This window comes from Sinohyriopsis cumingii, chromosome 6 (genome assembly GCF_028554795.1).
Source record: "Sinohyriopsis cumingii isolate HCF-2022 chromosome 6, ASM2855479v2, whole genome shotgun sequence".
NCBI lineage: Eukaryota > Metazoa > Mollusca > Bivalvia > Unionida > Unionidae > Sinohyriopsis > Sinohyriopsis cumingii.
The window spans coordinates 24,136,263-24,424,620 of NC_142966.1; the positions used below are offsets into that span (position 1 = coordinate 24,136,263).

The 288,358-nt window shown below is 37.6% G+C and overlaps 1 protein-coding gene across 3 annotated transcripts; it reads left to right on the forward strand.

Annotated features, from left to right (window-relative positions):
- Positions 1–11,871: 11,871 nt before the first annotated feature.
- On the forward strand, positions 11,872–218,226 carry LOC149796498 (uncharacterized). 3 transcript variants are annotated; one of them, XM_089961214.1, is made up of 11 exons: positions 11,872–11,992; positions 14,961–15,280; positions 25,923–25,991; positions 32,287–33,270; positions 34,319–35,845; positions 36,959–37,134; positions 39,241–39,325; positions 44,072–44,299; positions 193,379–193,504; positions 204,817–204,861; positions 207,394–218,226. In XM_089961214.1, the coding sequence occupies exons 1-11, from the start codon at positions 11,976–11,978 to the stop codon at positions 207,645–207,647; spliced, it is 3,831 nt and encodes a 1,276-aa protein (XP_089817340.1). In that variant the 5' UTR covers positions 11,872–11,975; the 3' UTR covers positions 207,648–218,226. The 3 variants fall into 3 exon arrangements, with proteins under 3 accessions (XP_089817340.1, XP_089817341.1, XP_089817342.1); XM_089961215.1 differs by having other exon boundaries at positions 44,075–44,299; XM_089961216.1 differs by lacking the exons at positions 193,379–193,504; positions 204,817–204,861; positions 207,394–218,226 and adding exons at positions 45,620–45,727; positions 49,255–49,299; positions 51,902–57,812.
- The last annotated feature ends 70,132 nt before the right edge of the window (positions 218,227–288,358 follow it).

The window sequence follows — 288,358 nt, forward strand, 5'->3', positions numbered from 1 at the left end:
CAACCTTTTTTGGACTTCCCGGTTGAAGGCCTTGTACTGTTCTGCCCCTTTTGTATCGTTCTTTTTCTTCTTCAGTTCCCTCCTCTTGTCACACAGGTTCAAAACCTCAGCTATGACCCAGGGTTTCTTGACTGGGCGATGTATACCGATGTGTTTCGGTCGTTGCTGTATTGAAAGTGGTGATCAACGTATCCATGACGGAAGTTTCAGCATCGATGATAGTGAGCGGGGCAAATTTCCCACCAATCATTGCCCGGAATGCCTTTGCTACTTTGGAAACCTTCAATTTCTCGAGACCACATTTTATTCTTGTATGGCTCTCTTTCTTGACCTTCTTTATATGTAGCCTGAAGGTCATCATCACCAGATCATGGTCACTTCCTATGTCCGCTCCGGGAAAGCTTCTAGTTTTGGTGATGTTTTTACTTGACTGTAGGCTCATCTTCACCATGATGTAGTCGATCTGACTTTGATGGTCTCCTCTTGGGCTGTGCCATGTACATTTTCTACATACCAAGGTAATTCTAGTAATCAATTTCGACATACTACATATGAACTTACAACTCTCAATTAGTAATGTTCAACAAATTTGGGCGATGAATTCTTACCTTTAAGAAGCTTTTCATTCCCGCTCTCCCTTTTACGAATGACGTGCATTTCGGAGTACGCCTATTAGAATCCACTCTCTAACTTACTAGACATCTGCGTTGGTCAAACTCCTGGCGAGTACTGAAGTGATAGTAAAATGACCTGTAGAATAAGAGTCTGATTCGAACAGTTGCCTCGCCCGTATTTCCCTAACTCAACCCTGATTTGATAATGGGGTCTCTTTCAACTGTAATCTGCCTAGTTTCTCACGCGCATGTCAAATTTCTTTCTTCCGCGGCTAGGTCGTGTGTTTGGGTGTGTAAATAAACAACCTCTTCAGTTTTACTAGTTACTGCGTCCTTTTGAAGATAGCCGCCCCTTTGTTTTCTCCAGGGTCGATTCAAGCCGCAATCTTGCGCAACAAAGGTCGGTCGCCAATGTTGTGGCGACATTTTCCACCCGAGATAGGTTGTGTACATGAGCGCTGTCTTCAAAACGTGACAGTCATATATGTGCAAAGAGGTGTGGACTTTGCTAAACCGACAGTGTTACTCTTTAGATTAAACTTTATCGAAAAATGGGTCCAATGATTTTAGTTGCGTATGCAGTGTAAATAGGAAGTCATTAATGCATCTGATCAAACATATTGATGAGAGAACTGACAATCTATAGACAAATAGTATACACAGGATTCACGCAGGCTTAAGTCAAAGAAAGAAAGGCCTTGCTTCACAAAAAGAAGAATGTAGGTTAAAAGTAATGACTTATTTGATTTGTTAGCAGATGGACACATGCACATTGTTCAGCTCATGGCATACAAAGATTCGTCCACTGTTCAGTTCACAGGAGAGAAGTATTTCTTTCCTTCTAAATCGTGCGAAGAATTAAGTGAAAGATGCAGAGAAAGGCCGTCCATGTTTTGAATGTATCGGAAAGATTGATATTGATAGTTCATGGCATATAGACCTACGTCAGAAGCTTGCAAACTGAACCATCATCTCGAGTTTTTGAATATACCTATGTTTCGGCAACAGGACTCTGCAAAGTATTTGTTTTATTTTAAAAAAAACATCATATCTATCTGTCGTTGTATGATCAATAAATGAAACGTTTCTTCGATTAAAGAAAGAGTATTTACAAAGGTTAAACAAACGAAAATATTCTATACAAGAACAAGGTCGCTGTTGCATCCAACAGAGGGTTTCCTTGATCTGAATACGACACAGATTTATGAATTACTCAGTAACACAAAATGGGTTGGGTAAAATATGTTTCTGATATCGATATTTAGTTTGGTGGATATCTTTTACGACGAAAATATTTTAGAAATGACTTTAGTTTGTACTGTTCATGTGCCGAATTAAAACGATCTAAATTCGATTCGGTATGTTCAACAATTAAAGCAGCTGTCAATAAACTGTTTATCCATGAAGGAGAGGAATTTCAGGAAAATGTCAACTGTTATGTGGCTGAAATTAACACAGGCCAATTAAGTGTGTGTGGGATAAACTTTGTCAAACAGTAGAGTGATGACGTATATACTCAACTACGCAACCATGACAACCTGAGAACATATTACATAGCTCTTGGGATCCCAAATTGCAGACCGGATAAGTTATGATAGAAATTAAAGACCCAACATGTACAGTTCGAGAATGTATTGTATTGTGCAAGAAAAGGATAGATGTATTAATGTATCGATCAATTTAGGTCCAATATTCTTGTGGATGTTCCAACTTTAATTGGTAACGAAAAGCAAACAAAATACTGAAATTCTGAAACATATAAGCAACAACAACATTACTACAGCACCAACAACAGGCGCCTTTTGAAACATCGTTCTCAGCATTATATGTTAGATTAATTCTCATCATCCTTCAAATTCGGTATCTTGTTATTTTTGGGGACACCGAATGAGTACAACTTTTACAAAAGTATTATGCATCGATGAATTCGAATCGTTGGTCAGCTAAAGCAATTTTGGTCGTTTGCATGTTTTTTTATTAACGCAGCTTAACCCATGCATGAAATTTTGTGTTTTATTTTCAGTTTTCCAAACACTTCTACAATATCTTTTCAGTATGGTCGTGTTTTCTACAAGATCTAATCTCATGCGCTTCCTTACAGTCTCCATAGACATAGTTGTTTGTCAGCTTGACGAACTATTTATTTTAACTTAGACTTTGCTTCAGTTCCCAAGTCTATGCTCACTTTGTACGTAAGGTGTCGTCAACGCACCATAGTCGCAATCCATCATATGGTGATCTTGATGATGCGCAGTCCTAAGCCTGGGGTCGAGCTGAAAGTGTCGGTAATGAACTATATGGTGCTCCATTTTGTAGGCTTGGATCTTAAGTGTTGATTAAAATGAATCAACACCCATTTTGCTTATTATAGCTTGCTGATTGTCGATAAGCCAATTCTCTGGTACTTTTATGGTCCAGCAACTAGCGTATAGTCGCTGTGCGTATCAAAAAAGCTCGTGCAAATACTCTACTTTTTTACTACTAATATTTAGTCATTGGATGCATCTGCTGTAGACGTATACATTCATTGTATCGATGCTCTTCTTAATGAGGGTCGACTTACTAAAATCCACCAGTTAGTAGACTTCGCATTATAGAGGTTGTTGGTGTTGAAGGATGATTAGCCAGTGGGTTGGCTTTGTACTGTGGAATTCTGACACAATCGGTTTTTCACTTTTTTAAAAGCATCGATGCTCTTCTTAATGAATAGGTGCACGTCGCTGTCTGCGAATGGCTCTTGATTGGTACATGTGAATTGTAATTGGCTTCCTCCAGAGTGCAGTTCTTTAGTGAAGTGTCGCTGAGTACATCAAACATGTTTGTCAGCAGAAGCACATCAACGTTGATATAAAAGGCATGATAATTGCCCATAGCTTGATAATCAACTGTCTTTCATATGTTCTGAACGTGCTTATAATCTTATTCTGATATACCGGCGCGGGTCAGTAGTACAAAGCACTATAAGCTGTCTTTATGCTGATATGGGTACATCATAATGCTTGTTAGTATGGCAATGTTACCACTAAGCATGTGCGCCGTGATGTTGCGTGGAATGCCTCTTTAAGTAGGTTAGATAACAGTTTTTCTAGGTTGAAGTTCATAAACTGGAGATTGTCAATAAATTGTATCTGCCCTAGTGAGAACGTCGCGTTCTTCACCATTCTCTTTGGTATGACACTGGTTTTCTCCAAGACTGTTCTTATCACCTTCGTGATTAGGTGTCTGTAGAAACTGCAAAATTATAGTGTTTTGTGGGCTGTGACTACGGTTCATACTAGTGATATGGTATTTATGATGATTAATATTATCTTGCCATGGATGAAAAAGTCTACTAATTACTTGGAAGTTCCGCAGTTGTACCCATCAATGATAATCTCAACATAATTATGTTTTGAAACACATCTTGGACTTTGCTTCATTATAACACCGGCTCCTGGAGATTGCGTGTCAGCAGACGACTATGTAGCAAGAGCTACACGGTACCTGGTCTGCACATCTACGTGTATACTTTATCTGGTTTGCCAGCAGGGCCTTGCAATGGCAAGATTAGTGCCTCGAAATACGCATAGATGATGTACGGGATGCACATCTAGCAGTGCTTCTGGATGACTATGATGTACTTTCCTGGCTTTTGCAATAACAGATGTTGGGTTTTGCGCCTCTACGTGGCAGTCTGTTGTGTGGCTTTCAATAGCACTGTCCAATCTAGATGGGCATATATACGTGCAGGAAATTCTTATCACAAGTGAGCTATTTTCTGTCTCCTAATGCGGTCCTGTTAAACTTTGCAAGGCGCGTAGCGGGTTCTAACCAAGAACAATCCCGCTTCTGTGTAAGGATAGATCCAGTCTACTCTTCGAAGCTTATGCACATATAGTAAACAACTCTTGTCATACTACTCCATACTCTTCATAGCAAGCCAAACGAAAGTGCTTTTACATCTACACCTTTGTATTTTTTTATATAATTTGTCAGAATGTATATCTAAATTTGATGGTATGTTTAATTAAAATAATGGAGCGAAACTACCACTTTGCTCCAACCTCTCATAAACGTGAGTGTCCGGAACGTTGTATTGAAGTTTATATATTGTCAATCTGGCACCCAACGCAGAGAGAGCATGCACGTTTAATGACAATATTTGTGTGTTTATCTAATTCCACTGGATGTCGTATAATCAAAGTTTAATTCCGTTTTGTAACATTGTCTATGTTATCAACTGAAATATATATGCTGGTCGGTATGACAATCTGTTTGAGACTTGTGCAGCTATAGCATTTACGCATACTTCATTGGCCTTTATTATCTGTCTTTCTTCCGCTTCTTGTAACCTTTTTCAGTCAATGTTTAATATGTTAACTCTCAGTATATTACATTTGCAAATTGTTATGATTCATCACTGAGCCCTTGAAATTAGGTAGAAATTTAACTTTGTTCTCAAAAATGCCGAATTTTTGTTCCAACTGTATTCATCCAATTTTGTTTATTTAAATACTGAAAAAAAGTGTGTAAGACCATGAGGACTGTAAAAATGGAAAAGTATCAAAATCTTAAAGATTAAAACGGAGGTGATTTTAATACCCACAATAGTTTCGAAATATTTAATTATCTGTGTTTATCTAAGTCACTGGATATCAACCTAATGGTAACCTAATCTACGAAGGCAATGTCTTGTATCTCTTCCCAAATTATTAAGATAAAACTTATAAATAGGTACTGCAATGTATGCATAATGCGTAGTTTCAGAGCAGACTAATAATAATGTCAGTTAAATGTAAATGATTTTAAAATTGAAGAGAACATAACATCCACTAGGGCTTCTGACAATGCAAAGAAAACGAGAACAACAGATGGCTCGAAAGATGAACTTGCAAAAGGAAATGATCTGAAACGACAAATTATTGGTTCAAAACCTGGATATAAATGTTGTTAGATCTATTTCAGCAGGTAAGAAAAATATTACTTCTCCGAACTGAAATATTAAAAGCAATCCTTGACAAAACTAACAAAACGAAAACCCGAGAAATTTAAATTTAGTAAATGAATTTCAGTTTTCGATAAATTTACTTTGTAGACGACAATGTCAAGCACTGATATTTTTGGCATGTCGGTGATGTACTTTGGGAGTTTTAGTTCTTTTATTCTGTTGTAATGTTTTGCTTTCATTTTCGTCTTTTCAGCATATCATTGCAGAAATACTTGCGTGCACGTATTTAATCCCTTGGAAAATATTTCAAACATTGGCTTATGATCAGTTTTAATTTCAATCGTTTGACCATATATATCTATATACTCATGAGATCTGTTACATGCAAAGATCATAGCAAGTACGTCTCTTTCAATAGAGGCACAACGACTTTCTGTGTCAGTAACAGCTCTAGAAGCAGAAACATCTGGTAATAATATCTCACCATGTGTTTGCAACAGTACTGCACAAAGTCCTTTTGCCTTGCGTCTGCTGCAATTCTGATGTGCTTTGTAGAGTCATAGAATTGCAATACTGGTTCATTCGATACTAGATTCTTAACATCTTTGAAAGCTTGTTCATGATTTGGAGTCCAATTCCATTGATTTTCTTGTCTACAAGAGTTCTCAGTATTGCTGTCCAGCTCCATCGGTCAGAAAAAAATCTTGCCAGGAAGTTAATTATTACTTGAAAACTTTGCAAGTCTTTTTTGCTTGTTAGTCTCTCCGTAGCTTGCACAGCTTCTACGTTTAGCTGATCTGGTTTCATACTATATTTTGATACAGCATCACCTAAAGCTGTGAGTTCTGGGGCACACTGACTACGCACTTATCTTTCTATAGCTTCGGTTTGATCGTTCTGGCTTTGTCCAACACTTGTCTTGCTCCATTTGATCTTTTTCACATCCATTGACGTATCGATTCCTGCCATGTTTTCAGACAGTATATTAATGGTTATGTGATACATTTATGGGACACTTGATATTCAAAAAGGTAGTCTTAAATAACGGTATATGCCAACAATGTGTTAAACGTGCAATATTTTGAACTATGCTCGTCAAGTTGAATTTGCCAAAACCCATTAGAAGCATCTAACGTCGCAAACACTTTTGTTCCTGCAAAGCGTGACATAATTTCTTCACGTATTGGATGTTTTAAATGCTCTCTTCGGATAGCTATATTCTGATTCCGTGGATCTAAGCAAATCCTTAAATTTCCATTTGGTTTGTGTACAATTACAACAAGCGAGTTAACCCAATAAGCTCTTCCACTTTATTGATTACGTTTTGAGCTTCCATGTTCACAAGTTCCGCTTTAAGAGTATCATAATGTGCAAATGGGTCTTTTCTGCATGCTTCAACAACTGGTTATGCATCCGCTCTTAGCTCGGTAGTAATCTTGTTCAGTACACATCCACGACCACTAAACAGATCTGTATGTTCCTCATAAATATCAGTCTCTGGTTTATTTTCTCGTGTTTTCTCCACAGTAAGTACAAGTTTCACTACTGTCATTTTATCACTAGTACCATGTCCAATAATATGTCTGACATTACAATCATGTATGATGAATACGGGTAGTGGTTATGTCTTTGTTGTAGTACACACTGACCTCTTATTATGATGGCTCCATCATATACATTGTTTAATGTTGCTTCATTGTAACGATGGTCGTAAGTATAACTGTGCCATTGATATTGATTGGAACTATCCAATGGGGTCAGTGTGGTCCACTGTATCAACGAATAATTCTCTCTTAGTACCAACTGAATGAATCTTTCTAGTGACGCTTTGTATTTGGTATCTACTGTCTTTATGCCCTGAGGTTTTATATTTTGGTGCCTTACTGTAGCAAACTTCCTGCATATTTTCTACATAGTAGGCATCTGGCTGGCAATTTCTTCCGCTATGATATAATATGCAACTTCTACACCAATGAACCTCTTCATTTATATTGAGTTTGTTTCTGTAAAGGTCTTTTGAGGTTTATCTTTCTGCTGGTTTTCGATCGTCTTCAGTGCATCAACATACTTATTTGGATGTTCCATGGTATTAATTGTTTTCATTCTTTTTGATTAGGCTTTAGCTGTTTTGCTTACTTCAGTGCACCTTTCAAATGCTTTCTTTCTTTCTTAGCAGTCTTGATCTTGTGTGACCATCATTTATTCCTTCAACAACTTTGTCGCCTATTAAAATATCTTTCAGGCTACTAAATCCACAATCTTTTGTCTCGGATTCTTAAGTCCGTGAGAAATTGATCAAAAGCTTTCTCCAGATTTTTGTAATCGACTGTTGTTAACATTCCTGTCATAGGTCTCACATTTCCTTGGAGAACAATATTTATCAAATTTCTGAATTAGATGTTCAATTTTGTCTTTTTTTTTCACGCCTTAAAAAATGAAAATGTGTTGAATAGTTCCACTGCAGTCTCTCCAGCTAATGCTACAAATGTAACAAATTGCAGCTTCTCACTTTTCTGATATTTATCTCTGTAAAACACATATACGATTGATATTGTTGTAACTAGCGTCTCCAGTTTTCAGCAAGATTATCTTCTAATAATAAAACATGCAATCTGTCCCATTTCGTCATTCATTAAGTGTTAAGTTTTTAAACTTCTGACACAGCGTAATGACTTCTAAAAGTCCGTTTTTTTTTTGGTGATGTGTGCTTAGTCGTAAGAGGATATGGGTTTGTGTGTGCAGGCAAGGCGATTGGTGCCGTTTACCCGCGTACGTTGGGTTCGAATCTTCATAGAGTACGAATTAAACATTCTCTAACCTGTATGATAGTATTATTTGTATCAAAATATTAATTCTGCCTACTATTATCAAACATTCATCTATAGGAATCAAGGGATAGCTCTTTCCATTCTGGCTGGTGTATATTTATAAGTCTCTATAATTAATTTTTTATACCTTGATTTCTTTCGTAAATCCGGAATGACTGTGTAGATACATGAGAATTAATTACTTGGTCGTCATGCGAGTGTGTTTGCTACACAGGAGTGCATATAACACCGATTGAGTAACGTCATTTTTTGGTGATGTGTGCTTAGAATATGGGCTCGTGTGTGCAGGCAAGGCGATGGGTGCTGTTTACCCGCGGACTTGGGTTTGAATCTCCGTAGAGTACGAATTACAAATTCACTAACCTGTGTGTTAGTATTATTTGTATTAGTGTGTGTGTGTGTGTGTGTGTGTGTGTGTGTGTTATCTTCCATGTAGAACAGGCATAACAAGGAATTCGTACATCGCAAATGAATGGGTCTTTGTTTTGTTACCAAAAATAAAGAAAAGTATTTCGAGTTAGTAAGTGAGTGATTTTGATTTTTAACGTAACTTTAACAATTTTTCATTCATATCGCTACGATGTCTGCAGTGTGGCAGTTTATTGTGACGTCTAGCACCTAGCACTGGGGCATAATGCCGCAGACATGTAGCATGATGTTCCACCCAGTCACACTATCCCGACACCAGGCCTACAAGTCCTAACACTAACATCTTAATGTTGAGCACCTTGCTTAACTAACAATGTACACTCCTCAAGGTGACCCCAAATGTTTACATTCTAAAAATCGGCTGGACCAGGACCCTACTGATCAGCCCAGCACACTAAAACTGTCGACACGTTTGTGATTAAGATTTGGCACAGAAAGAGTATTTCACAAGCTACAATGTAAATATAACTGTGTAATGTCCTGAAATCCGTAATACAACACACGATTTGGAATTTTACATCTTGACATCCAGTTGATTCACGATATTATCATGTGCCTTTGTTAACCAGTCTGTAGGATGCTGTAACATGGAAAAGTCAGGTTAACTTTTACAAGGCCTCAAACCAATTATAGCTTAAAAACAGCTGACCACGACATTAAAGCAATAAACAATTCACGTAGGTAATTAACAACCCTTAAGTGAACAATGACACTTCGTAAACCAAAACATACATGAATTGCATTATTTAATCATCTTCTGAATATCTTATATTACATTAACAATAATAGCACACACAATTAAAGTGTCATCAAAAGTGAAATCATGTGAAATTTGTAAGGAACTAAACGCTTATTCACTGTGGATTTGTTTGTGTTTCACATAAGGATTCTTTCCAAATATTTATTTTCTTGAGTTTTTTGTACATCCCTTGACTGCACAGGAAGTTCAGATACCTAATTTGTACTTTGCTTTTATATCCATCATAACAAATCAAAACATCTACAATCGAGAAACACTAAATGTAAACACAAAGCAGCTGATACTACGACAGACGAATTCGCAGGATTATAATGGCTGATGTACCACGTGACAGAATGGCAGCGCCCATGACAATTGGCTGTGTCAGAAAAAAAAAACATGTCTTTGTGTGAGATAGTTGTAGACGTCAGGTCACGTTTCTTTGCGCCATCGTATTGAATTATTTATCCAGTTATCTGCTGGAAATGTCTAAAAAGATTCTTTAATTTCAGCGACATTAAGTTTGTGTCAATAGCGCGCATAAGCGTCACTTTGGGACTCGTAAGACATTGCGAGACTGACTAACTGATCTTATGATCGCTGTATTTAGTTAGTATATTGTACAATTTTCATTAATAAAATGTGGAATAGATGGTTTTCATTACGCGTCATCGATTCTCAGGTAGCTATGCAAAAGGTATTTTGAAAAACGCATTTTCAAGCTGTAACATTAACTTCTTTGGATTTATCATGATCTTATTAATACATATTTATGTTTTTTCCCTCATAAACCCTAAGATATTACGCCAGGAGCTGTTAAAAAAAAATTGAAATTTAAAAATAACTGGCCGTTAAAATTTTCGACTTTTGGAGATCAAGTTTTTCTTCAACAATCATGAATTTGCAAAAATGTCATAATGTAAACATTTTTTATAATACCCTAAGCTAAAAGTTAATGTTATGGCTTATGAATTTGTGCAAATAAATTTTAAAAAAATGAGATTGAAAACAGGTATTCAAATTTTTTTCTACGTACGGTAATTGGAGAAAATGGCCGCTGATTGTGCATTAAGATTCACATCACTTTGATTTACTACACAAACTGTTAGCACAGTTTGGGTGAATCAAAAATGCAAAGTGCGCATTACTACGCATTGTTTCAATTTCACCGATATATGTTCCTAAACACTGAGCAGCAAATTAAAAATTGAGGCCATACTTAATGACACTTATGCAAGATAGCAAAGGGTTAAGTCGTATTTATAACAATGTAGGTTGTCGCGCAAAGTAGCAGTCCAATTCGTGCGCTGGTGATCAGTCCTATTAAAACTGCGTATCTAGTGTTTAAAAGGTTTCGCGCCCTGAGAATGACGTACCGTTACTAATTCCGTCTAAAATTAAGATTGTGCCAGATACGGTGCAAAAAGAGACCTATTCTCCGGGCTTAACATTAATTTTCAAAGTATATTAGAGTTATTCCGCAGAGAATCATTCATAATTTCATACGTAAGAAGTGTGACCTTTCAACATACGTAAAAAGTACAAGCGCTCTACCCAGCCCAAACTTGTCTCTTTGCTATCTAGAACAATAATCTAAAGGAAAAAATCATACAGAGTGACAAAAATACCTTAGATTACCCCCATGATCCGTTCTGACATTGGACCCTCTCTATCATAATAAATTTTTGTTACTGTATGACTTTTTCGTTTAGATTATTGTTTTTTTCCCTCAACATCAAGCTCGCGTCGAGCACCTGTGCTACTAACACGAGCTTATATGTGTCACAGGTGCTCGGCGCAAGCTTGATGTTGAGAAAAAAAGAAGAAAAAAAAAACAACAATCTGAAGGAAAAAAACAGAGTGACAAAAATACCATAGATTACCCTCATGACCCGTTCTGACATAGGACCCTCTCTTATATATTATGATTTTTTTCTCAACATCAAGCTCGCGTCGAGCACCAGTTATATGTGTCTTTTAGCCTAATATCAACAATTTGAACATATTCCTTGATTATAATGAATTAAATTGAGTAGTCCTCTTATTTTGTACCGGAAGTATCGCACATCATTGTAGAAATAGTTGCAAAATCTTGTTTATCCGTTATTTTTTTATATCGTCCGCCATATTAATTCAGATAATGATAACTTCCTTTCTCATCCTCGTTTGTTTTTGTGTATCATAAAAGGACATCGAGGCCCTATTGACATCGAGGCCCTATTTGGAAACGTAAACAGATCGCATTAAAAATATGGCGCGGATTGAGTCAGAAATTCTGCGCATTAAAAGTAAATACGGTTTATGGGCAAATTTGAAATTCCACGAAAAATCATTATTCGCCACCTGATTCATAAATAACATAGCGTAGAATATCCAAATATGGTCTGGCAAGCCTTATAGAGAAAAGGGGTCAGAGCGAGAGTCTCGCATTTTCTGTCATGGCGGACAGGGTGAGGTTAGTGTAACTACGCGATTTATTTTATCGTGTAAAGGCCTAGTAAATTCAAAATAAGCCAAACTTCTTTACAACATGAGTATACTTATGTAGTAGATTTTTATACTATTTGTTTTTCTGAATTTAGTGATGACTTTTGTTTTGCTCCATTACATCATATGGGATCAGTTCGTAACCTCAACCAACCCACTAAAAGTTAGATCTATCTCTCGCGCATTGGCAACTGTACAAATGTATTTTATAGGGTTTGCCTTTTTTATTATCAGGAAATATATTTACATAAAACCGTTGATCTTGAAGTAGAATGTATTCTGTTTCATGTGCTTAAACAAAATTAATTCTTTTGTTCAGTCCATGTCTCCTGACAAGTCTTCGTTTGTATTATTTTGCTTTTGTTTAATATTATTGCGCATATATTTTGAATTTCTTGCCTGGAAGAAAGTAGTGACCATACAGTTTCAGTTTTAAAACCTGAAGAGTTTTGATTTTTGATGAGTCGGTACATGTATTGTTTTGTCTTGAAACTGAGTCAAATTCTTACAAGGCAAGAAGAGAATAACGGTATCTGTAACAAATGAGGAACACGTTTTTATTTGAACAAAGGATTTTTAAAAGTTCCTCATTCTTATGTCAAAAATGTCAGCAGACAATCCTTTTTTATTATGACTTGTGACATTTGAATGAGTTTGTGTCATAAGTGTTTTCTGAACTATAACTTATAATTCTTTTTCATAAAGAAATTTTGGACAGATCTTACATCAAGTGTTTATTTTCAGTCAGGTGTCAATTTGGTAATGATTATTAAAAGAATTCATATTTCTGCCAACCTGTAGTATAGTAATTCAACACTGCACATTAGATTCTTATCACAGTTGCCCTCTGCACTTAAAATTTTTATACTCTAAAGAACCACTTGAAAGTTCACGTAATCTTTAAAGTTGGGGCATATGTCTACAACATATGTAATGCAAGTTATGCATGTCAAGAGGTGTTTGTCCAAAATAGTTAAGTCTTATGTTGGTTTCTGTACCTATCACAAAGAAACAAATTGTTAGTAGAAAAATCCCTGTTATTAATCCAGAATGCTAGCATTAACTTCATACTGTAATTTACTTTAACATTCATGTACATGTTCTTACTTGAATGAGACGTCTGGTTTCATAGTAAATACCTTTTGATTTTAAGAATACTGTTAATACATGTACATTTCGTTCAGTGTGATGTAATGCATGGCTGCAAGATAAAGTAAAAGCATAACCAAATTAATGTTTTATGTGATTAAAAAAGAAATGTGAAGATTCCAATATGTAAGGAGGATTAATTCCATGCTAATAATGTTGTCACTAAGTGAAAGTTGTTATTATCATAATTGTTATATATAAAAAAGATTCCCATTCCATTTGTAGAGCATGACTTAAACAATGAAGCTCACTACAATGTAATGAAGTCATTGTCTCTGTGAATAGACAGTATAAACTACGTTAACTCAGTTACTTAGGTTCAGCATGCAGAACCTGCGTGAAATCATACATCTTGTCCTAAGCCCCCTCTTATGAGGCCATTTATTCTGTAATGAAATCATTGTCCTTAACGGGGATCTTTTGTCGAGGGCCTGAGTTGAGCAAACTGATAAATACACGTATGCACTACCTTGGGTTTAGGGTTATTACAGGTGGCCAGTATAATGACTGAACCCATAAGTGGTTTATTACCAATTAGATTTTTTAACAATTCAGTTCCTGAATGTATTGAAAGTATCGTCTGCTTAATTGTGGCAGAGGATTTCCTTGTCACATTAGCACACAACCTAGATAAACTGATACTTGGGCAAAAAAGATTACAAGGGACTGCTATATCAGTTATATATTTCAGTTGATATTTGGGGCAATGGGTCCACAGTGCAAATACATTCGTAAACTAAACCCCATTATTAGCCCATATTACAAGAGATATGAGTTAAAAATCTAAAGAACTTGTGGGAAGGACTCAAGGAGTTAATAAAAAGAGAAGATATTTTGAAAATGACAGTTTGATGTGTGTCACTCAGACTACTTTACCATTTATTATCCCCATGCCTTTATAAACTGTAAGGATTGTGATTTCAGACCCATTTACTCTTCAATCCATCTATCAGTTATGTACCATGACTCTTCCAACACTGTTGAAGATACACACTTGAAATTTTGATGCATGACTGATGGTAATCTTGATCTGCAGAGTAATTAGTACATTTTAATATCACCCTTAGGGCTTGGGTGGGGTTGTAGATGTTTAAAATCATAATTTTTTTTTTAAGGTCACTAGTAGAAGTAGATAAGAAAGTAGATGTGTATCAGTACTGTGGTGATTAAAAAAAAATCAAATGTTTTTCTTAGAACTTTTCACTTTAAATTCAGTCATATCACTACAATGTCTGCAGTGTGGTAGTTTATAGTGATGTCTTGCACTGAGGCATTATGCCCCAGACATGTAGCATCATGTCCCACCCAGTCACATTATCCTGACACCAGGCCTACAAATCCTAACACTAACATCTTAATGCTGAGCACCTTGTGTCAGGCAGCTGTTAGTACCATTTTTAAAGGTCTTTGGTATGACTCAGTCGGTGTTCTAACCCACAGCCTTCTGCACTTGAAGCGGATGTTCTAACCACTAGATCAGTCTCAGTTGTAAGATGCATTAAAAAGGCCATATTCACATATAAATGGTAAATTAAATCTGTGAAAATTACAGATTCTGATATTTGCTGAAAAGTATTCAAAGATTTATTTTGGCACTAGTTTCTTCTGCCGCTCTTTGACTCATTTGTATGTTATTTTTCAGATGGTTTTATATGCATACCTTAAAATCAGATTTATCTGTTTTGTCAGTTTGTAAGTGTTTGTGAAATATCATAAAGGAAAATCAAATATCCAGTGTAAAGTTATTTAGATATATCTTCTCTATGTAACACATTATTCTTTTTCAGAATATTATGGCCCTGTAATGGATCTTCTGTCAGATGCTGCATATATTTCACTCATGTATTGAAGGATTTGCAGAGGATTGGTTCCTTGTTTGACCTGCAAAATGGATGTTTATACACAAAGATGAAATGTGATGGGTGGAGAAAGTTTAAATTCCAGCCAGAATTATCCTTCATAAATAGGACATGTTGTCTTGGCACACAATTTATAGCTCATCCAGATGTATGTTCAGAAAGACAAACATTTTACACTGAGCAGGTTGATCTGGAGGCTGCTGGTTCAAAATATTATGGTCAGCAGTTTCGGGTTACATGGACAGAAGGTAAACTCAGATGTTGAGATATAGACGTTTTCTTATACCAAACTGCCAGTGTTGCTCTAAATTTAAAAACCTCTCGATCATTAAGGGGACAGAGGTACATAAAATGTCCTCCTGACAGCTCGACCGACATGCAGCACGTGCTTACATATCTACCTTCCTATGCCCCCCCCCCCCAACACACACTGGTCCCCCTTTTATATGGTTATCCCTTCATACATTTTCTGTTATACTAACAGATAAGACATTACTATTGACTGTTCAGAAGTAAAAAATTTAAAACTTAAAATGTTGAAGTAAAATGTTATGGACGTTAGCAGGTTTTATAATATCTGCAGTGAGGATGTCATAATGTTAAGGTTTTTATCAGTAGGCACTCATGTTAATGATATGGGATGTTCAGTTCTTCATCATGAGCTAAGATAACTGTATACATTTTAAATAATGCTGAGATCATCAGAGTGAAATCATAAACTCAATTTATTATTCGATGTTGGGGAATTAACATTCATGTTATCAGGGTTTTGTCCCAAAATCAGATAAAATCTTTGCCTGTCTTCTAAGTTAAAGACCATGCTTGACCTTGTGAGGAAATTCCTGACAAGAGCTGTACAATTCGAAGCCGTTTTTTTTCTTGGTCTTGTTTTTATTGACAATTGGAAACATTGTATGTCAACTTTCTAGCCACAGCTATGTTTGAGTAAACAATCCTTTGTATATAGAATGTTTGTTCAGTAAAAATGTATAAGAGGCATCAGTAAGTGAAGGCTTTCAAGTTACATTATAGCTTGATTTTCATTTGGATTGGTTCAGGTGTTGCAACTAAGTCTGAAGAGCTTAAGAATTATGTACTTGTTAGATTTCATGTTCAGATAACTCTTCTTGATGTTGGGTTAATTAGGATTTCATAACAATAATTCTTTTAGAAAAGAATGGAGTTGTCACATACAATCAGTACAGGTAAAAATATCCAGTTACGGGCCTGTTTGATAATTGAGATGTAACATGTAACTCGCTGTTTCTAGTTCACATTGTGTTAATATCACATTTCTTCAAAATCAAACACATGAATGGTAATGTCTTATCTCTAAGAATAACTTAAAAAGTATGAAAATGAACCATCTTGTATTAATTATTACAAAGATAACATAATGGCTGGAACAGTAGGTTCTTCCAATCTACCAAATTGGAAAGAAAAAGTCCTCAACATGGATATAATATAGGATACAAAAACTTTAATTACCTAAATTCAGAGTACTGATCCAGTAAAACTGCAAAACAATGATATACAAATATTCTGTAACTTATAAAGTTGTTGATTATTCAGATGACAATTCCTTTAATGTATTTCGAAACCATTAGTGAAAAAGCAAACATGATGTCCTGTTTTAATTTCAACCAATTAATGACCTGTTTTCACATATTGATCTTCATGTTCAATATAGTAAGATTGGTTTTTGTGTGTCCTTGTTGCCGCACAATCACAACACAGCTGGATATTTACAATGTTATTGCTAAAATTGTTGAAAAAGAATAAATAGCAAGTTTACCACCTCTTCTGGAATATGTGCAGTATTTCCATGTCAGAAGATGGTTTTCTGTGTTGGGTGTAGACACATGTTAAGGAGAGCTCCTATAAAATTTTACTTTCATTTCATTCTTATTTAATTTTAAAATGGCCTTTCCTTGTAGAGTGTTAGCAACTCCAATTTCAGGGGTTTTTTCCATTTGCCGGTCAGTGTCATGCATGATATACTGTGCTGCTCAAGCTTTATGAGGTTCAAAACTGTCAGAAAGGTTGGTTGATTAAATCCTGAGTTTGTCAGTTCCATTGACAAATACACTGGCTGAATATCTAACCCATGCCAGTCTGAGATATTGTTTGCAATAGCTGTAAAACATCTTTCCTGCAGAGTCTGTGAATTCAGACCATGGATCACCTTAAGTGGCTGAAATTTATTTGTCTCTTCAGTGTGTCATATTTAATAATTTTTGCTGCCAGATAGTCTGGCTTAGGTCTCTTTGGAGAAATGATTACCTCAAGACTGAGTGGCAGCCTTATGTATTATCCCTATATTGTTTCAAGAATTTTCCTTATAATCTTCCTTGCAAAATTTATTGAGGAAATTCATTTTATCCAAAATAGAAAAGATCACTTCAGATGTCAACCTTTTTTTACTTAACATCATCATTTCAAACACAGTTTTTCATATTGAGGTTAATTTTCTGTACAGTGAGTTAAAAATGGGAAAACTCATTGCTTTTATTTAATCATTTCATCAAGGATATGGACACATACATGTTAGTTAAGTATCTTTCAACAGTTTCATTGTATTGAGTTGTTGATATCAATCCAATGGTGATCTGATCACACACATTTGGATTGAGTAGACAGAAGGTCATTTAAAATATTGCTCATTAATCATAACAGATTTTTGTTTAAGTCTTTGATTGGCCAGTAAGTGACTTGCTTAGCCCAATATATATTCAAGTAGTAATAGAACTTGTGCACATGGGAGAGTTATTATTGACAGCTTGTTGTAGTATCACAGGATTTGAATGAGTAAATGAAGAGACGTTAGATTCAAGCATTCAGAATGTCCATATGGCATGAATGGCCAGATAAAAGTAGATGTATAATAATTAGTGCTTGCCTGACATATTTTGAAATGGGGGGGGGGGAGCATTGTCCAGGAGTAGCATTTTGGAAAATATACTTGTCTGACTTTGATAATGAATAGTCCATGATGTCAGATTTTGAGATCTGATCAGCCCTGTCTTCGATATTCTCCAACCACATCAAGTGAAGGTGGATACTCATGTGATATGAAAATTGGCTTCACGTTGCTCCTTTAAATGAAAGTTACTTTTTCTATATAGTGTCTTTGTTTTATTTGACCTGATCCATTAATAAATTTTAACTGACAGATAAAATTAAGATGGAACTCAATATTTAATCCCTTAAAAAGCAGCTTCAAAGGCTAGATAATGAAAATCAATCAGTTGGTGGCTTGATTTACAGGAGAATGTTTGAAAATGATCTTGATATGACAGGTGGTCAATATGGATTTACCTAAACAAATAGCATTCATGTGCAGCAGAGGTTAAAATCAGGATAAGCAAGGCATTGGCACTGAATGAATAAAATGATTTTGTAGTTCTTTCTATTTGGACATGCCTGGCACATGGTTTGGAAGAACACTGAATGAAGCAACGTTTCAGCCAAAAATCACTTTGAACCAGTTAGGTAAAGAGTACTATTTTTAGTTATGAAAATATAAAACTAGAGGGGAAAAAAATTTGCTGCCCTTGTCAAAAGAAAAATCAGAATGTTATTTTTAATATAAATGAACATGGAGAGTGAATGAATTGATTTTGACCTTTAATTGTGTGCATGACACCATGCTATATAGTACATAACCAGTTGTTATTGCACCAATAATTCAGGGCCCTGGCTGTCTGAGTGGTCTAAGGTGCTTGCCTTTACTGATCTGTGGGTGTTCAAGTCTTGGGCTCAACCAGCATGGGTGCATGAGAAAGATTGTCAGTTTCCCGTAGGTTGGTGGTACTTCCAGGGTTTTCCTTGGTTCTTCTACCACCAGATATAAGTGGGTGCATGTATAGCCTATCTTGTGGTGAAAAATGCCATGAAACTCAAAACAGCAAAAACAACAATTTGGTGCATTGTGCTATATTGTTTCAGGCATTTGATATACAGTATTTTAAAATGTCAATAGTTTGAACTCAAAATAAAAGATAGCTTGCACCTACAGTTTCTTTGTTAAATTAAGAATAAAAAAATTAAAAACTTTTAAGACATGCAGTGCATAAGTATTTATTTTTCCCCTAAATAATAAAGATCATTCTTCATTCAGCAGCAGGAGAAGATGATGTAATCATCATTATTATTAATATAAAATAATTGGAATGTAAAAAGTAATACTGTTAAACCATTGTCCAGTTGCTTTACTCAGTTAGCCTTCTTTGCACATGTATTGTAATGGTGGTAATTCTTTATACACTGTAAGTTTTGGGTCACCATTATTTTCAAAAATAATTTTGTTATGACCTATGTAAGTTGGGACACAAAATTAGAGAATTTTTTCATTTACTGTAAATCTTGGGGCACCTTAGACTTGGCATATTTTATTATTGTATTGTTATTTTTAGAAGAAAAATGATGGTGGTTGTTACTAACAGTATAAATTATTGGAAGTAAATGTTATAAATTAAAATGATTAGTTTGAAAAATAAAAAAAGATGTATTTAATTTTCCAAGATTTCTTTTTATTTCAACCTTTGTCAAATATGTACACTTTCATTGGATGATTACAAAGATTGAACATTAGCACAACATTGTAACTGTATTTATAGTAACTTCTCCTATTTTGGGGCATGTTACTATTGTCATTTGATGCATTAAATTGTCAAGACACCAGTAATTACATTTCTGACTTTAAAATTTATATACCTAACTCATTAAAATGTGGTACCAATATTAAAAAAATGAAAATAGTGTTTGCTTAATCTCTTGCAATTATACAGTATTGAACTTCTTTACATTATTGTGTCACCACATGTTCATTGGAGATTTTAACTTCAGAATGAAGTACATCTCGCAGTTCAAATCAGTCACCAATGCACTGAACTTCAGTAATGTCCTTTGAAACAAGCTAGATTAGATTTCTTTTTTTTTGATGTAGTGTCTCTCATGCTAAAGTGAAAAAGTTACAATAGGCCCAAGTTATAGAATTGACCACTCTGTCATAATATTAAACCTTGCTCTAATGACTTTATAAGAGGTAAGGGTTTGTGGAATCTAAACAACAGCCTTCTTCAAGACACTAAATATGTAAATGAAATTTAAAAAATTGCATTCGAAGAATAAAATTAGAATATGATGGAAATATTGAAAATATATTATATTCCTTATTTCTAGATACTCTTTTGATGGAAATTCTGAACTTTTTCATTTACTTTGTATTAAAAGAAATGTAAAATAAAACAAGAATAAGTACTCGTACCTGAAATAGTCCTTTCATAATAGTATTTCTGCTGAAAATATTGTTTTAGAACTATTAGAATTAAAAAATGAATTGGAAAAACTAAGAAAAATAACTTCAAAAAAGCCACATGTGATCAAAAGCGAAATGATTTGAGGAGGGGGAGAAACCAGCATGGTACTTTTATATTTTAGCTACAAATAAAATTAAAAAAATTCAGGTCAGATAGAAAATAAACTTGGTTTTTGACAAGGTTAAGTCCAACATACAGTGTTACATTACATTGTAATGAAATAATAAAAAAAATAAAAGCTAACAAAAAATGCAAATATATACACCATTATGAAAAGCTATATAAAGAGGAAGATGAAACAGAACAGAAATTTAAATGATCTTCTTCAAAATTATAACTACACAAAGTTTGCTCAAGATTCAGCATTAGTGGGGAAGATTACAGGATTATATATGACGTGATGCATGTCACTGAAGAATAACAAATGCCTGGTAATTTATTACTAATTGCTTTTGATCCCTTCTCATGAAAATTCATTCATAGCATCCTAGACATTTATAATTTTGGACTGTAGACAAGACAGTGGGTAAAAACTTGTTTATGTAATAATCTCCATATCTCTTTTGGAATGAGTCAGAATGGCTTTAGATTTTTTAAAAAAATATTTTCAGAGGACTTGGGGTGATCCACTATCACCATATCTCTTTTCATTATGTGCAGAAATATTATTGTTACTATTATCAAATAATAAAAATAATTAAGGTATTAAACTTAAAAGGACACAGAATATTTACTCACAGTTTCCAGGTGATACTACCTTGATTCTTGATGGTTCTTTCAATACTCACAAATCTTCCATTGATTAATTAGATTTTTTGGGCAAGGTTTTCAGGCCTGAAACCCAATAGTATCAAAACAAAAGTAGTCTGGATAGGAAGTAAGAAATATAGAGCAGAAACATTTCATCATTGGTTAAAATTAAAATGAGTTACTGAATTTACTTTTTTAGGTATAACGTTTTCAGCTGACAAATAAAATGATACAGATAAATTTTGAAAATCAACATGTGTCATGATAAAGAAGATTTTTTTGTGAAATTGGGCAAAACAATCTCTAACACAAATTAGTTAAACAAAAGTCTTGAAAACCTTGTGATTCCAAAGTTAAATCATTTTTTCATCTCCTTACCAAACCTCTGCAAATTTTTATTTTGTGAATATATGACAGTTATGTGAATATATGCAGGTTGTGTGCCTGATAGATTTTTAAATAGTCATTATACACATGTATTTTCATATTGATTACATCACCCTAGTGTGATCACTTGTGTGATTGAAAAACAGTAAAACTATCACATAAAAAAGCTATAAAAAAATGGCATTGGATGCATAGCTAAAATGTGGTCTGGAAATACGAGATTTGGTACAAACGATGAATAGAGCAAAATCTGCATCCAATATTTTTTCAGAATAAAGTGGGTTATAAGTGATCCTAAGCATGATATGCTCTGTATAAACACAATATACTATAAAAAATACTACATTGCTCCCAGTAAACATGAAACTGTCCATGAATTTTAATTTTTATTGACCTTTTTCTATTTAATTTTGGGGGAATCCGAAATATCCACATGTAACACATAAATAACATAAAAGCAATCATAGTTATAACAGTTTATTGACATGGTATTTGAACAAGAGCTGTTCACTCCCGTTTGATGTATGGCAATCTTGCCAAAAAAATTACGTGCATGCAAGCCTTCGGAAAGAGGAATGTAATATTTTGTATGAATATTTTGAATGTAAAACATAGTACTGCCCAGAATCATAATATAGATGATTATTTCAGTATCTTTAAAAAATTTCATGTGAAGGAAAGACAGATTTTCTTCTCATATTTAATAGATTTTAAATACTATCTAGTTCTCTGAGGAACTCAGCCATTACAAATACCATGGAATCACCCCATGACAGCTTCACACTAAACCCCCAAAATGTTAAAAGCTTTCACCAGTTAATTCTGATAGAACCAGTTAAATAATAATATCACCTTTTGAAAGACTATGTGGGGATTTCTATGCAGATCAGTAAATCATGGATATACTAGGGGAAAACTTTAAGCTTTTCAGACTCGAGGAGTCATCAAAATTAGAAACCTAATATCACTCTTAAATAATATGCACTATAAGATCACTTTAGAGGTATTGCAGCTTGGATTGAAAAGGTTCTTCCATCAATAATCAGTGATGTTCAAAAATAATATAAGAACGGTAAATACCTTTGACTGTTAACTGGAACTTTGTTTTAAAAAAAGCTTTACAATCTTTAACATGGGTGATTCTGTAAGTGGTTTAGGCTGTTTTGTAATAACTCTAAAAGTCATTATAAATAATGGAAATATGTCTTAATGTTTTACGCTTGGAAGAGGATGTTGTCAAAAGAATCTTCTTGTGCCTTTGTTTATAATCAGTGTTGATATTTTAGCTATAAATTTAAAGCAAAGTGTGAATCTACTGGGACTCATCTTTAATGTCACTGAGTATAAATTGGGTCATTATGCCTGTGACACTTTTATTCTTGATGGTTCTCAGCATTCTCATAAGTAACTATGAAAATCTTGTAGGGTTTTTTCTGTTATCTGGACATAAATGTAACAATAAAAACAAATGTTGTTTGGATTGGAAACATGAATTTTCCAATGAAAGAATATGTACCAGTATGGCTCTAAGCTGGTCTTCTCTAACTTTACACTGCCTGGCATTGATTTTCCTCCAGACTTAAAACAAATGGTAGAAATTAATCATAACAAAGGCAAAAAGAATTCTAGCAAGCTGGAGTCAAAAATGTCTTTCAGTAGTAGGTACATACATTGTTGTAAAGGCTTTTGTTCTGCCCATATTCATGCATCTGTTTTCAGCACTTGCAAATCCATCTCCAAACATTGGAAGCAGAACTAAAGCATACCTTTTTTAAATTTGTATAGGATGGTAAAGTAGAGAGAATTAAATGTGATACTAGTAGCCCCAGAGAATGAGGGAGGATTAAATATAATACACATTGATTCATTCTTTGGATACTTTAAGATGGGATAAAAGATTACTGGAAATTCGGGGCAGAACATGGCAGAATCTAGTCAGTACGATTATATTCAGAAATATTGTTGGATTCTTGGAATTTATGGAGGATAAAATTAGAAGAAGTTGGTAAGCTTATTAAAAATAATTGTTGGAGAAATGCAATATCAGCAGTTGTATCTCACTGGAAAGATGATCAGCAAATTCCAAATGTATTTATTCCTGCATTTGTAAGACTTTGTTCCATCTAGAAAGTTCTATGATTACAAATCCTGGAAAGATTGCTGGCATTGAAGTTCTTAACAAGGATCACAATAATTTAATACCATTTTAAATGATAAGTTGAAAAACTGGATGTGACAGTTATTTTAAAAATTTCATTGATATCTAAAATTCCAAAATCTTGATCAAAAAGCAATCAAAAATATTTGGATCACAACAAGTTCTATAAGCAGGAGGATTGAATAATGAACTTGCAAAAACAAATCTCACTGAAGTTTCTTTACAAAGATTTTTTGTATAAAAAAGGCACTGAAGCTACACACTGCTAAGCAAAAAACATGGATACAATTATTAATTGAAAATGTGAGTAGTGAGGAGTTGTCAGATATGTATAGCTGGGCAAAGTTTTGTACTAAGGATACGAAGTTGATTTCTTTTCATTTTAAATTAAGTCTTTAATTGTCACTAATAATGTTTAGAAAAGAATTAACATGATAGATGATGACATACAATTTCTGCAAAAGTAAGAACAAAAATATTGAACATCTCTGTTCATTGATTGCAATATTGCTTCAAAGTTTTGCTACCATTTTACTAAATATTTTGCACCTTGTCACCCAAATACATTTGTCCAAAGAAGAAATATTTTTAGGAGGTGAAGCATTTGGACATATTGAGTAATCTCTCGCTTATGTTAACTAAATATTTACACCTGAGGATTCAGCATGAAGAAACAATCTATTTATACTTTAAAAGCAAATAGTTGAAGCACATGGGAACAATATAAAAGGACCAATTTCTTCAAAAATGGGCCTCATTCATGAACCTGTAATTTTTTGCCGTTTGGTAAACAGGAATAAATACTGTAATATCACAAAGTCTGTGTCACCTATGCACTGAATACTTGTATCACTCTATCTAATTTGTGTCAAAACAGTATGTGTACGTTTGCACGTTTGCATGCACATGTGTGTATGTTTTTTCTTTTCTATGAATAGTCAGTTATATTTATTGTCCCTAATTATCTGATAACCAGAAATATTTAATTGTAAGGTCACCTTGGGATGATGTTCCCCAACCCAGTGGTCAACCTATTATGGGGATAATAAAAAGAAAGTTAATTTGGAACTGTAATTTAAAGCAATCCCATTAACTGAAGGAAAAAAAAGATATTTTAGTGATAATTTAATCATAACAACGTACCTGCCTTATTCCAGAGTTGGGGGAGGGGGCATCAGTAGATGGCCTAAAAGAAATGACATACAATTTAGAATCTTTAAATATAAGCATACATATACATCAGATTACTGTAAATTTTAATTTGATGTCAAAATATCACGTTTTGTTTGAGGCATTTAATATACAGTACCTACAAAAAAAAATGGCTGGTAGACTTTGCATTATCCTGTATTTTCACAACACATGTACCGTTACATGTGTGCTGACACATAAACACAATGACACAGACATTAAATAAAAAATATACAAAGATTTTATCTTTAAATTAAATTGGACATGGGATATTTTCTTAATTAGATGCCTTTTTTGCTGCTCTTAATAGTTCAGTGGGGTCTGCTTGAAGGCAGTACAAATGTTTGTATTCATCATGGCACTATTTGCTTACTGTATCACACTGAAAGACAGACTAACTGATTTTGCCAGCTTGAATTTCAGTACAGATATAAACTGACTGAGCATCTATCATAAGTATATTTTTGCTATTGGATGTCATAATTAGAAAGATTAAGGAGTACAAACTGCCTGGTTTTGTGGTTTTCAGACTGCCTGGTTTACAGCCAAATGCTCTATCCCTGTAAAATAGCTGTCTTCATGGGAATGTGTGGGAGTCATGAAGAAGGATGATGAAAGGAGGGAGGGGGAGGCTCAGATCTTGTGAAACAATTTTGATCACTTAATCATTTTCTGGGAATAGGTTGATTCATGTCTGACAAGAAATGAGTCCACCTGAGTCAGATGCAGGAGGTTGTGGGTTTCATCCCCGGCTGAGTCATACCAAAGACTAACAAAAATGGTACTAACAGCTGCCTCGCTTGGCGCTCAGCATTAAGAGGTTAGTGTTAGGACTGGTCGGCCTGGTGTCAGGATAATGTGACTGGGTGGGACATCATGCTACATGTCTGCGGTATGATGCCCCAATGCTAGACATCACTATAAATTGCTACACTGCAGACATTGTAGCGATATGACTGATTTTTTTTAAAGCTGCGTTAAAAATCCAAGTCACACGCACACACATATTATGAATTGTTTAAATCCTTTGTTTCCTTCTTGAGATTGTCTTACAAAACTATGTTTTGTTTCTTTTCTTTCCAGGTGGAGTACATTGTGTCGTGATCAGTGGGTTTCTTCAATGCTCCATTATAAAGTTGCACATTGATGATGGTAAGCAGCATGAAACCTGAATAAAGCTGTCTGTAGCAATCTTGGTTATGAAGCTTTTTTGCTCATCATATACCAAAATAGTTTAAGGGATTGTTTTTGTCCGACATAAATCCATCTTTTTTCTGTCAATTAACTCAAGTTTGTTATTGCTGCTCATTCTAAACTACATGAAACTTTAGGAATATACATTCATCTCGTGGTGAAAATTGTGCTGCTTGTACATTCAGTATGGTTGCCACAGTGGTCATCTTGAAAATCTTGTTATTGTTACTTCTCCTAAGTTAATGGTCATATTATCATGGGGTTTCCACTAATTTAAAAAGACTTCATTCAATGTCTTGTTGGTCATAAATGAAAACCATGCCGATCTGACATCCAGTATGGCTGTTATAATGGCCACCTTGAGAATCTGGTTTTGGCTCCTCTTCCTGAGTGTATTGTGTTACGTATATCTGATTTAATTTATATTTATTTTAATTTTATTGTTTATCAGCTTTAAAAAGATTTATTCTGTTATATGCTATTATAATATAATCCTGTTTACCTGATTTGGAATTTGTTCCAGAAAATCTGTTTGATCGGACTCTAATTGTACACATCTAAGGCTGACCTTAATTCAGAATTAGATATAGCCACGTGAACAAGTTCTTTTTTTTATAGTTTTATTGTGGGAATAATAAGAGTGAGATCAAGGCTGTATTTGATACGAGACCATAGACTTATAAATAGTTTTATTGAAGTAACAACTTTTTTTTGTTTTTATTCTTAGAATAAAATTGCTTTTTGTTAGGGCCATGTTGAGAGTATGTGATTTAACATGATAACATGACCCTCATATGGGCACCTATTTTGCATCTCAGAATTACTGTATAACCATTGTTTCAGAGAAATAATCTCAGTCTGAGCTTGAAATACTTGATGTCAAGTCATTTTCTTCTGTTGTAGCCAGTGTTTGAGTTATATTTTAATTTTTCTTCACATTATTTTGAGTCTAGAATATTAACTCGTTTCTCTGGAAATATTTGAGTGCTCATTCAGAGTTCTTGAACAAAGACATTTCTTAATATTTTTATTCGGATATCCAACACTGGAGTGTTATTTCTTGTGTTTCTACAAGGAACTATTGACAACAGCACTGTGCAGGATACAGCATGCGTCATCGCCTTCCATCTTGGGTTTTTTCATCTGGACACAAACTTGATATCATTAAAAAATTTCATTATTAGGACTTTTAAAGTTTAATCATGGATTATTTTTGGATTTGATTCTTAAAACTTAAGTTCTTATTTTTTGTTTTAACTCTTTTTATATATATATTGTTTATTCGAGCCTAAACATGTAACATAAGAATCGTCATATAAATATTTTCACTGAAACACATTTTATAATACCTCAGTTGGTTCTAAATGAAAATGGTGCTGATCTCATGTCCAGTATGGCCACCTTGGTAGCCATTTTGAAATCTTATTGCCACACCAAAAGAATGGATATGATATCATCATGATGTTTCCAGTAAAAGACTTAAGTTGATCCTAAATGAATCTGGTGCCAATTTGACCTAAAATTTGGCAGCCACAGCTGCCATCTTAATTTTTTTTTTTATTGCTAATCCTCCTACATGAATGGATGGTCCAATCTATTGATGTCTAGTTGTTCCAAACCAAAAATTGTGCCAATCTCAAATCCAATATGGCCACCATGCAGTGGCAGTCGTAAAAATTGTGTTGTCATTACTCCTACTGAATGGATAGTTGTATATACATGAGGTTTTCATTGAAAGATTTCTTATGATGTCTGGTTATTCTTAAATGAAAATGGTGCCAACCTGATGTCCAATATGGCTGCCACATGAGCCATCTCGAAAATCTTGTTATTGCTACTCCTGAAAGGTTGCTTGTATAAACATGAGATTTTCACAGAAAGACTTCTTATGATGTCTTATTGGCCCTATATGAAAATGGTGGCAATTGGACGTTAGTTATTGCTGCTACATTGGCCAGCTTGAAAATCATGTTATTGCTACTCCTTGTTAATGGAAAGTCTTATTGACAGGGTGTTCACCAGAGGAATTCTCATGATATCTAGTTTATCCTAAAGAAAGTTATGCCAGTCTGATGTCAGATATGGCTGGCGCTATGGTCAGCTTAACAATTTTGTTCTCATTGCTTCTCCTAAGGATGGGGTTTTGACAGAATTATTTTTATCAACTGTAGCATCAGTCCTGTAAAGGGATTCGTGTTACTGTTTTAATACCACTACAAAAGTAATTGGGCATATAAAGGTACCCTGCTTTGTCAGGTAGTGTTGTGTCTTTAGGTCATTGTTTCAGGTGTTACTATGTCCCTTTTTTGTTCCATGAACACATTTCTAGCTTGCTGTAGATAGTGTAAATTGTCTTCAGTGTTGTTTCTCTTTTTAAAATGATATTTGAACACTGCAGATATTAATATTTTAGTATCTTTCTTTTCCGAATAATAATGGTACATAATGTTAGAGAATTACCAATAGCTAGATGAAATTATTCATTAATTTTAAGCTAATTATAAAATGTGCACATTACCCACATTGTCATTTTTGTGTTAATCATTTTTATTCGTTTGTAATGTTTTCATCATGACCACTGTAATAGGATATATATATATCATCCTGGTCCATCCAGTCATGTTGTGCATGTAGGTCAGGTGCAGTTAATTGATTTGACATTCACATTTCTAGTTACAATTATAATAACTATGGGATAGTGGGTTGTTTTTTTTGTTGTAGCTTGGGCTGATCAGGAGATTATGGTATACTGTAAATCTGAATATTTTCAATTGTTTCTCAATTGCACAGTGCAAGTGTTTTACTCTGAATATTATATTTGACTGTTTAATTTGTAATATGCTGATATTATACAGAAATCAAAATTTTGAAGCTTAAAGAAGCTTCAAAATTTTGATTTCTGTATAATATCAGCATATTACAAATTAAACAGTCAAATATAATATTCAGAGTAAAACACTTGCACTGTACAATTGAGAAACTAGTTTTGAGGTAGATTTCATTTGATTTTCACCATTTAAAAATGTGCACATTACTCCCATCATAAACAGTTTTCCTATTATGCATGTTACATATTAGAGAGCTGGCTCTCATTGTCTTTGCAAGCACTCTTCACTTTGAAGATGTTTTGTCTATCTTAATACACAGCTTCCTTGCTTTGGTGTACATGAATAACTCAGAGACCCGTTTATATTTCATGGTAAGGTGTGGATCCCTTTTCTTCCTTTAAAAGAATACCGTAATGATAAGCAGCTATTTGCTGATGATGAATAAATGTGAAATCAAAATTTGTAAATTCAACCTTGATATATTACACATTCTATCATCAAAAAATGGTGGTTCATTCAAGAACCTTTCCTTTAAAACTATCTTCTTACTTTCCTTACCATTTATGAGAAGGATTAACCTAGGTGAAGTATACAATTTTTATTTAACCGTTCTTCGAACTTCTTGTGGCGGCTTCTGGTCTTTTTTAGGTGGCAACTGTTTGCACATCTGGGTTCTGTAAGCATGAGTTGAATGGCTGTTTAACTAATTTGATTGGCACGTTGTGCCCTGGAATAAGCATTATGGCATAGTTTGAACCCTCCATGAAGGCTGTTTTACAAATGCTTTTTTAAAATACAGACAACCTAGAAAACCCCAAATGTCTGATTCCCAGCATGGTTCATTACGCTTTTATTTGGCAAATACTGGCTGGTGATAGTGATGATGACAACAGTGTTTGAAGGTACGAAGTTTATTGGATTATTGGAGCTGGAAATTGTTAATGGAGATACCAGTGAGTGATTTTGAGCCCAAAAATGGTGTTAAATACAAGTCAGGTGTACATGTTGGATAGATGGCTTGAAGGTCATTTCGCTTTCAGCTGTATTTCAAAATTAAATGTAGAAGGGCAGAATACTGGTCCTTAAAAATACAGACAATTTAGAAGTAGAATGCAATTTTTGTTTTTTCTATCAATCAGTTTAGCCCTGTGAACCATATGCTACCAACCCATATATGCTTTTCACTGTTATGATATACTGAAAAATATGGATGAAAAAAAAAGTGAAATTAAGACATTAAGATATTTATTTGAATCCCTCTGTCAGCATGAGCAGACCATGGCATTGATGGAATCAAACCCCTAATACAACATTATGGAACATAAGAAATCTGGCTTGGTAGTGAAGAAATCTGGCATGTCAGTAAACTAAAGAAAGCATGCTTATGGAAGTGAAAAATTCTATTTAGAACAGATATATCCAAAAGATAATGCATGAGCTCTGGAAAGTTGTAAGTAACAGCCAAGATCAGTTCCCCAACATCTTCAAGCAGAGAAAGCTAGCTATGTACATGCCCCTTCAGAAGGAAGCCCAGACAAAATATTCATACACAGACAAGGAACAGAGTATGCTCAGAAATAATTAACAGATTAATACTTATATAACTAGAGGTGAATCTTTTAAAGATTTTGATTTCATTAGAGCTCTTAAAATGTACAGCAGGAAGAAAGAGAGAAATTGAAGTTTTAGGTAAATATTGAATTATGACCATTTCCTCCTACCCCTTCTTTTCTACTTCCCCCCCCCCCCCATTCTTTCGGTGATAAAGAGTGAATTTCCCCTTAAGATAAAATCATGGCAGCATCTTCTTAAATTGTACATGTATGGAGAACAAATTTGGAATTTTCATTTTTTATGCGGAGATATTGAACCAGTGCTGATGGGGAAAAAATTAGCAGAGAATCAGCAAGGAGGCAGATTTTAAACAGAAAAAGTTTATCACCTTGTGTAAATTTTTTAAAAATTAATAGAATTTGATAGGGTATTGTCAGTAGTTTACCTCCTTCACTAACAAATGCAAGAATCTGTGGCCACATCAGTTTTTTGCATCTGCAGGAAGTACATTGTGATAGATTTCGCTATTATTCATTCTCATTCCGATGCCTGGATTTGTTCTAGATGAGATTTTCTTTGCATGAGGAAATTGCTTTATTTCTTCTGTTTTGAAGATAACATCATAATGTCTTCCAAGTTTATGTGAGACATGAAATTGGTAATAAGATGTTTTCAGTGTATTCATGCTGTGCAAAACAATGGGCCTGGTTGCTAAAGCGAGTTAATGGAGCCACCGTTAAATAGCTTAAAACGTTGAATAAAATTCATCAACAACCAACAGGTAGTCTGTTTCAGAGTATATTTGTTTTCTTGTCATTGATGAGTATTACATATAAATATATAATAACAATATCCTTATCTGTAATCTGCATACTGGAAATACAACCAGTATGTCAACCTACATAATGGGGCACCACCTACCTTCCAAAGATGGAAAGACCTTCAAGTTCATATGTGTATCGATATGTGGCACAGGCGTATCATTTCACCCCTACTTATTAGTAGTTCACATATTTTTATACCAGTTTTATTTTCTTCTCTTTCCAGACTGCAAATTCATCAAGATAAAATGCAGTTGGGGTGGGGGGGGATTGATTCTAATAATGTAAATAACCTAATGTTGCAATGTACATAAAGGGGCACCACCTACTTTCCAAATATGGAAAGACCATCAAGTTCATATGTGTATTGATATGTATCATATTGCAGGCTGTGTATCGTGAATCGTATTGCTACATGGCACAGGTGTATCGTTTCACCCCTACATATTAGTAGTTCACACATTTTATATCAGTTTTTTTTGTCTCCTTCCCTCAGCAAGATAAAATGTAGTCGGGAGAAAATTAATGCTAATAATGTAGTAATCGAATATTGCAAAATTCCCTCCCACTCTGATGCTCTATGAGTAGTCTGCATCCAAGTAAAAGAGGATGAGTATTCCACATGTACCTATGATTTGCAAGTCAGGCTGAGTCTATGTTCTTTTCTGTTTTGGAATCTTCAGGCTAATGGAAAGATTGAATATTTAAGTATGGACTGGGGTTCTTCCATTCCAGAAAAGGTTAGCAAAGCAATAGTGGTGGGTAGGTATTACAATATTAAAAGTATCCCACCCCCATTGTTTTATACTTTGACTTTGTTTCAGCTGTCAGTTGGCTTCTGCAGTCTGCTATGATATGATAGTCTTTTGTGTGTGCCAAAGTCTCACTATTCTTACATAGGTGAATTTGTTGAAGTTTCTGTCATGTGTGACATCGTTGTATGGGCAAATGGAGACCCTGGGTGCTGCAAAACACTTGTTAATTCATAGGTCCCTGACTGATTAAAATGTAAAATTTGTATGCATATTGTTTTATTTCTTCTACTTACAGGCACATTTTTTTATGATGCTCTAAAGAATTTACAATTTTCCAAGGATACATTGAAAAAGGTCAGGAGACATAGAGCTGATTGTCATCTTACAGAAGACCGCAGAGCTGGAAATACATATACTGGGTCTTGCATTAACAGTATGTGCTTGCCTAAGAGGCAGACTTCAAGACCATATAGTGTACGACCTTTCTTTTATGATACAAAAGAAGTTTCAGAGAAGGAAAAAATTCTTCTTGAACACAGAATGCATGGAATTATGTTCATCACTTCTCATACCATTGTAAGTACAGGATCAGAGATAAAGAGTCTTAGAATACAAGAGGAATCTGTGGAAATCAAATTCCAAAAGCCAGCAAAAGCAGATGTCAATGACATCAATGTAAATGCAGAAGCTTTAGATGTCACTGCCCAGACCTCAGATAGTACTGAGTTTGAAAATCTTTTAGTAAGGAATGGAACTGTAGACATCATAGCCCAGAGCTCAGGTGGTACAGCGGTTGAGGATCCCATAGATAAGAAGGTATCTTGGAAAGTCACTACCAAAACTTCCATTATTACAGATTTTGAAAATTTCAGCGTAGAAAAAGACCCTGAGAGAAACACTACCAAGTCACCCAGTAGCACTAGAGAACAAGATCTCACAGGAAAGACAGAGACTACTGAATTCATTGCCGAACATAATGATCCGGAAGAAGCTTTTAAGCTCCGGTCAGTTGAGGACTGTTGTAAAACTTCATTGGAAGCCATGCATGAAGCAGATGTTGAAAGTCATCATGCAGAGTGTCATGTGATTAGAAATGAGGAGGAACATGCAAAGATAGATGATCAATGCCTTCTCCAGGCAACATGCAAATCTCTAGGCCACATAAATGAAGACAGAAGAAATGACCTTTCCTATTATCAAGATATTCACAAAGGGAAGAAGCAACAGAGTGAATCGGGCAAAATATTCGAGTTGGTCAAAAAGAATAAGAATTTAAAAGGTAAACTTTGGAGGGTTCATGTTGTTGCCCTTAATATAGTGACGACGTTAATATGTGAAGAATCTTACAATTGTATTTTGGCGGGAAATGTTGAGTTGCACAAATAAAACAGTATGTTTTAAAATGATGCTTGTCTTAATGTGAAGGAAATTAATTTCAGTAAACGTTTTCTGACTAGCACCTACATTAACATAGTCATAAAAATATTTGGATCAAGACATTTAAACCATCACACTTAAGTGAAAACCATAGACAGGTAGAAATCTTAATTCTGTCAGGAAAATTAGGGATCAGGCCATAGTTAAATAAACATCTAAAATGTGTTGAATTTGTAACCTTCAAAGTGGCTGCATCTTTCTGCTATCTCTCTCCAAAATAAAGGGTGGCTGAGTGGTCTAAAGCACTCTCCATTACAGATCACTGCTATCTCACCTCTGTCTGCATGGGTTTGAGTCTCAGATTCAGCTAATGTGGGAAAGCTTGCCAGTAGCTTCTCGTGGGTCAGTGGTTCTTTCCGGGGTTTTCCTGGGTTCTTCCTCCACCATTAATACTGGCCGCCATGTATAGCCAATCGTGTGCTGAAAAATGGTGTTAAACCCTACAACAACAACAACAACCTAACAAAATAAGTGCTGTAAGCAAGGTAATGTGAACTCCTAATTTGAGGAAAAATTGAGAAATTACATGAAATTGGGCTTGCTGGCACACCTGGATATTATTACCCAATAGCTTTTGAGGCTGTGGACAAAAAGAAAGATTTATATGAAAGAAGGAGAGAGTGTTCAGCCAACTTAGTCACAAAACTGCCTGAACAAAAATATTGAACTTATAACCTGAAATCCAAATTAGAAATCATACTTCAAGTCTCAGTTTGAGGAAATTTAGCAAACATCTACGGTTGTGTTATTATTATAGTTCCACTCAGAGCAAAGACCCACCTTATCAGAATCTGGCATTTTGCACAGATGTTCAGTATTTATATATTAGGAGCTTGTGACCTAATGATATTTATTTCAGTTATTATTATTTCTCTTGTTAATGTTTACAGAAACTGGTACGAGAGATAGAACTGTTACCACAACTACAAGTCAGGAATGGTTAAAGACGAATTCAGATTCTGATAGTAGCTTGTCATTCAGAGACCCGGGTTTGTCAGAGGAGAAAGACAAGATTGCAACATGTTTTCATGAAGATGGGAAATGGCCAGAGTCACCGTCATCAGTCTTTGGTGTGCAGCAAGAGTTTACTCCAGTAGCAAGCACAGAAGAATCTCTATTACTAGTCACAGAGGACCCTTACAATATTTCTTCCCTGAGTTGTAAGAAGAGAAATGTTAAGGGTTCCGACAACTTGTCAGTAATAACAGATTTACCCTCTGACTTTATTTCTTTAGAGTCTGAGAAGAAAAAAAGGCTTTTTTGGTCAGAATCACATGTCAGAGTTACATATGACCATTTCAGTTTTGTTTCCAGGAAAAATAGCAAGAAAAATGCAGAGGATAAAGTTCATTTGAAAGAGGGGGTTAAAATATTCCCATTTAAGAAAAAAAGGATTAGTTCATCGGTGAGAGCTTTCTTTGAAACAGATGATACAGGTCTTAAACAGACAAAATATACTAATGAAACTGAGATTCATATTCCATCAGAGGTGGATGTTTCTCAGCAGAAAGAGAAGTGTGGGGTTGGCATTAATGGAAGAACTGGGACAGATATTGATCTGCAAAAGAAGAAAAAGCATCATCTTGGACAAATTCTGTGGTTTCCAAGAAACTGGCTTCCACTGCCAAGACTTGGCAGAGATGAAATAGTTGGATTTGTTGAAGAACAGACCTGTGATGGACATGGCGTGTCTACCTTGCCTCCTTCTGATCATGAAGAACTGAGAGAAATGTTAAGACAGCTTGCTTCAGATAATGTACCTGGACCACAGATTACTATGAAATATGAGATGCTCCGACTTTGCACAATGAAAACCTTTCCAGGACAGGATCGACCATTTGCCATTAGAATAGTAGGAGCTGGATTTTATTATGCTGGACACCAAGACCAGGTTGTATGTTATTGCTGTGGCAATCGTAAGGACAGTTGGGTTCTTGGAGACATCCCACTGTTGATTCACCAGAACATGGCTCCAGATTGTGGCTTTCTCACACGTAATGCTTTAGTCAATGTTCCAATTAGAAAAGCAAATTACACAGAATCACCATCTCTTGCAGAAGTTCGGCTTCTTGCAATCCAAAGATCTGATGGGTCAAATCAGTCAGACACAGCACAGGGCGAGTCATCTTTGATGCTTCCATCAAGTGAACAGAATCGGGTCAGTATTTCAAATATGTCTCATCAGATGTTGGTCACTAACAAAAGCACACCTCCAAATCAGCTGGTGTCTTCAGAAGGACAAAATGTATCAAACAATCCGCAAACTGTTTCTGCCCACTCTTACTTCATGGAAGAGCCACCACCCAAGTATCCACAATATGCAGTTAAGAACATGAGGATTAACTCCTTCCAGGGATGGCCAGCAGAACATCGACAGAGGCCAGAGGAAATGGCTGAATGTGGATTCTACTATGCAGGTACAGTAGGCTTTGATACACTCTCTAACTTATATAAACCACTATCAACATTTAAGTATTACAGACTGATTTTATTGAAATTGTGAGGGCCTCATCTGACCAAATGGTTCAAAGTGCTCACTTTTACTGATGACTGTCATCTCACCTCAGTCCTAGTGGTTCAAGTCTTGGACTTAACCAATGAGGATATGTGAGGAAGCTTGCCAGTAGCTTCCCATGGGTCAGTGTGGATCTTACTAGGGTTTTCCTGGGTTCTCCACATTATGCTGGTCACTCAGCTTATCTTTGATAGTAAGTTTCCAGGGGAATGCCTTAATACATTTATTCATCTAGCTTTGGTGACAAGCTGTATGTGAGAGCATTCAGAAACATCATTGTTAGACATCAGTGTACAGTAACCCATTATTGATAATTCATTTTGAAACTAGGGATTGATATATATATTCTTAATGCCTTTAGCAACTTCTGTAGGTGTTGGAAATAAAGACATGTTGAGAAAATACATAAAGTGCAAGGCATTAAACACATTGACAAAGGTGCATTTGAAGTGCTATACCCCATGACAAAATTTAAAGCAACCCAAGACCCCTAAATTGCCAGTGTTGAAAATTTAACATACATAGTTTTGTTGACCCATATGTGTGTTCCTGTAATGTTTTTGGTTTCATTTGTGCATGTATAGGTAAGTGTTCATGTGGGAATGGAGGTGATAGTTGCAAATATGGAAGGTGGATATATTTTCAAGGTGTATGTGCATACATTTTATAATTGATTTTATGTCAGACTTCAGGTTTTAAATTTGAAAAATGGATATAGATCATATCTAATTTCATCAATAGACACCTGTAATTGGGTGATTGGGTGTTTTTGTCTATTTTGAACCACATCCCTACATTTGGGCAGGTTTGTGGCAGGGCTGGGGTTCAGAGTTGGTTAAAATGACAGATTTTTTCAGTAGCCTTAGTTTATTGATGACACTTGACATTATTTGCACTGAGTCTTTAAAAGAACCTGACAACATCCTTAGGGTCAATTGTAAAAATAATTGTGAAAAATTATCTGATAATGAAAAACATGCTAATGATAAAGAAAACCATACTTTTTAAATTCCAGGATTCAATGATTGTGTGCGTTGTTTTCATTGTGGTGTTGGATTGCGACATTGGATGAGTGAAGACGATCCATGGATTGAACATGCCCGATGGTCAACTGAATGTATATATGTGCGCAAGATGAAGGGGGAAGAGTTTGTCTCCCTGGTAAAGATGGCAGTAGAGATAGCTGAGAGGGTAAAAGAATTAAATCAGCTTTGCAAGGGTCATGTTTACATAAAAGAGTATCTAATCACTTAATATTTATAGTAAAATTTGCAATTTTGTCCTTTGATGTTTTGCCCTAGTTACTATAGTAGTGTTCCATCCTTTGTAGCAATCTTTACCAACATCCATTTTTTGTCCTTCCTTTTATATATTACTCAACATTTTGGTGTAATGTACAGTTAGCATAGTTCTTATGGATTCCAAATTTATTTGGTATGATCAGGAGCTACTACTGCAGTAAATCAATAATTTTAGCATTATTAAATTTTATAGAATCTCTAATGTCAGCATAATAGAAACATAATGGGAAAAATAATGTGTGTATGGTATCTTTGACTTCACAGTCTTTTCACCTTTAAAGAAAATTGCAATAAAACATCTCCATGGCAAAGTTACTGCATGTTGACATTGTACTATTGTCTTTGACGTTCATTAACTACTGCTTTTACTAAAGAACTGTCCATTCTTGGATAGTTAAGAGGTTGTATGTCACTTGTATTGAGATCTTTTAATCACAAAAAAGAAATGAACTCAATTTTGGTAAATATTTATTTCCTCACTGAGTAGGCTAACATTTTGTGCTTTTAATATATTTAATATTTCATGATTTGAATTACAAGTCTACATTACACGCATTTATTGCATGAACAGTACTCAAAGAAAAATATGTTTTTTAGAAACAAGCACAGGGCAGAGGACTTTTTAAAAATCCCTGACTTTAACTCCACATGCCTTGACTCCAGTTTCCATGTGCCCAAAATTGCCCCTTTGGTAAACATTATTTGTCACACAGTGTTGCAGTTGCGCCACTTAAGATATGAAAAGATAAAAACAAATTCGTATTAAACAAAATTTTTATGTTTAGTTGGAGCTCAAAAGGTTTAATGTAAAGCAGTGTTTTCCTCTAGATCCTGAGGTCAACTATTGTCCAATTTCTTTAACAACATCCTTCTTACTCAGTGGAGACCGCTCCAATGGTCAAGGGGTTAGAATATCTGCCTCAGATGAAGTAGGTCGCGGGTTCGAACCCCAGCCGAGTCATACCAAAGACTTTTAAAAAATGGTACTAACAGCTGCTTTGCTTGGTGCTCAACATTAAGAGGTTAGTGTTAGGACTGGTCGACCTCGTGTCAGGATAATGTGACTGGGCGGGACATCCTGCTACGTGTCTGCGGCATGATGCCCCAGTGCTAGACATCACTATAAACTGTCGCACTGGAGACATAGCGATATGACTGAAAAATTCTTAAAATTACATTAAAAATCCATGTCACACACACACTTACTCAGTATATCAACAGTGTTTATGTTCATTAGCATATGACGTTTGTCTTAATTTATACAGTTGCTGTTTACATATTTGATGTTGTTCATAGGTGTCACTGAATATGTTTAACCAATGGTTCATTGCACTAATGTGAGCGTGAGCAATGGAGAGCTGGATTTTATTATTCATTAAAATTTGACTTGAAGCATCTTGAGCAGTTCAATAGCAATTTTAAACTGGACCATTATAAAATTAATCTTCTCAACTGCACCAAAAGATGACCAACTTTTGATCAAAGACTTGAGAGCCAACACAACCACAATTGATTCTTCATTATTTATAATACCCAAAAAAACAACATACATTTGGCCGAAACTGTTCATATTACAACTACAATAAATTATTAAATTAACAACTTGTCATGCATCAGACTATCAGATTCTTTGAACACTGATGAAAATATTCTTGGCTTTGGTATCTTTGCTTTTTATTTAACAACATTTCTAAGTGATGAGCTTTCTATAGGAATCAGCTGTTTGTCTCTCTTATTTGTAAACTTATTCTCCTATCTTAAAACAGATGTAAGCATATTGTTTATGACTATGTCACACAGGGGTATTTAAGCCTAACACATTGTTAAGAATTGTCACACATTGGTATTTAAGCATAATATACTGTTATGGATTGTGTCGATGGTATTTAAGCATAGCACACATTAAGATTGTGTCATAGAGTGTATTTAAACATAGTGAGTTAGATTTAATCTGAAGCTTGTTCATTTTTTCAATTTTTTTCTTTTTCTTTTTCAGGAGGAGGCAGCAAGAAGTAATAGTGAAGGAAACCAAGCACCAGAACATAGCGGTGAAACAGCCCCAGCTGTTACTGCAAAGGAAGGTAATAAGGAAGATAACCCCCAAGGCAGCAGTAATATCCAAACTAGAGTGGATACAAAAATTTAATTCATCATATTGATGGTATCATGTAAAGTTATTTGTATACCCTGTGTGTTGCAGAATAGAAATTGCATACTTAAATAAATTTAAAACTATGGACTTGCAGATTTTCGGGAAGCAATGATGGTATTGTGTCTGTTTGAACTGCATAATTTGCAATGCATACTCATCATAGATGAACATTTTAGGCACAACATTCCAATGACTGATCAGATTATGTTCCAGAATAGCACTTAATGGACTCATTTCATATGTAAAAGCAAACATACAGAGGACTGGATGTGAGAAAGCTTGTCTGTAGCTTATTGTGTGTCAGTATTTCTTTCTGGGGATTTCCCAGGTTCTTCTGCCACCACTTATACTGGCCACCATGTATAGCCTATCTTGTGCTGAAAAATGGCGTTAAATACTACAACAACTACAACTTTTTAGGTACAATTGGCCTTAAAAAAAAAAATTACCAGATATATCAAAGACCCATGCTTATTAGTGAATATAAAGTCACAGTATCAAAACTTTCATTGACATGATGCTTGTAATGCTAAAATTATATGAAGTAAAGAAAAGGCGAATCATTCATGAGAGCTGAATTACAATGAAACCAATCTTGGCAAGCACATGTTTGTTATTATTTATTGCACACATTTCATTTGGAATGATTACAGATATAATATTCTGGATATTACTTTATTCGATTCTGGATATTAGATTATAAAATTCTGGATATTACATGTTGATAAAATGCTGATTTAAGGGATGTAATACATTACCTGGTATTATTACATTGCAATTATGATTCCTGGTGCTCATCCACAGTCCAAGGTGAATCACCTCCTCCAAATAGTACTTGGAGGTCCTAGAACAAAAAGAAAACATGATTCCAATCTGATGTCTTAGTTACTTTCATTATTCAGAATGTGGTCCTTCTTTTCCATGGACTTCATGTGCTTATAATGTGTTTCTGGGCATTCAGTAATTTTCATTATTGAAAGTGTCTTTTGAATAATTGCTGCCAAACATAACGCTTTCATGTATTGTATTTGAATTTTTTCCCCCAGAGATTGAGTATTTATCCTGTACATGCATCAGATCTGTTAATTTTGTATTTTTTAGTATGCTCAGTGGCAAACCAGTACTTCTTTTTAATCTTCACTCAATAATAAATGGTGGTAGGGTAAGTATCACCCACCCCATAGTTGCCAAATGCAGCCATAATCAAGCTGCTTGGGAGACTCTTCCTGTCTGCTTGACATGCACTATGTGTGTTCACAAAAGTGGATGCCCTTTCTGTGTCATAGCCAGATCATAATGTATGCTATACATAACCTGGACTGAGTAAAAAGCCACTGCTCCTATGAAGCCAGGAACAAGAGACCTGCTTCTTTTTTTTCTTCACAGGAAGACCTCCTTCATTCCCAGGAGTAGGATGGCATTCCCCAGTTTAAGGAAGCCTCTGTCTCCTGTAAGGAAGGAATCTCTTGCACCTACTGGTGCACTGACGCTTCCCTTTGGTAGAAAGACACCAGTGCCTGTGAAGGGAGATGAGCAGCAGTTCTTGGTATAGAGAAACCACCAGCACCCATGTGCAAAAAATGAAGCAGTCATTTTATTTCTCATTTAATTGGTCAGGTTCCATGTTTTTAAAACAGGCAGCTAATAGTGATTGGGTCAAAACACACGCACACACCTTTGTTCAGGTTTAAAGTCAATGCCTACAGAGATCATGGATTGAGTTTTGAAAACCAAACTAGAAAAAGGATTTGGGTTGACCTCCAACATCCGATTCCATTTACTCCATACAAGCAGAGACAGGAAAATGAACCTGTGATCATAAAATCTCCACCACGGAATAAGATTAGAAGGAATATTCCTCTCTCACCTTGAGAGAGAAGACATGATGATGGGTTCTAATGTTTGTAGACTCGACAAACTTCCTAGATGATCTGGTTGTATCATGACTTTCTTTCCTTTTAGTCTCCCACTCATTGTATCAGGTACTGTAAGATGAGGAAGTTTGGACTTTTGACATAATGTATAAGATCTACAAACTCCCTCCCTTGAATTTGTGTTCAGCCTTTTGAGTCACTGGACACCAGGATACAGTTTGGTGAAACTCTCACGGGTGCATTCAAAAACAGACCTATTGTTGCTCTCATACTCGGAGACAGTAAAGGAGTTACCATAGAAGCTATTCTAAAGCCAAGCGGCAGCCAGGCAGTACATTTCAGACCCAGAGTCCTGTCATCAGTTGGAAGATTCACTCCCATATTTGTCCCCTTAAGTCTCACACTCTGGACTTTGGTGCTTCACAGGTATGGATATCAGCAGGAACTTGGACCTGTGTCAATCAAGTCTATAGAAGCTATGGAACCCAAGGCTCATAACATCCTATGCTGACATCTTTGCAGCTGCCTCAGTCAGCCTGTTGATGGAAGAATCTGTCACTGGCCACTTTACAGACTTTTGGAGGCTGTCATTGAAATAATGATCCAAGAGCAGTTGCCAATGTTGCTTTTTGCAGAGGTCTGCACCTCCATAGGAATTCTGCCCTGGATACATCTGAGATGTTACTGGAGCATAACAAAAACCTTTTAAGGGCAGCTTCTTTGATGCACAGATGTTTGGCAGCCTTATCCCAACAATGGTCTTCCAAAATCTATGGCAGTCAGCAACACCAGTAAATGGCCACAGTTATGGACCTGGTCAAGTTTGGCACAGAAGAGACCCACTGATGGGTGCCCTAGAGGGTTGCATCTTATCCTATTCAGACCCACCTCTTCCTAATATCCCAGTAGATGCAAGATGTGGTCTTTTTTTTCAGAGGCTTGATTAAGCCTAATGAACAATGTATGGGGCCTGTCTCCAGTAAAAGAGGACTACTGACTAAATTCATGGACCCTTCTCCTGCAGTAAGGACCTCCATTTCATTATCTCAGACCAAATGAGAATCTCAAAGTGAAAAGGTGTACACCTTTATATGGAAAGATGTAGTAGAAAGGGTGACAAACATCTGAAGCCTAATCTTTCTGGTTTCTGGAGAGGAGGAAAGTTTCTAGTTATTGATTTTTGTCTGCCTAATGACTTTCTTCAGGATGAACATTTCAAGATGGACATGTCTGCCTCAGACAGTAATATCATAAAGTCAGAGGGACTGGTCAGTCTCTAAAACTTCCAGAATGCCTATCTTTACATCGCCATCATACAGGAAATTCCTGCAATTTGCCAAGACCCTGAGGGTTTTCAATTTTGAATTTGTAACTTTGATCTGGCTTCTGCTACTTGAGCCTTCATCAGTGTGATGAGTGCAATAGCAACTCATGTAGGTCCACATCATCCAGTATTTAGAAAACTGGTGGATGCACAATGCTTTCAAATTGCCTTTGTGTGGGACCTGTCGCTTGGTTGAGAGACACTCTTTCACCTAGCCCCGATCCCCAACCAGGATAAGTTAGATTCGATCTTTTAAAACTTTGATTACATGGGTCAGATTTCCTCACCTGTATCAGTACAGTTCATCTTCCTTCTGACAGGATCTCACAGATACTGTCTCTCATAGTAAACCTATTTGAGAAGACTTTGTTTTCTGCTCACCTCTTACACTCTCTCAGGACTCTAAATGTGACAGTAGACCTAGTTCCCCATAGAAGGCTTTAAGTGATGCCTCTCCAGTTCTTGCTGCTTTCAAGCTGGAGACTTGATGGACTTTAAGGGCCCAAATTTAGTTAACATCTGAGTTGGCACTGAAATCAGGACAAGTTGCTAGTAAGAGTTCTTATTCACTCCCTAGAAATTCTCTCCTTCCTGTTGGTGACTACACATTCAGGTTGGGATTTACACCAGGGTTGTTATTCAGGCTTGTGATCTAATCAGGAATCTTCTCTTCATATCAGCAATCTCATAATTATATAAGTGCTGGGGATCATCTATAGCAAAACCCTTGCTTGGTTATGGTTTTATTCTTCTGTTTGACTAGATCTATATAGGAAAAATAATAGGTCAGAACAATCTTTTTCTTGGTCCCAAAGGTACCACAATATTTTGATAATCTTAAAGTGGAGTGTTCTTTCAAATGAACTGATCTTTTACCAAGATCTTTAATGAGAATCAAAGCCCAAGGGTTGAGGACTATTGCTGGATCTTGGGCATTTCTTAATTATTTTACTCTGGATGATTTCTTGAAAGCTATATTCTGACAGTCTCTCAATACAATATCCATTCTGCCTTCAGTCAGTGTCACACAAAAGTGAAGGCATTTATGGCTTAGGCCATAATGTGTCAGTTGTCAAGTGATCTTCCATATTTCAGTAGAACACCCTAACAGTATGTGTTAGTTCACTTTGAAAGCTTATCTTTGGGTTATTAACCTCCCACCAGGTTAGGTCAGCAATGGCATAATAGCATGTAATGCAATGGGATAAAACTAATTTTAATTATGTAATACAAATCTACTATTACTGCATACCGTCTCCATCCCAACTATGATGTCATCTTTAGTCATGGTCAAAGTCACCTTAGCCTCACATATTATTATTTGTGGTATCATTTGGTGTTTTATACATGTTACACATAGAAAATTCTTATGTGGGTATCTTAACCAAAATAACAGTTGCCATGTAATAAAATATTTTATGACAAATATCACCTTCTAACTCATATTATCTAATAGAATACAAATGATTTCCTTCAGTAGCTTCCAGCAACAGTAGTACAGTTAATTCCACACCTTCTAAAGACATAACAGCCAGCACAAGAGTCACAGATGGTAATGCCACTGGTGCAGCAGCATCCAATCCATCTTCTGGCAGTACAGAGATACAGAAATATCTGTTGACAGATGCTGCTCAGAGTGTACTGGACATGGGCTACCAACCAAAGTTGGTGCAGCGGGCAATTGAAAGAGTACTATTAAAAAAAGGTCAGTCTTTCAGTGGCACAATATTTACTGTTTGTTTTGCTTTAGAAGAAAAGCAAATATTAATCAGATCATCTTTTTATATCAACGATAAAAGGTTTCTTATATGTATGCCCTAGAATTTGATAAAGATTATCTGTCTACATAAGAAACCATCATCTTGGATGGATTTTAACAAAATTATGTGTAAAAACATTACTTTGTTACCTTGTAAAAAAAATCTGAATAAAAGGGGTGGGGCATTAAAATGGATTTCATTATTATATTTTAATCTTCCCCTGCAAATATTGAATTGAAAGCATATAATTGAGAAATAAGGATCATGTGCAAGTACCTTGAATCTTGTAGAATCATTATTCAGTTGATAATAATACAGATTATAATAATAGTCATAATAATACAATTTTATTTAGGTAGGATCATCAAGTAACCAGTAGTAATACATTAATTAATTAACATTAAAACAGTATGTTTAGCAAGTATAATTCACAGTTTACATACATGCATACATATGTACATACATACATATAGATTCCATCTAAGTAATTATTTGCATGAGCCATTCGTCCATTTTGGTAAAGAGGTCTAACTCTACTCAATTAATGTTCATAAGGCTTAATACAATAATGTAAGTAATTCTTTGCATGAGGTTTGCTACCCTGTTGGTAAAGAGGTCTAACTCTACCCAATTAATGTTCATAAAGCTTAATAGAATAATGTAAGTAATTGTTTGCATGAGCCATTCATCCCTTTTGGTAAAGAGGTCTAACTCTACCCAATTAATGTTCATAAAGCTTAATACAATAATGTAAGTAATTGTTTGCATGAGCCATTCATCCCTTTTGGTAAAGAGGTCTAACTCTATCCAATTAATGTTCATAAGGTTTAATACAATCATATAAGTAATTGGAATTGTGAAAATACTGTCACCATCTTTTATAATTCTTACAGGGATCTGATCTCATGATAGATCTGTTTTATAGAAACTCTGATTTCATAGGTTTTCTAGTTTTATGCAAATTTTACAATTAGTATATATTTCTTCAGTATGTGCAATGGAAAATTGGCTTGGTGTTCCTGACTGGCTTACTTGTCTCACAACTTCTTAAAAAAATATGTATTCTTTCATTTAGGTTTCACTTTGCCCTTAATACAACCAATTGAAAATATCTCAATGGTGATCCATGATGAAAATGGCTAAACACCAAGTTTTCTCTTTAAATGTTAGCTAGATCAGGTTTCTTTTGTGAAACATGTTCTTAAACATCATCCACCCTAATTTTACAAACTTGAATGCACAATTGTTCAATATTTCTTTGCTAGGAACTGAAGAACTGACGGGACAAATTATATTGGAGGCCGTATTTGAAATTGAAGAAGAGACTAAGGTACAGCTTCAACCCCAACAATCTGCACAGTCTCTTGGAAAAGGTAATTTGGGCTTTATTTAAAAGATTGTTCTTTCACATCACATTAATGTTGGGAAGAAGCTCTGCTATTTTGTTGAATCTAGCAATCACAGAAAGATGAAAATTTGTGTCTTTCCCTTTTGTAAACTTGAGATTACAAACCATATCACTTTGTTTTGATCCACAGATGGTGAGCAAGTATTCTCGGTAGTCTTTTTCGTTTTTGCTGATAAAAATGAGTGCCTAGGACTGCAAAAATGCTGTTTTAGATGAATTCTATTTTTAAAGAATAACAAGAATTACTAATAATAATTATTTATGACTGCTAAGACTAAAATAACGTACATATGGTAAGTATTGTTTTGTATCAATTCTCCATCTCTTGTATCGATATGTGTATCATTATAGCAAGATATCATTGCATCGATATAATGATGAATCGTTTCAACCCCTTATCATTTGTGCCCATTGCTTGGTTGTTTGCTCATAAACTGCTGGCATTTTCTTGGTTATTAAGCATCAAACATTGATTATTTGCTTAGATGAATGCTCAGTATGTTATTTTCAAAACGAAAATTTGCCATTCTTGCCTCTCGGAAATTTGATAAACCATGTGAACAAAGTGTCTAATGAAGAGATTTAAGGACACATAGGACATAATCTTGACAGCAATCTTTATTATAATCTTGGGTCAGGTGCAGATGGAAGAACAAAGTGTTGCAGAGTTGCCTCCCCCATTTTTTCAAGCATTATAGGATTCACAGATGTGATGGCTATTCCAATAGTTGACAAGACACTTGCTGGCCTCAAGTGAATTTATTCCCACAGCATTCACAGATGTGATGGCTATTCCAAGAGGTGACAAGACACTTGCTGGCCTCAAGTGAATTTATTCCCATAGCATTCACAGATGTGATGGCTATTCCAAGAGGTGACAAGACAGTCATTGGCCTCAAGTGAATTTATTCCAATGTCCCTCTTATTTCTCCAATGACCCTACAGCATGTGGAAGTCATCCCTGTCTGACTGAATTTAGGGCCAGTTAGGTATATGGGGTATTTTTGGGACATGGATGATCCATTGTGCCATAAGTCCTGTTCATGCAGTATTGTTATGACTGTCTAGCAGCCAGTCCATATGGTCAGTCAGTCAGCCATACTTCATAAGTGTGCAGAAATCCAGCACTTCATTAAACCAGCTGCATCATGGTAGGCCAAACTATACAGGGATCCAGTTAGCCACTTTGCTTTCTGGACAAATCAGGTGGTTACCAGTGCATCAGTCCAACTGAAAATGAGGCTGTCTGTCCACCCATAATTGAGTAGACTGTTAAACATGCTGACATTTCATACCAGTTTAACCCTGGCACTTGCCTGTCAGCCAATCCAAAAGCTGTCTACAGGCAGTAGATGGTAGGGAAAACAAATAATATAATTTTCTGTGAGCTTTAACTTTGATCTTGCCACTTGGCAAGATAGCAGTCTTTTTCATGATTTGTAAAAATGTTTATTTGGTACTGTTATTCATGTGATAAAGTATTGCCATCATGAAATTGTTATCATGATACTATTATAAAAATGGTGATCCAACCTTAGATTTATGATAGCATCCTTGTATAAGAGAGATTATGTTTATTAATAATTTTCTATGTAAATCTTTTGTGGCATAGAATACATATGATCTCATTCTCAGTCTGACTTTTGCTTAATATGCATGCCTCACTTTGATGGGAAGAAAATAGCATGGTCAACATATTCGATTGGCTGGGCAGTGAATCCCACACCAAAACTGTCTACTCTTCTGCACATGAGATTCTCACGTGAGATCTAACTCAGGTTAGTCTCATGTACAGGAACTGTTAACATGAACAATTCCACAGTGCTATTTATAGGGTCATGTGAGGTCTAGGTATCATATAAGATATGATTTTTGAGATGTACTTCTGTGGTTTATTATATTTGAGTTGGCTAAACAGGAAGAAGAAAACTGAATAGTCATATAATAAAATTATTTTTAAAACAAGGCGACAGAACATATTTATTATCCTTTTTGTCTTGTGATACACCAAAATGTTTTTCTTCTTTTTTATTTTTTGTTCTACAGATTAACAATTAATACAGTAGATGGTAGGCTAATTTAACCTCTAGTTAAATGAAATACTATGTTCATGTAACTGGTAAGTGATGATTTTAGATAGCTGCTAGAAGACGTGTAGTTTGTGAAGCAATTGTTGTGGTCAAAAACATCACACTTTCACTTCAGTTGAATTCTCACACGACACCACATTATCATTAAAATTAAGAAAGTTGAAAATCTGTTATTAACATTATTGTTTCACCTGTAAATGACAAGACAGAAGCATTACTTTTATGGCAGACAGTGTCTTCATTTTAGTTCTGTCTTAAAATTACTATACTCGTGAATATTTCATCCTGAAATGCCAATATTTCAGGTATCTCACCTGCATCACCAACATAATAACGAATTACTGCATACCAAGGAACACTTGGTAATCTGTTTTATTATAAACCTATAAATGTCCCACACCATTCTGAAGTACTATGAGGGACACTAGTGATTTCCAAATTAGTATCACCACAGTCCAAAATGCTGAACTACTTTATGACATCACATGAATGACTCCACCCAGTAATCAATATGTTAACATTCTTATACGATTGAAGCAAGTCAAATAATCATGTGGATTTCCCTGACCATCTTCGTGTTTTATATCTGCATTTGGTTGGAGTGGGAAATCAGTGCTTCATCGTGCAAAAGTGATGGATTTCAACATCTTTTCCAATCATTTGTTTCAACAAAATTCTTCCAAACAATGGAGGATTGCAATTCTTGACACTGACACCAAGTAAATTCAGCATGAGTGCTGTCTTTCATGACAATGTGCAGGTTGTATTTACCAGAGTAGACAGAATATCCAAATATGTTATGCAGTGCTTCATCACCAGTTAGAAACCATTTTATACTTTAAAAAGTAGTTACAGTAAATCAGTGAAATAAATGTCCTTAAATAGTGTATAACGAAAGCTTGATAAGTTTAGTACAATAATCATGAAATCATCTCCCATTAGTATGTAACATTGGCAGCGGCAGATATTACTCTGTCTTTTTTGTCTTCTTGAAATGAGTTCATATTATGTACATATTTGAGATGATATAGCTTTCATGATCAGCCTACTGCACTAATAATGCATTTGTATCAAATGGCTCTGATAATTTATGATGACAATTTGTGTGACTCCATTCATATATATATATGGAATGTGTATTTAGTGTTGCCCATGTTTTTCAGTAAGTCGCTTCTTGTCATGTCACATTCAGCTCTAACTTTTGAAGGAATTCATTGACAAAATTAAAAACAGAAAGAAAGAAAATCAAGATCATGTTTGAGTCTCACTATTTTACAACATTTATGGAGTTATGGCCCCTGTTTGATGCACTTAAGCCAGTAGTAATGATGCCCCATCTGCTTAGTAGGTCCTGTTGGTAACTTAGAATTCCGGTTAATTATTGCTTATATTAATTTTTCAGCCAACATGAATAGTGAAGCAAGTAATAAACAAGATGGACAGCTAAGTAAGTATAATATTTATATATAATATGGACATAATTTAAAGATATTGGATGCATTCTGAAGTATTATAAAATGTAAATGAAGGAAATATAATTCCACTAAATATTACTCTCATCGGCTTGTCCTGATTGCTAGGTCTCCATCTCATGTGAGGGAGACATATTGGTTTGTCCTGTCTCTCCTGTCAAACATTATTGTAAGCAAGATAGCTTAAAACATATTGAGCCAAACCAGACCATAGTGGCCATTTAGATACAGCATGCACAGAGTGTACTGACCATGTATCAGTCACCAAGTTTCAGTTCTCTTTGCTGAGAATTTTGGTGAATAATGTTTTTTGTTGTTGACCTGGTGAAAATTGGTTCCCTTGAGTGATATAGTTAACCACAAAACTAAATTAATACCCACTTGCAAGTATAATTGGTGCATTATACACCTGTATCAACAGAACTGAGCACAACACAGTTATACCCGATGCAGCTCAACAGAGAAGCACCAGTTCACACAGCCACATGAACTGCATATATTAAAAAAGATTGGTACATGTACAGTTGTCATTTTGTTGGTGTTTTTGCTGCAGATGGCTTGTTTTTGATAATCCATCTATGGGCATGTAATAATCTTATGATTTCAAACCATTTGTTTGTGTTATCTATAACACTGTACATGAGGCTCTTGACAGTGCGTGTACATTTGTTGTCTTTTGGTTGCTTTTGCTGAAGATAGTTTGTTTTATATTTTCAAAGGATGCATTGAAGCATGAATTAATGTATTTCTGTCAGATGTCGAAGAATAAAATTTAAGTGCTGTGAGGGTGTATATAGTCAGAAAGATTTTATCTACTTTCAGAACTATTTTTATGGTGATGTCTTGCCAGGAGCAATTTTTAGTTACTTTTTTAAATTTTTTTATTCCAATCCTTTTATTCACCATTGCTTATATTCGACTTCCTTGAATTAGGTATGTTTGATCATGTTACATGTGTCTGTATCAGACATGATTTTTTAATTAGATTTTTCTTCATATAGTCCGTTTTTTTATATCTTCTCCGATCCGGTTTTTTAAAACGGTCTGTCCACTCCCATTCCGCAATGACGTTTGTAAATTATTTGTTCCATATATTAGTTAGCACACGACTCTCATAAAGAGTATTCTGATTGTTCAAAGATTTAAATTCATCCAATGAATCTTTGTGTAATGGAAACTGATGGCAATGGAAAGAATAAGCATGCTTGCAAAACATGGCGTCCTGAGTTAAGAGAGACTGTGACACAAAAAGTTTAGATAAAGGTTTAAAAAAACATGGAAATGGGAATGACTGGAGCGAAAATTTGACAGAAACTTAGTTGGTTAGTTTATAAGAGAACTGAATGCTAGAGGACTGGCATTTTGTGACCTCTGCAATAAAGATCTGAATAATGGTAATCGTGGTTGGAAGAGTTTGGAACAGCACCTACAAAAGAAGCTGCATCTGGAAAAATTTAAGCTCAGAAGGCATCTGGAAAAAGTGCAGTTAATTACTTTAAGAAGAAAGATTTCTTGCATGAGAGAACAAATGTATCCCTCTGTCAGAATATGCGCACTGCATGTCACCAATACAAGCACCAGCTTGAGAGGAAAAAGGCTCACATTGAGAAGGAAAAGAAATGATTGCACATTGAGCCAAATATGTTAGTGGTGATGAAAAAGAAAAGCTAAAGAAATCTTTGCCAAAGCCGCAAAAAGAGCTTGTCTGGCATATCAACAGGTTGTGTCCATTGGAGAAAAAGACTAGTGAATGTATTGGATTATTTTTATCTAGTTGATATACTTGGGTGTTTATTTTACAGATTTGTTATGAAAAGAGAGAAGTATAATATATTTGCTGAAAAAATTTAGAAATTATTGTGACTTAATTATGAAGTTAACACTGAAATAACTTAAGCATCAATAGTATTGGAGAACAAATTCATGTGACTATATAAATATTGTGAAATTATTGAAGTCAAGCTGAACATATTTGGTAAGTTTAATAGTTTTTCAGAAGATTATTTTGGTTTATTTTATGATCATAAATTGCACCAGGAGCAGATTAGTATGAGTGTAAAATGCGCCTTTGGCCCCCTGGATCGGGGCTACTGCCCCTCGATGACCCATTGGGGGAGGACCCCCAAACCCCCTTAAAAATTTTACAGTTTTTTTATGGAAGACCAAAATCATGTCTGCTGTATGTGATCAAGTAACCAATTATTTGTAATGCTGAATGAAAACTGATTCTTTTTCTTAAAAGTTGGATTAAAGAAATTATCCAAATTATTGAAGCCAGACAATGTCCAAATCAAGAGTTTGGTAGCTAATTGACTAGTTTGCACAGATTAATACAAAATCTTGATTAATTTTCATGGAATGGTTTCAGCATTATACATTTTTGTACAGTTTCTAGAACGCCTTTAACTAGCACATATTTTGAAGTTATTGTCAGTAATTGACTCCTACACCCATTTCCTGGTCCTCCAGATATTTGGTGTGTGGCAGGAGGGAACAATGGCAATGTTAATATTACCTTGTTTGGATAATCCTTGAGACCCTTCTGTTTATTAGTACTTTTCTTTCTTTTTTTTGCAGGGGCTGAAGCAACAGAAAATGCATCATCTGAGGAATCGCAACTTGATCCAGAAAAGATAAAGAGAGAACACAGAGAATTACATGAAGCCACACTGTGTAAAATCTGCATGGAAAACACCATCAGTGTGGTTTTTCTGCCCTGTGGTCACCTTGTGACATGCCCTGACTGTGCTCCAGCCATGAGGAAATGTCCAATCTGCAGGACATTGATTAAAGGGACAGTGAAGACATTTTATGGCTAATTTTTGTTTCATCTGAGTCTTGGCATCAACTTCATTACCAGCTATGTAAACCAATATTGCTTGCAACAGTGGTTATGTATTATTGGTTGCTTGGTTTGTTTTTCATCAGCTAAGCTTGTTACCAATCATTAGGCCAATTTTCCAACCTGATTGGGAAGATTTTTACAATATAGGCTTATATCACTGAGATCTGACAGATTTGATAAAAGTAATTCCATGCATATTAGTAAGATTTTTCATCTAATTGACTTATTTCCAATGTGGAAGAAATATCTCTGGTTTGATTTGGTCAAACTTCAAATATAAGCTTATATATCATCAATATTGCAATGTTGGATCAAAGTTGTGCAGTCATGTGATACCCCTCCCCCACCCCCCGCAAATCCTGCAAGAATACAAGTTTAAAGGAGGAGAAGTTGCACAAAAGAAATGAAAATCCCAGATGTTCGAAAGTCCTAAATGTTTTATATAATAGTACATTATAATTAAAATTAAATATAGTAAATTTGAAGTTTTATCTTCTGCATTCATAATTTGAAACCCAGCACAGTTTCGTTTACATAAGCCAGTACTATTCAGCATGGTTTATATTTAGAACTGTGATTCCCAAGAAGTTAACCAATGTGTATGCATAAGTAATTGTGCCATTAAAAATATAGAAATTGCTACTGCATAGCAGGGTCATACCAATAGCTGCTGTACGTAGCAGTTACTAAATGTTTTCACACGGTAAATGAGCAGATAGCTAATTTTTGTCCAGCAAACTGCTGTCAAAAGGAGGATATAAATGCCTAATACTGTCATGCTCTTGGGCAAATGAATCAGCTGGAAATGCTCCACTTGAAAATCTGAGATGTGTTGTTGGTGTCTGGCTGCTGCTGAAGCAGACAAACATGGCAGACAGTGTGGAGGTGATGTAAATGTTACTGAGGAGAGAGAGAGGATGAAATATACACATACTAGATGATGTTAGACCAAAATGGCAAATGCTTATCCAGTTTGAAAACAGTGATTTAAAATCCTTTTATTATCTGGGAGTTACCAGACATTGAAGGGGGCCCAGAGTGGCCAAGTGGTCTAAAGCGCTCACAGTTCCGGATCACTGCCATCTCACCTCTCTCTGCGTGGGTTCGAGTCCAAGGCTCAGCTAGCGTGGGTATGTGGGAAAGCCTGCCAGTAGCTTCTCGTGGGTCAGTGGTTCTTCCCTGGGTTTTCCAGGGTTCTTCCTCCACCAGTTATACTGGCCGCCATGTATAGCCTATCTTGTGCTGAAAAATGGCGTTAAACCCTAGAACAACAACAACAACCAGACATTGAAGAGGGAGAAAGTAACAGACTTTACCCAGAATCCTCATTAAATGGTACGTTATTGCTGTAGTACAGAGTGTAATGCTTGAACTATACTTACTCTAATTAATAGTTATTTAGATTGATAAGTAGATACATTTGAGTGCTTGTCAAAAGTTCTAGAAAAATGGGTGTGATCAGTATCTAATAAACCATTTCATAATTTTCCTCTCCAGGATGGGTCATTACAGAAATACATTTTTAATGACTGAAAATGAACTGGTTTCACTCTTAGCCCTATGTGAAGCTCTTGATACTGTTGATTATGATTACTACAACAGTTATCAAGTTACAATGTTACAAAACCCTTAATACAATCACTGACCCCAGCCTGACAGTTAAGTCAGCAGACCTCTGAGAAAGCTTGATGTTGAGCTACACTTTTTTTTAACTAGTCCTTTATCATGTTGTTTTCTGCACATCTTTTGTGATCAGAGTCATGCATTCTTTTATCAACAGTTAATATCGGTGCAAAAAATAAAAAATCTAACCAGGGAATGGACTGGTTTTGCCACTTTTTTAATTTTTGTTTTGTATGTGTGGAGTAGTGATATTTTTGGTGTATTTGTAATTTGACAATTTTATTTTATTATTCAGAGATATACATTGCACACGCATTTAGATTTCTCATGCAATACCTAGAGCTCTATGTGTGAGGTTCTTCTACCTGTAAGAAGATATAAGAAGAAAATTATGTCAGTTCATACATAATACAATTTTATGGAGCAGTAAAAAAAAAACTCTCTTTAGTTCATTTAAATTTGGTTACAATTACAGCAAGTTAAATTTATTTGAAACTTCCGTATTGAAAAACAAGCATGAAAAAACAGTATGCACTTTGTGGTTCCAATTCCTATGCTAAATTTGACGTATTCCTAGAATATATATACCTGATATATATATATATATATATATATATATATATATATATATAGAAAATAACTATGACATATATACTTAGAACATGTATACCTAGAATATATACCTATAACATGTTTACCTAGCATATGAACTAAGAGACGCAGATCTAAGATGTTAATTATTATTCACATATATCTGTTCATGATCATCTATATGTGGAAGACATCCAATTTGTAATGGTATTGTTATGTATATTTGATTTAATTTAATTGTTTGTTTGTTAGTTTTAAATAAATTTTTTATTCCATTGCATGCTGTTGTAATGTAATTTTATTTACTGGAATTTAACATTTTCCAGAAATTAGTTTGACCTGACTGTTTTTTCTTCATAAACACCTAATTGTTAGAACTTTGTATTTAATACTGACCTTGATTCTGAGTCAGTAAGAGTTGAAGTAAACAACTTTTTTTTATTATTTTTTTTATTCTTTCTTAGTATGGGATTTATAGACTGAAATCGAGGCTGTACTGGGAGTACGTCTTTAAACATCTAGCAATTATTTAATTTACTTATACTGCATCAAGTACGCATGTTTCATTTTTAGATGTAAATGTAATAAAAAATATTGATAAAACTATCTCTACAAATATTCATATCAAAGAAACTAATATCCACCAATATGTAGAATATTCTTCATGTCATCCCATGTCATGTAAAAACGGTATGCCATATAGCCAGGCCAAAAGATACCAATGCATTATTTCAGATGATTGTCAATTACCAAATTCTTTGAATAAATTATGAACTTATTTCCAAATAGAAATTATCCTACATACATAATTGATTCTGCACTGAACAAAGCCTTTAATCTTACTCAGCATGAGGCTTTAAACATAACAGAATGTAAAATAGAGATGTAATTCCTTTCACAATACAATATAATCCTTCATTACCTAATATAGGTCATATAATTAATAAATATTATAGTCTCCTAAATTTATCCAATAAACCTAGCATCAAATCACTTTTCAAAATTAAACCAGTTCTCGCTTATAGAAGACTCAAGAATTTGCAAGATTTTTTAATCAGAACTAAACAGACAGAAAATAAAAAAATACACTTTTCGTCACCTAAATGTAACAGACATCAGTGTTCTCAATGTGCAAACATAAGAGAAAATACTTCTTTCAGTAGTGCTAATACAAAAGAGGTATTTCCTCTACGCGATAACACTAACTGCATATCAGCTGATGTGATTTATTTAATAACCTGTAAAAAATGTAGCATGCAATATGTTGGACAAACACTACAACAAGTTTCTAAGAGAATGAATAATCATCACTTTCATATAAAAAATTATAGAGATCCTCAGTTTTCCTCTAATGTTTCAACACACTTTAACACCAATAATCACTCTCTACTTGATTTTTCTTTCATGCCAGTAGATATTGTGCATGGTGACATGAATAGACTCCTAAAAGAAACTTATTGGATTCGTAAGTTAGATGCTCTGTCTCCTAATGGACTTACTGCTAATGCACTATATAAAATTGTATAATTTAAATTGATATATTGTATATCCTTTATAACAATATAATTATATGTATGACTGTTTGTCTCTAGTTTATTTTATTATTTTACTAATTCAGGTTTCATTAGGGACTTGTGTATCTTTTAGATCCTGACATATATAATTGTTATGATGATGCATATAAAAGTGTCAAGTTAAAAGGCTAGCATTGATTTGAAAAAAGGCGAAAGTTGAGTTTAAAAAGGAGTACAGAGTAGAGAAAAGAGATTATCGAGGAGACTTGTTAATAATAATTTATATGATTATGTAATGCCAGTCATGTAATTTATAAAGACTCGTATGTTATACTTTGATGTCAATACTACAAATACCATTATAATGTCTGGATTTATTTCTAACCCAAGTAATGCAAGCAAGTCATGTAATGACGTAATTGTTGTTTTAAAATAAAAGACGTAATCTGTTACTTTCATGCCTGAAGAAGCACACATTAAATGCGAAACTAGATGCACAGAATTTTCGGCATTTGTGTTGTTTTTTTATCACAATTAGCAATTATTTTGAAATTCTGGTTTTACCGGAGGGTTGACCCTTATCTGGGCATCTGTTTTGCGCAGTAGCCAGATTTAATAGTGATGTTTTGAGAAATAATTTCAGTCAGGCAAATCAAATATAATACTTAAAGGTGTTTTGTTGTGACCAGTTTGAGTTGGAATTTTATTGTATGGAATTATTAATTCTTTTTCCTTGAAATATTTAAGTGCTCAAACAGAATTCTTGGACAGAGACGTTTATTGAAATTTGATTTGGAATTCAACACTGGAATCTTTTTTTCTGTGGTTCAGCAAAGATCTGTTGACACTTCAGTACTATACTGAATATGGCATATGTCATGACCTTCCATTTTGGATGTTCATTGGGACTCAAACTCAAATTTATTAGAACATTTTATTACTAGGACTTCTAATTTTTAATTCTTGGATTATTTTTGGATTTGATTCTTAAAACCGTAAGTTCTTTTTCTCTGCAATGGGCTGATTTCGCTGCATGGACTATATTTGTGACATTCTTCTTAGCGGCTTCATAGATTTGCTTATGAATAGTGAGTCTGGTGGAAAGCCAAAGCTTCTCAGCTTTATGGCGGTCTCTTTTAGCAGTACAAAACTGGTCCCTAACACTGCTATACCATGGAGAACACTTTTGAATCGATACTCTGCACTTGGTAGCTGGAGCATGTTTGTCGAGCACTGAATGCAGGCAGTTATAGAGTTGTTCTGCTGTAGGAGGTAAGCAACTTGTTAGGTTTGCTTGGATGTCGTGCATTAGTTTGGTTCTATTTATCATACTGAGCCTTCTCTTAGTAGCAGATAAAGGTGGATGGTTAGGGACTGATACGTCAAGACGGCATATAATGCAGAGGCGATCTGATGCAAGGTCATGGGATACCAGGGAGGACTGTTGAATGTTATGAGTCTTACAGTAGTGAATATCAAGTCAGCAAAAAGTGAGTATTGAGTACAGAAAAGTGATTATAGATGGTAGAAAGCAAATATCTAATTTAAACAGTGAAAATTAAGTACAAGAAAGTGTCAAGATAAAAGCTAGCATTGATTTGAAAAAAGGTGAAAGTTGAGTTTAAAAAGGAGTACAGAGTAGAGAAAAGAGATTATCAAGGAGACTTGTTCATAATAATTTATATGATTATGTAATGCCAGTCATGTAATTTATAAAGACTCGTATGTTATACTTTGATGTCAATACTACAAATACCATTATAATGTCTGGATTTATTTCTAACCCAAGTAATGCAAGCAAGTCAGCAGTGAGCCACTTGTCATATTTTTTTTTCTGATGAGCAGTCATTCTTGACAACTTGCATATGATGAGAGCTTAGATGATTATATGTAAAAGAAACATTTATTTCCTCATCGTGAGTTGGTTTCTTTAGTCTTTTCTAAATCCTCCCTTCTTGGATAATGTTATTCTCAAATAATCTGCCTTCACTTGTTAACCATCTGTGATTCTCCCCAAAGAGATACAAGCACTTTTTGTAATACACAATTGACTGACTAATAATGACACTATATATAAACCTTTAAGACAATAACCATCAATGCTGCAAACCATTGTGAGAATACTGATTGCGAAGAATGTATCTGAAGTTGATATATTGGTGAATATTTTTTTATACCTATGATAAGTTCCAACAAGAGATTTCCAGACATCCATTTTCTCTATTCCTCTCTCTCTCTCCCCCCCTCCTCAAATTCCAGTGACATCCAGCATGCATAATACTTAGTTCATGAAAATCTTGGCATGCAACAACAAAAGCTCACAAGAAAGAAATGTTGAATCTATTATCTTTCAAAATTGCTGGACTCTAGGCCAACAACTTTCAATACAATTAGTAAATTCCTTGAAAAAAGTTGCTGAGCCACTATGAAAAAGCATGAATCTGGCTGTTGGACAGGCAGCAATTTTGACCGACAAAGAGGACCAACCCTGTCCCTATATCCAAGTATATCTTTTCTATAAGAAAAATACCCCCCCCCAAAAAAAAAAAGATATACTACCCATCCTCTGTACAAATGCCACTATTTGCAATCCAATGTAAAATTTGTATTGGCATAATTCACATTTTGTTCCAGGTGAACCTCTACTTTTGTAAATAATTATTTTCCAAGATGAACCTGTGAATATATAGTAAATCAATTAAGCTTGGTTTTCTAATGTGTTAATGAATAATGATGGAGACACAGGGATATTTATTATATTAAAAATAGTTTGATTTTTTTAAAAAAAACAAATCATTTTATGAGAGTCAAACTATGTTCTTCAGCATGGCAAGCATTTTAGCTGCCATGCTAATCGCACATACATTGGCATACACTGTCTAATTTGCAGTTGACATGCTGCTACTGTCCAGCAATCCTTTTTTTGTTGTAGATTGTTTTCTTTTTTCTTGTCAAGTAGATAATAACTTGCACACTGACCGCTTTTTTGCACCATTCTAAGCTATGTTTGATTCTATGGTCTTAAACTAAGTAACAGAAAAAATTGAAAACAAACTAGTTTTGTAAAATTCAAGAAATATTGTATTTCCTTAGAATATAAAAGTGAAGATTTAAAAAGAACTTACAGCATTAAGAATTATATCCCAAACTGTCCTAAACGTTTTGTCATGAGTCCAAATGAATAGTGTTCTGAATGAATTCCAGTGGTGTTCCAAATTAATTTCATTCTTGAATGTGCTGATATACCAATAGCCTGAATTGTTTAATGCAGTGACAATCATGTTGTATCACATTGATGTAATCCATGATGTTCTTTAATAAATTTGCAATAATTCCAAAATAGTGACCTAATATGAAAGGTATCAATGGGCTCATTGTAATTCCAATGAATAATTTAAATAAAAGATTCCTCTCAAATTAAATCTGAACACAACTAAAGTTAAGAAATGAAAAATCTGATGCAATCAACCCAAATATAAAAACTGAAACCCGATGGCAGGGGCTATTAAATATATAACAAACCCCCTCAAAGATAAAGAAAGGTTTATATAATAAAGCTTTCTTTTACATATTAATCAAATGCATATGATAATAATAATAATAATAATAATACAATTTACATAGGAAAATGTCTTTTGATAAACACAAATAAATATGAATTAAAGCAATGCAGAACTTTTAAACATTTGAAAGTGCATATGTACTGTAATCTGGTTGCCTTTTCCCTTGACGTGCCTAATGTATTCTTGCAACATCAGGCTCCACCACAATAATCTCTGATATTTGTTTTTCATGTGGTTGTTGAAAGTTAAAGGGTTGAGATCACTGAATACAATAATTGGATAAGAAGCTGAATTAATATGCACTTCAAAGTGCTGTTAAGCCAAGATTAAAGCCAAGAACTCCTCGACAATAGCGTAATGATGTCTTTGGTGCTTATTTAATTCTTTTGGAGAAATAGCACGCTGGTTGGTCCATGCCATTTTTGTCTTCTTGAATTCGCCATCATACCCTATATCAGTTGCATCAACAGATGTTTTAAATAATTGTGTGAAATCTGGAGTTGAACGAACTGGTGCACTCTTAAGTATGGCTATTAATTTATCATACCTCCTGACATTTGTCAGACTGATGAAACTTTGTATTCTTACTCATCAAATTCGTCAAGGTTCAACAATTATGTAAACATTCGTGCAAAATTTCCGATAATATCCAGCCATACCTAAAAATATCACTAGCTGTTTTGTTTTGTTGTTTTGTTTTTCCTGGGAATTATGGATAGCTTTAACCTTATCATCTATGTTGAGGGAAAATTTTCATACCAAACTGCATCACTTTATATCGGTAGAACCAATCTGGAAATGCAAAGGCAAAAAAAACAAATTGTGCTCTTTCAGTGAATGGAATTTGCCAATTCCTTCCAACGGGTAAAATTTGGCAACATTTTGCCGTTCCAATCCTGTCAATGCAGTCATCGATTCTTGCGATTGAAAATAAATGTATTTTTGGTGACACTGTTCACTTTCCTATAATCAATGCACATATGGAAAGTATTACCTGGCTATATGAAATCGTTCTCCATCAAATAATGAATTTCCTTTTATAAATATTCCTGCTTGTGAAGATTCGTCTTGTAAGGCTGTTGTTTCACAGGTGTAGAATCTACAATTTCAATATTTTGGTCAATTTAATATGTTATGTTGAAACATCTTTAAACAAGTGCTCATATTGACACAACAAGGGCTTTAGCTCATTCTTTTCTCGTGGCTGTAGATGCAAATGGTTTTTTTGTCCAGATTGTTCAATAAATCTGACTTCCGAAGACTGGTTTCACCAAAGTCACTAAGGTTCGATTGCACGACATTTTAATTCTAAGTGCGTGGGGAAGGTACATCTAAACTGATTGACTAATTAACAGGGCTATCTCGATCAACATACTCCTTTAACATATTTATTTGGCAGAATTGTTTCTCTTTTCGCCTCCCATGAGTATTTGGGATATAATTTAAATCATTACACTTTTCTAACTGTATATAGACCATACGACTTAGCCTTTAGAAGATTTTGAGGTATGGCAAGAGAGAAGATTTCTTTCCCTTCGTAGTTTTGTCATATCTTAATTTCATTTTTGATTGAGCATAATGAATAGTTTTGTGTGCTATTTCACAAGCCTTTGGCAGCTTATATTTAAGACCAGAGACATAATCATGACGATTAATCTCTGAATTCTTTTAACAACTTAAATGGGCCACTGACAATGTGCTCACAAAAACAAAACTGGTTCAAAAGGACTAAATCACGACGATTCTTGAACTGATTCCCTAAAAGCAAACAATAGCGAATGAACACCCTCATCCCAATCTTTTCCGGTATCAAAACAATATGACCGAATAATATTCGCCCAAGTCTGATGACCTTTTTCCAATGTCCCATGACTTGCAGAGTGAAATGAGGATTTAAATTGTTGAATGCCTACTAAATGATACATAACTCGCACACATCATGGTCAGCAAATATTCGTTCCCTGGCTTGATCTTAGACTACTGTCCGACACAGCCTGCCATTATTCTGCTAAAGGGTTCATCAAATGCAAGAAGATGTTGCAGATGAGCCTTAGGTATTTTCAGCTTCGGTTTTCCTACTATTTCACACGTGTCAAGTGTGACAAGATGTATAGTACTTGGAAGCAACACTTTTAATTCTTAGCCATTGAAAATGGTTCAAAATCTTGTGGTGAGTCTTATTTACTCTAAATGACTAGCCAAGGGTGTATCATGGACTAGACTAACAATTTCCTGTCTATATGACTTATTAACAACAATCAGATAGTTCACGGACCACTCGTCACCAGCAGATACCTCAGGCGCTCTCCTTTTTCTCATAAAGACTACATTCTCAAACATAAAAATAGTACCTCTGCGGCTTATGGCCCTTTGAAACAAATAAGAATTATCAAGATCTTGTTCCTGTTTGACGACAAGTAATTGTCGTTTTTCACCCTGATTAGAATTGAGAGAATGATTAGTAAATAAAGGATCATTGTGATCAATACCTTTTGATTGATCAGTTATGGATCAAATGTGACGTCATCAAAAGACTAACCAATAAATGTGACAAATAAAGGATTGATTTCCTGATTAACATCATTCACAAAAGCTCTTTTAGCCATAGCTCTAGTAACAGCACAAGCAGAGTGTAAATCAGGGATTTCATTTCAATGGGAAGTTTTGGTAGTTACAAGTGGATTAACTAAAACATTGTCTCTAAAACTGTGCCTAACAGTAAATTAACACCTAAAATGGGCAAAGAATCACCGCTCCGACTGTCATATATCCTGAAATTAAGTCTGACGACAAAGTTACACACTGGAGAGGGACATTAGCAAAGACGCACTCTACTCCATGAATAAAAACACTTTCAATATCAGATGACTTTTCAGATGAAGGCAAAGTACCTGATAATAAAAGACTCAAAAGCTCTTGACTACTTTAATATTTTGATAGGGATGGGATTGGTAAAATCACCAATAAGTGATATCGAATCTTTTGATACGAAAGGTTCAGTATTCTCCAAAACAAAACGAGACTGTTTGTTTGACCAAACAATTTTTTTGACCGTGACCTCGAACTTTGAGAAAAGGGGCATTCCATCAGCTCTCTATTTATTATGTTGTTTTGTTTCAATTTTAGGAATTAGAAATAACCTGCCCTATTTTCTTGCAATAAATGCACATAGAAATATATAATCATTTCTGATCAGTCTTATCAAAAGTCTGATGGATTCTTATAATTGTACCCATATGCCACTGAGATGGTTTCTTACTAAAATCCTGCTGAAGGGAAAACTTATTGACAAATGAAGTTTTGTGAGTCAGTGAATAGTCGTCATCTGTACGAGCAGCATCTTCTAAAGTTTCTACATTTAGCTCATCAAGATAGGTCTTGACATCACAATGGCTGCAATTCTTCAACTAATATAAGTTGTCTAAGGCTGTCTTGATCTTTAACGACCTTTGTGGATGCACACCACCTGCCAAATAGTTCTTTTTCTTCTTGAACTCTACATGGTTGGCTAATTTCTTTTTTTCGATTCTTAAACCTCTGTATATATGCCACAGGTACCAAGTCACAACCCTTCATAATATTTTCCTAATCACGTAATAATCAGCACTCAACTATCATTAATTTTAAACATGTTTACTTCATTTTTAATCAAGATACAGTCTTGATTCTGAGTTTAGAAACTTCCAGATTTAAATTTCCCATTAAATTGACAGTATTTCCAGAAAATGGCAATTGCGTCCTAGGTCTAGTAGAGGGGTATATAATCTTGTTTACTTAAAAATTGTGTTTCTCTTAACATCCGAAGCAGAATCAGCCTTATTTTTTATTCAGTTTTTAATTCGGGTGGAATTTTTGTTCAAATTAGTATCAGTTGTTTTCACGTGACGTCACAAAAACGTGTGTACTTCCATATCCGCCATTTTGATTCCCTATCCACGCAAACCGGCACCTAAGAACATTGTTCTTTCCGCATAATTATATAAGTATGTCTCATTTTGTGCGTAAGAATATAATAATACATCACTTTCTGTTGTGCATGTCAACCGCACGAGACCGAATGCGTGACTTTTCCAATTGCTTTCTTCAAGTGAAATGGTGAAATTTCAACCATCCTTGTTATTCTTTCATAAACAAATAGATCGGTCAATAAACAGACGCATACACAGATGGACACACCAACAAGCAGAAACATTTAACGATTTTCAATTTGCATGGGCTAAAATCAATCATTTGGTTATCGTTCAAGTTAAAAAGCTAATCGTTAATATATAATTTCATATTTCTAAAAGAATTTCAGGATTAAATGTTCTGACATTCGACACAAAGTCGAATAAATATTTGACCGTACTAATTAAAATTCGTTTGTCAGTTGTCTTTGGTACAAGCACTTGTTTTCGCGAAGAGTATTCGTACATAAAAGTTCTGGCATAATACAGATGCTATGACATTTTAATTCTGTAACTGATATTGTATTTCGAAGATCATTGTCCGGAAATGCTCTTTTAAAATGACAGTCTTAGGAATATCATACGAAATATTTATTTTAAAAATGTCAATATTGTCTGTTTGTAAAAGAAATAACTGCATTTCTATTTATAGCAATATACTCAAGTATAATCAACGTCACTATGCTGTCTTTTGATATAATCAAGGGAACTTCAAGCTTCATTTTTATTTTCGTGCTATAGGGGCACTTAATTGCAAGTATAATCTAGGTATCATTTTCGATGAAGAAAATATCCTTAATCGACAAATAAATCTTATTATTATCTTCAACATACGTGATGACTAATGATGACAAAGGTTTGTTAGGGACTCAAAATGGTACGCGCGCGTTGCATTGTGGGTATTGGCGTACACAATCATGACGTCTGGGAAAACAATCCATTCACTGGAATTCCAAAGTGATCAAATAATATTCTTGGACTACTCATAAATTTGGAATTATAGTGAATTCTGACAAGGATATTTTGGGTTACATTGTGATACATAAAAAGACAAATCACGATATTTTATGCCATTCAAATTTATTTAAAATTTTCAGTTTGTATTCTACTGTAATAACTTATTTGTTACATTTTTTTAAGGTTTTAGCTCTTTTCTACTACTTAGCTTAAGACCATAGGGTCATAACAGTTGAAATGGTATTTTATGCGATATTTAAAATCATATGAAAACGTGGCTCAAAATATTGAAACATATCGTATTGAGGGATTTTAATTTTTAATTTTTCATTAAGTGTCGCCACATGACATTGCATGATAGCATGCTAGTATTAAGGCAGAGTTAGGGAAGTGGAATCATTACTAAATTGAGTTTAAGTATATATAAGCAAAGGCTAGGTATCATAATTAGCATTTAATAATATAACTAACAACAAGATAAACATTTTGCATTATTAAATATATTTTTAAATCTCCAAACAAGTATACACTAGCTACTGTAAGTATAATATAGTCTAGTATTTATTTATCATGAACTCGCTAAGAAGAACGTCACAAATATAGTCCATACAGCGAAATCAGCCCAATACACTACTAAGATCATGAAATGTTCCAGCTGCAAAGAGCTCTTCGAGATTACTAACAAGCTAATGTCAAGGAACAAATCAACACCACTTCCAACTACCTTCTCTCCAGTCGACGTTCCAGACATGTTTGCAAATTTTTTTCCGTGACAAAGTACAAACCGTAGAGATAAGCTTGACACCACAATTTCAATTGACTCGTCGGCACCATACAGTTGGGATACAGAATTTGAGCGGCAACCATTAGCAGCATTTGAACCTGTCTCTGTGAATTTCGTACGTACAATCGTGACGAAGAGTGCACCAAAGTAATGTGAACTTGATCCAATTCCAACATCACTGCTGATTGAGTGCTTAGATCCAGTATTGCCTTCACTAACTGATGTTATTAATACCTCTCTCTCATCTGGGGAATTCCCATCATTTTTCAAAACTGCCATTGTAAAGCCTCTGCTGAAGAAACCAACACTAGACCATAACAATTTGAAGAACTACTGCCCAGTTTCTAATCTCCCATTCATTTCAAAAATCTTAGAAAAGGTTGTTCTATCCCAGCCTGTATCTCATCTGAATTCAGTCTTTTTAACAATGTACAATCTGCATATCGTCCTTGCCACATTACTGAAACTACTCTTTTAAAAGTAGTTAATGACATTCTCTCTGCGTTGGATAGTGGAAAGATTACAGTCCTCACCCTCCTTGATTTGTCTGCAGCATTTGACACAATAGACCATGATATATTACTTCACCATCTCCAGCATGTATTTGACATTCATAATACAGGCTTACTGTGGTTCAAGTCCTACTTGGTCAACAGGACACAAATTGTATCTGCAAATGGAATACACTCCAACCCAGTTGATCTATGTTGTGGTGTTCCACAGGGGTCTGTTTTTGGACCTGTTCTCTTCATTCTGTACACTCATTCGCTCTCAAGTGTCATAGATCATCATCCAGTGTCTCATCAATTGTACACTGATGAAACGCAAATATACAAAACTAGCCACCCAACTGAAGTTGATGCTACCATCCAAGGTGTAGAGAGGTGCATTTCTGATGTGAAATCATGGATGACTTGTAACAAGCTGCAGATGAATGATGATAAAACTGATGCCATTCTGATCACAACACAAAGACTTTCTCATTCACATCCTTTACCTAAACCAGTAAATATCAGCAACGCCAACATTAAATTCACACAATCAGTACGAAACCTAGGTGTTACTCTGGACAGTACTCTCACATTGCACCAACATGTCATGAACATATGCAAAGCTGCATATCTTGAGCTGAGACGCGTCAGCTCAATTCGCAAATATCTTTCAGTTGATGCCACTAAAACAATTGTGTGTTCATTAATACTTTCAAGACTGGACTATTGTAACTCAATTCTGTCTGGTTCATCTCAATATCTACTCCAGAAACTTCAAAAAGTTAAAAACACAGCTGCTTGGATCATGCTTAGAGTACCACGATCAGAGCACACCTCCCCGCTGCTCTGTACCCTTCACTGGCTATCCATTCGATCCAGAATCAAACACAAAATTTGTTCTCTGTGCTACATTTCACTGTCGGACTCTAGTCCAACATACCTATCTGACCTCACTCATATGTACACACCAGCAAGATACTTACGCTCCTCTTCTGACAATCGTATACTCATTATTCCAAGTATGAAAACGAAGTCATATGGACAGCGTTCTTTTGCATACCAGGGCCCAGCAACGTGGAATGAATTGCCCACTGAACTTAAACACAAAGACACAGTGATCACATTCAAGAGTGCTCTCAAAACTCACTTATTTCAACAGCAAAAACAAACTGAAAGACCTAATAATGTTTCCTACCTGAAATATTCTCAACATGTTTTTTTATGTTTTTTATTTTATAGGTGTTGTCTAACGTTGTAAAGCACTTAAGGCTTCTAAAGATTAGGCGCTATACAAAGTCCTCATTATTATTATTATTATTATTATTATAAATGGGGCCCCAGGTACCTAAGTGTTTTTTTTTAAAATTATTTTTTTAAAATGATTTTCTAATTTCATGTTGTTTGTTTTTGTAATAATATTATTATGTTTCTTGTCTGATTGGTGTTGTCTAAAGTTGTAAAGCGCTTAGAGCTTCTAAAGATTAGGCGCTATACAAAGTCCTCGTTATTATTATTATTATTATTATTGCTAAGAAAGATAGACTTTGACTGACTCATGAAAACAGAAAAAGATCATGTTGTAGTATCGCAATAGCAAGATAATCTTACTTGTTCTAGCTGTGACTGGTTAAGCAGGTTTATAAATATTCATGAGAAATGAGAAAATCTCACTGGTGATAATGGAACTTAGACGATTCTTGCCCATGGCTTGTGGTTGTAGCGTATCATCAGAACCACCACCAGTTAAGTTCTGCCACTTTGGTCCAGGAGGAGGTGGTCTCTTATCTCATCAAAGACTCTTATTAATCATGTTGATGCCACTTATACACTTAGTGCAATTGGCTTAAAAATTAAAACCCGTTTATAAAAAGCATACCTCCTTTGAAAGAACACTCATCCGCAAAAAAGACAGACGAATTATAATGGAAATCACAAACTATTTCCATACATATAAAATATAACTGGCTAAGATTGACAGAGTACACCACACGTTTTCCATTCTCACTTGTTGTAAAGGAAACTGTAACACATAATTAAAACTGTTAACAAGAATACACAAAAAGAAAAACGAATCTCAATAAAGATCCGTAAATAATTTCCCTACAAATAATCTATAACCGTCTAACATGAACAGAGGACACTGAAATTTATACATTTTCACTGTTAATTATATTGTACTAAATACTTAATAATATGATTAACTGGTAGATTTACGCAATTAGATGTTTTTGAATGTGCTTTTGGAATAAAATATAATAAAAGATAATTCTATCAGGTAATATTGGGACATACGTGAAAAAAACACATATCAATGTACTTGTACAAATTCATAGTACATTTACGTTTGGCAGTTTCCTCCATACAAAGGACATCTCTTCAGCAACAAAAAACATAGTTGCATTGTTCTTTGACTGTCCCTTACTGACAGAGTAACTCGAATACATACTGTATGCATACAAAATTATGCATTTTTGGAGACATATGATGTCCGGTGTTGTTTAAGTGACATGTATCATATATTCAGGACATTTTCACAGTAGCATTACAAGACCGTACACCCTATTCTGCACACATGCTATGTTCATAGTAACAGTATAGGAAGACACCCATTACTCTCTATATATATGTTCACAGTAGCATTACAAGACCAAACCCCTTACTCATTTAAATTTGTTGAGAATGAAACTGAAACTTAAGGTACAAGTTTGCTAACTTTGATTAGAATTAATTTGGAAGTATATAATTTTCATGCTCAAAATATATTGAGAATACATGGCTATGTCCATTGCAACCATCATGTGTGTTAACTGATTCAGTAAAATGTTGTTTTTCTGGACAGCAGTTGTCCGGATTATTCACTTGCATGAAGTATTACTGTGTCCCACTGGTATGGACTACTACTGTGTCCCATTGGTATGAACTACTCCTGTGTCCCACTGGTATGGACTACTACTGTGTCCCACTAGAAAGGACTACTACTTTGTTTCACGAGCATTTTTATTTAATTATAAGTAAAATTATCTCAGTTATAATATATTTTTAATAATGACATTAAACAAAGCATGCACTTATCTCCCTGTTCTGCTTACAATGGATGTGACACTAAAAGTCACTTGAGAACTGACCCTGTATTTTTGAACCAATGAAAATGGCATTTGGACATAAATTTGAAATCTAGCTATTTTCCTGCTATTCTTAAACTATGTGCGGTTTTTTCTGTATATACCTTTTAGGCATAAAATGTCAAGTTCAGAAAATTATTTTAATATAGTTTCTGTACATTACTCATCTGACTCTCAATATCCTCTCCTAGTATTCTTATAATTACATCTTCCAGAGAAACAAGCAACTGTCTGAATACATGTCCAAACTTATATCCACATGACAGTTTTGAAAATAAAAACATTGCAATTAAAAGTAGCAAACAATTGGAAAATATAAAGCCTTACTCTAGTTATTAAGCCGAAAATTGAACATTTAGTGAAGTAAACTCAAGTTATTAAGCCGATCATGATGAACATTCAATGATGTCAGCTCAAGTTATTAAGCCGACATGATGAACATTCAAGTGATGTAAACTCCGGTTATTAGGCTGGTACGATGAACATTCAATGATGTAGACTCCAGTTATTAAGCCGACATGATGAACATTCAAATGATCTAAACTCCAGTTATTAAGCCGACATGATGAACACTCAATGATGGAAACTCCAGTTATTAAGCCGACATGATGAACATTCAGTGATGTATTCTCCAGTTATTAAGCCGACATAATGAACATTCAAATGATGTAAACTCCAGTTATTAGGCTGGCACGATGGACATTCGATGGCAATCAATTTTTACCATCGAAGATTATTATTGTTAGTTGTGTTTTAATGCCATTTCTCAGTGCAAGATATTTTACCTTATGGAAGAAATCCCCGGTAAGCACTACCGACCCAGTGAAATATACTAGCAAGCTTTCCACGTACCCACATTGGCCAAGTCCAGAACTCGAACCACAGGAACAGAGGTAAGATGGCAGTGATCAGTAAAGGCGAGCGCTTTTGACCACTCTGCCTCCCAGGGAACCTGTCTGGTATTATTATTTGTGGAAAGTTTGCAAAATACTACTGATTTACAGAAAACACAATCAAATGACAACGATTACTATGCTCCATAAAAGCAAAGCTAAAAGACTGTATTCCAATGAAAATGTATGTTCTGCTTGTTTAAAACCAGCAACTTTTTTCTGTTAACATTATATTGTTAATTGTAAACAAATATTTTTTAAAAAATAAAATCCAAAAGAAACAAAAACACAATAATAGAAAATGCGGACAATTTTCAGCATAAAACAGTAAACATGTAACACCTTTCTTAAAACTTTTTTAATTTCCTTCATCAAATGACTTGCATTGATGCATTATTAACGCAATTACACGAAAGTTAAAATTATGCAAAAAGATAATACACAGAAACACGCTGTAAAATTTACATATTCATGGAGGATTTAATTTTGATTCAATTTCATACAATTTATTATCTCCATCTGTCCATTCTTTTTATCAGCGACACAGTATCATGAAGAAAACTAGCCTCAGTCTGGTTATATCTTTTTTTGAAACTTGGTACACAGCATGGTTTCTATCAGAATAAGTACATATTTTCAAATAATTTTACTCCTACGATAATATGTTTTGTGCTATTACAATCATTTACAAACAGTTGGATTTTGTGCAAGACAGAATCATTAAACATTATTACAAATCTTGCAGTTTTTGATAGACTGCTGTGAAATTTGGTACATATAATGTTACCAGCTGAAGATGACAAATAGTTATGCTCTCATATTCTCAGTCATTGATATATTTATCTTTTGACTAAATGAAATATATCACAACATGTTGTTGAAGGAACCACTCTCAGTTTCAAATGGATTGCGATAAGATGTGGTACATATTACTGATATTACCCGAAGTTCTGCATATGAAACACCCTGTACTCTCCTATATGATTTTTTACTTTTTTTTACTTTACAACTAACAGCTAGATGTATTATATAACAAAACCCTTTCAGTGCAATTACTATTTAAGTTATGAATTGATTTCAATTGCGCAAGGGTATTATCCTGCTCATTCCATGAAGATGTGCATCTTGAATAATAATAATTAAGGTAACTACAATTTTGTACCAATTACTGCCGTTTTTAACTTGTAACTAGAATCATGCAGTTTTACAGTTGCTTTAAATGAAAACTATAATATATAATCATCTATGCAGTGTGCATTGGGTGATTCAGGAATGGCATCATCTATTAGTATGAACAAATTGCTTCCATTCCAGTGACCAATGACCTAACCCTTGAGTGAATGGTGCCAGGTCACAATGCAAATCATGTTTGAGCACAATGGAGTGCAAACCAATGTGAAATTTATACACCAATATATATTAATACAGTGCAAAATATATATTATACCTTTAATCCCTATACTTATCCTTGTCTCCAATATGGATTTAAATATTGAAAATGCATATTGCGTATTATAAGCACTTAAACGTATAAACTTAACTCAGTAATAACCTTGGCAACCTATCATATTTGCTTTCTGAATTGAGAAAATTCAACCAATTTTTCTTTTAACTCTTTAGGTTACTTCTTGCGAAGTGACAATGATTTTAAACAAACAACATTAATACTGCACAAAAGTGTTAAAATACAGACTTTACAAGATGTTTTAACATATGATAATTAGAACGACATTTTTTATATCCCTCTTCTCACCCTTTTACCCCCTTCTGCTGATAAATCTTTTTCCTTTCCTTTCTCTTGGTCTCCTGAGCTGCAGATTGAAATTAGATTCACATATACAATATTACAATTTGAAAATCCTCTTATAAAAATGTTATATTCAACAAATTGTTATTACATCGAAACTATCATATTTCATAAACAGATATCATTTGACAAACTGAAGAAAGCACAAAAGTATAGTATTTATGTAAGTAAAACAAGTTCCTTTGCAATAAATAAACAATAAATATATTTTACTATACAATATGAACAGGACTAAAACGGGGCTCAAGGACGTTGGGAACCTTATAGAATGCTCTCATTATTTTACCTGTAATGGCATGTAAAAGTTTTTCAAAACCTTTCCTACACAATGACTTCGTTTGGATTTCTGCTTTTGAGCCATGTCATCCTGCTTTGTTTCTCTTGGGTCTATTGTTGGTGGTCTTGAAGGCTTTGGTCCATTGGGGTTCTTTCTTTTGGCATTATGTTGGTCATATTGTCATCATCCAATGTAAAATCCGGGGAGGGGGAACGGGGTACATCAAAAATTTCAGATTCTTGAACATATTGGACAACTGTGGACAAATATTTTGAGGTAACGCAAGATCTTTAAATTTCTGAGAAGGCTCCTTTAGAATTTTACATTGACTTCCAATCTTACACCTTTCCCTTTAAGTCGAGTCCACGAAGGCAAAGTCTGGGTCTGCATATTATTTGTAATATCGACTGAAAATAAATAGCTTTTCTGATGCGTCATTGCAGTTTTCACCTACGTCAGTTTGATTTGTACGTTTAAAAAAAAGAAAATGTTTCCATGTCTAAATTGATAAATGGATTCTTTCAAAAGGTCTCTGGAAGCTAAACCCAGCCCCAACCTGTAACATGTCTCAAAACGGCCATGAAATGTTTGCATAAGAGGTGATTACATTGCGAATCCCTACAACCTCAAGATGGTAGGCCAACAAGGTTAGCCTTAAAAGTTACACTATAATCTGCAATTATTGGGTCAAGACTGGCTTCTTATCAGGAACGAACCATCTCGTATGACATCAATAACTGTTGTTGGAATGTTGTCTGCTTCCTCCTAACATTTGAAGCAATGCTTCACACCATATGTAGGTCTGTTACGCAAAAATACCAGAATTCTGACTTGATTATTTTCGAGCTTGGTCTGATGCAGATGCATTCTGGGTTAAATACCTGAAAAACATAATTTCTTATAATGAATTCTATCTAAAGCAGCTACCTATGGTAAGTCAGAAGAATGCTGTTTAAAGACAGTAAACTGTTTAATAAAGGTTTACTCTTTACTAATTTAGTGAAATGGATCTTAAAATGTTTGTTGCTTAAGACAGGTGGTTGCTTGATACAGTCGCCTTTGAGACAAATTCGGCTGTACAAGATCGTAAATTATTTGTAAATTTATTTTCCTATCATCTATTAGTGAATTGAACAACCAATAAGCAAGTGAATGATTAATTGACTGTGTGATATGTCAATCACATTTCAAAGAAAATGATACAATATTACGAAGAACATATCTATTCCTCTGCACGTATTCCTGAGTATGCGCTCCTCATCGTTTAATATATATATATATATATATATATATATATATATATATATATATATATATATATATATATATATATATATATATATTTGCTTCCACTGCAACATCCAAAGTGTAACAAAAAGCACCAAATAGGCTGAATATCCTTCACACTACTGACATAACAATTGTTCATTTCATTAAGAATGCTTTCGTGGCATTATAAGGACCACATCCTCTGTAGAATATCACCAAACTTTTCAATTTGATCTAGTGTACTATAGTCTCATAATATCAAAACGATAAATGCGTAATGAGGATGGATAAACTCTTCATTATAATCAAACTCATCAAACATTTTAATTATATTTACGCAAAACAAAACACGTTTATTCAGTCGGCCGACCCTAGCGTGTTTTTCCCCCCAGAGTAATTTTTTTCTTGAAAAAAACAAAAATGTTCCAGATATTTATTTGTGCATCTACCTGAGCTGGTGTAGCCGAGTACTTGAAGTTCTTAGCACCTGAGCTGGTTTAGCATAGCACTTTAAGTGTTTAGTACGTTATATATACTAATCATATATATATATATATATATATATATATATATATATATATATATATATATATATATAATGTTTTTGTTTAAACTTCCTAAATTTAAAAACAGTGCAACAGGAAACACACTTAAATTGTTTTACCTTACTAATTGTTATCAAAGAAAAAGCTTGAGTCTCTGACTCAAGAGAGGTAGTTCACTCATCCATTCTGAAATAAGAGCTTCGCATCAATACATCTCATTTATTATAAAATCTAAGATAATCTCTGGATTAGTAAAACTTAGCAGATCTGGTATACCTGATGGTAACATTATTGTATAAATATCGATGAATTTTTGTCACTATTACTTGCAGAAGATGCTCAAAGAACTTGCTTTGTCTATCTAAGGGTAACCATGATTCAGTGAAAAGATTTTGGTAACCTGTACCATTGTTGGTGTTAACGCAAGTGTTGAAGCAAACTTGTCTGTATCTTGTACCCATCTCTGAGAATTAAAGATAGAAAACATCAGGCGATTTCAAAATCCAAACACATGAAGAAAGCATTTCTGCTCTTCTGAGAAGTAACATCCAAGGTCCACATGAGAAATAATGTAAAACAGTATATCGCATTAAAAGCAAAGCTTCTCTTTCATCGTTTCTATAGTGTATCCACACTCAGACACTATCTTCACCATTTGCAAAATATTATATGGCCATTTATATAAATATACATCAATATAGCACAAATTAGTATTATTGGCCTTTCAAATGTATTGGAAGAAAACTATTACACTCAATCTTTCCATTCTAATCATGTTACTAATAATCATTTCCGGAACAAGTGCAGTATCCGTAATAATGGTAGGGTTACTTGTTTCAGCCAGTTACCTAATGTGCGGTATAATACAAAGGTAATTCACCAGAAAATTAACACAATTCGCAAATATTTTTGTTATCTAAGTCTAAACATAAAATTTACTCCATGAGTTGAATACAATTATGCTCAGTCAGATAGGAATGGCTACAAATCATTGTATGGGCCAAATGACCAGCCATGTATTAATGAGTGGACAGTGAAGAGTTTATCCTACCTTTTTGTACATAAACCATAAGACTTTTCTTTGAAACTAAGTTATTATCATAAGGCATTAAGCATGTAAAGTCAGACAAGTTAAGCAGTAGCTGTTTCAACTGGTATTCGTGTACTCAATTTGCACTTCTGTTGCCAACGTCTTTCAAAACAACTAATTTTGTTGTATGCTCTTTTCCTTCCAGTGGTTACATATCTAGACAACGAACGATTCGACAATTTGTCAAATTTTAAATGAAGTATAATATAAATGTTTGTACAAATTTTAAAATGGAGAAGCTTCGATGACCCATCAACAGACACAGACCATGTGTTCATAATGCAATACTCATCACGCATATTGTGCCTGTTTGATATAAATACATGTGATGGATGAACTAATATAAATTATCATTGTAACTGACATGTTAGTACATCCGACACTCCTCCTGTTGATGGTTGCCACAGGAACAATATGGCTAAAAACATTCAAGACTTTCCACCCAGTTTTTAAGACATATGTACAGTATTACACTACAAACAGCGTGATGCTAAAGCGAAGGGATTAACTATAATGCATTTAAATACCAACTTTGAGAATAAGTTCTGACGTGATTTCTCAGAATAACGTTCACTTCCTTAAACCATGTCTTTCGAGACTTTACAAATATAAGCCAAGGTGCCACTCAAGTAAACGACATCACAACAGACAACGACGACGCCACCGCCACCCCCACACAGACCCTGATATATCATAATCAAGTTTCAGATATTACAACATGAACAGCATGGGGTCAATATTTTACAAATTTTATTTTTATCTGTGAGGGGTCATAGCATTTATGCCTTTATCAAAAAGTCAATTTTCTATAGCACGAATTATGGGAGGGGGTCATTATTCTAAATAAAATTTAGATCGGAAGGTCACTATTCTAAAGGGGTGCTTTTTAATCTGTGAGGGATCATACTAGTATAGGCTCTTATGAAAGAGCCTATTTACTATAGCATGAATTATGACTGGTGGGGGTCATTTTTCTATATAAAATTTTGTTCGAGGGGTCACTATTCTATGGGGGCCGATTTACTTCATTACACCGGCCGCGACACGGTGGCGATTTTTGTAGGTATTTATTTGCTCTGTCGCCGAGCGAAAGTAGAGAGGATAAAGTCCCCAACCGCGATGCATGGGGTTCCTAAAGCTGTACTATATAATAACTGCAGCTCCTATTGTGCTGTTTCATACTTCTCATCCACTGAAGCAGGCCTAATTCTGCGCAGAAGCTGTATGATTTCTGTCTTGTGAGAGTCTGTGCCATTGTGGCTTGCACTGACCCACCTTTACCCAAGTCTGATGGATGGAAACCACACGAGTACACGAATACTACCACGCAAGTAATAAAATAAAAAAAATATGACATTGTCATGCGGAGAATGGGAATTTGATCACTCTACTTCTGTCATTAATTTTAAATGATATGATTACTGTGAATATGTGAATTTGACATCTGTTAATTTCCCCCAAATTGACAGAAGAATGGAAACGTAAGTGAACTGTCACGAAGTACTTATTCATGTAGAATGTTGGTTAAGCTAGAGCAGAATACAAAAGGAATTTAATAGTGTTCATTTTGTACCTGAAAAAGAAAAGCTGCTATCATGAAATACTAATAAGAAAATACACTTGAAAACAGATTTAACAAAAGAGACAATTAGTGTACCCTCTTTCTATAGGTATGCACAATAGCCTTGAAAATGATTTGTATCTTGACGTATTTATGTGCTTTTGGCCCACCCCTTCTTCCAGCATGGGGTACTACTGGTTTGGCAGCTGTAAACTTTAATTTACCCATTTAGATATAATATGACCACTTGGATAAATACACTAAGATGTGGCAAAATGCTTGCAGCTGCATATAGCTTATAAGTACTTGAGGAAAAAGTCATATTGGTAAATACTGTAAACTTCACCTACAAAGGCTTCGAAAAAGGGGGTGCAGCTTACACCTGTAGTGGACTGTGGAAGTGGTGATTGTTCCCCTTGATACTGTAGAGACAGTGTGTCTGAGGACAAAGAAAATTTTAAAAAAAGAAAAGAATCTAGTAGAATGCGAAGCTGGAGTTAGTCTGCAGATGAAAATGTGATAATAAAGTTACTCTGTGGGAGAGAATTCGTGTAACTGCAAGTGCTGTGACATTGTAGATGGAATATATTTACATTTGTGATCATATGCAATTTGCAAAGCCCAACGTATTAATACACTAATTAAGTTCCTTTGCATGTCATCATTTTTCAATATTTGTATTACATTCATGGCATTAGTTGTAAGGTCAGATGGACCAGAACTATCTTACTTACGCACTGACTTGGGCACAATATAAAACAATGCATGATGGGTTATGTTATATTTTCTAGAAATAGCGTTTGAATTCGAATTTGCTATGTGATTATCACTGATGACGCACTAATTCTAGCGAAAGTCTTGCATATTCAAACTGTGGTCTGACCCCCATAAAGCAGATTATTCTGTTACAGAATATATAAAGAAACTAGATTATCTGTAAATAGCATATCCTTGAGCTGTGCTATACAATATCTTTTTATTCTCGGGTTTGGAATTTCTGTGGTCTTTATATTTTTAGTTTGTAACGACCATGACATACATGAAGGATGGGATCTCATGAAAAAATAGTGAATCACAGTACTTAGAAATCCTAGCTCAGTCAACAAAACTCTTCATAATGGTCATTCCAATTGATCACAGTTTTGTCACCACCAAACTGATAATGCGAGAAACACTTACGTTAAAATCTGATACTTTGATCGTCACTTTCACAGGATAGCCCTCCTTACTTTCTTGTACAACTTTTTTCTTTTTAACGAAGACATGATCTTCCAATGAAAGAAATATAACTGCCAAGAACGCAGAATTTACAGATTAAAAATATTACAATGGCCTCCCTTCGCAAATTCACCCACTGTCACTGCAAAGTTCTAAACCTACCTCTCCATCTGTCTACCTATCACCCCGGGCTCTCACAGCCACTCAGAGACAGTGTCCCATGAGTCATAATGCACAATCTTTTAGACACATGATGCCTCTTTTTCCTATTGCTGTATATATAAGTTCGGCCATATCATATTTGCAAACGTCATTTCAAATTCAGTTTCAGAATATCTGACATGTGAGCCCCTTCCAGTGACTCTGATCACATAAGCAAATATTGACCCAATGAATTATTATCGCTACAGAGACAACACTAATGGAATCTAATAAAAATCAGATCTCCACAATCCTACGTGGAGATCTGACAGACAGCAATAAAATTTCATGTTTTGGAACTGGAATATCCAGTCCACTTACATTTAGTAGCCTGTTAAAGAAAGCATTACAAATTCGTGTTTGGGAGAGTTATCGTATGTAACTATATATTCTGAATTACCTGTTTCGTTTTCAAAACTTTGACAGTTGTGACCTCTTAAAGGTGTCCATCAGATCTACACGCAGGGCTGTGAAGATTTGATTTTAATCAAATTGACACTAAAGCTACTTATATGGTCTAAAAGGTGTTAAAAAAAAAAACTAAAACCAAAAGAGTAATGGACACACAGATGGTAAGAGGAGACAATGGACAGCCAGATGGCAAAGAGAAAAAATCCATTATTTACTACAAATATGATGTCACTAAAATATTATCAAATTTCACATGTTTCTGTTATTTATCTATATAAACATAGGGTTCTGTACATGATGTTTTATCAAAGTTGCCCTTTGTGCAAACCCGACATGGTAGAGGATGAATTTATTGCAAACTTTGTATAATTTCTCTATCAAATGACCATGATAATGCATTTCGAACATACCATGTAACATTACAATAGTATGTACTAAAATAAAAATAATTAACAACTAACAAACAATTAAATTAAATATATATAACACTTCCCCTCACAGAGAAAAGGAAAGATTTACACAATAACGCTTTCTTTTTACTATAAGTCTAACATACAAGTGGTAAGAAAAACATAAGATGAAATCTTATGAATTACATAAAGTATACATGAAAAAAATATATCTCTATACACGTGAAAGTACATCTGCTATTAAATTGTTTTTCCCTTGATGTGCCTGATGTCAATATTATATTACTGCAACAACAAACTCCGCCTTAATAATATTTGATTTTGGTTTTCGTCTTGCCGATGAAAGTAAGGTTGAGATCACCAAAAACAATAATCGAAGAAGGAGCTGAGCTAATGTAGACTTCAAAGTGTTGTAATGCCAATATCGGAGCCAAACAATCCTTCTCGATTGTGGTAATTTATATGGTGCTTATTTAGTTTCTTACAAAAATAGCACGCTGGATGGCCTACGCCATTTTTTGTATTCTTGAATCGATACTGCTCCAACTCAAACATCACTTGCATCATCAGTCAGTTTAAATGATTTGCTGAAATTTGGAGCTGTAAGAACTGTTGCACTCTTAATTATGGCCTTTAACCTATCAAAAGACTTCTGACATGTTAGAGACGAATAAAACTTGGTTTTCTTGCTCAATAAATTCGTCAGAGTATCAGCAATTAAATTAATGAAATATTGGAAAAAGGTTCCGATAGTGTCCAGTCATTCCCAAACATTGCACCAGGTGCTTTTTACTGATAGGCGCAGGGAATTCAGAGATAGCTTTGTCCTTAGATTATATAATTTAAATTGTCCTTGTCCCACGGTATGTCCTAGAAATATTACACAAGAGTAGTAAATGGGGATGCATTAGCGTCAATGGGAATTAGCATTACAGAGACCCCTGGGACAGATTAGCGTCAAGGGAAATTTAACATGGAGAAAAATCGTGGGACAGATTAGCGTCAAGGGAAATTTAACATGGAGAAAAATCGTGGGACGGTTTAGCGTCAAAGGAATTTAAACAGGGTGGGACTTTATAGCGTCAAGGGAAATTGAACATGGGATTTTTTTAAAAATTTTTTTTTAAATTTAAATTTAAATTTAAATTTAAATTTTAAAAAAAAAGGCAATGGAAAGGCTATCTCTTTTCGAGAAATATGGCTGACCCTGAAAAGGGCCTTTGGGTTTATGTTAATATGCCCTTAACATAAAGGGCACCGCATTGGTCTTCTTCTTGTCCTTAGGCTGCGTCTTACTGTTGGTCCGTACATCAGCACTCTTTTCAGGCATCCTTGTCTTTCGACGTAGTTCCTACGTATCCACAGGCTGGTGTTTGTCCTGTGGACAACGGTCCACTTGGATCGGACATACATGAGCATGTCCCTCCTGAACATCATGGAAGACACAAGGGTGGATGACTCAACTGTAGTCCACATCTTGAAGCGACGAGAACAGGTGAATCAATGCAGTTAACTGCGCTTATTTATAGGTACAGGAAGGATTGAAACGGATTGAGTTCATTCACCAATCCGAACACGCGTTACAAAATTCAGTCAGCTCTCATCCAATCCGAAGAGAGCAGTCTGTGACGTCACGTAGTTTATATAGATTCGTTAGCGCTTGTGTGCAGTCAATCTATGCGACAGTGATTCAACATGACGGAAACTCAGAAAACGATCCATTGGGGTGCACCAGCAGGGGAGACTGCCCAAGGGAACCCGGACTTACTTTCAGAAGAGGTGAATTGGGATTTTGTGGATTTTCTCTCCTCGCAAGAATTTGTTCCGGAACCTTCGTTACCTTCTTCATTACCGCAAGTGGAGAATTTTAGACAGAGACAGAAAGAAGAATTGGAGAAATTTATACAACGACAAAAGGAAGCGGAACAAGCTTTTCTCCTACAGCAACAGCAGCAAGAAGAAGAGGTAAGAAAAAAACAACAGCAAGAAGAAGAAGAAGTAGCAGCAAAGAAACAAGAGGGTGAAAATCAAACGGTCACGGTACTGTTGGACATTTTAGCGGAGTTAAGAAGTCTGAAACAAATGTATCAGACTTCTTTATTACGACCGAAGAGAATACGACCTTCCCGAGCTAAACACGTCAACCCTGTGACTAAGCCTACCGTACCACCCTTAGTGATTTCAACCCAATCATCATTATCAACATTACGCAGTCCAGAAGTAGGCCTTGGCCGTGGCAAAGGCTTAAGACAGTTAAAGTTGATTGCTTAAACTCACCCCTACACCATAAAGAAAAAAGGCCTTTTTCAGGGCCACCCACATTTCTCGAAAAGAAATACAATTTCAGTTTCCCAATAACTCAAAAAAACCCACCCATTTTACCCTTATAGTACGTGTTTTTGTATGAGTGCGTGAGTGTAGCTTCTTATTTTAAAATCAAAACTCAAAGACACTTACCTTGTATCATTAATTTATTCTTTTATCCATTTTTTACAATCAAATTCACAATTCACAACACAACACTTTTTAAAAAAGTTCATTGACTTCTTCTTTTTCCTTGTTTAGTCTCTCTGTTTTTTGAATTTCTTCACCGTCACACTCTTTTCCTCTTCTTGCTCCTCACTTTCTTCCCTTCTTCTTTTCTTCTCCTGTTTCTTTTTCTTCACCTGTCTGCTTTCTTCCTCTGAAAAATCCCTCTCTTCTTCCGAAGAATCCCTCTCTTCTTCTGAAGAATTCCTTTTTTCTTCTGACTCCTCTTGTTTCTTTTTTGGGCAATCTGGAGACCAATGTCCTTTTTCTTTACAATAATAACAGGTATCTTGACTTTTGTCTTTTATAGCCCCTGTTTTTTTTTTTCTTTTTTGACGGTCTGGACACTCTGAAGACCAATGCCCTTTCTTCTGACAAATATAGCAAGTATCTTGACTTTTATCTCGAAAGGAAGGAGAGTAGTCCGTCGGCTGGTCTGAAGAGAATTTTCTAATGACCCCTCGCAAAGCTCTGACGAAACGTTCCATCTGGGTAGTCTCTTCCATCGTTGTGCTCGGCTTGAGAGTGAAATGAATAGTGAAAGAACAAGACACACACCCTTTTATATACGCTAGTCTGCCATGACTATAAATTAGTCTATGGTGTTTAAACTTGAGTCATTTGACGTTTTTCACTCAAGATGAAACGATCCTATTCATTTGAGAAGAAAGAAGAAGAAAGTAAGAGGCAGAAACGTGATCTATCGCCTCGTACCAGAGCTGAAATCTTGGCACAAATTCATGCCAGTGATTTTGAAGAGGACATGAGTGAACCAGAATTGGAACCCTCTAAACCAAGTTCACCACCCTTAGTCAACCCCGAAAAGTACTATTCCATTCGAGAGACGGAAAAGCGCTCCTCTAGAAAATTTAGAACCACGGCTTACACCTACACGGTAAAGTTTAAAGATTTCAAGGCCGACGTATCCTTGGAGAAAGCAGAAGGGTTCATCACCGAGATGTGGGATTCTTTGCTCACTTCACTCAAGCGACAATGTCAAGCCAAAGAAGACGATCGCTTGACACTATCCATAGATCACGACGGTTTGAAATCCCTTGTTTGGATCGAGTTTAGCAGACCCGCAGAACTGACCCCTTCTAAAGTCATGGACAAGATTCAACACGTACAACAATCTAATGACCAGTTTGACATCACCGATGGTAAAGCCACACTGAAAATGGCTCACGTCTCTCCTCCTCAAGGGACCGGACAACGCAAAAAGATGTTATTGGTGGACGACCTTCGCAACACCAAAAAGAGTCTCGTCCAAATTCACAACCCTCAAGACCAGATGTGTTTAGCCCGTGCCATCGTGGTGGGACGAACCTATGCCAACAAGAACGACACGGCAGAATGGAAAAGAGCCTGGAAAACTATTCAACAATCGGACCGAGCCAAACAACGAAACGAAGCAGAACTCCTGTTGCAACAAGCTGGCCTGTCCAAAGACACACCCTGTGGCATTCTTGAGATGCAAAAATTGCAAGATGCCCTAGCTCCACGCTACACCTTGAAAGTGCACCCTCAAGAAATGCGTGGGTCTCTGTTGTTTCGAGGCCAAGACTTTAAGGACGGAAAATACATTCACCTTTATCATCACGATGAACATTTCGATACCATTACCAGTATCACTGGATTCCTGGGATACGGTTATTATTGTGAGAAATGTGATTATGGTTATAACAATCGAGAGCAACACAAGCATTGTGGATGGAAATGCCCAGGATGTTTGGCCTCTCCACCCTGTCTGAGCGAAGAACCAGTGCCTTGTTCGACTTGTCAGCGCACGTTTGTCAGTCCTACCTGTTACCAACAACATCTGAAAACACAAGGTTCACAGAAGAAATGTGCTTGTCAACTCCTGAGATTGTGCCCTACGTGTGAACAAGTCATACGTACCAATAGTACTAAGGCACACGTATGTTCAGGAAAGAAAAAATGTCACATTTGTCACCACATCGTGGACTTGGAACACCAGTGCTACGTGCAAAAATACCACCCCCACCAGAGAAAGAGGACGGCCACAAGAAGAAAGGCAATTTCATCTTTTTCGATTTCGAATGCATGCAAGAGACCGGCATTCACATTCCTAATTTTTGCGTGGCTCATCAAGCGTGCGAGAAGTGCATTCAAGAACCTATCTTCAGTCATTGCCCTCACTGCAGCAAGATTCCCGGAGGGCGTGAAAAAATCTTTCGGGGACCGAACACGTTAGCCGATTTTGCCCAATGGGTCTTAGACCCCATCGACAAGACGTGGAGCCAAGAGGACATCGAACGTTACGGAGATTGTCATCGTCATGCCACGGTGATGGCTCACAATTTCTCCGGATACGATGGACAGTTTCTTTTGAGATACTATACGGAACAAGGCACCGAACGTCCTAAAGTGACTTTGAACGGAGCCAAAATCATTTTCATGCAAGTGGGACAAGTACAGTTTAAAGATTCAATGAGTTACTTGGCCATGCCTTTGAGTCGAATGCCTAAAACGTTTGGAATGACAGAAATGGCTAAAGGGTACTTTCCACACTTTTTCAATACGGAAGCCAATCAACACGCCGTTCTACCCCATTTGCCCGAGGCTCACTATTACGACCCCGACAACATGCGTACCTAACAACGAGAAGCTTTCTACGCTTGGTACCAGGCTCACGCCTCGGATCCTTTCGACTTTCAGGAAGAAATGTTAAAGTATTGTCGTTCCGACGTGGACATTTTACGATGTTGCTGTGGAAAATTTCGAGAACTGTTCATGGAACACGGAGGGGTCGATCCTTTGAAAGAAGCTTGCACCATTGCCAAAGCGTGTTCCTTAGTGTACCGCCAACGATTCATGCCTGAAAACACCGTGGCTGTCATCAGTCCTCAAACGACCCACTATGTCAAGCGTCAATACTCGGTCAAAGCCCTACGTTGGTTACATTACTTGTGCGACAAGGAAGACAAATGGATTCAGCATGCCTGTAACAGAGGGGGTGAAAAGACCATCGGAACGTATTCGGTCGATGGCTGGGACTTAGAAAACCCCAAGATCGTGTACGAGTTTAACGGTTGCTTATTTCACGGATGTCCCGTCTGTTACCCTGACCGTGACACTAAAAATCAGTTTTTGCAACGAACCATGGAAGACTTGTACCAGGACACTTGTCAGCGGCGCCTAAAGTTGGAACAGCAAGGATACCAAGTGGTGGAAATGTGGGAACACGAGTACGATCACCGTATGAAAACCGATCCCGAGTTTAAACGCCTCGTGGAAAGTTACCAGTTCATGGACCCGCTGAACCCGAGGGATAGTTTGTACGGAGGAAGGACCAATGCCACCTGTTTGCTGTACCAAGCCGACGAAGAGATAGGAGAAGAAATCAAATACTTGGACGTGTGTTCGCTTTATCCCTACGTGTGCAAATATTGTCGCTTTCCCGTAGGGCACCCGCAATTGCTGGCGAAACACATCGACCTGAAAAACATTCGACAATACGAAGGCTTGATCAAGTGTAAAGTTTTGCCTCCCACGAACCTATACCATACCGTCTTACCTCACCATTGTCAAGGCAAACTGATGTTTTCATTGTGCCGTACTTGTGCCGAAACGTGCAACCATGACCAACCTTGTCAGCACACCCAGGAAGAACGTGCCTTGACGGGAACCTGGGTCAGCGTAGAATTGTTCAAAGCTCTGGACATGGGATACCAACTGTTAGAAGTGTACGAAATTTGCCACTTTCCCAAGACACAACAATACCACAAGGGTGACCCTACTCAGAAAGGCATTTTCGCTGACTACGTGGATGCCTTTTTGAAACTGAAACAAGAAGTCAGCGGCTATCCTTCCTGGTGTCACACTCCCGAAGACCAAATACAATTCAAAGAGAAATACTATGAACAAGAAGGCATCACTTTAGACCACATCGAGAAAAACGAAGGCAGGCGATCATTTGCCAAAGTGATGTTAAAGTACTTGTGGGGTAAAATGGCACAACGACCGTGTTTACCCAAGACGGAATATTTGACAGAACCTTCCCGCTACTTCCAGATGATTCACGACAAAACCAAATACATGAAACACGTGGACGTCGTTCGAGAGAATTTGATCTTGGTCAATTACGAAGAAGATCTGGACTTTGTACAAGACGACCCTTTTGGAAATGTCATCATTGCGGCTTACGTGACAGCTCATGCTCGCTTAAAATTGTACGAAGCTTTAGAACTGTTAGGGGAACGCGTCCTGTACTTTGACACGGACAGTTGCATTTACATCCATCACCCGATTCAACATCACCCTGACATCGAAGGAGACCGTTTAGGAGCCTGGACAGACGAGCATCCCGACGACAAGATTCTAAGTTTCGTCAGTGGCGGTCCCAAAAATTACGGCTACGAATACCGGGACAAACAAGGAGAAGTGCACACGACGTGCAAAGTGAAAGGACTGACTCTGAATTATCGTACCAGTCGAGTGGTCAACTTTGGGGTATTGAAAGAAGCCTTGCAATCGGGAGAGGATGGAAACTTTAAAGTGACCACCTATCAACCGAACAAGATTGTACGTTTACCTACTCACCACATCGTCAGTCGACCCCTGGAAAAAATCTATCAAATCGTGTACCAGAAGCGAGTTCGACTTCCCAATCATTTTACCTTACCGTATGGACACGTTGGTATAAAACATTGGTTGTAAGAGGATAGCCACCCACCAGAAGGATGACTTCGCCACAGCAAGAATCGAGTGAGAAACCCAATGAGAACTCCAAGTTCAAACCCTACCATTTTCCAGTCTTCTTACCTGACTATTGTGATTGTGCCCGTCGATTGGACACGTTTCAGAAATGGCCTACGGTTAGGGAAGGATTACCTTCTTCGCATGTTTTAGCTAGAACAGGATTTGTCTACTTGGGACCTGAGTCAGGATTGGGATACGAGGTACAGTGTTTTGCTTGCGGACTGAAGTTACGAATGGATCTATGTATCTATAAAGATTCAGCTATTCTGGAACATACTCGATGGTCTCCGCACTGCCCTTACCTTTCTATGGCCTTTCCACCCATCACACTACGGTACAATGTTGACGGTACCTTAGAGACGGTACCTTCCGAAACAAGACATAAAAAACGTAAAAAAGGAAAGATGTACAAGCTGGAGACTGCATTGCGACTAGTATAAAAAGGGGGCTATGGTCAAGATCGATAGTTCATTGTGACTACCAAGACCGAGCGAACAAGATGAATACTTTCAGAGAAACACAGAACAAGTTGTTTAGAAAGGCACAATTCAAGTGTGAGGCTTCGGAAGTGGAATGCGATTGTGAGCCTTGCGATGGGTACGATGCTGTACCTTGTGACCTGAGCGATGCCGTAAAGCATCATGGGAACTTTAGTGTCCCTACCCCTATCATGGAAAGTGATGCTGTGCGTGTCAAACCTGAGGGATGCGAAAGGGATGCCGCTCGTCCTCTTGGACATTTTACTGGGTTTCGTTTTAAAGGGGAATGTTCACCTTCACGTCTACCCCCCTACCGATGTCATCCAGCCCTGAGCAAACTCCTACCCATGTCACTCAACCCTCATCGAAACGAACCTGTGAAAGACGAATATTCGTTTCCTGTGCGTTTGTCGGAATACTGCGACTTTGAAAATCGTCTTCAATCGTTCAAAGGAAAATGGCCTAAGTATCTGGGAGGACCGACCCCCGAAGAATTAGCCAGAGCCGGATTTTTCTACTTGGGCGAAGGAGATAAAGTCAAGTTCTTCAGTTGCGGTGTGTCACTTCACCACTGGGAAGCGCAAGATTCGGCCTACGTAGAACATGCTCGATGGTCACCGAATTGTCATTACTTACCCTTAGTGGGACCGAGACTTTGAAGTAACTTCTTACCATAATAATCTGTTCATGGATACTTTACAAGAGAACATTCGTGCTTTGCCTGTGGAGTTGAGAGAACGCATTTATCGAGAGCTGGTTAAAATACAAGTGAAACGTAAAGAACAATTGCATCCGTTACGTCACCGGTGTTTGAACCACTGGTACCTGAAGGCTATACAAGGATTGATTCAATTGAAAGTGTTCCATCGGACAGACATTGATCAACGATCCTCTAGTTTTAAAAAGGATTGGTTTGGTATGGACGATTGTAGTTACATCATTGTAAACGTACTGCATCGAATTCCAGAGGAAGAGTTAACGAATTACCAACATCTTGAACACAATGTCAACTTAGTGAAAGAGGAAACTTCTGAACGAATTGTAATGTGTAGATTAGTGACTCAACGATTTAAATTCGACACTGAAGTAAAACCATGTTTGTGCAAAGAGTACATTTCTTGTGTCAGACCAAAGAGGATTTAGTATGACCTATTCATGGATACTTTGCTAGAGAACATTCGTGCTTTGCCTGTGGAGTTGAGAGAACGCATTTACCGAGAACTGATCAAAATACAAGTGAAACGCAAACTCAAAGTGATTCGTCCGGTTTTAAATTATGCTATCTTTCAAAGTACAAGAAGACTGATTATGAGTGGATATTACATTAGGCACAAAGTTAAACGAGGCTATTGGCCACCACCCAACGATTCCAAAAAAAGTGTATATACTTATGGATACTTTACAAGAGAACATTTTGGCCTTGCCTGAGGAGTTGAGAGAAAGGATTTACCGAGAGCTGGTGAAAATACAAGTCAAACGTAAAGAACAATTGCATCCGTTACGTCACCAGATCTTTAACCACTGGTACCTGAATGGTATAAGAGGACTGATTCGTCAGAAATTTTTTCAGTGGTCAGACCTTGTTGAACACTTTCAGTTTATGGATGAGGATGGACCAGACGTTCGTAATTTTGGAAAATTCGAGATTCACTTACTGCAGCGTATTGAGGAAGACGAGTTAAAGGATTACCAACATTTGTTACATGGAATCTGCTTAGAAAAAGACGAAACCTCTAGACAAACTCTGACGTTTCAGTTACAGTATGTAACATTTAAATTCCCTACTGGAGAACGAACGTGTTTGGTTAGAAATTACCTTTATTGCTTCCGAAACAAAGACACTATAAAATCAAGTTGCCATGCCACGGATTATGTCACATATCATTCAACAGATTCCGTGGAAGGAACTCAATGACCATATTCAAACCGTGGATCATTACCATCAATTATTACAAGAACTGTATCCATTCAATTTGGGACGACAAGTGATGTGTGTCTTAGTGACTTGTTTTCTGGGATTTCGTTTACCAGCCGATTCTTTGTGGACTCTTTACGATCAGTACTTACCACCTCAATGGCCTTAAATGGTCACGAAAAACTCCTTTTGCTCAAAGCCTTGCGGTTTCATCTGGATACTTCTCGACCTCAACAGGAAAAAAAGATTCGTCAACTTTTAGCTACCCAAGACGTGTATGACGATGTGTGTGTAGCTTGTGACTTACATCCCCATTGGTCAGATGTCCGTGCCTGGAAAGAATGGGGTTTTGAGGCTTGGACCCAAGAAGTGGCCCAGTATGCACGAGAGTTGTTCAAGGAAAAAAGTTACTTTTCAACCCGTGTTAGTGACGGTGCCAGAAGAACCCGTCACCCAGGACAGGACTGTCGTGGACAGGCCTGAAAGACCCTTTCGGGAGGACACTTGTGTGACCTTACCCCCTACTGTAGAATTGGTTAGAACATTACCCAAAACATGTGGTTGTTGTAAAGACACTTGTGTTTATTCCACATTCATAGTTATCATGTGCCTTTTATTGTTGTACTTAAGCCTTTGGCTTTTATGTATTTTTGTCTTTCGTATTCATGTTTGAAAAAAAAACATTCAATAAACGTGTTCTGAAAAAAGTATATAAACTCTTGTCTTGTTTGTTTTTCGTGTCACAAGTGACATTTCTCACACCATGGCTACCTCTGCTGTCTCTGCTCCCTCTTCCTTTACTGTCAAAGTCATCGACGAACACTTAGATCGTGCCAGTTGGGAGGCTTTGTATCTTCGCCATCCCTTTAACATGCTCATTGCTGGACCTAGCGGTTCAGGCAAAACCGAATTCGTCAAACGTTTGATCGAACATAAACATCATTTGATCGATCGACCCCCTCAACGGATCGTGTGGTGTTACAAAGAGTGGCAATCGGCGTACAACCTCTTGCGAGAAAGTCAAGGCGATTCCATCGTGTTTGTGGAAGGCATTCCTAAAGAAGACGACGGCATCGTCTCTGACTCCCGTCAGACCCATTTGGTCATTTTCGACGACATGTTAGGAGAAGACGAAGAAGAAATTAAATTGTGGTTCACGCGCAAAGGGCATCACCGTAATGCCAGTGTCGTTTACATCACCCAAAATTTGTTTCAACAAAGTAAAGCCCATCGCACCATCAGTCTCAATGCGCATTACGTGGTCTTGTTTAAAAGCCCTCGAGATAAATCGCAAGTGCAAGTCTTAGCCAAACAGTTAGGAACGCCTTGGCTGACTCAGGCGTACGACGATGCCACTCAAACTCCACACGCCTATTTACTCGTCGATTTGAAACCTACGACCCCCGAGGATTTGCGATTTCGTACCCACTTGTTTCACCACTGGTGCCAAGACGGAGGGCCTGTCCTGTACACGTCTCCGTCCTCGACTTCATTTCACTCCACATAAAAAAATCTATAAAAACCTCAGACCCTTTTTCGTCTGTCTCACACAGTGTGAACATGACGTCCCTTCAGTCGCATCTTCCCGTCAAATTGATTCGTGCCTTGTATGGCATCAGTCGAGAAAAAGATCCACAAACACGAGCTCGTGTCTTAGAAGCTAGTCTCAAAGAAGTCTTACGATGGTTCACGGTGACGGCACGTCAATTACTCCAAGGAATCATTCAGATTCCTCATCAAACCAAACGCTTTTTCGATCGAAACAAAGTCGCTTTGGTCCAACTGGCCGATCCCCGCATCGACACTCAAACCAAAAAACAAATCATTTTGAAACCTGGAGGGAGCGGTACTCTAGGAGGGGTCATCATTCGCTCACTCTTAAGACGGGATTCTAATGCCCCCAAAGTTATCCCCAAGACAAAAGTCCAACGAAGCCCCAAGAAGAAAAAGAAAAAGACCAGGTCCCCAAAGAGAAGAACTTCTCCAGTGGCGGGACCCTCCTCTTACCAGACACCACCCCGGAAAAAGAAAAGAAGCCCCAAGAAAAAGAAAAGTCCACAGAAGAAAACTAGTCGCAAGAGAGGCACTTCGGCCAGGACGCAACCTTACACTCGCAAACCACGACCTGCCACTGCGGTGACTGTGTCTCCGACAGCCTCACGTTTATCCACTTATCCGTTGATGTCACCAGGAACTGAAGAGTACTTGGAAACGTTGATCACACCAAGAACTTCTCCGTTGATGACCCCCAAAAGAACTTCCCCAGTGGCAGGACCCTCCAATTTAGTGGCAGTGGCTGCTGCTCACAAAGTACCTTCTCCCAAAATCAAAGTCCATCAAAGATCGGGCATGTTACAAAGTTTACTGGATTTGTCCAAGCAAGAACTGGCTCGATTTAGTCCGTTACGAACCCCTGCACGACGTGTCATGCCTGTCCTCAAACTGATACGACGTAAAGACAATCAGTGGCGACGCGTTCCAGTATAAAAAAGGCCTGTGACTAAGTAGGGGTATCAGTGTTTTTGGTGCTGAAGACTCAAAGATGTCACCCTCCAGAAAACCCCAAGGAAAGAAAAGGAAAGGACTGCCACCACGTTTAGCCAAACATGGGGACCTGTTATCTGTCCTGTCCAAAGCTTCTCCACCCCTACGAAAAAAACTCATTCAAACGGCCTCCAAAGAGGTCATCGATACCGTGTGCGAATGTTGTTTGAACATTTTGAAAGGCACGATCCCTTTGTCCAAACACCAGAAACAATGCTTAGGCAAACATCGTCACGTTCTTCGCCAAATGGTTCGAAAGAAAATTCCCATTCGTGAAAAAAAGAAGATGTTAGTGCAACGTGGAGGTATTTTGCCTCTCTTGTTAGGTCCCATACTGAAAGGAGTCTTGGGAACCATGTTGGGAGGACTGGTGGGAGCAAGATAAAAAGGCCTCGGAAGTTCCAAGATCTCAGAATCGACCCCTGACAACCCCATGGAAGGACGAAAACTAGCTTTAGTGCCTTACAACGATGGATGGAATACCATCGGTGGCAAGAACAACGCACCCCGCATTTACCTCCCAATCCCCATTTGAGCGAGATGTCCCAGTTACAACACGAATTGCAGTCCTTGATGGATCGCCAAGATTTGTCCGAAACAGAAAAATCGCAAAAGTACGGTCAACTCTTGCAACGACTGCAACTCTTTCACCAGAAAGCTTTAGACGAAACAGCTCTACCCACTCTGAAAGATTTTAAGACCTTGATGAAAAGTCCAGCACCATCACCAGTACCAGTACCAGTACCACCAGTACCCGTGACCAAGACAGAAAAAGGAAAAGAAGAAGAAGAAGGGTTTCAAACTCCACCAGAAAAAGTACGCAAGTTAACAATACCACCTACCTCCAGAATTGGATGGATTAAAAAGATGATGGCCACCCCTTCTTTATCACAAGAGAAAAAGAAAGTGAAGGCAAAAGTGAAACAAGAACCGATATCCCCCGCTCAGACATCCTCCTCCTCCTCCTCTTCAACACCTATTGCCGGTCGCACACGCAAAGCATTGCAATCCAAGAAAATACCCCAAGAGAAAAAGAGTAGCCTCTTCCAAGAGTGGGTGCCTTATTAAGACACCAATCAACACAAAAAAATGGAAAAAGTCTTAGCCAGCATTTACTACGATCCCGCGCATCCTGCAGGTTACGCAGGAGTTCAAAAATTGTATCGTGCTGCCAAAACGCGACTGAAAAGTCTCCGTTTACCTCAAGTGCAACGATGGTTACAAGAACAAGCTACCTACACTTTGCACAAACCCATTCGACGCAAGTTTGCCAGAAGTCGCACCAGAGTGGAAGGCATCGATCATCAATGGCAAGCCGATTTAGCCGATGTCTCTCATTTGGCCAGCTACAATAGTGTCTACAAATATTTGTTTTGTGTCATCGACGTCTTTTCCAAATTTGCCTGGGTCGTGCCCTTGACTTCCGAATTGAGTAGCGAGTTAGTGCGAGCCCTGCAACGGGTGTTGAAACAAAGCGGTCGTCACCCTCTTCGATGGCAAACGGACAAAGGCACCGAATTTCTGAACCAAGCTTTCCAAAAAGAATTAAAGAAACGTGACATTCATTTTTTTACCACCGAGAATCCCGAAACCAAAGCCAGCATCGTGGAACGTTTTCAACGCACTTTGAAAGAACGCATGTGGAAATATTTTACGCATCACCACACTCTGAAGTACATCGACATCTTACCGCACCTGGTGCAAGCGTACAACCAATCTTACCATCGAAGCATCGGACGTGCCCCGCAAGACGTGACTCCCGACAACGAAGTGTTGGTGTTTGAGCGTCTGTTCGGTACGTCCCCGACGAGGGCTGTCCCCAAGAAAAGTGGAGAGTTGACCGTAGGAGATTGGGTGCGCATTGGCAAAACCAAACGCACTTTTGACAAAGGTTACTTACCTAACTGGACGACCGAATTGTTTCGCGTCACTGGACGAGTGCATGGCCGTCATCCTGCCGTCTATAAATTGGAAGACATGAACGGAGAAGTGCTCAAAGGAACGTTTGCCCGAGTTACAACGTGTCACCAAAAAAGAAGACGACGTGTACGACATCGAAAGCATTCTCGAACGCAGAACCCGTAAAGTGGGCAAACGACGTGTCAAAGAAGTCAAAGTACGTTGGAAAGGATATCCACCCAGTTTCGATTCTTGGATCGACGCTTCGCAAGTCATCGACTATAAAAAGAAGAAGTGACCATCATGCCCTTTCACACAGCAGACGCAGCTACGTCGACCACTCCTTCTTCACCTAGTTCTTCTGTGCAAGATTTACAAAAACAACCCTTGTGGGTGTGGTGTGGAGAACGTGTGCCTAAAACGCAAATCGTCTTTTTCTGCCAAATCTTCGTGGTGTATTGTGTCATCGGGGCAGCCATCGCCAATTTGAGTTTGCAACAAGGAGACAAACAATTGTGGACCATTTTATTGAGCAGTTGCATCGGTTACCTGCTTCCTAATCCCTCCCTGAAATTCTCTTCCAACGGGAACCACGGGAACCTTGTGTCCAGTGCCAGTGTCAGTCACCACTCCAACCACAATCAGAACCCCATTTTGGACGGAGACACGCCTCTGACGTCCAGTAACCCCTCGGAGAGCCACAGAACTCTGGAATTATGAGTCACCAAAACCAATTTTACTTAACCTTACCCAGTGACAGTTCCATGGAGGTGTTTCCCCACAACACGTTGTGCTGTTACACGGCCAAATTACCTCAGGCCATCCCCTTAGATCACGAAGCCCATTGGGAAGTGGCTTTAGTGGAAATCATTCACCCAACCCAAGTCCTCAATGTCCTTCCCAATCAAAATTTTTTTCATGTGGAAGATCATGACGAGCTATTGCAACAGGAGTTGAATAAGAAAGTCATATATGACAATAAAACCTATAATGAGAAAACTCAAAAGTGGACCTACCACTTGTTCATTTCCCCAGGTTATTATTTTAGTGCTCAACATTTGGTCAACACCATAGCTACCAAGTTTAATGGCGTGTTTGGGAAAGCTTTGGAGCATGTCAACAAAAATGTCACCATGGAGTACCACAAAATAGCTCGTCGCTTCTCGATGAAATTTGAGCGGAGTAAAATCATGTCCATTTTATTTTGTCCTGAATTGTTTGACATGTTGGGCGGAGACATGAACCTGAGAATGACCATACTCAAGAACAACGAATTACCCATCGTTTACGACAACGAGTCTTTTAGCAAGTTATTTCGTACCCCAGTAGAACTGAACCAAGGACCGAATTTGATGTTTGTGTATTCCGATGTGGTGGAGTATAACGTGGTGGGACACACCTCAGTACCGTTACTGCGTGTCATTCCTTTCAAAGTGGATTCTGCCGCGAACGCTGACGAGGAAGGTGGAAACACTTACCACGTCCACCGCGAATTTGTCCATCCTCACTATTTGCCAGTCAGCAAGTCGTATTTGGACACGGTCAACATTACTATAAAAGGAGATCTGGGACAAAATATTCCATTTACCAAAGGAAAAGTCACGGTGAAACTCCATTTTCGAAAACGGTTCTCTCACGATTCGTAAGTAAGTCATGTATCCAGTGTACCGAGGGGTTGCACGACAGCGAGGACACGGTTTAGGAGACATGTTAAAATCGGCCTTTCGTTCGGTGGCCCCGGTGTTGAAACCGATGGTGACACGCGGATTGCACGCCTTGAAAGATGCGGCACTGACGCAAGGCAAAGAATTTCTCCAAAATGTCATCATCGACAAACAAAACCCTAAAGAAGCCTTCATGAGGGCAGGCAAAAATGTCCTGCTGCAAACGGGTAAAGACATTTTAGGCCGACGAGACACACCTATAAATGCCCTGCACGCTACCGAGTCAGGCATTCAGCAAGGACAAGGCAGAAAGAGACGACGAAGAAAACACCCTTTCACCAGACTTCAAGCGAGAAAAGCCAAGAAAAGAAGAACCGTTCGAGACTTAGACGTTTTCGATTATTGAGACACAGAAAAAAATGATGCACCGAGAGTCATGTGCTTGTTCCAAGACGGAACTGGATATGTTTGCCATGCCCCCCACCATGATGACGATGCAAGAATCCCAGTGGGTGGAATTTCATCCCGTCTCCTCTTTGACGGATTCCGCTCCCATCGAGTTCGAAATCAAAGGACAACCCGAAGATTACATCGATCTGAATAGCAGTTACCTGTATTTGAAAGTCAAAGTAATCAAAACTGACAACACCAATCCTGGAGCCAATGATAGGGTAGCGCCCGTCAACAATTTCATGCATTCCTTGTTCAGCGAAGTGGACTTGTACTTGAATAACAAACTGGTCAGCAGCAGCATGGATACTTACCCATATCGTGCCTACTTGGAAAATCTCTTGACGTACGGAAAAGAAGCCAAGAATACTCATCTGGATGATTGCGTGGTATGGAAACCTGACACGGCAGGTGTAGGCACGTTTAGCGACACAGCCCTGACAGAAGATGACAATCCTCACAATGTGGGGTTTAACACACGTAGAACTAAAATTCTGCAAGGACGTAGTTTAGAACTGATGGATCGTTTGCATTTGGACATATGGTTACAAGAAAAGTATTTACTGAACGGAGTTGATATTCGCCTGAGACTGAATCGTAGCACTGCCGCTTTCCATTTGATGGCCCATGCCAACGAATACAAAACTGTTATCCAAGAAGCCAGACTTTACGTACGCCGTGTGGAAGTGTTACCTAAAGTGGGAAACGACATCAGTCAGACGTTGAGCAGAACGACCGCCAAGTATCCCATACGACGTGTGGAAGTGAAAACGTTCACCATTCCTGTTGGACAGCGATCCATGATCGAAGATCATCTGTTCCAAGGACAGTTACCTAAGCGTTTGATCGTTGGTATCGTCAGGAATTCAACTTTCAATGGACTTCACAACGAAAATCCTTTTGAGTTTCGACACTCTAGCGTGTCCAAAATCGAAGTCAGTCGCGACGGCAAGACCTTGTGTACCCGACCCTTTGAGCCTAACTTTGCCCAGAACAATTACTTGAGATCGTACTTGTCCCTGTACGAAGGCACGGGACAGTTAGGGACCAACACCAGTCACGGGATTACGTACGACGATTATGCAGGAGGCTATGCTTTGTGGGCTTTCGATTTCACTCCAGACCAAGGCAGCGACGAGGGACATTTCCACCCTATAAAATCAGGCCAGATTCGTGTGGAAATTCAGGTTGCAAACCGAGACCCTGCTGATCCAACGTTGAACGTCATCCTGTATGCAGAATTTGACAATACGATAGAAATCAACAGTTTGAGAGAAGTCATTCTAGACTATTAGAAGCCATGGAAGACTGTTATCCCTCTTTACCTAGTGGAGAAACTTTGGACATGGAATGTAAGGAGACTGTGGAAGAAGAAGTGATCATGATGAAGTCAAGGAAGAAAAAAATGTTTGTGATTTGAAAAGATTGTTTGATGTTATAGTGTTGGATTATTGTTAAAAATGTTAGAGTTGTTGTTTAGTGTTAAGTGATTTTTGAATAAAAAAATGTTGTGTTTTGAAAAAAATGCCTTTGTCTTTTGTTTAGCTATAAGAATGTTGGATTGATGCTCTTTCATTTCTTACTATCCCTCTCATGACACTCATTGAACGTTGCGGCTCGAAAACCGTGTGGGGGATGTTTTCCTTCACGTCCGCGCTTTGACTTTAAGAACCGGGGTTGTTTCCAGTCTAACCATCCATTGTCGACTCATCCTCCTAAGAAGATGTGTTCCAAACTAGCCAAGCTCAACGAAGCCTACGTGAATTTGCATATTGTCAGACACAGTCTGATACCGAAGCCAGAAGAAATAGAGAATGTGAGAATGTTAAAAATCACTGAAGACCTGATAGAAGAGCTCTTCAGAGAAGAAATGAACAGGGAAAAAGAAGAATGGACAGAGAAGTACAGACTTCAGAGACAGCAGCAACAGCAGCAACAACAACAACAACAGCAGCAGCAGCAACCTGAAGCTGACAGAGGCTTTGTCGATTGCCGTATCGACACCAAAGAGTTCTTCTTCTCTTTCCGAAGAAGCAGACCTATTGCCAGAAAGTCTATCCTCAGAGGACATCGCATTCTTAGAAACTAAAAAAGAATGCCATAGCAAGCAAAAAAAAAAAACAGCCCTTTTCAGGGCTACCCAATACTCTAGAAAAGAAATAACAATCGATTTGCCATTGTGTGTAGGTAGAGTAGTGTGAAAATAAACACTAACTCTTTATTGATAGTGAGAGTGTATGTGTTTGTGTGTTGTGTTAGTAACAGTTCAAGTAAGTTTAGGTCAATAGTAGATTAAAATAATGTATTTTTTGGTGTTTGAGGTGTATATTTGGGGTTAGATTGGATTGATTTGCGTATGTAAATAGTATATTGAAGTGATTTATAAAAAATTTTAAAATAGTAATGGGTAGCATAAAAAAGTGAGTGAGTGTTTCTTTTAGGTCCGCGCGTTGTTTTTTTTGGTCATGATCTAGGTAAGATGAATTTTATGTTTTTAGGGGGATGTTTTCCTTCAAGTCCGCGCTTTCACTATAAATTAAAAACTAATCGTCAGTTGGGCCCATCGTCGACCTGTTAACAGCAAGAGAATGAATACAAGGATTGTGAAGCTGCTAGAACTCCAGATGCACCTGGAATATGCCAGGCGCATAGTAAACGAACTATCAGCGGAGGCTATCGTCGAAGAAGCAAGAATAAAGAAGGAAGAGGAGGAGAGAAGAGAGAGGGAAGAAGAGGAAAAGAAAATAGGAGAGAGGATGTCATACAATATTCCCGAGACAGAGGATTGGGGTGCTGAAGCGAATCATCCCGCCTCTGCACTCTCAAGACAAAAAGTAAAAAGAAACTGGAGTCAAAGATGTGTGTGTGGCGCCAGGCCTGGAAGGTGCAACCATTAGATAGGTGCATCTGGAGTTGAAAAAAAACAGCCCTTTTAAGGGCTACCCAATACTCTAGAAAAGAAATAACTATTAATTTGCCAATGTGTGTAGGTAGAGTAGTGTGAATATAAACACTAACTCTTTATTATTAGTGAGAGTGTATGTGTTAGCGTTTGTGTTTGTAAATGATGAAGTAAGTTTGTGTGAATAGTAGATTATGGGTTTCTTTATTGTTTCTTAGCGTATGTGGAGAGTATAGTTTGGGTTTGATTATATGAAATGACAAAAGTGAGGATGTTTTCCTTCACGTCCGCGCGTTGCTTGGTCATGATCTAGGTAAGATCAATTTTATGTTTTAGGGGGATGTTTTCCATCACGTCCGCGCTTTCAGTATAAGAACCCACTACGTTCGTCGTTGGAACCATTCTACGGAATAACTGAGACAAAATGACTCAAGTATCAGTTCTATTCAATCTACTGAGAGACATGTATTTTTGGATAATGGATGTAGAATATGTTTTAGGAAGAATAGAAGAGGAATGGATGCATGGAGATATGAAAGACTTTGCAACGAGTCAAGTTCAAGGCCTAAAGACAGCAAGAGATATCATAGCAGGGATGATTGAAGAAGAAGTCAATAAGTCAAGAGGCTTCATTAACCCACCTTACTTCAGAGTGGGAAGTTTGAAGGAAGCACTGGATCATGTGATCCAAGTCCGGTGCTTCCTAGAAAAGATATTATATTGGACAGAGTGGAGGAATGTACAATGGGGGTTGGACAAGGTGAAGAAAGGGGAAGATATGATGAGAAAAGTAATGGAGGAAGAAGTAGAGAAGATTAAAGAGAAATGGAGGAAAGAAAGAAAAGATGTGGAAAACAAAAAGAAAAAGGAAGAGTTAGAGCGACTTAACAACAATTGGATGAAAATCCAAAACAAGTTCCGAGCCATGGGTCACCCGGACTGGATGCCGGAAACAGAAAAGAAGAAGAAAGGAATGATGAACAAAATAAGAGGATGGTGGAAAAAGTTCAGAAGTTAAAAGAAGAAGAAAAACCCAAAGGCCCTTTTCAGGGCCAGCCATATTTCTCGAAAAGAGATAGCCTTTCAATTGCCTACCCCTTTTTTAAAAAATTTAAATTTAAATTTAAATTTAAATTTAAATTTAAATTTTTTTTTTAAAAAAAATCCCATGTTCAATTTCCCTTGACGCTATAAAGTCCCACCCTGTTTAAATTCCTTTGACGCTAAACCGTCCCACGATTTTTCTCCATGTTAAATTTCCCTTGACGCTAATCTGTCCCACGATTTTTCTCCATGTTAAATTTCCCTTGACGCTAATCTGTCCCACGATTTTTCTCCATGTTAAATTTCCCTTGACGCTAATCTGTCCCAGGGGTCTCTGTAATGCTAATTCCCATTGACGCTAATGCATCCCCATTTACTACTCACAAGCACGGCAAAACACACTTTAGGATAAATTAATTGTCACATTTGCATCAGTGAGTCTGTCAAAGAATTTCCGAATTGTCGCTAAATGATCTTCCCAACTGTCGTTGTAGATGATGACATCATCAATGTAAGCATCACAATTATATAGACTAGATGTAATCATGCTCGGTAATGTTGAAAAGTACTTGGCGAACCGTTCATCCCAAACGGCATCACTTTATATTGATAGGTTCCATCTGGGTTCACGAATACCGAAATTTTCATTGCCCTTTCCGACAATGAAATTTGCCAAATTCCTATCAGAAGGTCAAATTTGGTGACATACTTTGCATTTTCAATTTCTATAAATGCAGTCATCGATTCTTGGTAATGGAAATGAATCTGTTTTAGTCACACTGTTCACTTTTCTATAATCATTGCACACGAGGAATGTAATATCTGGTTTAGGAACAAGTATTCATGGTGAATTGCAGTCAGTTTTACTCGGCTCTATGAAATCATTCTTCAGAGAATACTGAGTTTCTTTTTTCAAGCATTTCTGTTTAAGAGGGTTCATCCTGTACGGATGTTGTTTCACGGGTGTGGAATTAACAATATCAGCGGCAAGGTAGATTTCCTTTGTTCTTGAAGGAACATCTGGAAATAAATGCTCATATTCAAGTAATAACTGTTTGTGTTTATTCTTTTCTTGTTGTAGCAAATGTGAAAGTTTCTGGTCCAGATTATTCATGATTTCTTAATTCCAAAGATTTGTTACTCCAAAATCAATACAGCCCAATTGACTTCAATTCCTTAAATCTTCAATGCGTGGGTGTATGATTTGGACTTTTTAACGTATCTTTAACAATCTTTCAGTCATATCGCTATGATGTCTGCAGTGTGGCAATTTATAGTGATGTCTAGCACTTGGGCATCATGCTGCAGACATGTAGCACGATGTCCCGCCCTGTCACATTATCCTGACACCAGGCCAACCAGTCTTAACACTAACCTCTTAATGCTGAGCGCCAAGCAAGGCAGCTGTTAGTACCATATTTTGTAAGTCTTTGGTATGACTCGGCCGGGGATCGAACCCACGACCTCCCGTATCCGAGGCGTATGCTCTAACCAGTAGGCCACCGGAGCGGTTTTCAATGTGTGGGACAGGTACAACTAAATTAATTACATGATTAACGTGGCTATGTCTATCAGCATACTGATACTCCTTTAATTTATTTACATCCTAGAAGTACTATTATTATAATTTAACTCATTCATTTTATGTTTAACTAAGTAAGGGCCGTAATACCTAATCTGAAGCAAATTTATAAGAATGAGCAAGAAAGACAGAACGCCTTCACCAGACTGAAAAATTCTCTCCATTGTGGCTTTATCTTATCTTAATTTAAATTTTGACTTCAGTTGCTGAATGCCAAATTCAAGCATAACTGGCCGGAAAATTCCAGACATAGAATTTGACCCTTGATCAAATTGGACAGATTTAAGAAGGCCAAACTGAGTATAAAAAAAACTTTGTCAAGCTTTTAATATTGTTTTATTTATAGTATTCCTCAAAGGAATTGCTTCTGTGAATCTTGTTACGCACACATTATGGTCAACAAGTATTGGTTACCTGACTTGGTCTTAGGTAAGGGTCCAACACAATCTCCCATTATTCTGCTAAATGGTTCGTCAAATGCAGAAATAGGTTGCAGGTAAGCCTCAGGCATCTTCTAACTGGACTTACCTACCATTTGAGAAGTGTGACAAGGTCTGCAGTAGTTTAAAACATCAATTTTAAATTTTGTCCAAGAAAAGTGAGTCAAGATCTTGTGATAAGTCTTATTAATCCCTAAATGAACGGCCAAAGGAATTTCATGGGTCAGACTAAAAATTTCCTGTCTGTATTATTTCGAAGCTACAATTTGATAGTTCACTGACCACTCGTCACCAGCAGGTACCTCAAATGGTCTCCGTTTTATCATAGGAATCCCAGTTTTAACGAAATAACAAACAGGTACTTATGTGGCTTCAGTTTCATTAATGGCCCGTTGAAACAAACAAGAGATCTCAGGATCTTTATCCTGTTCAACGACAGTGATAGTCATTTACCACCCTGATTAGAATAAAGAGAATGAGTAGTTAAATGATGATCACTGTGATCAATACTTTTTGATTGATCGAAATGTGGAGTGAAAGTGGTCTCATCACAAGCCTGACCAATACATGTATGAGCTAAAGGAATACTTTCCTGATCAACATCATTCTCAAGAGCTTTCTTCGCCATAGCTCTAGTAACTGCACAAGCTGTAATAAGTGAGCTCCATCATTCGGAAAAGACGAGACTGTTCTGTCTGGCACGGGTCCTGAGACTAAGTCTGATGACAAATTTAGACAGTGCAGAGGAACATTAACAACGCCACACTCTACTCCCTGTATAAGTACACTCATTAGAAGAAGACTTCTCAGAAAAAGGCAAAGTACCGATAATAAAAGGCTCTGATAAGCTCATGTGTCCCTTAAAAGATTTAAAAGGGATAGGATTGGCCGAATCACCCATGAGTAATATAGAAACCTTTGACATGAATGCTTCACAATTCTCCATAATGAAATTAAACTCAACAAATGTATTAGGGGGCCCCGAGTGGCCGAGTGGTCTAAAGCGCTCTCCGTTACGGATCACTGCCGTCTCACTGCTGTCTGCATGGGTTCGAGACTCGGAATCAGCCAATATGGGTATGTGAGAAAGCTTGCCAGTAGCTTCTCGTGGGTCGGTGGTTCTTTCCGGGGTTTTCCCGGGCTCTTCCTCCACCGTTAATACTGGCCGCCATGTATAGCCTATCGTGTGCTGAAAAATGGCATTAAACCCTCCAACAACAACAACAACAACAACAAATGTATTGTTTTAATACATGACCGTGACCATGACCTCTTAGAAATAATAGCATTTGGAATAAGTATGTATTGATTCTGATGCTTATTTTTCAATTTGTAGCAATCAGAAATAACGTGTTTTTTTCTTTTTTGCAATATATACACGTAAGAAGAGATAGGGACTTCTGATCAGTCTTATCAGAAAATTGATTTCTAAAAGTTGTGCCAGATTGAAATTTGGAAGGGCTCGTATTTGGCTGAAATATTAGTTTTACCAGATGACAGCTAAGTGGAAGACTTACTTACAAAAGAAACTTCATGAGTTAGGGAATACTCGTCAGCAGAACGAGCAGCATTTTCTGAGTTTCGACCTTATGCTGATCAAGATAATTATTAATGTCACTATGGACACAGTTCTTGAATTCTTCAAATAATATGAGTTGTATGAGATTTTCGTAATCTTTATTAACCTATTTAGAAGAGCACCACCAATCAAATTGTCGCACTTTTTCCCATGCAATATCGACATAGGTGTGGTTAGCTGATTTTCGAGAATTCCTAAAACCTTATCGATAAGCATCAGGTACCAACTCATAATTCCTTAACCACATCATAATCAGCTCACCGCTGTAGTGACAGTGAAATGCAGATATCACGAGCTTTCCTATTAAGTACACATTGTAATAATAGAGTCCAGTGCTCTCTTGGTCATTTAAAAAAATCAGCAATTTTCTGAAAATGAACAAAATATTGATCTACTTCTTTTTCCAGAAAAGGGGGTATTAACTTGATATTTCTTAAAACATGAATAGCGGGGGGGGGGGGGGTCCACTTGACAGGTCTAATTCTTTTAATTGAATTTGAAGTACCATATTTTCCTTTTTTCTTTAATGTTGTCTGTTCTTTCTTTCTTTCTGTCATTGTCTATCTCTCTCTTCACTCCCTTTTTGCATCTTCATCATTTATACTTGAAACTGAACCTGTTTTAACTCTAATTCCAACTTTCTTAGCTGTGATTCCATTTTCAAAATTTCAAATCAATCCTGGGTAGGATTCAAAACAAAGTATTCTACTTGAGATGATATTGTAAAATGCTTGTTGATTTCACTAAAGATTTCTGAAATGTGAAATAATACATGGGAATTAGAAAATTCCAAAACAAAGTGAATCAAAATTTCTAAAACAAAGTTTTCTGAAATATGTTAGCAAAATTTGTATCCCAAGGATGAACGCTCAATTTTCTGTTACGAGTTTATGCTCTTATAATAAGTAACATAAAAGAGTGAAAGACGAAACTCTTTGTAAAATTTAATAAATAATTTATTTCCCTAGAACACAAAGTGAAAATGAGAAAAAAGAACTTACGGTGTTGCAAATTAAATCCAAAAATAATCCAAGAATTATTGACACAAGTCCTAATAATATAAAGTCCTGAATAAAACTCCAAGTCCCAAAGAGAGCCAAAACAGAAGGAGATGACGTGTATGTTATTGCTTATTTTAAGAGTACTGATGTGTCAACATTCTTTTGTTGAATTACAGTAATATAATTTCAGATTTGAATTCAATATAAGTTCCTGTGAATGTCCTTAACAAGAATTTTATCAGAGCACTTTTGTGTTTCCAGAGAAAATGATCAGTTGAATTCGTTAATTTGAAGAAAATGAAATTCAGCCCAAACTGGTCACAACATAATACAGCTTGAAAGTGCTAGATGTTAAGCACAAATGGTAAAATCCTCACAGTTATATATAGTTCTCTATTTGACTTCAGATCACATTTAGCATTTTCGACATATAAAAACCCCATTAAATAACGGAAAATAACCTTCTAGAGTGATCTAATGAAACACAATAACCTCTAAAATTCACTTAGGAAATTCCAAAACCCTGACCCAAATCAATATATTCACTCCTTCTTGTTTACCTGAATATTAATCCTGATATTAAGCTCATACACATAGAGAATAATTTGATCATATATTTGTTGTTGACATCAAATGAAATAAGCATTTTTTAAAAGGTCATTCAGGTCAAGTACAAATAACTTAGTTTTCGAGTAGGTCAAGTCCAATATACAATCTTACATTACAATAGCATGTAATGAGATACAAAAATAAAACTAACGAACAAAAAAGTAAATTAAATATACATAATTGTTTAAATAAATGATAAGCATGCAGACAAAGCAAACATCTCAAATTATTATGTATTTATTTTTGTAACATAACATTTTGTATCTTTTCCCAACCTTGCCTGGTCTTATTCCTTCTCTCAATACAAACAGTATTCAAATGTTTTACTTAAATTTATTTATTATGAACAGTAAATATCGATGTCCTCGTTTCTTGACCCAATGTAGTACCTGAAAAAAGTCCATAGGATGAAATGGTTTCGTTTGGAAGATTTTTGAAACACTTAACATTCCACAATCAGGATTGTATTGATTTGATTAAGATATATTAGTGTTAATATGTATAACAACAAATAATATTTAATTATTCTGAGTATATGCGCCTATATGACTACGTTCATATATATTTTAATTTGACAAGAAAAATAAAAACGTGCGATATTTGTACTTTTTTTTTGTTCAGTGGCCAATAGCAATAAATTAGTCACTAAATCAGTCGTTGGTAGGACCATAGATATGAGCATACTGCCCCACTAGTTTCGAAGCCTTTCTCTCTCCCTGGAATACTCCGTTCTGTACTGGTAAAGTCGGCCCTCCATGTCTCTAAACCGGGTATGCTTAACTATATGTCCTTCGCACACCAATCTCTGTTGGTTTGCCTCACGTCGTAATAGTGGCACCAACACATATGTCAGGTTAGCTTTCCAAGCATGTCTCTTGATACGGTTCTGCCAACCTAAAGAAAGAAGCAAATGAAAGTGATTATAAAATAGGGTTTTTCAGTTATTAAGACATACAAAAATTATGATAATAATCTTTACAAATTTACATTGGAAACTTTACCAAGTGAAACGAAATTATTGAGGTTGTTAAACTACTTTCATTCGTGTACGAGTTCATAACATATGAGTAAATGATTCATCTGTTTTTAATATTCTTTATTAAATATTCTTGTCATCGGAACAACAACTCCCAGTAAGACACACACACATATGTATGTATGTGTATACATAAATGACTGAAAATTGTTAAAGTAACGTCAAAAATCCTAATCACACACACACTCTACGTAACCTGTATTGATGACTTTATCGATTGTTTTTTTAGACGAAAATTTCATATAATACCCGCCCTGCTCGCTTCGTAATTATTAAATATCACGTGATTCACAAATTCATCAATGTTATTGACTTCAATCTTGGCTTGTTCCATTATACAATAGTTTTGTCTCTAATATTATTTTCCTTACTTTTGACATACCGAGCAATATAATCTTTCATTTTCATGTAATCATCAGCATTTGTTATCTCGAAGTATCTCTACAACGTTGTCCCCCACAAGCGACACATAACTTTGTTTTTTCCTTTCACCCCCACTCCACAATTTAGACAAGGTTTTGGTCCGGTACTGCCACATCGAAAGCTCTGTAAATGAATTTTTCAATAGTCACTGCGACAATTCTTTCCGCAAGGTATAGCAGATCCCATCATCGACCATTTATAACTATTATATGTTTTGTTAATGATATAGATATATCAAATAAAAGCAATTATATAGCATGGGCCGGTGGGAAGAGGCTAGATTACTACAGCAACAATATCAAGATCTCGCTGCGAACAAAATCACATTAGGAAAATCGAAAACATTTAAATCTCATCAAAAATTACATCAGATCACTAGAAGCAATACACGATGAGTTTATAAGGTTATCAACGATTGAGCCGTCAACATCAAGATTTGATTTTGACCGACTGAATCATGATAGAAAACAACTACCATTTGAGTTACAGTTGCATGAGCGATTTATCGATAATGCCGGCGATGCCGGTTGGTGTTCGTGGGGAATAAAACATGAATAACTACGTATATATTCTGAAACCGCTGATTTTCAACACTAGAAGGTTAGAAGATTATTTACCTCGGGGTCACTTGCATCAGCGAACCTGGAGTTACGTCAGAGGAAAATAATAATTTGCTTGACCTTGACTGCCACGTGCTGAATACAGTCCGCTGGCAATTGAGCAATTCACTAAAAATCGACTTTATTTATGTTATATCCACCGGTGACTCGTCGTTGCAATACGTTGTAGTACTTTGGGATCCAAGACCGTACCGTTTTCGAACAAAACAAAACAACGATCCGTTGCTGTTGTCGGTACTAAAATCAACAGAAAATTGTTTTTCAAAGTGATTCTGGCACGCACTATGTTATAGGTTGGACTGATATCAAAATCGTCTGAAGCGGATTGAACTCTAGTGGTATTTTGACAGATATCCAAGCCGGGCCAGCTGACTGGATCAACTGAAATGTTAGTTTTTACGTTGGACATTGCATGCCAAGCAGAAACTGAAACTAGTCACATTTTGTATTGTTTATCGCTGTCAAGTTCGATTAGTGGATTATGAATAACATAACTTTTCGTACTGTCCTCCATAATCTGAGCTGGGTCAAGCAGTAATGTAGTTGACAACATTCAGATTTTACGTGATATTTAAAACTGAATTGATAGCAGTTATGCTTTTGCGATTTACAAATTAATTCGCCGCCAACCAAATCACTGTGTAAAATATAATATTCGTCGGATGTTAGATAACCATTTGATCTGAGATTATCTAAAATTTCAACAATTTCGTTGTCGATTTCTGTGTTTGTATTTCCGGCTTCCTTTGACGCTATTAATAGCATCAATCGGTCAACAATTTCTGATTGGGATTTATATATTTTGATTGACGTAGGTTCTCTTTTCCTCCACTCGTATCTCATCAAAATCTCCTGCAAGTGTACTTATTTTTTCTTCCATTAGTAAACCTTTCTTTGCTCTTACATACTTAAGGATCTTAATATAATGACCTGCAATAATACCTGGTCTGTATTTGTCATATAAATTTATTGCTTCTACCAGATCAGCTGATTCCATATCGTCAAGGGCGCTCTCATTATTTGCTCTTAGAGAGTCTATTTGTCTAACGATTTCGTCCCATTCATCGTCTTACAGAAGTTTTATTTCTTTTACTAACGCTGATTTTCTGAACAATTATTTATAAAAAATGTATGTACTCATCATCATAAATGTTATCAAAAATTTTATTTTTTAGCGTATTCATAAATTGTTGTGGTTAGTCCTCCTTTATTTCCACTAATATCAATTTTTGTATTGCTTCATGTTCTCTGCTCGTCAATTTTCTTAATCATTTCTTCTGGATTTCAGACTGTTAAAAAATTTTCTCAATAACTTGTTCTGCAACTTTCTTCTGTCCTTCTTCAACTAGACCAATCACTCCTTTCTCTGATCACTTTTTAAGATCTGGTGATGCCGGAGAATAATCTGGTTGTTTGCCATGTACTGCTTCGGTCACTGGTCTTTTAGACTTTTTAAGTCTAGCAGTTTCTTCTTCCGTTTGTTGTAGACCTCTTCTTTCCTGCACAACCTTCTTCTTAAATGCGGCTCTTGTTGCAATACATTTCTTTGGAACTTCTATTCGTTTCGCTTTCATTTTTATACGTATCTGTTACGTTTAATTTTCAATGTCGAAAAACCTGTCTACTTCACATCTGAACATACGATTTCGATCTCTTGCTAGCTTATCAAACAAGAAAAAGGTGTGTCTGCCATTACCATTAGGGTTAAGATAAAGCTCAGCAAATTTATATTTTAATACACCCCAGCAATGTTCTTAGGCTATATTGTCTACGTCGATATTGTCTAGTCCAGCAAATAATATAAAACATCCTGTATTTCGCCTGATAAATCTATTCTTGACGTTATAAAATCCTTCTGACAAATAGACTGCATTACATTATCTGTTGCACGATAATGAAAAATAAGATTTTATCTTATTCATCTCTGCATTGCTTAGCGGAATGTCATCAAACACAATAATTTGATGCTTGTCAGAATCTAGCTCAGCAACAGGAACGAAATCTTCAGGTTGTTTTATGACAAATATATCATCGCCGGCGCTCAATTAATTTTTTAATTTTTCATTGTACTCGCTAAGCAATATGTATTTATCCTGATGTGGATTGATCGTGTAAATATGAACTCGATCGTAGTTGAAGAGGTCTATAAGAAATCGATTCATCAGAAGATTAGTTTTTCCTGATCCAGTTTGTCAGATAATGGCAGTCCGGTAGATTGTGGTTATGTTGATGTTTTATTAATTGCTCCGTGTCAAAGTTGATTATGCTCATTCCTTACTAAGTATTCATACAATTTTATCTCACGGTCAAAGTTAAATTTTATCAGGTAGTAATAATAAGAAGGAGCTATGACACAAAATTTGGTACGTTAATTGACAGTTCAACAGAAGAAATAACAAAAGTAACTACAACCATCACGGCTGGTGTAGATTTAACAAATTATTTCAAAAAATTGGGGATTTCATGACAGGTAATATATATATATATATATATATATATATATATATATATATATATATATATATATATATATATATATATATATATATATATATATATATACATATATATATATACATATATATATACATATATACATATATATACATATACATATATATACATATACATATATATACATATATATATAGATATATACATATAGATATATATATATATATATATATATATATATATATATATATATATATATATATATATATATATATATAACTGGAGGTATATATACATATACATATATATACATATATATATATATATATATATATATATATATATATATATATATATATATATATATATACATATATATATATACATATATATATATATATATATATATATATATATATATATATACATATACATATATATACATATATATATACATATATATACATATACATATATATACATATATATACATATAGATATATACATATATATATATACATATATATATAGATATATAGATATAGATATATATATATATATATATATATATATATATATATATATATATATATATATATATATATATATATATATATATATATATATATATATATATATATATATATATATATATATATATATATATATATATATAACTGGAGGTTAGAAGGATCGAATGATGATACTACTTGGGTTACGTTGCAAACGGCACCGAGTGTTTATATTGCTGATTCTCGGCAATTTATACTTGATCCTACAGCAACCGCAAACAAGTATACGTATTTCCGGATTTATGTTGTCAAAGTTGGAAGTCCTTATCAAGGTTTGTCGATGCTTCAGATATATACACTCGATGACCTAGTGTAGGTCACTGCGACTTTAATGTGATTGTAATATATAGTGTCTATTGATCCCTCATCAATCAGAGTCGCAAAAGATTTTTAGAATTCTATACTAAACCGGAAAATGGAGATCGAAATAGCTGATGATGATCAGCTAGACCCAGGGAGTGTTGAGGAAGCAAGAGCGGTTAATATATTTGCTCGAATGACAAAATTAACTTTAGATTCACCCAGTCTAAATGAGAACAGTAACAACTTTGCTAAAGTTGCTGGATTGAGAGGCCCTCAACTGTGATACACGATCAGAGACTTTGATATAATTAGCAAATACTGTTCTGTAAGTGAGTGCGAGGAACGGCGATTAAAGATTGAACATTTTTTTTATAAATACGCTGCTTGAGCTAAATAAATAAAATGTTTTGACGATTGTCAGATCTAACCTTGTAAAAACAAAATGTCATGGTGATAAGATCCCAGAGCAAGAGCGACTAAAGAAGATTCATGACGAGCTTGACAAACTAGCTGAAACAAGAAAACACAAGTGTCTTAAAAATCGTAAGCTCAAAGACACATTTGTTAAACGTCGACTATTTCATGTGCTAGGCATGGACTACTATGACATAAAGACGCTGTTAGAAATAGTAGATAATAGCGTTGATGCTTACCTGCTAACAACAGCTTATCTAGTTCGCATAGACTCGTTCACCGGCGATAAAACAATATCACGTATATCACAGTAATGCTGGACTAAACGCAGAATTAGATATTGATCATATAATTGAGTTATATGATGATGTCGAATTAGATATGTTTTATCAGGAGCTTGACGAAATTACTACTGTGAAACATAATATTGATGAAGATTATGAAATATATAATAGTTCTAAAAAATTGCGTTGAAAACTGTATTAAAAGAAGGGAAAAGTTACAGACAGAAGCAAAATACAGAAATATCAAAGAGCCGATATCTAAATACCTAGACCTACCTGTCAACGACATAAATATACAACAAACAGATATTCGCGGTCATTTGAGTTTTGCAACAGCATATTCAAGTCTCAGGCAGCATCTAGCGCTTAAAAATTTAAGCTGGGACAGTTATCTTATGTTGTTAGTTATATCGACCAAACAGAGGACATTTATTGTGATAGAGTCAATAACATTACTGAAATAAAAAAATTCTTTGATCCTCCATTTCCATCTTTGTATCGCAACGTCTTAACAGATAGCAGATATAATGAGATCTCATCTGAAGTGTATGATGAATACATATATTTTTCTTCCTGGCGCTGTCAATAATAAATTTAGTATTATGATCGATAAGGCTTCCGTTGAAAATACGTTTACTACAGCAATAGAAATAATAACTAAATCAGTTTCATAATGACGAGAAAAGAAATAATCGACTTCAATCATATCTTGTCAGGTCTGTCAGACAATGATAATGATGAGCTTATGAAATACTATAAATATTACCATTAAAAAAAACTTTACTGCGCCAGCAAAACTAGAACATATTACAGTAAAATAAATATGCTGTACATCATTCCAATGATACTATCAACATCAGGAATGATACAGTAGGAGGAACATTAAATCTACTATTGCTGATAGTGTCAGGAGCAGGTATTGTATTATCAGCGGTGAATAAAAAGATCGAACCAAAATACGAGAATAAAAATATTTTGTGTAAAATACCAAAAGCTACCTACAACAAAAATTTTAATCAACTTTGAGTTGTTCTGTCATGATGATGAGAGTTATATGATAGCAAAAGCTGAGACTTTAAAAATTTCTCGACAAGTGGCTGTGTAAAAAAAATAGAAAATTTTATACTTCACAACACACGCTCTAAAGATGGTCTCGTATACATTTAGGTCAATCGCGAGCTTCTGATTTCACAATGGAAGCTCTATCGATAGTTTTATTACCTGTAAATCTCAGCGGGTTATTAATAGCGCATTCATGTCACAGTCAGATATGTGACCTGATCTGAAAAAGCCTGCGTGTTAGGTTTAGCAAAACTTTATGTGAATCTTAGGTATAGTAAAATTTTATGCAAAATATAAAGAAAAACTTCAATAGTCTTGATAAGTTGGCGTTTCCTTGCCAAAAACCAAAATGTGTCTGACAACATTGATAATTCAATGATATGTGGTAAATCGAATGAGTAAATCGACGTTGTTGCCTCAGCAAAGTTTTTCCGTATTTTGTTAAGACTAATATGGGATGGAGTAAGACTCATGCTGTCGTTCTAAAACAAAATAGGGTTTCTGGCTGAGAAACCCAACCTACCAAGACTACTTATATTGATCATCGATAATAGGTGTATTGACGAGTAGGAGAGCATTGATGGTGTCAAGTGAGAACATTAAGGAGAATAGCCGTCGCAGTAGCTAATGATCGTGCAAATAATTATTCTCTCTCGTGTTGTTGCATTTCTATTTGACTCACAAAAATATGCCTTTTGCCGCTGTGTACTTCATTATGAAATCTAATTCCGCTGGATCTATAATTGATCTTGTACAACAACGTGATGTCGCTGATGTGAATATGTCAAAACAATTTCTAAAAATATCTTTGTCATCTTGTGGTAATCAAACTTGTTTTTGTTGAGTGAACAAAATTATCGCAGATGTTACCGTTAACGACATTAAAATCTTGGCGTCTAACATAAAATGCAATAACACTATTGGACTCCAAGCATACTGATTTTTTGCGCAACAATCGTTGAGATTGACATTGGTATCCGGTTTATTAAAATGACGGCGAAACCAAATTGGTATAACCTGATGAATACTCGCTGAAAACGCGAATGATTCGATTTCAGCAAATCCGGAAAGATCGATTTTCGGATGTGGCAATTTTTTTTTTTTCATTTTTTTTTTTTTTTTTTTTTTTTTTTTTTTGGAACTCATGTCATTTCTTGTATTGGGTGCCATAATCGTTCAAAATAACGATGACACTCGCCAAGACCAAGAAAAGCCGCCTGATAAACTGCCATGCTATCAAATGAAATCATGACAGAGGAATCATATTTGGTGTTCCAAAGACTACCATGACCAAATTAAACAATATTTTGATACATCATCGATAAATTATTTTGGAATTTGAACGCCATTTATTTTTTGTTTTACGATGTGAGATGCAACAGACGAAAAACCGCCAACGAGTAAAGTATCGTTGTCACCGTCAGATTTTAACGCAATCTGCTTATCATAGCACGCTGGAGAGATTCCATCCGATGACGAGCTCCAGATGCCAAAAGAAACTGATCAAATGATTCATCGTCGATGCTATTTATGCACGCGTCTTCAACGACACTACTGTAAAAATAACCAGACTAATACATGGTCGTTTTTACTTATGTTGTGAATTTCTTCAAAAATATCGCCATCGTAAAATCTTATTGTTCTTTTTGTGCAACTTTTGCTACAGACACTGTCCAAGTATGACAATTATTGTCTTTAATGGTTATTGGAGCACCTTTGCTACGATAATTATCAGAGTCGTATAAAATCTCATTGGTTATTGTTTTTCCAATTACATGAATCTTCAGTGTTTTCTTCTTTTTCAAGTGTGGCAACGTCATTTATTTTAGCCCCGTTAATAAGAGAGTTTTCCCAGTTATTTATTTTTTTATTCTTGATTCTGTGAGTCCGTTAGCTCATCTCGAGTTTGTAAAATGTTCTCTGACACATTAAGCCACGCATCTTAGCGAACTTGTTTTCATGGGATCAAGAGCATCTATGTCTGGTTTATTCAAACGATAATAACTGTGGAAACTGGATATGTTTTATTGTAGCATGGTTTATCAATTCCGGTGAAAATACCTGCTTTAGAAATTTTATCTAATATGACGACATTGACGACTTCGCCGTGATTCTTGAACATGTTCGAGTTTATCACGAATAATCCAAAATCGGACCATCTTCACTAACATATTCAACAATACATTTTATTCTAAATATGTATCTGGTGTCATCAACAAGATTAATAATGATAGTAGATGGTCGTTTGTCATTCATCGTGGAATCAGCGGACAAACCATTACCATCAATTTTAAATGTCGACAAAACATGAGACGCAGCAGCGTTGATAAACTCATTTTTGCTTGTTTGATAAAATCATGTAACTGTAACTCAAATGGTACTTCTTTTTGATCACTCGGCAATCTGTCAAAATCTGATTTGGTGATGTGCTCTAGCTCAATCGCAAATAACCTTATAAAGTCATATTGTGTTGCTTCTAGTGATCTGATGTAATTATGGATGAGATTTAAATGTGTTTTTGATTTTAGTAATGTGATTTTTTCCCCGATGAGATTTTGTAGTAGCAATCTAGTATCGTCCCATCGTTCCATGCTATATGAATACTTTTCTTTAATATACATAATAGTATTTCTCTAATTAGGCTTTCATCTAATTAGACTTTTACTAATAGTATTATGACCAACCAAACATATAACAGTTGCAAGTGTCTGATGATTGGGTTGCCTACACCTTGTGGAAAAAATTGTCGTAGTGATTATTGTGCGCTTCATTTACAGAGTGTTCGACGTGGAAGTACCGGCCCAAAAACCTTGTATGGTTTCTGGAGTTGGTGTTAAGAGAAAAACACGATAGTGTGTAGCTTGTGAGGAATAAAATGTCGTGCGTTGGAAAGATACTTCGAGATAACAAATGATTCAGATGATGTAAAAATAAAAAATCAACATGATTACATTGAGAGATGCATAACCAAAACAATGATCAAGTAAGTGACGCCTCAGTTGACCAAGTAAGTGAAGACTCGTCCGGCGCACCTTACGTCGATTAGCCCCCGCCCCCACCCCCCGTATTTTGCTCATATCAAATAAAAATATTCAAACTTTATGGCACATGACAAACATATAGTTTAGTTTAGAGTTCGATTGTCATTCCAACAGTTACATGTATTTTGTTGCGTCATTTTGTTTCACCCTCTTATGTCGGTTGAACCCCTGTACTGCTCGAGCTTTTTCCATAGTTTATTGTTTGTCTTCACTTTTGAAGATTTCATTCGTTTTATTCCATTGGTGCTGTCATTACCGTGACCACGTTGGTCATGCTTGTTGTTTTGCGCGATTGCACGATAAAGGATGAATCGAACTTTGCTGATTGGTTGAGAGCTTGGAACTCCATATAAATGATAATTTACCCATATATGGAGCCCTCTACAGATATTATGAACTTTTGAGAAAGTGTGGGTTCTAAGGTGAAGTTGTTTACATTCGGAACATGCACACTGGAAAAAATGCGGACATACCTTTATGTTACTTTCATGTAGTATGGCTGAACATTCTTTCGATATTATATTTATCGATATTATATTTATGGAAATTGTTCATGATCTAAGCACACAGCTTCGTATTTTGCATACGTTATATATTTCGTTTTTAAAAGAATTTCCCAGGTTTTTCTCACTGGTTATCTTGGCTATTTAAAAAAGAACTTGCATATCTTAAGTTAGGTACTGTTAAAAGACCTTTTAATTCCCTTTATTCTGATGCATGATTGATGGGTGCAATGTGGGTTATAATGTGCATCTAGCGAAAAATGCTTGGTCATTTTCACTTCCTTGACTTGAAAAGTAAATTGTATCTTAAAACAAACAAGCCGATAACGATTTTTTAGACGTTTCATATATTTTGTAATTCATCCATTGCACTTTCGGAAGCTGGCTCTGTTTTGTCTGGCAAAATTCTTGTTTCCTATATTAATAACTTCTAAATATAGTGTACTGGAGACTAATTCGAACCGACCTTTTGCGCACATTGGAATAATCAGCTTCGTCAGGGTACTTGTTACGACACTATATATATAGTGTCATTGTGAGGAAAAAAAACAAGCCCCAAATCTATTATCCACACACGAGAAGGAGAAACAAACAAACCCAAATGTACTATCCACACACGGGAAGAAGAAAAAAACAAACACAATATCTACTATCCACTACAACGTACGCTCACGCATACAAACCCAAAAATCTACTATCCGCAAACGTACGCGAACGCATACAAGCACACACACACACACACACACACACACACCACAGAGGGAAGAAGAAAAAACAAACGAAATATACTATCCACACACGGGAAGGAGAAAAAATCCGAAATCTACTATCCACACAGAAGGGAGGGAAAACAAACCCAAATATACTATCCACACAGAGAGAAGACGAAACACAAATGTAATGTACGAGAATGCGAACAAACACACACTCTACTATCCACACAAATTTACGCGAATGCATGCAAACGTAATATCTAATATCCAAACAAACGTACGCGAACGCATACAAACCCCAAATATACTAGTAACAAAGAGGGAAAAGGTAAAATAAACAAACACTCACTCTACTATCCACACAGAATAGAAGGGACCCCCCCCAAAAAAAACCCAATATCTACTATTAAAATACCCCATTATTTACTATCAAAAACTCCAATATGTACTATCCACACAAACGTACGCGCACGCATACAATCCCCAAAATCTAATATCCACACAAATTTACGCGAACGCATACAAACACACAAATACTCACACACACACACACACACACACACACACACACACACACACACCATCGAGGGAAGAAGAAAAAGCAAACCCATTTATATATCCACACAAACGTACGCGCACACATACAAACACAGACTCTACTATCTACACTGAAGGGAAGGATTAAAAAAAACAATATCTACTATCAGAAATATCCCAATATTTACTATCAAATAACTCAGTATCTACTATCCACACAAATGTACACGAACGCATACAAACACTCACTCTACTATCCAAACGGATGGGAAGGGTAAAAAAAAAACAATATCTACTACAAAAAAATACCCCAATATTTACTATGAAAAACGAATAGATACTATCCACACAAAAGTCAGAGCACGCATACAAACACACACTCTACTATTCACACAGAAGGGAAGGGTGAGAATCCCAATATCTACTATCCAAAATACCCCAACATTTACTAATAAAAAAAACCAATATCTACTTTCCACACAGAAGGGTAAGGTAAAAAAAAAAACACAATATCTACTATAAAAAATACCCCAGTATTTACTATTAAAAAAACAATACTATCCACACAAACGTACGCGTACGCATATAAACACACACTCTACTATCCACACAGAAGGGAAGGATAAAAAACCCAATATCTGCTATCAAAAATAACACAATATTTACTGTCAAAAGACCCAACATATCTTATCTACATAAAGGTATGCGCACGCATACAAACACGCACTCTACTATCCATACAGAAGGGAAGCGTATGAAACCCAATATCTATTATCAAAAATACCCCAATACTTACTATGAAAAACCCCAGTATCTACTATCAACACAAACGTACGCAAACGCATACAGACACAAACACACATACACACACCATAGAGGGAAGAAGAATAAACAAACCCAAAATATACTATTCACACAGAGGGATAAGGTAAAAACAAACACAATATCTACTATCCATACATAGGAAGGAGAAAAAACAAGCACAATATCTACTATCCACACAAGGGAAGAAAAAAAAACAAATAAATATACTGTCTACGCACGGGAAGGAGGAAAAAGAAACAAAATATCTACTATCCACACAAACGTACGGGAACGCATACAAGCCCCAAATATACTATACACACGAACGTATGCGAACGCATACCAACACACACACACATACATACACACACACACACACACTCACACATCAGTAAAGGAGTGAGTGTTTATAATCATACTACTCCACATTCACGCCAATTGGAAACTTGAATAGACTCTTTTCTAGAGATTTGGTTAGCCCTGAGAAGAGCTGGTTTTTTTTATATCTTCAGATATAACTGCTTAATGCTGACGTATCCCAGGCCTGGCCTCACACACGCAACATCCACTCCAGCCCTGCTCTCAGTTTACATTTGTTCTTGGGAGCACAAAGGATGGTTGAGTGACCTCATCATCCCAGTCTTAACTTTGTGGGATAGTGAAGAGTTCCCGCTGTCGTCTATTTTGTAGTCGGGGATGATGAGGTCACCTTATATCTGGTACTGGCACTAATGGCTGTAGCTGACGTTGTTGTGGTTGTGGTACTGGCATTCGTGCTGGTTGTAGTGGTGTCCTCACCTCAGGCTTCATCTCAAACAGGGGTCTCAGCATGAGGTAATGCAGGATTATTTTTTCTTCTCCTCTTCGTTCTTTCTCTCATCTTCCTTCTCCTCTATCCTGCCAATTTCTGCTATGGACTCCATATTCATTTCATCTAGTATGCGCCTGACATACTCCATGTGCATCTGAAGTTCCAAGAGTTTTGCAATTCTACTCATTTTTCAAGCTAATGAATCAACAATGGGTAGCCAGATTGACGAGCGCTCCCTTAATATTTGTCAAGCACGGACGTGAAGGAAAACATCCCCTGATACCAAAACTTGCAAGACCCATATCATTACCGAAACAAATATGGAAAGCACGGACCTAAAATAAACACTACTCACTTTTTACCTAAAATCACAAACCACAAACAAAAACACACTATTTGACGAGACAGAGAAAGGAAGTGTTGATAGACACACTTCTACTTTGTGGATATAAAACAAACAAACGAAGTTCTAGAGTATTTGGGTAGCCCTGAAAAGGGCTGTTTTGTGAACATGGAGTTATGGCAATCTTTTATCTTCTAAGATTGTGTCTGACAGGATAGGGTCTGCTTCTTCGGAAAGAGAAGGATAACTCTTTTGTTTCTACACGGCAGTTGACAAATCCTGTCTGGTTCCTGCTGCTGCTGTTGCTTCTGTTCTTTCTGATCTCTTTGCTTCTGAAGTGTGCACTTCTCCGTCCATTCTTCTTTCTCCTTTTTGATTTCCTCTCTGAAGAGCTCTTCTATCAGGTCTTCGGTCACTTTCAACATTCTGACATTCTCTATCTCTTCCGGCTTCGGTATTAGGCAGCCTGACACACATGTAAATTCACGTAAGCTTGGTTCAGCTTGGCTAGTCTTCAACACATCTTCTTAGGAGGATGAGTCAACTATGGATGCTGAGACTGGAGACTGCCTCGCTTTATATGGTTCAAGCGCGGACGCAATGGAAATCAGGGTTGGTAGAATCGTGGTCAACGACAAAGTAAAAGTGACAGAGAAAATGAGACATCGTAGTCGAGTAGCGTGGTTTTCTGGCGTGTCCTAACGGCACAGTACCGTATCTAGTACTCTTGATGACACCAACAGTATGGTTTTTTTCTTCCAACCTTTCTCTTTCTTGGTAGGTTTTGAATGGAAGAGATGTCAACTTCCAAATCAAAGAAGATAGAAAGACACATAAAACAACAGAGATATTTCAAAGAAAGACTCACACAAAGAGTAGTGACTCCAAAAATAAAATTATCTTGTATGGGTACAAAACATTTATTCAATTACATACACGAGCTCTACTACCTCTGGTTTGGTCTAAGAATTATCCATTTAATACATAACAATTGCACATGTAACACACATATTTACAAATTATGTACATATTCATCTGTATATCCCAATGCAAAGTACTTTACACATTTCTGATTATTGATACAATTACTGAATTAACCTCAATTTCTAACTTCTACTCCCTCATCTTCTTCACAAAACAAATACTCAGCCTCATTCTGCTTCTACATCATTACGCGCACGTTGAAGTAAATCTCCAAAGAACAGAATATATCTTCAAACTTCTCCAGTAAATTCAATAGGATACCTGGAAAGAATATCATGCCGTTGTTGAGCTGTTAAATCTGTTCCTGACAATTACAGGCACCAAAAGAAAGTTCTAACAAATGTGAATCGAATATATTTGTTCACTTGATCTACCTTTCTCCTATGCAACTCTTGTCCAAGATCATCTTTATACACTAGCTTGGACTTCTCCTCTCACCTTGGCTTGTAATGAAACTTGTAGATATGATCTTGTATTTCCATTGGTAAGTTCTAGTTATCACGTAATGGAACTTCACTCCAAGCCAGTCTATGTTAATTCCAAGGAAGCTAAACGGGTAATGATTAACAAAGTATAAAAAAACTTTCACTCAGATATTTCCCATATTTGCTTTAAAAACCCATTTCTTGGTCCTAAAAATGTATTTTTAAAAATTACCATTCATATCTTAGGAAAGATATCACTTTATATACAACGTTTGCATTTACATTTTAAAAAAATGCCATTTTCTTGCACCCTACATTAAATGTTCATTTTTAAGAAAAAGCTAAAACAAACAAATAGGACAAAGTTCTAGTTTCTCTCTTTACCCGTCAAACACGTTTAAAATCTGGTCAGCAACTACTTGTGTTCCAACGTAGATGTTTATATCATGTACATTGTTGTAGTGTTCGTTTAACCAACAAGCTACACACACCGTCTTAAGCATCCAAAGTCAATAAAGTTTTACGAATCTTTTCTTCATTTAGTGTAGAGTGAGATGAAATCGTGAAGCTTTGAACAGAATGAGTGTCTCCTGCACATTTAAAGGAGCCGCCATAATGTCTTTGCAGGAACTGTTCGTAAAGAGTCCACAAGGAATCAGCTGGTAAACGAAATCCCAGAAAGAAGTCACTAAGACACACACCACGTGTCGACCCCAATTCATGGGGCACAGTTCTCGTAATAAGTGTTGGTAATTCTCCACCGTTTGAATACTCTCATTGCTTTACTTCCACGGAATCTGTTGTATCACTGTTGATAAAGGCCGTGTCATGGTAGTCCGTTTTTATACCTTTTTTGTCGGAGGTAATAAGTGTACTTTCTGCACATAAATGATCGTACTATAGTGGCGAATCTAAATGGTTTGGTCATTAACTTGCACATCAAACCCCGTTCAAAAGTTTCCTCTTGAACTATGTTTACCTTGTGTAAAAGATTTTAGTAACCTACCAACTCTTCCTCTGGGATTCGTTGCTATAAGAATACCTTGTAGTAAATACAATCAGTAACAAACCAGTCCTTCTCGCCCACAAGTAACTGATCAATCTCTTACCACTGGAACACTTTCATCTGAATCAGTCCTCTTATAGCATTCATCTGCCAGTGGTTTAAACATCGGTGACGTAACGGATGCAATTGTTCTTTCCGTTGAACTTGTATTTTGACCAGCTCTCGGTAATTGCGTTCTCTCATTCTCTTAACTCCACAAGGCAAACCAAGAATGTCCTCTTGTAAAGAATCGATGATCATGTCTGACAGTATTTATACCCATGTTACTGTCGCTTCTAATTGTCCTTATTATATTTAATATATTCTCCTTTAGCGAAAGTAATGGACACACGTGAGTAATATTATTTTCAAATGAGGTTTAAATACTAGTCTAAGTGTTGTCCAACGATTGACTCATAGCCAAGCTGGTTTCTTAAACGACATGGTATGACACGTCCATTACAAGGGTCCCACCAAAGGTAGGTAGCGACAATGCGGAGACCATCAAGCATGTTCCAGATAAACCTAATCTTTCTGCTCCCACTGGTGAAGTGACACACCACAACTGAAGCACTCGACTTTATCCCCTTCGCCCAAGTAGACAAATCTGGCTCTGGCTAATTCTTTGGGGGTAGGTCATCGTAGATATGTAGGCCATTTTCCTTGTAACGTTTGGAATCGCCTTTCGATCTCCTAACAGTTATAAAACTTCGTACAATTGTAAGCGAGCATCGTGTGTCACGAAAGCCGCAATGATGCCATTTCGAAATTCGTCGGCTTCTACAAAGTCCAGTTCTTCCTCGTAATTGATTAAAATCAAGTCCTCACGAAGGACTTCTACGTGTCTCGTGTATTTATGTTTATCGTGAATCATCTGGAAGTAGCGAGAAGGTTCTGTCAAATACTCCATCTTGGGTAAACACGGTCGTTGTGCCTTTTTGCCCCACAAGCAATTTATCATCAATTTGGCCAACGATCGCCTTCCATCGCTTTTCTCCACGTGGTCTAGAGTGATGCCTTCCTACTTCCAGTATTTATATTTGAATTTACTTTTGGTCTTCGGGAGTGTGGCACGAGGAAGGATAGCCATGGCTTCTTGTTTCATTTTCAAAAAAGCATTCACATAGTCTGCGAAAGTGCCTTTATGAGTCTCGTTGCCCTTGTGGTATGTTTCTCTCTTGGGGAAGTGGTAAATTTCGTAAACATCTAACAGTTAGTATCCGAGGTCCAGAGCTTTAAACAATTCCACGCTGACCCACGTTCCCGTCAAGGCGCGTTCTTCCTGTGTGTGTTGACTAGGTCGGTCTTGGTTGCACGTTTCTTCTCAAGTATGGTACAAGGGAAATATCAGTTTTTCTTGACAATGGTGATGTAAAACGGGATAGTACAAGGCCATGGGAGGCAAGACTTTGCATTTAATGAATCCTTCGTATTGTCGAATTTTTGTTCCGTTTAGCAAACAGGTGGCATTCGTCATTCCTCCGTACAAACTGTCCCTCGGGTTTAGTGGGTCCACCAGCTTTTAAATTTCCACCACACGTTTAAACTTGGGATAGGTTTTCAAAACGGTGATCGTACTCGTTATCCCACATTTCCACCAATTGTTATCCTTGCTGTTCTAACTTCAAGTGCCGCTGACAAGTGGCCTCGTACAAATCTTCCATGGTACGTTGTTAAACTCGTACACGATATGTGGGTTTTCTATGTCCCAGCCATCCACCGAATATGTTCTGATAGTATTTTTCGCCTCCTCTGATTCGGGCATGTTGAATCAATTTGTCTTCATTGACGCACAAGTAATGTAGCCAGCGCAGGGCTTTGACCGAATATTGACGTTTGACAAAGTTCGTCGTTTTAGGGCTTATGACAGCCAGGGTGTTTTCGGGCACGAATCGTTATCGGTATACTAAGGAACACGCTTTGGCAATGGTGCAGGCTTCTTTCAAAGGATAGATCCCTCCGTGCTTCATGAGCAGTTCCCGAAATGTTCCACAGCAAGGCCGTAAAATGTCCACTTCGGAACGACAATACTTTAACATTTCTTCTTGAAAGTCGAAGGGGTCCGAAGCCTGAGTCTGGTACCAAGCGTAGAAAGCTTCTTGTTGTTCCGTGCACATATTCTCGGGGTCGTAGTGGGGAGCCTCAGGCAAGTCGGGTAGGTCAGCATGTAGATTGGCTTCGCTTTAAAAAAGTGATGGAAAATAACCTTTGGCCATTCCTGTCATTCCAAGTGTTTAAGCATTCGACTCAAATGCATGGCCAAGTAACTCATCGAATCTTTTCACTGAACTTGCCCCACTTGAATGAAAATGATTTTGGCTCCGTTCAAAGTTACTTTCGGACGTTCGGTACTTTGTTTCCGTACAGTATCAGAGAAGAAACTGTCCATCGTATCCCGAAAAAGTGTGAGCCATCACCGTGACATGGTGATGACAATCTGCGTAACGTCCTCTTAGCTCCACGTCTCGTCGATGGGTGTAAGATCCATTGGGCGAAATCGGCCATCGTGTTCAGTCACCAAAATATTTTTCACATCCTCCAAGAATCTTGTTGCAATGAGGGCAATGACTAAAAATATGCTCTTGGATTCACTTCTTGTAAGCTCGGTGAGCCATGCAAAAATTAGGAATGTGAATGCCAGAATCTTGTATTTATTCGAAATCGAAAAAGATGAAATTCCCTTTCTTCTTATCGTATTCCTCTTGATGTTTGGGATGGTATTTTTGAATGTAGCATTCGTGTTCGAAGTCCACAATTTGGTGACAAATGTGACATCGTTTCGTTACTGAACATACGTGTGCCTTGGCATTATTGGTAGGTATGCCTTGTCCACAAGTAGGGCACAATCTCAGGTGTTGACAAGCAATTTTTTCTGTGAACCTTGCATCTTCAGATGTTGTTGGTAACAGGCAGAGCTGAAACAAAGTTCACTGACAAGCAGGGCAATGCACTCGTTCTTGTCCTTCGCCAAGACTGGGTTGAGAGGCCAAACATCCCTCACATTTCGATCCACAATGCTTGTGTTGCTCTCGATTGTTATAGCCATAGTCACATTTCTCACAATAATAACTGTATTCCAGGAATCCGGTGATCCTAGTAATGGTATCGAAATGTTCATTGTGATGATAGACTTGAATGTATTTTCCGTCTTTAAAATATTTGCCTTGAAACAACAGAGGTCCACGCACTTCATGAGGATGCACATTCAACGTTTACCATGGAGCCAAGACGTCTTGCAATGTTTGTGTTCCAGGAATGCCATTGGGTGTGTCTTTGGATAGTCCCGCTTGCTGTAACAGGATTCTGCTTCTCTTCGTTGTTTGGCTAGGTCCGATTGTCTAATAGTTTTCCTGGCTTTGTTTTTTTATTCTACCGTGTCGTTCTTGTCAGCATATGTTCTTTCCACCACAATGGCACGGGATAAACACATCTGGTCTTGAGGAATGTTAATAAGGACGAGACTCATTTTGGTGCTGCGAATATCGTCCACCAATAACACTTTTTTGCGGTCCGGTCCATTGAGGAACAGAAACGTGAGTCATGAACAGTGTTGCTTTTCCATCAGTGATGTGAAACTTGTCGTTGTATTGTTGCACGTGTTGAATCGTGTCGATGACCTTGGAAGGTACCAATTCTGCTGTGCTACTAAACTTGATAAAAACAGGGGATTTCAAACTGTCGTGATGAATGGAAAGTCTCAAACGATCGTCTTCTTTGGCTTGACATTGTAGTTTCAGTGTGGTTAACAGAGAACCCCATACATTGGTGATGAACTCGTCTGCTTTCTCCAGCGGTACATCGGACTTGAAGCTTTAAACTTCACTATGTACGTGTAGTCCGTAGTTCTAACTTTCCTAGAGGACCTCTTTTCCGTCTCTCGAATGTGAGTACTTTTCGGGAGATACCGGTGGACTTTGCTTGGGTGTAGACACTCTGTGCCTGATTCGGGCTCACTCAAGTAATCTTCAAAATTGCTGCCATGAATTTGAACCACTACTTCAGTACTGTGGGAGGCGGTAAATCACGTTTCTGCCTCTTTCTTTCTTCTCCTTTCTCCATAAAATGATGCGATCGTTTCATCTTGACTGCAAAACGTCCAATGACTACATTTGAAACGCCCAGTACAGTGACGTCACTGAAGCTAAACATTTTGAAGTTATAAATGTAGATTTTGGGTTTTCCATAGAAATTTCCACCAGCTGTAGCTATAAATAGATACTAGGGTTTTCAAACAGGATTGTCACACAAGTTATGACTATAAAAAATAGTGGGTTTTTCATAGCAAATATCCATCGTTCGTAGCTATAAATAGTGGGATTTCAACAGGTCAAAGCTATAAATATATACTAGGTTAGTTCATAGGACTTTCCTACAAGATGAGATTATAAATAGATAGTGGGGTTTTCATAGGAATTTATACTGGTTGTAGCTATAAATAGATAGTGGGTTTTCATTCGAATTTCAACAGGTTATAGCTGTAAATAGATACAAGGTTAATTCATAGGACTTTCCTAACAGTTCAGATTATAAATAGATAGTGGGGTTTTTGATCGGAATTTCCCACAAGTTGTAGCTAAAAATAAATACTAGGTTTTTCCAAAGGGAATTCTTAACAGTGGTGACTATAAATAGATACTAGCGTTTTTTCACATCGTATTTTTAGTAGTGTAAGAGATAGTCTATTTTGTGAGATTTTATCGCCTTCTCTTACATTTTAAGCTAATACATCGTTGTTCGATAGTGAGTATGATAAAATGGATTGTATAGTGGGTGCAATGGATAGCATTGTTGTGGTGCAAGGGATAAATATTTTCAAAATACAAAAGACAATACAGTTTTCTGAAATATCTTAGCCAGAATTCAAAATCCCGGACGAGCCCCCAATTCTTACATTACAAGTTTAGGCTCGAATAAACAGCATTGCAAGAAAGAGTGAAAAAAACAAGCTTTGAAAATTTAACAAATAATTTATTTCCCTGGAAAAATAATGTAAAAATAAAAGAATAAGAACTTACGGTTTTAAGAATCAAAGCTAAAAATCCTCCAAGAATAGTCCACGAATAAAATCGTAGAAGTCCTAATAATAAGATGTTCTAATGATTTCAAGTTCGAGTCTCCACGAAGAATCCAAGATGGAAGGCGATGAAAGATACTGTATCCTGTTCAATGTTGTTGTCTACAGTTCCTTGTAGAAACACAAGAAATAATCCTCCGGTTTTTGAAATCCCAAAAATATTTTTACGAAATGTCTGATTTCAAGAATTCGGTATGAGCACAACAAATATTTCCAGAGAAACGAATTAATCCTTTAGAATCTAAATAATCTGAAGAAAAATTAACATAAAATTCAAAAACTGGCTACAACAGAAGGAAACGATTTGACATCAAGCGTTTTTAAGCCCAGACTGTGAGATCGATCACAAAGCATCACTATTGAAACTAAGTAATGCGCAATTTTGAAAATGTCTAATTGCAAAATAGAGGATCACGTGATCATGTTTATATATAAAATATCACGTAGCCGCTGTATATCCTTATTACTCCAAGAATAAAAGCTATTTACACGTCGAGGGTCATATATCCAAAACTGCCCCGATCTCAACCTTATTATTCCCACAATAAAAATAAATTTTAAAAAAATAACTTGTTCGCGTGACTGTTACTGATTTTGAATTAAGGTCGAGAACCAGGTCAGCTTTATGTTTACAAAAATGAAGAGTCAAGGTCAAACTATGTTCTGGAAAAAATAATATTTCCTAGTAAACGAAACTACGTTATTTTGACATATAATGACATTAAAAAATAAAAAGATTTTAAAGCTGACAAATAATTAAGTAAGATATAATTTAAATCAAATATACACAACAGTACTCCAACAGTAGGAAAATGTTAAAGAAAACTAGTCGAGCCGATTCCGAGAAACGTTTGGCTGTATAACGGATTTGGGTATACTGCCTGCCGTAAGAAGATAATATTTTACGTATACAGTTTGGAAATTACATTTACTCTTTGAAGAGTTTATAAATTGACCCTTCCTTACGATTTTATCTCTGTTGGATAAAGGCGACTTAAGAAGGACATCCTGACGAATTTCGTCGACAAGAATCATCGAAATTAGCGGATTCCTATGGTTATTGGGTATGAAAACTCACGCACAATGAGGACCGATTCGTTAAATATTTGTACTATTGAACCCCTTCTAATAGGAATTTGATTTCAATGCATCTTCAGCGATATCTAACCCGGTATCGTTTCCAACATGAGGAAAAGTTTAAAGACAATTCGTACAGCCGATTTTGAGGTTTTCTCGTCTAGAAAAAGAAGTTCGGTAACACACTTGCCGTAAGGATATCATATCTTACATGTAAAGTTTGGATATTACGTACCCTCTTAAAGAATTTTGACATTTACTCTTCTTTGACATGTTATATAGAGGTAGTAGATGCGATCCAAGAAATAATTTTCGTTTCACATAAGCGAATTTTAGTTTCATTAACGTTTATGTTTAATTATATATATATATATAGTTTTGCAATTCAGTAGCTCAACATATATATATATATATATATATATATATATATATATATATATATATATATATATATATATATATACACATATATATATATATATATATAACAACTTATGCTGTAAGAAGATTTTACATTACGTATTCAACAGGGAAATTATGTACCCCCATTAAAGTGTTTTGACATGGACCCTTCATTGATATTTTATCTCTAGAAGAGAGAGTCCACATACGAAGCAAGTCCTGGCGAACTTAGTGGAGAAGAAATAGCAAAATAAAGGGCGCCTTAGGGGGCAACTATGTATGAAAAACACGCAAATGTTTTTAAACTGTACCAATAGTTTGTACTTTATGGGACCCTTACTTAGAAGATTTTAATTTAATCGCTTCTTATACTGTTTCGAAAAAAGACCCTTTCAAACAGGAGAAAAATTTTAAAGAAAATTCGTCGAGTCGATTTCGAGAAACTCGTGACTAAATAAATGAAGTCGAGCAGATCACATGCCGTAAGATTATATACACGTCCCCTCTTTATAAGTCCCCTCTTTATAAGTCTTGACATGAACCCTCCATGGATATTTTTTCTCTAGAGATAGAGTCCACCTACGAAGGAAGTCCTGACGAATTTCGTGCAGATGAATTTCGTGCAGACGAAACAGCAAAATAAGGGGCGCCTTAGGGGGTACCGGGTATGAAATATACGCAAATGTTAATAAAAGGTATCAATAGGTTGTACTGATGGAAACCTTACTTAGAGAACTTCGATTTCAATGCCGCTTAAACTGTTTTGTAATAAGGCCCCTTTCTAACAGCAGAAAAATTTTAAAGAAAATTCGTCGAGCCGATTTCGAGAAACTTGTGACTAAATAAAGGAAGTCGAGCAGATCACATGTCGTAAGATTATTTTGGTCAAGTGGCGGTCATAGTGAACACATAATGTCATTCATGTATATGGTGTAGTCATTGTTTTGCAATTCAGTAGCTCAACATTTCTCACGTACTGGATTAGGTTCGTCAAGCGCTTAGGAGGTTGTTGTTTGTATCTCTCGTAGCATTTGCAGCTGTCCACCGGAATGGCCTACATTCCTTAATCCGACCTGTTTCAATAAACCGCCTCGCATAAACAAATCCGTCGACATCAGCGCACCTGGCTTCAGGTCGCTATCGAGCGCAATTGCTATCCTAATCGACCCTGCAGAATTTTCTGAACAGAGTGTAGTAGCCGACATTCCAGCTTGTCACTCACGAAGTGGCCGGATAAGTGTTTTCGGAATGAGTGTTTCGGATCCGTTTAAAGTTGGAGATCGTGCTCGCCGTCTCCCCAAGCGGTTGATGGACTTTATGGTCACACCAGTTAAGGCGCCTAGTGGGGCGGATATGATGATAGCTAATTGCACAGCGGTTACAGCCGCCCTGGCAGCAATAGACAATGTCGTGAGACGAGCAGATTTGGTAATCGAAAAAGATGCCGACTTCTTTGTGATTTAAGACGGCAAGGAAGTTTGCATTGTTATCCATGGCCAATTTTCCAGGTTGCGAGTTTCTCCAAATGTTAAAGGGTGAGGATTTCAAAATGTCTTTTGTAGGGCATCACATGCATATATGTCATGGATGGACATCAAATCATTTTTGCGGCGGCAGATTGGAAAACAGTTTATAGTTCTACATCGCAAGAGAACGACTGAAGCTGTGATCTCCATGTGTTCTTTGTTATACATAACATATATTATGCTCCATATCTCTGGAAATCGGCCCCATACATTTTCAATAAATCTATCAAGTGATGGAGCAGATCCATATACAGAAATTCTCCTAGAGGCTCTGATATCAAACTTCTCGCAGTACAGTATCTGTAGGTATAAAATATTGATACAATCGACAGCCATAGAACGTGTTTTTCATATCCGATACCCAAAAATACCCACCCCACCCCCCATTTCACTGATTCCTCTCACTTCGTCAAGATTTATTTCGTGGTTTTAACATATTACCAGACATAAAAGCTCAATAATGGCCAATGTAAAACTCTGCAAAGTGGTATTCATGGGACAATGTATATATATTCGATTTAATCAGACACCTGTTTCGAAAAGTGTTACTAACATCAGCTAAAGGGCTGTAACGCTCCACTACTGTAGGTATCAATAACGACTTTCCCAGTATTCACTCAATATATCTTGTAGGAGTCGAACATATCCATATGTACAATCTTTCAAATGAAAGATCGATCACGGGGTCATTTAGGCGAGAACCGGAGGATCTAGTTAAGGAAAGAACAGGCAATATCCTAGTGGTCATCGTTATAACGATCGTATATTAAGTCCCGGATTTATCGTAATCAGCTCGAAAATCCTCATTTAAATGTTTTCTACTGCTAAAATGGGTCCCTAACTAGATACTGTCCAAGAGACGCCGACACCAAAATCCTCTAAGTAAGGGTACAATTAGTACAAAGTACTGAGGTAATCTATGCTCAAGGTGGATGTTTCATCTCTAGTACCGAAAAAAGCGCCACTTATTTCTCTGATTCCTCTCGAAGAAATTTGTTAATGCATACTTCGTGGGTAGATTCTCTCTCTCTCTCTCTCTCTCTCTCTCTCTCTCTATATATATATATATATATATATATATATATATATATATATATATATATATATATATATATAAAATGTGTCAAAGAAGGGCCCATGTCAAAGATGCTTAAAGAGGAAACGTAGTAAGGGCCCAACTTGATGCGTAAAATAAGATATTCTAACGGCATGTGCTGTACCGGCCACATTCCTCTAGCAGTGAATTTCTTGAAAGCGGCTCGACAAATTATTTTTATGTTTTCCTACTGTTGCAACAGATCCCGAGCTAGATACTGTCCAAGATGCATTGGCTGTATCCTGTGCCCCGCAAAATGATTGGTGTCACAAGGTGTCATGAGAGATAACAAAAATGGTGCGGCCCCTGGGCCATCAAAAATCCCCTAATGCGGCCCTTAAGATGGTTAGAGTTTGAGATCTCTGTATTAGATGTACATTGATCGTGTTTTTCAAACCAGGTACTCACAGGGTGCCCCTTAATTCGCTGATTCCTCTCGAAGAAAGTCGACGCTGACCCATAGAGATTAAGTGTCAAAGAATGTCTATCTAAAAAATCTATTTAAAAAATCTTCTTGCTGCATGCATTGTACCCAATTTCGTGAAATCGGTTCAACAAATATTCATCAGGCTTTTCCTATAGTTGAAACACATACCTAGCTATGCATTCCCGAAGAGACGTTGAAATAAATAGTCTCTAAATAGAAGTTCATTTAGTAAACATATATTGATACATTTGATGCGTGTTTCTTATACTTGCACCCGCAAGGTGATCCTTATTTCACCAATTCCTCTTCACAAAATTTATTAGGACTTCCTTGATAGGTAGACTTCCTCCCTTAGAGATTACTATCAAATAAGGATCCATGTCAAACATTATACACCGAATAAAATCATCCAAAGGAATGTGCTGCAAGCGAAAAATTCTCTACAAACTTTGTCTACTGTGGGAACTATTTCCAAACTAGATAGTTTCCAAGAGGCAAAGAAATCAAAGTCAAAGAAGCCATTTTATAATTAGATCTAGTTAAAGCTCAGTTTGATCCACATTTTGCCTGTTTTGCACAGGTGATACCTCCTAAGGTGCCCCTTATATCTTCGTCTCCAAGAAATTCGTCAGGTCTTGCTTCGTAGGTGGACTGTATCTCCTAGAGATAAAATATCCATGGAGAGGTCGTGTCAAGACTGTATAAAGAGGGGACTAATGGTACACATGTATATAATCTTAAGGCATGTGATCTGCTCGACATCCTTTATTTAGTCGCAAGTTTCTCGAAATCGGCTGGACGAATGTTCTTTAAACTTTTTCTGCTGTTAGAATGGGGCCTTATTTCGAAACAGTATTATAGGCGTTGAAATCAAATTTATCTAAGTAAGGTTTCCATGAGTACAAACTATTGATACCGTTTATTAACATTTGCGTGGTTTTCATACCCGGTACCCTACTAAGGCGCCCCTTATATCGCTGTTTTGTCTCTACGAAATTCGTCAGGACTTGCTTCGTAGGTGGACTGTATCTCCTAGAAATAAAAATATCCATGGAGAGGTCGTGTCAAGACTGTATAAAGAGGAGACTAATGGCCCACATGTATATAATCGTAAGGCATGTGATCTGCTCGACTTCCTTTATTTAGTCGCAAGTTTCTCGAAATCGGCTCGACGAATTTTCTTTAATTAATTAATCGGGTTGAGGTCACCGACTTCCCAAAACCAAACAAGTGATCACTTAAATCTATGAAATCGTTAAAATGGAGAGCTATTTGTAAATGGCTGATTCTCAATTTATTACAATATCAAGGATGGGTCTGTGTAAAAACTATACAAAGAGGAGACGTATTAACTTAAAATGTAATAGTTAATATAAAGTCTTACGTCATGTTTTGTGCTCGATTAATTTTATCTAGCCGAGAATTTCTGGAAATTGGCTCGGTGTGTTTTCTTCCACTTTTCCTTTCTGTTATTTACATAATGTCCAAGAGGCGTTGTAATCAAAATCCAATTAGTAGAGGTTCAGTTAGTTTAATACAATCTATGAACATTTTAGTGTTTTTCATACCCTGTACCCATCGTTGTTTCCTATCAACGATATTCGTCAGGACTTCCTTCGTGGGTGGACTCTGTCGCACAGAGATAAAATATGAAGGAAGGTCCATTGTCAGAACTCTCTAAAGAGGAGACGTAGAGGCCTAACTGTTTACTTAAGGTATAATATTCTGATCGCATGTGCTGTGCTGGACCTCTTTTATTTAACCGCAAATTCTTAGAAATCATCTCGACTATTTGTTTTCTAAAGTTTCCTACTCTTGGGATTGGTTACTCTTTACCGAATGTTAAACAGGGGTTGAAATGAAAATTCTCCGAGTAAGGGTTAAAGCATCGCAATCTTTGGCTGCAATCTGTTCATAGATTATAACGGTTTTAAATAATGCTGGTATCCGTAAAGACCCTCTTATGTTTTCCGCTTGCATTTAACAAACGCCGTCAAAAATGCTTTTGGGAGTCAAATATATATATCTGTTTAGAAGCTATCATACAATAATAAATGCCAATATCATTTTAGTGGTGAACTGTAGGAACCAGATATGGACTGAAGAGGTAATCTGCTAGTGGACGTTGTTACAACTATCATATATTAATCTCCGGATTCAGAGATATCGGGTCGACGAATTTTCTTTAAACTTTTCATACAGTTGGAAGAGATCCCTAACTAGATATTCTCCGAGAAGCGTTGAAATCGATATATTCTAGTTAGGGGTTCAATAATAACAATCTATTCAATCGATCCAAATTGTGTGTCTTTTTCATATCCGGTGCCCATAGGTTGCCCCTTTTTTTTGCTGATTCTTCTCGATGAGATTCATCAGGACTTCTTTCGTTGCTCGACACTATCCCCTAGAGATAAAATGTCAGTGAAAAGTCTATGTCAAAACTCTTTAAAGAGGAGACATATTGACCCACCTGTATAAGTAATATATTATCTTATAAGTGAAATCTCCAAATTTCACACTTGTATGGTATTTTGTAGTTTCACGTTTACTTGAGCAATTAGTAAGCTTTTCGAACACAAATACTAATATTTTGCGCCATGAACAATAGGACGCGACCCCAACATCTAACACAACTAATTAATCCTATTTCAAATTACTAATTATGTATACCCACCAATATCCTAACTCCTTCCTCCACATAGTCCGTGATTTGTCTCTAGTCAGCTATATATAGCTGGCACCAAAGAACACTCTTATTCTCTAAATGGGTTAGAATAACACCAATGCATGCCCTGAAGGACTTTTAATATTCAATAAGTTATAACCATTTATGGAACTATAAATAAAAAATGAATACCCAGCTGGATGTGAATAAGGAATCAGTAACCAAATGTAAGCATAAATAGTTGAATCGGGAATAAGTAACTGTTTACTTATTCCTTATTAAATCGGTAACTGGTTACTTATTCCTTATTCAATAAGGAACAAGGAATAAGTAACCAACTTGACGTCAATTTATAATAAGGAACTCATTATCTGGAGTTCGAGAGTTATCGCATGATGGTCCGCTATTGTTGTTGTTGGGATGTCGCTACTTATTATTTATTTGTTTAGCTGTGCATGAGTGTAAAATTTGTCGATCCTGGATCCAAAGTTCGCGCCTGTTGTGTAGGTTTAAGTTTCTTGATTGGGATGTAAGAACCTATATTTGTCTATTAGATTGGTGCTTTTAATGAGTTTTTTTATGTAAGGTAAATATTCTCTATCCCATTGTGTTAGTCCATTACTCTTATAATTCATCCTTTCCCACTGAAAGCTACAAAATCTCTCTCCCTGTCTCAAGTCTGAGAATCGTATTAAAAGCACTATCCCAGTCCATAATTTAGTTGAAACCTGATCCTTGACACACGAAAGCAGTTAAGGTTTCTCTATCCCAAGGATCACTGCCTGTCACGTTTGCCTGCCCGCGATTACGTAAGTCAGGAGCAAAGGAATGGGTTAACGCAATGAGTATGTCGACCCTGCACTGTTACGGCGATTTTGTTTGTACAAGAACCCCCCCCCCATCCGTTAGGTGTTAACACTAGCATATAGATGTTAGAAGCTTTGTTCTAAGAACAAAGGACCCTCAACGCTATTGTAAATCTCCCCGCTTTGACAGATGGCCTGAGGCTCGTCTGTTAAACTTAACCGACTGGGGGTAGAATTGATATCCAGTCAGAACTGAGGAAGGGTGGGGCCATCAATTCGAACCAGAACTTAACAGTCATTTGAACTGATAACGAGTTAGTGATTCGTAAGCCGTCGTACTGGTAAAGCAGAATATACTCACTCCGAGGGAGCCACTCGTGATTTGGCGGGAAAACTCTTAGTACATTCTAAGGACAGAAGGCTTCGTAAAGGTCAATGAGTTATTTGCTCGATTGTTGCAGAATGTTACGGCATTGTAATAGTAATTAAGTGCAGTATGTATGTTTACTTACTAGAATCGTTAGCACGTAGCATTACCCTCGTATTGTTTAATTTACATGCGTACTTGAGAAATGAGCTATGATTATGTAGATTGCTTGCTCGTCAGAATTAATATTATAGTTCGCTATTTAGTTACTTCGTAGTAAACTAGTGTATTTATTCATGTGATATTCTAGATTTTGCCATTGTGAATTAAATGGTAGCTTGTAAAATGGCTGCAGTGTGTAAATTTAAATAATATGAATATTTGAATATTTGTGTACACTTGTGGGAGTATAATGTACAGAAATGCGTCGGATTATTGTGATATTGTTGAGAATAATGAGATTAAGAATATATATGTATATATACTTATGTATGTGTGTATATATATATATATATATATATATATATATATATATATATATATATATATATATATATATATATATATTGATGTGACGCAATTTAGTGATTTCTGTATGATAAGTAGGATACCGTTCTTATTGCAACGTTGTTTCTATAAGAACGTGTGTGTTTTTCGATGTGCACGAATGCGTGACCAAAGATGTAGATAACCTTGATCTGATGATTGATTGATTGTTGATTTAGTGTGAGCGAGATGGCTAACATAAATGCTAACGTCCTTGTGTTTTTCGTAGGAAGCTTTTGGGGACAGAGTAGTCAAGTCCCAAGTCTCAGAGAGACAGGATAGAAGTAGGCGGAGAACGCCGGAAGGAGAAATAGAGAATAGAAGTAGGCGGGGAACAAGCCTCGTTGAAGGAGAAAGAGAGAAAGAAAAGGAGGAGGAGAAAGAAGACAAAGGGGGAAGAGGACAGGAAGAATCGGAGAACGCCGGAAGGACGAAAGCAATTGGCGTAGTAAACACAGATGAGTAGAAACCGAGTACAGGGGAAGCCATCTCAGACTATAATCACGTGAAGAAATAGGTTGTCACACGGTCGAGAGGAAGTAGATTGGCTGAGAAATTAATATCGTTTAATTTGTATTAAATTGTTATTCTTTTGGATTTCACCTTTGTGTTCTTAATACTTTAATTGTCGGTATTGCTGACTGGGGGCTCGGAGCTTTACCTCTCTCTATCACTAATTTCACTTCCTACAAAACGAGCCAGGGTGGGAATTCCACAGTAATTCAAATAAATATTGGGAGCACCCCACCCCAACGCATCACAGTGGGTCACATAGAACTTCACACTGCCCTCGGCCATGCAGTTCTGTTATAATTAACAGCTCTAATTGTTTCAACCAGTCCTCTAGGGAAAACATAACTATCACTATCTTGTAGCACCACACTCCCCAAGTATCTAATTTCATCACAATACCTTCGGAATTGATTATTTGCATAATTCGTCTAATGTTTTCTTCCTCGAGCAATCTCAAAATATCCCATCCAATTCATTTTACAAAATATGAATTTCTTAACACACACCCCCCCCCCCAACTAATACTAAAGGTTAAAGTCAGGTTGCATTTTCTTTATAAAGATTTCTTGTTTCATCATAATTTGTGATATTTCGTTTACGCTATAATTAAACAGTATTTGTTTTTTATTGTTTCAGGAAACAAGTAAATTGTTGTGTACACCGAGTATTTGACCAAGTGGTTTAGATGCTGAGGCAGTGCTTAACAAAAATGCTGCAACTATAGTTAACAGCTTGGTTAAATTCGTATGCATCCACGGAATTCCGGACACTTTAATAACGGACCAGGGCAGAGAATTTTGTAATGAACGGAGCAAGTTATTTTGTGAGAAAATGGGAATAAATCACAAAGTTGCGTCTCCATACCACCCGCAAACTGGAGGTCAAACGGAACGTTTCAACCGTACTCTTTCTAACATGCTCGTCAGCTTTGTGAACAAAACCTGCGACGATTGGGACTCGAAGTTGCCATATTTTCTGGTATATGGTAGAAAAGCCAGACTTCCTGTTGAGTGACAGTTGCCAACAACATCTAGCACGCAAGATGACTTAAACAACCAGGAAAACTTAAGCAAAAGAGTAAGCATGTTTTTGAAATTAACAGAATGTCGGCAGTATGCAGCAGAAAATATAAAGAAAGAGCAGAAACAAAAAAAAAAACAGAAAATGTATTATGATTCTACAATCAAACCGTCTCAGTTTAAAGTGGGCGATCAAGTTGTGCTTCACAACACTTGAAAGCTTACAAGAAATGGTGGAAAACTAAATCCGTTATGGTCTGGACCTTACACGATTCAAAAAGTGTTAAAATCCGGTTGTTATAGACTGAATGGTCAAAGTTTAGCTGTAAACGGATGCAGACTAAAGGAATACAAGTTTAAAAATGAAACAAATCAAGACACTGACCTTGGCATATAGTAGTGGCGAGAAGAAAATGAAAAGTAACAATTCCACAAAATATGGAAGGAATGATTATATAGACATAAAGAAAATTTATGTCAAGGGCAGTGAACAGAATGTTGTGAGTAATGACAGAAGTACTATAACTGATTCACCTATATTACCAAATGAAACATCATCTCCTAAGAAAGATGAACATCAAAATGATGGGTATTGTAGTGAAAAGGTGAACGCAATACGTAAGTAGTATAGTGGGACACCCTAGGGATAATGGGAATTAGCATTACAAGACCCCGTATCCACTCTGGGGACTTGGTAAATTTAACATGGGGAGCACAGGATATCCACTCTAGGAACAATGGGAATTTAACATGGGCGATATTGTCGTACCACTCTAGGGACAATGGGAATTTAACATGGGAATAGAGTTTGGGCCTTTCTAGGGACAAGGGAAATGGAACAGGGTGGGTCTGTTGAGCGTCAAGGGAAATGGAACAGGGTCGGGACACTATTTTAATATGGTCCTGACCTTATGGGCCTATGGAAATGCAACACACACATACACACTATAGACAACAGACATTTTTTTTTAAAAAGGGGTAGGCAACGAAAGGTAATCTCTTTTCGAGGCATGGGAGTGGCCCCATGGTTTCATCATCATCTTCTTCTTTTATTTCCTCCACTTCTTTAGCCATCTTCTAACTTTTGCCAGTATTCCTGTCTTCTTCTTCTTTATTTCTGATTCAGGCATCCAGTCAGGATGACCTATCGCTCGGAATTTCTCCTGTATTCTTATCCAGTTATTGTTAAGTTTCTTAAAGCTTTCTTTTCTCTTTCTATTTTCTTCTTCTTTTCTTTCCTTAGTCCACTTTTCTTTGATGTTCTTTACCTCTTCCGTCATCACTTTCCTCATTACCTCTTCCGTTTTTGTCAGCTGGTCCAACCCCCATTTTACGTATCGCCACTCCGTCCAATTCAATATCTTTTCTAAGAAGCACCTGACTTCGATGACATTTTCAAGTGCTTCCTTTAAACTTCCCACTCTTACATAAGGCGGGTCAATTAATCCTCTCTTTTCGTCTTCTTCCATCATTCCTTTTACTATCTCTTTTGCTTCCTTAAGAGTATTAAAACAGTCAAGACACTTTTCTAACTTGAATTCTTTCTCTATCTTTTCCATGACAAACGTAACATCTACTATCCAATAATAAATACCTATCAAATGATTCAGTAACGCTGTTGCTACCACTATTTTCCTTGTCTTTATTCCGTGGAATGGGTTCTAATGGCTAATACTGTTAGCTTTATAGTTAAAGCGCGGACGTGAAGGAAAACATCCCCCTAAGACCCAAAACTTATATTACCTAGATCTTCACATAAAACGCGCGGACGTGAAGGAAAACATCCCCTACTTTTCTCATATTATCTACTATTCACAGTAATGACTAGACAAATAACATAACCATAATCTACTATCCACACACACACACACACACACACACACACACACACACGACAAGCAGCAAAAAACATTATCATAATCTACTATCCACACAAACGTACCTGAGCGCTTACAAACACAAACACATACACTCACACTAGGAAAAAAGAGTCAGTGTTTATATTCACACTACTCTACATACACACATTGGCAGATCTATTACTATTTCTTTTCTAAAGGTTTGGGTAGCCCTGAAAATGGCTGTTTTTTAAGAACTTCACTACACCTGGTTAATGATGGCACCTTCCAGGCCTGGCACTACACACACATCTTCTACTCCAATCTTTCCAGTTGACTCTCTTAGATGGGAGTGCAGAGGCTGGATGAGTAGCCTCTTTACCCCAATCTTCTGTCTCTGGGATTCGGAACACTTCTTCTCCCCTCTTTCTTTCCTCCTCCTCTTTTATTCTGCCTTCTTGTACGATGGCCTCCGCTGCCAGTTCATTTAGTATGCGCCTGGCATATTCCATGTGCATCTGGAGCTCTAACAGTTTAGCTAGTCTGGTGTTCATTCTCTAGTGTTGATCAATCAACAAGGGTAGCTAGATGCCGAGCGATTTTCAATTTATACGAAAAGCGCGGACGTGAAAGAAAACATCCCCTAAGACAAAACTAAGTTAGTTAGTTGGATTATAGTGGTTTTCGTTCTTTTGAACATGTACCACTTGTTTATTCACGCACTGCGTGATTTTTAATTACTCCTGGGGGAAGGAAAAGGAGCCTCATCCCCCAGGCTTTTATGTACTCAAAGAGTACTTTTTAATTTAGCCACTCAGATGTAGGACTAACTAGTCCTTAACAACCTGACTGAAAGGCTAATAAACATGAGTGGGAATAGTCACACCACACACTCGTGTTTCTTAGTTGGATTCAAATGCCCCAGGTGTCAAACCAAGCAGTATGTGACTCCCGCTACAATTGGTCGGCAGCGATGACGTCACATTAAGACACCTGGTCTTGTGGCAGGTGGAAATCGTTCCACATACTGCCACGTGTACGTTGTCCGAGCGTGGTAAAGCAGGAAAGGTACTCGGAAAGCCAGCCATGGATGTCATGTACTCCCCCAAAACGCCAGCCCATACTTATTCCAAATCATATCCAGTTTTACTAATGGACAAAATATACCAATAATGTGTTAGCCACCTCTGCAATTAATCAAATCATAAGAGTTATACATTTTGAATAAAATTTTCCGAACAAGTTTGAATTTAGTGTACACAGTGTACATACTTACTGAAATTAAAAACCAATCGGTTAAGTCTAAACGACTTATAGCAATTGAGTAACGCATGGTAAAAGAATAAGTGTGAGAATTTAAACGGCGGTACCAAAACAGATCAATTCAGATGTAAGATTAGTTGATCTAGGAGGGATACCAAGCCAAAATGGATCCCTATTAGATATTTACAGGCAATTTTAGTAGCCCTAAGAAGGGCTTTTCGTTTTTAGGCAAACGTTCCCCGTCTGTCCTCTGCTTCCCTGCATGGCTGGGCTGTTTGCTTTCTTCGTTAGTTTCCCCTGGAAAGGCATAACCATGAAGTTTGGCGATGTATTTAGCCGCCTCAGTCAGTTGGCGTAAGGAGAACTGAGTAAGCTTCATAATAGAGCGCCAGTTAATGTATTGGATTGCATTGACGAAGTGGCCCACTTTTTTGATATCATCAACTGCCTTTCCCAGTCCCATATTCCGGTAGACAGAGCCTTCCTTTTATCCACTCTGTTTAGGTGGTGCAGGTTCAGTAGCTTCATCGCCGCTGCATGATAATACTTCCAGGGCCGCTGCCAGCGTGGAAGTTTCAAATTCTTCAGGGTCGTCTGCCAACATTGCCTGGATTTGGCTGAGTATGTTAGTAGAAATAGCTGTGGAAGCTTGATTTAAACGTTCAGCCAGATGTTGTTTAAGAGACAAGGAGACGGTTAGGAGTATTTTTTTTTTCTTTTTCTTTTTCTTTTTTTTTTCTTCATGAATTCCTTATTTATTTTGATTCCTTATCTTATTGGTTTGGAATGAAAACTTGTTTTATGGTTGTTTCTATGTTATTATGGAGTCCTGTTTTAATTAATTCCTATTTTCCCATTTGAATTTTTTGTGGCCTTAATTGGTTTTTATTATTCGGGCTATGAACGGCTGTGTCAGTTTGTGAACCTTATATTACCTAGAACATGACCAAACAACGCGCGGACCTAAAAGAAACACTCACTCACTTTTTTACTCCCCATTTCATTAAATAAATAATATACTATCCACATACGCAAAGCAGTCAAATCAAACCTAAAATCTACTATCCACGCACGTTAAACAGCAAAAAAAAATTATCATTATCTACTATCCACATACATAAACGTACTTGAGCGCTTACAATCACACACACATAAACATACACAATCACACCAGAAAAGAGTGAGTGTTTATATTCACACTACTCTACATACACACATTGGCAAATCAATTACTTTTTCTTTTCTAGAGATTGCGGTAGCCCTGAAAAGGGCTGTTTTTTGTGTGTGAAGTTGAAGCTATGGCTATCTTTTAGGTTCTAAGATTGCGACGTCCTCTGACTATAGGCTTTCTCCCATGATAAGGTCTGCTTCTTCGGAAAGAGAAGAAGAACTCTTTGGTATCGATACGACAGTCGCCAAAGCCTATGTCAGGTTCAGGTTGCTGTTGCTGATGATGTTGTTGCTGTTGCTGCTCTCTGTGCTGTTTCTGAAGTCTGTACTTCTCTGTCCATTATTCTTTCTCCCTGTTAATTTCTTCTCTGAAGAGCTCTTCTATCAGGTCTTCAGTGACTTTTAAGATTCTCACATACTCTATCTCTTCTGGCTTCGGTATCAGACTGTGTCTGACCCTACGTAAATTCACGTAGGCTTCGTTTAGCTTAGCTAGACTGGAGCACATCTTCCCAGGAGGATGAGTCGATAATGGATGGTTAGACTGGAGACTACTCCGTTTTTTAAAGTCAAAGTGCGGACGTGAAGGAAAACATCCCTACACGGTTTTCGAGTCGGAACGTTCAATGAGTGTTATGGGAGGGATAGTAAGAAGTAAAAGAGCATGAATCAAGATTAATATAGCCAAACAAAAGACAAAGGCATTTTTTCTTCAAAACAACATTTTTTTTATTCAAAATCACTTAACACTAACAAACAACTATAACATTTTTAACAATTGCCAAACAATATAACATCAAATATTTATTTCAAATCACAAACAGTTTTCTTCAACTAACACATTATTTTGGACAGGGCTGACAACGTTGTGAATGAAATTGTGATTTCCACTGTAGGAAGTCATTAGGCCATTGATGGACACTACGTTTCCTAGCTTGAGACAAAAGACTAGTATAATGGTCACAAAACCATCGATCTACTTTCACATCGTTTCTAGAAGAAGAACGAGGATCAAAATAAGTCACTAAATGTTCCAAGGAATAGCTCAGGCTGCGATGGTGCAGAAAATACACACAATATTGTCCACACACCAAGGAATCTGTGCCTTGTAATTTCACATTATTGAATCGGGTGGTCTGAGCATTTCTTCTCATAAAGTCAATGATATCGTCTTCCAAAGGAGGCAATCCATAGGAATCGAAATATTCCACATATCCTTCTTAAGGAAAGTAGACGGCTACCCAGTGGGTTCCTGGGAGATGACTGTCGTCCGTGTTGATTACATAAGCTTGATGGTCTTGAGGTTTGCGATGAGGGAGTTCATCTTTAGCACATACGACAGGATTCCAAGAAGCAGTGTACGAACAGTGTTTCAAAAGGTAATAAAGTTCCCAGGTATCCATTTGTGTGTTTTTCTTCTTCTTCACAGGTAATGATAAGTGATCAATTCGATCCTTACTTTTTGCTTGAAAATGTCTGAAAAGTAAAAGGCGTTTAGCTCCGACTTCTTACTCTGGTCAAAGAGAGATTCGATGCGACGGCACTCTAGAGACGTTAATGGAGGAGAAGAATGTTTATCCAAGTCTTTATACCACTCGTTCAACACGAATTCTATCTCGATGAGACCCCAAGCTTTGTCCAGATATTCGTCCAATTTTTTTTCTTGACCTCATCATCAGACATTTGTCGTGTTGAATTTGACTGGGATGATCGTTGTGACATCCATAACACTCTTCCTTGATCAATTCCTTCATTTTATCTGCCAGGACTGTAGCAAAACAGGAGACTAACTGGGCTTCTTGTTCTGGCCATCGGGATTTCATCATGATGGCCTCTTCGTCTTGAGATTCTTCTTCTTCCACGGTCTCCTCACATTCCATCTCCAAAGTTTCTCCACTAGGTAAAGAGGGATAACAGTCTTCCATGGCTTCTAATAATCTAGAATAACTCCCCTCAAACTGTTGATTTCTATGGTATTATCGAATTCTGCATACGGGAGGACGTTCACCGTGTTATTTACGGGTATAGGTTCTGCAAACTGAAGTTCCACACGAATCTGACCAGATTTTATACGGTGGAAATGTCCCTCGTTGCTGCCTTGGTCTGGAGTGAAATCAAAAGCCTACAAAGCATAGACTCATGCATAATCGTCGTACGTAATACCGTGACTGGTGTTGGTACCAAACTGACCGGTGGCTTCATACAGGGACATGTACGACCTCAAATAATTCCTGTCACCAAACTTAGGTTCGAAAGATCGGGTACACAAGGTCTTGCCATCGCGACTGACTTCAATCTTCGACACATTGTAGGGTTGAAAGTGGAAAGGATTTTCATTGTAGGCTCCGTTTAAGGCTGTATTCTTGACGATACCAATAATCAAACGTTTGGGTAGCTGTCCTTGGAACAGATGATCTTCGATCATGGATCGCTGTCCAGCAGGAATGGTGAACGTTTTCACTTGCACACGACGTATCGGAAACTTGGCGGTCGTTCTGCTCAACGTGTGACTCATGTCGTTTCCCACTTTAGGCAACACTTCTACACGTCGCACGTAGAGTCTGGCTTCTTCGATTTTGGTTTTGTAAGTGGCATCAGCAGCAGCCATCAAATGGAAAGCGGCACTGCTACGATTCATTCTCTGACGGATATTTACACCGTTGAGCAAATACTTTTCTTGGAACCACATGTCTCGATGCAAGCGATCCATCAGTTCTAAAGTGCGACTTCTAGCAATTTTCGTTCGTCGTTCTACAAATCCCGTTGTATTTTGATCATCCCCAGCAACTGTAATGCTGTTAAACTTAGTCGCTTTGTCAGGTTTCCATACAACGCAAGCATCCAGATGAGTGTTCTTGGCTTCTTTTTCGTACGTCAAGAGATTTTCCAGGTACGCTCGGTAAGGGTAAGTATCCATGCTGCTGCTGACCAGTTTGTTATTCAAGTACAAATCCACTTCGCATGAAATTATTGACGGGAGCTACTACATCATCGTTGTCTGTGGGATCGTTGTTCGCTTTGGTTACTTTGACTTTCAAGTACAGGTAACTGCTATTTAGATCGATGTAATCTTCGGGTTGTCCTTTGATTTCAAACTCGATGGGAGCGGAATCCGTCAAAGAAGAGACGGGATGAAATTCCACCCTCTGGGATTCTTGCATCGTCATCATAGTGGGTGGCATGGCAAACAGATCGAGTTCCGACTTGGAACAAGCGCAAGACTCTCGGTGCATCATTTTTTTCTCTTTCTCAATATTCGAAAACGTCTAAGTCTCGAACGGTTTTTCTTTTCTTTGCCTTTCTAGCTTTAGACGTGTGAAGTCTGGTGAAAGGGTGTTTTCTTCATCGTCACTTTCTGCCTTGTCCTTGCTGTGGCTTTAAGGAAGTAGGAATGCCTGATTCAGCAGGGTTCAGGGCATTTATAAGAGTTTCTCGTCGACCCAACAAGACATTTTTGCCTGCCCTCAAGAAGACTTCTTTAGGGTTTTGTTTGTCGATGATGACATTTTGAAGAAATTCTTTGCCGTGTGTCAAAACCGCGTCTTTCAAGGCGTGCAATCCGCGTATCACCATCGGTTTCAACACCGGTGCCACCGAACGAAAAGCCGATTTTAGCATATCTCCTCAACCGTGTCCTCGCTGTCGAGCAACCCCTCGGTACACTGAATACATGACTTACAACTCGTGAGAGAACCGTTTTCGAGAATGGAGTTTCACCGTGACTTTTTCTTGGTGAATGGAATATTTTGTCCGAGATCTCCTTTTATAACAATGTTGACCGTGTCCAAATAATACTTGCTGACAGGCAAATAATGAGGATGTACAAATTCGCGGTGAAACGTGATAGGTGTTTCCACCTTCCTCGTCAGCGACCGTGGCAGAATCCACTTTGAAAGGAATGACACGCAGTAATGGCATAGAGGTGTGTCCCACCACGTTGTACTCCACGGCATCGGAGTACACAAAGATCAAATTCAGTCCTTGGTTCAGTTCTACCGGGACACGAAAGAACTTGGCAAAATAAACGTTGTCGGAAATGACTGGTAATTCGTCTTTTTCTTGTTCTACTTTCTTCCTCATCTCCATGTCCCCGCCCAACATGGCAAACAATTCAGGACAAAATAAAATGGACATAATTTTACTCCCCTCAGGAAATTTTATCAGGAAGCGACGAGCTACTGTATGGTATTCCAAGGTGACACTTTTTTTGACACTCTCCAAAGCTTTAAGAAACACGACATTAAACCTGGAGGCTAAGGTGCTGACCAAATGTTGACCACTAAAATAATAGCCTGGAGGAATGACCAAGTGATAGGTGGTCCACGTTTGATTTTTTGTGTCAGGGGTTTTCTTATCATATTTGCCATAGGTATCCACGTACTGCTGCATTTGCTGGTCATGAACTTTCATCTCAAATTTGTTTTGATTGGGAAGGACATTGAAGACTTGGGTCGGGTGAATGATTTCCACTGAAGCCACTTCCCAGTGGGCTTCTTGATCTAACTGGATGGCCTGAGGTAATTTGGTCGTGTAACAGCACAACGCGTTCTTGGGAAACACCTCCATGGAACTGACACTGGGTAAGGTTAAGTAAAATTGGTTCTAAGTGTGACTCATAATTCCAGAGTTCTGTGGCTGTCCGAGGGGTTAGTGGACGTCAGAGGAGTGTCTCCGCCCAAAATAGGATTGTTATTGTTGTTGGAGTGGTGACTGAAACTGGCACTGGACACAAGGTTCCCGTTGTTCCCGTTCGAGGAGAATTTCAGGGAGGGATTGGGAACCAGGTAACCGATGCAACTGCTCAATAAAATGGTCCACAATTGTTTGTCTCCTTGTTGCAGACTCAAATTGGCGATGGCTGCACCGATGTCATAATACACCACGAAGATTGGCAGAAAAAGACGATTTGCGTTTTAGGCACACGTTCTCCACACCACACCCACAAGGGTTGTTTTTGTAAATCTTGCAGAGAAGAACTGGGTGAAGGAGTGGTCGACGTAGCTGCGTCTGTGTGAAAGGGCATGATGGTCACTTCTTTTTATAGTCGATGACTTGCGAAGCGTCGATCCAAGAATCAAAACTGGGTGGATATCCTTTCCAACGTACGTTGACTTCTTTGACACGTCGTTTTCCCACTTTACGGGTTCTGCGTTCGAGAATGCTTTTGATGTCGTACACGTCGTCTTCTTCTTTGGTGACACGTTGTAACTCGGGTAAATAAAAACGTTCCTTTGAGCACTTCTCCGTTCATGTCTTCCAATTTATAGACGGCAGGATGACGGCCATGCACTCGTCCAGTGACACGAAACAATTCGGTAGTCCAGTTAGGTAAGTAACCTTTGTCGAAAGTGCGTTTAGTTTTGCCAATGCGTACCCAATCTCCTACGGCCAACACTCCACTTTTCTTGGGGACAGCTCTCGTCGGGGACGTACCAAACAGGCGATCAGACACCAGCACTTCGTTCTCGGGAGTCACCTCTAGCGGGGCACGTCCAATGCTTCGATGGTAAGATTGGTTGTATGCTTGCACCAGGTGCGGTAAGATGTCGATGTACTTCAGAGTGTGGTGATGCGTAAAATATTTCCACATGCGTTCTTTCAAAGTTCGTTGAAATCGTTCCGCGTTGCTGGCTTTGGTTTTTACGATTCTCGGTGGCAAAAAATGAATGTCACGTTTCTTTAATTCTTTTTGGAAAGCTTGGTTCAGAAATTCGGTACCTTTGTCCGTTTGCCATCGAAGAGGGTGACGACCGCTTTGTTTCAACACCCGTTGCAGGGCTCGCACTAACTCACTGCTCGATTTGGAAGTCAAGATTACGACCCAGGCAAATTTGGAAAAGACGTCGATGACACAAAACAAATATTTGTAGCCACGATTGTAGCTGGCCAAATGAGAGACATCGGCTAAATCGGCTTGCCATTGATGATCAATGCCTTCCACTCGGGTGCGACTTCTGGAAAACTTGCGCCGAATGGGTTTGTGTAAAGTGTAGGTAGCTTGTTCTTGTAACCATCGTTGCACTTGAGGTAAACGGAGACTTTTCAGTCGCGTTTTGGCAGCACGATATAATTTTTGAACTCCTGCGTAACCTGTAGGATGGGAGGGATCGTAGTAAATGCTGTCTAACACCTTCTCCATTTTTTATATGTTAATAAGTCACCCACTATTCGGTGATGCTACTTTGGGTGGGACGAAAGGGTGGTTTGGAAACGGATTTACGTGTTCGATGGGCTACGGGAGTAGAAGTCGAGGGTGGTGGTGGAGGTGGCAATGAAATGGCTTTGGTCTTCTTTTCTTTTTTCACTTCTGGTTTCCTTTCTTTCTTTTTCACTTTTGTCGAAGGAGGAGTGGACATCATCTTTTAACCCAAGCTTTCATTTCTTCTCGTTGGGGTGTGGGGGACGGGGTCAACAAGGATGCTACAATCTTACTAGACATGGGAGCTGCTGACGGTGTTTGAAACACTTCTCGCATCTCTTCTTTCTCAGGCCTTCGTGGGGTAGCATCTCTGGTGACCCCTGGGGATGGTAGTATTGGTGGTGGTGGTGGTGATGATGTGGGGAATGGACTTTTCATCAAGGTCTTAAAATCTTTCAGAGTGGGTAGAGCTGTTTCGTCTAAAGCTTTTTGGTGAAAGGGTTGCAGTCGTTGCAAGAGTTGACCGTACTTTTGCGATTTTTCTGTTTCGGACAAATCTTGGCGATCCATCAAGGACTGCAATTCGTGTTGTAACTGGGACATCTCAGTTAAATGGGGATTGGGAGGTAAATGCGGGGTGCGTTGTTCTTGCCAACGATGGTATTCCATCCATCGTTTGTAAGGCACTAAAGCTAGTTTTCGTCCTTCCATGGGATGTCAGGGGTCGATTCTGAGATCTTGGGACTCCAGAGGGCCTTTTTATCTTGCTCCCACCAGTCCTCCCAACACGGTTCCCAAGACTCCTTTCAGCAACGGACCTAACAAGAGGGGTAAAATTCCTCCACGCTGAACCAAATCTTCTTTTTTTGACGAATGGGGATTTTCTTTTGCGCCAATTGGCGAAGAACGTAAGGATGTTTGCCTAAGCATTGTTTCTTGGTGTTTGGACAAAGGGATTGTGCCTTTCAACACGTTCAAACAACATTCGCACACGGTATCGATGACCTCTTTGGAGGCCGTTTAAATGAGTTTTTTTCGCAGGGGTGGAGAAGCTTTGCACAGGACAGATAACATGTCCCCATGTTAAACTAAACGTGGAGGCAGTCCTTTCCTTTTCTTTCCTTGGGGTTTAGAAGAGGAATGTTTTCTGGAGGGTGACATCTTTGCTTGTGGGTTCCGGGACATTCACCAAACATACACTAACGTCGATGACTTAACACAAGCCCTTTTATCTTTTTTCGGGGACTATCGCTTTGTCATAAAGGTGACAATGTTTTTTCCAAAATCGCCAAGGAATCCTCCCCTTTGTTGACTCCTCTTTTTCTTGGAACGATTGAGTCTTTTCTTAGGGTAACGTCGATGCTTGGCTAAGCGCTTTGTCGGATGACGAGTCTGCCTTTATCTCTTTCTTTTTTGACTTCTTTGAGGTGACATCTTTTGGAAGTTCACTGATACACCTACTTGGTCGCAGGCCTTTTTTATACTGGAACGCGTCGCCACTGATTGTCTTGACGTCGTATCAACTTGAGGACAGGCATGACACGTCGTGCAGGAGTACGCAACGGACAAAATCGAGCCAGTTCTTGCTTGGACAAATCCAGTAAACTCTGTAACATACCCGATCTCTCTTGGACTTTGATTTTGGGAGAAGTTACTTTGTCTGCCGCTAAATTGGAGGGTCCTGCCACTGGGGAAGTTCTTGGGGTCATCAACGGAGAAGTTCTTGGTGTGATCAACGTCTCCAAGTACTTTTCAGTTCTTGGTGTTATCAACGGAGAAGGGAATGAACTTGAGGCTCCCGGAGACGCGGTCACCGCCGTTGCAGGTCTTGGTTTGCGAGTGTAAGGTTGCGTCCTGGCCGAAGGGCCTCTCTTGCAACTAGTTTTCTGTGGGCTTTTCTTTTTCTGGGGACTTTTTCTCTGTTTCTTTTTCGGGGGTGGGGCTTTTCTTTTTCCGTGGTGGTGACTGGTAAAAGAAGGGTCCCGCCACAGGAGAAGTTCTTGGAGACACGGGTCTCCTTGGGGTCCTGGTGTTGCCACCATGGCTCTTCTTCTTCTTCTTGGAGCTTCGTTTGACTTTTTTCTTGGGGAGAACTTTGGGAGCATTGGGATCCCATCTTAAGAGAGAGCGAATGATGACCCCTCCTAGAGTACCTCTCCCTCCACGTTTCAAAATGATTTGTTTTTTTGGTCTGAGTGTCGATGCGGGGATTGGCCAGTTTGGTACAAACGACTTTGTTTCGATCAAAAAAGCGTTTGGTTTGATGAGGAATCTGAATGATCCCTTGGAGTAATTGACGTGCTGTCACCGTGAACTTCTTTGAGACTAGATTCTAAGACACGAGCCGGTATTTGTGGATTTTTTTCTCGACTGATGCCATACAAGGCACGAATCAATTTGACGAGAAGATGCGACTGAAGGAACGTCATGTTCAAACTGAGACAGACGAAAAGTGACCTTGGTTTTTATAGATTTTTTTTGGTGGGATTAAGTCGAGGACGGAGACGTGTACAGGACAGGTCCTCCGTCTTGGTTCCAGTGGTGAAACAATTGGGTACGAAATCGCAAATCATCAGGGGTCGTAGGTTTCAAATCGACGAGTAAATAGGCGTGTGGAGTTTGAGTGGCATCGTCGTACGCCTGAGTCAGCCAAGGCGTTCCTAACTGTTTAGCTAAGACTTGCACTTGATATTAATCTCGAGGGCTTTTAAACAAGACCACGTAATGCGCATTGAGACTGATGGTGCGATGGGCTTTACTTTGTTGAAAAAAATTTTGAGTGATGTAAATAACATCGGCATTACGGTGATGCCCTTTTCGCGTGAACCACAGTTTAATTTCTTCTTCGTCTTCTCCTAACATGTCGTCGAAAATGACCAAATTGGTTTGACGGGAGTCAGAGACGATTCCGTCGTCTTCTTTAGGAATGCCTTCCACAAACAAGATGGAATCGCCTTGACTTTCTCTCAAGAGGCTGTACGCCGATTGCCACTCTTTGTAACACTACACGATGCGATGAGGTGGACGATCGATCAAATGATGTTTATGTTCGATCAAACGTTTGACAAATTCGGTTTTGCCTGAACCGCTAGGTCCAGCAATGAGCATGTTAAAGGGATGGCGAAGATACAAGGCCTCCCAAATGGCACGATCTAAGTGTTCGTCGATGACTTTGACAGTAGAGGAAGAGAGAACAGAGACAGCAGAGGTAGCTATAGTGTCAGGAATGTCACTTGTGACACGAAAACAGACAAGACAAGAGTTTATATACTTTTTTCAGGACACGTTTATTGAATGTTTTAAACATGAAGACGAAAGACAAAAATACATAAAAGCCAAAGGCTTAAGTACAACGATAAAAGGCACATGAAAACCATCAACGTGAAATAAAAACAGGTTTCTGTACAACATGTTTTGGGTAATTTTCTGACCAGTTCTATAGGGGTTAAGGTCACACAAGTGTCCTCCCGAAAGGGTCTTTCAGGCATGTTCACGATAGTCCTGTCCTGAGTGACGAGTTCTTCTTCTGGCACTGTCACTAACACAGGTTGAAAAGTAACCTTTTTCCTTGAACAACTCTCGTGCATACTTCTTGACAGTGAAGGAAGAGGGAGCAGAGACAGCAGAGGTAGCCATAGTGTCAGGAATATCACTTGTGACACGAAAACAAACAAGACAAGAGTTTATATACTTTTTTCTGGACACGTTTATTGAATGTTTTAAACATGAATACGAAAGACAAAAATACATAAAAGCCAAAGACTTAAGTACAACGATAAAAGGCACATCGAAATTATCAACGCGGAATAGACACAAGTGTCTGTACAACACGTTTTGGGTAAGGTTCTGACCAGTTCTATAGGGGGTAAGGTCACACAAGTGTCCTCCCGAAAGGGTCTTTCAGGCATGTCCACGGCAGTCCTGTCCTGGGTGACGGGTTCTTCTGGCACCGGCATTAACACAGGTTGAAAAGTAACTTTTTTTCTTTGGACGTTGAAAGGAAGGATCACAACTCTCGAGCATACTGGGCCACTTCTTGGGTCCAAGCCTCAAATCCCCCTTTTTTCCAGGTACGTACATCTGTCCAATGGGGGTGTAAGTCACAAGCTACACACACATCGTCATACACGTCTTCGGTAGCTAAAAGTTGACGAATCTTTTTTTTCCCGTAGAGGTCGAGAAGTATCCAGATGAAAACGCAAGGCTTTGAGCAAAAGGAGTCTTTCGTGACCATTTAAGGCCATTTGGGTGGTAAGTACTGTTCGTAAAGAGTCCACAAGGAATCAGCTGGTAAACGAAATCCCAGAAAACAAGTCACTAAGACACACACCACTTGTCGACCCAAATTGAATGGATACAGTTCTTGTAATAATTAACGGTAATGATCCACGGTTTGAATATGGTCATTGAGTTCCTTCCACGGAATCTATTCAATCACATGTGATAAAAACCTTTGCATTACAGCCTGTTTTATATTCTCTCTTTTTTGGATGCAATACACGTACTTTCTACCCAGAGATCTTCGTTCTCCAGTTGGAAATTTAAATGCTCCAAACTGTATCCTAAACTTCAAACTCCGTTTAGAAGTTTCCTCTTCCTCTAAGTAGATTCCATGTAAAATATGTTGGTAATCCTTTAACTTGTCTTCCTCAATGCGTTGCTCTTGGTGAATCTCGAAGTAACCAAAATTATGAACATGTCGATCATTGGCTACCTCAAACTGTTGAACAATGTCTGACCACTGAAACAATTTCTGACGAATCAGTTCTTTTATATCATTCAGGTACCAGTGGTTAAACATCTGGTGACGTAACGGATGTAATTGTTCTTTACGTTTGACTTGCATTTTGACCAGTTCTCGGTAAATGCGTTCTCTCAACTATACAGGCAAAGCACGAATGTTCTCTAGCAAAGTATCCATGAATAGGTCATCCTAAAAAACTTTTTTGTTGTCGTAGACAATAAGTGTACTGCCTGGTCAGAGATGGTTTTATTCCAGTAGCAAATCTAAATGGTTTAGTCACTAACTTGCACTTTACAGTTCGTTTAGAAGTTTCCTCTTCCACTAAGGTGACATTCTGTAAAAGATGTTGGTATTCCTTTAACTCTTCTTCCTCTGAAATTTGTTGTTAGATCTACCTGGTAGCAAATAGAATCATCAGTAACAAAACATTTCTTTGAACGACGGGATAGTTGATAAAGGTCTGACCAATGAAACACTTTCAGACGAATCATTCCTTTTATAGCATTCAGGAACCAGTGGTTCAACCACCGGTGACGTAACGGATGCAATTGTTCTTTACGTTTCACTTGTATTTTGGCCAGTTCTCGGTAAATGCGTTCTCTCAACTCTACAGGCAAAGCACGAATGTTCTGTTGTAAAGTATCCATGAATAGGTTAGTCCGTACAATTCACAATCTTCTCCTAGAGGAAAAGTAATCCACATAGTGAGTAATTTCTGACCACTGCCATTCAGGGTAACGTCTAAGAATCTCATTGAACCCCTTTGATGTAAACGGCCTAGAGTGATATAGTAGGATGAATGCACACTTGACCCAGATAAATCTAACAAATTGATTGATTTTGTTCACTTTCCACTTGTGAATTTCTCCACACAAAAGTTCTACAGTTACCCATTGAGATTTCACTCTGGCAAGTCCCTGCCAAACTTCATTGTAAATCTTCTCTTGCAGTTCTTTAGGTAATGATTCAATATCGTTTGTGAAATGGAGTTTAAATACTGGTCTCGGTGATGTCCAACATTTGACTCCTAACCAATCTGGTTTCTTCTTCAACGACATGGTAAGTTACTTCAACGTCTCAGTCCCACTAAGGGTAAGTAATGACAATTCGGTGACCATCGAGCATGTTCTAGGTAGGCCGTATCTTGTGGTTCCCAGTGATGAAGTGACACACCGCAACTGAAGCATTTGGCTTTATCCCCTTCACCCAAGTAGAAAAATCCGGCTCTGGCTAATTCGTCGGGGATCGGTCCTCCCAGATACTTAGGCCATTTTCCTTTGAACGATTGAAGACGATTTTCAAAGTCGCAGTATTCAGACAAACGCACAGGGAACGAATATTCGTCTTTCACAGGTTCGTTTCGATGAGGGAAGGGTGACATGGACAGGAGTTTGCTCAGGGCTGGATGACATCCGTAGGTGGGTAGACGTGAAGGTTGACATCCACATTGACCATGAAACCCAATAAAGTGTCCACGATGACCAGGGACATCGATTTTGCATCCCTCAAGTTTGACACGCACAGAATCAGTTTCCATGATAGGGGTAGTAGTAGTGAGAACAAAGTTCCCATGATGCTTTACGGCATCGCTAAGGTCATAGCGTACAGCATCGCTCCCATAGCAAGGCTCACAATCGCACTCGTCTGCAAACTCCGTTACGCAATTACAATGGTAACCGCATGGACACTTGCAGTTTCGTTCCGGACATTTTCCGTCGCAATGCATGGGTCGTATCCATCCAGTATTAGTCACACTAGGGGAAGATAAACTTTTTTACAATCCCCAAACTGGAACGATGTCTCTTTCAAAAGATTCATCTTGTTCGCTTGGTCTTGGTAGTCACAATGAACTATCGATCTTGCTTAGGGTTCCTTTTTATATACAGACCAATACCAACATGTCCATACGGTAAGGTGAAGTGATTGGGAAGTCGCACTCGCTTCTGGTACACGATTTGATAGACTTTTTCCAGGGATCGACTGACGATGTGGTGAGTGGGTAAACGTACAATCTTGTTCGGTTGATAGGTGGTCACTTTAAACTGGTCATCTTTTCCAGAGTGTAAGGCTTCTTTCAACACGCCAAAGTTCACCACTCGACTGGTACGATAATTCAGAGTCAATCCTTTCACTTTACACTTCGTGTGCACTTCTCCTTGTTTGTCCCGGTATTCGTAGCCGTAATTTTTAGGACCGCCACTGGCGAAACTTAGAGTCTTGTCGTCGGGGTGCTCGTCTGTCCAGGCTCCTAAACGGTCTCCTTCGATGTCAGGGTGATGTTGACTCGAGTGATCGATGTAAATGCAACTGTCCGTGTCAAAGTACAGGACACGTTCCCTTAACAGTTCTAAAGCTTCGTACAGTTTTAAGCGAGCATGAGCTGTCACGTAAGCCGCAATAATTACATTTCCAAAGGGGTCAGCTTCTACAAAGTCCAGATCTTCTTCGTAATTGACTAAGATTAAATCATCGCGAACGACGTCCACGTGTTTCATGAATTTAGTTTTGTCGTGAATCATCTGAAAGTAGCGGGAAGGTTCTGTCAAATATTCCGTCTTGGGTAAACACGGTCGTTGTGCCATTTTACTCCACAAGCAATTTAACATCACTTTGACAAACGATCGCCTGCCTTTGTTTTTATAGATATAATCTAAAGTAATGCCTTCCTGTGCCCAGTATTTCTCTTTGAATGTCTTTTGGTCTTCGGGAGTGTGACACCAGGAAGGATAGCCGCTGGCTTCTTGTTTTAGTTTCAAAAAGGCATCCACGTAGTCTGCGAAAATGCCTTTCTGACTGGGGTCACCCTTGTGGTATTGTTGTGTCTTGGGAAAGTGGCAAATTTCGTACACTTCTAACAGTTGGTATCCCATGTGCAAAGCTTTGAATAATTCTACGCTGACCTGGGTTCCCGTCAAGGCCCGTTCTTCCTGGGTGTGATGACAAGGTTGGTCTTGGTTGCACGTTTCGGCACAAGTACGGCACAAAGGAAACATCAGTTTGTCTTGGCAATGATGAGGTATGACGGGATGGTACATGTCGGTGGGAGGCAAAACTTTGCACTTGATCAAGCCTTCGTATCGTCGAATGTTTTTCGGGTCGATGTGTTCCGTTAACAATTTGCGGGTGCCCTGCAGGAAAGCGACAATATTTGCACACGTAGGGATACAGCGAACACACGTCCAAGTATTTGATTTCTTCTCCTTTCTCTTCGTCGACTTGGTACAGTAAACAGGTGGCATTGATCCTTCCTCCGTACAAACTATCCCTCGGGTTCAGGGGGTCCATGAACTGGTAACTTTCCACGATGCGTTTAGACTCGGGATCGGTTTTCAAACGGCGATCGTACTCGTGTTCCCACATTTCCACCACTTGGTATCCTTCCTGTTCTAACTTTAGACGTCGCTGACAAGTGGCCTGGTACAAGTTTTCCATGGTTCGTTGTAAAAACTGATTTTTAATGCCACGATCAGGGCAACAGACCGGGCATCCGTGAAATAAGCAACCGTTAAACTCGTACACGATCTTGGGGTTTTCTAAGTCTCAGCCATCGACCGAATGCGTTCCGATGGTCTTTTTGTCTCCTCCGATGCGGGCATGCTGAATCCATTTGTCTTCCTTGTCGCACAAGTAAATGTAACCAGCGTAGGGCTTTGACCGAGTATTGACGTTTGACATAATTGGTCGTTTGAGGACTGATGACAGCATAGGTGTTTTCAGGCATGAATCGTTGCCAGTACACTAAGGAACACGCTTTTGGCAATGGTGCAAGCTTCTTTCAAAGGATCGACCCCTCCGTGTTCCATGAACAGTTCTCGAATTTTTCCACAGCAATGCCGTAAAATGTCCACGTCGGAACGACAATACTTTAGCATTTCTTCCTCAAAGTCAAAAGGGTCAGAGGCATGAGCCTGGTACCAAGCGTTGAAAGCTTCTCGTTGTTCGGTACGCATGTTGTCTGGGTCGTAATAGTGAGCCTCAGGCAAATGGGGTAGAACTGCGTGTTGATTAGCTTCCGTATTGAAAAAGTGTGGAAAGTACCCTTTAGCCATTTCTGTCATTCCAAACGTTTTAGGCATTCGACTCAAAGGCATGGCCAAATAGCTCATCGAATCTTTAAACTGTACTTGTCCCACTTGCATGAAAATGATTTTGGCTCCGTTCAAAGTGACTTTAGGACGTTCGGTAACATGTTCCGTATAGTACTTCAAAAGAAACTGTCCATCGTATCTAGAGAAATTGTGAGCCATCACCGTGGCATGACGATGACAATCTCCGTAACGTTCGATGTCCTCTTGGCTCCGCGTCTTGTCGATGGGGGTCTAAGACCCATTGTGCGAAATCGGCTAGCGTGTTCGGTCCTCGAAAGATTTTTTCACGTCCTCCAGGAATCTTACTGCAGTGAGGGCAATGACAGAAGATAGGTTCTTGAATGCACTTCTCGCACGCTCGATGAGTCACGCAGAAATTAGGAATGTGAATGCCAGTCTCTTGCATGCATTCAAAATCGAAAAAGATGAAATTGCCTCTCTTCTTCTGACCATCCTCTTTCTCCGGTTGGGGTTGGTATTTTTGCACGTAGCATTGATGTTCCAAGTCCACGATGTGGTGACAAATGTGACATTGTTTCTTTCCTCGACATACGTGTACCTTGACATTATTGGTACATAGACCTTGTCCACAGGTAGGACACAATCTCAGGAGTTGACATGCACATTTCTGCTGTGAACCTTGCGTCTTCAGATGTTGTTGGTAACAGGTATGGCTGACAAACGTGCGCAGACAAGCTGAACGATGCACTCGTTCTTGCCCTTCGTTCAGACAGGGTGGAGAGGCCAAACATCCTGAGCATTTCGATCCACAATGCTTGTGTTGCTCTCGATTGTTATAGCCATAGTCACATTTCTCACAATAATATTTGTATCCCAGGAATCCGGTAAGGGCGGTAATGGTATCGAAATGTTCATCGTGATGATAGAGGTGAATGTATTTTCCATCCTTAAAGTCTTTCCCTCGAAACAACAGAGGCCCGCGCACTTCTTGAGGGTGTACTTTCAAAGTGTAACGTGGAGCTAGGATATCTTGCAATTTTTGCATTTCAGGAATGCCACAGGGTTTGTCTTTGGGCAAGTCGGCTTGTTGTAACAGGAGTTCTGCTTCGTTTCGTTGTTTGGCTCGGTCCGATTTTCGAATGTTCTCCCAGTCTCTTTTCCATTCAGCCGTGTCGTTTTTGTTGGCATAGGTTCGTCCCACCACGATAGCCCTGGCTAAACACATCTGGTCTTGAGGGTTGTTAATTCGGACGAGACTTGTTTTGGTGCTGCGAAGCTCGTCCACCAATAACATCTTTTTGCGTCCAGTCCCTTGAGGAGGAGAGACGTGGGTCATAAACAGTGTGGCTTTTCCATCGGTGATGTCAAACTTGTCATTGGATTGTTGCACTTGTTGAATTTTGTCCATGACTTTGGAAGGGGCCAATTCTGCAGGGCTACTAAACTCGATCCAAACAGGGGATTTCAAACCGCCGTGTTGTATGAAAAGTCTCAAGCGATCGTCTTCTTTGGGTTGACATTGTCGCTTGAGTGTGGTAAGCAAAGAATCCCACACCTCGTTGATGAAACACTATGCTTTCTCTAACGGTACGTCGGACTTGAAATTTTTAAACTTCACTCTGTACGTGTAAGCCGTGGTTCTAAATTTTCTAGAGGAGCGCTTTACTGTCTCTCGAATGTGATAGTACTTCTCAGGGTTGACTAAGGCTGGTGAACTTTGTTTAGAGGAAAACTCTCTGAGCTTGGATTCTGGTTCACTCATGTACTCTTCAAAATCACTGGCATGAATTTGTACCAAGACTTCAGCCCTGGTACGAGGCGATAGATCACGTTTCTGCCTCTTACTTTCTTCTTCTTTCTTTTCAAATGAATTGGATCGTTTCATCTTGATAGCAAAAAGTCAAATGACTAAAGTTTAAACACCATGGACAAATTTACAGTCCTGGCAGACCAGCGTATATAAAGGGTATGTGTCTTGTCATTTCACTATTCATTTCACTCTCAAACCGAGTAGAACGATAGAAGAGACTACCCGTATCGAACGTTTCATCAGAGCTTTGCGAGGGGTCATTAGAAAATTTTCTTCAGACCAGTCGTCGGACTACTCTTCTTCCTTTCGAGATAAAAGTCAAGATACTTGCTATATCTGTCAGAAGAAAGGGCATTGGTCTTCAGAGTGTCCAGGCCGTCAAAAAAGCAAAACAGGGGTTAAAAGAGACAAAAGTCAAGATACCTGTTATCATTGTCAAGAAAAAGGACACTGGTCTCCAGATTGTCCTAAGAAACAAGAGGAGCAAGAAGAAGAAGAGAAGAGTGATAGAGAGGAAGAAGAGGAAGAAAGCAGACAGGTGAAGAAAAAGAAACAGGAGAAGAAAAGAAGGGAAGAAAGTGAGGAGAAAGAGGAGGAAAAGACTGTAACTGTGAAGAAATTGAAAAAACAGAGAGAGTGAACAATTAGATAGAAAAAGTCTATGAACTTTTTAAATTGCTATGTTGTGAGTAAAAGAATAAATTAGATATAAAGGTAAGTGTCTTTGGGTTTAGGTTTTAAAAGAAGAACGTACTATAGGGTAAAATGTTTTTTTTTAGTTATTGGCTATTGAAAGTCTATCTCTTTTCGAGAGACATGGGTGGCCCTAAAAAGGGCCTTTTTTTGGTGTAGGGGTGAGTTTAAGCAATCAACTTTATCTGCCTTAAGCCTTTGCCACGGCCAAGGCCTACGTCTGGACTGCGTACTGTTGATGATGATGATGATTTGGTTGAAATCACTAAGGGTGGTACGGCAGGCTTAGTCACAGAGCTGGAGTGTTTAGCTCGGGAAGGTCGTATTCTCTTCGGTCGTAATAAAGAAGTCTAATACATTTGTTTCAGACTTCTTAACTCTGCTAAAATATCCAACAGTACCGTGACCGTTTGACTTTCACACCCTTGTTTCTTTGCTGCTGCTGTTTCTTCTTCTTCTTGTTTTTTTTTCTTACCTCTTCTTCTTGCTGCTGTTGCTGTAGGAGAAAAGCTTGTTCCGCTTCGTTTTGATGTTGTATAAATTTCTCCAATTCTTCTTTCTGTCTCTGTCTAAAATTTTCCACGTGCGGTAATGAAGGAGAAGGTGACGAAGGTTCCGGAACAAATTCTTGCGAGGTAAGAAAATCCACAAAATCCCAATTCACCTCTTCTGAAAGTAGGTCCGGGTTCCCTTGGGTAGTCTCTACGGCTGATGCACCCCAATTTATCGTTTTCTGAGTTTCCGTCATGTTGAAAAAACTGTCGCATGGATTGACTGCGCACAGGCGCTAGCGAATCTATATAGGACATGTGACGTCACAGACTGCTGTCTTCGGATTGGACGTGGGCTGACTGAATTTTGCAACGCGGAAATTTTATATGATTTAAGCACACTGCTAACTAAAATGACTGCTCCCTTGTGTTAAAAAATCAGCCTGAATTAGTCTAAAGTACACTATACATAGCAGCTATTAAAATAGGGAAAATGAATTTCGCCAGACTAGACAATATCAGCTTCTGGATGTGTAATGAATGAATTACCAAATATAAAAAATGTAAAAAAAAAGTTATCGGCTCTTTTTTATACAATTTACCTCTGAAGTTCAGGAAGTGAAAATCACCAAGTAGAGCTAGCACTGTTTTGAAAGGTTCACATTTGAAGTAACGCCAAGCTGGATACTCTATAACCCATAGTACACCTATCAATCATACATCAAAATAAAGGGAATTAAAGGTGCTTTTAATTATACCTAAGACATACGAGGTCTTTTTTAAATAGCCAGTATAACCAGTGAGGAAAGCCGCGAAAATTCTTTTTCTTTAAAATCTTAACCCATGGAAAATGCGAAACTGTATAGCGCCACCTTACGGTCGTTGAAAATTGACCCGGCGGGTCAGAATTCAACGAGGGTAAAAATTGAACACTACACCGGCGTTTCAGTGCGTTCCGGTGTTTCTATGCACCCTGACTTTTTTAGTGTAAGGTAGCAGTCATTTTATATAGCAGTGTCCTTAAATCATGTACAATTTTCAAAAGTACAATATCCAAAGAAATGTCAGCCACATTACATTAAAGTAGCATAGAGGTATTCCACCATTCTCTCCACTGTGCATGTTTTAAATGCAAACAATTTCACCTTACATACGTCACTCTCTCAAAAGTACATAATAATAATTATAATAATAATAACAATAATGAGGACTTTGTATAGCGCCTAATCTTTAGAAGCGCTAAGCGCTCTACAACTTTAGACAACACCTATAAGATAAGAAACATAATAATATTATTAGAAAAACAAACAACATGAAATTAGAAAAACATTTTTAAAAAATAAAAAACATGCTGAGAATATTTCAGGTAGGAAACATTATTAGGTCTTTACTTTTGTTCTTGCTGTCGAAATAAGTGAGCTTTGAGAGCACTCTTGAATGGGATCACTGTGTCTTTGTGTCTACGTTCAGTGGGCAATTCATTCCACGTTGCTGGGCCCTGGTATGCAAAAGAACACTGTCCATATGACTTTGTTTTCATACTTGGAATAATGAGTATACGATTGTCAGAAGAGGAGCGTAAGTATCTTACTGGTGTGTACACATGCGTGAGGTCCGATAGGTATGTTGGACTAGAGTCCGACAGTGAAATGTAGCACAGAGAACAAATTTTGTGTTTGATTCTGGATCGAATGGATAGCCAGTGTAGGGTACAGAGCAGTGGGGAGGTGTGCTCTGATCGTGGTATTCTAAGTATGATCCGAGCAGCTGTGTTTTGAACTTTTTGAAGTTTCTGGAGTAGGTATTGAGATGAACCAGACAGAATTGAGTTACAATAGTCCAGTCTTGAAAGTACTAATGAACACACAAGTGTTTTAGTGGCATCAACTGAAAGATATTTGCGAATTGAGCTGATGATTCTCAGCTCAAGATATGCAGCCTTGCATATGTTCATGACATGTTGGTGCAATGTGAGAGTACTGTCCAGAGTAACACCTAGGTTTCGTACTGATTGTGTGAATTTAATGTTGGCGTTGCTGATATTTATATATTGTTTTAGGTAAAGGATGTGAATGAGAAAGTCTTTGTGTTGTGATCAGAATGGCCTCAGTTTTATCATCATTCATCTGCAGCTTGTTACAAGTCATCCATGATTTCACATCAGAAATGCACCTCTCTACACCTTTGATGGTAGCATCGACTTCAGTTGGGTGGCTAGATTTGTATATTCGCGTGTCATCAGCGTACAATTGATGAGACACCGGATGATGATCTATGACACTTGAGAAAGACTGAGGGTACAGAATGAAGAGAACAGGTCCAAGAACAGACCCCTGTGGAACACCGCAACATAGATCAACTGGGTTGAAGTGTATTCCATTTGCAGATACAATTTGTGTCCTGTTGACCAAGTAGGACTTGAACCACAGTAAGCCTATATCATGAATGCCAAATACATGCTGGAGACGGTGAAGTAATATATCATGGTCTATGGTGTCAAATGCTGCAGATAAATCAAGGAGGGTGAGGACTGTAATCTTTCCGCTATCCAATGCAGAGAGAATGTAATTAACTACTTTTAAAAGAGTAGTTTCAGTACTGTGGCAAGGGCGATATGCAGATTGTACATTGCTAAAAAGACTGTTTGAATTTAGATGAGATACAAGATGGGATAGAACAACTTTTTCTAAGATTTTTGAAATGGGAGATTAGAAACTGGGCGGTAGTTCTTTAAATCGTTATGGTCTAGTGTTGGTTTCTTCAGCAGAGGCTTTACAATGGAAGTTTTGAAAAATAATGGGAATTCCCCAGATGAGAGAGAGGTTTTAATAACATCAGCTAGTGAAGGCAATACTGTCTCTAAGCACTCAAGCAGCAGTGATGTTGGAATTGGATCAAGTTCACATGGCTTTGATGCACTCTTCATCAGGATTGTACGTACGAAATCCATAGCGACAGGCTCAAATGCTGCTAATGGTTGCCACTCAAATTCTGTATCCCAACTGTATGGTGACGACGAGTCAGTTGAAATTGTGGTGTCAAGCTTATCTCTAATGGTTTGTACTTTGTCACGGAAAAGATTTGCAAACATGTCCGGAAGGTCGACTGGAGAGAAGGTAGTTGGAAGTGGTGTAGATTAGCAGCAGGGAGGGCAATCAGACCTAGGGTTCCCGATAAAGAATAAACCTTCCACAGAAAACTCTCTCGTAGAAAGGTTCTATTTACCGAATAAAGGCTTCCTGGAGAATTTTATTCGTTACTGAACCCTGTTCCATCAATAAAACCTTAGTTTGAAGATTTTAGCTGTAAAAAGTATTTTACGTTAATTTTAATTTTTTTTTTTTTTGTTTATTACCGTACGACCGACCATAGGTAGAGCCCTCCCTGCTGCTATTGTCTAATTGCACAAAGATTATATGAGAGTTTACATCAATAATGACATAATCATGGATGTTGGAGAATCACTGAGGACAAGAATAGCAAGAGAGCGACAGGAAACTCTGAAGAAATATATACCAATAAAAGAAGCGGTTAATCAGAAAATACGCGCTGTTGAGGATGCAAAACAAGGATTTACTGAGTCAACCGAATTATTATTTAAACCAATTACCGAGGCCACCGAGAAGATTATTTTGGGCGATACAAAAGATATTGAGGATAAGAAACATGGTATTCTTCCTATATTGAAAAAAATTGAAGAACAAACACGACCTCAGCCTGTACCTGTCGAAGCAGGACCTAGTAGAATTAGAAAAAAACCTAAACAGGAAATTCCAACCGCAGACGAAGAAGAAGATGTATATGAGGAGGATGAAACAGGACAAGCTTCTGCTAGAATTCCTTTTATTGAAAAGTTTGCCGAAGAAAATATCAATAAAATAAGATCGATCAAAAATGACGATGATCTTGCTAGGTTTGCTGTGGAAAATTTAAAAAAACAAAGAACGATATTGAAACCCGATTATAAACCGGCAGCTCGTAAAACATGGTTTAGATGGCTATTTAATATACATCACAATGCCAATAAGGCTATGACAACCGAACCAAAGTTTGTTAAGTACATGGATGCAATAAACAAGTATACTGCAAGATCACAACAATCTCAACCTGTGCAGCAGGTTCGACTCATGCAACAACCAGAGCCCGCTGATGTATTCAAAGCGGATGTTTCTAAATTTCTCAAAAATCTTGAAAGAATAACTGATCTTGCTGCACATGATTATGATAAAAGAGATAAATATCTACTGCCAGAATATATCAAATATGGAACCAGATGATTGGACTGCCGCATTATATTTCAAATATTATAATAAAGATTTTGATAACAATGATCCGGATTATCGACTTTTCATCAAGGAGGTCAATCAGAAAAAATTAAGCTCAACGCCGGACGGAGAAATATATGAAGAAGCTGAAGAATTTGTTATTCCACCGGAAAAATCTAACTTAGCGGGGGGAAATATTAGTAGGATATTTAATAAAGACGCCCTCGAAGAATTTGAAGATGAGGAAAAAGCTACCGAAATAGCCGCATTTGAGTATAAAAATCGAGCAAAATATGTAATAACAAAATATTCTGAGATTACTGATGATGATTGGATTCCTGCGATTTATTTTGCTCACAAGAAATCTAATGTTGATCTAAATGATCCGGAATATAAATCTTTCAGAGAATATGTGTACAAAATACGAGCGCAAAGATCTGTAACTGGCAGTGGATATAATACTATTTGTCCCGATAGCGTTTTTAACGATGCATCTCGGTTAGAGGTTTTAATTGGAAGAATGAGAGCCGGAAATAATTCTCACGAAATAATCAATGAAGCAACCGATATCTGCAGAAGGTTATTTCAGGGTGGTATCATCGACTCATCTATTTACCGCGATTTCATCGATGAGATCGTTGATTATTACAGCGATTAAACAAATCAAATAATAAATAAAAATGATTATCCATAAATATAATCAGCGACCAGTACAGATTCGTGTGGTCAACTCGCGGTTACCCGTATACAAATACAACTACGGGTCAGGATTGGGTAATCTATTCACCAGGATAGCTCCTAAGGTTGGATCTGTTGCTAAACAATTATCAACGAAAGCAATAGGCGTCATTCGTGATAAAGTCTTCAGTGCTGTTGGTAATGCCGCTAGTAAATCTTTTGATGCCATTCAAAGAAAAATTATCAAATTTAGTGCGACGAAAAAAACCACCAGCAAAATTACCTATCACCGCTGAGATGCCCGCCTAGGTTAGTAAGGTAGTAAATTATGCAGCTAATCAAAAATTAGTTAGCGCAACAAGAAGCTCTGGCACAATCATTTCCGGCTCTAACGCAACCTCAAGATGTAATTAGCACCAGCGTATACGGAGGTAATATTCGTTTTAGACGATGAATATTTTTATTAATAAAATGTTTTCACCGACATCCAATGATGCTTTCAACATGGATGAGTCAGTGAGAAAAGATTTCTCTGTTCAGGATTATCAATTTTACTCATATGAAGCGGTTACACAAAATAGCAGCAGCAGAAATGAATTACAAGTACAAGACACAACGCGGTATTTTCTTCCTTGTGAGGCTTATACTGAGGTTGTTGGTGAGATCGTCAAATTAGCTGATGGCTCCGCGTATAACGCGGACAGCAATATTGGATTTGTTAACAACGGTATTATGGCTTTATTCAAGAGCGCCGCATATATGATTGATGGAAGAGAAATTGAATCAATAAATGATAACGTTGATGTGGCAACAACAATTATTGGCTTGGCAAGATACTCAGACCATTTTACCAGATCGGCTGTCCTAGTATGATGTTTACCAAGGATAATTCGAACCGCGCTAATCCAAATCCATTTGAGGTTAGAAAACCCAAAAAACACACAGCAGCTGCTGAAGATGTCGATACAGAAGCCGTGATGATAAAACAAACAGAAGCATATAACCTCGGATATGCTGCGCGTAAGTCTATGCTAGATGGTGATCGTCGAAGGTTTTCATGCGCGATTCCATTATCTCACATTTTTGGTTTTTGCAGATACTTCAGAAAGGTTATTTTTGGCGTTAAGCACACAGTTGTCTTTTATCGAAAAGGCGACAGCAACGATGCTATCTGGAGGTCAGCCGGCATTGACGCCGGTAAGGTTGTATTAACCAAACTAACCCTGTGGATGCCATCGATGACACCATCAGCGAGCGAAGAAGGAAAATTACTATCATTTATGAATCAGGGTGGTAAGTCAGTAATGTCTTGGCTAACAACATTCACGGATAGCATTCAAAGTAACATCAACGGTAATTTTACCTGGCATATAGCATCACAGCAGGGCGTTTCTGCGCCAAGATATATCTTTGTTGCTCTTCAGACGGCTGATCGGTTAGGTAGTCAAGAACGAACCCATATGATTTTTGATCATTTTAATGCCAGCGAGATCTCACTGCGAATAAACGGACATCAAGAACCAATCGAGGAAATTTCATTAGATTACACAGGTAATTCTGTGGCACGTGGTTATCATCGATTATGGAGCTTTATGGGACGAGATCAAAATATAGACACCGGCCTGCAAATATCTCAGTTGGATTTTAGATCTTTTATCCTATCTATTATTTTTCATTAGAGCACGTGGATTTGATAAAACAGTCTGTTGTTGATATACGTTTTAAAGCGAGAATAACCAACGCAGGTGCTGATCAGTTTAGAGCAATCACTGTCCTATTCAGCGACAGAACCATGATTCTTGAGGGTATTGGTGGTCGCATGAGGATCATTGACGCTCCTGTGGAGAAAATGTAATTTAATCAATCGTTTTATTTATAAAAAATGCCATACGAGCACGTTAGCGTGACTCTGACTCCGGGTCAGATAAAAAAATTAAAATCGACTATAACAAAAACCTGCGGGACAAAATTAACGCTGAAACTTGATCAAATTCAAGGTGGACCAAATAAGCTATCTCTAACTAAAACGCAGCATGCACATTTTAACAAAGCTAAATCAGGTAACACAGGAATTCAGGTTAATTTATCTGCTGGTGCCATTAAAGATATGATTAAAACAGGTGGATTTTTCCCGCTATTAGCTGCGATACCAGCGCTACTCGCAGCAAAAGCCGCTGCGTTACCCGCGTTAGCCGCCGCGGCTGCACCAACTCTGGCAAAAGGCGCTGCGTTGGGCGTTGCTGGAACACTAGGAGGATTAGCGGTAAATAAGGTAGTCGGCAAACGATACGGCAAAAAAAAGGTCGAGGAGTGTATCTGAGAAGATACCCATACGGAGGATGCCTCCGATTAGCAAGACCTCCACGGTAACACCGATGTCGAATTTAGATCTAATTAATGCCGCTAAAAAACAAAAAATAAAATTTTTCAGAGGAGTATTTATGCGAGATCAATTACCAGTTCGTCCAAATAAATATGAAACAGGAATTATAAATCTCGATAACAACATCGGACCAGGTACTCATTGGGCTGCTTACGCGATAAATCCGCATGAAATTATCTACGTTGACTCATACGGGTTAGCTCCTCCTCGTGAGTTTCTTAATTACATATCTCAAATAAATATACCAGCATGGTATTCTACGTTACCAACACAAACACTAACTGATCCTCCGATCTGCGGTGATGAGGCGATTAATATACTCGATGCGATATTTAAATCTAACAAACCCTATCATAAAACAGTCCACGAGTACACGTCAGGTAAATTAGGTCAATCAAATATAAATAATGGTTGATATTTATGGCAGATCTCTGATATCACGCATGAAAAAATCTGTTGATGTTGATTTATCTAAGTATGTAACAAAAGATTACATAAATAATCTTTTCTCGATAGCGGGAGTAGGACCTGACGAGGTTGCTGTTTTTCAGGATCAGCATGGAAAATTAAAGACCAGCAACGTTAAGATAGGCGATATAATCAAACGAGACGAATATAATACTCACGTAGGTGATTTTAATACTATTAAAGCGGATACTAAAAAAATTTATGACTCCATCAAAAAGGCCAATGAAGATATTGGAATTATAAATAATTTAGTGCGTCAAAAAATCGATACATCAGTATATGATGGAGAAATTCGCGATATTAATGCAAAAATTAATAATCGTGTAAAAATCACCGGCGATATAATGTCAGGAGAACTCAATATGGGTAAAAATAAAATATCTTCACTGGGAGGTCCAACAGCAGGTGAGGATGCTGCAACAAAAAAATACGTCGATGATGTAAATTTAAAATTAGGTATTTTACGTGAAGAATATGATCAACACCTAAATACACTCTCGGCTTTTACAACCTTTAGAAGAAATACTTTAGAACTAAACAAAGTAAATATTGAATTTTTTGGAAAACCACCTGTAGTTAGTATAAAACTCACAGAAATTAAAAAATTACTCGATGACGTGGTTCGTGTGGTATCATCATCTACATCTGTAACGTGGACAAGAACAGATAATACAATAAAATATACTCCAGCTGTTGCTGGCATATACAGATTATCAGTAATTAGTCCAATGAAATTTAAAGTAATTACAGCTGGATTATCAATTGAATCGCCTCACCCGGTAACAGTTGAATTACAAAAAGATACTGAAGCAGTATTTGAATTACAGCCAATTGATAATGTTTTATTTGCAGCAACTTACTCATACGTGTTGGAGTTTATATTTAAATTAATATAAAATGAGCGCGTCTAGATACCGATACAATCAGGCTCGTGCGTGGCAGGAGTCTCTGAAGGGTACAATCGATATTTATCAAATAAAAATAAAAAAATACCAACGCAGATTAGTCGTAATTGAAGTTACCGTTTATTCTGTATCTGCCGTTGTTGTCGGTACCGGAATAACATTATCCGCGTTAACGATGATAGCGCCGGCAGCGATATCTATCATTGTTTCTGTGACTACCGCGCTGTCCGGTGTGTTCGGTATAATAACAAAAAAAAAATATCTTCATGTACCAGCGCAAAGTTAACCGAATACAAAGATAAATTAAACACAGCGACGGCGGCGTATTCAAGATTATCTTCGATGTTATCAGAAAGTCTCAATGATGGTATTGTATCTGATGCTGAGTTCTCGCTGATGAATAAGATTTATAATCAAACGATTAAAGATGTCAATATAAATAATGACAGAGTTACTGACGCAGATAGCGACAAACACAAACCCGCAAAAGACAACGATGATCTCGGCGAGCTCGACTAAACCCGAATTCAGTATTATTTTTCCAACGCCTATTTCTATTAGTGAAATAACATTGGCGCAGCTAAGAGTTTATTACAGCTGGCCTAATATCAGAGCCAAATCATTTGGGAACCTGCGGTCGAATAATTCATTTGTTTTTGCTAATAAAACAAAACCCTATGGAACACCTGATTGGAACGTAGTTGGATTACCAACAGGTAGTTATGAAATCGATCAGATCAGCGACAAGCTGACGTGGAGAATAAAAAATATAACCGGAGAGGATCCAGGAATAAAAATATCCGTGCACGAGCCAACACTGACCTCGGTTATCGAAGTGAGCTCAAATTACATGGTTGATATTTATTCAAGTTCAATAAGAACTATACTAGGCTGGCCTGAGGTTGTACCAACACCACCGCCAATACCACCAGAACCTAAAAAATCCGATTTTACCTCAGACAAAAATATCATCATTTTGGGGTAACAGATCCTACGGTTATTTTAAGAAAAGCAACATTAAGATCTGAATTTATCTTTAGAAAAAGGATGATATGATGTGGTTTTTTTATTTCAACAACGATGTTACGTATAATCATATAAGTTTTGATCAATTTATTGAGGTATTTGGCAGACTCAATCAAGCATGTGAATTATATTTAAATCATTTAAAAAATTATTTTCATGAGTGTATCGTTAATATATCAAGTTCGTGCCGTGAAATTATCATCAAACTCATAGAAATATTAAACCAGCTAGCGTCAGATATGGAGTATTTTCACACACGAGCAGTTCAGGCAATAATTGATGAAAAATCTGATAATAACCAAAAATATTTAAGCGTATATTCGCTAAATGAGTCGACATTGCCAGATTTTAAAATCCCCCCTTATCAGGTACCTGAATTAAGAAAGGCTGTTACTGACACCGTTAATGATCTATTTGATAAATTACTTACTGCGTGGAGAAAATCTATACCGCCAGCAGCTGTTCTTAATCGCGACAACGCACCAGATGGTACCGGACGGCATATTTCACCCGGTGTAGTAAATATAACCGATGTTGTCGCGGTTAATCTCAGTTGTGATATCGTCGAGAACAGCTACAGCGCAGATGCATCTGTATCTGATTAGGCAAGGCAGGGTTTTGTTTTATATTCATTTTCTCCAAAAGAATCACCAGGATACTTAATTATACAAGAACCAATCAATCCGATTTATCTTCGATGTCACAATAATCTACTGTCGAGAGTGAATTTCTCACTAACTGACCAATCTGGGAATTTGCTAGATATACGCGGAGCAACACTAAACATAAATCTGCTAATAAAATCTTAATCTTGTCATTATAGCAACAAAAAAAATTAATTTTATTTTATTTTATATTTGGGGTTTTTTCTGAAGATTTTGAAAACTTTGGCCGTTTTTGATGAAATATTATCCATTTTGGTGAAAAATCAAGCATTTTACGTGATTTTGTCAAGGAAAAATTCACAATTTTGCTGATTTTGTCAGGTCAAACCTCAAGCGGTTCTCTAATTGATTTATCGATAAATCATCAAAAATCAACAAAATCAGCTCAAAAATCAACAATTCTTGATGGTTTTTTTTATAAATTCCTGGTGGTTTTGAGTCAATTTTGACGTTTTTTCACATTTTATCGATAAATCAATTAGAGAACCGCTTGAGGTTTGACCTGACAAAAATCTGCATTTTGACAAAATCATGTAAAATGGTCGATTTTTTCACCGAAATGGGTTGAGTTATTCAGAAAAAAAATATTCAAAAAGAAAATAAAATTATTCAGAAATAAATTTATTGAATCAATTTTCGCAGCTGCCTCGCACGTGTATCAATCATTTTTTTAGATTCATATTCGTCAGACAATGCTGATCGAATTTTCTCAACGGCACGCGTCAACGGGGTAAAATCTGATATTTGTGCATCATCGATATTAATCAGCGATTTGTGCATCGCAGATTGAATTCTTTTGATTAATCTGTATTCGGACGACAGCGTGTATCGGCCTTCTTGTTTGTTCTGAATCAATGTCTCTAAATCCATTGTGATTTTGTCGGCGTCTAAATCATCCGATAAAGGAATTTCTTTGATTCGAAGTACTTCAATAGATTTGATTATTTCGTTAATATTTTCTTGGTTCATATTTATATTAGCTTAATTCTAAATGTGTGAAAAAAATAATAATCATTTCAATATACAGATATACATTCGTCTGAGTCATATATATAAGGTTTTTATTCATCTGAGTCTGATATCAAAGGATAATAACCGAATTTGACCCAATATCCAAATTTGTACGAGAATGCTGATTTGTCTATCCCTGTTGCTACATGTCGTACTGATGCAGATTGAATACCAAAATACCTACTAGCGGAGGCCATTGATTTAAAATACAATTCCTCACCGGTCTCCACGTTGATTTATTTGATCGCCCTTGATATTTTATTACCATAACCCGTATTACCCTTCAGCGAATTTTCACGTTGCGTGATCGCTTGGAGGTTTTCTATGGTATTATTGAGTTTATTTACGTCGATATGGTCAATTACCAGACCGTGTTTGATTGGTCCGTGAAAACATTCATACACAAATCGATGATTAAAATTTATTTTCCTTTCATCGCTGATAATAAACCTGAGATAACCGGTATTACTAACAACACCAACCGGTTTCTTTATTCTGCAATGTCTGACAACACCGTCGCGTGATGCTTCATAATTATCATAGATTGGATGTCTCATGAATATAGGGTTCATTATACAATATCCATTTGTCTAAATCGAAGTTTGTCTGAAAACCTATTTAGATAATCTTCCTCGCGCTTGATAGCGAGATCACTATCGGAAGATTTTTTTATCATAATATCGCTAGAGTTCTCTGTATGTTTTCCCGCCACAGCCTGAACAAATACTTGTTCCTCCTCGAATTCCAACGCTGCATCTGATACATCTTGTTGGACCAACTCCACCTCGCTTCATATAAGCTAAATGTATTCCACAGTATTCTTTTCTACATGATCTATTGCAACAACTTAACGAACCGACCATTAGCCATTTGCATTGATTCATTTTTATTTATTAAACATTTGTCTAAAATATAATAATGAAAATATTCGACCTAGATGATACTGAGTATGTTGTTCCTGAGGTAGATCTCGCTAAGAAGGAATTCTACGATGATGGAGCGGCTCATGTATGGTCCACATGGAGAACAAACGATATAGACAATACGATGAACGATACAAGAGCTGAAAAAATGATCAATTTACTCGGCGATGATAAATACATACTCAGAATCAAATGATGTATGGATTACTCGAGACAAGCGCGATCCTGTAATTAGCGGAAAAAATCTGTAACAGTAAGTAAAAAATCTAAACCAGGATTATTGACCGGCATAGGCAAACCGTACTATATACGAGCTTATCCTGTCACAGCGGTTGTTTATGGTATATATAAATTAAATAAACCCACCGTTGAGAATCTTGCTAAGATGAAGATGTCCACGAAGATAAATTGTGTAGCTGAGCGAATAATAGAGCATTTTACAAACGCAAAACGCGGAAATGGGTTAACCGATCTGCGGCGAGAAAAAATTAATACTTGGTCAGAATCTGTTGCTGATGGTGCATCAATTAATGATGTTGCTGCGTTATCAGCAAATTAAAATTTCCCATTACAGTAAAAACAATATCAGGCGAGGTTTTATACTCATCTGCGTATAAATCCAGAGGAGCTCCTATCGAAATAATTGATCATAATTCACATGCATGGAGCAGCGCGGTAACAATTTTTCCTCGAGAGCGCGTTGTTAAATTTTACAGCGGATATATATTTGATTTTATTCATGAAATAAGTAAATCTGATCCGGTATCTATCTGGTTGTTTTCCAGTGATCAGAAATACGATCAGTTCGTACGGAACGGAGAATTATATAGAAATAAATCTTTACATGATTCGATGACAGCAATAGCAAAAAAGTATTCTGCAGATGAAAATTTGTTGGTTAATTGTTTTACCATTCCATCTGCTGTTGCTCACGCAGCGAGAGACAAAAATTCATGGAAGCCAACTCGACGTGAGTTTCTTAAAGATATTCAACAGAGCTGTATCGAATATGGTCATGGCGGATTATGGAATACTGAATATAATTTTATCAATATGGTTTCGTTTGACATGATAGCGTGTTATCCTGATAATTTTCTCGGAATGGGTGGGTGTAGTAAATATTTTACTCAATTTGGCCATCCCTGCGATGAGATGACCACAGTATCTATTAATGGATCATTGCCAGATTTTCCCCTGACAGGATTTGCTCGTGTTGTATCGTTTAAATTTAATGAAGGTTTGCATAAAATCTGTTACGTTTGGTTTGGTAAACATTTCTCAGAACAAAAATGGGTTCCAATTGTTTTATTGCGATATATGTTAGATTCTGCAATGCTAACCTCGTTGACGGTCAGCGAGGCTATTGTATCATATAAAAAACAAAATGACGTTTGGCTGCCAACTGAACATGACGACGCGAAAGATTTAGGCAGAAAAATAATCGGAAAATTTACTCAGGATGGTTCGTGTGATCATCAACGACATAGTTGCAGATTAATCATGGATGAAGCTGAATTAGATTTTATAATTGCTGATACCGCTGAGAGAGGTATATTTTGCAACAGAGAGAGTATTTATTTATCAAACGGAACAAAATTAGGTACTGTAGTTAGCTATCTCGAAGGAGAGTCACCGCAGTATACTCATTTAAGATCGCCAATGTTGGCGTATGCGAATATAAATTTATTATCGATGATAAACAGATTCCCCAATGACGCTGTTAGGGTAGCTACTGATTCATTTTATATCGATAAAAATACCTACCAGAGTTGAAAAAATTAACCCGCGATGGATCATGGGGTACATGGCGAGTAAAGGACGAACATATTTTATGGTACTGCGAAAACGCCGATGTACCTGTTGAGGATAATTATTATTCAGATAACGTATCAGAAATTTCGACAGCGTCATCAGTGTATGATCCCGCATCAAGATATAAAACAGTCTACGTGAATGGGCCGGATGGATCAGGTAAAACGTCCAGAATCATAGAATTATTTAAGAATTCTGATGTAATTGTATTGACGCCGACACATAGATTAGCGCGAGAGATGAGACAACGCGGCGTCAACTCATGTACGTATCATAGTTTTTTCAAGTATAATGGTGGTACATGGAATCCTTCGCGAATGGGAGAGAAATATGTGAACAGAGTAATTATATGGGATGAAATTTGTATTGGATTTGTTAAAACGTTAAAAATGTTTTTGGATTGGTTGCTAACAAAAAACATCGCGGTTATTATATGCGGCGACCACGGCCAACTCAATCCTATTGATGGAGAATCACCTCATGAATGGCTAAAGAATTTTGTTGATTATTATGAAGAAGTCAACACCGATTACAGATCTCTTGATGGTCGGTTGAGCGAATTTAAAAGATTAATTCGATTACAACCAAATAAAATTCAATGCAGTGTGATGCGTGAAATAATTCCAAAAACATCCATGGAAGATTTCTTATCAACGTGGACCCCAAATGACCTAATTGTAGCTAGCAGAAAAATAATACGTGACGTGCTTCAGCAAAGATTATTTAAATTACATCAAGAATAATTTCCGTTGATGCCAGTACCGTTATTTTACAGACCAGCTGATACCAGATTACAAAATATTGATGTTGATATACCAGGACAAGGAAAGCAGAATCTTGTGTTGAATGATATTGTCACTGTTGATATCAGTTTTGTCAATGATATGTTAAGTGCAGAAATATCTCCGTGGACGCTAGGATATGCAATGACAATTCATTCTTCACAGGGATTAACCATAACCGATATTCGAGTTTGGATTGTTGACGATTATATAGAATGGTCTAATCTGGTGTATTTAGCTGTATCCAGAGTAAGAAAAATAAACCAACTAGGACGGATTGTCTTAGAATAATTATTAACGATGAAATTGACGAATATGTGATTTAAAAAAATTGATCAGCTATAAACAAACCGATAAAAAAATAATCACGAATTTGATTTAGATGTTGAATTTATTTTATCGCTGAAAGAGAAACAAACAAATATCATTGTGCCGGTTGTAATTGCATAATGACATGGAATTATCAAAAAAAAAAATGATTCCAGACAATTTACCGTAGATAGAATAAATAATAATTTAGGTCACAATCGCGATAATGTTACTCTGACGTGTTTAGAGTGCAATCGGCGTGGAGTTGATTATCTAAGCGATTGAGGTGGTAATTGAGTGTCGGCTGGTATTACCTGTAATTGCTCGCGAGTAAATCCTCGCTGAGGCGCTAATGAATCGAGTATATAAATCGCTGGTCTACCTGATGATCTCGTCACTGATACTATCTTATGTGTTGTCGTGCTCCAAATAGGATCTGTTTCTCTTTTTCTACCGCCCTCAGCCTCACCTGGTTTGTATAAATATCTGACGATGACATCACCGAGAACAGGTCGAGCTGAAAAATCGCGTCGTTTTATCGGTATAAAATCTTTCTGTATGGCAATTGCTGGTTTCATCGATATAGCTCTCGTTGTTTCGTTATTTATCGCAGAAATAACACCGGGTAGCCTAATAACCCAATCATTAGATCGTTTATCCTGAATAAATTCCATCGCGTATTGATAACCAAATAACCGCTCAGCTAATGTTTTATTAAATCTCTCCACAATTGCTTGATCATTGTGAATATTAACCTTGCCTCGTCTTATCTTTGTATTTTTTTTGTTTCATTAATGAGGTCACCGCGCCAAGAAATTCCCGTCCGGGATCAACCTGAAGTAAAATTGGCCAGGTTAGTGGTCCTCGTTGATATATTCGCTCAAATGCATCAGCTACCTCAGCGGCTGTTTTCTTGGTTAATGGCTCAGCTTCTTTGTATCTGCTAGCAATATCTACTACGGTTAGGACGTATTTGTAGATTTTACCGTCAACAGTATCATGTGGTAAAAACATTAGATCAGCCTGATGAACCTCATTTGGCACACTAACATCAAAATGCGCGTATTCGATTCGTTTTGGTGGTGGTAGATAAATTTGCCATATAGCTTGTTTAGATAACCACGCAGCAGCCGTTGACGGTTTTACTCGAGCAGCCTTTGCAAGTTTCTTGATAGCTGGTTTACCCCGCCAAAATCCAGCAGGAGAATAATAAATTGCTTCCATATTAATTACCAGCACCGAAGACTAATTTACCCTTCATTGCGTTTTGAATTAACCACGAATCCAATCTTTCTTTAATCGTTTTATTTTTTATAGAATTTATTGCGTGAATTAAATTTATATCAGCAAGATGTCGTTGTTGAATATCTTTATTTCGATATGCTATATCATGAATCAAACATGCTTGATCAATCACATTAATCGGCTCCTCACCGAAATTTGGTTGATCTCGATTATTTAATCTGATATCGAGTCTGGTACCTGGTCCGCAGTAGCTGTATCCTGGTAGGTGTTTTTCTCCAGAGTATTTAGCCCAGGGGAATCCTGGTAGCGAACTTTGAGGTGATGTCACCTCCGTGGAATCTTTTTTTTAGTTGATGAGGTGAATCTAAACTTTTTTGTGCCGCATTTTTCACATTTACCGGTAACAGCTGATCTATTGTTGCGAGTAACAACCGTAGTTAGCTCTACCGTTGGTGTGCGTGTTTTACATCTAACACAATATAGATCCATAATATTTATTATATCATGAATGTAATTGATTTTTCAGCTACAACAAAATCCATTCCTGTCAAGCATCATGCTGCATTGCCCAATTCAATTAGAATGATAATAATAGGTCCATCTGGTAGTGGAAAAACCCAATTATTGTTGAATCTGATAATGAGATGGCTAAAATGGGATAAATTGTATTTGGTTGCATCATCTGTGGATGATCAACGTTGCTATCAGGTATTGAAAGAATTTAATGAAAATGCAGCTTTGCTGAATGATGGTGAAAATATTATTGATTTTATAACAGATATTGAAGAAGCTCCCACAGTTGATGATTTAGATGGGTCGATCAATAATTTAGTTGTCTACGACGACGTGATTTTGGATAAACAAACTAATCCAGCCAGAATATTTTCCCGTGGTAGACACAAAAATACAGATGTCATTTATGTAACTCAGAGATATACTCAGATACCTAAAGTGATCAGAGATAATTGTAATGTTTTGGTTATTTTTAATGGCGTCGATGTTCATACGCTAAGAAATATTCATCAAACCTGGTGTAGCGGCGACATGGATATAAATAAATTTAAAAATTTCTTTTCACGAGCTCAGGCTACACCTCATGGATTTGTGACGGTAGATCTATGTGATCCCAGGTCAAGATATCGGATAGGTTTAGATAAAATCTTTTAACGCTGATTGGTATAATTATATGCAACTAGACAATATCAGCAGGGAGGGCTCTACCTATTGTCGGTCGTACGGTAATAAACAAAAAAACAAAAAATTAAAATTAACGTAAAATACTTTTTTCAGCTAAAATCTTCAATCTAAGGTTTTATTGATGGAACAGGGTTCAGTAACGAATAAAATTCTCCAGGAAGCCTTTATTCGGTAAATAGAACCATTCTACGAGAGAGTTTTCTGTGGAAGGTTTATTCTTTGTCGGGAACCCTAGGTCTGATTGCCCTCCCTGCTGCTGTAGATTTGTTCCTTGACATTAGCTTGTTAGTAATCTCGAAGAGCTCTTTGCAGATGGAACTTTCCATGATCTTAGTAGTGTAGTGGGCTGATTTCTCTGCATGGACTATATCTGTGACGTTCTTCTTAGCGACTTCATAGATTTGCTTATGAATAGTGAGTCTGGTGGAAAGCCAAAGCCTCTCAGCTTTACGGCGGTCTCTTTTTGCAGTGAGCGCACCCTAGACGGTATCATGGTACCAGTTGTTTTTCTATATACCTCAGTGCTAATGTTTTGTGAAATAAATATACTTTCTATCCAACTTGAGCATGCATGTCACACACTGACATAAAGAACAATGCTAGATTGTAAATTTGACAATGACATAACCAGGTACTCCATTGCATTTAAGAGAGAGAACTCTACTAGAACTAGACAGGGGTAAGAGTTATCTAGTCACAACAAGCACATTTTCAGCCATGTGTACCATATTTTAAAAAAAATCAAAAAATACAAAATATGATCTAGATAGAAATTAACACAAACTCGCATGTTGCCAAGAGGCTCAGCTTTTTTTTAAAGCCAAACAGAAAGTACAACTTTTACATAATGCACCGATCACAGCTAGTGTTGTTCTTTAATTCTGAATATAATGTTACCCTTCACCTTAAGCTCCGCCCACCTGGACTTGCGCAATTGGCACCGTTACACCAGACAGGGAACGAGTAGGGTTCTGTAGCTCACATCCGCGATAGGAACCAAAACATCTCTGCTCAGAACCACTTAACATCTGCGCTGGGAACCAATAGCCATACTTAAAACGCGCTTCGAAGCAATATTGAGTCCGGTACTTATGACAGTTTTCCTTATTATTATTATTATTATTGCTCATTACCACACTGCTGATTGATATAGCAGAACTATTGGTAGCTTGTTATTGATGTAGGCCCTTTAATCATATTTAAAGATATCATATTTAACATTTAAGAAAATACCCTTTACTTCTTTACTGATTTGCCTTAATGAAATTGAAAATTTTCTGATAAACTTACATCAGCTCAACTGCAATTAGTTCAAAATCTGGGCAAACTGACAGAAAATATACTAATTACCTGAATGAGAAGTGAATATATAATTTAATTCATAGTGACGACAACCTTGTAGATTTATGTTTTCATTTCGCATTACTTTTAAATTTACAATGTATTTCATCTTCTCGCTTTTCACAATATATCAGAATATCATCATCATCATCATCATTAATAACAACAACAACAATAACAATAACAGCAGCAGCAACAACAACAATAGCAACAACAAAACCCAGTATGGCAGTAATTTATTACTTCATGCTGTGTCTTCATGTATATTTTATTTTTTTGTTTATTCTCCATATAAATCCTTTACAAGACTGGTGGCTAGGCTGGCATTTATATGAGATAATTTATGTCTCATTTGATCCAGTATTTTAATGCTTTAGTTTCCTAATTCTGATCTCTATATGCGTACTGCAGTTGTTATAAGTAAAGTGCTTATACTTATAACTCTGAGTAAAGTGATATTTGTCAAAATCTACAAATTACTTCAAGGTTTTAATTGCATTCATTTTTTGGATAAGAGTACTGAACGTCTTAAAAGTTGAAGAAATAAAAGCTGTAGATTGGAAGAAAACTAAAGCAAATAATATCATTAGTATAAACAGCAGTATTAGTAATGTTTGTATTTCTCATGGACTGACTCGGAATTCTCTCTGTGGGATTCAGTTTCGCGAAATGTTCTTTTCTTATGATTTTCGTAGATAAGTTTTACATTACAAAGTGTGCTAGTTCAAGATGCAACTGGCCCTCTCCCCCACCGTCCTGTTGTTGAACCCACTACTTTAATTTTTATTAGTATTTAGTGGTTCGGTTTAACTTTTCAATTGAAAAGTTAGCAAGTCAAAAAAAAAAATGTTTATTTTCAGTGGCGTACTAAAGGTTAGTGCGGGAGTGTGTGGGTGGGGGTCCGCCGGGTCACAGCCAGAAAGTGGAGTTGGCTATCGGGAGAGTTCCAATCAGTACAAGTTTTCAAACGAAATGAAAACTTCGCCAAAGTAAACGTTATTTCCAATTTGCTTATGACAGCACTGTTTTGTTTAAAAATCTACTTACAAACATAATATTTTTTTGTGTGTTTACATTTTAAAATGGGGTGGAGGGGTGGCAAAGGATTATCTGCTCCGTGTGCCAAATACTTTAGGTTCGCCCATGTTATTTTTACGTTATATAGCTAGTAAATGTAAGATCTTATTATTTTGTCCTGAACATAATTTATAAAATATTATATAATACAAGAATTTTTAAAACAAAATGATGCTGAACACAGTGCCTATAATTTTTGTTTTGTAATGAAAGTATTAACAATAAATACTTTTAGCACTGTTCTTTCTTACGGATTAGTAGATGCACGTGTCCGATTGGAACTATCATTTGCAAAACTTTACATTCAAGAATATACTCACAAAGCTATGGGTAACTATGATACAGAAAATCAGTCATCCATGTTATCAGGGTAATTCATGAGCATGTGATAAGATAAGAAGTTCTACATTACATAATGGTGATAAAGCAAAACTTAGATGTGATATTCTACAACTCAGTTATAAAAGAATTGTTTTCCTCCTAATTACTTACAATTTTACTATTATTTCTTCATTTGGAGTCTCAAATGTTACCTTCCTATTATTGTTTCGTTCATAATGTTAGTACCATAATCTCATTCCAATGACGCTTTGCCTTTTTCTTAATAATGACTAGCGAAAGCAAACTTGAACAACAAGTCTTCACTTAATCATCTCTCAACATTTAGAATCACAAAGTGTTCGATTGAAGTAGTACCCTGAGATATTGCTACTACGTTATTCAAATAATATAATCTTATCCAATATCATAATATTCCTGCAAGAAAGTATTTTGAATTAAACGCTTAACGATTCAAGTGTGTAATGCAATTAAATGCTTCAAGCAAAACTTTCACTGAGTTCTCGAGGCATTATAAGTTTAAGCTTCTTGTTGTTTCCTAACAACTCCTTCTTCCAGTTATTTAACATTTAGCTTTGTATCACGAGTTGATGCCAAAATAAAAATAAGTATATTATGTTTTTTTACACTAACCATTTGACACTAACCACCAGTAAATTTAAGTAAGTACTATTCCTTATTTGTGACGAAACGGTTATCACGAAAGTGATTTCAGTGTATACAGTGTGACTTGAGACCAAAGCCGATTCATTACTCCAAGTTTCCACATAGCATCCGTGCCTGTAACCAACATTGCTTGTTGAAAGAATACTAGAAATATTGCAGATCAGACTCCCATACAGCTATCAGAACAAATGACAAAGGAAAAACTACATCTCTATTGTTACATTGAAATTCATGTCCTACTCCCAATGACGTGCCGCAAGATGTAGAATACGGGCATTAATGTCACGAATGATAACAACTTCATAGATGTTTAATCATACTATAGTTAACATCTGAACTAGGATATTTTAAATTCAGTATAAATCAACATATTTCATACTATTCGTTCTTTCCGTGTTTAACTTGCATGATAGATTCCTGGACCTCTGATATAGTGTCGTATCAATTTTAGCATCCGTGCTCAGAACCAGCTTAAACATTCTTCATTATAAATGCCTCGGGAATATATATCTTGATCCTTAGCTATTGCAATTTAGCCGCTTTATTCTTACGTCATTGCTCACAAGAGCTGGCTCCCAGGTAAGGTTCCTATACTCGTTCCCTTCAAGCGATGCATCTTCGCTCAGACCCACGACCTTATTACCACTGCCTGTTAAAGCACAAGTTGATGCACACAAAAAATAAGAATTTTATTATTTTGGCATTAATCCTCTCACAGTAACCACCAGCAAATTAAAGTAAGTACTTTTTTTTTTTTACTTTAGAAGAAAAGATTATCATTAGAGTATATAGTGTAACAATCGACCAAAGCCTATTCATTACTGCAAGTTTCCTTACAGCATCCGTGCCGGGAACCAACATTCCTTTCTGAAAGCAAATTGCAAATACATGTAGCAGAGGTCCGACCCCTATAGGGCTATTATAACAAATGACAAAGGAAAAACAAATATCTTCATTGCCACAGAGAATTTCACAATCATGTACCGATAACACGTACAATACGGTCATTAAGATCACCGATGAAAACATACCCAACACAATTTCATGTATGAATTACCATGCCAAAGTTAACATCTTTCCTAGGAGATGTGAAATTGATTGTGCATTATAAATCGAGAAGTTTCACACTGTTCGTTCTTTTCGTTCTTTTCATGTTGTTTCAATTATTACATCAAAGATTCCTGGACCTGCGCTATAAAATGTCGTATCACTTTTAGCATCCTTGCTCAGAACCAGCTTATACATTTGCTTGTAAATGTCTGATTAAAATATCTTGTCCTTCCCGCACATTGGTACAAGTTAAATTTTCTGCATGTAAATCTTTTAGCATCCCATGTTCCGTACGTAATATAATCTAACATCTTTATTATTTAGTCATTGCGCACAAACACGGGCTTTCTATGTAAGGTACGTATACACGTATATTTGAAGATGTCCATCATCACTCAGAACTACGACATCCGTACTCAAAGATATCCTAACACAATTCCTAATTAGAGACCATTTTATTTTCTAAAAACAAACAATTGTAACGAAATTTTGTAAACTTTGACTTAAGGTAAAGCAAAGTCTGCGTCCTCCATGCTACATGTCTCGCTCTTGACCATTTCATTCATACTGACAATAACATTTGCGTCCTCCCTGCCCTCCATCTCTCTCTCTCTCTCTCTCTCTCTCTCTCTCTCTCATTTAAGTACATACGCACACACAAGTTACCTCTTTATATTCAGTACATTTGCTTCCACAAAATTATGTTAGATTCATTGGCTATGAACTCGTACATATAACCTGTATACATACACGTACATATAACGTAAATCGTATTCACAACCGCACGTGACAGTCTACCTAAGTATATTTATTACTTCAAGTTTCCTCATATCATTTGCGCCTGGAACCAGCATTACAAATCATTTGCAATTATGTGTGCTGTATACATCAACAAATTTCATACTCTTTGTGCTTTTCATGTTGTTAAGCTTACATCAAAGTGACATGCCCTGGAGCTATAAAGTACCGTATCAAATTTTGCATCCGCGCTCAGAACCAATTTATATATTTTTCTTATAAAAGCCTGAGTCATATATATTTCGTTTCGTTCACATTTGTACACGTCACATTATCTCCATGTATATTATGTCACATTTCTTCAGCTTTAGGTATTGCAGTTCAGCAGCTTTATTCCTCAATCGTTGCTCACAAGACCAGTTTCCTATATAAGGTATCTAAACTCGCTTCTTTCAGGCGATGCATCTGAGCTCCGAACTACGACTTTCTCACCACTACCTGCCACAGCACAAGTTGATGCCAAAATAAACATGAGCAAAAATATTTCTTACAATAAATATCTGTTACTAATCAACAGTAAATGAAAGGACTATTCCTTATTTTAGAAAAAATTTATCACGAGGATATATAGTGTAACAATAGACAAAGGTTTGTTCATTACTACAAGTTCTCTTGTAGCATCCGTGCCTAGAACCAAGATTTCCTGTATAAAGAAAATTACAAAAAGGTAGAGTTCCATACTCATACATCTTTCAGAGCAAATGAAAAAATGAATAAGATCTTTATTGCCGCATATAAATTCACGACCTTTTCCCAATCATGTGCCGATAACATGTATAATACGGCCATTTACTTAATCGATAATAACATCTCCGCTGGGAACCAAAACAAATTCATAGATTTAATACCATGCTCTAGGTAGCATCTTTAATAGCATATTTGAAATCCTGTGTCCTGTATAAATCAACCAACTTCACACTCTTCATGCTTTTCATGTTCTTTCATTTACATCAAAGATTCATCCATCTGACCTATAAAGTACCGTATGAATTTTTGCATCCGTGCTCAGAACCAATGCAAATTTTTCACTTTGCAAAAGCCCTAGTCATATATATTTCGTTTCTTACACAACTGTACACGTCACATTATCTCCATGTATATCATCTAACATCTCTTCATCTTTAGTTATTATAATTTAGCAGCTTCATTCCTTGACGACACGAAGTAATTCCTATGCGAGGTACCTTCACTCGTTTCTTTGAAGCGATGCATCTGCGCTCAGAACCACGATCTTCTTACCACTGCCTGTCACAGCACAAGTTCATGTCTAAATAAACATCAGCATAACTATTTTTTACAATAACCATCTAATACTAACCACCAGTAAATTGTATCACGAGGATATATACTGTAACAATCGACCAAAGTCTGTTCATTACGGCAAGTTCACTTATAACATCCGTGCCTAGAACCAAGATTTCCTAGTGAAATAAAAGTACACAAAAGTAAATATTCATACGTCTTTCAGAACAAATGACAAAATGAATAAGATATTTACAGTCGCATATACATTCACGTCCTTTTCCCAATCAAGTGCCGATAACATATTGAATACGGGCATTTACTTCGTCGATGATAACATCCCCGCTGGGAACCAAAACAACTTCATATATGGTATCACGGTACCAATTGTTTTTCCATATACCTCAATGCTAATGTTTTGTGAAATAAATATACTTTCTGTCCTACTTGGGCATGCATGTCACACACTGTCATATAGAACAATGCTAGATTGTCAATTTGACAATGACATAACCAGGTACTCCATTGCATTTAAGAGAGATAACTCTACTGGAACTAGACAGGGGTAAGAGTTATCTAGTCACAACAAGCACATTTTCAGCCATGTGTACCATATTTTAAAAAAATCATAAAAAATACAAAATATGATCTAGATAGAAATTAACACAAACTCACATGTTGCCAAGAGGCTCAACTTTTTTTTAAGCCAAACAGAAAGTACAACTCTTACATAATGCACCAATCACAGCTAGTGTTGTTCTTTAATTCTGAATACAATGTTCCATACACCTTAAGCTCCGCCCACCTGGACTTGCGCAATTGGTACCGTTATACCTATAGCAAACCTTAATTTTTCCAATAATCTGTGAAATAGTTCAGGACTGTATAAGTAACAAATATACTTAGTCTCACTTGTGAAAAACAATTTGATGAGGTACTAAGCTATGTGTTATATGAATGTGTATAGAAATCTCATTGAGCTGTTTTGAACTATTGTTTTCATACTTTTGCTTCACTATCAAAATCATCTTTTGAAATAAAATGAATTCTTTCAACTATGAGTTGTATCTTATTCATATCAGCACTTATTGAACTTCACATAGGTGATATGGGATAAATCACATTATGTCATATTATGTAATAACTAGGTCAAAGGTCAATGTACCAAATAGTATGTACCTGTCCTACTTCAAAATGTACAATTCACCTAAAAGATAGGAATTTATATTTGTTTGGTAGGTGCAGAACTTAACATCAGAGACAGGTGGACATGACCCAATCTTATTATAATGTATAAGCTTTGACCATTTTACACTATCTGCAGATACAAGAGGTCACTAACCACCAGTCCTCACACAAAGGTCCACCTACCCATCCTCTTTGTAACACAGATAGTAAGCTTTCCTCCTTTGTAATGTGAATAAAATTGTTTCAATAAGCCAATCAGTCACCAAATATAGTAAATTGCACCTTCTAAGTGGTTATGTTGGATTGGGGGTGAAATTAGGGGAATAAAATACAGAAAAATGCCAAATATAAACACTAAGTATAGCACATCAAATGGAGTTAAAAACAGGAGGAAAGTGTTTATCTAAAAGGGAGAGGTAGCTTATGATAAAGGAATTAAAGGAGGCAAAATCAGCAATGCAAAAAATGAGAAGTGAAAGTTTTATGACCTTACCTTGGACAAATATATGGGGCAGGGCCCAACAGGTCCACGGACAGCCCAAAGGCAACTGTGCTATAACTTCCCTTACAGGTACCCAAATTTCAAGTGAAGTTGTGTTCATTTCCATCTAATATAAAAGGGTGAATAATTTAGATAATATAGATACATATAAAGTATATTTCTTCTACATAAGAATTTAATAATAATTGGCATAAGATAGAGAGAAACTCATCTCAGATCCAAGCAGAACATACCTTATCAGTTTTTAAGCTTGTAAACTTTACTGTGAGAAATTATTAAATTGCTTCTACTTACATTTGCATCAAGATTGAGGGCTAATATAATACTTCACAAATCTTCTCTTTATTTTCATAACCAGTCACTGAAAATGTGAGATTTTATTTCCTTGAAATGTTATGACTGGTGTAAGGGAGATAACTGAATGATATACATAAGGTGTGGTAACCTCTAATACATTATCCATGTAATTTTGGTAACCTCTAATACATTATCCATGTAATATAGATGAGTTCATCAACAACCTGTATTAACTTCATTGCAATTAAATTATCTCAAAATACATTACTGATAAAGTGAGAACCTAACATTTAGACTCCTATATTTAGTGGAGACCTCAAGAGTCATGTAATTTTAATTTCTAAGATGACGCACCTCTTTCATATCACATAGTTCATATTTTCTACAATGCCGGCATGTAGAGTGCAGCCTTCCATAACCATGCAGATATCATCTGATGCCAATTTGGATTCTTGCGATGGGATGCAAAGTTAGTCTGAGTGTGGATTTCAATGGAATGAATATGCACTGTGTGACTAAAATGTTTATCATTCTGTAATGTTGGACCAAACATGGAAATTCCACAAGAGCAGCTTGATGGAAAGAAATAGGATTAATTGAAAGTCAATAGTAGATTATAATTGGGCTTATACAAATGCTGACTTAAGGAAACTGTTCTTGTTTGTTGGTATTCACTGCTTCTTCAACAAAAGGGAATGCAAGAGAACTGAACTAACTACATGAACAATTTCAAAGCAGGAGAGTGTAAAAAAAAAAAGGACAATTAGAGCAGGACAATTCAAATCAAAATGGGAAGGAATACCATATCCTTAATAAATTACCTAAAAATTACTCATGCCAGAATATCCCACATGGTACAAGTGATCTATGTACTTAGAGTGTTCTCTATCCTGGTTTATGGCACGCCTTACAAGAACAAGATAGCTGTTTTTGTACGCATGATTTTTCATCTTTTGCAGGTAAAATAGCCAATATTTGACCAAAATCAACTATATTATGTTTACATAACTTATTTTATTGCATGCATTCCAATCTAGGAGGTAACATCACATACATAAAGGCATCAGGTAACACAAGCCTATATCTATCATAGCTATAGTTATCAAAAGTCCCCATCCAAAGCCATCTTGTGCTATTTTCTGAAGATTTCATACATTTTATTCTTAAAGAACTTTCAATATTTGACCAAAAAGTGTTCAGCACACATTTGTTTTCCTACATCAAACTAGTATAGTTCATAAATGCCGCCCACATGTATGCGTTTCTATGGATACACTGTGAGGCTATTCTTTCCTTTAGGTATCACGGTACCAATTGTTTTTCCATATACCTCAATGCTAATGTTTTGTGAAATAAATATACTTTCTGTCCTACTTGGGCATGCATGTCACACACTGTCATATAGAACAATGCTAGATTGTCAATTTGACAATGACATAACCAGGTACTCCATTGCATTTAAGAGAGATAACTCTACTGGAACTAGACAGGGGTAAGAGTTATCTAGTCACAACAAGCACATTTTCAGCCATGTGTACCATATTTTAAAAAAATCATAAAAAATACAAAATATGATCTAGATAGAAATTAACACAAACTCACATGTTGCCAAGAGGTTCAACTTTTTTTTAAGCCAAACAGAAAGTACAACTCTTACATAATGCACCAATCACAGCTAGTGTTGTTCTTTAATTCTGAATACAATGTTCCATACACCTTAAGCTCCGCCCACCTGGACTTGCGCAATTGGTACCGTTATACCATATGAAATACCATGCTCTAAGTAACATCTTTAATAACATATTTAAAAATATGTGTCCTGTATAAATCAACCAACTTCACAATGTTCGTGCTTTTCATATTATTTCAATTACATCAATGATTCATGCATCTGACCTATAAAGTACCGTATCAATTTTTGCATCCGTGCTCAGAACCAATTTTGTATATTTCTCATTGTAAAAGCCCGAGTCATATACATGTCGTTTCTGACACAACTACAAACGTCACATTATCTCCATGTATATCATCTAACATCTGTTCATCTTTAGGTATTATAATTTAGCAGCTTCATTCTTTGACCACAAGAAGTGATTCCTATGCGAGGTACCTTCACTCGTCTCTTTGAAGCGATGCATCTGCGCTCAGAACCACGATCTTCGTACCACTGCCTGTCACATCACAAGTTAATGCCTAAATAAACATCTTGTGGTCAATTATTTAAGAATGAAGCTGCTAAATTATAATACCTAACGATGAAGAGATGTTAGATGATAAACATGAAGATAATGTGACGTGTGCAGATGTGTAAGAAACGAAATATACATGACTCATGCTTATACAAAGAGAAATATGTAAATTGGTTCTGAGCACGGATGCAAAAATTGATACGGTACTTTATAGGTCAGATGCATGAGTCATTGCTGTAATTGAAATAATATGAAAAGCACGAAGATTGTGAAGTTGGTTGATTTATACAGGACACATATTTTTAATTATGCTACTAAAGATGTTACTTAGAGCATGGTATTTCATATATGAAGTTGTTTTGGTTCCCAGCGGGGATGTTATCATCGACGGTGTAAATGCCCGTATTCAACATGTTATCGGCACATGATTGGGAAAAGGACTTGAATTTATATGCGACTGTAAATATCTTATTCATTTTGTCCTTTGTTCTGAAAGACGTATGAATATCGGAATTGTACTTTTATGTAATTTGCTTTTTACGATGAATTGTTGGTTCTAGGCACGGATGTTATAATGGAACATGCAGTCAAGAGCAGACTTTGGTCGACTGTTACACCACATACCCTCGTGGTACGATGTTTTGTTTCTAAAATAAGGAATAGTCCTTTCATTTACTGGTGATTAGTTTCCATAAGGCATCAAATTGTGAAATAATGTGACGTGTGCAGATGTGTAAGAAACGAAATATACACGACTCAGGCTTTTAGAAAGAGAAATATTTAAATTGGTTCTTAGCACGGATGTAAAATTTGATACGTCACATCTTAGATCTGGTGCTTTGATGTAAGTGAAATAACATGAAAATCACCAACATTATGAAATTTGTTGATTTATTCAGCACGCAGAATTTCAGATATGCTAACTATAATATGATAAAACATACGTGAAGCTGTTTTGGTTCCCAGTGGGGATTTTATCATTCATGATGTGAATGTCCTTATTCTACGTGGAGATAAATTTACGTCTACAAATGAGAAAGAAACCCAATATATATTAGTCATTTTCGTAGAGAAATACACAAGTTGATTCTGACCAGGTATGCTAAAATTGAAATGTTAGGTTGATGTGAAGGAAGCCCAGTACATTTTACTTATACACATACAAACACAGATGAATAAGTTAGTTGTTTATACTGGTGCTATAATTCATATGGTACTTCATAGCACATGTCCATATATCTTCTCAGGAACACGAAACAATAGAATTCCATGATATTCGTTGATTTCTGTACATTTGCAGAATAGACTATATTTATTATTGTGTTGTAGAGAAACACGAATCTAGTGGCTGGTTTAAAGTACGGATGCAAATATTTGAGTGGTATTACATACCCCATTTTAGTAGGCGCTACATGACAGAGTAAAAGCGCTTCGTGAAGTTCCTAGATTGACTAGATTGATCATGGACACAGAATTTGAATAAACTTAGGAATGATTTTGAGTATTGCTAGAAAATGCCTTTAATTGTTTGGGTTACTGGTGAAAATGTTATGATCGCTGATGTAAATGCTCGTATTCAACATATTATGGGTACAGGATTTAAAAAATACACCCACCCACCCACCCCCAAAAAAAGAAAAATGTCCTGAATTTGTACAGTGATATAGAGATCTGAAACTTTGACATTTCTTTTGAGATCTGTATGCGAGACTTATCAAGAAATTTAAACATTCTGAAAGAAGTGGGGCTAGTTCGAGGTGAGGATGGTGTAAGGGAGACTGCAATACGATTTATAGTATATGTAAAATAGTTACTTTTGGTAGCTGTAACCCATCTGGGGTCCAGTGTATTACAGTGGTGTGGAAATTCCAACCTGACCTAGTTTTACTAAGCTCCGTCATTCATGTATAAGGCGTTATACCGGTGTTTGCCAATGACATAGGAATTTCCATTCTATTACTTTAACTGGCATGTACTTTTACATTGATTGTAGTAAATTCGTAGGTTTTTTTTTAATGTAGTATACTTATTTCTTGCTAAATAATCATACACATATGCCAAAATTTAATATAAATTGAATGAAAATACATGAATAAACAAGTAATTTAACCTTAGTTCACTCTCTCCCTTTATTAATATACCTCGGTCCCAACATTATAGTGAGTGTTATTGACTACTATTATTTTATCTGAAAAAATGTTTGTCAAGAGCATCCTATTGTATGAAAGCCATAAAGCAGAATGAGCCTGAGAATGAGAATAATTCATATTAAAAAAGGATGACCCATACAAATTTACAAAACTTTCCCAGTGGGATCATGAGGAATACTTTTTTGTGCAGGATATATATTCCAAATAATAATAATAATAATAATGAGGACTTTGTATAGCGCCTAATCTTTAGAAGCGCTAAGCACTTTATAACTTTAGACAACACCTATAAGATAAGAAACATAATAATATTATTACAAAAACAAACAACATGAAATTAGAAAAACATTTTAAAAAAACACTAAAAAAACAGGCTGAGAATATTTCAGGTAGGAAACATTATTAGGTCTTTAAGTTTGCTCTTGCTGTTGAAATAAGTGAGTTTTGAGAGCCCTCTTGAATGTGATCACTGTGTCTTTGTGTCTAAGTTAGTGGGCAATTCATTCCACGTTGCTGGGCCCTGGTATGCAAAAGAACACTGTCCATATGACTTTGTTTTCATACTTGGAATAATGAGTATACGATTGTCAGAAGAGGAGCGTAAGTATCTTGCTGGTGTGCAGTCCAACAATGAAATGTAGCACAGAGAAAACATTTGGTGTTTGATCATGGATCGAATGGATAGCCATTGTAGGGTACAGAGCATTGGGGAGGTGTGCTCTGATCGTGGTACTCTAAGTATGATCCAAGCAGCTGTGTTTTGAACTTTTTGAAGTTTCTGAGTAGATATTGAGATGAACCAGACAGAACTGAGTTACAATAGTTCAGTCTTGAAAGTACTAATGAACACACAAGTGTTTTAGTGGCATCAACTGAAAGATATTTGCGAATTGAGCTGATGCATCTCAGCTCAAGATATGCAGCCTTGCATATGTTCGTGATATGTTAGTGCAATGTGAAAGTACTGTCCAGAGTAACACCTAGGTTTCGTACTGATTGTGTGAATTTAATGTTGGCGTTGCTGATATTTATTGTTTTAGGTAAAGGATGTGAATGAGAAAGTCTTTGTGTTGTGATCAGAATGGCCTCAGTTTTATCATCATTCATCTGCAGCTTGTTACAAGTCATCCATGATTTCACATCAGAAATGCACCTCTCTACACCTTAGATGGTAGCATCAACTTCAGTTGGGTGGCTAGTTTTGTATATTCGCGTGTCATCAGCATACAATTGATGAGACACTGGATGATTATCTATGACGCTTGAGAGCGACTGAGTGTACAGAATGAAGAGAACAGGTCCAAGAACAGACCCCTGTGGAACACCACAACATAGATCAACTGGGTTGGAGTGTATTTCATTTGCAGACACAATTTGTGTCCTGTTGACCAAGTAGGATTTGAACCACAGTAAGGCTGTATCATGAATGCCAAACCCATGCTGGAGACGGTGAAGTAATATATCATGGTGTATTGTGTCAAATGCTGCAGACAAATCAAGGAGGGTGAGGACTGTAATCTTTCCACTATCCAATGCAGAGAGAATGTCATTAACTACTTTCAGAAGAATAGTTTCAGTACTGTGGCAAGGGCGATATGCAGATTGTATGTTGCTAAAAAGACTGTTTGAATTTAGATGAGATACAAGCTGGGATAGAACAACCTTTTCTAAGATTTTTTAAATGAATGGGAGATTAGAAACTGGGCAGTAGTTCTTTAAATTGTTATGGTCTAGTGTTGGTTTCTTCAGCAGAGGCTTTACAATGGCAGTTTTGAAAAATGATGGGAATTCCCCAGATGAGAGAGAGATATTAATAACATCAGTTAGTGAAGGCAATACTGTATCTAAGCACTCAAGCAGCTGTGATGTTGGAATTGGATCAAGTTCACATGACTTTGGTGCACTCTTCAACATGATTGTATGTATGAAATCCATAGAGACAGGTTCAAATGCTGCTAATGGTTGCCACTCAAATTCTGTATCCCAACTGTATGGTGACGACAAGTCAATTGAAATTGTGGTGTCAAGCTTATCTCTAATGGTTTGTACTTTGTCACGGAAAAAAATTTGCAAACATGTTTGAAAGGTCGACTGGAGAGAAGGTAGTTGGAAGTGGTGTTGATTTGTTCCTTGACATTAGCTTGTTAGTAATCTCGAAGAGCTCTTTGCAGCTGGAACTTTACATGATCTCAGTAGTGTAGTCGGCTGATTTTGCTGTTTGAACTATATTTGTGATGTTGTTCTTAGCGACTTCATGATATGCTTATGAATAGTGAGTCTGGTGGAAAGCCAAAGCCTTTCAGCTTTACAGCGGTCTCTTTTAGCAGTGCAAAGCTGGTTCCTAACACTGCTATACCATGGAGAACACTTTTTAATTGATATTCTGCACTTGGTAGGTGGGGCATGTTTGTCAAGTAATGAACACAGACAGTTACTGAGTTGTTCTGCGGTAGGAGGTAATCAAGTTGTTAGGTTAGCTTGGATGTCATGCATTAATTTGGTTCTATTTATCATACAGAGGTTTCTCTTAGTAACAGATAAAGGTGGGGGGTTAGGGACTGATACGTCAAGATGGCATAAAATGCAGAGGTGATCTGATGCAAGGTCATGGGATACCAGAGAGGACTGTAGAATGTTATCATCAGGTCTATGAAGAATCCAGTCTAAAATGTGACGATGTTTATGGGTGGGTTGGTTAACTGACTGACTGAGGTTGAAATTAAACAGTTATATTAAAATGTTATATTTTTTACTATGCTAAGAGATTACAGTCAAGTGTCACAAATTTAAAAGTTGATTCAAAATTAAAAAGTATCACTTAAATTAATTCATTCTAGTCAAATATTATTGAACACGGTTATCTTGATTTGCATTGTTTTAGAATGTATTGTGTAACAGCTAGTCTGAAGTTATCAGAAATATTTTTGCTATAATTGGGTTGTTGCTGTAGGGTTTTACACCATTTTTCAGCACAAGATAGGTTATACATTGTGACCAGTATAAATGGTGGAGGAAGAACCTGGGAAAAGCCCGGAAAGAACCACCGACCCACGAGAAGCTACTGGCAAGCTTTCTCACATACCCACATTGGCCGAACCGAGACTCAAACCTACACAGACATATGTGAAATGGCAATGATCCGTAACAGTGAGCGCTTTAGACCACTCGGCCACTCAGGGCCCCTATAACTGGGTAATAGGTTCCAGTCATTTATGGCATTATAGAAGAAAGTCATTGAGACTACACTACTAGTGCATATTGTGACAATTCAGTTTACTGCTCCTGGTGGCAGAATGGTGATAATCAGAAAGTTTTACAAATCTTTTTCTCCTATAAGAAGGAAATATTTCATGAAAAGTTTTATGAGCATGATCTAGTCTTTACTGTTTTATCCTCCACTTTTAGCATACCCACGCCTTCAAAATCATAGTGTCTAATGCTTGATCTGGGTTCAAGGATCCTCATAAATCATAGTTTTATTTATGGATATTTTGGAGTTTTTGTGATATTTTTTTTCTAATTGAAGCATACCATGAAAAACAGCAGTAGTCAAAAGTACACTGTATTGGAGCAGAGCATAATATTTTCAGTGTTCAGTGATAAACATTGACATTGTCTAAAGAGAAAGTTTAACCTAGCATTTACTTTTTGTATTATATTAATGACTATTCATTCACCCAAAAGTATGTTATCTATATGGAGACCTAAATATTTAATATGCTTCTCAGAATTATGTGTCCTTTACAGGCTATCTTTAATTCTCTGGGTTTTTAAAATATATTTTTCATTTCAAGCCAAATAGGATGCATTCTGTCAAATGTAAAGTCAGCTTGTTGTCATTGTGCCAGATATTGCAGGATTCTAGTCCTTTTCCAAGCCTTTTAAAATTTTAATCACGATCCTTTTATGAAAACATGATAGCACTGTCATCTGCATATAATAAAAACGTATAGTGTTTGTGCATGTTGCCATATAATTCGCATATAAAAATGCAATAGGTCCTAGAATAATACCTTGTTATACACCACATGATATTGTTAAAGTCTGCATTCTTTATTATTAACAGTGGCAATTTGTTGTTTATTTCTGGCATGATTCAAACAATTTTTTGGATGTAACTCCAAATCGTACCAGTTTATCACACAGTATTTCAAGATTCATTGCATCAGAAGCTTTTTGTCAAGCATGATCATTTCAGTGTCAGAACAATTGGACATCTACCTTCATTTGATCAGAAAGATGTATCAAGCATTTTTCAGTAGAGTACAATCACCTAAAGCCCAACTGTAGTTTATGACATTAGCTATTCTTAGATAAAAAGTTTCAAGTTGATCATTGACAGGCCTATAAATGTTTGCATCAGTACCCATTTTGTTAAGAGGTATAATACTAGCTATTTCAGTTCATCGGGCACAATACCACTAGATACATGCAGTTAACTATGTAAGGAATTGTGAAAAACTGGCAACATCTTTATTAAACCTTTCCTGGGATTTAATTTCAGGATAGATCTGTGATGGAAACTTTGCTCAGCATTGAGAAATCTGTCTTGTACTAAAAAAGGGAAAATGTTAGTATACCAGTGTTGAAACAAATACATGTGATCAGTTGATGGATGTTACTAAAAATGAAACTCATTTTTGTAGGTTTGCCAAGGTAATGCAAAATTTGTAAATAGAATATATTTGTACTATATGGGCAACGAACAATTGGTGTAATATTCTTTTCTTCAAAATTTTCACTGGCTAACATGTCCCATAACTTGTTAAAAAAATACATTCTTTCATTTAGGATTCTCATTGCCATTAATAAGGCCAACTGATGACATCTTAGATGGTGATCCAGATGCAAAATGGCCCCACAGAAAGTTTTTTCTTGAAATGTTAGAAGCAGGTTTCTTTAGTGAATCTGGTACTGAAATATCATCAGACCTAATTTCACAAACTTTAATGCACAGTCGTTCAATATTTCTTGACTAGGAACTGAAGAACTGACAGGACAAATTGTAATGGAGGCTGTATTTGAAATTGAAGAAGAGAATAAGTTACAACTTAGTCCTCAAGGATCTACGCAGTCTGCAGAAGGACATGAAAGTGTTGGAAAAGGTAACTTGTGACTTTATGTAAAAGTTTGTCGTTTTCTCGTTTGAATACATTCCCAGTCACATTATTGTTGGAAATCATAGAAGGATGGAAATTTCTTTCTTTCCCTTATGTATACTGTAAATAGGAAGGGAAGAAACTCTAGTCAATCATTTTTATTACCTGCACTTACCCATACATGCCAACCATTACGCTTTTGGCATAATCAGTACGCTTTTTTACACTAAATTATGCCTTACGCATATCTGTGTTCGGATTACGCGTTTTCGGTATATCCCCCTCCCAAAAAAATTAATAATTTGTTTTCTCATGCAAGCGCCTTTGGATGCCTCTGCTTCATCGCATACAAGTGCTTTTTGATGCCTCTACACCATTTTCGACGCCTGCTGTAAACATCAGCCATTTTGAGCGGGGTTTTTGTAGTGCCACCTTTGGGGGAAAATCCTATTAGATACTACATTCATTGCTGTGAATGACCATTACATCAGATCACGTGGTCACTGCTTATGCTCTGGTCAAAATCTGCTATTAAAGTAACTGGGTCATATTTTCCACTCTCCAAATTGGAGGTTGCAGATTTCGTTCAGTACTTACTCGAGTTTTCACAATTAGAATCACAACTATGAAAGCTTCAATAACTTAGGTAAGGGCTGTGATATTGATGTAGGCAGCAATTAGTTTTTATAAATTATCAAATTCAGATGACTTAGTGTTGTAGACGCAGACAAAGAACTTGTAAATTTCAAGTATGAGAAATGTCAGCTACGGTTGGTCACATGGCTTCACTGACTTGACGGTGAATGAATTCTCTCAAGATTTTAAAGCACATAAAAAAATCTTCATCAAAAATAATTACACAGCTGTAATGATCGGACATTACTCTTAAATTTTTTCATACATAATAGATGTGTACCAAAAATGTAAAATGGTTCAAATTGCCGTTAAACGTAATATACACTGCACTGTTTAACAGTTAACAGGCAGGCCTATGTGTATGGAGTCAAATATGTAACAGGTTTTCTATTTATAGCGCACTGCACTGGGTAACTTTGCTACATGTGTATCGAAGAGCTAAAAGCCTTACTCTTTAGAGTCTGTAAGAGACTTTGACAATGAAAAGGGCAAAGTTAGATTGTTCTTCTTGCATTACTAGAATTAACAGTAGATTCCATTGGAGAAAACATTTTTTTATTTGCTTGATAATGCTTTGAATAAACATAACTATGAGAGATTGTTAAGTATTGTTAACAAAAATAAAACTAAATTCAGATCCAGGCTCAGTAACCCAGCACTTAGTGCTCTGCTACTGTGCATAGCATCATAGTCTCAGCTGGTACAAAGTCTTTTGAAATGCAATATGAGAGTCTATTGCTTTTTAAAGTTTAAAGTGTTATATACGAAAACTTGAAGCAGTAATTGATGTTATAAGTCCAGAGGGATATGTAAATCATTTTGTACATGAATTTGTATCATGTTATATGCGGATTTCTCTTTTTCTGCTCAGATTACTCTTTTTGTCCACTTGGATTACACTTTTTCCTCGCCAAGGGTTGGCATGTATGCTTACCATTACTATATGGCTGTGGTTTACTGGGTGTGAGCTTTCACTATAACCGATACCATACCTTTTATAAAAAATAAAGTTATGTCTTGGCAATTATTGATCATCCATTGACAAAGTTGGTATAGGATTGAGTGTACAGTTATTTACTACATGTTGCAATCATTAGTTTGTGAAATTTGTTGATATTTGTATGATTTTCTCTTAGTTGTTGGTGTCAGGGATTCTTTTCTGATCTTTTGCTCCAACATATCATTGGTGCCCATTGCTTGGTTGTTTTCACATACATAAGCAACAAGCATAGCTGAACACTCAGTTTGTTACTTTCAAAAGGAAAATGTGCCATTTGTGCCCATCAGAAATTTGATAGATGATGTCATTAAAGTGTGTCAGATGCAAGAGATTTATATGGAAGCACAATTCAGTTATCATTGGCAACCAAAACTGGACACTATGATGGTTCTTGCCCCTACCCCACCCACCCCAATTAAAAGTAATGCATCAAGTGCCCACAGCATCCATTACATTGGGTCAGTTGCAGATGGAAGAACAAGGAGTTGCCGAGTTGCGTCACACAGTCTTTAAAAGCATTGTAGGAGTCACAGATGCAATTAATATTTCAAGAGGCAACAACACAGTTGCTGGTCTCTGTTGATTTTGTTCCTCACCTGTCCCTCTTTTTTCTTCAGTGATGAGTTTGATCTTAAACCAGGCATAAATCACCTCTGTCTGAACTTAGGGTCTGTACATCTGGATAGGTGGTGGGTTTTTTTCGGGGGACACAGATGAACATTTTGTCATCAGTCCTGTCCATTTAATGCTGTTTTGACTGTCAAACAGTCAGTCCAGTCAACCAGCCAAGCCATACTCCATAATAAGTGACCAGATGTCCAGCACTTTATTAAACTGTTCTGCACATTAGTATACAGAGCTACACAGGGATGCAGTTAGCCAATTTTGCCTTGTGAACCAGTCAGGTGCATACCAAGCTAGCAGTTTAGCCAATAACCAGTCTGTCAACCCAATAACTGAGCTGCCAGTTAAACATGCTGACATTTCATACCAGCAAGGTTAACTTCGGCACTTGCTTGTCAGCCAATATAAATGCAGTCTACAGGCAGTGGTTAGTAGGGAAAACAAATAATGGAATTTTCTGTGAGATGTAACTTTGACCTTAGCCCATGACAAGATACCAATCATCAGCATGAGTTGTAGAAAACGTCTAATTTGTAATGTTATTCATGTGAACTAGTATTGCCATCATGAAATTATGATCATGATACTAAAAAGAAAATACGGTAATATGACTTTAGATCCTTGATAGCATCCTTGTATATAAAGAGAGATTATGTTTATTAATCAGTTTTTATCTGAATCTTTTGCAGCGTCGAATACAAATGATCTCATTCTCAATCTGACTTTTTCATAATTATTTTGGATAAAGTGATCACACTTCAATACAGCTGAATTCTTACACATGACAGCAGTATCATTAAACTTAAGAAATTTGAAAAACTCTTATTAGGGCTGTTCCAGTAAAACATATACCCCCCGGGGGAAAGGCACTTTCAAATCCAACCGACCCACAACAGAAGCAATTTACAAAAATTATGATCCACCATCAGATGTGTTTTAATTAAAAAAACACTGCCCCCACAGAAGCATATTTTTTTAACATATTTTCTGGCTATGGGTTAGTGGGTGGTAGAAGCAATTTTAATATTGGGTTGAGGACAAGCGATTTAAATGACAGCTGGCTGGAGGTAATGTACTGAATTCTTATAGATCATATAATCTACTGCATATTTTTATTTGTATTCATTTATTACAATCAGTCTTTTGTCCTTTTGTTTGTTTGTCTGTCAGCCAAGTATGTCTCTGATACTGTGAAGTCACAAATTTTCATGGTGGCTTATTATTTGTAGATGTCATTGATCAGTCCCTTAATACCTACTAATTTAACACCCATGAATACAGATTTTATAATAGATATTTCTATTCTAATACAGAAATCATGAATTTGTATCTTTACTGAACTGTGTGTTTACTAAAGTGATCAATATGTCTTGCAATTTTTCTTTGTTTCTCAGGCATGCTGCTTTTGATTAAAATAATAGTTAAATCTTGTATTGCTTTAAATGTGGTCAGATTCTATGATTCCTTGATATTATTATTTTCAATAAATGTTTTGGTAAACTTATATGATTTGTCAGGAAAAAAACCCATTGATGCCTGTGGAAGTGATGTTGCATTATTTCTGTCTACTTTTACACTATATCAATTCTTGTAAGAACATCTTTTTCAGCTACCGATGTCTTATTTTTATGCCTTGTTGCAAAACTAATATAAAGTTATAAAAAAAATATAGCAAGTCAAACATTTTTATATCATAAGTTAGATTTTAAAAAATGGATGAAAGTAAAGGAATCATTTTTCCCAGAGTACTCATAAAATCAATGTCATTGCAGTTATCTGTATTGTCAACAGCATCATCATCATCACTGATGGCCTAAGCAGTAAAATTCTGCACTTTCAGTCCAGTTGTCACAGGTTCTATCTCCCACTTCTAGTCTTTCAAATGAGACTTATAGTTATACCTATGGCCTGAGGGGCTTTCATGGCAGAGTTGTATAAGATGCTTGTCTTGTGATACAAATCTGAGGGGCTTCCATGGCAGTGGTAGATGATGCTTGTCATGTGATTACTTGCCTCCAATGTGTAAATGAGAATGTTGCCAGTTACTTGTGGAAGGTCAGTGGTTCTACGTAAGTGGTGTTCGGTGTCTCAAAAGGACTTTGATTTTCTTCAGCAGTAAAACTGGCTGCCATATATAGATTCTCTTCATCAGAAAATGGTGTAAAGGCCATAATGATCTACCGAAACCCCGAGATCTCATGTCTGTAAATGACTTCGGCTGTTAGAGATAAACGTCAAATCAACAGAGGCTCCATGTGCCCATGTGTACTAAGGTGCTTGCTTTTACATCACATGCACATCTCACAGAGTGAGTTTGTGCCACAGATCAACCAATTTATGTTGGTGGTCTTTCGGGGTTCTTCCTCCACCTAATATATTGTTAAAAAATCAACAACAAAAACATCAAACCAAACTAAATCAACCAACTAATCAACTGTGGCAACTGCAGCAAATGTTTGTAGACTTTTGAATATCGTCAGTTATGCCTTTCTGACAGTTACATAAAAGTCATCATCAGTTGGTACAAATGGATTTTTCACAGTGAGCATATGAGATGGAAAAGTCTTGAGCAATCCTGCATCACAAACTGCCAAAAAGTTTACATTTTAGCTCTCTTAAATTTTCCCTAACAAGGTTCATTGTTCTAACTAGAACTGTTATAAGTTATTCAAGCTATATTCACCAATATCTGGAGATATGCATCTTAATAAATATTTGTAACAAAGTATGAGAATGCATCAATGTTTTTCAGTGATGCATTTGAACTGAGCAACAACCACAATCAAAAAACCAAGAAATAAAATTATTCACATCTCACAGGTTAAAGTAGTGTATAATCATAATCTGCCAAAAGATTTTTCAATTTTTAAATATTTTTCCAACCATACTGATTCAGTGGACATATCACCAGAATGGACAGAAACAGACAAGATGGTTAAAATCGATTTGATACAGCCTTTGGATGAAATTTCTACCTGAAGCTGAGAAAATAATGTTGCACACATAAAAAAAAGAGGCACACTTCTACTCATTATTGTTTAAGAAATAAAATTATTCACATCTCTCAGGCAGAAGTAGGGTATAATCATAATCTGCCAAAAGATTTTGAATTTTTTAAATTTGCCAAATATTTTTTCCAACCATACTGATTCAGTGGACATATCACCAGAATGGACAGAAACATACCAGAAGGTTAAAATCAATTTGATACATATTTTAAGTAGCTAAATTCATATTGGTTTAGTTAACTGTACACCCTTTATTGTCTTCCTTTTGACGAAATTTCTTACTGAAGCTAAGAAAATAATGTTGCACACATAAAAAAGAGGCACACTTCTACTCATTATTGTTTTTATTATACTTCTCTATTCCAGCCTGTTCTTATGATCTTCTTCCCCCACATACTCTTTGTCTTGTTTATGATAGGTATCTAAATTTCTCACTTACTTTTCCTACTACTATAGAAATGTTCTGTGAATATGCATGTCAGTGTGAAACGCAATGGGGAGACTAAATCCAAGATTGAAAACCTGTACATTTCTGGATGTATTCTGCTTGGATTCCATATTTCTGCACAAAACTCAAGAGTTCAGGACTCTCTGTACTAATTCAGTTCCCACTGTAAGCCTGTGCAAGCTCCATGATATTAAAATTGATTAACTTAAAATTCTGAGTGCTCATATAGACACATCTAGGACGTCATCTTTTGTGAAAAGAAAACCATAAGAGCCGCACCATTTTCTGGACCTAACACAAATTTGAAATGTGTGCTTTCAATACTGCACCAAAGAGTCTGCTGCTGATTTCAGTAATGAGTCGTCCTAATTCATGTCTGTAAAGGAGCGGAGATTATGTTAATAAAACAATGTCCCTCACTTTTTTCAGTTACAAGTAGGACAAGCTCTCAAAAGATTGTTTTTACTAAAATCTTACTTTCATTATCAACCAATTAGGAACAGTCAAACCCATATATACTCTGTTTTATCTTCACTGATTTATCATATGGTTCTCGTTCTTTCACATCTGTAGTAATGCGAGTCCTTTAACAACTCTTAATGGTTGGAAGCCTTTTTTGACCATGCTGACTGGACACACTGTGAGATAATGTTCAAGTAACAGAAATACCATGGGATAACCAGAGATCAATAAAATCGAAGTCAAGTTATCTCCCCTGCAGGGATGCTGCCAGAAGTTCAGGATTTACTCTTAAGTTTTGTGTGTGTGTGATCTCCAATGAGGATGTGGTGGCAGAAGGAATAGCCATTGTTAAATATCTCCTTAACACTTAAATGTCTGTCACTCTTTCTTACTGTTCCACTCTGTTACGGTTCTACTGAAATCAAAATTCTCGAAGATATGTCATCTCTAGTTGAATAGCGATTATTACTATGATGTCATTGGGCATGGTCATGGTCACATGGTTGTGGTGGGGTCTTGGTTGGGATGGCATAAAGACCATAGGCTTAGTCCAGTATTTGACAGCTAATTACGATGTTGTGAAAAGAATTTTTAAAATTCTAACAATTCAGTTGAACTCGGATACTTGATTCATAGTTAATGAACAGGTTCTAAATTTGATGTGTTTATTTTGGAGCTATGTTCCTCAATCACATTCAAGATTTGGATATGCCAAAGGTGAAATTAGTACAGATGCATCCTAAACTTCTATCATGGCTACTTCAAATGTGAGACTTTAATGCAAGAACTCGTAGCTTCAGTGATTTTTGGGTTAAAATTTTTTATTTCTTCTCAAACAACTCAATTTGGTGCAGATTACATTGTTTTTTAATGATATGGTGAGAATTCTTGATGTGTAAAAATTGCGCATGAAATGAACGTCAGATCAGAAAAATTACTTCCACTGGAAAAATACTGATAGGAATATAGAGAAATAATGATATTATATTATTTAAGTAGAATATGTGGTGACAATAGGAGCCCTAGTTCTACAACTTTGCAAAATACATCTTGTACAACTATTCTGTTGTTTCTAACAACACTATAATATGGCAATAATTTCTGCCCACTTTTTACTTTAGTCCCTTGCTAATTAATAGTTTTAGATTGTACAACACTAAGCACATTTTAGCTTTTGACAACAACACATCATTACAAATATTTAGATTGCAAGAAAATAGAAGTTACAATTTTATTAAAATCACTGGTACCAGTAAGACAAAGGAGATGATAAAAAAAAAAAAGACTCAGGATGGACAGAATAGCAGTGTAGTAAATAATCCATATATCAGAATGACATCAAGTATTTTTTCATCAATTTCATCATTAGGTCTGCAGAAAAACCCACCATGATCAAAATATACATAGGAAGAACCGAACACAAACAGGACAAATTTTATCCATCTTGCCTTGAGTTTACACAGATCAGTCAGTCTCTTCTGTTTAATGCCATTTAATTTTTGCACATAGAGAGCATGTACTTCATTTGGTCGTATGAAAGCCTTCTAGCTGAGGCGAATGAACCGCCGTTATCGCATCGCAGAGAAATGCTTTCTGCACAGTATGCTCTCAAATTAAAATCAAACCCTCTGAATCCTACTTTTTTGGCTGTTTTTCAACCCAAATACAAAACTTTATACGAAAATAAACCAAACGCCATACCTTCCTTTGGCATTAGAATATCACCCAGCCTTGACACTACAAATATAGATCTTTCTAAAATTCAGAAAACGTCCATCTCCGAAACACCACCTTGGTTAATTAAACAGCCAAAAGTACGTTTTACACTACACGATGGGAAAAAATCAGAAATAAACCCTTCTGTCTTACACAACTCTTACCATGAACTCCTCACCGAATTTAAAAACTACACCAGAATTTACACTGATGGATCAAAGGATGAGGAAAAGGCTGCTGCAGCCTTTGTTTGTGGAAATCACACAACGCAAGTTCGCTTACCAAATGGAGCATCAATTTTTACAGCCGAAATCAGAGCAATAGACCTTGCTATTCTCCGACTCGCTATCAGTACTCCAGTCACTACACAATAGAAAACTGGAGAACCTATTATTAAAAAACATACTCTTCAAAAATACCGAGCTGAGTGTCTCCCACAATATAATATACTGTTGGTTACCTAGCCACATTGGCATTAAAGGTAACGAAAAAGCAGATTGCGCTGCTAAAATGGCCCTTACTCAAGAACCATCTGATTTTAAAATACCATATACTGATTTTAAACCTTGTATCAGAAAGTTCTTTCGTCAGAAGTGGCAGGCATCATGGAATAATGCCGTGAATAACAAACTTCATGCAATCAAGCCATTCTAGGAGAATGGAATCCTTCCTACAGAACCATTCGTAGGGAGGAGATAGTCATTGCAAGAATCCGAATTGGTCATACTTATATCACCCACACCCATATACTAAAAGGTGAAGACCCACCAGAGTGTGTTTCTTGCAATGAACCATTCACTGTCAAGCACTTTATGATAGAGTGCTTTGACCTACAACCTACGCGCGATCGTTATTACATTGTGCATGACATGAAAGAACTTTTTGATACTGTAAACATCACTCGTATTATAGAGTTCCTGAAAGCCGTAAATATTTACTCTAAACTCTGACTTTTATGCTATCACCTTGTGCAGTTTTATGCAATATATATACCATCCCATTTTAATACCTATTCATCTTTTTTACATCTCCCGTTGATCGGGAAGCTTTATTTTGCACCGTTACCATCTTACCGTTTTTAATTTCAACCATTTGTTCTTTTATATCGCTGGTCGATATAGGACCTTTTATAAGTTTTAAAAGATTATACAAATAACACTTAGTTTGGTGCTAAATAGCCTAACAGCGCTGATGCGCCATTAAAAATCAACCAATCAATCAATCAATCAATCAATCCAAACTATCAGTTCTAGCAACTTTAGCACCCTCCTGAATCTCATTACAAGCTTTGTCAGTTTTCCATTGAACCCCAAAATACTCATTCAAGTCTAAGTCTCAACATGTCATGATTCCGAGGTCACGTGCACTCCTTATTCTGTTACACTTGGAAATGAACACAATAATGAAAGCTAAAGTTGTTTATTTGATGTACTGTTATAAATGACCACATGTACATCTCTGGGTATTTCTGCCTCTGAATTCAAGCACTGTAAATATCAGTAGATTTTCCCACCCAGCTGCCAGTCAAAGCCTTTGATCTTGCCGCTCAGCTATTGCAGCGTGTTCTTTTGATGTACTCTTATAATGGTGACGATGGCAGTGGGGGGGAGGGGGACTTTCAGCCACCAAATTCTGTCATTGTAAATATCAGCACAGCTAACTGATAACACATTTTCCCACTATGCTGGTGACTGAAGCAGGACTGGCAGGTCTGTGAATTATACCGCCCACCTAAATATATTAAAAAAACTGGCGTCCAAATACGTGTGATTATAAGCGTTTCCGAGACCTCTGTCAGTTTTCACTAACATGAACTCTGCCAAAGATTCATTCCTTGAATCACTGCTTTGCTGCCTCTTATGCCAGACTGATTTGTCTCTTCCATAATGCTGTATTAATGTTTTAAGTCCTACATTCCCATAGTCTGCTTGCTTTGACATGGGTATTTTGAATAAATATAACTGGCATATTGTCCATCCAACATGTACATCGGACTCACACTCAACATCGATTTTGGGCTCAAAATCACACACTGGTATTTCCAGTGACATTTTCCCAATGTCCAACAGACCAATATATATGAAATTCATTGTCGTAATAGCTATCACCAGCCAGTATTTGCCGACTGAAAACGTCGTCTGAAGACAAACCGTGTTGTGATTCAGCCATTTTGGTTTCCTGTGTGGCCCTTATTCGAAACACACATTTGTAAAACTTGATGAAAGTAAGGCTAAAACTACCATAAAATGCTTGTTCCAATGTTTTATTCACATTAGACCGCTAGGAGGGGGTTAGATGCAATTTTAAATATATATTTGTTTTTATTCTTCTGACAACCCCACCAGCGATTTCTCATTTTGTTAACACAACCCAAAACAGAAGTGATTTTCCTAACCAACCGTCCACTGTCAGAATCAAAATAGTTTGAAACACAACCTCCTACAGAAGTTTTTTTGAAGTGCCGTCCCCCGGGGGGGTGGGGGGATATGTTTTACTGGAACAGCCCTTAATAGCATTATTGCTTCACCTGTAAATGACAAGACAGAAGCATCACTTTTATGGCAGAAGAGTGTCTTCATCGTAGTCCTGTGTTAAGGTTACTTTATGCCTGAAGATTGTATCCCAAAATGCCAGAATACCAGGTATCTGCATTGTCATCATGATAATGATATGCTGCACACTGTAGATCTACTTAATCAGTTTATTATGGACCTATAAATGACAAATTGTTCCAACCATTTTCCAGTAATGTGATGGACACTTTCATCACTTATACTGTTTTCCAATTCTGAATCACCTCAGTTACAAAAAATTTAACCACTTTATGACATCACATGAATGACTCCACCATATTGTCAATATGTTAACAGTTCTTATATGAAATAAATGTCCTTTCCTTAATGGTATATTACAAAAGCCTATTAACTATATATAGTACATTAATCATGACAGCTTTATTATCTCTTGGTATGTGACATTGGCAGATCTTACTATGTTTTGTGTCCCGTGAAATGAGCTCACATCACCTACATATTAGAGATGATACAGCTTTCAAGATCATCAAACAGTACTAATAATGCATTTGTGTCAAATAGCTCTAACAAGTAACTATGGCAATTTGCATGACTACAATTATATCTGTGGAGTGGGTATGTAGTGTTGCCCACATTTGTCATGTATCTTTTCGTCATATCACAAATTGCTTCCACAGAACTTTTAACTTTTGAAGGAATCCATGGATTAAAATAAAATTTGATACAAGTATTTAGGGTAAGATGATATATTTCATGTTTGAATCTCACTGGTTTACAATAAAATTTATCGAGTTATGCCCCTTTTTGATGTATTTATACCAGCAATGATATGGCCCTTCTATCTGGTAGGTCATGTGGGTAACTGGCTAATTATTGCTCATATTTTTCAGCCAAGATGAAGAGTGAAATAAGTAATAAACAAGATGGACAACCAAGTAAGTACAATATTTATATATATGATATGTATAATTTAAAGATATTAGAAGAGATTTTACTGGAGACTGTAAAGTATTGAAAAAAAATATAAATGAAGAAAATAAGATTCCACTAAATATCGCTATCTTTATGTTGTTGGCTTGTCCTGATAGTACAGTCTCCTTTAAGTGAGGAAGACATTATTTTGACTTATCTGTCCATCTGTCAAACTTTGTTGTAAGAAAGATAGCTGAAAATCTATTGAGTCAAACCAGTCTATAGTGGACAGTTAGATACAGTATGCACAGACTCTACTGAACATGCATCAGTCACTGAGTTACAAGCCTTGCTGATTATTTTTGGTGAATAATGGGTGTTTGTTTTTGATCTTGTTGGTGAAAATAGGCACCCTTGAGACGCACATTTAGCCCCATTACTACATAATCCCCACTTGCAAAGACATTTGATGTATGAAGTACACACCTATATCAACAGAAAAAAGCTGACTGTTACTAAGAACAACACAAAGATGCTGAAGCAGGTCATTGGAGATCCACCAGATCACACAGCCACAAGAAATGTAACTATTAAATACATGTTGGTACATGTAACAAACTCTCCTTCATAGGATAGTTTTGTTACCTATGTACATGTGTTGGGCATCTTTTTAAACCTGTAGATAGGATAGCGTAGAACTTCAAAGAAGACCTGAATCTTTGATCTTTGCCTATCTTTTCGGGTGCCAGATATTTGCATTAGAGGAAATTCACATCCATGTGTAAACAGAACTTTGTTCTGACAAAGTATATTTGATGCAGCTGAACCAATCAGAGTTGACTTGTTGGCTATCAGTGATGATGGAGGAGTCTAAAATTAAGTAGTAGGGGCCTGTGTTTTACTTGGAGAACAACTCACAGAAAATTGTTAGTGTGCTATACGAATTGGATTGGATCAGATGTGTTAATGGATAGCCACTCCAAGCAATTCAAACTTTTGGAAACTTGATTTTGCTTGTAAAGGTTATGCTTCAAAGGGGAGATTTTGGTGCCAGCAGTAGTTGATGCAAAGAGGTCCATTGTGTGCTGGAGAAGACATGAAGGGAGAAGAGAGGATAGAAAAACATGGAGTCTGAAGAGACACATCAGAGACATACCAGGAAGGAAGATGATATCTATGACAAGAATATAGTTGAATAGAAGGAAGAATATAAGAACTTTTGACTCTCACATTAAATCTTGAATGATGAAATTAAATGTGTTATAAGGGAATTCAATCAACCAGGTCTAAGGCCATGCATTTACTGTTGATCAGAGGTCTGTGAATTTGTATTGAATATATTTACTAGTTAGCTCTTGTGCATTCTATTAAATTATTTTATCAATTGATTATTTGGTTAGTCGACGTATTTATGCTGTTACATAAAGAGAGAAATGGATAATCCAGCTAGAGTCTCAAAATAATCTATTCAGTTAACATAATTCAGCAGTGTTATTTATAATATGTAGATGGAAGCTCGAGTACATGACTGTATAGTTGTTGTTTTGTTGTTATTTTGCTACAAATGCTTTATATTTTCAAAAGATGCATTGGTCCAAGACTTAAATTACCATGTATAGTTACTTAGAAGACCAATACAACTGCAAACTGCACAGATGCAGGTCTGCTGTTGCATAATGTTCGATCATATCTGGTTCTATGCAGTTTGGTTGGATTAATCGGTAGAACAAACAGCATAGGCCCTGACCTGCACGCACATTATGCTACAGCAGATCAGGATCTTTGATTTGGTGGGTTTTTTGCAGTTTGACTTGACTTATAAGCAAGTATGAATGATATTTGTATTAGATGTCCAAGAATAAAATATAAGTGCCAAGATCTATATGTTTATGAATATTTTATCTGCTTTTAAACTTTTTTATGGCAATATTGGGTCAGGAGCAATTTTGTAGTTACTTTTTTATTCCAGTCCTTTTATTCATCCTTGCATAGTGTTTCCCTTTACCCTCATTTGCGCTTCAGAGACCCCCAGATATTTAATTTGACCACCAGTTTTGATTCCAAAGTGTGCTTTTTTACTCAGTCTGACCCTACTTTTGGCGCCAAGGAGATTTTTGACTCTCAGTCTTGCACCCCTTGGAGATACACTGTCGTGCATATATTTGACCTCCTAGCATTAGGTAAATTTGATCCTGTTATATTTGACTTTATTTGATCGTGTAACCTTGGTAACACTGAATGAAAACTTTATTTTCTTTAAAATGTTGTGTCAAAGAAATTATCAAACTTATTGAAGCAAGACAATGTTCAGATCAAGAGTTTGGTAGCTAATTGACTAGTCTGCACAGATTGATACTAAAGGTTTTCATAAATGTTCATGGAATATAAATAACTTCCTTATATAGAGGTAATTTATCAACATTGTAATTGAAATAATTCCTGAACTTCCATCCATTTGAGTGTGGCAGCAGGGAACAATGGCTGTGTTAGTAGTACATTGTTTGGTTTAATACTGGCAGCCATCTCTGTCCATTAGTACTTTTCATTTTTTCCAGGGGTTCGAGTGTCGGAAAAGGCATCATCTGCAGAAGTGCACATTGATCAAGAAAAGATAAAGAGAGAATACAGAGAATTGTATGAAGCCACACTTTGCAAGATCTGTTTAGAAAACACCACAAGTGTGGTTTTTCTGCCATGTGGTCATCTTGTAACATGTCAAGACTGTGCACCAGCCATGGTGAAATGCCCCGTCTGCAATGAATTGATTAAGGATACAGTGAAGACATCAACTTCATCACCAACTATGTAGACTAATCCTGGTTAAGACAGTGGTTTTGTAATTTTAGTTACATGGTTTGTTATTGATTGGGTGAGATTGTTACCAATCTCAATATCAAATTTCTGATCTGATTGGGAAGATTTTTAAAATGTATGTTTATTTCATTGAAATATGATATTTGATAGCAAGCGTGATCCATGCATATTTGTAAGATTTGGCATCTAACTGAATTATTACCACTGTGAAAGAAATAATACTTCAATCAGACTTGAAATTCAAGCTTATATCAACATCAGAATGCTGCATTAAAGGAGACAAGAAATCAAAATTTTCCTTTTACGTATGTAATTCTCTATAGATTTTAATTTGACTGCAATGTTTATAAATTAAATATCATACGCGGGTAGTGATTATATTGCGTGGAAGATACCACGATTCCGTAAATTGTCGAGTTTTGACGAGACGACAGATCACGTGGTACCGTGACGCTATACTAGCCAGTCCTCGAATACAAACATAAACATTGGCGAGCGAGGCAGACAGGAGACCACATTTGGGTTGCACATTCAAAAGTTGAATCTGCAGTCTCATATAATAGTTTATATACTATACTGGTAAGTGCTAAAAGAAATTTGTTAGGCACAGGCCCCAGGCTGGTGACTTAAATAAACTAAAGTCCTGAATGAAATTCCACAAGCCCGGACAGTTCACACCTGTCAACTCTCAAGCCGGGAGACAAACCTCCCGATTTTGGGGGTAATGCCTCGTCTACCTCCCGATCTTGTAATATCTCTCAATTTTGCACAGCAAAGTCCCGATTATTACATTATGTCTGTCAATTTTCATTTGTCAAAAGAAAAAACCCCAACTCCAAACCATTTTTAAACATAAGGTATGCAATCCACAGTCTAAACTGCTACACTGCAGACATGGTAGCGATATGACTGAAAAATTGTTAAAGCTACGTTAAAAATTCAAATCACACCCACACACGTCTAAACCGGCACAGGACGAAATAATTAATATCATACAAGTTTTTTTCTTCTTTTTTTCTTCTTCAATAAATAGAACGTGAAGATTAAACATTATTTAAGTAAATTTCAGATTTTGTAAACAACTACGCCAGTACTTTAGTATTAAAAAAAAAATTAAAAGAATAAAATTGTCACCAATTAGCTTAAATGAATGATCACTTTGAAATTTTCTCTGCAAACAAAATCGCATCTCTATTTCCGCCAAAGAAACTCGGCCAGTTAACATCTTACATTCCTCTACCGTATATGAAAAGTTTAATTATCATGATTAAATTACAAGGAATAAAACAAAATATACCATGCAGTATATGTGGCCCTAAAGAACTAATTCTGAATAAATATTTTATTCAGCAAACAGTGTTACATGCATTAAGACTTAAACCTAAGGAAATAAGGTGGGGCATAAAACGTGAGAAAAACAATTGCCACAAGTACGGTAACTTGTGACTGCAGATTTGAACTGTTAAAATGAGGTCCATGGCATCGTAAGTAACAACAAAATAGGCATCGTTTATTTGGTAATCAATTGCTGGTGCTTACGCATACACACACTGTCAAACATGGTTTCTTTGAAGTATGTCCGAAAGGCAGTCCTTTTCACAAGATCAATGCAAGGATAAGGATTATGTTCATTAGTCACACCGGCTTTATCGTTTGCATACTTAAATCAAAACTTTAGCTATTTTGCAATTTAGCCAGAACTTACCAGAATATGCAAAAGGGGCTTGTCATGGGGCAATAATAAGGCGTATCACAGGGAGAAAAGGCACATCAAATGGGCGGTCGCACATTGGGGCAAGGAGGTCAATAGTACACCACACACACCCCGCCCCCGTTCTATTGTCAGACAGTAAATGTGAAACGTTGACCTCTTGCTTTTTAAACTGCCCAAGGAATAGTTTTATATCAGTTCTAATTATTACAGATTATCGTTTATGTATACTACATGTATGCAATGCATTTTTTGTATAAATTTTTTAATTTTTATAAGATTACTGAAAATTGTGTTTTCTCGAAACATGACAGGTTTAGAATCTTATTTTTAGCAAAGCTTCCATTTGATTAAAATCAAATCTAAATTTCACCTAGGAGAGTGGTGATTTGATTTAGATTGTGCCGTGTTAAGGCATGTATGTCAGCATCTTGAAAATACATTTACTCATTTCACCAGCGCAATCAAAGTTTCCTAAGGCAAACAATTTTTGTTTTGACAAGCCTGACGGGCACCTCACTTTGAATATAGGATGGGCTGGAACTAAAACCAGAGGGGACCAGGGTGTTGGGGTATCAGATTTGTTTTTAGCACTGCTGTTTTTAGATAAAAGATATGTGGATTGATTGTTGCATTTTGTGGTCACTTACTCGTCATTCTGCCTATTTTCGTAACTCACACATTTAACACTTTTCCCAGGATTTAAAATGTCCAAAGGTATGTCTGGAACAGCGCCAACTTTTAGTCTAGGCCTAGCATTTGCGTATCTTTGAGCTGCTATTTTTTCATGATCCCTCTCATAACATTCCTTTGAGAAATGTAACGAGCACATAGTGCTGTATGGTGTTGCTTTGAAATCGACTCGTTTGTAATAATGTACCCATTCTTTCATTATGCCTTTATCTTTCGGAAAAGATTTGTTTTTATGTCAACAGGCTTTTATTAATGTTCTATTACACCCGTAAGCAACGCAAAATGGCATTGTCTTTTACTCTGGCAACTCCCACTTGGGCTGCTGGAGTCGCTACTGTGATGTCACATCCCGAAAGCAACCGAATAGGCACGGAAATTTTGCATACGAGGCCACGGAAATTCAGCTCCTAGAAGATAGGCCAATATTTAAATATTGGCATTACGGTCGCAGATAATACTTCAGAATAAGGTTTTCTGCTATAGTACTTTTATTATTATTTGATATCTCCATTGGTTTCTGGTCTCCTTTAAGGTTGTGTAATCATGCAATTCTAAAGCAACTCCTGCAAGAAAACAAGTTTAAAGGAGGAGAAGGACGGCACAATTTAAAATGGAATGCATTTTCCGGATAGTTACTTAATCTTAGCAGTTTTATAATTTTAGCAGTTTATCAGTTGTCTTTCCCACAGAAACCAGGATCTGTCAATTAGTTTGTTTAAGGCAGTTACACAAGTGTTCCTTAGCAGTTCTTGGCAGTTATTTAAACCTTACCTGTATCTAAACATTTTTTAAACAGCTATTTGTCAAGAAAAAAAATTTAATTTCACATCTAACAAGATCAATATTAATTGAAGGGCAGATGAAACTGCGAAAAGCTGCTAAAGTAACTCTTACTGAACTGCATTATATACTGCTATGAGCTGCTAGGAAAACTGCTAAAATAATGTGTTACTGAACTTCTTTATAAACTGTTAAAGAATGATAGGAAAAATGCAGATGTAAATTGTTTTTGTTGAAAGTGTGACAAAATGTTCATTAGTGTGCCAGTGAAAATTCACAGAAAATTGTTGAAACTTCATTAGCAATTTTATTGAGATCTCAGTAGACTTCCACTAAAATTCTGATAAAATTATTCGGTGAAATTGCATTGAAATGAAAATAAAATTTCAGCTTCACTGAAGTGCTTCACTTAAATTTCAGTCTTGTTTGACATATCAATGAATAATGGCTTAGAATTATGTAGATTTGTATTGGCCACTGTGATTTTAGATGAAATAAAATTATACAGCTGTTAATGAATGAGATGTATGAGGTAGGATTATTGCACTGTAGACTGGACATACAGATGTGCACACTCTGTAAACGATTCAGTTGTGATTACTTGATTGAGATCTCCGTAACCAGGTAAGAAAAAAATTGATCATGATATACACCGATTTTACTCAGAAATCTATAGAGAACACAGAAGTGTACTCAGTACGCGGCAAGCTGAGTTATATGTGACATTATAAATAATTTATTTTATTTACTGTATAAAGAAATAATGTTAACACTGGGAGAAGGTGTTGTACATTTTGTAAATCATGGTCTGCAGAAATCTGGAAACTTGCAGACTTCAGCATCACTAATCAGAGAAGAAAGAAGCTTCATTCTCGGGGCCCCGAGTGGTCTAAAGTGCTCTCCATTACGGATCACTGCCATCTCACCTCTGTCTGCGTGGGTTCGAGTCTCGGATTCAGCTAATGTGGGTATGTGAGAAAGCTTGCCAGTAGCTTCTCGTGGGTCGGTGGTTCTTGCTGAGGTTTTTTCCGGGTTCTTCCTCCCCTATTAATACTGGCTGCCATGTATAGCCTACCGTGTGCAGAATAATGGCGTTAAACCCTACAACAACAACAACAAAGCTTCATTCTCCTTCTTCATGGGGACTTTAAAGCTTCTGTGTTTCTTAAAATAACAATGCCTTTCCCAGCTTGTTGCTGCCTCCCATTGTTAAAGAGATAAAGTGACCATGCAAATGTGTGTCACTGCCTCCAATTGAGGAGGAGATGCATTGCCACTGCCCTGTCACAGGTAGTGTTGCACCCTCCCACTAGGAGGGATCAGCACCTCACCTTTCTTAGTGATGCATCAGTTGACGATAATGTATCATCTGATCATCATATTATAGCCTCACAGCATGGGAATCGGCTTTGACCCAGCTCCCCCCTACTACCACCTCATTGTGAACATTGTTAGTCTAACCAGCTGGCTCAGACTAGGCTAGGGGACTAGATAGGTATCCCTCCTCTCTCCTATTATCCCAGTGAATTCCTATGGAATGTGGGGCCTTCCACCTCAGGGGCCTTGGTCATGTATGCCCCATTGGGCTTTTGGATCTTGCTCTCTTAACATAGGCAATACTGCAGCTCATGTCCCACCATCAGTCATCACTGTTCACCATCACTGTTCACCATTGTTCATATACCCTCTTCTCATCCTAGGTTATGCCATCTCCATTCTGATAGACTCTAATGAGTTCAGCATGGGGCAACGTCAGTTGATGCCTGCTCTTATGCCCGCTCCTTCATCTCTGTTAGATATGGGAGAAGATGTACAGTCTTTTGAAAAGGCAGTAAACGAAGTCAGTTGCCTCTTACACCTTCCCAGCCCAGAAAAGATCAAGAGGCTTGTCCTCAACCAGGCCTCCTTGGTCATCATTCTTCTATGATCGAGGAAATTGCTGAGAGGTTTTCGAAGGGCCAAAATATTAATCAAAAATGTTGAAGGTGGGCTGCTCTCTCCTCAGTGTTGCAACCCTTGGTCTCTTCTGCCAGCTATTGGGCACATTCTCCAAAGTGGCCCACAAAACCTCCCCAACTTAATGCAAGTGTGGCCAAGGTGCGTATTTCATGTGGAACCTATGGAACAGAAAGTCTGACTGCTTGTCCTATAGTTTCACATGCTGACCTCTTCTCAGCTGCTTCTATTAGTATGCTGCAATTTGCATCATTCAACCAGCCACCCTTAAGCGCATACAGGAAGCTGTGGCCAAGACATCCCAGCATGCACTTTCGGTTTCAATGGCTTTGTTGGTGAACTTCTTCATATCTGCTGTGACAGTGCTTTGGACTCCTCATAGGTATTACTCGATCACAGTAAAGACATCCTTAAGGCTGCTCTGCTTGAAGCCGAGAATCTGTTTGCAGGCCTCATTCCTACTGTGGCATCTCAAGACTTCTCGGATCATCAACATAGATCCTGCACATCCACTCCTTGCCCATCACAATCGGCCAGGAAATGTGTTAGTGTGAATCGCCTGCAAGGGTCTACTGCCAGGTTCTCTAAGCAGACACAGCCCTAATCCAATATGCAGCCTCAAAATGGACGTCCTTCTCCATCGTCTGGCTTCAAGAAACCAAAAAACAGTCACCTTACGAACCTGGAAACGAAGGAGATAGTTTCATAACCCTCTTTTCCCACAGATTTGGATGCCAATGTTTATCTGGGATGCAGAAAATCACTTAGGCAGGAATCCTTCTTATGAATGTAATATGTGAGCGGCAAAATTCAAAGACTTGCCAGTCCTGCTTCAGCCACTTGCTTAGTGAGAAAATGTATTGATCAGTTAGCTGTGCTGATATTTACAATGACAGAATTCAGTGGCTGAAAGACCCCTTGATGAACATGGTGTTATTATAAGAGTACATCAGAAGAACATGATGCAATAACTGTGCAGCCAGTTCAAAGACTTTGACTGGTGGCAGGGTGGGAAAATGTACTAATATTTACAGCGACAGAATTCAGTGGCTGAAAGACCTCCAGATGTAAATGTTGCCTTTATAAGAGTACATCAGAAGAACATGATGCAATAGCTGGGCGGCAAGTTCAAAGGCTTTGACTTGCGGCTGGGTGGGAAATATACTGATATTTACAGTGATTGAATTCAGAGGCAGAAAGACCCAGACATGTACTTGTGGTCATTTAAAAGAGTACATCAAATAATCATAATTCTGTTCATTTCCGAGTGTAGCAGAATAAGTAGTGCACATTACCTCGGAATCAAGACATGTTGAGACTTAGACAAAATGCCATTCACAAATTTGGATAATATTTTGTAGTTAAACAGCAAACTGATGAAGATTTTAAGGAGATTCAGAAGAGAGCTAAAGTGCCTAGAACTGAAAGTTTAGATGGGACAGTAGCCAATGTAAGAAAAGTTTGTGATGCCTAGCTTAGTGCTTGGAATAAGACCTTTCTTGGATTGACAAAATTCAGTCTCACTCTGATGGACAAACAAGAGCTATGTCAATGTTATAAAGAATGTAGAAATTAAACTCAGTTTCAACCAATAGTTCTTCTAATTTGCATAGTTTTCTGGGAGGGGACTGCAACTTTTGCTGGTGAGACTCCCATTTTTACCAAATTGGGAGTCCTGGACTCCTAGTTTGCAAATCCTAGTGAGATCTCTGGGCTGATCCACAATGACCAAATCCATTCATCAGGATTTGTACCACTGTTTGTCCTGGGTAACTCAAATTGGCCTTTTGCCCAACCTCAAGAAACATTGGAACTCAGTTACAAGACTTTACTTATGTGGGAATGAATTTCCTCACAAACCATAATTTTGTACCAAAGAATCATATAGATAGAATCCTGGTTTTGTTAGAAATGCCACGAGCATAAACTTCTTTGTCTGCTTGCCTGTACCTGTCCCTTCTGGGAACCTTGAATGCCACTGCCGACTTGAGTCTATTAGGATGTTTTCATATGTGACCTCTATGGTTACTCCTCACACGGTGGAAAGCTCGCAAAGATTCATTTCATCACCATTTGCAGTCAGTGTGGTGGATGAATTGGGACAGATTCATGATTGAAGTCCCCATATGCATGTACCCAAACCCCACAGCTATCTGTTCACTAATGTGTCCGATTCCAGTTGGGGCGCTCATTTAGAACCAGAGGGCCTAATTCTAAGAAACTTTGGACCCCGTCTGAATCATCCCTCCACATAACCAACGTAGAAATGAAGGCTGTATACCTAGCATTGCAAGGGGTGCATCGACAGTAAGGGGTCAGTGTGTCATGGTTCCCTCTGACAACACATCCATCATGGCTTATCTCCAACATCAAAAGAGTGCACGTGCCCCTTCTTTTTGTGTGGAAGTCTGGAACATCCTGCGATGGGCCACCTCGGAGAACATAACACTCGGTGTTCGGCATATTCCAGGCATGAAAAACGTTTCTGGTGGACAGTTTCTCCAGAACAAGTTTTCTGGCCAGGTTGCCTGTTTCGTCATTCAGTCCAAGAGAATTTCTACATCCATGGTCTATGGAGGAACTTCTGTGATTGGTGTAGTAGAAAATGAGCCTAGCTGCTCCTCTATAAATTTTGTTGCTGGTTTTCTTTTGTTTATCTTTGAGAACATAAAATGATCTCTATCCACTATCAAGGGCTATGGAGCTGCCATTTCAAACACTTACATTCTCTCGAGGCATGGTAATTGGTTTGGATTTGTACCTCGCTGACCTTGTGAAGTATTTTGAGCAGCAGAAACCTGTCTTGTGCTTTGTTACACCTAGATGGAATCTTTCTTGTGTTTTATGGTCATTAACCAAAACTCCTTATGAACTATTGAGTGGGGTTTTTTTTCAGGACCTCGCTCTCAAGACTGCTTCTACTTGCCTTTACCTCAGCATGATGACAAAGTGAAATTCATTATTGGCACTGGCTGTCTCTAGTTTAAAAAGGAATTACGATTCGGTTTTCCACCTTTATCAGCTTGGACTTATAGCCAAAATCAATTACCTTCCATAGCTCCACTAACAGTAGAAATCCCCCATTTAAGTCGAATCTGTGCTGCGGATAATACAGATAGACTTTTATGTTCTGTAAGGGCACTCCATTTCTTTCTTAAGGCATCCAAATGAAAAAGAAAGGGTGGGAAGCATCTTTTCCTTTCTCCCAAGGTCTCTGTAGACATTTCAGCTGCCACTATTTCATGATGGATTATCACCACAATCTAAAGAACATATCAGTTTCTTCCTGATTGACACCTTTTATTTATGAAACTTAGAGCCCATTTGGTTCGAGCCGTTGCTACCTCCTTGACCTACCTTAATCACTCCTCCTTGGAGACATCTTAAAGGCAGCATTTTGGCATTCCCACACTATCTTTTCCTCCTTTTACCTTCGCTCATTATCAATACAAAGCACAGGCGTTTTGTTTCTTCTCTGGGTCCCATCATTACAGCACCTTGTGTGGCCTCGAGAAATACCAACATTCCATAACATGGACTTCTCCATCAATGAGGAGTACTTTCCATTTTTTTAATTTTTTTTATCACTTTAACAGAGCATCAGTCAGCCCCTCAATACTGAAAAATTCAGCTAAACAATAGCTATGAGTAAGCTATTGTAACTATTAAAATGTAGGTTATGGGGGAATAAAACTAATTTTAATTATGCAAAACTTACCCATAGTTTTTGTCAAATGATCTCCCACCCCTCTGATGTCCTGATGTAATAGTCATCTATGAAAAGATGAACTCTCTGTGCTTGTTTTGCACATAACATACCAAGGACAATGCGAGGTGGATGAGGAATTGCATGTTATTGACAATTTTTTACTCTTAAGGAAAAATGTATACACATGAAACAGACCATGCTTATTTTTGGCAAGATAAAGAAAGCTAAACAATATCTACAGGTAAATATTGCATTATTAAAATTAGTTTTACCCCCAAAAGATTATATTTTAACACTGAAGTTGTTTTTAAAAGGTTCTTAATTGTGTTAGAATTGAAATAATTTTTCCCATTGCAATGATTTATTGTAATTCATTTCTTATGATTTAGACGCATAGAAATTTTTTCACATCTGAATGCCAAGTAGTGATTTTTTACATGATACATCACTGCCAGGGATAAGTTATTTTTCAAATAAAATTGAGCTGACGATTTGACACTAACGAAGTACAGTAATAGCAGTTGGCCTTGACATTGGGCCTGAGGTAATATTGATATAAGTGAATGTCAGCATGATGAGGGGGCTGAAAAAAAATCAAAATCCACATGCAAGTGAAATTTGTTTGTTTGAATTACCTGTTATCCATGAGCAGGATCTACACAGAGAAAATAGTTCATGGAAATTTTGATAAAATGAAGAACAAACCAATTTGAAATACATTTGTATATTGAAATTTATATTTGTGTTCCCTTTGTGTAATCCAATCCATAATGGGTTAAGTACCTTACATGTATATGAAAAATCCATAATTTGTATATAGATAACATGTTAGTAAATTCATGTATTGGTCACATCCTGTTGGAACACGTACATAAATATAATGTAGAAAAAGGAATGATAGTCATCATTTGATCAAGATCCCTATTGTCAACAAACACTGTCTTGAAACAGTTCACTACAGTATTTATTATTACCAGTAGTATGTGGCTTATGGTTGTTGTTTACATGCTGCATGAACTTGGCTAGCTTCTGGCCTGCTTGAGATCAGACAACAAACGTAATCTTTTCCTAAGGCTACCAAGGGGATGAGACTTTTCATAGGTTAATGAAAACCTATCAACAGGTGAAATTTTTTTACAAACATCTTTGTGAGATGATGCTTCAGCTTTGGGCAGATACTTAGTTTCAACAGATTGTAAATTTAATTTGCATTTTATGTCACCATTGATAGCCATCATAAACGTAAAGTAATTTTTTTTCCTGTCAAAAAGGAATCTTTCACTGCATAATAAACATGTTCCAATAACTGGTCATTTTGGAAAATGCAAAACTTGACAGATATCATTGCTTTTATTCAAGTTTGGTACCGACTTCCTTTAATGAAAAGTGCATGGTTACTACTGCAACATCAAAAAATTGTAGAACACACTATAGGTAGGAATTGAAGATTGTCAAAAGAAACGATTAGAAAACAAAGGATTTGTTAACTTGGGACCTATGGCTTATGTCGACATATACATTTATTGTTTATCTTTACATCAACATAAGCTTGACAAATCTAGTAGAAATTATAGACCATGTGCCCAGTATTTAGGATTGTCATCGCCATAGGCAGCTGGTTGACATAGGTGATGTAGATACATGTGGATAGGACTGTAATAATATACATGTATATTGTGTGAATAGTATCACAACTGGAAATAAAGTACAAACTGGATCCTTCAACTGTGTATTCAATGTTCTTGTTATTGTTCTTATATGGAAGTAAGACTTTTCCTCTGCATCCTTTTTCCTCACCGTTGGAGATGGCTGTATATAAATATATATATGATGTCACATCACAACTTCCTTTGAGTTAACTTGCATTCCAGATCTGCAACACATGTTAGACTAAATCTAAACTCTAGCTCATGAACTTTTTGATATATAGACATAATGGCAACTGTTTGTATTTCTACGTAATATCATGGAATAACATGTTGTTTCACTCGCTCACATTCCTGACTAAAGTATAGAGCTGTACACTGATTTAATCTGAAGAATTTAATTAAGGTCCCTGATTATTTGTTTTTATCGAACCTAAGTTGTAAAGATTTTACATTCTCCTACATAACCACCAGATGTTTTCCTTCATGATCTTTTCACATGTTCCCTTACTTAGATACAACACAGACACGTACACTCACAATATAATCTACACATAGAACCAGTCCTTTACAAACCCAAAGGTGTTTTACATTGCATGCTTGATGTGAAAGTAAAGAAAAACAAAAATCAAACCAAAAGTTGAAAAAGGGTCCACTTTTCATAAACTCATCACTTCTGTTATCCACTTTTTCAAGCCTTCTATTTGATAAAACGGAGTTTATTATAGGTGAGATTTGGGATTTTTGATGCACAATGTTATCTGTATATATTTTGCAAACAAAATTAAAAGCTGATAAGATCATAGTTGTTATTTCCTATAAAGATGGCACGTAATTTTAAAATTTCACAAGTTTGGATCTGTTTTGCAAATAATTTCCTAAAATGTTTAGTAACTGAACAGTCATCGAAAAAGTGATTAATGTGTTCCATTCCTCCTTACATTTATTAGGATTCCTGCATGTCTTGGAATCCTGGAAAAATTTTGGAATTTAAAAACATCTGTTTCAAGGGCCTTGAAAAAAGTCATTGAAGTTCTCAAAATCTTGCAAAGTTTTGGAAAAGTCATGGAATTTCTGACAATAAGGTTTACAAAAATTGATAACTGCTAAATTCATTGAGCACTAAGCACCAATTTGAAAAACTTGTTTTGAACATGACAAACTTATAGTTGATAAATGGCCTATTCATGGTTTTTCAGTTTTGTGAAGTGTCCCAGGAAAAGTTTTGGAAAGTCACAGAAGTTATGTTTGTTAAGTCTGCATGAACCCTGATTTATCATTATCACTTAAATTAATCTTTTTCAAAATCAGGTTTGTGGCAATATTTCTTTGTAGAAATCTGACATTTCAAACTGATCAGTTTTGAGTCTTTTGTACAAGGTTTAGCAAAAACAAAGAGTTGGTCCATTTGTTTGCACCAGTTGGACACCGTAGTTGCCTGGACCAAGTTTCATGTTTACCATTTGGCTTTTGTATCTTGGTTCTTATCAGATCTTTATAAACGAATTTATTATTTGCTCTTACCCAAAGGAGAAAAGTTTTGTCAAGTATTACATAGAAAACTATTTCCACTTTTTAAACAAAACTTTTAAGTTTCTTTTTGTTTCACATATATTTGATATTCGAGCACAGTGCAGTATAAAATTGTTTGTGTTGTCTTTATCATCAAAACTTTATAGATATCATTGTGCAACAAAAAGGAGTTTAAGAATTGCAACAACTTTTGTTCTCCTTTTTGTGTATGCTTTAAAATTTTCTATAGCTACTAAATTAGGAATATCTTGAGAGAGTTATTTTTTTATTTTGTTTTTGAGATTTCTTTCAGTTTGGTTTTTCCCGATATTTAATAGTATACCTTTGACATTTTCCAAATATTTGTTCAGAAAAAAGTTTTTGTCATAATCCATAATCATTCAGTAAAAGGTGCCTAATCCAGGAAAGTTTTATGTTACAGACAAAGAAATGCAAGTGACTCGTATTTAATCCCCTTCCTTAAAAGTTGTTACAATATTTCTTTTTACCCTCTTAGTTTTGCCACTCCAAATGAACTTGAAAAATAATATATTCAGTTCATTTCTTTATGGGGTAACCGCTCCGGTGGCCAAGTGGTTAGAGCGTCCGCCTCGGATGCGGGAGGTCGTGGGTTCGATCCCCGGCCGAGTCATACCAGAGACTTAAAAAATGGTACTAGCAGCTGCCTCACTTGGTGTTCAGCATTAAGAGGTTAGTGTTAGGACCGGTCGGCCTGGTGTCAGGATAATGTGACTGGGTGGGACATCATGCTGCATGTCTGTGGCATGATGCCCCAGTGCTAGACATCACTATAAACTGCCACATTGCAGACATCGTAGCGATATGACTGAAAAATTGTTAAAGCTACGTTAAAAATCAAAATCACATCACACATCACATCTTTATGGGGTGGAGGACTTCGTAGAGCAGCAAAATGATGAACCGATTTTGGCAAAAGCAAGGATTTCATCAAAGTAATTTTTCAAATAAGGGACATTTTTCTTTTGCGCCAACAGCTGAGCAATTTCATTACTACCTTCAAGTTTGTCAAATAATTAAGCTCTACCATAGCTTTCAAATTCAAAGAGAAATCTACTCCTCTATCTAAAATTGGACAGTGACCAGTTAATATCAATTTTGAGACCTATTTTTTCATCGGAGCATTTTATATTTCCAATCCAAGTATCTTCTGATTTCAAAACGTTGAAGTACAGACCTTTTACAGAGACAAAGTCATTTAAAACCTGCATAGTTGTCTTCAAATACAAAGAAGTGTCTTATAATAAAATAGCTTGATCAGTGTACTGCCCTGATTCATGCCTGCCAACCTTACAGTTTTGCCCTAAGTCTCATGGAAATGACGTTTAAAATAAAGACTTACGGAATAAAAAGGACAAATTAACAGAAATTCAATTGCGGTAAAATATTGATAATAGCATGTCCGTGTTTTATTTTGATCAAACTCATGTTTGATTCAGTAGAATTAGTCTGGGAACAAAACTAACTTTGCCATAGTAGCTCAAACACTTTAAACTGAACATATTTTGTGATAAAAACGCGATCAAGCTTTTGCTATAAAAAAAATCAAAGTTTTTTAAATTTTACGAACAGCGTCCAACAAGCGACAATCAGGAAGAAATGGACAGTAAACCTCTTAACAAGTTTTAATAGTAAGATGAATGAAATTGTATATTTAGATTCTTGGGGAAAACAGCAGGAAGGGGACAATTACTTTTTGTGGACATCCTGTGGTGATATGAGTACGTCACGTGGTGGGAAATATGAAAAGATGTAATCTGTTTAGGGAATACATCAAGTTGAGAAATATCAAGAAACCGTTGAGCTCCTTAGGGTTTGGAACTGCAGTTTGTGAAACTTTCCTGGAGGAAATTGAAATTCAAGTGAACTTTACAACATTTTGAGTTTAACGAGTTGTTTACTGTCGCTGTATCAGACATGAATTACACATCTGGACTTTTAGATGCATTTTTTCCCACTTGACAATGGTGGTACACGATAATTTGTTACACCTTGCTGAAAACGGGTCCAACTTACAGAAGAAAAAAGAACGACTTCATTACTGAGACGGTCTTGTTAGGTTTGGCAGGTCTGCTAATTTGAACTCATAGAAAATGACTAATATTTATGTTCTTTTTTAGTTCTGTTGCTGGAAGTTCAATTCTTGTTATAAATAAATGGAGTGCTAAAGGGTCTCCCTGATGACAACCTCTCCAAATTGAAAAATGTTGATAACTGTATATTATTAACATTTTGATTTATTGCAAAATACTCTAAACCACTGACAGAATTGATTCCCCAAAGTTAAAGAATCCAAGACATTTTCCAAAAGGTTTCATTCAACCAAGTATAAAGCTTTTTCGAAGTCTATCAGTAGAACATATTATTTTTTCCTCAATATACTGAATCAGATTATAGAAAATTCTTGTATTTTCAAAAATGAATCTCCTTTTACTAGAACTCTCGACTGTCACTAATAATAAGGGGGGGGGGACTTTCTTGTCCCTAAAAGCAACTGATGCAGAAGCAGTTTTGTAATGTAATTAAGTAGTAAACTGGTCTCTAATTTTTAATGAATTTTCTGTCTTTATCTCCCTTTTGAATGAAAGTAATGATTCCCTTAGACTGAAATCCTGAAAAATGTTGCACATCATATATCAAGCATTTAGAGACCTAAATAGAAAGCCGCATAGATCTTTCCAAAAGAATTTGTAGATTTCAACAGTAATTCCATCAAAATTGGAGCTAGTTAATTTTTCATATTTTTTTTTCTCAGTGCTAAGCAACATTATATTAACTTACCTTGCACGAGCATCTTTCAAAATCGGAATATTTTTATCATGATTAAAAAAAGTGGTTATGAGTTTGTAAATTGTCTTTGCTTTTGTATAGTTTTTCATAACAAAATCTTTTTGGTAAGTTTTTAACCTGTTACCCTTGTTCCATCTTCCGTAATTAACTCTTTTATATTTTATAAAATATTTTATTTTATTTTTATATTTGTATTCCTTTTAAATCATCATCAGACCGCTCCGGTGGCTTAGTATTTAGATCGTCCGTCTCGGAAGCGGGAGGTGATGGGTTCGAAACCATGTCGAGTCATACCAACGACTTACAAAAATGGTACTAACAGCTGCCTCGCTAGGCGGTCAGCATTAAGAGGTTAGTATTAGGACTGGTCGGCCTGGTGTCAGGATAATGTGACTGGGTGGGACATCATGCTACATATCCGCGGCATGATGCCCCAGTGCTAGACATCACTATAAACTGCCACATTGGATACATCGTAGTGATATGACTGAACAATTGTTAAAGCGACGTTAAAAATCCTAATCACACATACAAAAATGATCAAATTATCAGTTTCGCTGGTTGCCACCTTCATTTCAGCTGATTAAAGCCAATTTTAATCAGACAAGCTTTATTTCTCTACCTGGTTCTCTTTTAATTTTGTACGTTCTTCAAAGTCCTCCAGGAGAAGATATTTCCAATCAAATAACTGGAGGATCGAAGCGATCATCTTTATATCTTGGAAGCTCTCAATCGCACCTGTCTTTTTTCTTCACTCATTGGGACATGCTTTTTCAAAAATTTATATCTCCAGTTGTCATCAAACCATAACTGTAAATAAATAAAAGGGGTATTTCTTAATCAAACTAGACAGAAACGTATTACCGTAAGATTAAGGGTTTTTCCCCCTTAAAATCGAACAAATGAAATTCAAGTCCCTTTGGTCGCATTTATTTTCTTATCTTACAATATATTTTCAGGTAGACATACCGTTGTTTTTCACGAACTATTTAACAAAATGGGTAAAAGCTGGAGAAATTCCTTATTAATCTGCAATTCCAGTGCTCGATGTGTTGATAAAATTTGTACCAACAGCGTCATACAATATACTCAGTACGGAGCAGGGAAAAAAATTGTAATAGACTAAATGATTTGATTTCCACAAAAAAGGAATTAATCATCGAATTGAATCTTTTTACCATTCACATACTGGAGGTAAAACGGAAAGATACAACAAAACACTGGCATGACGCGTGATACGTAAATGACCAAGAACTCTTAAGCTATTGCCGACTAATTTATTTGCCTATAGACCGGCCAAGCATGCCTGTACAAAACACGGTGTTCCTGGCCTAATACAGAAAGGCGCCCTTACCTATTCAGCTTGATATACGAACAGTATCTGAGAGCGATTCGGACGATATGGATTTGAAACAAAGATGCGACGCCTTCATGCTGTTATCGTGTGACAGGGAACGGTTTCAGACAATGTCGTGTTTGCCCAAGCAAAACAGATAAAATCCCATTATGCACAGATACACAATTCAAGGAAAGCAAATCGGAAGGGGTGGATGGGTGGCAAGTTGACATCTAAATGGACTATACCGTTTACAATAACCTCGATAAGAGAACGGAACATTCGCTTTGCAAGGACTAAAGATCTTGTAAAAGTGAATTTTGCAGATATAACCGAGCAATTTTAAATTGATGTATGCGATTTTGTATCTGGATAAAATCTGGCATGTTTAAGGATGCTAGTACTCTAGTGCATCAGGTTTCATAACTGTCAGACGAAACTGGACAGGGTTGACGATTACATTTTTGTTTGTAGAAATGGTCATGGGATGAAATATTACGGAAACCGCATTTGTATTTGTTGATATTTGTCATAAGCAGAAACTCTGCAGAAATCTGTATATTAAAGAGCGGAGAATGTAAATTTTCCAAACACCAGAGGTGCGTAGGTTAATAAACTCGAGATCGGAGTGGGTACATGGTTTGTGGTGCGTTTCCCAGGCAAAGTCACGTGTTTTAAAAATTACTTGCTCAGCAAAGTCAGACAGCCCAGGTTTTTGCGAGAGGCGAAAATGTCTTGACTATGTGGGTGGCGAGACGCTAGCAAAAGTTGTCCAAGGGGCGCGGCGTAGTTGAGAGTCTATGAGAGACACTTAACAAGGGTTTAAAAAGTCGGGTCTGTTAAAGAGGAAAGAGATCGAACCTCAGTGTAAACGGTACTATCTCAATTTCTTAAATAATTTTTCTTTGACTCTTAAGACAAGTGTTTGATTTGTCTTAAATGATATAGGAATCGTGTATGCTAAGAATTGATTATGGCCATTTTGTGTGATGCTTTTCGCCGATAAACTGATTTATTTGTTTACCCAAGATGTGAACCTTTAATCTATCAATTAATTGTATTAAAATTGGAGCAGTAGTTTTGGTCTGTATGGTTTTACAAATCAGCCGTTTGTGTGCATGTGGCCTACATTTAGTTCAAGATGGTGATTAACAGTTTAGGCATCAGGGGCTTTTTTATCATTAAGCAGTAGTAGTCTACGCTATCAATCACTTAATATATATTAGCTAGTTCTATTAGATGAATACATTAATTTTCCTACACTGTTTGCTGTCTATGAAAAGAGAAACTTGAAGGTATGTAGACCAGTACAGCCTTGTTTGAATTGGACGTAAGATTATGACCTGGAGACAATTAGCAGTGGAGTCTGTTTTTAAATATGATACAGGCTTTGCTGAGTGTACCAGAGAGTGATGAAATTTTACCATATCGGTATAAGTGGAAGTGCTAATTGCATTTAAGAACTCTAGTTAATCGATTTTTCTGGTGGAAGTGCACCCTGCAAATGGCCATGTACAATTTTATTTTATTGTATTGAATTAAGTTGTTATACAAGGGGTGCTAATGGCATAATTATATATCTCTGTTCAGGTTTCCATTTATTGCATCCACTAATTTTATTTTAATATTCTCTCAATCCGGGCTACAACACCCTGGTCGAACATCCGCATTGATAACCACCAAAAACGCCACGACGGACCTCAACACATGGGAATATGTTTGGGAGTTGAATGAATACTCTGGCTATAAGACACTCGTTCTATATACAGGATTCACTGATTGCAAAACTGGGTGAATTGAAATTTTGCAATTAATATTAAACGATTCCAGTGAAAAACTAGAAAGAAAAAAAGTAAGAAGCAGCAAGAATAGCAAGAGGCAACGACGTGCCGTATCGCTTCTCACACGAACTGAAGTGTTAGTTCAAAACCATGCCTAGTGATTTCGAGGACGACATAAGTTAGAGCATAAGCATTATTTTGCCTTGAAGAAAGTAAATTATAATGTTCAAGACCTATTTCAAATTAAGTACTGTTAAAGGAACTGATTCCACAAGATAAGATTCCTTTGAATTTTGGATGCCATATCATGTGCGTTGGCATTAGTTTATCACGGTGTATGTGTAAGCCGTAGTTCTAAAAAACAATTATAAGTGCGATTTTGCGTCTCTCAAATGTAATAATTTTTGGGACCGCGTGAATATTTGTTGGCGTGAATCGGGACCCGATTTTGTGACATAAGTAGAGCGTTGATTCAGGCTCACTTATGTCGTCTTCGAAATCGATGGCATGGATTTGAACTAACACTTCAGCTCGTGTGATGCGATACAGCACGTCGTTGCCTCTTATAGTTTCTCACTGCAATCGTTTCCAAATTTTGATCGTTCGGTGAATTATTTACATTTGTTCACTGGTAACTGATGAATTTAGTATAATTATTCATGCCAGATGTAACAAGTGATGATGGAAATCTTCAAGAAAATGAACTTCAAATTATCCAGTCAAAACATTTCTTTCGATGTGACACGTTTAAGACTGAATTCAGGTGACGATTCCTTCCTGGAAGGATAAGCAAATATCTATAAGACTGAAAGTGAAAGCGGCTTGAAATTTTCCTTCATTTTTCTTCAGAATGGACGGGGAACGGGTTCCCGTAGTATATTGCTCCATCAGAGCTAAACCAACGTATTGCCTATTTCATCATATCTGACAGGAGAAAACGTGATGAATTTGAACCATCATCCCAAAGAGGTATCATTTCATCAATTGATCGCTATCTACGCACAAAGTCATATGGCGTTTCAGCCATCAATAGCATTCAATTTGACAAGCGTGGATCGGTTCTAAAAATGAAGCTGAAGGCTCTGAAACATTTGGGGAAAAGCAACAAACAAAGGGCATCAGACATTTTTGACCAGAACCTATAGAAGATGTACGAGGTTTAGACTGGGTGCTACGACGTTTAGACTGGATGCTAATAACCCAGCTGCTCTTTTACATTCAATGTGGCTCATCTGCACAATGCACACAGAATACGGACACAGGTAATACGGACACAGGTAATACGGACAGGAAAGAAACCACAATTTGATGTGGGGTAATATCTCTCTGCAAATAGATTAAAGCAACCAGAAGTATCTTGTTTTTAATACTAAAAGACAAACAGAAAGAATGCCTATGGTTAATGAAAGAAATATAAGGTAATGATTTGTATTGGATAATTGCAAATACCTTGAATAATATTGAAATATTTGGAACATAGAATCAAGGTAAATAAGTGAATGATGTAAAACAGAATGGTGTACATTTCGGTACTTGCTTGAAACAAAACTTTTAATTTCGTCTGTCACTCCGTCGTAATAAGAATTGTTAAAACTCATCGGCAGTGCTGCACATTAAACACTGTTCCATAACTGAGTACCTGGTATACTTAAAATCAAATAGCAAAGGACCCCAACAAGGTAGCAAGAATAGGTTTCAGTTTCTATCCTGCTAAAAGACGACCGAGTTGATCACAGATCTGAAAATAAAAGTATGCATAATAATATTATTAAATAACTAAATCAATAAATTTTTCGAGTCGTTGTTAAAATGTCTGATCATACCAGTGTGCAAATAATATAATTTGATAAAAACAAAAGAAAGACCATACCTGAAATCTCTAAGACAGATCCTGTATGTAACAGGATTGAAACCGAATGGATGCTTGGACTGAACGAGAACGGAACACAATGTGACGGTATGAAAGTTTATGAAACAAACACAAGATGAATAAATAAATATTCAGTACAACACGTATGTAACTTGCATATTTAACTACGGATATTAGTTTCACCATCCTGGTTCTTCTAGCCGATCTGTCCGTCTATCCACCCATCCATACACACAAACCGACACGATATCAATAAATAAATCAAGCTGGTCCTAACAATGAATAAACAAAATACATAGAAGAAATCCATAAATATATGTTACCAAATTGTTTTATGTCAAATAAAGCCCTTATCGATAAATTGTAACATACTGACTTTTTTATGTATTAAACACGAAGAATAACATAAAAAGGCAGTAAATTTAAGAAAGGCATGTAAACTTTAAAAATACACCTTTAAACTGGATTTGTATAAAAGTTAGCACTTACCCCTATGACTTTAGTTCGATATAAGAGTATTGACACTCTCTGACAAGATCCAAGCGATCACTGTATCGCATATAACAATTAGCCTCCTATAAATACACGAGAAAAAAATGCACACGACCAAGGGTGAAGTACCCGAAAATACCGTTCTGTACGAGTATCTCACTGCGAGCGACCTACGACGACATGCATGTATTGTTCAGTCTTACAAAACAAGTAAAATGAACCACCCTAGATAACGCTGTATGCGTCTATGAAGTTAACAAACCAAATTGTTCTTAAGTCATGCCCAATTATATTTTTTGCCTTATTCCGTGACACTGACGGTCTTAACAAACTTTATGGAGATAAGAGACCTTTTCAATAAATGCGGCGAACACCAGACCTGGACATAGCCCGAGTTTCCTCTGACCCTTCCCACCCTTTTTTGATATTTGGATATTTATGTTGTGGTGTAGCAAGTGCAAATAGCTGATGAGAATACTGCCTCCTTAATGGTCAACTGAATATCAGCTATCACAAGGCGCAGTACGTCATTTTCGGTCGACCAATGAGAAGGAAGTACTCCATTCCACGAGATGAATTTGCACATTAAGCAGGTGCGATCATGGCTATTTGTATATGAAATACAAATAATACTATCATACAAGTTAGAGAAATTTTTAATTCGTACTCTACGGAGATTCGAACCCAGGTCCACGGGTAAACGGTACACATCGCCTTGCCTGCACACACCAGCTTATACTCCTTCACGATTAAGCACGCATCACCAAAAAATGATACGGCTGAATCGGTGATATATGCATTCTTACGTAGCAGAATGCACTCGCATGACGACCTAATAATTAATTCTCATCTATCTACACAGTCATTCCGGATTCCTATGAAAGAAATCAAGGTATATAGGATTAATTATAGAGAATTATAAATATACGCCAGACAGAACGGAAAGTGCTATTCAGACATTAGTACTAACAGGGATGAACATATCTAACATGTAAGACATTAGGATAAATAACGGCTTTACGCAATGCATAAGTCTTAGTTTTTCGTACTTTCTTATAGTTAGACGCATAATGATAGACAGTCTCATAGTCATCTCTACGTGTACACAGTGGTTTATTAGTAAGAAAATTTAAAAGGAAATCCTTTTTAAAAATCACCGCATTTGTTGGGGTTTTTTTTCTTTCTTCTTCCTCTAGCATAAATAACTGCTAACTTCCTGTTACCAATATAACAACAGAGTGTGTCATAACTGGGCTTGGGCGAAACTACGTCTAAATAAAAATAATTCGTTATGTTTTACTGAATGCGGCAGATTTTGTCACACTTTCATTGCGGAAACTACATATGAAGATGGACATATCTGGCCTGCATGTCTTTGTTGAAAGTTATTTGTATTTTGTACTTTCTTGTGTGACCAATTAACGAAGGTACCAGATATTGGAAGTAATGGAGAGACAAATTATGTACAATTTTGTGAAAAGGACAGAGTTTATGAAAGTTTCCTCTTTCCGATAATGTCAGCCAGCCCGTTTCTCTGTAAATCTTGTAGGCAGGAACACCGGTAAGTTCAGTAACAATTAGTCCCGCTTACATATACGCCGTGCAAAGATTTTTGTCCTTAAGCCTTCATAGATTATATGCAAGAGTTCCAACCGTGTTCTGTTTATTAAATTGTTGGTTACACAGAACATAACAATGCGATTAGACCAAACATTTTTGACAGGTTTATGGAAGCTTTCAATGATGGGATCATCATCATGTATGCTGTCTTCAGGATGATTTTCAGATATGGTATTGCAATTATATCGGAATCAAAATGGTGTTGATTTATAGTCCAAACTATAACGAACAAGCTGAAAAAATACGAAAGATAGTGAATTCTCTGATGATGGAATCAGAGAAGAGTTGCAAAAATGAGACAGATGCCGATGACGAAGACGATGATACTAATAGAACTACATGTTTCACAGGACCTGGATTTAGTTACACAACCCATGAAATTAATATCAAGAGTAAACCCCACTACACAAACATGACTACTGATAATACTAACTGACTAAAAATACGTAACTTAGACATTACATTTTTGGTAGTATGATTTTGAAGATCTGTGATTGATTATTCATGTGAATATTTATAATCAAACTGTTTACACAAGAGTCTAATTGTCATTATCTGTAGAGACTTAAAACCTATAACAAGTATAAAAAAATCGCAAGTAAAACATAGTTAAACCTCAAACTTTTCTTTCTATGTGGCGTCTAGTTCGATTGAGGAATAATGCTTATCATATGAAAAAATTATACTAACCATTAGGCAATAGATAATGGATATCACATGGACATGAAAAGTAAGAACTATTCCTGAATCCTAGTATCAGATGCTTATTATATTTATGATAGGATGCTAGTCTTACTGAACCTGACTCGGGATTTATTATGAAGGGCACTCGGCAACAAGAAAATAGAATTGGAGGCATACAATACAAAGAATACACTATGTTAAGTGAAGGAAACCTTTGTTAAAAGATATTCCTGATTTAGACCTTGAATCTCAGGTGGTTATGAATGGGAAGTACAAGGCAGAGATAAATATGTATATAAAAGCGTAACAAAATCTGCAAGTTATATACAAGATAGTAGTAACTTAATTAAAAATGCATAGATTATTTATGCATATGAAACATGTATAAAATGAAATATCTTCCACGAAACTCTACATGAGAGAAAGTTATATTGTAACTATATTCATGATTGTGATGATGAGAGATAATAGTTCTAACTAGTATAAAATTTTACAGCTCTACGAGAGAGAGAGGGGGGCAGAGACAGAGCTACAGAGAGAGACAGAGAGATCGAGATCATACCAGAAGGTTAATGAGTATTTTATCCATTGTAAATATATAGCACCAGAGCTATGAAAACCTGATATTAAGTCGAGGATTGTGATCATATACATATGTGACAATACATAACCATTATGATAGCCTACTTATCGCAACATCAATCTCTTTATCATACTTATCATACCTTTGTATCTTTGAATTTTTTTTTTTTTGGTTTTGTTTTCTTAAAAGTTTTACGAAAGGGGTTTCTTCACCAGCTTTTACGTGAAGAATTGCTTCGTAAACTCTAAGTCAATCCGTTTCTCAATTCCGAGAGAGAGAGAGAGAGAGAGAGAGAAGAAAGGAAGGAAGTTCAAGTCATTTGATGTAAGTGTCACTCGATGGTGAAGACGTGACTACATTCTTGGGGAATTGAAAGTACTCTGGATCGAGCTGTAAAGACAAAGCCTGTTTGAGTTTCTGGCCAGCAAAACTTTATTGAAATACTCAACATATAAACTTACATTTCAATATCAAACTACAACAAGCTCAATTTACGGATATAAGAAACACATATAAAACTACGATATTCTTTCACTTATCAACATCATACATTGTATAATAACTGTCGTTTAGAATGTAATACAGATAATTAAATATCGAATAAATTCACGATAGCAAAAGAATGTAAAATTCAATATTTCAGACTAATACCGTAATTGAAATATATTTTACTGAATTTATTCTAAAAAGTCAACATATTAAACTCTATTATTCAAAGAGTATTTTTTTTTCTAAATTAACTATTACTGAGTATGAAGTTGGTAGCGAACGTTGCTTTTACTATAATCAATAATATAATTAGAAGCAAATACAAGTTCTTCAAACAGTTAAACTTTCTAATACATTAGGTTAAATAATAGTAAAGAAATATTAAAATGATCTAATGTTTAAACATACTGATGTTAGGTTAACATCTTAACACTAAAAATTCTTATAACACTAAAAAGTCTTATACTATGAAAAATTGTACATAGACGGTTATCTTACCTGCAAAGACAAAGCCTATTTGAGTTTCTGGCCAGCAAAACTGATGTCGGCTCGTGGCTGGGGTTTTTATACCAGTTTCTTAAGACAACGCCAAATATGGAGCGTTCTTTAGCTCTTGCGTTTGGCCAGAATCTCAAAGCGAGGCTTCGTAGTCTCTTACAGATTATTGTCTAGGTCTATGTACATTATTACGTAAGTACTTCTGCAAGATCAGCATATATAGTTAGTATATACGACCCTTGACTTGGGAATGGCAGAGGATAAGTGAGTTATAAAGGGAAGGGATCTCAATGTAAACAAGAAATGAATAAAATACATCTTTGACTGGGTCCATGAATAAATCTATCACTGGGTTGGGACAGTACTTTACTTGCTTTCTAGGCAAACAATGAATGATGCAACCTGAAGCTGGTATTACGTCATGCATGATTTGAATTGCATCATGTTATTCCTAGAAGTCACGAATGATGCAATCATAACTAAGCTTACATCACTCTGCTGAACGAATTCTCTTATATCAGTTCTATAAATCATACAATGTCGTTTTCTCTTATTTGTCAATGTTTGGTTTTGCAAAAAGACATATTTCTGTTTAGCCAAAGTGTAGAGATGCCTGGAACTTGTGTGAACAATGCAGATAACTAACTTCTGCTATGTTTGTGGTAAAGTAACTTTCGCATCATAACAGCACTGTATAACCACTATGGTTAAGAAAGCCTATACCCTTTATTTTGGCTGCAAAAGTAGAGATCAGGACAAGAAGTGGGCCCCACACATATGCTGCAATACATGTGCAACAGATCTTTGTCAGTGGTTGAAAAAAGGAAATCTATGCCTTTTGCAGTGCCAATGATTTTGAGAGAGACAACAGAACACATCAGCAATTGTTTCTTCTGCATGGTGCTTCCAGTTGGGAAAGGTGTGCAGAGAACTAAACGTGGACTGTGCATTATTTAAACATTCCATCAGCTATACGCCCAGTACCACACAGAGAAGGACTGCCGGTTAATGATTCACCAGAATTATTCTCACTTGAGTCAGACGAGGAAGAGGAAACGGATAAAACTTGTAGTCCTGAGCCATCAATGTCACATGACCCATATTTTCTCACATCCTCCTCCTCTGAACCACAACTCATAACACAAGGTGAACTAAATGACCGTGTCAGGGATTTTGAACTATCCAAGAGTAAGGCAGACCTGTTGAGCTGAAGACTATAGCAGTGGAATCTCCTGACAGGTGATGTTAGGATTTCCATGTTCCGTGACCGTCAGAAGGATCTTGTCCTATTCTTCTTCATGGAATGTGATTTTGTAGCATGCAACAATATCGATGGTGTGATGGCAGCCCTAAACATCGTTCATGACCCAGACGTGGAATCTGTTCATTGATTCATCGAAGACGAGTCTTAAATTTGTTTCGCTGCATAATGGCAATGTTTTGCTATCAATTCCAGTTGGTCGTGCAGTCCATATGAAGGAAACCTATGAAAATATGAAACAATTTGTGAGGTGCATAAACTATGACTAATGTCAGTGGCAGTCTTGTGGCAATTTGAAGGTTCCTACTCTCATGCTTTGTCTGCAGACTGGATACACAAAGTACTGCTCTTACCTCTGCGAATGAGATAGTCGTGCGAGATTCCCACTACATCAAGAGAGATTGGATACTCCGACAGTCATTGAAGCCAGAAAGGAAAAGTGTTCAGCATCCATCACTTGTTGAATCAAGGAAGATTTTGTTACCACCCGTGTACATCAAGCTGGGTCGGATGAAGAACTCTGTCAATGACATGGACAAAACAAAAGCAGCTGTCAATATGTCTTTGTTGGTCCTCAGATTCGTGAACTTCTTCGAAAGGATGCATTTGACCGTACACTGCGCGGCAAGAAAAAGACGGCATGGAAAGCCTTCAGTTAGTGGTAACACATTTTCTCGGAAACAACAAGGCAGACAACTACAGGGAGTTGGTGGAAAACCTCCTCAAGGCATACAAAATTCATGGTTGCAGCATGTCAACTTTTTTGCATTCTCATCTAGATTTTTTTCCACCGAACTGCGGAGCAGTGAGCGACGAGCACGGCGATCGATTACACCAGGACATTGCGACAATGGAGAAACGCTATCAGGGCAAACGTAGCCCATCAATGTTTGCAGATTAGTGTTTGATAGTGACATGAGATGCTCCATTTAATGAATATAAAATGCAAGATCAGTGTATTAGACCGTATCGATAACGTGTAAGTTACTTTCATTTAAGATTTTTGGAAACTACCTGAAACCGAAAAGTTTCGCCCTGCTAAAACACTTTCCTGTTACCTTCCGACCATGCCACGTACTGATTTTTTTAGATTATGACAGTCGGCGGATCATACAAATATTAATTAAATATGATATAGATGAAATAAATAAACCGAACAAGGATAAGAAATTTCATACATTCAGCAAGGATGTCGTAGTTAATAGTTCCATGAAGTAAGTAAAAGCAATAACAACTAAAAGATATCTAGGTCTGTATGTTGCATTCGATTCATGGCACGCAAAATGAGTAACACATTTGTATTTTAACAAAATATTAGATATTAAAGTCTATAACACTATCATGTATCTAGACAGTCATTCCGGATAATTATGAAAGAAATCATTTTCTTCTTGGGACAGTAAAAGGACCAATGACATTGTTCTTTACAGCAATAACAGGTATATTCGCCTTTGTCTCTCATTTATCCTGTCTTAGTGGTCCCTTTCCTTTTATTTTGTGAACATTCTGGGGCCCATTGTACTTTTTCCTCAAGACATAGCAGGTATCTTGATTTGTTTTCTTGACAGCAATAATCACAAGCCTTGTTGGAAGTGTACTTTAGAGCAGCTTTCTGCAAATCTCTGAGGAGACGTGTGTTCTGTTGTGACTCTTCCAACATCACATATTGAAAACCGGATGAGTTTATTCCTTTAGGTAGAGGGGGTCTATCAATAAATAAGGAAAGAATGAGCCCTGGTCAAATCAAAGTTGGAACTAATAAGAAGCCAGTAGCTGAGCGGCAATGACGTGCTGTGTCATTCTTCACTTAAGAAGACCTAGTATTAGTCACACTAGCAACTTTGAAGAATACATGAATGATTCTATGTTAACGTCATCTACCTACACTATGAAACTTAGCTAGTCAACTTAGAGAGTCAAGATAAGAAGTTACCTATATATGGGAACTGTCATCGATACGAAACAGTTATGGCTCACAATTTCTAATTATAAGACGGACAATTTTTTAAAAATATTATTCGGAATAAGGAACATAATGTACAATTGTCACCATGAATTGAGCAATAATCATTTACATTAAAGTGGGAAATATATTGTTCAAAGATTCAAGAGTTATTAGGCTATGCATTTCAGCAGAATATCTATAAAGTTTGGAATGACAGAGATGGCTAAGGACAGTTTTCCACTATTTTCAATACCAAAGCCTGTGACAGTTATCATGTAGACCAGGTCTATCTATGTGGAAAATATAAATGTCCATAACGCAACTTAAGATAATAACCCTAATATTTGTCCTTCGATCAAAAAGGTAAACAATGCTGTTTATAAACCTGTCACTGAGTTTGGAGAAGGTTAGCAACAAGATAAAATTTTATAAACCCAATACATATAAAAAAGATGCAAATTAAATATACATAACAGTTACAGCAATAATGTACTAATACGAACTCGAGTCCAGTTTGGAACCTCTCGTTAGCACACGAAAATGCTTCGTCACTGGAATGTCAAACATCAAATGTAAATACCTCCAAGAATTGATTCACCAATGATAAAGTGGTATTCGCTGACAAATTCACCGTGATAAAATTATCCGTAAATTATATCGAACCAGAAATAAAATAATGTTCTTGTACATAGAAACTTGGATTGTATTAGGTGATTCAACAAAACTACTGTTCGTACACTTCCACTTTACTGGCTATCACAGGCACATCAACACTTTTTGGAATACTGTTAAAGTTTAATCAGAACTTTGTTCTTTAGGACCTCTGTTAGAGGTTCTACGATTATTGTGGGATTTAATTCGTAAGTTCTTTCTACATTTCTTCTTTGTATAATAAGGTAAAAAAAATTCTTTGTTGAATTTTACAAAACTTGCTGTGTTTCTAGCTGGCCCTAGTGCAGTATATATCTGAGCGCATACGAGGTACTATTAGCGCCATAGTGTTGTAGACGTTCGTCGACCAGCGGAGAAAAATCGCCATCGATGTTTACAGGCTCCCCCAGTAGTTCCAGTACCCTGTCACCATTCAATTCCTCAAGATCGTCATCGCTCGGCTGAACAGAATCCATCGCTTACGTGTAATGACAATTCTTAAATACAAGCGTCAAAGTGGGATTAGTATCCGTCGGATAGATATTACGTTATTCGAAATGAATTTAATCTTTATATTAAATCACTACTACTCCGGTAAATATGTTTCAACATTATCATTCCACACCACTCAAATCTACCTCAGTTCATGATGAACAAGTATGATCCAGACTCACGTGCTTTCAAGATCTGAAGCTGGCTACATCAATTTTGTCAATGAAGATATGTCGACCATTTGCTACGACCTCATTTTTTCCCTTTGCTTCGTTGGTTAATATTTCTTGAAATATTTCTTTAACTTGGATCAATAAAGTTGACACGCGTATTGGTGAGAATAGAGCCAAGAGCACAAAGGCGGCTTTTACATTAACGTATTGTTTTATCTCGACATTTGCAACAACAACGTAGTCTTTGATGAAAGCAACCGACACACGAGAGTCTCTGATGCACTCGTTCTAAATAATTTCGTCCAGGTTCTACGCAATAGCGTCCCACGGCTTCAAAACCACGTCCTTGAAGTCCATTTTGGAATTTGCAGTTTTCTAGATCGATCTTGTAAAATTGTAAACTCGTTTTGTTCCATTCGACCAAATCAACTTTGATGGCAAACCTGGTCAAATCAGCTTTGGCACCTATCTGTGGAATAGCTGCTTTCGTGCGTCTGTAAATGTTAACTAGCATTTTATATACATTAAGTCTAGCTTCCGAGTGACAAAACAGAGTCGATATGTGTGCGTGCGGTCGTCTGTTTGAATTTGCTACGGCAGCTTTGAATAAGACAGCAGGGAAAAAACTCAGCTTATTGACATTCAACGTTTGCGTTGATAATCAACAACTTTACTTGGCGGATAACCCCGTACGAGTAAAACAAAAGCAAAGCCTGTGCCAACCAGCGAGTTCCATGTCCTGTTGCGAATCCAAGTTAACGATACCTGTTTTTTACGAGGTGGGGGAAATTCATGCAAGTTCAGCCTGTTTAAAGGCGCATCGGAAATGTTTTACTGAATTTATCGCAGCGAGTACATCAAAACTGATCAGTGTTAAGACGGCGTCCACATCAGAAATCCCCTTCCGCTCTTAGTCCACCCGAATAGTTCAAGACATTTTCCTCTTTTTATGTAGATGCTATGTGTCCACAGAACGTCCTTTTCAGAGTCAGCCCAGATGCAGAGTCATCCCAGATGGGGTGTCAACGGCCCTTAGCGCAGGTGCTTGTCTAGCCGCAAAAGGTTCAGCCGCCAACGGTACCAGAATGTCAGCGATAGAAATATCCCAACGTCGTATTGCATCGTGGAAACTTCGGCGGCTGACAACTTAAGAATTATCAAGCGACTTCGACATTTGGCTACTTAGAACCGCTGCATCTCTCGGTAAGCTGATAGCTTATTGGTTACTTATTTGCTGTGAAGTCTGTTCCAAGGTGCTTTGTATCGAGTCTGTGGTGAGTGCGAGAAACGATTATGTTAACATAGCTCCAGGCTCCATAAACGGCATCAGACATGCTTCTCTGGTTAGTGATGCAGTTATCTTTGTTAATTTTGACCACACAACTTAGCTATTATTGACGCCATCGTCATGAAAAATGCATCGTTATCGTTGTTCTTTCAGGTAACACTACTCTGTATTTATCGCAGAAAATAGCCCTGAGGATATCTCTTCTGAACGAGACTATAAGACTTAGAGAAATCACACTTTAGAGAGGCCACTGGACAGCATAAAAACGCCGCCAAAACCAGGACTGGGAGGCATATCAGGAGTTTGTTGTTCCACAAAAGCAACCTGTTTAAGCTGACTAAAGACATGCGCGATATGATCTGCATGGTTGACTGCATCACTGACAAACGTCATAGTGGGAGCAGCGAAGTTTGCTTAATTATTCTAATATGAGTCCGAGAACTGTCATGACAACGTTGACTTTGTCCATACATGCTTTGATTTCCTATTTATCTATCAGATAATATGCGCCGTTGAACAAATTCATGATGCAGTTCTTGAAAAATCCATCCTTTATACCAGATTCGTAATTGTTACCGTCGTGGCGTGCAAGTATTTCCTTGACGTTCAAAAAGGACTTATACTGGAGAAAATATCGAGATATGTTGTGCACTTGTTATTTTATGGCGATCCTTGCTCTGTACGAATAATGCTGATAATTTCTGGCGCCTCAAACCCCTCGAGACAAGGCACGACCATATCCAACTAGGAATATATATATATATATATATATATATATATATATATATATATATATATATATATATATATATATATATATATATATATATATATATATATATTGACCTCGACTGGAAGGCAACTGGAACCTTTGTTTGTCGCACTAATCGTTGCAGTCGCTTTCAAATTGATTGAACCGCCTGCGATCCCAGACCTTTCTACCGATTCACAGCAGCATTTTAAATCCTATCAACGATTCGCTTCACAAATTATTTAGCACTTAAAGCAGCGGCCCAGGCCAGGTCCACGAAAACCTTTGGTGCTCCTGTTAACAATTCACAATTACAGGAATATGTTACGTAAATGTGTTTTCTCGCGCCGATAGTACGCATGGTGGCCCACGTATACGTACGACCATAATTGTACACATTAAATGTCAGGTCGATCTCTAATATAAAGTTGTATCGTCAGAGTCTCCCTGCGAAAGCCCGACGTGTACCCGTGCTTGTCCAAGAGAGACAAATGTACTTGTGTCAACCGGGAATTGTTGAATGAAAGATACAAGGATGCCGTTGGTGTAATCAAGATCAATGCGCCCTCTGTTGCCTTCTGGGAAAACCCGAAAAATATGTAACTCAGTGATACGATACTTAATAAACGTTAACGGTAACTGATGGTATCATTGGTTAGATTAACCTGAATCGTTGTGGTGATCCTGACAATATCTGGCTCGATATGATAACCTGTACCGTTGGGTCCTGTACGCAGAATTATTCGCGTTTGGAAATCTAGGATATATTTTTAGGCTTACAGAAAACTTTTTTTCCGCTAAAACTGTGCGATGTCATCCTGAGCAGCAGAGAGGGCGGACAAGCTCTAAACAGTTCACCCTTTTTTTCGCAAAATACGCCTTCTTGGGAGATCGCAAAAAAACTCACAAAAAACCCGCGATATCCAGCGTAAGACAACTTCGTCGATGACAAATTCTCTTACACGATTATCGCCGATGGGTTTTTTCTTTGCGATACCACGAAGGAAAATATGCGATCGTGTCCGTGACAAGTTGAGAGCGCCACCCTCTCTGCTGCTATGAATTAAATCATCGCGTTATCAATAATGGCAAATATCGGAGATACACATTCCACTAGACTAGCTCGAGAGCGACTAGAAGCAATCAAATAATTTATTCCCGTGAGAGATTCTGTAAGACAAAAACTTCAAGAACGTCAGCAAGCACACGTTGAATTCTCAGCGGGCACAGACCAGTTATTTAAACCCGTAACAACAGCTACTGAACAAGTTGCAGCGACTACTGAAAGAGCTATATGGGGAGATATTAAGGATGAGGAGGAGAGAAAAAAGCTGGGTATTATTCCAGTATTAAAACAAACGGCTGAGCAGACTGAAAAAATATCAGCGAGAACTAAAAAAACAAAAAAGATTTTACGAGATCTTCCAACTGATATAGCTGCATCTCAGCCTCCACCCGTCGACGAGGAAATACTTGAGGGTATTGGTAAAATTCGTATTGAACTCGCCGACGTGAAAAAAGAACTTGCGCCTAAACCCAAACCAGTAAATGAAGAAGCTGAACTGAGTGCAAAATTTAACAAAGGTGCTTTTGAAAAACTTAAATAAGAGAAGAGGATTTACCCTCTGCAGTCTTATTGTATTTAGGTGATAAAAAGCGACTTTTAAAACCAGAACATGCCGCCATAAGCGATGAAAAATTTATAAAATGGATATATCGCGTGTATTACGACAAGTCACAAGCCAGATATAATGATCCAACATACGCAGATTTGATAAAGGAAATGGTACGACTTGAAAAACTCACATCACAATCTCAACAGCCACCACCTCCCTATTCGCCGCCTGAGCAAGAGTCTTATCAACTTCCTCCGCCACTGCAACAAATATAACGACAAAAATCTCAACCCGAACCTCAGCCCGAACCTCGCCCGGGGGAGGAGGGTTACCATCAGTATCTACAGTAATGTTTATCGATAATGCTCTTAATACTTTTGTGGACCGGGATAAATTAATCAGTGTTGCCGCGCGTGATTATGAGTCTAGAAGAAATTATCTGAAACCTGGATACGCTGAAAAAATACAACCTGCAAGTTGGCTTTCTGCATTATATTTTGCCTCTAAAAATTTGAATGTTAATCTAAAGGATCCCGGGTATATAAAATTTAAACAAGATGTGGAAGCCGAGGTGCAACCATCTCAAAGTGAAATACCCGGTGTTACTGGCAGTGGTTTGGGAAGTGATTGTATTGCTTGTCCTAACAATATCATCGATGACGTGCAACGATTAGAAGTTCTCATAGGAGGAAAACGAACTGGAAATAACTCACCAGAAATAATTAATGAAGCAGCTGATATCTGTTGACGATTATTTCAAGGCGGCAGCATGGGTACTAGTATCTACCGAGAACTTATTGATGAGTTCGTTGATGACTATCATAGTGACTAGTTGTTAGATAGATGAATAATTAAATAAAAATGATCATGCACACTTCTCATCGTGGACCCGTACCGGTCAAGGTGATAAACTCGCGATTACCAACCTATAATGCAACTTACGGAGATGGAATCGGTGATGTTGTTCAGGGTTTATTTAGAAGGATAGCTCTCAAAGTAGTACCAATCGCAAAACAATTATCAATGAAAGCTATTGACATTATTCATGATAAAGCGCCAGGTGTTATTGGTAACATTGCCAGTAAAGCGTGTTTGGCAATCAAGGACAGACAGCACGATTAATACGCAGACCACCACCACCACCAGTGAAACTGGCAAGCACTGAGGTGATGTCCGCGAATGTCAGTAAAGTAATAAATCAGGCCGCAAATCAAAAACTAGCAGCGCTAATAAATCAAGAAGCTGAAAAAATAAATACAAGTCTGATATCAGGAATTGGTTTTCGTGTTAGAAGATAACAAATTATAATAAAATGTTTAAACGTATATCTGACCCAACGTTTGACATGGATGCACCAGTACTCAAGGATGAGTCAATGCGTAATTATCAGTATTATTCTTATGAAGCAGTATCGCCAAATCAACGCGGACGAATTGAATTACGAGTTCAGATTACAAGTAGATACGAGTTCAAGATACAAGTAGATATTTGTTGCCCGCTGAAGCATTTATTGAAGTCACAGATGAACTTGTAACAAACGTCGTCGCTAATAAACCATACGGAGCTAATGTCAGAGTTGGCTTTGTTAATAATGGTATCATGGCGTTATTCAAAAGTGCTATATATATGACTGATGGAAAGGAAATTGAGACAATCCAAGATAATGTTGACGTTGCTTCAATGATTATAGGCCTAGCAAGATATTCAGATGATTATACTAGATCAGCTGGTCCGACTGTGATGTTCGCTAAGGATAATAAGGATAATTCTGAACATCCCGATGGGAGGCCTGATATTGTAAGTCGACCAATAAACTTTGCCGATAACGCTGACGCTGATGTATGGCCGGTGGTTTATAGCAATCCAAATTACAATTTAGGATTCAGAACGCGTCAATTAATGGTAAAAGATGATCGTAGAAGATTTTCATGTGCAATTCCACTGTCCCACATCTTTGGATTTTGCAGAAATGTCAGAAAAGTCATTTTTGGAGCTAAACACACAGTTGTTCTTCATCCAAAGGGACATAATGATGCTATCTGGCGAGAAAACGGCGCTGTTGATGCTAAGGTAATATCATTTAAACCCTCATTGTGGATGCCGGTAATGGCTCCATCACTCCCTGAAGAACAGCGTCTACTTTCTTTTATGGATCAAGGCGGTAAATCAATATTATCAATGCTAACAACAACTACCGATATTAATCAAAATCCTGTCAACGTTTTATTTACTTGGCATATATCATCACAGCAAGGCGTTTCTGCACCGAGGCATGTCTTTATTGGTCTTCAGAGGGCTGCACGATTAGACAGTCAAGAAGCAAATCCAATGGTATTTGACGATCGTGGTGTCTCTGAAGTATCTTTAAGAATAAACGGACATCAAGAACCATCCGAGGATATATCATTGGATTTTAACGAAAATCAGGTAGCACTTGCATATCATCGCTTGATGACATTATGGGACTCGATCAAAACATAAACACTGGTTTGCAAATATCACAGTTAGATTTTAAAACGCTGTATCCGATTTATTACTTTTTGCTGGAACATCTTGATTTAGTTAAGCAATCTGTCGTTGATATACACTTTCGAGCTACAGTATATTCAGCTGATAATTACAGAGCAATTGCTGTTATACTCAGTGACAAATCAATGTTACTTGAAGGAGTTGGTGGACGAATGAGAGTCATTGATGCCCCAGCGAAGAGTATGTAGACAATTAGATCAATTGCGTTTATTATAAAAATGTCATACAATCACGTTAATGTCACTCTGACTCCTGGTCAGGCGACGAAACTACAAAAAGCAAGTGCAACAGTGGTGACGATAAAACTAGCGCGGGATCAAATTGCTAGTGATGGTCCAAATAAGTTATCATTGACTAAAACCCAACTAAAACATTTCAATAAAGCGAAGCGGGAAAGCACCGGAGTTCAAATTGATTTCGCTCCAAGAGCTTCTCGCGGCGTTACCAGCGATAATAGCTGCTGATGATGCTGCCCCAGCTGTCGCAAAATCAGCCGCGTTAGGTGCTCTTACAACCGCTGCTGAAATGGCATTAAAGAACGCAACTGGAAAGGGAATTTTATACAAGGAAAACTTAAACAAAAGATCATCACTGACACAAAAACCAACAAGGCGTCCAAAAAAGTCCAATATGCATCAGCCGGGTCGTCTAAAATTACCAGTGGATCAATACGGGGCGGGTCTAAGACTTTCAGGAACTCTGCCTTCATGGTACCCAAAACGGTTTAAAAAAATAGCGGCGTCACACCGATGTCCAATTTTGATTTGCTTGATGCCGCTAAACAATTAAAAATAAAAAATTTCAGAGGCGTCTTCATGCGAGATCAATTACCGCAACGACCAAATAATCAAGAAACTGGAATTATTAATCTCGATAACAGCGAACGTTCTGGAACTCACTGGGTTGTTTACGCGATTTATCCACGCGGAATTGTTTATTTCGATTCGTATGGGTTAGCACCGCCAGTTGAATTTCTAAAATACGTGCAAAGTACTCCCATTCCAGTCTGGTAATCAACGCTACCAACACAAACACTAACGGATCCGCCAATATGTGCCCGTGAAGTAATTAACGCCCTTGCAGCGATATCAGCATCGACTAAACCACCTCATAAGGCCATGCACGGGTACACAATGCGACATCATGAAATTAAAAGCAAACAAAAAGAATAATGTTTGATATTTACGGAAGATCTCGTGATTATATCAGGCGTAAAAAAACTCGACGATGTGGATTTATCAAAATACGCAACTAAATATGACGTTGACAATCTTTTATCGTTGTCCAGGATAGACCCAGATGAGGTCGTTATTTTTCGGGACCAATACGGAAAACTAAAAACCAGGGATATCAAATGGCATGAAATAATTCGTAGGGTTATTGGAGCTACTCCAAATAACATTCCTGTATTCACTGACAGCGGAAAAATCAGAGACTCAAATATGTCAATTGCCGGCATCAAAGATGAAATTGCAGCAAATGAAAATTACCGGTGACACAATGACAGGCGAACTTAAAATGAATGGAAACAAGATAACGATGCTACAAGATCCAACATCCGACGAAAATGCCGCGACGAAAAAGTATGTTGACGTTAACTATGACACCGTTGACGGTAAATTATCCACGTTGCGGGCCGAGTATGACGTTCACGTAAACGCGTTTGCAAGATTTCGCAAAAATTTTCAAAACACCGATGAAGCCATAGATAAATTCTTCGGCACTCCGCTCATGGTTGACGCAAAATTTTCTGATATCAAAACTAACATTGACACAATCAAGAAAATACTCGAAGATGTCGTAAGTGGAATTCCTGAGATCGTTAACAAAATTAATCTGATTAAAATCCCACCTGGAGTTACTCCCGGGCATATTAACAACATAGTATACACGGTATCGTCTGGATTTGCAACATGGTCAAAACAAAATAATACAATCAAATATACCGCAACAGTCACTGGTGTGTATAGACTGTCTGTGTTCAGTGCTGCAAAAGTTGAGATATTTACAACGTATCCATGGCGACATTCTACCGACATGTTTGTCGGGGTTGTGACTATCATATTAAATAGCGGAAACGAAGAAACGTTTAAACTGGAAGCAGCTGATAAGAAATTAACCGCAACATCTTCTTGGTGGTGTTAGGAATTTGTATCTGAAACACCTCAGTTGGTTACTGCGTAAAATAATAAATGGTACCCCTGACGAAGTGAACGATGACAGCGTCAACAACAACATTGCATGCGCAACAATATAGATACGATCAAGTACGCGAATGGCAGTCAGAGTTAAAAACCATTATTGACAAGTATACGCTGAAAGTAAAAAAAAAACACAAGCGGCGTGTAATCGTCCTGGAAGCTATAGTATACTCAGTATCCGCGTTAGTTGCATCTACTGGAGTAATATTATCAGCGCTAACGCCAGTAACAACTGAAATCGCGGTAACAATATGCGTGTCATCATCAGCGGCCGCGGCTGGTGTTTTTAATATAATCGAGAAAAAGATATCAACGTGCACGAGCACAAAATTGCACGATTATGTCACGCGGCTAAACACAGTAGCAACAGCATACTCAAAATTATCGTCACTGATACATCATCAAGCCTGGAAGATACAACGATATCAGATTCCGAATTCACGAACATGGCAAAGATATACGAAGACTACAAACAAGTCCGCCATTTGAAAACAACGAAAATGAATAATGACAGAATTACTTCAGCAGATAGTCGCACATACAACTCCAGCAAGGACCAGAATGATAACAGTGAGCTCAACCAAACGTGAATTCAGTATTAATTTTCCAACTGCGATTCCGGTAAGCGAGATCGCGCTGGCATAGTTGAGAGTATATCACAGCTGGCCCAATATCAGATCAAAATCATTTGACGGATTACCAGCAAATAATTCGTTTCATGTTTGCAAATAAAAATAAACAAGATGGCACTCCCGACTGGAATACCAGAAGGAAGCTATCAAATCGAAGAAATCAATGAGGAATTACAAGTCGAAAGAAAAATATCACCGGGAAAGAATCCAAAATAACAATAACCGCTCATGAACCAACGCTGTCTTCGGTCATCGAGATAAATTATCCTGACTACGCCGTGAATATATATCAGAGTTCGATCAGAACAGTGTTAGGATGGCCTGAAATCCCACCACCGACACCACCGATACCACCTGAACAGTGAAGTCTGATTATGTCAAGGAATTGTCCTCATACGAAGGACTTAATCTACGATGTAAAGATGTTTTGGATAAAAGAAGATCATCTCCGTCTGATACTTTTTCATTTATCAGCTGCGGTAATATGAATTGGAATTTCCAATTCTGGGGGAATTTATGGATGCCATATGCTAAATTTACGGAGTGCCTTGATGAAATTATTCAAGATCATAAAGATCACCGGGAAAATCTACGACAAAGTTTCCAAGAACATCTTTTTGATGTGACAAGTTCACGCGACGAAATTATCAAACAAATAAAAATATTGAATCAACTCGCAATCGATATGAGGGATCTAAACGATCGAGCAGCTCTGGCAATATATAATACTCCGATTGAACGACGACAGTTTTCAGCTGAATACGGGATAAAAGATGATATACGGAAATATACATTTCTCGGGTATAACTCAGATGAACTCAAAAAATCAGTAAATCATATCATTGATGAGTTCTTTCCTGATATCCTTGCACGGTACAAAAAAAAACCATTACCACCGGCGACTATTCTCCGGCACAATAATGATCCAGACGGGCAAGGACGACATGTATCCCCGGAAATCACAAATACAACTCCTGTGGTCGCGGTCAATCTCGTGTGTGATGTGACTGATAACAGCTACAGCACGGACACAACAATGTCAAATCAAGCCCAGCAAGGATTCATTCTTTATTCATTCACGCCAAAAGATCCACCTGGATTTCTGATTGTGCAAGAGCCGGTCAATCCGGTCTATTTACGATGCCATAATCCACTGTTATCAAGAATAAATTTCAAACTAACTGACCAGTCCGGCCACTTGTTGGATTTGAGGTATGAAAAGGTAAATATTAATTTAGTTGTATGATCCTAAGGATCTCATGGTGAAACCGATTCAAGAAAACAGTGCCAAAAATAATTCTCCTGACAGTCAAGGTGGATATTATTATTTTACTGTCGCTCAGATTTCAGTAAAATATTATAAGAAATTTATTTTTTACTGAAAATCTGTCGACGCTCTCAATTCGGAAAGTATTTAGGTAGTCAAAATCGTGTAAATCGACCGAATTGTTAATTCTGAAGGGTATTTTGGTATTCAAAATCGTGTAAATCGACCGATTTGTTAAATCTGAAGGGTCTTTAGGTAGTCAAAATCCTGTAAATCGACCAATTTGTTAATCCTGAAGGGTATTTAGGTGGTCAAAATCGTGTGCATCGACTGATTTCACAACCAATTGTAATAATTTTATTTTTGTGCACGGACAACAGTAAAAATATTTTATTTATATATATTTTGTGCACATCGACTGATTTGCTAATTTTGATAGGGTATTTACTAGTCAAAATCGTGCACATCGACTGATTTGCTAATTCTGATAGGGTGTTTACTAGTAAAAGTCATGGAAATCATTTGATTAGCTAATTCTGATAGGATATTTACTAGTAAAAATCGTGCAAATCCAGCAATTTTCCGTGAAGAACAAAAAATAAATAAATATAATATTGTGAAAAAGAAAAAAAAATTTGTAATCAGTTTTTTACTTTCGATTTCATTTCCACGTACTTACTTGATTTCCACGTACTTACTTGATTTCATCAAGAAAATCAACTTTCATTTTCGATCGCTTCACGATCTGACATAATTTTTCTTGGTTTCTTTACGCGAGTATTAATTATCTTCTTTGCTTCATGTTCAAGAGATAATTCTGACCTAATTGTTTCAATTGCACGAGACAACGAAACAAATTTCTTTATTCGCGTTTCTTCTACTGTGGCTAGTGATTGATACATAGCCGTCTGAATTTTCTTTATAACTCTATATTGTGATCGCAGAATATATCTTCCTTGTTGTTTATCCTCCTGCAGTGTTTCAAAGTCAGAAATGATTTTTTCAGGATTTAGTTCATCGGATAAATTTATGTCGTCATGTTCTAATTTTTTAATAGCAACAATTACATCATTGATATTTTTGTAATTCATTATACCAAATATTTAGACCAAAAATAAGCAGAAGCTATGTTGAGCAGTTATCATTCATGGTTCCCTACACTGGCCTGTGTGTCTTTCATGGGAGTCATTTGTTTGAGACTTTTATCTTTGTTTGAGACCTTTGTCTTTGTTTGAGATCTTTTTTATCTTCTCAGCCCCCATGACCGTTTCTTTTAGCCAAACATTCTTTCTGTGGGGTACCCATGTGACTTAGTGCTTATGCATCCACGCTACTGTTTATTTTAGGGCCCCAGTCAGAAGCCTGTCTGTGCACGTAAACCTCCCCCAGGATCAAACGCCGGGGTGAGTAGAACGTACTCCTCAAGCTGGTTTGACGTGACGAGAGAGGTTTACATGGGGTTGCTGCTGGCGCCCCCAATATGCCCGTTACAAGATTCGAACGCTGACCCCTTGACTTTCATGGGACATGAATCAGCTGCACTACCAATACGCTATGGCTCTAATCTACTGATATAGAATTTAAAAATTATTATGTAGTTTCCCACAGATCAGTTTCTGAACACACCGTATATTTCTGCACTCAAGATAGATATAAGAGCGGTTTCTGAAGAAAATATATAATAGCGTGTTCTGGCTTGATAAAATTGGGTCTGAAATACATGTATCTCGTGGTGGATCTAAAACTAACTCACTCTTGTGCAATGTGTAACCGTAGTTATTTTTCTATTTGTGAGTCAGAAACCATAAATATCTTTCTGTGTCACTTTGCCGATATTAATTACGACGTAATTAATTACTATGTAGATAGTTAATTAATTAGTTAGGACATAGATAGTTAATTATGACTACAACTACGGAGAAAGCTATATTACAGAATTATCTCCCTTGTTTCAGGTCGAAAAAGAAGTAGTATGTTAAAAGAATTTTCTGAGAAAAATTATTTTAGTGAATACTACATCTTAGCTCTCTCTTGATGATATTTGAAAATTTTTTTGGGGTTATATTTCTTTGAGAATGCGGATTTGTACATATTTACTGCGACTTTTTGTACTAAAGGCATGCAAATGCCAAAATATTTGCCAGCCGAATTCAATGATTGAAATATTATTTCTTCCCTGGTCTCTAAATTTATGGATTTAACCGCTCTCTTCCCAATGCTCTTAAACCAACCAGTCCCTCCTCTGTGTGATAGCCTGTAAATTCTAAAGACAATTGTTCTCAGGGTTTCCGTCAATATGATCAATCACAAGACCGTCTTCGATCCCTCCAAAGGAACACTCGTACACGAAACGACGACAGAGATAAAAAGAATTTCCAACGGCGAATCTAAGATACATAAGTATTAGTAACACCAACTGGTTCGATCAAACTACAGGTTCTAACTACGCCATTACGATTTGTTTCATAATTCTTAATTGTGGGATGTCTGACAAATTCTTGATTCATTTATGCAATAATGTATTTGTTTAAATTATAATTTGTCTGAAAACTTATTTAAATAATACTCTAAACACGCTATAACTCTACCCCTGACTTTGTCAGGGACAGAGTCTGGTTTCTTTTTATCATAATAACGTTTTAGCTCTCTATGCCGTTTAACACCACAACCAGCACACTACTGTGTCTTTCCCCGGACTCCGACACCACATCGGAGACATGGTATTGGTCCCAAGTTTCCATTACGAACACATTGTGAATGTTGCCCGCAAAATTCCTTTACACATGATTTGCCACATGGAGTCACAGATCCTACCATAAACTATTTACATTGATTCCATATATACAACATTTTTTATTTAAATGTTTGTCTTAATTATATATGGATGAGTTTGAGAGATTATCCAGAATCAGACCCTGGAAAACTTCCAGATTCGATTTTGACAGACTAACCCCTGACTCGCGGAGGCGAGCCCTGACTGATCTGATTGATATTATCAGAGACGCCATAAAAGAATTTCGTGATGATGGAGCATCTCACGTGTGGTCTACATTCAAAATTATACGCAACGCTGACGAAGTCAACTTCGACTCTGTCATTGATGCTACAATGAAGAATGCACGAGAGAAAGCGATTATACATTACCTCAATCAGAAATATATTTTCAGAATAAAGTTCATTGTGCAAGCAGATTTCGATACGTGGATTATCCGTGACAAACTTGATCCTGTCCTTGCTAATGGAAAAACCGCTGTGTTAAGTAAAGATTCCAAACCAGGAATATTAACTGGGATTGACAGACCATATTACGCTCGATCGTATCCTGTGACCGCGATTGTTTATGGAATTTATCAACTAAATGATAGACCTAACATTAATGATCTTGCCCCGATGAGATTCTCAAAGCTGAATTGTGTAATTGAATATTTTACAAATGCGAAGCGTGAAAATAATTTAACTGATCTCCGACGTGAAAAAGTAGCAAAGTGGGCTGAATCGGTCAAGGATGCAGGAGCGTCAATAAACGATGTCGCTGAGTTATCAAGTAAATTAAAATTTCCAATGGTAGTAAAAACATTAACCGGAGAGGTTTTATATGAATCAGCGAATAAGGGAAATGGAACACGAATTGAAATTGTTGATCATAACGCTCAAGCTTGGACCACCGCGGTAACAAAATTTCCACGAGATCGTGTTGCAAGATATTACTCGTCAGAGAACTCTGGGGAAAACTCCCGGGGAAACATATTTGTTGCTATCAACCGGATAAGTAAAATCGAACCCTTGTCAGTGTGGTTGTTTAAGAGTGTTGGAGATGGCGAGTACGATCAATTTGTAAGACCCAACGGCGATTTATATCGTAAAGAATCTCTACATGAAGAAATGAGAAAACTCGCACAGAGATATTCAGAAAATACTGAGCAATTATTAAAAAATTGTTTTACAGTGCCGTCGGTTGCTGCCCATGTAGATCGAGAAAAGAATTCATGGAAACCAACACGAAGATGTCCAGGCGAGGTGTGTCGAGTATGGAAAACTGAATATGATAACAACGAGATGATTTCCGTGGACATGACCGCGTTATCCGGAAAGTTTTCTTGGGTTGGGCGAGTGTAGTGAGTATTTTGCGCGATTTGGACATGCTACAAACGAAATGACACAAGTGGCGATTAATGGATCGTTACTCGATTTCCTCCTGACAGGATTTGCTCGTGTAGTGTCGTTTGAATTTGCCGAGAATTTTCATCCGTGCTGTTATATTTGGTTTGGCAGACATTTTTGGGAGCGACGCTGGGCACCAATAGTGTTATTGAGATATATGATAGACAACTGCGTATTGATATCGTTGACGGTCAGTGAAGCGATTATGTCATATCGGAAGCAGACTTCGGTTTGGTTACCAACAACGGAGCGTATCAGTCCCGATGAAGTCATCGAAGAATATGCACGGGAATGCCCAAATGTTTCTGCTGATGTCATTGTTGTTAATGCTCCAATATTTGAGAAGAACAAGATGGCCGCTATCACTTAAGGGGGCCCTTACCAGATAATATGTACTTTTTAAAGAGTGACGTATGTAAGGTGAAGTAGTTCGCATTTAAAACATTCACAGTGGAGAGAATGTTGGCATACCTCTATGCTACATTAATGTAATGTGGATGATATTTCCTTTGGATATTGTACTTTTGGAAATTTTACATGATTTAAGCACACTGCTAACTAAAATGTCTGCTCCCTTGTATTAAAAAAATCAGCCTGAATTAGTCTAAAGTACACTATACATAGCAGCTATTAAAATAGGAAAAATGAATTTTGCCAGAATAGACAATACAGCTTCTGAAAGTGCAATGAATGAATTACCAAATATATAAAATGTAAAAAAAGTTATCGGCTCTTTTTTATACAATTTACCTCTGAAGTTCAGGAAGTGAAAATGACCAAGTAGAGCTAACACTTTTTTGAAAGGTGCACATCTGAAGTAAGGCCAAGCTGTATACTCTATAACCCATAGTACACCCATCAATCATACACCAAAATAAAGGGAATTAAAGGTTCTTTGCATTATACCTAAGATATACAAGGTCTTTTTTAAATAGCTAATATAACCAGTGAGGAAACCGGGGAAATTCGTTTTCTTTAAAATCCTAATTCTATGCAAAATACGAGACTGTAGAGCGCCACCTAACCGGCTTGAAGCAGCTATTCCGTTTTTTAGTGCCGTTTTCACGATATTTCTGCTTGTTGCCTGTTTTCATCTATGTTATTGTGTTCATTATGTATTGGCTGTTAAATTCGTATGTGTTTCTTCATCTCCTTGTTTTGGAAACGAGAATAATTAGACTTTTTCTCAGCTGTCTTGCTCCACTGTTTTTGAACAAACCGCCATCACATGATACTCGCCTGTCAACCCGTTTATGCTATGATGGACTCTCATTAATTGCTTTAAATGTTCACTCCTTGGCTCTCCACACTACATTGTGCTCTAGACTAAACGAACAGGGACTAATTCATCATTACCTAAATGTAAACAGAAGCGAAAAAAGAAACTTTGTTTCAAAGCTAGCCAGCGTAGAACAGGAAGAACAATTCCAGTTATCTCCCTTATTTCGACACAACCATTTAAAAAAAATTTCACCTTTAATTTAGATAACCTAACTCAAATCAGAATTAATTCGTCAAACTTTATGTCAACTATCCAAGAAATACCTCTGCGCATTGCATTATTCTATGCTCAGTCAGTAGGACCACCAGAAAAAAACCCCCAAAGAAATAGTTAATTTTATCAATGACGAAAATGTTGACATATTAGTCTTGAGAGAAACATGGCTAAAAACATCAGGCGATGAGCCCAAGTGTGCGGATCTAACACCCACTGGTTACTCCATCAAGTCGTTCCCCCGTAATTCTCGCGGAGGTGGAACTGCTGTCATCACAAAGAACTCCATGATAAAACGTCTGAACTACACCACAACATTTAATTTCGGCCACACATCGTTTGAACTAGTTCAAACCACACTGACACTGGAGCAAAGGTCAGTATATTTGTTCTGCCTGTAAAGCCCTCCTCCTAGTAGAAAAAACAAGCTGGCTGACTCTCTCTTTTTGGAGCAGTCTCCGAATCTCCTGGACTATGGAAATTCGAGAGGTGGCAACCAAATTGTTATTGGAGGTTTCAGCTTTCACTTTGACAGTCCCGGAAACTCAAATACATCAAAACTCCTAGATTATATTAATGTTTTTCAACCTCAAACAGTCAGTTAACCAACCCAACCATAAACATGGTCACATTTTAGACTGGATTCTTCATAGACCTGATGATAACATTCTACGGTCCTCTCTGGTATCCCATGACCTTGCATCAGATCACCTCTGTATTTTATGCCATCTTGAAGTATCAGTCCCTAACCCTCCACCTTTATCTTCTACTAAGAGAAACCTCCGTATGATAAATAGAACCAAATTAAAGCACGACATCCAAGCTAACCTAACAACATGCTTACCTACAGCAGAACAACTCGATAACTGTCTGCGTTCATTGCTCGACAAACATGCCCCAACTACCAAGTGCAGAGTATCAATTAAAAAATGTTCTCCATGGTATAGCAGTGTTAGGGACCAGCTTCGCACTGCTAAAAGAGACCGCCGTAAAGCTGAGAAGCTCTGGCTTTTTACCAGACTCACTATTCGTAAGCAAATCTATGAAGTCGCTAAGAAGAACGTCACAAATATAGTCCATGCAGCGAAATCAGCCCACTACACTACTAAGATCATGGAAAGTTCCAGCTGCAAAGAGCTCTTCGAGATTACTAACAAGCTAATGTCAAGGAACAAATCAACACCACTTCCAACTACCTTCTCTCCAGTTGACCTTCCAGACATGTTTGCAAAATTTTTCCGTCACAAAGTACACATCATTAGAGATAAGCTTGACACCACAATTTCAATTGACTCGTCGTCACCATACAATTGGGATACCGAATTTGATGTGCAACCATTAGCAGCATTTGAACTTGTCTCTATGGATTTCGTACATACAATCGTGATGAAGAGTGCACCAAAGACATGTGGACTTGATCCAATTCCAACATCACTGCTGCTTGAGTGCTTAGATCCAGTATTGCCTTCACTAACTGATGTTATTAATACCTCTCTCTCTCATCTGGGAAATTCCCATCATTTTTCAAAACTGCCATTGTAAAGCCTCTGCTGAAGAAACCAACTCTTGACCATAACGATTTAAAGAACTACCGCCCAGTTTCTAATCTCCCATTCATTTAAAAATCTTAGAAAAGGTTGTTCTATCCCAGCTTGTATCTCATCTAACTTCAAACAGTCTTTTTAGCAATGTACAATCTGCATATCGCCCTTCCCACAGTACTGAAACTACTCTTTTAAAAGTAGTTAATGACATTCTCTCTGCATTGGATAGCGGAAAGATTACAGTCCTCACCCTCCTTGATTTGTCTGCAGCATTTGACACAATACACCATGATATATTACTTCGCCGTCTCCAGTATGTATTTGGCATTCATGATACAGCCTTACTGTGGTTCAAGTCCTACTTGGTCAACAGGACACAAATTGTATCTGCAAATGGAATACACTCCAACCCAGTTGATCTCTGTTGTGTTCCACAGGGGTCTGTTCTTCGACCTGTTCTCTTCATTCTGTACACTCAGTCGCTCTCAACTGTCATAGATCATCATCCAGTGTCTCATCATTTGTACGCTGATGACACGCAAATATACAAAACCAGCCACCCAACTGAAGTTGATGCTACCATCCAAGGTGTAGAGAGGTGCATTTCTGATGTGAAATCATGGATGACTTGTAACAAGCTGCAGATGAATGATAATAAAACTGAGGCCATTCTGATCACAACACAAAGACTTTTTCATTCACATCCTTTACCTAAAGCAATAAATATCAGCAACAACATTAAATTCACACAATCAGTACGAAACCTAGGTGTTACTCTGGACAGTACTCTCTCATTGCACCAACATGTCATGAACATATGCAACGCTGCATAACTTGAACAGAGATGCTTCGGCTCAATTCGCAAATATCTTTCAATTGATGCCACTAAAACACTTAAGTGTTTAACACCACAACGAGCACACTACTGTGTCTTTCTCCGGACTCCGACACCACATCGGAGACATGGTATTGGTCCCAAGTTTCCATTACGAACACATTGTGAATGTGTTCGGATCATACTTAGAGTACCACGATCAGAGCACACCTCCCCACTGCTCTGTACCCTACACTGGCTATGCATTCGATCCAGAATCAAACACAAAATTTTTTCTCTGTGCTACATTTCACTGTCGGACTCTAGTCCAACATACCTATCTGACCTCACTCTTGTGTACACACCAGCAAGATACTTACGCTCCTCTTCTGACAATCGTATACTCATTATTCCAAGTATGAAAACAAAGTCATATGGACAGCGTTCTTTTGTATAGCAGGGCCCAGCAACGTGGAATGAATTGCCCACTGAACTTAGACACAAAGACACAGTGATCACATTCAAGAGGGCTCTCAAAACTCACTTATTTCGACAGCAAGAACAAACTTAAAGACCTAATAATGTTTCCTACCTGAAATATTCTCAGCCTGTTTTTTTAGTGTTTTTTTAAAATGTTTTTCTAATTTCATGTTGTTTGTTTTTGTAATAATATTAGTATGTTTCTTATCTTATTGGTGTTGTCTAAAGTTGTAAAGCGCTTAGAGCTTCGAAAGATTAGACGCCATACAAAGTCCTCATTATTATTATCATTATTATTATTATTATTATTATTATTATTATTCTCAGGATTATACTCAGCAACACTGAAAACACTGCAAAGGATCTCGGTAGAAGAATAATTGGTAAGTTTACTCAGGGTGGTGCATATGATCATAAACGGCATCACGCACGATTGATTATGGATGATGTTGAATTAGATTTTATAATTGCTGATGCCGCTGCGAGAAATATATTTTGTAATCGGGAAGATGCTTACTCGTCTGACGGAACACGGCTGGGCACAATTGTTAGTTACATTGATGGAGAATCTCCTCAGTATACACATTTAAGATCTTCAATGCTCTCTTATGTTTCTATAAATTTGCTATCGATGATAAATAGATTTCCTAACACCGCGGTCAGAGTTGCAACGGATTTGTTTTACTTGAATAAAAAATATTCAGAATTACTGGCTCGTTTCACAAGCACTGATGAATTATGGGGTTCGTAGAGAATAAAAAAGGAAATATTACATTGTTATTGTGAATCAGCGGCTGTTGCGGTTAAAGATAGTTATTGCAAATCAGAATTATCAGAATTATCGTCGGAGCCATCCGTGTATGATCCAGTATCCAGATACAAAACGGTTTATTTGAACGGACCGGGAGTTTCTGGCAAGACAACTCGGACAATCGAATTATTTCGACAGAAATACGATGATATGATTGTGCTAACACCAACACACAGACTCGCCAGGGAGATGAAGCAACGAGAAGTTTATTCTTGTACTTATCACAGCTTTTTCAAATACAGCGGCAATGTGTAGACTCCAGATCGAATGGGAGAGAAATATATTCCAAAGATCATCATTTGGGATGAAGTGTGCACAGTGTCGTTGGAAACACTAAAAAACATTTTTCGATTGGTTGTTATTGAAAAATACAGCTGTGATAATGTGCGGCGATCACGGCCAAACACCATCGTTTGTTGGGCCATCTCCACACAATTGGTTGAAGAATTTTGTTGATTATTACTCGGAGGTAACTGATGATTATAGATCTCTCGATGCAGAATTAAAGGAGTTTAAAAAAATAATCAGACTACAACCGAATAAAATTCAGTGTGAAATAATGCGCAAGGTGATTTCAGAAACGTCCTTGAACGACTTTTGGGAAACGTGGAAACCAAACGATTTGATAGTGGCAAGTAGAAAGATAGTCAGAGACACACTTCAACGGCAGTTATTTCAGTTACACAAGAAAAAATGTTCAGCGTTACGTGTACCGTTGTGTTATGTATCAGCTGATTCGCGGCTACATAATATTGACGTTGATATACCAGGACAGTCAAGGAAACAGAATCTCGTATTAAACGATGTTGTCGCAGTTGATGTCAATGTTGTTGAAGATGCGTTATCGTTGGATAAATCCCCGTGGACGCTAGGATACGCAATGATGATTCATTCATCTCAAGGATTGACTATTACTGATACAGTCGTTTGGATTGTTGATGATCGCATCAGATGGTCAAACTTAGTTTACTTGGCGGTGTCCAGAGTTAGAAAAATATCTCAGCTACGAAGGATTGTATTGGACGAGTCAGTGATTAATGTGAAGTCGATATAATAAGAAAATAATAGCTGGTTATAAACAAAGTGAAGAAAAAAAATAATCGCGACTTTGAACTTGACGCTGAATTTATTAACGCGCTGAAACAACAGCAGAATAATCACTGTGCGAGCTTTAATTGTGTAATGTTGTGGCAGTACTCGAGTGAGTGTGTGTGTGTGTGTGATTTGGATTTTTAACGTAGCTTTAACAATCTTTCAGTCATATCGCTACGATGTCTGCAGTGTGGCAGTTTTTAGTGATGTCTAGCACTGGGGCATCATGCCGCAGACATGTGGCATGATGTCCCACCCAGTCACATTATCCTGACACCGGGCGACCAGTCCTAACACTGATCTCTTAATGCTGAGCGCCAAGCGAGGCAACTGTTAGTACCATTTTTGTAAGTCTTTGGTATGACTCGGCCGGGGATCGAACCCACGACCTCCCGCATCCGAGGCGGACGCTCTAACCACTAGGCCACCGGAGCGGTCTACTCGAGTGATAATCCAAGACAATTTACCGTAGATAGAAAAGATAACAGCCACGGTCATACACGAGAAAATACGATGTTGACCTGTCTTGAATGCAATCGACGTCGGGGTGCTAGTTAAGTGATCTATGCGGTAATTGTGTGTTTTAGGGAATTGCTTATAATTGTTCACGTGTAAATCCACGTTGAGGAGCAGTTAAATCCAGTCTGTAGATTGCGGGTCTACTAGTAGATCTAGTTATACTAAATATCTTGTTCGTCGTGATGCTCCAGATAGGATCAGTCGCTCTTTTTTACCACCTTCAAGTTCACCGGGCTCATATAAACATATCTTACAGTGTCATTACCCAGCACTGGCTGTGTTGAAAAATCACGTCGTTGTACGGATATATGTTTTTTTTGTGACTGCGCTAATGGGTTTCATGCTGGTTGTTCAAGTTATTTCATTATTTAATGCAATTTTCACGCTTGGTAATATTGCAACCCATTCATGGGATCTCTTATCTTGAATTAATTCCTTCGCGTATTGATATCAAAATAACCGCTCAACAAGTGTTCGATTAAATCTTTCAACAATTGCCTGATCACGGTGAATTTCAGTATGTCCTTGTCTGATGGTGACATTATGTTGTTTCATCAAGGAATATACTGTACCCTGAAATTCTTTGCCAGGATCAACTTGTAACAGCTGTGGCCATTGCAAGGGTCCACGTTGATAAATTCGTTTAAAAGCAGAAGCTACTTCAGGTGCTGTCTTTGTTGACAACGGTTCTGCTTTTTTATATCTACTTGCAACGTCAACTACAGTTAGCTCGTACTTGTATGTTATTTGACGTCTTTGGATTTTAACGGTATCATGTGGTAGAAATAATATATCAGCTTGATGAACTTCATTAGGAACACTAACATCAAAATGTGCACAGTGAATTTGCTTAGATGGTGGTAGGTATATTTGCCATATTGCCTGTTTGGATAACCACTTTTTAGCAGTAACACGCGTAACTTTTGCTGCTTTAGCGAGTTTACTAATCGATGCTGTACCCTTCCAGTATCCTCTTGAGGAATAATAAATCGATTCCATTTATAAATTACCAGCACCTAGCGCCAATTTACTTTCATTGCGGATTTTATTAACCAACTAGCAAACCTTTCCTTGAAAGATTTATCAGTGATGGAATTTAGTGCATGAATTAATTTTACATCTGTGAGATGTCGCTGCTGTAGATCCTTGCTTTTATAAGTTACATCATGAGCACGACACGCTTATTCATTAGCGTTTATTGGTTCCACGCCTGGTTTTGATTGGTCTTGGTTGTCAAGTCTGATATCAAGTCGGGTCCCAGGGCCACAGTAATTATATCCTGGAAGATGTTTTTCTCCTGGGTATTTAGCCCACGGAGTTCCTGTAATTTTTTTTGGTACCGCATCGTTCACACTTACCCGTAACCGCTGATCTGTTATTTTTTGTTGTAATAGTTGTTAGATCACCTGCTGGGGTACGCGCCCTGCAGTTCACACAATACAAATCCATATTCTTTTTATATACCATGAATGTAATTGATTTTTCTGCAACACGAAAGCAAGAACCAGTCAAGCATCATGCAGCGCTACCAAATTATGTCCGTATGATTATTATAGGACCATCTGGAAGTGTTAAAACACAACTATTACTTAATTTGATAATGAGATGGCTCAGGTGGGATACGTTGTATTTGGTAGCTCCGTTTGTAGATGACCAGCGGTGCTATGCTGTACGAAAGGATTTAAATGAAAATGAAAAATCGTTAAATGAGAACGGAGACGATGTTGTTGAATTTATCACTGATATCGATGAAGCGCCCAGTATTGATGATATTTATGGGTTTATTAACAATTTAGTCGTGTATGATGATGTAATGCTTGATAGGCAATGAAATCCTGCTAGAATATTTTCCAGAGGCAGACACAAAAACACAGATGTGATTTATGTAACCCAGCAGTATACACAAATACCAAAAGTGATCAGAGATAATTGTAATATTCTTGCTGTGTTTAATGGAGTTGATACTCACAAGACCTGGTGTAGCGGTGATATGGACATAATTAGAAATTGATTTAGTCAGGCTCAGTCAATCCCGCATGGATTTAAAACAATAAATTTACACGATCCTCGAGCACGATATCGAGTCGGCCTTGATTCGATTTTTGGATAATAGCAGCAGAGAGAGTGGCTCTCTCAACTTGTCACCGACACAATCGCATATTTCCCTTTGATGTATCGCACAAAAAAAAAACAAACTATCAGCGATAATCGGGCAAGCCAATTTGTCATCGACGGAGTTGTCTTACGCTTGATATCGCGGAGTTTGTTTTTTTTTTTTTGGTGTTTTTTTGCGATCTCCCAGGAGGGCGTATGTTGCGAAAATATGGGTGAACCATTTACAGCTTGTCAGCCCTCTCTGCTGCTTCCTCATAATTTGAAGACTCGATCGAGATGGCAGTGTAGGCACGTGTAAATTTATGAAACTTTAAGAGACTTTACGGTAATCAACGAAGTTCTCCGTCGGATCTGTTCAATGACTGAGTCAAACTCGTACGCGCCAGTGGGAACCACAACAACGTTCGAGGTCGCGGCATTGTCCGACTGAAATACAAGCTATGTCATTAGATTTGTAACTGCAACCACACTCTACATTTGAGCGCTTATTTCGCGTAACACGAGAATCGAATAATCGGGAAGAGCATCAGAATACATGTATCCCCGGTGATAAGCGTTAGATGTACGCCACGGTTACTCAAACAACTTTCTTTATATCTTTGGCGCGCTTGGCTGTCGTACTAATCAGGTGAAGTTATGTTTCTCTTTCATCATCTTTCCGGCTTATTTTACTGTTCATTGCGCTGCCTTGTTCAACAGCGCAAACGTTTATTTGAAACTCGCTGCTAGGTCTTCTCTTTTACGATGTATCGCGACTGAAACACATCTTTGATGCTTTTCGCAGACGCCTATCTAATAGCAAAGAAGTCAGACTTCTTTGCGATGAGCTTTGCGGCCTCGGTCGACGTCCTGTGCCATAACATCACTGGAGAAAAGCGAAGCTTACTAAACAATGCTGAACGCATATTTCACTGTTTTCGCTTCTAGTCCTTCTGAGTGTAAAGTAGTATCTTTAAAATATTATTTTTACTCCTCTCATAACGAATGGATATATTTACATGGGGTTTTAACCAACAGACTTCTTATGATACCTAGTGTGTCCTAAATGAAATATGGTGCCAGTCATACAACCAATATGGCTGCCAAGACGACAGTCTTAAAAATGGTTTGTAAATATTCTTCCTGAATGGATGACAATGAGTTTTCACCAAAACTTTCTGATGATGTCTACTTTGTCCTAAATGAAAATGCTGTCAAGTTGACATGCAGTATATATACCACAGCATATAATTTGAAAATCCTGTTGTCACTAAGGAACATCAAAGATGGTTTCAACACTCAAAAGTTGAAATGGATAAATGGTCCCATCTGGAATTCCTGTAAATTCCTTTTGCTCAGTAGAGGGTCAATCCTTTGGAGGAACATTTATTAGTTATTGGTTTGTCTGTATAAAATAAAAGTAGTACAGAGAATATCTTGTGTGTGTTCTAACACAATCATACAACACATACACACATACGTAATTTTGCTGCTGATGTTATAACTAGGTATTAAAAATACTGTTCTGTGCCAAAATACAAAACCACCCGCTTCCCCAATTTACAATGCAGAAAAATTAATTTGTTGATTACATAAGCTTGATGGGCTTGAGGTGTGCGATGAGGGAGTTCATCTTTAGCACAGGCGACAGGATTCCAAGAACCAGTGTACGAACTGTGGTTCAAAAGATAATAAAGTTCCCAGGTATCCATTTATTCGTGTGGTTTTTTTTTCTTCAAAGGTAATGATAAGTGATCAATTCGATCTTGGAAAATAAGACAAGTAAAAGGCGTTTAGCTCTGATTTCGGACCCTGGTTCACGAGAGTTTCGATGCGACGGATCTCCAGAAGGGGTTAATGGAGGACAAGAATGTTCACGCAAGCCTTTATACCACTGATGCAACACGACTTCTTTCAAGATGAGACCCCAAGCTTCGTCCAGATACTCGTCCAATTTTTCTTCTTGACTCAGCATCAGACATTTGTCGTGTTGAATTTGGCTGGGATGATCGTTTTGACATCCATAACACTCTTCCTTGATTTTATCTGCCAGGACTGTAGCAAAACAGGAGACTAAATGCGCTTCTTGTTCTGGCCATCTCGACTTCATCATGACTTCTTCGTCTTTGTCTTGGGATTCTTCTTCTTCCACAGTCTCCTCACATTCCATGTCCAAAGTTTCTCCACTAGGTAAACAGGGATAACAGTCTTCCATAGCTTCTAATAGTCTAGAATGACTTCTCTCAAACTGTTGATTTCTATCGTATTATCGAATTCTGCATACAGGATGACGTTCACCGTTACATCAGGCTCTCGGTTTGCAAACTCAAGTTCCACACGAATCTGACCAGATTTTATAGAACGCCGGCAAAGCGTAGCCTCCTGCATAATCGTCTCAAATAATTCTTCTCCTCACCAAACTTGGGTCCGAAGGGTCGGGTACACAAGGTCTTGCCGTCGCGACTGACTTCAATCTTGGACACTTTGTAGTTTTGAAACTCAAAAGGATTTTCGTTGTAGGCTCCGTTGAAAGCTGAATTGTTTACGATACCAACGATCAAACGTTTGGGTAACTGTCCTTGGAACAGATGATCTTCGATCATGGATCGCTGTCCCCTGGGAATGGTGAAGGTTTTCACTTGCACTCGTCGGATCGGATACTTGGCGGTCGTTCTGCTCAACATTTGACTGATGTCGTTACCCACTTTAGGTAACACTTCCACGCGTCGTACGTAGAGTCTGGCTTCTTCGATTTTGGTTTTGTAAGTGGCATCAGCAGCAGCCATCATACGATTCAGTCTCAGGCGGATATCCACTCCGTTCAGCAAATAGTTTTCTTGTAACCACATGTCTACATGCAAGCGATCCATCAGTTCTAAACTACGACTGCAATGTTCTTTCTTCGTTCTACAAATCCCGTTAGATTTGAAGCATCCCCAACAAGTGTAATGCCGTTGAACTTAGTCGCTTTGTCAGGTTTCCAAACCACGCAAGCATCCAGATGAGTGTTATTGCCTTCTATTCCGTACGTCAAGAGATTTTCCAGGTACGCTCGGTACGGGTAAGTATCCATGCTGCCGCTGACCAGTTTGTTATTCAAGTACAAATCCACTTCGCTGAACAAGGAATGCATGAAATTATTGACGGGAGCTACTAGATCCTCGCCGTCTATGGGACCGTTGTCCGCTTCGGTTACTTTGACTTTCAAATACAGGTAACTGCTATTCAGATCGATGTAATCTTCGGGTTGTCCTTTGATTTCAAACTCGATGGGAGCGGAATCCGTCAAACAGGAGACGGGATGAAATTCCACCCATTGGGATTCTTGCATGGTCATCATGGTGGGGGGCATGGCAAACAGATCCAGTTCCGACTTGGAACAGGCGCAAGACTCTCTGTGCATCGTTTTTTCTGTTTCTCAATAATCGAAAACGTCTAAGTCTCGAACCGTTTTTTTTATTTGCCTTTCTAGCTTTAGAAGTGTGAAGTTTGGTGAAAGGGTGTTTTCTTCGTCTTCTCTTTCTACCTTGTCCTTGCTATGGCTTCAAGGAAGTACGAATTAGGAATGCCTGACTCAGTAGCGTGCAGGGCATTTAAAGGTATTTCTCGTCGACCCAAAAGGTCTTTACCCGTTTGTAGCAAGACATTTTTGCCTGCCCTCAAGAAGGCTTCTTTGGGATTTTGTTTGTCGATGATGACATTTTGGAGAAATTTTTTGCCTTACGTCAGTGCGGCATCTTTCAAGGCGTGCAATCCGCGTGTCACCATCGGTTTCAACACGGGAGCCACCGAACGAAAGGCCGATTTTAACATATCTCCAAAACCGTGTCCTCGCTGTCGAGCAACCCCTCGGTACATTGGATACATGACTTACGAGTCGTGAGAGAACCGTTTTCGAAAATGTACCGTGACTTTTCCTTTGGTGAATGGAATATTTTGTCCCAGATCTCCTTTTATAGCAATGTTGACCATGTCCAAATAAGACTTGTTGACAGACAAATAGTGAAGATGTACAAATTCGCGGTGAAACGTGATAGGTGCTTCCACCTTCCTCGTCAGCGGTCGTGGCAGAATCCACTTTGAAAGGAACGACACGCAGTAATGGCACAGAGGTGTGTCCCGCCACGTTGTACTCCACCACATCGGAGTACACAAAGATCAAATTCAGTATTTGGTTCAGTTCTACCAGGGCACGAAAAAACTTGGCAAAAGTATCGTTGTCGGAGATGACGGCTAATTCGTCTTTTTGTTGTTCTACTTTCTTCCACATCTCCATGTCTCCGCCCAACATGGCAAACAATTCAGGACAAAATAAGTAAGACATGATTTTACCCCCCTCAGGAAATTTCATCAGGAAGCGACGAACTACTTTATGGTACTCCAGGGTGACACTTTTTTGACACTCTCCAAAGCTTTAAGAAACACGACATTAAACCTAGAGGCAATGGTGCTGACCAAATGTTGACCACTAAAATAATAGCCCGGGGGAATGAACAACTGATAGGTGGTCCACTTTTTATTTTTTGTGCTAGGGGCTTTCTTGTCATATTTGCCATAGGTATCCAAGTAATGCTGCATTTCCTCGTCATGAACTTCCACTGAAAAAATTTTTGATTGGGAAGGACATTGAGGACTTGAGTCGGGTGAATGATTTCTACTAAAGCCACTTCCCAATGGGCTTCGTTATCTAATTGGATGGCCTGAGGTAATTTGGCTGTATAACAACACAACGTGTTGTTGGGAAACACCTCCATCGAACTGTCAATGGGTAAGGTTAAGTAAAATTGGTTGTTATTGTTCATGATTCCAGAGTTCTGTGGCTGTCCGAGGGGTTACTGGACGTCATAGGAGTGTCTCCGCCCAAAATAGGGTTGTTGTTGTTGTTGGAGTGGTGACTGACACTGGCACTAGACACAATGTTCCTGTTGTTCCCGTTCGAGGAGAATTTCAGGGAGGGATTGGGAAGCAGGTAACCGATGCAACTGCTCAATAAAATGGTCCACAATTGTTTGTCTCTTTGTTGCAAACTCAAATTGGCAATAGCTGCACCGATGACACAATACACCACGAAGATTTGGAAGAAAAAGACGATTTGCGTTTTAGGCACACGTTCTCCACACCACACCCACAAGGGTTGTTTCTGTAAATCTCGCAGAGAAGAACTGGGTGAAGGAGTGGTCGCCGTAGCTGCGTCTGTGTGACAGGGCACGATGGTCACTTCTTTTTATAGTCGATGACTTGCGAAGCGTCGATCCAAGAATCAAAACTGGGTGGATATCCTTTCCAACGTACTTTGACTTCTTTGACACGTCGTTTACCTACTTTACGGGTTCTGCGTTCGAGAATGCTTTCGATGTCGTACACGTCGTCTTCTTTTTTGGTGACACGTTGTAACTCTGGCAAATAAAACGTTCCTTTGAGCACTTCTCCGTTAATGTCTTCCAATTTATAGACGGAAGGATGACGGCCATGCCCTCGTCCAGTGACACGAAACAATTCGGTCGTCCAGTTAGGTAAGTAACCTTTGTCGAAAGTGCGTTTGTTTTGTCAATGGGTACCCAATCTCCTACGGCCAACACTCCACTTTCCTTGGGGACAGCCCTCGTCGGGGACTTACCAAACAGGCGATCAGACACCATCACTTCGTTCTCGGGAGTGACCTCTTGAGGGGCACGTCCAATGCTTCGATGGTAAAATTGGTTCTACGATTGCACCAGGTGCGGTAAGATGTCGATGTACTTCAGAGTGTGGTGATGCGTAAAATATTTCCACATGCGTTCTTTCAAGGTACGTTGAAAACGCTCCACGATGCTGGTTTTGGTTTCGGGATTCTCGGTGGTAAAAAACTGAATGTTACGTTTCTTTAATTCTTTTTGGAAAGCTTGGTTCAGAAATTCGGTACCTTTGTCCGTTTGCCATCGAAGAGGGTGACGACCGCTTTGTTTCAATACCCGATGCATATCTTGCACTAACTCACTGCTCGATTTGAAAGTCAAGATTACGACCCAGGCAAATTTGGAAAAGACGTCGATGACACAATACAAATATTTGTAGCCGCGATTGTAGCTGGCTAAATGATAGACATCGGCTAAATCGGCTTGCCATTGATGATCGATGCCTTCCACTTGGGTGCGACTTCTGGAAAACTTGCGTCGAATGGGTTTGTGTAAAGTGTATGTAGCTTGTTCTTGTAACCATCGTTGCACTTGAGGTAAACGGAGACTTTTCAGTCGAGTTTTGGCAGCACGATACAATTTTTAAACTCCTGCGTAACCTGCAGGATGAGAGGGATCGTAGTATATGCTGGCTAACACCTTCTCCATTTTTTTTCTTAATAAGGCACCCACTCTTCGAGGATGCTACTTTGGGTGGGTCGAAAGGGTGATTTGGAAACGGATTTACGTGTTCGATGGGCTACGGGAGTAGAAGTCGAAGTTAGTGATGGTGGAGGTGGCAATGGAATGGCTTTGGTCTTCTTTTCTTTTTTCACTTCTGGTTTCCCTTCTTTCTTTTTCGCTTCTGTCGAAGGAGGAGTGGACATCATCTTTTTAACCCAAGCTTTCATTTCTTCTCGTTGGGGTGTGGGGGACGGGGTCAACAAGGATGCTGCAATCTTACTAGAAATGGGAGCTGCTGACGGTGTTTGAAACACTTCTCGTATCTCTTCTTCCTCAGGTCTTTGTGGGGTATCATCTCTGGTGAGGCCTGGGGATGGTAGTAGTGGTGGTGGTGGTAGTGATGATGGTGATGGACTTTTCATCAAGGTCTTAAAAGCTTTCAGAGTGGGAAGAGCTGTTTCGTCTAAAGCTTTCTGGTGAAAGAGTTGCAGTCGTTGCAAGAGTTGCCCATACTTTTGCGATTTTTCTGTTTCGGACAAATCTTGGCGATCCATTAAAGACTGCAATTAGTGTTGTAACTGGAACATCTCGCTCAAATTGGGATTGGGAGGTAAATGCGGGGTGTGTTATTCTTGCCAACGATGATATTCCATCCATCGTTTGTAAGGCACTAAAGCTAGTTTTCGTCCTTCCATGGGATGTCAGGGGTCAATTCTGAGATCTTGGGACTTCAGAGATCCTTTTTATCTTGCTCCCACCAATCCTCCCAACACGGTTCCCAAGACTGCTTTCAGTAATGGGCCAGGCAAGTGGGGTAAAATTCCTCCACGTTGGACCAACATCTTCTTCTTTTGACGAAGAGGAATTTTCTTTTGAACCATTTGGCGAAGAACGTGACGATGTTTGCCTAAGCATTGTTTCTGGTGTTTCGACGAATTGATCGTGCCTTTCAACACGTTCAAACAACATTCGCACATGGCATCGATGACCTCTTTGGAGGCTGATTGAATGAGTTTTTTTCGTAGGGGTGGAGAAGCTTTGGACAGGACAGACAACATGTCCCCATGTTAAACTAAACGTGGAGGCAGTCCTTTCCTTTTCTTTCCTTGGGGTTTAGAAGAGGAATGGTTTCTGGAGGGTGACATCTTTGCTTGTGGGTTCCGGGACATTCACCAAACAGACACTAACTTCGATGACTTAACACACGCCCTTTTATCTTTTTTTTGGGACTATCGCTTTGTCATAAAGATGACAATGTTTTTCCAAAATCGCCAAGGAATCCTCCCCTTTGTTGACGCCTCTTTTTCTTGGAACGACTTTGTCTTTTCTTAGGGTAACGTCGATGCTTGGCTAAGCTCTTTGTCGGATGACGAGTCTGCCTTTGTCTCTTTCTTTTTTGACGATAGTGACGGTGTGCACTTCTTGGAGGTGACATCTTTTTGAAGTTCACTGATACCCCTACTTGGTCGCAGGCCTTTTTTATACTGGAACGCGTCACCACTGATTGTCTTGACGTCGTATCAACTTGAGGACAGGCATGACACGTCGTGCCGGCGTACGCAACGGACTAAATCGAGCCAGTTCTTGTTTGGACAAATCCAGTAAACTTTGTAGCATGCCGATCTTTCTTGGACTTTGAATTTGGGAGAAGGTACTTTGTGAACCGCGGCCACTGCCGCTAAATTGGAGGGTCCTGCCACTGGGGAATTTCTTGGGGTCATCAACAGAGAAGTTCTTGGTGTGATCAACGTCTCCAAGTACTTTTCAGTTCTTGGTGTCATCAACGGAGAAGTGGATGAACATGAGGCTACCGGAGAAGCGGTCACCGCCGTTGCAGGTCGTGGTCTGCGAGTGCAAGGTTGCGTCCTGGCCGAAGTGCCTCTCTTGCGACTAGTTTTCTGTGGGCTTGTCTTTTTCTGGGGACTTTTTCTCTGTTTCTTTTTCCGGGTGCTATTATTTTTCCGGTGTGGTGACCGGTAAGAGGAGTGTCCCGCCACTGGAGAAGTTCTTGGAGACGCGGGTCTCCTTGGGGACCCGGTCATGCCACCGTGGCTCTTTTTCTTCTTCTTGGAGCTTCGTTTGACTTTTTTCTTGGGGAGAACTTTGGGAGCATTAGGATCCCATCTTAAGAGAGAGGGAATGATGACCCCTCCTAGAGTACCGCTCCCTCTAGGTTTCAAAATGATTTGTTTTTTGGTCTGAGTGTCGATGCGGGGATCGGCCAGTTGGGTCAAAGCGACTTTGTTTCGATCATAAAAGCGTTTGGTTTGATGAGGAATCTGAATGATCCCTTGTAGTAATTGACGTGCTGTCACCGTGAACCATCGTAAGACTTCTTTGAGACTAGCTTCTAAGACACGAGCCCGTATTTGTGGATTTTTTCTCGACTGATGCCATACAAAGCGCGAATCAATTTGACGGGAAGATGCGACTGAAGGGACGTCATGTTCAAACTGTGTGAGACAATTGAAAAGTGTCTGAGGATTTTATAGATTTTTTTGTAGTGAAATTAAGTCGAAGACGGAGACGTGTACGAGTAAATAGGCGTGTGGAGTTTGAATGGCATCGTGGTACGCCTGAGTCAGCCAAGGCGTTCCTAACTGTTTGGCTAAGACTTGTACTTGCAATTTATCTCGAGGGCTTTTAAACAAGACCACGTAATGCGCATTGAGACTGATGGTGCGATGGGCTTTACTTTGTTGAAACAAATTTTGAGTGCTGTAAACGACACTGGCATTACGGTGATGCCCTTTGCGCGTGAACCACAGTTTAATTTCTTCTTCGTCTTCTCCTAACATGTCGTTGAAAATGACCAAATGGGTTTGACGGGAGCAGAGACGATTCCGTCGTCTTCTTTAGGAATGCCTTCCACAAACATGATGGAATCGCCTTGACTTTCTCTCAAGAGGCTGTACGCCGATTGCCACTCTTTGTAACACCACACGATGCGTTGAGGTGGACGATCGATCAAATGATGTTTATGTTCGATCAAACGTTTGACGAATTCGGTTTTGGCTGAACCACTAGGTCCAGCAATGAGTATGTTAAAGGGATGGCGAAGATACAAAGCCTCCCAACTGGCACGATCTAAGTGTTCGTCGATGACTTTGACATTAGAGGAAGAGGGAGCAGAGGCAGCAGAGGTAGCCATAATGTTAGGAATGTCACTTGTGACACGAAAACAGACAAGACAAGAGTTTATATACTCTTTTCAGAACACGTTTACTGAATGTTTCAAACATGAACACGAAAGACAAAAATACATAAAAGCCAAAGGCTTAAGTACAACCATAAAAGGCACATGAAAATCATCAACGTGGAATAGAAACAAGTTTCTGTACAACATGTTTTGGGTAATGTTCTGACCAGTTCTATAGGGGGTAAGGTCATACAAGTGTCCTCCCGAAAGGGTCTTTCAGGCATGTCCACTACAGTCCTATCCTCGGTGACGGGTTCTTCTTCTAGTACTGTCACTAACACAGGTTGAAAAGTGACTTTTTTCTTTGGATGTTGAAAGGAAGGATCACAACTCTCGTGCATACTGGGCCACTTGGGTCCAAGCCTCAAAAACCCCTTTTTTCCAGGCACGGACATCTGTCCAATGGGGATGTAAGTCACAAGCTACACACACATCGTCATACACGTCTTCGGTAGCTAAAAGGTGACGAATCCTTTTTTCCCGTAGAGGTCGAGAAGTATCCAGATGAAAACGTAAGGCTTGAGCAAAATGCGTCTCTCGTGACCATTTAAAGGCACCACTTTCATGTTGAATGGGGTGGTAAATACTGTTCGTAAAGAGTCCACAAGGAATCGGCTGGTAAACGAAATCCCAGAAAACAAGTCACTAAGACACAAACTATGCGTCGTCCCAAATTGTTTGGATACAGTTCTTGTAATAATTGATGGTAATGATCCACGGTTTGAATATGGTCATTGAGTTCCTTCCACGGAATCTGTTCAATCACTTGTGACATAAGCCGTGGCATTGATTCCTGTTTTTATAGTCACTTTGTTTCGGAAGCAATAAAGATACCTTCTAACTAGAGATCTTCGTTCTCCAGTTGGGAATCTAAATCTTGCATACTGTAACCTACACTTCAGAATTCGTTTAGAAGTTTCCTCTTCCGCTAAGCAGATTCCACGTAAAATATGTTGCTAATCCTTTAACTCAACTTCCTCAATGTCTTGCTCTAGGTGAATCTCGAAGTAACCAAAATGATGAACATTTCGATCATTCACTAACTCAAAGAGTTGAATAAGGTTTGACCACTGAAACAATTTCTGACGAATCAGTTCTTTTATACCATTCAGGTACCAGTGGTTAAACATCTGGTGACGTAACGGATGCAATTGTTCTTTACGTTTGACTTGTATTTTGACCAGCTCTCGGTAAATGCGTTCTCTCAACTCCACAGGCAAAGCACGAATGTTCTCTTGTAAGGTATCCATGAATAGGTCATACTAAATCCTCTTTCTGACACAAGAAATGTACCGTTTGCACAGACATGGTTTTACTTCAGTATCGAATCTAAATCGTTTAATCACTAATTTACACATTACAATTCGTTCAGAAGTTTCCACTTTCACTAAGATGATATTGTGTAAAAGATGTTGGTAATTCGTTAACTCTTCCTCTGGAATTCGATGCAGTAAGTTTACAACGTAGTACATAGAATCGTCAATAGCAAACCAATCCTTTTTTAAACCAGGGGGTCGTTGATCAATGTCTGTCCAATGGAACACTTTCAATTGAATCAGTCCTTGTATAGCATTCAGGTACCAGTGGTTCAAACACCGGTGATGTAACGGATGCAATTGTTCTTTACGTTTCACTTGTATTTTGACCAGCTCTCGGTAAATGCATTCTCTCAACTCCACAGGCAAAGCGCGAATGTTCTCTTGTAAAGTATCCATAAACAGGTCAGTCAGTACAATTCACAATCTTCTCCTAGAGCAAAGGTAGTCCACATAGTAAGTAATTTCTGACCACTGCCACTCAGGGTAACGTCCAAGAATCTAATTGAACTCTTTTGATGTAAACGGTCTAGAGTGATATAATAGGATGAATGCACCCTTGATCCAGAGAAATCTAACACACTGATTGACTATTTTCACTTTCTTCTTGTGAATTTCTCGACACAAAAGTTCTACAGTTGCCCACTGAGATTTCACTCTGGCAAGTCCCTGCCAAACTTCCTTGTAAATCTTCTCTTGCAGTTCTTTAGGTAATGATTCAATATAGTTTTTGAAATGAAGTTTAAATACTGGTCTCGGTGATGTCCAACATTTGACTCCTAACCAATCTGGTTTCTTCTTCAACGACACGGTAAGTTACTTCAATGTCTCGGTCCCACTAAGGGTAAGTAATGACAATTCGGTGACCATCGAGCATGTTCTACGTAGGCTGAATCTTGTGGTTCCCAGTGGTGAAGTGACACACCACAACTGAAGCACTTGACTTTATCCCCTTCGCCCAAGTAGAGCAATCCGGCTCTGGCTAATTCTTCGGGGGTCGGTCCTCCCAGAAAGTTAGGCCATTTTCCTCTGAACGATTGAAGACGATTTTCAAAGTCGCAGTATTCCGACAAACGCACAGGAAACGAATATTCGTCTTTCACAGGTTCGTTTCGATGAGGGTTGGGTGACATGGACAGGAGTTTGGATGACATCCGTAGGGGGGGTAGACGTGAAGGTTGACTTCCACCTTTAAAATTAAACCCAGTAAAGTGTCCAAGAGGAAGAGCGGCATCGCTTTCGCATCCCTCAGGTTTGACACGCACAGCATCACTTTCCATGATAGGGGTAGTGAGAACAAAGTTCCCATGATGCTTTACGGCATCTCTAAGGTCACAACGTACAGCATCGTTCCCATTGCAAGGCTCACAATCGCATTCCACTTCAGAAACCCCAAACTTGAATTGTGCCTGTCTGAACTTGTTTTGTGTTTCTCTCAAAGTATTCATCTTGTTCGCTTGGTCTTGGTAGTCACAATGAACTATCGATCTTGCCTAGGGTTCCTTTTTATATACAGACCAATACCGACGTGTCCATACGGTAAGGTGAAATGATTGGGAAGTCGCACTCGCTTCTGGTACACGATTTGATAGACTTTTCCCAAGGGTCGACTGACGATGTGGTGAGTGGGTAAACGTACAGTCTTGTTGGGCTGATAGGTGGTCACTTTAAAGTGTTCATCCTCTCTAGACTGCAAGGATTCTTTCAATACGCCAAAGTTCACCACCCGACTGGTACAGTAATTCAGAGTCAATCCTTTCACTTTACACTTCGTGTGCACTTCTCCTTGTTTGTCCCGGTATTCGTAGCCGTAATTTTTTGGACCGCCACTTGCGAAACTTAGAATCTTGTCGTCGGGGTGCTCGTCTGTCCAGGCTCCTAAACGGTCTCCTTTGATGTCAGAGTGCTGTTGACTCGGGTGATCGATGTAAATGCAACTGTCCGTGTCAAAGTACAGGACACGTTCCCCTAACAGTTCTAAAGCTTCGAACAATTTTAAGCGAGCATGAGCTGTCACGTAAGCCGCAATGATGACATTACCAAAGGGGTCGTCTTGTACAAAGTCCAGATCTTCTTCGTAATTGACTAAGATCAACTCCTCGCGAACGACGTCAACGTGTTTCATAAACTTGGTTTTGTCGTGAATCATCTGAAAGTAGAGGGAAGGTTCTGTCAAATACTCCATCTTGGGTAAACACGGTCATTGTGCCATTTTACCCCACAATCAATTTAACATCACTTTGGCAAACGATCGCCTGCCTTCGTTTTTCTCGATGTGATCTAAAGTAATGCCTTCTTGTGCCCAGTATTTCTCTTTGAATGTCTTTTAGTCTTCTGGAGTGTGACACCAGGACGGATAGCCACTGGCTTCTTGCTTCAGTTTCAAAAAGGCATCCACGTAGTCGGCGAAAATACCTTTCTGACTGGGGTCACCCTTGTGGTATTGTTGCGTCTTGGGAAAGTGGCAAATTTCGTATACCACTAACAGTTGGTATCCCATGTCCAGAGCTTTGAACAATTCTACGCTGACCCAGGTTCAAGTCAAGGCCCGTTCTTCCTGGGTGTGCTGACAAGGTTGGTCTTGGTTACACGTTTCGGCACAAGTCCGGCACAAAGGAAACATCAGTTTGTCTTGGCAATGGTGAGGTAAGACGGGATGGTACAAGTCGGTGGGAGGCAAACCTTTGCACTTGATCAAGCCATCGTATTGTCGAATGTGTTTCGGGTCGATGTGTTCCGTTAACAGTTGTGGGTGCCCTGCAGGAAAGCGACAATATTTGCACGCGTCGCTGACAAGTGACCTGGTACAAGTCTTCCATGGTTCGTTGTAAAAACAGATTTTTAGTGCCGCGATCAGGGTAACAGACGGGGCATCCTTGAAATAAGCAACCGTTAAACTCATACACGATCTTAAGGTTTTCTAAGTCCCAGCCATCGACCGAATGCGTTCCAATGGTCTTTTTGCCCCCTCCGTTGCGGGCATGCTGAATCCAATTGTCTTCCTTGTCGAAAAGTAATGTAACCAGCGTAGGGCTTTGACCGAGTATTGACGTTTGACATAGTTGGTCGTTTGATGATTGATGACAGCCACGGTCTTTTCAGGCATAAATCGTTGCCGGTACACTAAGGAACACACTTTGGCAATGGTGCAAGCTTCTTTCAAAGGATCGACCCCTCCATGTTCCATGAACAGTTCTCGAAATTTTCCACAGCATCGCCGTAAACTGTCCACGTCGGAACGACAATACTTTAACATTTCTTCATGAAAGTCGAAAGGGTCGGAGGCATGGACCTGGTACCAAGCGTAGAAAGCTTCTCGTTGTTCGGTACGCATATTGTCGGGGTCGTAATAGTGAGCCTCAGGCAAATAGGGTAGAACGGCATGTTGATTGGCTTCCGTATTGAAAAAGTGTGGAAAGTACCCTTTAGCCATTTCTGTCATTCCAAACGTTTTAGGCATTCGACTCAAAGGCATGGCCAAGTAACTCATCGAATCTTTAAACTGCACTTGTTCCACTTGCATGAAAATAATTTTGGCTCCGTTAAAAGTGACTTTAGGACGTTCGGTGCCATGTTCTGTATAGTATCTGAGAAGAAACTGTCCATCGTATCCGGAGAAATTGTGAGCCATCACCGTGGCATGACGATGACAATTACCATAACTTTCGATGTCCTCTTGGCTCCACGTCTTGTCGATGGGGTCTAAGACCCATTGAGCGAAATCGGCTAGCGTGTTCGGTCCTCGAAAGATTTTTTCACGTCCTCCAGGAATCTTACTGCAGTGAGGGCAATGACTGAAAATAGGTTCTTGAATGCACTTCTCGCACGCTCGATGAGCCACGCAGAAATTAGGAATGTGAGTGCCGGTCTCTTGCATGCATTCGAAATCGAAAAAGATGAAATTGCCTTTCTTCTTGTGACCGTCCACTTTCTCTGGTTGGAGTTGGTATTTTTGCACGTAGCACTGGAGTTCCAAGTCCACGATGTGGTGACAAAGGTGACATTTTTTCTTTCCTCGACATACGTGTGACTTGACATTATTGGTACATAGACCTTGTCCACACGTAGGGCACAATCTCAGGAGTTTGACAAGCACATTTCTTATGTGAACCTTCAGATGTTGTTGGTAACAGGTAGGGCTGACAAACGTGTGCAGACAAGCAGGACAATACACTCGTTCTTGCCCTTCGTTCAGACAAGGTTGAGAGGCCAAACATCCTGAGCATTTCGATCCGCAATGCTTGTGTTGCTCTCGATTGTTATAGCCATAGTCACATTTCTCACAGTAATAACTGTATCCCAGGAATGCGGTGATACTGGTAATGGTATCGAAATGTTCATCGTGATGATAGAGGGGAATGTATTTTCCATCCTTAAAGTCTTTCCCTCGAAACAACAGAAGCCCGCGCACTTCTTGAGGGTGCACTTTCAAGGTGTAGAGTGGAGCTAGGACATCTTGCAATTTTGGCATTTCAGGAATGCCACAGGGTTTGTCTTTGGACAAGCCGGCTTGTTGTAACAGGAGTTCTGATTCGTTTCGTTGTTTGGCTCGGTCCGATTGTTGAATAGTTTTCCAGGCTCTTTTCCATTCTACCGTGTCGTTTTTGTCCGCATAGGTTCGTCCCACCACGATGGCCCTTAGCTAAACACATCTGGTCTTGAGAATTGTCAATTTGGACGAGGCTAAGCTTTATGCTGCGAAGGTCGTTCACCAATAACACCTTATTGCGTTGACCGGTCCCTTGAGGAGGAGAGACGTGGGTCATGGACAGTGTGGCTTTTCCATCGGTGATGTCAAACTGGTCATTGGATTGTTGCACGTGTTGAATCTTGTCCATGACTTTGGAAGCAGTCAATTCTGCAGGTCTGCTAAACTCGATCCAAACTGGGGATTTCAAATCGTCGTGTTGTATGGAAAGTCTCAAGCGATCGTCTTCTTTGGGTTGACATTGTCGCTTGAGTGAGGTGAGCAAAGAATCGCACACATCGGTGATGAACCCTTTTGCTTTCTCTAACGGTACGTCGGACTTGAAATCTTTAAACTTCACCGTGTATTTGTAAGCCGTGGTTTTAAATTTTCTAGAGGGACGCTTTTCCGTCTCTCGAATGGAATAGTACTTTTCAGGGTTGACTAAGGGTGGTGAACTTTGTTTGGATTATGGTTCACTCATGTCCTCTTCAAAATCACTGGCATGAATTTGTGCCAAGACTTCAGCAATGGTACGAGGCGATAGATCACGTTTCTGCCTCTTACTTTCTTCTTCTTTCTTCTTGAATGAATTGGATCGTTTCATCTTGATAGCAAAACGTCAAAGGACTAAAATTTAAACACCATGGGCTACTTTATAGTCATGTCAGACCAACGTATATAAAGGGTATGTGTCTTGTCCTTTCACTATTCATTTCACTCTCAAACTGAGCACAACGATGGACGAGAAAACACAAATCGAACATTTCATCAGAGCTTTGCGAGGGGTGATCAGAAAATTTTCTTCAGACCAGTCGTGGGACTATTCTCGTTCATTTCGAGATAAAGGTCAAGATACTTGCTATATCTGTCAGAATAAAGGGCATTGATCTTCAGAGTGTCCAGACCGTCAAAAAAGCAAAACAGGGGCTAAAAGAAACAAAAGTCAAGATACCTGTTATCATTGTCAAGAAAAAGGACATTGGTCTCCAGATTGCCCTAAGAAGCAACAGGAGCAAGAAGAGGGGAGTGATGGAGAGGAAGAAGAGGAGGAAGAAAGCAGACAGGTGAAGAAAAAGAAACAGGAGAAGAAAAGAAGAAGGGAAGAAAGTGAGGAGGAAGAGGAGGAAAAGACTGTGACGGTGAAGAAATTTAAAAAACAGAGAGAGTGAACAATGAGACAGAAGAAGTCTATGAACTTTTTAAAGTGTTATGTTGTGAATTGTGAATTGGATTGTAAATATTTATAAAAGAATAAATTAGGTATAAAAGGAAAGTGTCTTTGGGTTTTGATTTTAAAATAGGAACCTACCCTAACGCACTCATACAGAGACACGTACTATAGGGTAAAATGGGTTGGTTTTTTTGTTTTTCTTTTGAGTTATTGGCAATTGAAAGTCTATCTCTTTTCAAGAGACATGGGTGGCCCTGTAAAGGGCCTTTTTGGTGTAGGGGGCGAGTTTAAGCAATCAACTTTAACTGCCTTAAGTCTTTGCCACGGCCAAGGCCTACGTCTGGACTGCGTACTGTTGATGATGATGATGATTTGGTTGAAATCACTAAGGGTGGTACGGTAGGCTTAGTCACAGGGTTGGAATGTTTAGCTCGGGAAGGTCGTATTCTCTTCTGTCGTAATAAAAAGTCTGATACATTTGTTTCAGACTTCTTAACTCTGCTAAAATGTCCTACAGTACCGTGACGGTTTGACTTTCACACCCTTGTTTCTTTGCTGCTGCTGCTGCTTCTTCTTCTTGTTTTTTTCTTACCTCTTCTTCTTGCTGCTGTTGCTGTAGGAGAAAAGCTTGTTCCGCTTCTTTTGCTGTTGTATAAATTTCTCCAATTCTTCTTTCTGTCTTTGTTTAAAATTCTCCACGTACGGTAATGAAGGAGAAGGTGGCGAAGGTTCAGGAACAAATTCTTGCGAGGTAAGAAAATCCACAAAATCCCAGTTCACCTCTTCTGAAAGTAAGTCCGGGTTCCCTTGGGTAGTCTCCACGGCTGGTGCACCCCAATTTATCGTTTTCTGAGTTTCCGTCATGTTGAAAAACTGTCGCATGGATTGACTACGCACAGGCGCTAGCGAATATAGGACATGTGACGTCACAGACTGCTGTCTTCGGATTGGACGTGGGCTGACTGAATTTTGTAACGCGTGTTTGGATTGGTGAACTAACTCAATCCGTTTCGATCCTTCCTCTCCATATAAATAAGCGCAGTTCACTGCATTCCTTCACCTGTTCTCGGCACCTCCACCATGTGGACCGACGTGCAATCATCAACTCTTGTATCTTCCATGATGTTCCGGACGGACATACCGATGTATGTCCGATCCAAGTGGACAGTTGTCCACAGGACAGACACCAGCCTGTGGATAAGAAGGATATATGTGGAGAGGCAAGGATGCCTAAAGAGAGTACTAGTATATGGCCCTGCAGTCAGGCGCAGCTTGAGAAGATGAAGATCTCGCATATGCTCTTTATGTTAATATTAAGGGTATATTAACATAAAACCAAAGGCCCTTTTCAGGGCCTCTCCTATATCTAGAAAAGACCTTGACTTTCATTGCCTACCCCTTTTTGTGTGTGTGTGTGTGTGTGTGTTCTATCCCTCTCCCCTGTTCCATTTCCATAGGCCCATAAGGTCGGGACCGTATTAAAATATGGTCCCGACCCTGTTCCATTTCCCTTGACGCTAAACAGGCCCACGATTTATTCCCATGTTCCATTTCCCCTTGACGCTATACAGGCCCAAGATTTTTTCCCATGTTAAATTCCCTTGACGCTATATAGGCCCACGATTTTTTGCCCATGCTAAATTTACATAGGCGCTATACAGGCCCAGGGTGGTTAATGTTAAATTTACATAGACGCTATACAGGCCCAGGGGGGTCTGTAATGCTAATTCCCCTTGATGCTATATCGCCCCACTTCACTACTAACAGATTCTACACATCATGTATATGATGTGTTACAATGTACATGCGAATTGGCAGAGAGGTTTTAGATATACAAGAACAATGCGTTCGACAGATGAACCACTTATTTTTAGAATATGCACGTACTCGGTTTGTGATAAAGCGTTGGAAGATTAAATACCACAAGGCAGATCAGTTACAAGCAACAAATTACATATATTGGGAAACACATATGAGAACAATAAACAGGAATCAAAAGTAACTGAAAGCTTGAAAGCTACAATCAAATCAGAAAGCTTTTATGCTACTAAAAGTTAAGCCTCGCAACAACAAAAAACTATTCTCTCTCTCTCTCTCTCTCTCTCTCTCTCTCTCTCGATCGATTAAGGTAGCAGCAGCATCTTCTTTATTATTCCTTGCATTTCAAGCATTTACACAATAAGCTCCCCGACCAGTTCATTAAGAGGGATTTCATTTTGAAATCTGAGGTGTCTGAAGATTATCAGGGCGACAGTTCCCGAGTTCACTGTTGCATACTAGTATAGTATTGTACTTTTTGCTATTTCTTCTTTCTTCGTATTATTGATCCATTAATATCATTACCAACTGTACGAACGGTTTTTCCACATGAGATAAGTATTTTTCTGGGGCATAGTCTTCGTCATACCCATGTTTTCACAAGTGTCGCCAGCGTATTCACATTGAATACGAGTACAAGAATTAGTCTCTTTATACTATTTATAGTACCAACATGGATGAAAGTAGGCCCAGTATTCGACGTGTACTTTGTGTGTCAAAACGTTATGTTTTTACAAGAACAATAATTTTATTAGAGTTAAAACAATTTTCTTCATGATTTTAAGAAGCGACACTGAAAAGAGTCTTGATTTTATTAATCTGAGGATTTCTTCAAATGAGGAATTCCTGACCTCAAATCTTTCACATGCGCGCAGTTTTTAATTCACAATTTCTAGCTTTGACGAAAATACCAACTTTTTCAGAACTATGAAAGGCAGAAATCTCAATTTATCAGATGATAAATTCTGATAAATTTTGTAAAACTGCTCATGGGTAGAATATAATACATTGGTCATATCAAGGGCTCGGCAGAGATGAATTTATCCTCATGCTAGAAACCAATTTGCTACATGTTTTAGTGCTTTGATCAGAAACTTGGTTAACCCTTTAACTTTTATTCCAGTTCGACAAAGCGAGGAAAGAAATAGGAGAGAAAAAATAAGGAGAGCGTGTCCCGTTCCTTGTATTTGTTCTATTTCACAGTGTCCGAACCAGCCAGGGATTTTGTTTTGAGCAAATAAAATATTTTTTAAAATGTTTTTAAAAAAATTCATTGATTCTTTTTTTTAAATAAAAATTAAAATATTCAAGCTGTTGCAGGTCTTATTACGGAAAATAGTAAGAAATCTATGGATACTTTATATCAACTACGTCATCTTGATACATTTTCTTTCTATTCATAGTACTTAGTCATGTGTAGAATTTTTTAAAAAGTGACCCATGTATGGAATTCTCCGAAAGTTTATTTTAATTTCGTTTTCTGTAATCATGTGAGGTTTACTAGGAACTCATTGTGCATTGTCGTCCGAGTAAGAGGATGCTTTTAGGGAGCCGTACTCTTTCTACTAGCCTGAAGTGGTAAGTTCTCAAAACAAAATCATTCTTTTAAATCAGATAATATGGCATGATTAAAAGAGGCGGACAACATATGGGGTGGGGTGGGGGTTCAAAAGGGACATAACTTTGAGCGCCATACTCGCAATCTCACGGCAAACTTTGGTTTTCTCCCTCATCTCTTTACCCCAAAAGAAGCGGTTCTACTAATTTTATGGGGGAAAGTGATGAAGAAGCTTAATCAATTAAATATGTAGCTACGATGTCGTAGCCTCAACTTGATTTGTTGTGGTTGAGGCTACGAACTGATCCCATATCATGTAATGGAGCAAAAAAATTCGTCACTAAAGTCAGAAAAACGAACAGTGTAGAAATCAAATACATAAGTATAATCGTATTGTGGAAGAAATTTGGCTTATTTTGAATTTGTTAAGCCCTTACGCGATAAAATAAATTGGCATGGTTACTCTAACCTTATCCTGTCCGCCATGACAGATAACGCGAGACTCTCGCCGTGACCCCTTTTCTACGTAAGTCTTGCCAGACCATATTTTGGATTTTCTACGCTATAAAATTATCAATTAAGTGCGAATAATCGCTTCTTGGTGGAATTTCAAAGTCGCCGGTAAACCGTATTTACTTTTAATGCGCAGAATTTCTGACCCAAACGGCGCCAAAATTTAACTACGATTTGTTTACATTTCCAAAAAAGGCGCCAATGTCCTTATATGGCACACAAACAAACGAGGCTGAGAACGGAAGTAATCATTATTTGAAATAATATGGTGGACGATCTAAACGAAAATATCGGCTAAAAAAGGTAAACGAGATTTTACAACTATTTCTACAATGATTTTCGATACTTCCGGTATTAAATAAGAGGACTACTCAATTTATTGGATTACATGCAAGGAATGTGTTTAAAGTTTTATTATTAGGCTAAAGGAACGCCGGGTGTGAATCACACCCGGCTTGCTCCATTAACACTATATGCTCATGTTAGTACCCTGTCCACGAGGTACGAGTAAGGGTACTAATATTAGTACTATTAAATATGGTGTGGTTTTGATTTGTATGTTTGTTTGTTTTGGGGTTTTGTTTTGTTTGTTGGTTTGTTTTTAATCGGTTACTTTTCATACTTCTAACAATACTGCTTAATCCAGTGAAAGACGATGCAAATGAACATAAGCATTGTTCATCAATAAGACCTATTCAGAATGAAAATTACCAACGTCCTAAATCCTAATAATTATTAATAATTATTCAAGGTCTAAAGGGACCGTTACTATCACCCAAAGAGTCACTATTCACAGTTTTCTAGATCTATTCTAATTTGATGTATGCTACCTGAATGCCATTTTTCAGAATAGTCCTACAACGACTATTTGACAGGTAGGAAAGGCTTTGAAGTGAGTTGTTGCTTTTCAAAAAAAAAAATGGGAAGTTTTCCCGGGTCTAAAGGACTGTTATTATTGCCCAATAGAGTCAAAGTGAAAAGTTATGAGACTTATTCCAAGTTGTTGCATGATGGGTACATTGCCGTGTTTAACAATTAAGTCAGGTTGTAAAGGCCGCCTATAATAATAATAATGAGGTCTTTGTATAGCGCCTAATCTATAAAAACTCTAAGCGCTTTACAACATTAGACAACACCTATAAGATAAAAAAAATCATATAATAATTTTATTACAAAAACAAACACCGTGAAATTAGAAAAACATTACAGAATTAAAAAAAAAAACATGCTGAGAATATTTCAGGTAGGAAACATTATTAGGTCTTTAAGTTTGTTCTTGCAGTCGAAATAAGTGAGTTTTGAGAGCCCTCTTGAATATGATCACTGTGTCTTTGTGTCTAAGTTCAGTGGGCAATTCATTCCACGTTGCTGGGCCCTGGTATGCAAAAGAACGCTGTCCATATTTTCCGATGTATTTGAATGTGAAGATATCAAGGAACTGAGACGGACAAACATATATTCATTATTTCAGATATCTTCCGTACAAGATTTGACAACCATGAGTATGATATCTTAATGGCATTAAAACGTACGGCAACAGTTTCGACAATAATGTCTTCAAATAAATCTTACAATGGATTGCCATTTAATATGTGGTCCAAAGGATAAAACAAAAATTTGGCAATGATTCTATGAATTTATTCATGTTCATATGCACAACTTTATAAATAACAAATAAACATAAGCTATACATACCATGATCTAATTCTTTGTTTGTAACTGTTTTTGAATGATGAACTTTCCTTTTGATAGTGCTTACAGTTGTGCTGGCCTATTCAAGCACAGTGTGCCCTTCGACATTACTTATTATAAGCCACCCATCACAAGCTCTCCTCTTCTTTGCACACAATACAATATTTACAGATGCACACTTCAGATGCATCTGTTTCTTCTGGTATGGACAGTAAACCTGGTGCCAGGTGACCGAGCGTGAAATACAAAAATTAAACAAGCATACATACACCAGTATCTACTTAATAAGGCGAATTCTACATATATACATTAATAATGTAATTGAATTGGCAAAAACTGCTTAAAATTAATAAGGTGTTAGAATAGGTATTTTTTTAATAAAAAATTCATTAAGTGTATCTTGCACATTTGTTCGTGGTATTTTTCATTAAGCATGAATTGGTCTATTTTTGTAAGTTATTTTACGCTGTTTTTATTTGATAAATTTAGGTGACTCCAATATCTTTTAATTATAAGGCCTGTATTAGGTAATGAAGGATTATATTGTATTGTGAAAAGAATTATATTTTTCTCTATTGTACATTTTGCTGTTTAAAGCTTCATGTTGAGTAAGATTACGGGCTTTGTTCAGCGCAGAATCAATTATATGTGTAGGATAATTTCTATTTTGGAAACATGTTTGTGGATATTACTTTCCTTCACACGAATATTTGTAGAGATAGTGTTATCAATATTTATTATTACATTTACATCTAAAAATGAAACTTGCGTACTAGATGCAGTATAAGTAAATTTATTCGTCGGGTGATAATGATTTAGGCAATCAATGAATTTTGTTCAGTTATTCTGATGAATGGTTCCAAATCATCGAGATGTCATCTAAAAATCTAAACCAAACAAATGGATTAAACTTTTCGTTTTGAAGAAAATATTTTTCTAATTTACCCATGAAAAGGGAAGCGTATGAAGGAGTCATAGGACTAACCATTGCCGTGCCCATTATTTTGATATAATTCGTGTTATTAAATTGAAAATAATCATTTTCCAAGATAAGTTTTATTATTTTACAAATATCTTCACTAGATAGTGTGGTATTATTAGGATTGTTATCAAGAAAATATTTACACGCTTTAATGCAAACTGTATGTGGAATGTTGGTATATAGTGATGCTACATCTAATGATACTAGTGTTGATTTATCACATAGCTGTGGAATAGACTTCAACTTTTTAATGACATAGTAGTATCTTTAATGCATGAAGGAAGCGATTTCGTTAAAGGCTGTAAAAAAAACTAAAGATTTATGAGGCAAACAGTAAATGCGAAACTAGTTGTACAGAATTATCGGCGTTTGTGTTTTGTTTTTAATCGCATTTCTAAAATTTTGATTTTGATTTTGTTTTTCAGTTTCAATAAATACTTCTGTTTCACAAACTAAATTATATTATGCAATAACTCATTCTGCATACGATTTAATATATATTTTGTATGTAAAGTATTTCCAGAAAGATCCTTTTTGCGAATGGTATCCTTGTCGCGTAAATTACTTAATTATCTGCGAAATGGATCGACTATATTTTATTATCAGTTGCAATCAGTATTTCTGTTTCACAAATAAATTATAATGTGTAATAACTGATTTTCAAAATGATTTAACATATAGTTTCAGTAACGAGTGTTTATAGCTTTTTGTAGTAAATGGGGTCCTTTTCGCAAACATGGCATACCGTCTGCGAAAAGGACCCAATATGCTCTTACCACGGTTTCAGTCACTACTCCGATTTTAAGAAATCTAAGAAGAATTATAAAGTTTGAAAGTATACTGACTTTGAAGTCTTTATGGAAGGAAACTGCAGCAGCAGAGAGGGCGAATCCCACAAACTATTTCGCTTAACAGAGCCTTCTATCGAGAACATTTTAGATAGAGCGGTTCTTTTCACAAAATAAACCCTCCAGTCAGTATACATGATAAAATAAGCTTTCTCTGCTGACTTGAAGGGTCATCTCATGAAAATATCTACCTATACAACTATTTCTGCTAATACAAGGGTCTATCTTGCGAAAACACTCGGTGGTGTTCAGCCCTCTCTGCTGCTCTCTAGTTCGAGAGGTCGCCGCCTACAGCTGCCAGACGTTGAAATAGTCTTTTATAAAACGCATTGATGCTGTAAACGCAATGACGAAGTCATCATTGTCGCTGTTGTCGTCGCCCTTCTCTGCTGCTGTAAATTAAAAATTTAAGTTAACAATAATGTGTGCCAACATTGCAGAAGCATATTCCGCTAGACTAGTTCAAGAGCGACTAGAAGCAATACAAAAATTTCTTCCTGTGAGAGATTCTGTAAGACAAAAATTACAAGCGCGGCAACAAGCTCAGGAAGAATTTTCAACAGGTGCAGAAGAATTATTTAAACCCGTTACAACAGCTACTGAGAAAGCTGCGGTGGTCACTGAAAGAGCTTTACTGGGAGATCCTAAGGATGATGTTAAGGAGGAAGAGGAACGAAGAAAGGGTATTCTTCCAGTGCTAAAACAAACCGCCGAGCAGACTGAAAAAATTGCTAGAAGAATCAAACAAACAAAAAAACTTTTACAAGATCTTCCAACTGATATAACTGCAGCTCAACCTCCACCCACCGCTGAAGAAGGCACTGAAGTCGCCGAAGCTGCTGCACCCAAAGCAGTAAAAGAAAGTGTTGAACTGACTGCAAAATTTAATCCGGGTTTTATTAAACTCCTTAAAAACACACCAGAAGAAAAATTACCTGAATTGATATTAGCGAGTTTATATAACAAAGATAAAGTTTTAAGCCCGAAATATATTTCCGTGAATAATGACAATTTTGTTAAATGGGCGTATCGTGTATACTACAACAAAAAAAACGGTCAAATCTAACGATCTAAAATTTGCAAAACTTATAAATGCAATGCAGGAGATTGACAAAGGTAAACAACCACAAGGACCTCCACCTCCCTATTCACCACCTGAGCAAACTTCATCGATGCGGCAACGGCCCACACCTGTAGTATTTTTTACCAGTAAAGCTCTTAGTGTTTTTACTAACCGGGATAAATTACTCGATATTGCTGCACATGGTTATGATTCTAGAAAAAATTATCTAAAACCTCAACACGTTAAAAAAATAAAACCCGAAGACTGGACTCCTTTATTATATTTTGCTTCTAAAAATTTGCCTATTGATGCAAAAGATCCCGGGTATAAAGAATTTGCAAAAGATGTAGAAACCAAAAAACGACCACAATCTCCAGAAGTATTTTACGATGTCCCCGACATCGGCGCAACTGGTAGTGGTCTGGGGGGTGATTTTATTCCCTGCCCTGATAATATCATCAATGACGTATCGCGGTTAGAAGTTTTCTTAGGAGGAAGACGTGCCGGAAACAACTCACCAGAAATAATTAATGAAGCGGCTGATATCTGCCAGCGATTATTTCGCGGCGGCATCATGGATGCTCACATTTATCGAGAACTTATTGATGAACTTGTTGACAGCGATTAGATAAATAACAATTAAATAAGATGATCATACATGACTCTCATCATATGACTCGACGAGTCAGAGTGATAAATTCGCGATATCCTGTTTACAGTGCATATTATGGAGATGGACTTGGAAATGTTATTCAAGGATTGTTTACAAGAATAGCTCCAAAGGCGGGGCCAATTGCAAAACAATTATCGTCAAAAGCTATTGATGTTATTAGAGATAAAGCTTCTGGTGTAATCGGTGATGCTGCCGGCAAAGCGTTCTTGGCAATCAAAGATAGACTAGCACGACTAATACGCAGAAAGCCTCCGCCGGTAAAATTACCAAGCACCGCGGACATGCCTGCAGATGTTAGCAAAATAATAAATAAAACTGCAAATCAAAAACTAGCGTCACTGATACCTTCTAAAGAAATAGAAAAATCTATAGCTTCAAGTTTAATAGCGGGAAGTGGTCTTCGTTTTAGATAATAATACATTACAATAAGATGTTTCAACGCGTATCCAACGTAGCATTTGATATGGATAAACCAGTCAGAAAGGATGAATCGCTGCGCGATTATCAATATTATTCCTATGACGCAAAGATGACCAACGCGCAGGGGAGAATTGAGTTTCAAATTCATGATACAAGTAGATATTTTCTGCCTTGTGAAGCTTATATTGAAATTGTTGGTAGAATCGTAAAAACGGATGATACTGGATATGGGATAGGCGATCTTGTTGGTTTTGTTAATAATGGTGTGATGGCGTTATTTAGCAAAGCCACATACTCGATTGATGGAAAAGATATTGAGTCGTGTTTGGACAATGTCGATGCTGCCACGACGATACTTGGTCTTGCAAGATATTCTGATGATTACACAAGATCAGCTGGTCCAACAATGATGTTTGTGAAGGATACATCTGATCATCCCGAAAATAGAAATCTAACAATGAACGCGGCTGGGGATGCAGTTGCGTCCATGAACGAAAATTTCAACTTGGGTTTTGCCGCACGTCGAGCAATGCTGAACGGCAACGAAGTTTTCCTGTGCTATTCCACTATCTCATATTTTTGGATTTTGTAGAAATGTCCGAAAGGTTATATTTGGTGCTAAACATACAGTAGTGCTCGTCAGAAAAAACTCCGATAATGATACAATATGGCGAGCTAATGGAGTTGATCCTGGTAAAGTAACGCTGACAAAACTATCTCTGTGGATGCCAACCGTGACTCCATCAGTCACTGAAGAACAACGGTTACTTTCTTTTATGGATCAAGGTGGAAAATCGTTGTTATCATGGTTAGCAATGACAACAGATAGCACTTCTATTAACGCTGCTGGATTGTTCGCGTGGTAATTGGGATCACAACAGGGAATATCAGCAGCGCGACATATATTTATCGCGTTTCAGGCAAATTCTAGAATAAATAACCAAGAAGCAAGTCCAATGATATTTGACACATTTGGAGTTTCTGAAGTTTCATTAAAAATAAACGGGCATCAAGAACCTGCTGAGGACATTAATCTAAATTTTGAACAAAATGATGTTGTACGGGCATATTATCAATTGATGTCTTATGATGGGCGTGATCAAAACGTTGACACTGGGTTGCAGATATCCCAGCGTGATTTTACAACGTTGTATCCGATCTATTACTTTTCGCTGGAGCATTTGGATTTATTCAGAAAATATGTCGTTGATATAGTTATTCGGGCTCGCCTGGCTCGAGTACTAGCAGCAGCAGCTGGTCCACCAGCAGTTCCTGGAGGTGCTAGAGCAATCGCGGTCATCCTCAGTGATAAAGCAATGTTACTTGAAGGTGCTGGTGGTCGAATGCGAGTCGTTGATGCGCCAGTGGAAAATATATAATATTTTCAAAAACATGTAGACAATTAGATCAATCGCAAAGTTTTAAGAAATGTCATACAGTCACGTTAATGTCACTCTGACTCCTGGTCAGGTGAAAAAATTACAATCGAAGAACGCGAGCACATGTGGGACAAAAATAACACTAAAACATGATCACCTAATGGGCGGTCCAAATAAATTGTCGCTGACTAAAACACAACAAACCCATTTTAATAAAGCAAAGCAGGCGAAAACTGGGACTCAACTTGATTTCTCTCCAGCCGCGGTCAAATATATGGTTAAAACCGGTGGTATATTTCCTCTTCTCGCAGCAATACCAGCACTGATAGCTGCTGCTGCTCTCGCAGTCGCTAAAGCCGCCGCGTTAGGAGCTGCTGGAACCGCAGCTGGAATGGCACTGAAAAAGGCGACAGGGAAAGAATACAAACAAAAGGGACAAGGGTTAAGACTTCCAGGAACTCCACCATCATGGTACCCAAAACGGTTCTAAGTGTTTTCACACCGATGTCAAATTTTGATTTGCTCGATGCTGTTAAACAATTAAATATAAAAAATTTCAGAGGTGTCTTTATGCGAGATCAGCTACCACGACAACCGAATAATCCAGAAACCGGAATTATTAATCTTGATAACAGTGATGGTCCAGGAACTCACTGGGTTGCTTACGCGATCGATCCACGTGGAATTATCTATTTTGATTCGTATGGGTTAGCACCGCCATTTGAATTTCTAAAATATACAAAAAACAGTCTCCGCGTCAGGGTCAAAAGTGTGGTACTCAACTCTACCAACACAAACACTGACCGATCCTCCGATATGTGGCCGTGAAGTATTAAATGTTCTTGATGCGATATCAGCATCAACCAAACCACCTCACAAAGTTGTGCACGAGTATACCATGGGTCGATTTAAACAGTTTCCTATCAAATAATGGTTGATATTTGCGGAAGATCTCTTATCGAAACAAAGACAAAAAAAAAAACGCGCCGACGTGGATTTATCAAAATATGCGACCAAAGATGAAATCGATAATCTTTTAAG

Coding starts and splice junctions, on each gene's coding strand:
- LOC149796498 (XM_089961214.1), top strand. Junction 15,281..25,922: donor TCGGGTTACATGGACAGAAG/GTAAACTCAGAT, acceptor TTTTCTTTCCAG/GTGGAGTACATTGTGTCGTG. Junction 37,135..39,240: donor CAGTAGAGATAGCTGAGAGG/GTAAAAGAATTA, acceptor TTTCTTTTTCAG/GAGGAGGCAGCAAGAAGTAA.